A 254,835-nucleotide genomic window follows, 5' to 3' on the forward strand; every position below is an offset into this window, starting at 1 on the left:
TGATTTAACGTCTTCCAAGATGATTGAAGAGGACTGAACCGTCGATCAGTTACCAGCATTGATTAGAAGTGAACTGTCGATCATTTAGCAACATTTATTAGAAGTTGAAAATATTGTTCAGATTATTTCAATGCACAAGCCTTATCCATTGAAGAGGAGTTCTAAGAAGAAAACAATGGCACAGAAAAAGTGTGAAGAAAGAGAGAAGGAAATGTTTGTGTAACCAGGCTGATCATCTCTTATAGCCGTATAAGAAATCTGAAATTAATTAGATGTTCGAATATGTTTCCATAAGTGAATCTCTGGAGGTTGCGCCAATAAACTAAAAGAGTAACTAAATTAATTGAATGTTGAAATATGTTTCCATAATTGAGCGTGTGTGCGTGTCATGAATATGTTTCCTCTCACTCTGAGTGAATCATGAATATGTTTCTTGTCACTCTGAGTTCACCATGAAGATGTTTCTGTGACTGTCAGTGCATCACCGTGCGTCCAACATGCGATTTGGGGGGTTTCATTTCCAACTTATACAGTTAAATATCACTCCCAATTGTCATTAATAATTATTTATTAATCTTCGATTCAAGTCAATTGCGTAACCATGCAAATTATAGTTTGGTTGTCTCTACTCTGAAGCGTGGTTATACAAATTAATTTTATGACATGTCTGTCACGCTTTCCACCATCTCCTCTAACCGTATCAGACGTTTGTGCATACTTTACCAATTTTTTTGCTTTTTGTAGTTGTATCCTAATTTTGACCATGCTTTTCTCTTAAAGCCTATAATTATCTTCCTACCATCTTTGGGAAGTTACGTCCGAATGCCAGTAGCAAAGAAAGGGATAAAAAATTCTATTTGTAAGCTTTTGTTCTCATCAGTTTTTATTGATCTTCTCTCACCACTATGTTTAATTGGCCACTGAATTTTTTTGTTACCAATGAGGTTCGCGTATGCTTAAGGACCTACTCTTACGTTGTAGCTTCTATGTTGCATATCGATGCATTATAATTAATCTTCAACTTGTTTTTTTTTTTAAGGTCCTCTAAGAACGACTTCTTACAGATTTTTGAAGAAACTTGAATATCCAGGTACTCGTTCTTCACTTCTAATTTATTTCTTAAATAACATTTGGGAAATTTTGATGCTAAGGGTTGACAAAGTATAGACTTTTTTGTTCATAATGAAATGTATTTTAAATTATATTTAATATTGTTTTAGGTTTATGTGAGGGCAAATAATTAGTTTCATAGGTCCATGATATTATTAGTAAGTATAGGCAAATGTGCACTCTAATACCTCAACTGAGTACTAAATTTTGGGAAAGTAGATTACGGAAGGGGAAGCTTCAATGCGTACTTTTGACATCGTCAACCAATCCTCAAATCTCCTTTTGTTTCCACAAGAAAATAGCCAAACCAAAATGAAAAGAGTCAAGCCAGACGCTAATATCTTTCTGTGTAGGGAATTAATTAAGGCATAAGCCAAGTATATTCCAGATGTTTTCTTAGCTGAGTGGAATTTTTTGTGTTTCAGATTATGACTTCATCCAAAAATAGACACCCATTAGAGTTTGGGGGTCCTTAGCATAAATTACCGACCATAAGTTATGCGTAAAATTTCTTTCCAGCAAACAAAAATCAGTAGCCAATATTATTCCACATGTTTTCTTAGGCGACTGGAATTTTTGTGTTCACCGGTTATTCCAAATATGGCCACCCATTAAAGGTCGCTAGTTCTTCCACATATCACGGACCTATTGACATTTGATACATTTCATTCGTAGTATTATGACTGTAGCAAGTACTTTTGATATCGTTGCAGATAGTAATATGATTGTGACTGAATTTTTCGTTTCCCGTCAATACATATGATTTTTATAGTAAACCAATATGAACTTATCCATACTTCTTTTCTGTAATTGTTGCCAACATCGGAATCTATTACATCGTCATCAATGGTATGCATTGTGTTCATCAGTAGTATATTTCTCTTACTCCATACGAATATTGTATAGTAGTTCAATATGAACTTGTTGTAGATGTATGTTTCTTCAATACTATTGTTCTCGCTGTGTAAGCCATGCACCGAGTCAACCTCATTCTTGCCCTCCTCTTGCACTGAGTCGTGCATATACTCTCCAAATAGTGATAATCCCTATTGTCATTTGCTCTGTGTATCACTCTACCTATGAAGGCCATAATTAGACTAAAGAAGAGGCTACAAAATTACAGTTACGAGAAAAATAGGGAACTGCCTTGTCAAAGTCCTTCCTTAACCCTATTTAGAGCATATTTTCAAAATAGATTCAATATTTTCTTTTTCATTTGGCACTCGCTTTTATTTAATTTATTAATGAATACTTTTGATTCAATTTACCAATTACGTAGTTAAACAACTAATTACAATTAAATAAAATTGCAATAATAGTTTTTCATTTTTTATTGAAAGTCATTCTTATGCAGTGTTTCATCACAGACAAATCAGGCTAAATTAATATATGCTTTACTAACTATTTAATTTGTAAAGAAATTTAAAGAAAATAATGTATTAAATCAACGAAATTCATAGATTTTAATTTATATTATGTGTAAACAATTAAATCATATATATCTTTGTTTAGGAAATGGAAGTAAAAAAATTAACTAATTATTGGAGAGGAAAATTGATAATATACAACCATTCACATTATTTGTTATTGTAAGTGCTTTTCTTTAATTTGGGGTTTTGTCAAACGATTGTACAACTATTTATAATTTTGTATAAATTTTTATATATCATGGCTACGATTAATATTTACCTAATGCTTTAATGTTATAACTATACACATAACAAATTAAACAACACTATATTTATTTTAATAATTAACAAAAATATTGGATAAACATATAGTATTTTAACTTTCTATAATATATAGAACCTATTATACTTGTATTTATTGTGCACAATTCAATGTTTACCACATATTTATTACTAATGTAGAAACTAATGTGGTTTAATTTTTTTTCTTATCTAATTTTTGTAGAAAGTATTAATTTATAGTAATAGTATAGAGTTTATTTTACTTATATAAATGACAAAGTGAATAAACTTAAATAAGTTTATTTTTTATTAAGGAAAATAGGATTTAACAGGGTCGTAAAACCCATACAATAAAAGGAACAGTCATAAAAGATCGCTTAAAGTAGCAATAGTAACTAAAAGCAAACCAAAGAAACATCTCCCTGCAAAAAGATAGGAGCCAGTGAAAAGCCAGGGAGAAAGGACAAAAAGCTAGGCCACCCAAAAAAGGCAGGGCACTTAGGAAATCTCTCTTAACATTTCAGCTGCATTAATTTTGAACTCCAAAAGTCTGCCTGTCGCCTCCTTCATTTCTGAATGCTCTTTATCAAGATATGGAGTATCCTTCTTCCTCATGTTGGATCTTGTGCGCTTCCTAGAGCAATCCTCTGGGGTCATTTCCTTAGTGTTGTGGGAGGTCGGATACTCATCCTTGCTAGTTCTCTGGTCCTCCATATTACTATTAAGGATCTTGAGGTTTTCATTGGCTTCCTTAAGGATATTCTAGCTTTGTTCCACAACGATCCTCATTGAGCTTTTCATAATTTCAACCCTTTTTGTGACTTCCTGCACCTTGTCATCCTTGTTCTTTTCTTCTTCGGTGATCTTGTTCTTCAAGCTGTAGTTTTCTCTTTCAAGGTTGCACACCTTGTACTTTAGGTCTTGGAGTTCATGGAAGATCCATTTAGTAGTACGAAAACTATCAATCGTACTATTCTTGGCATTGTTGATGACATCCATATCCGGGTGCTCCTTAGTAGTGTCACTGAAAATAATCAGGGTCAGATCGATTAATTGCTCCATTAGAATTTTGCCTTCATCATCTTCTTTTACTTGAGTTCTAATTAGTTCTTTGTTTAACCCCATCTTGGCCGAGGTGGTTTCAAAATTTCTCCATACCGCCTTTCTGTCTTTGCCAATAATCGAGCACTTGTATCAGCTAGTGCCAAAATCTTCAAAGCCTTGGTTTTGATCATCCCTCTCGCTACCTTTTGACACATCCCCCTCGACCCCTCTTTTCTCCTTCTTGGCTTTAGGATGTTTTCTTTTTTGACCCTTGGTAGTATTCTTAGAATCCTCTCTATTTTTCGGCATTTTTATAATGATGGTTTTCTTTCCCTTTTTCCTCTTCTCTATTCTCCTTCGCGCCTTCATCACTCTCTTCCCCCATGTCCATTGCTTTAGCCCCTTCATTATACTCCCTATTAGAGGACAAATCAAGTTTGTGCTTGGGTTGAGGAGTGGTATCTCTTTTATTTTCATGTTTGGTGTTGTGTTTCCTAGAGCCTCTCTATGGAGTATCATCCTTATCTTATTCATTGTGCATGTCTTGGCTATCTTTAGTGTCTGATGGCATATAGTTATCTTTCAAATCTTTTGAGTCCTCTTTGTCCTTCTTCCCATCCTTTCTAGGTTTAATTTGTTTTCCAGTTGTCCTAGCTTTGAAGAATTCATAAATTAAAAGTAAAAGCCCCTCGTGTAGCATAGGATTCCTAGTGTGCTTCTCCTAATTTTCATTTATATTCTCATTCATTGAAGAGTAAAGATCAAAGGGGATAGAAATTTTGGCCTCATACCTGAAGTGATTTAAGATCATGAAGCGGTAAGTGCATAGCCGATCAAATCTGGTATCAAGGGTGATATACTTGATAATAGCCCTTAAAACAAATCTCCATAGTTGCTTTATGGAACTTGAGAGATAATGGGTACCTCTCTTCTCAAGAGCTTTCTTCTCCTCTTGATCCTTAGTAAATTCCACCACCGCTTGGCTCGAGATTTTCCAGTCTCTGTAAAATTTCATCCCCATGATAGGAATACCAATGATCACAGAAATAACATCCTCAATCATATTAAACTTAACTCCATCAATTTTCACAATGCCCTCCTTCTAGCTTTTCACCATAGCCTTGATGACTGAGGGCTTCCAACCGTGTAGCCTTTCTATAAAAGTTGTGAGATCCCCTTTTTCAAAATTTCCCAGACCTTTGACCTCCTACACCATTTCTGGGCTTCATCCTCCAGTTCCCTCCTATGCCTTCCCCCAATCATCTTGCCCTTAATGCTAACTTGAAACCCAGTATCAAAACCCCTTAGAGTAAAAAAGTTTCTTCTCATTTTCTTAAGCCTGTTATAAGTTTTATTGTCTAACAATATGAATTCTATCATTGAGTTAAGAGGATAGAGATGATTGATGTGAGAAGTACGAGTGATATCATACTTCCACATCTCATTTCTGCACATTTATCATAAAGCACTATCATAATAAATTTACAGATCAATTTTTTGATCCTCCTCCAAGTCATATTATCTATCATAATGATTTTTAATTATGCCCAATCTTCCTGAGATCCTTTCCCGTTCAATCATATCTTTAATTTTTGACGGGAGATTATTGCCTTCCATCCACTTGGCCATCCCATTGTACTTGACGACCTAATTAGCCAAGCTATTAACCACTTGTTTGGCCTCACGGTACTCATGTGCCACATAAATTTCTTTAAAAGATTTGAGAAGAAGAATGCATTCTTCTATAATGTTCTCTATTGTCCAAGTAGGTTTATTCTTCTCAAGGCAATCTATAATGTTTTTTGAATCACCGTCCAACCAAAGTTTTTTCACACCCATATCTTTAGCTAGTCTAATGATATAATGAACTACTATAGCCTCCACATAATAGTTGGTTTGAGTTCCAAGCTGAGTAGTCATCGCAACAATACCTTTGCTGAAGTTGTTTCTAATAACACCTCCCACTCCAACCTTTCCTGGGTTGCCTTTGGCCGCCCCATCAAAGTTAGCTTTACACCATCCCTCAGGTGGCATCAATGATATACACCCTTCCCTCTTGCTTTTATTATTTTCATTGGTGCCAATAAGGAGGATAGGACCTTTGATAGTAGAATAATTCTCCATCAGAGAATTAAAGCATTTGTGGAAAACAACCTCAACCTAAGTTTGCTTGTCCTTGAAAATTCTATTGTCATGCTCTTTCCAGAACCCCCAAAAAATACGAGGTAAGGTCCAATTCCACAAAGCCTTATGGTGCAGGAGCACTTACATAAAATATTTTGGACATGATTTTTTGTATGAAGAATTTATCCCGATTTTGTCTTTATGATAAGACCTTTTCTGGGGATTCGTATAGATCATTGTTGGGTCATTCTTCACCATTTTATATCAATCTAGAGTATTCTATAGACTATTTTTCCTATTTTGTAATAATCTAGAATTTTTCATAGACTGTCTTAGCAAGTATAAATAGAGTTTTAGGTTTAGGTTTAGGTCAAGTTGGAGAGCAAAGTTTCTAGATACAAAGTTACGAAGAGAAGAAAATTGCAGGAAGAGCTAATGTATGTATTGTTCATTTGATAAATTAAATAGAAGAATTTTATAATCTATCTCTTGCTGGTGCTGGTTCCTATTTCTATTGTGTTTGCTTCCATTGTGTTTTACTTCTGCATCATTTTTGGTATCAGAGCTTGGGGAAAGCTCCTGAGGCACTTGGGAAAAGCTTGGGGAAAGCTTTTGGATTTTGTGACAAGTTGAGGAAAGAACCTATAAGACCTAGATAGGAGACAATGGTCACAAGAGAAGATTTATCTCATGATCAAAAGATACTTTTAGATGCATGTAATTTTCAGAAAAAGAAAGGAGAGGAAGAGAAAAAATAAAAAGAAAAGAGAAGAGGAAGCTAGAATAGATCAAGAGATAAAAGAATGAACGGAATTCCTAATGTAGGAACTGGGAAAGCACGAAGAAAATTTAGTGCAACTAACAGAGGAATTGCAAAAAAATATGGAAAAAGAAAATACAGATCTGGAGCATCAACCAATTCAAATTGCAGAAGCCTGTACTGAGACATTGGAAGAGAAGAGTTCTTTGTTGAAAGAACAACCTAATCACATTGATCCTAATATACCAGTTAAACAGATCGATGCCAGGACATACCAAATGAACATAGTGAAGCATATATACAAGGTGAGCAACAACATGTTTATGATGAAACTTATGATACAGAAGTTCTTGAAGATAGAAAATAGTTTGAAATGGTTGATGAGCATTGTGGTGAAATGGTTCATAAAGAGTTGGATGTGATGGTCCTTAATGCAACAAAGAAATGGCATTTGAAGTTAAGGAAGAAGGTGGTATGGCCTATCAAAAGGATACTAGTAGCAAGGAAGAAGACTTGTGATGAAGCTAACAGGATAGAGGAGGCTCCAATGGTGATGAATTTGTCTCCAAGCATGGAGATATTGCAGCATAAAGACATCACAGAAAAGGATGTAGCAGTTCCTACGGTAACCAAAATTGGTGAAGTCATATTTAATGAGGGTCCATCTAATCCATTCATTGTAGGTTTGCAAGAGTTCCATCTAAATATGGCAAAAGTTTATGCACATATGACAGTTGATTTGGATACTTGTCAAGAGTACAAACAACAAATACCAAAGAATTGGAAGACACGAAAGAAGAAGGCTAATCCAAGGGACTTGGATTCTATTGTCCCCGGGAGTATGGTGCAGGAGCACTCACATAAAATATTTTGGACATGATTTTTTGTATGAAGAATTTATCCCGATGTTGTCTTTATGATAAGACCTTTTCTTGGGATTCGTATAGATCATTGTTGGGTCATTCTTCACCATTCTATATCAATCTAGAGTATTCTATAGACTATTTTCCCTATTTTGTAATAATCTAGAATTTTTCATAGACTGTCTTAGCAAGTATAAATAGAGTTTTAGGTTTAGGTTTAGGTCAAGTTGGAGAGCAAAGTTTCTAGATACAAAGTTACGAAGAGAAGAAAATTACAGGAAGAGTTAATGTATGTACTATTCATTTGATAAATTAAATACAAGAATTTTATAATCAATCTCTTGCTAGTGATGGTTCCTATTTCTATTGTGTTTGCTTCCGTTGTGTTTTACCTCTACATCACCTTATCATCACTTCTAAATCTACCATGGATCTACTGCTCAAACACATCAATGGTGTTGGAAGGAAAACAATAGGATATGTTAAAAAAATACAGGAAAAGAGACCATATAATGTTAATGAAAGGGTAGTGGATGAAAATGTGATCAACACTCTCACATTGATTTTTACAAAGAATGCATCTATTAGGCATCATAGTTCCCCTCTTTGTGAGGTTATCCACCGTCAGGATATGCTTTTGAAGCATAATCCAGAAGAAGATGTTGATTTTTGGAGTGAGCCCTGAGAACCAAGCTTTGGTCCACACAGGGGGAGGACCAAAATTTTGAAGATTCTCATAGCCAAAGGCCATAGTGTAAATGCCATTAACAGTCTCTCCCCATATAATGGTGTCTTTCTTGTGAGATAAAGGAATATGTCTAATCAGGTCCATGATTGCCTTGAGAGCCAAGTCAATCCATTCATTCTGGTTCCTGTAGTCTCTTACCCTGCTCCCAAACCTATTAATGCAAACATTAGCCCATCTACCGAAAGGTTCAATTTTCCAAATAGGGCCAACACTGAGCCAGTCATCATGCCAAAAGTTGATATCTTCTCCATTGCCAAGTTTCCATTTAGCTTTATCAAAGGCAAAAATCTTAGTCCTTAGTATGCCATTCCAAATAATAGAACCCCTAGGATCAACAACTCTTTTAATGGATGTTTGCCAAATACTTGAGCTCCATAATATCTCTCCATTCCTCTTTAGAATTGAAGATTCTCTAGATTTGTTCTTCTTAGAGAGCACAGTTAACCTGTTTTAGCTTTCTAATCCCCAGGTCCCCTTTATTCTTGGATTCACATATATTCTCCCAAGCCACCAGAGGGTATTTTTTGTTCTCCTTGGTTCCAGGCCACATGAATTGCCTTTGAATGGCCTCCAAATGCTTAGCAACCTTGGGAGGGATAGAAAATAGACTAAGAGCATGAGTATGAAGGTTTTGGAGGGTAAACTTGATCAATAATACTTAACCAGCATGGCTAAGAGTAACACCTTTCCAACCTGCCAGTTTTCTATTAAACCTATCAATGAGATTGTCCCAAAACTAGTCAAGTGGTTTGGTACCCAAAGGAAGGCCTAAGAAAATAGTGGTACATGCAAAGGGAACTATAGTTGGGTGGGAATCAACTATAGCGGGTGGGTGGCCCTTAAGGGGTAGAGCAAGGGTTGTTTATGTGGGAGATATTATTAGGTGGGAATTCTAGACTTATTTTAGCAGGTGTATATTAATGGCACCCCCCCTGCAACGAGGAGGGATCTATATCTTGCTTATTCTAGCAATTCGATGCCATGAGGAGGGTTGCTATAGAAGCCCCCTACAATTCTATGGGCCCTGCATTGAAACATGCCAGGGGGCTGCTATAGAAGCTTATTTGCTTATTCTAGCAAGCCCCTATTATTTTGGCACGTTGATGCCATTAGAGGGTATGTATATTGTGGTCCATGCAGAGGGCTTCTAGAATAGTAGGGGGCCTACCCAGGCGGGGCCCTCTGCATGCACTGCAATATACATACCTTCTAATGGCATCAGCCTGCCAAAATAGTAGGGGGCCTGCTAGAATAAGTGAATAAGCTTCTATAGCATCCTCTTGGCATGTTTCAGCGCAAGGCCCATAGAATTGTAAGGGGCTTCTATAACAACCCTCTTTATGGCATCAACCTACTAGAATAAGCAAGATCTAGATCCCTCCTTGTTGCAGGGGGGTGCCATTAATGTACACTTGCTAAAATAAGCCTAGAATTTCCACCCAATTATATCTCCCACGTGAACAACCCCTGCTCTACCCCTTAGGGGCCACCCACCCGCTATAGTTGATTCCCACCCAACTATAATTCCCAGTTTGTTCTTGTTTATGAAATATTTTATTTGTATACTAATTTCAACTATTTTTTTTACCAACTTATATCATAATAACCACTATATTGATTTTTATTATTTTAATAATAATTTTCCAATAATCTATTTAGTAATAACAAGAAACATGATTTGTACTATGTTTTGTTAAATTCATTTTACATTATGAATCATGAAGATTTATCCAATGTTGTACAATACGATATGTTGTGCAGGTGTCTCATTTTGCAAACTTGCCTACTTACAAAGATATTGATTTTCCAAAGTCAAGCTCTCACTCAATTTTAGGTACACAAGCACGACAACTACTTGTATCATTATATTACTAAACTATATCAATAATTAAGTATTTGTTCTTGCCATTTACAAAAAATTAAAATGTTTTTCCTATCTTAATCAATGTCAGCAGATATTTGAAAAAAAATCTAGATTTTTATTCTCTGCTCTACAAAATGACGAAATTTGTGAATAACCCGAAAAAAACAATAATGAAACACAGACCCAAAAACAAATATGCCCCTTTCCATTATGCGAATCAGTGCCAGAATGAGGAAGAAAGCACTCTAAAAATAAGAAACCAATTTGAAGTTCTCTCTTCGAATTAGCACGAACAATGAATTTGCAAATCAAACTCAAATAGCTTTGAAAATCTAATACAACTCTATGTGGAACAAAATACAGCCATCTGTAAAATCCTGAATAGCAAAAAATGAAAATGGATGGCAAATTGCTCAAAATGGGAAGAAGTATAGATGGAACATATCATCGTACAACAGAGGAGACATAATGGATCAACAAATGTGGAAGCAAAAGGATTTCTTCATTAAAATGAAATATTCTAACAGCGAAGACCAAAGCCCTAGATCGGGGAACTTCAACCACAAAAAATAAGTGGATTAGCCCAAATTAATTTCTAAGTCCAACAGTATACCCTTAGGTATGTCATCAGTCAAAACATGGGCACAAACAGGAAAATATGAATCTCATGTCTCCATTCTTAAAAATCATCCAGAGAAGGGAGCCAATACATTAGCAATGGGGGTATATATCCCCCCACACTGAAAGAAGCATCATGAAGAAAACAATCCAAGTAAAGGAAGGAACCCCAATTTTAGGCACTTAGCTAAAATCAAGAACACTGACACTATAATCATCAGCAACATTCATTGTGAAGCAAAATGGAGGGAATGCGCTGAGAAAGGTGTTTATGCGTACTAGAATGGGCCAATGAAATTCAAAAGTAAGTTGGAATGGAATTTGGCCAAGAGATGTTGTGAGAAGGTAAGTAAAATAACCCCCTATGCTAATAAACATTGGTTTACATAATGCCAGGATATAGAATCTAAATATAAAATATTAGATTTATTGAACTATTTCTATAAGGGGAATCACATTAAATTCATAGCATGGCAACCTAACTTCAATGAAAATCATAATAAAAGCAAATAGGCAAATCAAATGGATGGAATGCACAGACATACCATCAAAACTAAATGAGAATAACATTATCAAAAGAATAGGCGAATCATTAGGAACCCTCATAAGAATTGAAGACATAAAAAATAACACTAGCAAAACAAGAGTCTTAGTAAAACCAAAACTAAGCAATGTAATAAAAAGGAAAATCATAACAAACAAATCGATATACAGCTTAACATTTATTGAGTATAGAGGAGAAATAGATAAAATAAAGGACATAGACTTTAAAAATATTCATATTAAGAACAATCTAAAAGAAAGTCAAAGGGAAAGAAAAAGAAAAGACAATAAAATAGAGGAAAATAGGAGAAAAAGAACATCAGAGAAGGAAAACAATCAAACCATGGGAAATATAGAGAAAGTTAAGGAGCTTTAGTAGGAAATATTGGAAAGAGAAGAACAGGAGGAAAGTGGATGGATGACAAATATGAGCTATCAACACTCGTTAGATAAATTCAAAAAGTGTAAAGATTGCCATACAAAGAAGGAAACAATAGAAGAAATGGAACTCAATATTAAAAAAAATAAAGAAGCTCTCACATGAGATTTTGTTACTATAGAATGATCGGGTAGATTAAACTATTTGAGTAGAAGTTGTTCATATAGAGCATAAAGGTAAAAAGATGTTGATAATAGACATAGAGAGGACATCAAAAAACAAAGGAAACACTCAGAACAAATTAATAAAAGAAGAGACATCAACAACATAGGAGGGGAAGCTTGGTAATAAATAGACGAAACAAGAGAATCGTAGAGAAACAAAATCTAAGAAAGAAAGGAATCAAGAAGAAGCCCAAATATCAAAGAGATCAGAACAAAAACTAAGTATCCCACCAACAAATTCAGCTCATTGGAGCAATATTACTATTAGGAAAAAAGAAAAAGAAAAAAGTTACAAATTCGGCAAGCCCCAAGCAATAGTAAGGACATGTTTGACCAAAATAAAGAAGAAAGACGGAAAGAAACAGAAACAAGGAAAACAATCTAAAAAACAGAGCAAGTTAGAGAGCAAACAAGAATGCAAGAAAAAAGATAGAAAAATCACAATGAAGAACAAACAATATGGGATGACTTCGGAGCTATGGTGGAAAGTCCCTATTGGGAGAATGGAATCAAGGAAAAGAGATATGAAGAAGAGGAGCAAACCTTGGAAGTAGAAGATTACCAAATGAATAAATTACTACTCAAAGAAATATTAGTAGAAGACAATAAGATATAGCAGAAAAAGTAAACAAGCAACTAAATTTGGAAAATATAGGTATATCAATAAATTAGGAAGAGTTAAAGACACCTAATTGTGGAAAACCCAAATAGAAGCGAGGAAGAAAATCACTACAAGAATTGAGGGAGGCTACAGGACATGTAAAGGGACAAACTAAGATCTTCAAAATCCTACAAGGGGGGAAGGGGAAGAGCCTTCCCAAGGAACAATGAAAATCACTACATGGAATGTGAGGGGCCTAAATGCTCCTAGCAAGAAATGCTTACTAAAGTGTAACCTTACACTATTTGATTCATAAATTTTATTAATTCAAGAAATTAAGTTAAGCAAAGAAGAAGGCATAAAATTAGGCCAAAAACTAGGAACATGGAAATCTAAGTTTAAACCATCACAGGGAGCCTCAAGAGAACTAGGAATTATATGGAATACCCAAAAAGTCAACATAGAATACATATCTACCCATACTAATTGGATGGGAATGGAAAGCAGAGTTACTAGCACAAAGTCAAATATCCAGTGTTAGTAATAAATGTCTATGGGCCTATTCAAACAATAGATAAATCACTTGTTTGGAACGCGATTAATTTTTTTACTAATACAATACCGGATGAGAATATTTTTATAGGGGGAGACTTCAACGTAATACTAAAGAAAGAGGAAAAATATGGTGGGATAAAGACAATATCCAAAGCTATAGAAGATTTCAGAGAATGGACAAGAAAGAACTCTCTAATAGATATCCCCACCAAAAATAGAACATACACTTGGAATAATAGAAGGAAAGGCCTTTGTTACATTGTAGAAAGACTGGACTAATTTTTCTTTAAAGGAAAATTAAGCAACTTGGGCAGAGAGATCAAAGCAAAAATTCTACTAATGGCAGGGTCAGATCACTTCCTCGTAAAAATGGAAATTAAAGAATAGGCTAAACCCAACAATAACCCATTGAAATGTGAAAAGATGTGGCTTATGGATAAGAATTTCATGGAACAGATAAAAAAGTGTTGGGAAGAGGAATATTTTAAGGGATCTAAAATGTTTTGTTTTGTACTCAAATTAAAAAGCATAAAAGAAATGATATTAAAATGGAACAAATCACAATTTAAAAACTTTTTAAAAGAAAAATTAGATATAGAAGAGAAATTAGAAAAATTAAACAAAGAAATTATCAAAAAAGGAATGAATAACAAAACACATCAATTAGAAAAAGAATACCTTCTAAAACAAGAAGAAATTCTAGCAAAAGAAGAGATATACTGGAAGCAAAAATCCAGATAGAAATGGCTAACAGAAGGAGATCGTAATACAAAATTCTTCCACAACAACACACTATATAATAGAGCATGCAAAAATATATCAAAAGCAAGAAAATCGCAAGGTGATCTTATAGAAAATCTAGACAAAATAGCAGAAATTTTTGTTGGCTATTTTTAAAGACATACTCAATAATTATGATACTTCAAATAGAACTAAACAAGAAGAAATGCTAAAAACAATACCTAAGTTGATTACAAAAAAAGATAATAAAACTTTAAATAAGCCTTTCACTCTACAGGAAATCAAAATGACTCTCTTCAACTTTAACCCAGATAAATCACATGGACCTAATGGATTCCAAGCATTCTTCTTCCAAAAATGTTGTGGTATTTTAGAAAAAGACTTATGGAAAGCATTGGAAGCCTTTAGGAATGGAGGATCCCTTTTATCAGAAATCAATCATACCTTCCTAATGCTTATACCCAAGAAAAACAAAAGCGAAGAACCAGGTGACTTTAGACCTATTGCATTATGCAATACTATATATAAAGTGTTTTCAAAAGCTTTAGCTAACTGCCTCAAAAAAAATCTCCCTAAATTAATATCAGAAGAACAAACAATGTTTGTACTAGGGAGATCCATCCTAGGCGCTATCTCTACCATCCAAGAAACAATCCATTCAGCAAACAAAAATAACAAAGCATGCATGTTATTAAAGTTATACATACAAAAAGCTTATGACAAAGTAGACTGGAGATTCCTATGCAAAACACTCAAAGCTTTCGAGTTTTCTAAAAAATGGATAAACATCATTTTTGAATGCATATCCACTCTGAAAATCTCTCTACTTATCAACGGACCTCCAAAAGGCTTCTTTAGCATATCAAGGGGGATTAAACAAGTAGACCCCATCTCCCCATTTCTTTTTATCATCATGGAAAAATCCTTTGGAAGAGCAATCAAAACAATGCAACTTCACAACAAAATCAAAGGAGTAAAGGTCACCAACAATGTGGAAAATACTAGACATCAACAATTTCTAATGATACAATATTAGTTGGAGTTAGTACAAAGAATGAGGTAGATCACATACAAAAATCTTGGAAACTTGTGTAAAAGCCTTGGACCAAAGAATTAATGTAGAAAAATTAGAAATCTTCTTAAACACATCAACTGAAAGAGAAGAATATATGTAACAAACTAGGATTTAAAAAGGGCACCTTTCCATCTAAATATCTAGGAATATTCGTGGATAAAGGTAACAAGAACAGTCCGGGATGGGATCAAACTTTAGATAAAATTGAGAATCAGATTGAAGTTTGGAAAGGCATATGGTTGACCAAGGTTAGGAGAGCAACAAAAATTAAAGCCATATTATCAGCTATACCTACCTATCAACTTTTGTGCTTACAACTACCAAAAAATTGAAAAGAAATTATGAGATTTTTTTTGGAATGGCATCGAAGATAAAAAGAAGGCAGCTTTAATCAGCTAGGAAAAAATATGTAGGCCTAAAGAAGCAAGAGATCTAGGAATCAAAAACCTAGATTGGAAAAATGAAGCTATAGAAGCTAAACAAGTATGGAGAATGTATCAAGAATGAGATAGTAAATGGGCCAGAATCTTATATAATAAATATCTTAATGCATCCAATTGTACCTCACTATTCAGAACTAGGATGCCTCCTAACGGCTCAGTAGCTTGGAATTTCCTAATGAAGTGTCGGCCCCTTATAACCAAATTCATGACATGGGATATAGGGAGAGGTGATAAAGCATTGTTTTGGGAAGACTCGTGGAACGAGTATCCCCCCCTTGATCATACTGAGGTAACCCTTAATGCTAAAAAACATTTAAAGACAGTATAGGGCTCTAAAGTGAAAGACTACATACAAGTAATACAATCCGATGAAGAAACCTCCTGTGAAAGGAAATCCTTTGCCAATTGTTGTCTCAACCAAGCATACCAACATATTTTAGAAAATATCCTTAAAAATCATCTGATCATAGTTAAAAATAGGGAGGATAGACTTATTTCGGCAGCTTTTAAGGACAAAATTTATAAAGTTAAAGAAGGTTATAAACAAATTATCAGCTCTCAAAGGTGGGAAGCAATAAACCTCCTAATAAACCTCTATTGGGACCTAGGAGGGCTTCCTAAAGTAGACATTTTTCTATGGGTGGCCATCCAAAGGAGAAACCTAACAACAAATAGAATCCAAAAAATGGGATTTGCAAGCTTATCAAGATGTATGCTATATAAAGAAGACTCAGAAACAATAGAGCATCTTCTTTACCAATGCAAATATGCATAGGAATGTTGGATGTGGCTCAAAGCTAAACTCAATTGGATAACCCCCCTACTAGAAAAGTGGTACGAACATCTGATTGGATGGCCAAGAGACATAATCAAGAAAGTTTATGGAAAACTTTGGAATATCACTCCAGCAATCTTAGCCTGGGAAATATGGAAAGAAAGAAATAGATGTATATGTCAAGACAAAGAACTCAGCTCACAATCCCTCTATATCAAAATCGAGGCCACTATAACAAAAGTAATAAATAGTGATCTAAGGAAAAACTTGAAAGAAGAAGGTTTGTTCACAGAATGGGATGCAGAGATTAAAAAACAATGGTCACACCTTATCAACTCGCCTCTCACATGTAAAAAGAAAAATAGTGTAGCCAAAAAAGAATGCAAATGGGAACCTTCGTCGATAGGATGGAAGAACTAAATTTTGACGGGGCTTTTAGAGGCAACCCAGGAAAGGTAGGAACAGGGTGCTATGTTAGGGAAGAAACAGAGAACTAGTTAGTAAAAAGAGCAAAGCCTCTAGATATAACAACGAATAATATGACTGAACTAGAAGTAGCATAAGAAAGACTAAAAAATTGTATTAACTTAAGCATCAAAATTTTTTTTTTTTGAAGGAGACTCCCAAATAATATTAAATGCACTCATGAGAGGGAAAATGCCAAACTGGATATTAAACTCTAGATTAGAAGCAACCTTAAAACTATTAGAAGAATTTGAAGAAGTAAGATTTTTGCATATATTCAGAGAAGGCAATTCAAAAGCAGATAGCCTAGCAAACAAAGGTATAAACAGAGAAAATCTACTATTATTTAATCAAAACTAGCTCAAGATAATAGTTCCTAAATTACATTATATTATTCCCTTCCTACTAGACTAATGGGGTCATGATTTTCCTAACGAACACAAAATTAGGCTCACGTATTTGTGCATGATGACAATCTTCTCCCTAGTTTACAAGTATCACTTTAATTATGAAATCAAGTGAGGCAATCAAGTGAATATAGGGAGATGGCATCATCTTACTCTATTCTAGACTCTTTCCCCCGAGATCTATATAAATGCAATTTTGGGCTTCGGATCTCCCATTCTACCCTATAGTTTCATCTTTGTTCAATCTCTCCCCATGGATACTAATATCTACTTGTATCGTGCCTTCGAAAATCACACTATGGTATTCTGTGGTCTAATTAAACCAGAAAGACGGAATAGGATATGTAGGCCAATAGATGATATGAGTAGAGTTGTAGTTAGTAGGGCCTTAGGGAAAGGGTTTTTCAATTACGAATACTTGTGGCGAACCAATAGCAACATCTTAGGGCTATGGCTAGGATGTCTAGCCAGAGTTGGTGTAGAAAAGTGGGATATTGTTAGATTGAGCAACAACCTTTTCGATCCATGTTGGTTGATAGGTCAAGAGGTAGTCATGGCCAATATCAATGCAAAGCTTAAAATTCTTCTATGGAACACAAAATAGGTAGCGAACTCAGTAGAAGTCCTAGGTGCCCATGCTTGGTTATTAGAGACAACATTCTCTTCTTTAGAGAATGGTCAAGGATGGAAGCAAGCACTCAATTCTTGCTAAGATGGAGAGGAATCATAGAGGACCTAGGAAAAGAATGGCTAATGAATTATCTATGGGCATTTCACACATATATCCATCCAGAGGTAGATCTTTCAAACTTGGAAGTAATGGAGTTTTGCCTCCCAAACTATGACAAGTCTAGCAAAGGAAGGAATGCCTATGAATTTCTGCCAGCTCGAAGGCCAAAAACCTTCATGAAACCTTAGAGATCATTATGGTTTTCAAAAAGCATAATCAAGGATCGCAGTGTGGATCTCGGGTTATTTCTGATGGTTAGCTCTAGTCTTCTCTAAGTCACGGGTATAGCTCCACTGTATTTTGGTCAAGGTTTTTAGGTTTAGTATGGTTGTATTTTCCCTAAGCAATTTATAGGATATATAAAAAGAATGGTGTATGGATGCATTTTTAAGCAATTAATATAGTATAGATTATACAGAATCCACTTGGTATTTGATTTGGTCGATTAGCTTCCTTTGTAAATTCAGCCTAGATCAATATATTATACTCTATTAACTTATAATGTATCAGTTTCAAACATATGTGGATTAGATTTATGGCTCTAGTATTGTTGATAGTTTTGAACCTTGTTATTTTACTCACCTAAGTTTTTCAACCTTTGTCATTTTAATCAATCTTACATTATAAGCTAATCCCAAATTATGCAGTTTAATTACGAATTACAGTATACAAATTATTTGTGTCAAAAAAATTAAAGGATATATGAATTTTAATAGCATTTTATTCAATAATGAATAACTAAGGATTAAAAACAAGAATATGCTCCTAACTAATATAACAATTTGTCTCTAATAATCTCCCACTCTAACTATCATTAAGACTATCATATCAACGGAAGGATGATAAACAGTCTTTATTACATTTGGTTTTTCCCACTAACCTTTGGTTTACTCCTCTAAATTAGTAGTAAATTTATTTATTTTCCTAACGCCTAACTCTGGTTAGTGGTTAGTTTGTGTTGTCCCCTCATTTTTCAGGTTTTCTCTTGCTTCCCGAAGGAAATGCGCTTTGAGCTGTTTTGATCCCCTCTTTTATTTAAGATGTATAGTTATGTAATGATTCATTAAAAATTATCTTAATATTTATCTCACTGGGGTATGCCCCTTTCACTTATGTATAATAAAGGACACTTATCCCAGGCTAAACTAGAGGTTTTCTTTCTTCATTCTTTCCAACCAGTGCTCGTCAGAACAAAGATTTTTGTAAATTTGCTTTTTAATCTAATATAACATATGGCTTTGGTCATTTATCAATAAAAAAAATTAGTAAATATTTTTTGTTGACATCACTCTTTCATAAGGCATAATTATATGGCACTAATAAGTCATCGTTATTACTAGTAGACGATTATTGATATTTTTAATGTTTGTTTAGATGGTGATCCTAATTAAAACAAGAAGGAAAAGGGTTTGACATCCAATTTACAAAAAAGTCAAAAAAGAAATGGCACAAAAGTATGATTTATCAAAATCTGATATACCTTTTGATAGGGAAACTATGCAAGAAGCATTGGTGCGCATTAAGGGACAGAGGAAGAAATGAACCCCGCTACATAGGAAAAAGTCACCGCACATATTTTGTCTTCCCTTTTACCAAAGGTCACTAATACTACACTATCCATGGAGGTGCCAATAATTGATACATATAATTTAAGCAAAGGTCTATGTGAGCCACTGAAATACCAACCACCAATTGTACTAAACAAAAAAATAGATCTTCGCATACCCACCCCAGGCTATAGGCCAATACCATTTGACTTGGAGGGTCAAGAAGAGCCATTATTGGAAATGATTGTAGCTCTGAATAGAGCATAAACTATAGAGACATTTTAAGTTACCCCCTTCATAATTATAGGAATAAGTTAATCTTGTATCTCGTAGTCAGTGTAGCTATGCATAGAATGTTCAATTGTACATTTGTTTTTTAATAATACAATAATCAATTTGAGCATCAAAAATTCTAAATGTGTTCTGTTTAAGATATATACGTATAACTTCTTAATAATTAAGAGTTTTCTTATTATAGTTTCTAGCTCTTCTAAACTTTGTAACTCTTTTTTAGCTTAAATTAGTACTTGTACAATATTTTAACATACATTGAATTAACATTATTTATGCCAGTAATTCATCATGGACATAAAAAAAACCATTAAAAATGAGTACAATTGCCACTCTTCTATCCAATATGGAACTTAAAGACCTTGTACTACAAGTTTCAAGTATATAAACAATAAAGCAACAACGATCTAATAGTATCACCTATCGTCTACACCTCAATGATGATGTGCACATGCACCCTTGCCTTATTCCTCAATAATATAACAAGCTTGTTGTGGACAACATCTTACACAAAGGCTCAATCATCTGCCTTACAAAATACACATGCAAAAAGTTTCCAAACTTCATGTACGTTTTCAACTTCTTTATATGCCCTCGAATTGTTTTTTGATTACATCATCAAACTAAAACATATACACTTTTATATTGTGGTGCAATTATAGTTACAATTTTTGAAGACATAGAAAGTACAAACCCAATAATTGGAATACCAATTCCACTACTAAAAGTAACCAACACCACTTTGACAAGGAGTAGTCAAAGTTTGCCATCTTCGGTTACAAAAATTGAAAATTCTTCATGTCCACAAAGTTTGCCAATTTTTTTTGTCACCCCCATTAAAACATTGACCCCATATCATAAAAACTAGTCAATTGAAGTAAGAGTATTGAGTAGAAGTCCCATGCACAACTTTAGTAATGGTAGAAGAGATGGAAAAGTATTTTGCTTTGACTTTATTGACAAAGACAAAACAATAATTCATGTGACATGCTTCAATAAAGTTGTAGATGAGTTTGATACTGTACTCCAATCTGGTTGTCTATATGTCATCAATAATGGTCAAGTAAAAGTGTCCAACCCAAAATACAACAACTCTACTAATCTATTTGAGATAGTTTTAAACAATTCATCCACCATAGCTATTTCAAAAAATGTTGAATCTATCATTCCATTGCATTGTTTTAACATAAGGAGCATAGATTCTATGCAAAGTTTGCCTATTAATTTTTTTGTAGATGCCATTGGGATTGTGCTCTCTATCACCCCTACATCAACCATTCATAAAAGAGATGAAATTGAGACAGTGAAATGTACTATTTCCATAATTGATATGTCTAATTGTACTATTGATATTACACTTTTGGGTGACCTTTGAAAAAATGAAGGTAGGAAACTTTCATCAGTGTCATTTTTACCAGATCCGCTAGTTATTTTGATCCAAGGTGCTCACAGTGTTTCATGGCATGGACAAGCATTAGATAGTATATCTTCAACATCAATTATGATAAAGCCTAAAATTGTAGAAGCACAAACACTTGAAGGATGGTATACCACTAGAACCACTGCTAATCCTTCAAAAGCACTATCACAAAATTCCTTCGTTAATACAACCTTTAAGAATCCAATACCAATTTCATCTTTGATTAACAGAACCATTTGTGAGGATGCCACTTGTGTGATGGCCAAGATTACAGAGCTCCATATTGACAAATTTTACTACCTATCGTGTCCTCAACTTATTGTGAATAAGAAATGTGAGAAAAAGGTGACTCAATTGTCTCCTACTAACATTTGAATGCCCAAAATGCTTAGTCAAAGTGCTCGCTTGTGATTTCAGCTACATGTTGAAAATGGATTTGCAAGATGAATCAAGTGAACTCCACAATGTTACAACATTTGAAGGACCAGTAAATGCCCTACCGGGGGTCTCTATCAAGGATTTCTAGCTTCTTCTTGTAGAACCCAATGGTGGTATTGAAATATTTGACAAAGTCATAAATTGTCAATATTTATTTAATCTCTGAATCAAGGATTCCTCATTTGAGGGACAAAATACTCAAACCATCATTATGACAACATTTAAATTGGTGTAAGATTTAATAGACTTTATGTGGTTTACTACAAAATGTAATATCCAACTTTTCTTTTTTTGCAACTGTTCATAGTACTCCAATGTACATAACATTTTATTTGGCTCAACAAGAAAGTTTACATGTCTATGTATTTTGCAAATTTTTTTCTTCTTCATCTTAAAATGGCATTTCAAGCTCAAATTTCAAATTACTATATGACATGATGAATAGCTCATTTTTTCTAATTATGTACTATGTATCCAAATCTATTTACATTTCAAATTAGAAGTAATAAGTTTAACAACATATTTTTTTCCTTCAACTTTCAAGTTATGTTTTGATATGTGTTCTTTAAGTACCAACTTTATTGGGGTCCATATTTGATATTTTAGTCTTCATTTTAAAACTCATTATTGACTCTACATTATAGTGTAAAGGATAGTAGTACAATGGAAGTTAATACTAAAAAAGATACCTCAAAGAGGGCTCAATGCAATGAGATGCAACGAAAAAGATACCATGCAAATGCAGATGATATCAACAAAAAAAGACAACTAAAAAAACAAACATTGCAATTTGATAATACTAACGCTGCTATCTCAACATCTGAGAATCCCACCTTTGTGCCAACATTTCCACCTCAACACCAAAATGCTAGTTACACCAATGAAAGGGCACCATAATTCACTGATAAATTTTTCAAAGCCCAAATTTTTTTTGGTTCAAAGTTAAATGCACTAGCAAACATGTCCACGTGTTTAATATGTATGGAAAGATACCCCAGAATAAAAACTAAGGTTGTAGATGGGAAAACAACATGTTATAGATGTGCAATTGAAAAGGATGGACATCACTTCTCAAAGTGGAACAACATGGACCCTAAAGAACAACCTCATTGTTTGGAAATACTTACTCAAATTGAAGAAATGTTAATTGCTAGAGTGAGTCCCCTACTACAAGTAACTTATGTGCGAGGTGGACAACTCAAATATAGTGGCCACACTATTTCATTCCCTCGAGATATAACATCAATTGCAACACACTTGCCCAGGCACATTGGTGATTTAGATATAATAGTGGTTAATAGGGAAAGTATTGGCCAACAACAATATAATTTCTATGTTAGCAGGGATTGAGTATACACAGCTTTGAAGTACACGATACATAATGATCCATACTAAAAAGAAGTATAAGTAGATGAACATGCATTATATTCTTTACCAAATGTATGTACTGACATATCAAACTTTCCATTTCAAACTTCAGCAAGAGATGATCCTCGAGAATTAGATTATTCATAAACACAAGCTATAGAAGAAGATCTTCTGTAGAACATTGTTGATACTCAATCCTCCTTTGTGGCTAATCTTCCACCCACTTCTATAGAGGTTTAAGAGGTGTACTCATTGCTCAATTTAGATAAAGAATGTCTCCCAAAAATACAATGGTTGACTATTTCACCAATCCCCATAAATGAGTATAACACTGCAGGACAATTTGTAATGGCATTTCCAACTCTCTTTCCAAAGGGGATTGCAAACTTTAATCAACAACCAGTAAAGGAAATACAAATGCATGATTATGCTCTCCACCTCATTCAATACCATGATAATAGATTTGGTCAACAACTACATTTTAAATACTTCTTATTGAACTTACTTATGAGGCATTGAAGTCAAGCAACAACCTTAGTTTTGTACAATGGTCCTCTGACAAAGACTAAAGGATTTGCCAGATGACAAGCTAGCAGATCAACTTATGTGATTCACATCAAAGATTTGAGGAACATGACCCTTTTGGAATGAAAGAAGAATGGAGCTATCAGACATGGTTATTCAACTAGACTACCCAACACTATTCTTTACTCTTTGTGCAGGAGATACAAAATGAAGAGACCTATACAACGTAATGCCTTCAAAAGTTCCATCAAATCATTCTACAATTGCTAAATGGAGGATACAAATTATAATTGATAATCCACATCTTACAGCACTATACATGCATCATAGGTTTATTGCATTTCGTGAAGAGGTCCTCGAGAAATTATTGGGAGCAACTAATTACTGGTATAGGTAAAAAAAAAAAACTACATGTTTACATATCATTTAAGACCTTCCTCAAGTTATATTCTAATGTTTGTATCTATATACGTATGAATGGCAACACAGAGGCTCAACACACATTCATGGCTTTATTTGGCTTGCTGGCGCACCAGATTTTGACAAACTAGATTGGAGGAACGAACAATCAGTAGAAAGTGCAATTGAATACATTGATAGGTATGTCTTTGCATGGAACCCAAGGAGCGCTGATAGTAGGAATCAAAGATTCTATCGTGAAACAACAAAGGACCCTTGCTTAATGGCAACAAATAAAATTTTGTTGAATAACCCTCTCAATGATTACATTGAATTACTCAATCGTGTCCAATGACATACTAAATGCACACCTCAAACATGTCTTCAAAGAAAGCAATCAACTATGGTATGTTGGTATAAAGCTCTGTGGCCCTTACAAGAAAAATCAAACATCACTTTCGCAAAAAAATGGCCAACCCAAACCTAACCAAGCTAGAAATGACGAATGCCTAAATCTACACAACCCATCAATTTTGTCCATTTGGAGAGCCAATGTAGATTGCTAACTTGTTATAGCACTTAATGCAGTGCTTGAGTATATTGCAAAATATGCTGCAAAAGTAGAGCAAAAGTCTAAAACATACCATTCAATGCTATCTCGAATTGCCACCACTTTTCCATTTGAAACACCAACAAAAAATTCTTTTAGAAAGATGTTAACTGACCTACTTGTTGAATGAGACATCGGTGCACAAGAGACCTCCCACCTCCTACTCAAATTGCCCCTTTCCACTAGTAGCAAGACATTTGTTTCGCTTTCAGTCCACAAATTTTTTTTGATCATATTTCTATTTCCCCTACAACCACAAATATGTTAGCAAACTATATCAACATATACATTGCTCGACCCACACATCTTGAAACAATGTTGCTTCTAGAGATAACTCAAAAATGGTCATACAAATCATCACACAAAAAACAATGGAAAGAATGTCTAAAGGCGGCAATTGTTTGAGTCTCTCCAAGATTCAAAACTATCCTAGATATGCATGGCAAGGCATATTCTATGTTTTGTTGGACAGAATTAATGTTATACTATCCATTTAGAAGCATTGAACAAGATTTGGGGAAGTCTGATGAAGAAATAATACACAATTGGGAGAGATTTAAAACCATGTATAGACCTTGGCATGTCCACTGAACAAATGTACCAATGGCTACATAAGATGATCTAGAAAGTCCATTAATGGAGACCAACAATATAGAGGAAGACATGCATGATGAATGACAAACTTCTTTCCAATCTACAAGCAGGAGAACCAATTCATGTAGATGTCATGGACATGTTAGGACGATGCAACATGGATATAAACCATGATTGGGATGAATGTGAAGTCAACCCATCAGATGAAGTTATAGCTACTTCCTTTATTGACACCAGGCATCCTTCACTTCATAGTAATAGTGTAGCATTCAAAAATCTAGAAAGCACGCTAGTACCAGAGCAGAAAGAAGTCAATGACATAGTTGGTTCACATGCAAATGAAAACACTTCCAACACACAGTTGCGAATGATTGTTCAAGGAACAATGAGAATAGGAAAATCACACTTGATTAGTTGCATCAAAGAAACATTAACAAAATCAATTCAAAATAGACAAACACCACTTCTTCTCCTTGCACCAATAGAGCATTCAATATTCAGGCATCCACGATTCATTTTGCACTTCGAATACCAATAAAAGAAATGCTACCACTGCAAGGGAAAACACTCACAACATTCCAACAATCAATGCAATTCATACAATATGTACTAATGGATGAAATAAGCTTCATTGGGCCAAAGCCAATGGAAAAAATTGACAGATGATTACAAGAAGCTTTTCCATGTCAAAACAACATCCCATTTGGAGGGCGATCTATGCTACTATTTGGTGATTTAGGGCAATTACCACTAGTCAAAGACATTCCAATGTATGCATCAACATCATATGGGGGAACACTATGGCACAACTTCAACACAGATATAACTTTGAAGATTTTTTTTGTCAAGATGGATAGGATTCAACTCAAATAAGGTTCCGTAACTTTCTCTCAAACCTGCAAAATGCACAACCAAAAATAGAAGATTGGAAACTAATGATGTCAAGATCACATTCCTCAATGACGACTGAAGAGAAACATATGTTTTTACAGTCTACACACTTATTTGCCACAAATGAAATGGTTTCATTACATAATAAATGAATGCTATTATGTACAACAAAGCCAGTAGCTCTTTGCATAGCTGAACAATTATAAGGTCCAACAATTTTAGATCTAGAAGATGAACAACTACAATCAAAGATACTTCTATGTACTGGGCGAGAAGTTATGCTATCCTCCAATTTGTGGGTTGACATAGGCCTAGTCAATGGTGCACTTGGCCAAGTAACAATGATTGTGTACAAAAAAAATGAATCACCACCACAACTTCCCTTATTTGTTGTTGTGCACTTCAAAAAATATACTGGCCCATGATGGGATAGCAATCACCTACATGATGTGCTGATAACTCCATTGAGTCATGTAAATCAACGTCAAATACCACTAAGAATGGCATGGGCATTAACCATACACAAAGCTCAAGGGCTTACTTTGCAACATGCCACAATTGACATTGGCAACATTGACTGACAAGGAATTACGTTCACCGCAATTTCAAGAGTTAAAGACATTTCCTGCTTGCACATACACCCTATATTTACTTTTGATAGATATGCACATATGAGCACAAATCCATTTGTAGCTTGGATGATAGAGGAAGAGGCATGCTTGCAACGACTATCAAATAATAGAGCATCTACATAAAGTTAATATATAATTCCACCTGTGCCTAAATTACTTTATGCAATCTAAGCAATACACACAAACTGAGTGGTAATACTTGTAGCCCATGCTATAACAACATTTTTAAGGTCCCACTGACCTCCTGTAATTTTACATTCCTTTGTATTTGGTAAGGATTGAGAGTTTTCTTGTTGGTTCTTTCCCTCATGAACCTTGAACCAATGCTATTAATTAATATATCACGACTTCACACTTTTAGAAATCAGTTATGTCTTATTTAACAAACAAGCACACATCTACATCCAATCAAAATAAGAATACACTTTGATGAGATCCATGAAAACTATATAGTACGATTACAAAATTAATCTTTTTTATTTACATTTAGAAAACCTCAAATTTAGACTACTATTTCATATACTTCAACATTGACCAAACATGATTTAATTTTCTTGGAGCCAAAATATATATATTTTTTGTTAATTTAAGTTTTCCATTTCTCTACAATATCACAATATTGAGCACTTTTAACATAGAAGTAAAAAAAATTACATATCATCACCTGCTTGACTACTAAATTTTATTTTACCAGCACTTAAATACAATTGAATCAATATTATTACAAAACTAATTCAGTGTACTTATTTGGTGTACCTATTGCACCTCAAGGTGCGATTACTAGCTATACAAAATTGTTGAAAAATAAAATAATTTGTGATTGCTAGCTATACAAAATTGTTAAATTGTTGAAAAATAAAATAATTTGATTGGACAAATAAATTGAAAAGTTCTTCACACCGAATGAATGCAGAACTAATAAAAGATTGCAACAAATGTATAATGTTCTTGCCTATCCGGACGAACTAAATATTTCACCACTACAATTTCATGCAGCTGAAAGTAACTTTGAAACCCAGATGTGAGGAAGCTCTGAAGTTAGGCTTCTGAATTGTTACATTTTTCTTTGACTTCGTTGAGAAAAATGGAGGACATCGAAGATGTAGTGCCTGGAGGCGCTCCGCCAGGCCTTCGTTTGCCCACCATGACCACAGCTGTGGGATTGAAGCCCAGAAAAAAACAGAAGCCTATGCAAACTCCCGCTAATAATGTCTACTCCAGTGTACCTGGTACCCAGGTATCCTACATTTCTTTTATGCTTCTTTTGCTCGTTACACTAGTTCATTTATCAAATCTATTTCGATGCTAACTTTGGAACTTATTTTATTTATTTTATTTATGAATGCAGACCATATACATAAAAACTTTTGGGTGCTCACACAACCAGGTAAGCAATTATTTACTTCCCAATGCACAGGTCTAGGTTTAGGGTTTTATTTTCAACAATAGGGAATTGAAGGAGGTTTTCTTTTATCCGTTGGTTCTGGATTAGTTTGGATCTTTTTTGTTTCTGTTGCGTTGATCTTCAGCTTAGTTGCTACCGAGGATTATCTCTTATGTTATATTCACGTGGGACAATCACGAATACGAATCCTCTCCTTACCGGGGAATCTGAACTACTATCACTCTTGGCATTTGCTGCACCCAGCAAATTGGACATAATATTTTACCCAAGTTCACTCTATTTTCGTGTCTCCTGGGATTTTGACATGGGGCCAAAGCTATGATATGCTTACCCACGAAGTCAGACTTCGTTCGGATTTGTCAGACTTATCGCTGGTACTTTCATGCTCACAGTCGAAGTCTTTAAAAAACTTAATATTTTTTTTTCACGACTCTGCTAATGGAACATCCTAGGTAGATTTAACAGGCATTTGAAAAAGAAATTCGGCATGAAATAACCAATAGAACATCATATATGTTTACATGTATTTCATCAGGTAAATTTGATTCTTGTGCATCTAAACGCAGAATATTAATCCAGATACAGTTATAATCCTCTTCAGATATTTAGAATCCGATCAATCTTTTCCATGCATATTTATACATTTACGGAGGATGCATCCCCTGCATAATTTGATCCCATCTTCTATAGTTAATTTTTTAGGGAGGCGGGATGGGTAGGAAATAAGCCCTCCCATACCTGATTTTGGGACATCCATTTCGGGCAAGAAATGACAAGGGGTGGCAAGGGAATGTTTGAGCCGACTTGAGGATGGTAGGAACCCTGTCAGCATATAATACAATATAAAGAAAATCACAAAAGTGAATAAAAAAATGTAGAGACCACAAGTACCCCACATTCCATTACGCCAGCCTTAAAACTTAAAAAGCCACACTAATGATTAAAAACGAAAAAAGAATCTCATACAGTAAAAATGTACAAATGTTTTAAGTGTGAATGAACTATTGGAAATAAATTTATGCAATACTTGTGGACAAAATTTCACCGATCTACAACTGTAAATATTAACTTACAATGAGTATACAAAGACCAGTCCTTATTCCATTTGGGCAGTATAGAGTCAATCCCCACATAATCTTATCATCAAACCACAAAAGATAATGTGCACCCTATCAACCATTGGATAGATAAGAAATAAATGCAATCCTTGGTCTAAATGCATTTAACCCCAATCAAAGGAGACCAATTAGATAGATACCATAACCCGGTATGAAAATATCTGGTAAATCAAATTCATTCATAATCATCATAATATTAACTTCATTTATAAGGAAATACAACAAAGTAGTTTCATTTCATATCCAAAACAAGTAATTGCATAAAATGGAAAATTACTTCATACTGATTCTTCTAAAGCAGCATCATATCATATCTATCTTATATCATGTTTTGAAATTGTTTCTTCTTAAACAGGGGTCTTGGTACCTTTTCTCATAAAAATTCAAAGGTGCAACATAGCTTTAGACCTGTTCACAATTATAACTAACTGCTAACTAAAAGTATAACTGCATAATACTTGAAAATATGAAAAATTGTTTAAGTCTCTTCCATCTCTTCAACAACCACCACCTCTTTGGGAGCATCTTTCGGAACCTTCAGGTAGACTTGATTCACTTGACAATCTGGGCATGTGTGGGCCACACAAATTTCTGGATTGTTGGGGCAAAAGCTTGTAAATCAACCCATCTCTTCCCTCAAGCAATTTTGACATCCGTTACAAACTTTGTAAATTTGGCCTCCACAACAATCTATTTGTTCAATACCCTATGGAACGAATCCATTTGAAAACTCTGTTCCTCCCTGAACTTGGTTATAAATGCCTAGGGCAACATTACAAATCCTTGTCTCCCTTCTTCCAATTGTTTGATTTTACCCTCGTCATTCTTGATGATAGGAAAACAGGGATGATCAACAGAAGCAATCACCTTTAATTTTTCTTCCAGCTTTGGATATTCTTGATTTATGTATCTCAGATTCTTTATAACAATGTCAATGAAATCAATGGTGTCCTTAGTCTGTGCAGGAGCATTTGAATCCCTTTTTGTAACTTTAAAGAGTTTGTTCAATTCATACCTTGAGGGGCCCCACTTCCTTTCTATCTTAGAAAGTATGTCTTTTCCTTTAGTAAAGAAATCTAACATGTTACATATGCTATTAAACCCTTCAAACACCTCGTCACATTTGGGCAATATAAGATTTACCTTGTAGACAAGAATCTCTTCCAATACCTTAAAAGTGCAATTTTTATGATCAACCTCTAAGGTTACCTCTTTGTCTTGGCTTTCTTTAACATCAATTTCTATAGCATTGCGAACGACAATAGCCTAAGTATTTCCAACAGATTTTAAATCATGTAGTTCTTTCTCCAACCTCCTAGTTTTCACATGCATTTTATTTATCAAATAATTCATGTCCATTTCTCTCCTTTGCAATTCTATAATTGTTTCTTTCATATGTTTAATCTGAGCCTGGTTAAACATAGACTGATGTGTCAACTGTGATGCAACAAGCATAGGGTCTGTGTTGTGTACAGTTTGCATCAGGGCTATCCCTGCTTCTCCTTTAGACATGTTAATCATTTTAGGTTTTTTACCTTTGAATGTAACCCAGGTGGCAAGGGTTTTTGTTTTGGGATCATACTTTGTTCCTTCTACTTTGTCTAGTGATTCAAATTCTAACACAAATATTGAATCTTCTTGCTTCCTCACTTGATCTAGTAGAAACAATTCCTTTAATGTGAAACCAGGCAGAATCAGGATGTCACTCTTTTTTACCATTTCTCTAGCCTCCTCCTCATTACATGAAATGTCATCCAAGTGCAGCTCATCCATCATTTGCTGAACAATTGAGGCATGTTGAGACTCATCAACACCTTCAAATCTTTTGCTCTTTCCATTCTTAAAGTCCCTCATCTTATACTTGATCCAAAAGTCCTTGAATTCCTGTGTTTGAGTAAAATTTTCTTGTTCAATGAATTCGAGAGAAATGGCCTCCCTCTTATCTTCAGTGTCAATTGGGTCATCATTCTCCATAGTTTGAGCATAGTAGCCATGTTCTTTGTCAGAAAATTTGGGAGGTGGCTCTGATGCCTCAACATTTTTACCTTCTTTCATGTTTCTGAGAATATTAACAATTTCTGTTGATCCCTCATCATCTGAATTATCATAGGCCACCAAAGGGGTACTAGTCCCTTCTTGATGAGATTTTGCAGCAGGAGAACCAGAACTTGAACCTGTCAAACTCAACTTTCTTCTTTTGGTTTGAGGGGGTGGAGTAGATGCCTGCTCAACTTTCTTTTCTTTTTCTTGCTCAACATATTCTTGGTATAAATTTTCAAAATCTTTAATACACTTCTCAATCCTAAGGATTTCAATATCTTCTTCAGAATGAAAACGAGGCAGACTTTTACTTAACCTCTGATTCTCTATTTATTCAAAACATTCCATCTCTTCAACCTTTGGTATGCTTCTTGTAAGTCATCACAAGTCAGCACAATTTCTAATAATGTCATCTTCAATGTGCAGCTGATGAGCATACCTGACTTTTATAGTTTTAATGACCTCAGGATCATAATCTCTGATTTTATCACTAATCAACGAGAATTTATTCATGATGATTTCTTGAACTTCTTGGATGTTACTGTACCCAACTGTATATCCATCAAACTTTATAAAGTGAGGCATCATCTTACCCTTCCTTCTTGGCTGAAGCCTGAATATTATCTTTCTCACACTGAAAGATCCCTGATAGATGCCCTTGCTGATCTGCTGTAGTTTTTAAATTAATAAACTATATTTTTCTGTGATTTCTTTGATGGTCTTTGAGAATAGACAGAAGTTGCAGAAGGTTTTGTTTTTGTTTTGTGTTTTTTTGATAGTTTTCACAATAGTAATGAATAATGAACAATAAACATGAGAGGAGACTGAAAATAAATAAGAACATAGAGCCAAATCAGAATTGCTATAAATCGTACCAGACAGATTTCTCATTTATAAAGCCAAATAATAAATCCAATGCAGTTCCAAGGAGCCTACATCCAACAAAGATGCCAAACTGCTGCAAATGGCAGCCGCAAGACTGCAAGGAATCACGTCCTAGGTGAAAGAATCAATCTGTAACGCTGAAACCATAAATCTGCAACCTAAATCCATAATAAAGAATGGTGTACTCTATCCCTGATAGCAACGCACACTGTCTAAAGAATCCAATGCCAATAACAGCTGAGGGCTACGTCCCAGCCAATCCAGAACCTGGGGTTTGCGTCCCAGATGAAGAATTGCTCTCTCAGAGCCAATTCACAAAAACAAGTTTTTCAATATGCAAAAGATAATAAAAAATTAGGTCTCCATCTCCTTATATCCCCTTCCAACTGTAAATCGAACCCTAAAGGGAAATTACACTTTGCCCTTTAAATAAAATATAATAAAATAACATTTTCCCAATTAAAGTCATCCATGCTATAGGAAAAACATTACTTTATTAAAATTCCATAGCTGAAGGCACCAAAAAGTCTACAGATAATAAAAATCATGTATAATAATTTGAGACCTTTCCAACGAGCTATAACACATAGGTGTACCTGATCAACTGAAGCCAAAATCCCCTTATTACTCCAAAATGGTTATATTATTAACCTTATTTTAATTTATTTAATCACCAACTTAAGAAATATTTAAATATATTAAAATATTTTCCAAATGGTCCCAAAAGGCCCAAAATGACCAATCAAACATGAATCTGACCTTGTCACCTGTCTGTGACTGATGCCGGACAAGATGTGTCAACTGGTAGTCCATCCCTAAAATCTAGGGATGCTCCTAAAAAGTAGGAGACAACCCAATCAACCAAAATTGAGTCCCAATGACTCACCTGCTGTGTGCACCTCTGAGAGAACTGTCATTGAACTGAGAGTTCCTACTAAAAAATAGGAAATGCACTCTAAGTCTTCAAAACGTTCGCCGAGGTCTCAAAATGCCTCCTAGACCTCTCCTAGTCAATCCCAACAAATTAAGAATCCCTCCTAAATTGTAGGAAATTGTTGTCTACTGCTCCAAACTACTTGGGAAGCTCATGCATGACTCTCAAAGTCCCTGGGTTGGTTCCCTCTACGCTCTGTTGGCCTATGAGAACCAGATAATAGACCAACCCTGCTAGAAATGTTGTCACTAAGGAAGGGCAGAAATTGGGGACATGACAGTCCTCCCTTCCCAAAGATTGCTTGTCCTCAAGCAATGTCAATCCAACTCCACAAACATTAGGCAAGTCCATACCATAACCAAGAATGATCCCAGGGTCCCAAGCCATCCTGGAAGGTTTGTAGTTCCATCTTCTAGAAACGTTGTCCTGCACTGCACCCAAACAAGTAACCTCCTGAAAACCCCCTGAAGGAAGAGCAATCAAATACTGTACCAACTCTATCAACTCCTCAATGAACTGCTCTCCGAAAGAACCAAACTGGAACATTAAAGGCGGAAACTCTAGTAAGCCTACATTGGCTTCCACATCCTCAACTATTGAACTGCAAATCCAAGTGATTCCAGGATTCCAAATCCGCCTCAAAAGGGAACCACCATGCTGACGCTTCGTCACTCTGATATAAATATTAGTGAACCACAAGTTGTAAAGCAATTCATTAGGACCCTGAAGCACCAATGTATCAATGAGACCAGGGCCCGGATCCGAAACCGAAATACCAAATGTACTGAATGAGATGAAGAAGTATCTCAACTGCACTCCATGAAACATTCATACAATGAAGCAGATCAGCAAGGTGTGAAAGTGAACTCCCATAAACTAGTATTCCAACCCACATGACCACCTAACAATGCTGCTATAATTCTGACCAGCAACTTGAATGATATCATAGATGTCATCATACCAATTCCAAACAACAAATGTCCCAAAGAAACACTCCTCGATGCCCTCATACTGAATCATGGATGTAGTCAATGCCAAGTCAAGTAGTAAATGATTCCAGCTTGGACAGCCACTAGTCCATAAGGAATCAAAGACTATGGAATCACCAATCAACAAGGATACCACTGCCATATCAATGGATGTAGATGACAAACTCGAAGATGAAGTATGTATGCCATCATGAGAAAAACCAAAGCATGTGTCATTTGTACCCAACATTGTAGGATTATCAATTCCTGAATCCTATATCGATCTGACAAATGTTGCTCCACCCAACCACTGCGCTACTCTGATGTAAACATCTGTATACCAAAAGTGAAGCAACTCAATATGAATCCACTGAAGAAATGCCCAATACATGTTGATACCAAGATCTCAAATTTTTGCACTGACACATCCCTCCGGCATGTTGATACTCATTATGTTGTTGTTTTGAAACTGTACCTCATCCAACCAACTAAGAACTTCACTTCAAATGAAGCCACAATTACTACCAACAACCAATGCTGTTAGGAATTCACAAATGAGCCAATCATCAGCAATGAAGGTTTGTTGAATACTTTTCCAACTCTTCCAAACAGCTACTGCAACTTTACCTATATTTCCACAAATTAGTGTGCCTTCATTAAAGGTTGTTAAGTAAATGTTTTGTTTAACTATGTAACCAACGAAGTCCCTTATATTCTGATTTTGAAAGCCCAATGTAATATTTAAAAAGTCTGAATCTTCAATCAAAAAGTACATCGCTGCCCTATCATATGGAAGAGGTGATAAACCCATTGATGATTGAGAGATGTTTCTAATTCTCAACAAAGACAGGCTCTTTGTGGCTGGTCCACTTCGTATGCAACTTAATATGTCATCAACTTTTGGTAGGGAAGGATCAACTTCACACTTGAACACCCCAACTTGAATGTAACCAACCCAAGGTTCAAAGTTTGACTTATGAGATGAAAGAGAATTGCTGTTCAAAGTCAGAAAATCAGAAGTATGTTCATACCTTTCCACAATGTTTTTACGGTCTTCTCTTGCCTCTCCTTCCAAGGTAGGTGACTCCTCTAAAGGTGCTGGTCCATGGGGTGTGTTCAAACGAATATAACATGTCCCATTAACTGCCTTAGCTGCCCAAAATCTGATCCATACCTCTATCTCCATAACTGATATGTTTTCCATTACTAACAAACTCCAAGATGTAGTATGCCAAACAAACCAAACATTATCAAAATGCAATATCTTCTTAGTAAGCAGCCTCTTAGTCTCCCTAATCATCTCTTTAAGACAAGATGCTTTATATGATCTTAACAATTGTCCTTCCATTGTAGATGATGCATGACTAACCAAATAAGAATCAATAATGTTTCATTCCACACAAATGAAAATAACACTTGTGGCTGGTCCATCAAGTGTGAAACTAATATCATCATTGTTTGGAGCCTTTAAGGGGCTCTTTAAAAGAGGAACGTCATAAACTTCATGATGCAAACTAGACCAAACTGAGTTTTCTAAATCATAACTCTTTTCCTCTTCACACATCTCAACATGCTCTTCTTGTGGACTTACCTCAAGAAGCTCTTCCCTTGTATGCTCAACATCCTCACTTTCTTCCTTTGAAAGAAATAAGGATCTAATGTATGACTCTCTTTGTCTTCTTGCATTATGAAGCTGATTGCATCTTTCCTTGACCTCTTGTAAGTGTTGTCTTGGTTGGGCAGCAAGCATCTTGGCCTTCTTAGCTCTATTTGACCATCCATTGCACGTCTCTTGAGCCTTTTTCACATCTTCCAAGGTGGGGTAAACACAATCAAAACCTTTGTGGTTTGAATCCACAATATAAATCTCATGTGCAACACACTTAACCTGAGTACCATCATAGGAAGACTCAACAACCTCATTACCTTCATGTGAAATGGATGATACCACATGACTAGAGCTACTATTGCAAAAATTAGAATAGGGATCAGACCTTGGAGACATGCTTTCAGCATCCCTAATGGACTGATCCATGATTGTAATCTCTTCCATTTTGTGATCAACTTGATGAATCAATGGTGTGCTATGTGTCTCCTCCTGATCTAGAGTTATTTCTTCTTTAGGAATCCCACATGATGACTGATTTTTGTTTTTCATAGGCTGCAACTCAAATGATAACACATCTTCATGCCTTTCTTCTGCATACCCTGCAAGTGACTGATCCATTATGGTGTTTTTATCATGAACATGGATAGGTTGACACAAATCTTCTTTCTTACATGAAAACACATCATCAACTATGGCATGGTATTCCTTTTTTGCAAGCTTAACCTTATGACAAATTTTTGGATGCATGTCAATGTAATCGTTGAAATTAAAGTTCTCCCTAACATATTGAGGAAGAGTATTATACTTCTCAAGTATGCTAATTACTTCCGTTTTCCTGTCTAGTGGCAATGGATCCTTTCTAGAAAAAGATGATGATCCACTAGCATGTCCAAATTTCCTTGACATAGAATCGTTGAATTGCTACAATTGAAGCTTGGATTTTTGTTGTGATTGTTCCCATTCTTTCCACAGGTTTATATCTCTTAACAATTTTGCCATAATGAACTACCACGCTGACCAACTGAAATTAACATGCTAGAGCAAAAATCGACTCTGTATTGCTAATATGAATTATCAAAACTTTTGATCCAGTACCCAGAAGCCAAAATGAATTATCAAAATTTTTTAGCTAGTACCCAGATGTTGAAATGAATTATCAAAACCTTTTTTCCAATACCCAGATGCCAAAATGAATTATCAAAACTTTTAAGCTAGTACACAGATGCTGAAATGAATTATCAAAACTTTTTATCCAATACCCAGATGCCAAAATCTGTTGTGACAATTTCTCACAAACCCTACAGGCTAGGAGGATGTAGGCTCTGATACCACTGAAAGATCCCTGATAGATGCCCTTGCTGATCTGCTGTAGTTTTTAAATTAATAAACTATATTTTTCTGTGATTTCTTTGATGGTCTTTGAGAATAGACAGAAGTTGCAGAAGGTTTTGTTTTTGTTTTGAGTTTTTTGATAGTTTTCACAATAGTAATGAATAATGAACAATAAACATAAGAGGAGACTGAAAATAAATAAGAACATAGAGCCAAATCAGAATTGCTATAAATCGTACCAAGCAGATTTCTGATTTATAAAGCCAAATAATAAATCCAATGCAGTTCCAAGGAGTTTACATCCAACAATGATGCCAAACTGCTGCAAATGGCAGCCGTAAGACTGCAAGGAATCACGTCCCAGCTGAAAGAATCAATCTGTAACGTTGAAACCATAAATTTGCAACCTGAATCCACAATCAAGAATGGTGTACTCTATCCCTGATAGGAACGCACACTGTCTAAAGAATCCAATGCCAATAATTGCTGAGGGCTACGTCCTAGCCAATCCAGAACCTGGGGTTTGCGTCCCAAATGAAGAATTGCTCTCTCAGAGCAAATTCACAAAAACAAGTTTTTCAATATGTAAAAGATAATAAGAAATTAGGTCTCCATCTCCTTATATCCCCTTCCAACTGTAAATCAAACCCTAAAGGGAAATTACACTTTGCCCTTTAAATAAAATAACATTTTCCCAATTAAAGTCGTCCATGCTATAGGAAAAATATTACTTTATTAAAATTTCATAGCTGAAGGCACCAAAAAGTCTATAGATAGTAAAAATCATGTATAATAATTCGAGACCTTTCCAACGAGCTATAACACATAGGTGTACCTGATCAACTGAAGCCAAAATCCCCTTATTACTCCAAAATGGTTATATTATTAACCTTATTTTAATTTATTTAATCACCAACTTAGGAAATATTTAAATATATTAAAATATTTCCTAAATGGTCCCAAAAGGCCCAAAATGACCAATCAAACATGAATCTGACCTTGTCACCTGTCTGTGACTGATGCCGGACAAGATGTGTCAACTGGTAGTCCACCCCTAAAATCTAGGGATGCTCCTAAAAAGTAGGAGACAGCCCCAATCAACCAAAATTGAGTCCCAATGACTCCCCTGCTGTGTGCACCTCTGAGAGAACTATCACTGAACTGAGAGTTCCTCCTAAAAAATAGGAAATGCACTCTAAGTCTCCAAAACGTTCGCCGAGGTCTCAAAATGCCTCCCAGACCTCTCCTAGTCAATCCCTACAAATTAGGAATCCCTCCTAAATTGTAGGAAACTGTTGTCTACTGCTCCAAACTACTTGGGAAGCTCATGCATGACTCTCAAAGTCCCTAGGTTGGTTCCCTCTACGCTCTGTTGGCCTATGGGAACCAGATAATAGACCAACCCTGCTAGAAATGTTGTCACTAAGGAAGGGTAGAAATTGGGGACATGACACAAACTGTAGTAATTGCCATATAAACTCCAAGAAACCTAATCTTTTAGGGACGAACAAAGGAAGTCTATGGGGTGGTTGTCTTCACTCGTATAGCCTCATCTATGGATATTTTGGCTTGAAAATCCAATCATCCAAGTTGTATTCATAACCTTTATCAGCTAGACGTTCTTTGGGTCTTAACATATCCTTATTGATTGTGTCAACCTTGTCATAGTCCCCCCAAGAACCCTTACTATCCACTGCAAAATTACATCCCTAAATACTATAAAATCACCGTCCCTGGCATGTGTATCCCAAAGTGAGCACCAGAGTTGGATGGGCTATTTAATGCCTTCCTCATCAATTGTATTCAACTGCATAGAATTCCTAATTTGACTGCCATTTTGATGGAGAATTAGGTAATATAGCAGGGAATAATCCTTGAAGGACTTAGTAGTCTTCCATCTAACCAATTGATTGTGAAGGGTTTTCTCATTCTAACTAGCAAAATCAAACTCCAGATATGTGTGGGGGTTTATACATGTAATCAAGCAGAATTTTTTGTTGCTCATCCTCTCCAAATAGTTGGGACCATGCATAAAAAGGGTACTTGCAAAAACCCATAAAGGATTCAACAGAATGAGGACCCATATGTTCAACATATATTATTCTGTTATTGTGGCCCTTGTACATGAAAGGTGCAATTTCCCTGTATCTGCCAAACTTCACGGATTCTTAAAGTGGTCCCTATCAATTTTTGTAAGGGCTTGGGTGCTCAATCCAAAGCATTCTTCTATACAAGATTTTGTGATGACTAGTAGTGGCATACCATCCATTTTCTTTACAGTCTTGGTGGTTGGTTCATAATGATTGGCTACAATGTCTATAAGCTTTGTATCTACCAACACATTTGGGATCACAATTTTGCCTAGATCTAATCTCCATGGGTTGTCCCTAGGTTCTTTTTTATCTCTATTTGCATAGAAATACCAGAACAAAGTTCTACGATGTAATGGAAGATTAGCATCTCAACAATTCACAAATTCATCAGCAAAAGCGATCATTTGAACTTAGGAAGAAGAACCAAGAACCATTTCCAACAACATCTTTTGAATCAATTTCTCAGTGGGTACTTCCTTTAATTCCTTAACACTTCGCTGCCAACTTGTCTCTCAACTTTGCTTGCATGTTCAATTATGAAAATACTCGTTTTCACCAAAGTTATTAATTTATTTTCATTCCACATTTATGATCCATAACTTTTCTCACATACATTCACTGTGTAATCGCCTAACTAGTCACATCATCCAAGTACTTTAAGTAATTTTATGATTTGTCCTTTTAAAAACTTAATGAAACTCTTTTTGCCTTTTCACACCTCTGTCTCGGGATAACTTCCAAAGTTGCGATTTTTGGAACTTCACAAAGCTTCTTCAAATGGTTTTCTGAAATTGCGATTTTGGAGCTCATCTTTTTGTCGTCAACGAAATTGCGATTTTGTAGACCTTTGAAAAGTTATAATCCGAAGTAACGAAATCATTGTTTTTTTGTGAGCCTTATACTTTGAACCCTTCAAAGTGCTGAGATTTCACTTTTTCGTTGATACCTTAATCTCTCCTCTCCGAAATGGAGAAAATGTCTCAAATCATTATCTATTTGACAAAGATTTTTTCTAGGCTCCATCACAATTAATCTCTATAGCTGAAATAGCACCCACAACAAGTGCCAACATATCCAACTGTCCATACCTCCAAGGAATACAAAACATGTCAAGGGAATCTCATATCATCAACATATACAACTTGTAACATACAACAAGAAGCTTCAATTTAATATCTACCACTTACAGACCAAGAAGCTCCCACTGTATAGGTAATGTCATATCTGAAATGAATCCATTAATAGCATCACATAGAGTGTAACCATAATCACGTAGTAAGAACGAACATCCATAGTAACATGTAACATGTAAAACAATAACTTGCCAGTACAACTCTCATAGAAAGTCTCCAATGCTCTCCCATGTTCTCCACAATCAAGGAACCAAGATGCCATCTCCCACATGACAACACATGAACACAAACTAGTGATCACATAGCTCTAATTAATTGCCTATCCAATGTAATGTGACAAGGACCAAAGTGAGAAACGCTGCAAATCAAAACTTGTAGTATGCCCTTAAACATACACCTCTCAATACCAACTGTGTCAAGTATGTTTCCCTTCATAAAACTCCAAACAAGAAGCTATAGCAATTCAACTTCTTAGGCCAACCGACATATATTAAATGTAATCTACATGGATGTGAGCATCTTATAACAAAGAAGATTAAAGCAATACCATTCCCAATCCAAGGAATAATCCTAGTAAACCATCTCCCAAACTCAATTATCAACAAATGTCATCATAATAACTCAAATGCACTAGAAGATAGTCAATGCCTAACATCTCTCAAACTAAATTCTCTAGAACTAACAATCTCCATAGTTCAAGATCCATATTTATGAAAGAAAAACATAAATTATAATGCTCTTGAAAGGAACAATGGCCAATACCTTTCAACTAGTAAATTGCTGAGTAGACCCAGAGTGGGGAATGAGAATGCTCATTAAGATATCCAAGTCACCATTACTCATCTTAGAACACTCTCCTTTCAAGTTCATGTTAGGTGAATGTTCCTCGATCTTTCTACTTAAACCATCAACCATCTCAACACATATATTCAATCATGAGAGAATACCAACATCACCTAAGTCTTCAAGTATCTATGAGCATCTATAATTGATTAATCAATTGCAAACTCCAAATGCAACACGACACCATCATGACGTATCAAGCAAATGATCATGTACCCAATACCAAGAGAGAAACCGAGATCAATGCCAAAGATACAATCTTGAGAACTAGGACCATAAACATGATAACAAAATCTAACCATCTCCTCCCAAGAGATAACATGCTCCATGTGAACATATCAAATAACTATAACGTTCCAAAACAATAAATCAAGAGTGTACCATGACAAAATAGCAACCATGATAACATATTAAATGAAAGCATAAGCCACACCTCAACCAACGACCCCTTGGGTCCTCCAAGATGGCATTTCAATTGCCATGAAGATAAACATCTCTTAAACTAGCAAATGTGAAAGACCTTTTTATAGCATGCATCCTCGAGTATCCGAAACAGAAAAGGAGATTATCCACCATTTAATGGTGAATTCATACCATTGCCAATAACTCCCATTGAATTGTGATACCGAGTAAGACATGACATCATGATAAATATCTTGTAAATGAAGATCCTCTACGTCCACACACATAGCTGGTATGTCAGAAATATCAAATGATACCAATATCTCCAAACCGAGAAGATACATACAACCATCAACAACCACCAACTCAAGTCTACACTGCCAACATATCATTGCCAAAAACTCACACTACAAGGTGCAATTAGTGAATAACCAAGCTATCATGACATCGTGATAAATCCATATGCTACAAGTCACAACACCATATATCTAGGTACCCTAAACTATTACAATAATAGATAATCGTCTATTATTAGTTAATGGTAATCTATTGTAAATATTTAGTTAGCTGTAGCTTTTTTAGCTTTCTTTCAGCTAGAATAGAATGTTTCTATTCTTTATAATTGTTTCCTAAGGAAACATCGTTCCATTCTTTTGTATATATAGACCTCTCGATCTCTGTTAATAACAAGCAAGTATTTTACCAATTACTTCGTAATATGGTATTAGAGCTAATACTTCAAATTTTTTCGACAAATTTATAATTTCTTTCAAAAATATTTGTTCAAAAATTTCAAAATTATTTCTTGGATTTTCTTTACAACTCATATAGGGTTTCCATTTTTATGAAGAATTCGTTTGCTCACTATCTTGTTTTTTGGCTAGGGTTTTCAAAAGACAAGTCTAGAAAACATGTTTTTTCTTCAAGCTTGGATTTGCCAAATTGCGTTTGAAATGCGTCTGTTTTTTGGCTCCAAATCTGCAAATCAATTGGTAAAGTCTAGAAAAATCGCGCGAAAGTTGAAGGTTGGTAAAGTCTGAAGAAATCACTTTTGGTTCCTCTACGAATGCGAGCTGTTGGGCCTTGACTTCCTGTCTAAAAAATGCGACATCCATAGCCTTGTTCAAACCATTTTTTGAAGTCGCGCGTCTACAACGACGTCTCTGCAAAATCAGAATTTTTTGGCCCAAACATAGTGCCTGGAAGTCATTTTTGTATTCTCTGCCCATCAAAACCTCTCTTTGCTACATGAACAACAAGCTTTTTGCCTGCAAATGCCATTTTTTTGTTGTTTTGACCTCCATGGTCGCTGACATGGTTTTTTGCTTGAAACCCTTGTTTTTTGACTTTGATTTCAAATTCTTGGTGGGTTTTTTGACAGTTCAATTGGGCTGTCAATTTTTTCTAGGTGCCTCGATTTTTGTGCCTCAAATTTGGAGCCAACGGATCCAAAAAACAACATTTTCCTTTTTCGAGCTCTCTTCTGGGTCATTCTCCAAATTTTATAGGTCTTCCATTTTTTGCCTCGAAGAACGCGCCTTCACAGATTTACATTGAAAAATGTGCCATGGCATCTTTGAAGAACATTTTGCTCGAGTACAACTCCTAATTCAATGGTCAAAATTATGGCACTTGGAAGCAGCAGATCATTGCAATTTTTCAATATCGGAATACTGATCAACTTGTTCTGGGTGTTGCGAAGCGTTCGACTACTCTTGGTACCGATTAAGATACTTGAGATCTGAATAATCGAGAGGCGGTGATGCTTCTTAAATTATATGTGGCTGATGATTAGCTCTCTCGGATTCCATCCAACAAGACGATTGCCAAGATCTGGACACATCTCAAAGGTCTTCATGAGACTTCTGACAAAAACAGAGCTTTCTTTTTGAAAAACACTCTGTTTTCTGTTATCATGGATGAGCGAACCTCGCTCTAGGCTCACCTGAATAGGATTTAGGAAATCCGTGATTAGTTGCTTGCCATTGGTCGCAAGATGGAGGAAGAGGACATTGTGGTTATCACTCTCCAGAGTTTAACAAAGTCCTATGAGTATTTTATTGAGACTCTCAACATCACGTCTTCTGGTGTTGATTTGAAGTTCACCAATGTCTACACACTTTTTCTTCATCAACAGTATTTTTTGCCCACATGTTTAAGGGCAGTCCAACATGCAACCTCATGCTCCTTGCATGCTCCATTATTGTCCCGTTCATGCATTCAACCACTCAATTTTCTTGTGGAGTGCTTGGAATCGTTTTCTGTCTGTGAATACCATTAGTGGAGTAATAATCTTCAAATTCATAACTGCAATACTCACTGCCATTATTAGATCTAAGACATTTTAATCTTTTACCAGTCTTATTTTCAACCAAGCATTTCCATTTCTTAAAGGTTTGAAATACATTAGATTTTTGTCTAAGGAAATAAACCCATACTTTTCTAGTTGCATCGTCAATAAATGTAACATAATAATGAGAGCCACCAAGGAAAGATACTTGAGCTGGTCCCCATACATTTATATGTACAAGCTCTAATTTCTCATTTTTTCTTTTCCTTCTCGCTCTTCACAAAACTCACTCTCTTTTGTTTTCCATACACACAACTTTCACAGAAATCCATATCAACACATCTCAGACCTAGTAAAGCTTTCCTTGAATGGAGTTTCATACCTTTCTCACTCATGTGCCCAAGTTTGTTGTGCCATAGCGTTCTATCAAAATTTACAACAATTATTTGTTCTCCTTGCTCAATTGCAACAACTGTTCCTGAACATTCCTTTTTGTCCTAAACAATTAAAGTAGAAGGAACAATATGACTTGTACAAAGATATAAGGTGGCATACATTCACACCTTTTGCTACTATAGGGGAACCTTTTGAAACCTTCCAATTTTTATCGTTAAAAGTAACTGTGCAACCCTCATCACCTAGTTGCCTTGCTGAAATTAAATTCCTACTCAGCCTTGGAATATGTCTTACCTCATGTAGTAGCCAATGATTCACATTCTGCAACTTAATCTTAACTTTTCCCTTTCCAACAATTTGACAGGGTTCATTATCCCCCAAATAGACAAGCCCAAAATCTCCTTGGACATAATCTAGGAAACAACCTCTATAGGGAGTAGAATGAAATGAAGCCCTTGAACCTAGAACCCAAGAATCATCAACACTTTCTAAAGAAAGAAGCAAAGCATCCTCCTTGTTCCCTCTAGTTTATCTCCGTGTTTGTTCTTTCGAGTCCAACAATCTTTCTTCTTATGCCCTAGTTTCCCATGGTACCAACAATCTTTTGGTCCTCTGAATTGAGACCTCTTCCCCTTTGATTTTCCTTTTGATTTCCTACGATTTCCAAAATTACTTCCTCTCTCAGTCCTTTTGCTTTTGATTTGTGTGTTCAAAGCACTTCCTGATGTAGATCCACCTGAGGTTTTCCTTCGAGTTTCCTCACTCAGAATAACATCAATCACTTCATCAAATTTTAGGGTATTAGATCCAGAAACAAAATTACTCACAACCATGACTAAGCCATTCCAGCTTTCAGGCAAAGAACACAAAATCAAGAGAGCCCTAATTTTTTCATCAAAATTAACATTCACAGAAGATAACCGACTAATAATCGTATTAAACTCATTTAAATGATCTATAATAGATCCACCTTCTGCCATCTTCATATTAAATAAACGCTTCATGAGAAATACCTTATTTGAAGTAGAGGGCTTTTCATACAACTTTGCTAAGGTTTGCATCAACTCTTCCCCGTCTTCACTTTTGTAATGTTAAATGTCACCAATTGTGCCAGGTTACTTCTAAGTGCCTTTCTATCCAAAACTTCCCACTCCTCATTTGTCAAAGTTCCTTGTTTCTTGGCTTTTCCTTCCAATGGTCACCATAAATCCTTCTGATAAAGATAGTCCTCCATATGCATTTTCCATAACTGAAAGTTTTGCCCATTAAACTTCTCAACCTTCAGCTTACCTTTGTCTGCCATCGCTCCCACTCAACTGTGAGGCTTTTTTGCAGAGGATAACTGAAAAACAACCTCGCTCTAATACCACTTGTTAGGATTTAAAGAGACATAAATAACAATTACATGCAAATATAACCAATATCAGAAAATAATAAATTGTATAGAAGATAACACAAGACACAAAGATTTAATGTGGTTCACCCAATCCCTGAGCTATGTCCACCAACAATAAGTCCAATATATTATTATCCAGTGATTACAACTTGATTACAACCTGCAATCCCTTACAACTCAATACCGCCGCAAGAAGCTATTATCGAATCACACATTATGAAATCCCTAACTATAAGCAATTTATAAGTTAACTTTCCTTTAATTTAGCACAAACATGTTTATCTCTTCTTCTAGTTGTGTAAATTGCAGCAGTCTCAAATACTATTAGAATATTGTAATGTTTCTTTAATGGTCATTGTAGTTACTCTTTAGTTTATTAGGTAGTTTTTATTTTTGTCTTTAATTGACGATTAATTCATAATAGAAACATTGTGTTTGTAAATCTATATAAGGAGCCTTCATATCCTTTGTTTAATACAACAACATCAATTTACTATAACATGGTATGAAAGAAGGTCAATGGGATTTCATGAAATTGAAAAAAAAAATTGAGCCACTTTTGATTTGGAATTTTTTTGAAATTTGTTTTTCAATTTTTAGAATAAAAATGGTTGGAGGTATAGGCAAGAGCCTACAACACAACGGTAAATTGTGAGCCTCTTAATTGGAAGGACTTGGGTTTGACTCTATCAACTTTAACTAATAATTAAAATATAATCACAATAAATAATAATAATTAACCTTGGCTTTGGCTTCTTATCGATAAAAAAAAATGCTGTTGGAGGTATTTTATGAAAATTTTGTGGTTTGTTTTCCAAAATTTTTGCTGAAAATAGCAAGTTTGGTCGAGGGTTTGAGCGTGTGATTTCTTGGTTTGAGCAAAAGTCTCTGATTTTTGAAAGTTGCATGTGTTTTTTGTGAGTTGCATGCCCTTGCATGTGCTGTTTACCACTCAAAGGCTCATGTTTTGCTGCATGAAGTTTTCTTTGATGGGTTTTGATATTTTTTTCCCTTTTATCTGTTGGGTTCTAATAAATTTTGCTCAAATATTATGTTTTGGGTTTTAAATAATTCTTTCCTCAAATATCATCTATTTGGTTTTATCATTGAATTCTTTTATCCTTGTCTTGGATTCTATTTTTTGGTTTTGATTGATTTTTCACCTAAAAAATGGTGTCTAGTTTCTCCAAATTTTCTCCTTAAAAATTTGTTTTTGGTTTCTATAATTAGCAAAGTTTGTATGCAGTTTCTATCAAGGATTCATGTTGTAGGGTTTTTACCCTTTTCCAAAAAAATGTTGGCTTGTTGATTTCAAATCATGATATCTTGCAGTCCATTTTGGGGCATACTGCTCATTCGCAATAGTTTGAAGGGTTTGTCGGTTTTTCCTCAAAATCGTGACAATGGTTATTAGTGTGTTGCTGTCTATAGGGAAGGATAATTTTGTTATCCAACATCAAATTGGATGTTTTGTGATGAGTTTTGGTTAGAAGTTTGGCAGATTTTAGTGGGTTAGTGCTAGACTCATCTCAGTGGCAAAGTCAGTGGCAGACTCTTGTCTCTTGTTGCCGAGCATTCTAAAGAAGAGGGCACCCTTCGCTGTTCTTTCCTAGATGAATTTTCGGTAGTCTTGGTCATTGACATTCTATGGATCTAGGGAGGGTCTCAACAACAACAATATGTTCTGAAGAGTTTATGACCACAAGACATCTAGTGTCTTTTGCAAGGTAGTTAGATGATGATCATTAAGGGAGGGTAGTAGAATTTTCTAATGTTTCCTAAATGGTCATCTTAGTTAGTCTTTAGTTTATTAGGTAGTTTCTATTTTCGTATTTAGTTCACAATTTTTTCGTAATAGAAACATTGTCTTTGTAAATCTATATAAGGAACTTTCATCTCCTTTGTATAATATAACGTCGTCGATTTACCATAACAAACACTAGGCTAATTCTTTGTAACACAGCAGCATATTCTTTATAACAGCAGGTTCTTATATCTTTTTGCATTTAGCAAGCTTTGACATTAATGATAATTATTTAACACTAGATTGTCAGTCACTAGGAGACCCTAGGTGAGGCACATGAAAGCCGGGGATCACTTAAATGGAATTCCATGTTCATTGGGTTTGTGGGATGTCTTTGTTTTCTGCCTGGACACCTAATTGCAAAGAGTGGGATTCTAATTTGTACCCCTTGGTTCTGTCATTTCCCTTAAATTGTAATTGAAAAAATCTTCTTAAGCAAGTGCCTATTGACTCACAAAAATACTCAACCTGTCATGTGATCAAGGCCATACTACCAAAATCATTAGACATTGAATGCAATGGCGACACTATTTTTTGAAGACAAAAATACAGTGGATGTTGGTGTTAGGGGCAACCATGAAGTATAAGTAGTGGGAGATTGCCATGGGCAGTGTTTGTGAAGGAGATGAAAATTAACGCTCCTACAGTCCTTAGTTAATGAGGAAACAGAGATACAATAGCCTAAGAATGTTTTTTCCCATTGGATCATAGTCCAAACCATTAAGTTAAGAATCTGATGTGACTGGTGCATCTCAACAAGGAAACCCCGTTATATTGGACAGCAATTCCTGACATACAGCAATATAGTTTCATGTAATACTGAACTGTGCATCCTTTAAGTCATTCTATGCAACTCTCATTCAAATCTCTTGTGTGTTGGCTTGAGTATATGCTTCCGAGGCTTTTTGTTATCTTTTGTCACATCATACATTAACATACATGTCTGATGCATGCTATACATGACATTTAAGCATTAGGAAGCAAAGATTATTAGAACAGTTGAACGACAATTTTTTAATTTTTTCGTTAATATATCAACATGAAAATAACACACTAACATTGAGGCTGCAGTTAGATAAGTTGTACAACAAAATTGCAATTTTTAATGCAGACATTTCATCAAATATTTTGCAAATTCTAAGAGTTTCTGCTACTAACATTTAATATCATAATCACATCACAAAATCATTCCATAGAACTCACATGGACATTTCATCAAATAGTTTGTAGCGATTGTCAAATTCAGCATATTATCACTAATAGTCATTATAAAATATTTCTCATTATCAGATGCTGGAATCAGCCTTTCTTTAATATTTTTTTGATTTAACGTGCACATCAGTTTTTATCTGACAAATATATGATTTGCTGTTGTGAACAGCTACACCCAGAAGTTTATTACAGGAATGATAGCATTAACAAAATGAAAAATAATATTTAATTGAAAGGCTGACCTCTGCTGTAGAGTCCAATTAGCATTGCCTTTATCCCACTCAGCAACCTCATAACATTATTTTCCTCCTAGCTGCGGTCTCTGGATAAGATTTCATGTGTTTTTGGCATCATCATTCAGGATCCATCATCAGGATGTGATTCATCATTTCTCTTTTACTAATGTTCTCTAACTTCCTGATGATGGATCACAGAGTGTGATCGAAAACGGTCATGCAAAATAAAAAAACACTAACAATCATATCCAAAAACAGCAGCTAGTATATGGATTGTGGAAAACTTGTATCTTTAATAATTTTCGGCTTAAATAGCTGTATAGCCTCCACAAGCATCATATGGCAACCCCAAAAAGTGGTACAAGTTTAAATGAAGTATGTTATCCTTATTAAGAGCTGTGCCTGCTTGCTGATTGCATTGACCTTCCCAGGCTCTTCTATAAGCTGCGCTAGAAGATATAGAGGCTTAAATCTATATGCATAGTCTTCATCCTTTTAGAAGTATACTGTTCTGGCTTGGAACAGGTACGGCTGGGTTAGTGCAGCATACAAGTTATATTATTTTATTTTATTTTATAAATCATTTTTCCCACACATTGCACAATAAAGTTTGGTTCACCATTTACACACTGCACATACAAATTACCATTTGGTGGCATTTTTTTTTGTATTAGAATAGTTTAACCAACTGATACATATATCAAGTAGAAGAGTTTCATGTATCATCATCACAAGAGATCACCATTCATTGGAAGTGAAAGACCAGATAGCTAAGTCTTACCACCCTCATATATACAACTACAAAACAGGGGTAAAGACACAGTCCTGCTATAAACTATTGCTGTTACATATACATAGTTGATGCCTAAAATTAACTCACATCTGATAATAAAATATAGGATATCTTCAAAACACCAAGAAACTGTAAAACTTGGAGACAGTTGCCCCAACAATCATTTTATTTATTTGCATCTTCATTAGTGACAGAAATTCCATGAAAAGGACAGATAGAGGTATTCCATCCTGGCACACCATGTTCCTATGTGTATATTGCATCTTCCTTGATCATCACTGATATTGAAATCTTTCATAATCTGGTTGAGATTGTCAAGTTCACCAGGCTCCAGCATAGATTTATAGTGGTTCAGATACTGAACAACTTTAACATCATCTTAAAAAATGAACATTGATCCTTCTCCAACTAGCATCATAAATTTTCTTTTAGAAATCTTCAAAGGAGAGAAACTTGAGACATAATAGAAAAGTGATGAGTTTAAGATTAAACTCAGTAAGTCTTTGGACCTTCTTTTGAAAAACTTCTCCATTTGTTTTCCTCCAAAGAAACTATAAAAAATTCACAAGATAATAGAGATCTGCTGGCAAATTTTCAATAATGTGTACTTGCAAGTATCAAATTTCTTGAAAGATAATCTCTTTCAAACAATTTTTCTCACAATCTCTTTCAAATCTCTATCAATTTGCACTCCTGTGAACTTTGGATGAATATACCAAGGATTGTTTGGGAGGGTTTATTATGATAATAGATAAGCTTCTATTATTAGTTAATGGTTATCTATTGTAAATATTAGAATGTTTCTAATATTAGTTAGTCTGTAGTTATCTATGAACTTTCTTTAGCTTTCTTTTAGCTAGAATTACGACCATTTCCTAAGGAAACATCATTTTATTCTTTTGTATATATTGACTTCTCTGTCTCTATTAATATCTGTTACATCCCAAATTTTGCCTTATTTTAAATTTGATCATAAATGTTGGATTTAACAAATTATTCTTTCATGATCATGTGAAATAGATATTTATTAACTGTTGATGAAATGGTCGGTAACCTATAACTGTTATTAGATGATTAGAAGTTGTTGGATTTAAAATAGCGATATATATATATATATATATATATATATATATATATATATATATATATACACGACGAAATTGTTTTCATGGGTGATTGCAGGAGAAGATGAAGAGGGGGGAAGCATTGCTAAACGAGATCATCGGAATAGGATGTTTGCTTAGTTCAGTTATCAGGATCAGTAGGCATGACCTTAAAACTTCCTTGGAAGGGATATGATGACTTGACCACAGGATACATTATGGGACCCACATGAGCTATTAAGAAAACAATATAGGAGAAACATAAAATAAATCTAATTTAAAATATAAGACATACTTTAAGAGATCTTTAATTAATTTTCATCATATTATTATAATAAATACTTACATACGAACACATAAATATAAAAATGAAATGGCACTAATAAATTATAATAACGTAATTTAATGATGTCACTCCATTAATATACTTATGTGAACGTATATAAGAACATATTATAATAATAAATGAAAATTATAATCTTTTCAATTACTCTTTTCAACTTTTTATTTTATTTTTTTGTTTTCTTCTTCCTTCTTTTTTCAAATCGAATTAATAATTGAAATTTGAATGGATTCTTTGAAACTGCTGGAAGCCGAGAAGCTACGGCTAGTATTTTATATAGAAGCCATAATAGAAGTCGGGCAACACAACTCCCAACCCTACTATCTTTTTGCTATCAATTCCATATGCATGCTTTATAACCAAGCTTAGTTTTCCAAGATATCACAGTATATTACTTGTATCCGCTGTACCTTGCAAATGCCTCCAGCTTGATCGAATTTGTGTGTTTCTACTAAGCCGTGATAGGAGTCAAATCTCAGACCCCAACCTCCCTTCCTTTCTACTACATGTACGAAATAATCTGTCTGCTTAAGCCAAGTTCCATACTGTTTCTTCTTACTTCCACCAAACCCCTGCAAATATTTGAACAAGCAATAATCGAAATTGGGTGATATAACTAGTCAAGCAAGAGTTTCGGCTAAAGGATGAAAGGGTGCCAAGTTCAAGTCAATCTTCATTCACATATATATCAGGTTACGAATATGTTTCCCATCAAAATAAATATATTTTCATCATTTCTGTATGTAAGTCTGTCTATAACCGGCTAGGCATAAACAACAAATATTAGAATTGAGATCATTATATAATGCTTTGTTGACGGCCTCTTGTGAACTCCATAGAGTTTCCATTTTTGATCTTTTTTGTATTCAACAACCATCATTAAGAAGTCGAACGGTGGCTGTAGGAGTCTTGTGATGATTGTATGAATTAATTCAGATAGCAATAGCATTAATCATGCTGTCTTATTCCATGATATAAACAACAGAATGCTCATAATTTTCTAACACCTAGGATTCACTGGTAATGAAGCCATGAAATGGTGAAGAGGTGTAAATAAAAGGGACAAAATGTTCATAATCTTTCAGACACCTAGGATTCACCGGCAAGGAAGCCATGAAATGGTGAAGAGGTGGAATGAACCTGCAAGGAAACGAGAATGAAATCAGATATGAATAACTTAAATAATGAAATACTTAATAGCTCATGCTTGTCCCTGCAAGGAAACAAGAATGAAATTAGATATGAATATCTTAAATAATGAAATACTTTATAGCTCATACTTGTCCCTGTAATGGAATCTGTTGTCAAGTTCAAGTGGTGGTGATCGGGTCAATGCACCCATCGGAAATTCTTGGCCAAGGTAGTTTATAAGCATATGTGACATCCAATGATCACTTGGTGTCCGTAACATCAGTTATAGGTATGACTGAGTGGGCATTCAAACCACTCGGTAGCTCGGATGGCTAGATTGAAGAACATCCCAAGCCCGATCCTGAGGTAGGGAGGGCCATTTTAATATGTTTGAATGTTTGGGGATAAGTGTGGTCCGAGGTTGGAAGGTTAAGCCTATGACAATGCTTCTCCTCTCACCAATGCCAAGGCTTGCACAACCAGATAAAAGATCCTTCGATGATACTAGTATGTTTTCCTTCTTTCTTGTTAAGCAATTACCTTACTTGTTAAGCAAATTATCATGAATACATATATGTTAGTTAATCATTTATTTTAGTTGAATGTGACTACAGTTAGAATAGATAATTGTTTTTTTCATTTGAATAGGGATATGTTTATTTTCAGTTAAGCATGATTACAGTTGTTAATCTATTTATTTCAGTTGAACATGAAGATATAGTTAAGAAAAGTTAATAGTCGATCTTGAATTTGGTTACAGTTATTTCTATTATTTGTAGTCATTGTCATGTGAAATGGATTCAATTACTTATATAAACGTTGGGAAATATTAGTATTAGATGTCTTGATTTAGATATGAAAAACCGTTTGTTACAATATCAAGCAAATATTTACCAATTACTTTGTAATATGGTATCAGAGCCAATTCTTTGATTTTTTTCGAAAAATATTAGAATTTCTTGTTCGAAATTATCAGAGCAATATTTTTTGAAATTAATTTTTGTGATTTTTGCGTATTACGACCATTTTCTTGTAATTGCGGTCTGTTTTTTGTACGCATTTCTGCCATTTCTTGTGATTTTGTTTGCAGTAGGGCCATTTTTGTTCAAAACCCTAATTTTCTCTACGGGATCAATTTTTTTCTATTGCTACTTGGTGGGTTTTTCAAGATTTTAATTGGGTTGTCTTTTTTCTGGGTGCCTCGATTTTCGAGCCAATGGATCTAGAAACTAACATCGTCTTTTTAGGTTTTTTGAGCTCTCTCTTGGGTACTCCAATTTTTTTGGGTCTTCCATTTTTTGTCTCGAAGTATGTGCCTTCACAGATTTTCACGCTTTTCATTGGAAAACGTGCTATGACATCTCTGACCAATATTTTGATTGAGGGAAATCAGAAGTTCAACGGTTGCAATTATGACACATGGAAACGATGGATGATAACCATCTTCGAATATCGCGACAACGATATGGTGGTTATGGTTCACAACAGTCTTCTCAGTAGAGGTCCTCTACTCTAGCTTCAAAAGGCTCCAGGAAAAAGAACATTCAATGAAACTACTGCCATAAGTATGGGCACCTGAAGGTTGAATATCAGAAGTGCTTAGCTGCCCTATCTAAGCAATTTGGTTTGTAGCCGACAACGAACAATGCAGAGCACTTTGAGTAGACAAAATTTGCCTTTTATGCTTTTTGACAACTCTGTGCTCTGGATAGATTAACCATTAAGGGAGGGTATTACGATAATAGATAAGCCTCTATTATTAGTTAATGGTTATCTATTTGTAATCTATTGTAAATATTAGAATGTTTCCAATATTAGTGGGTTTGTAGTTATCTGTTAGCTTTCTTTAGCTTTCTTTTAGCTAGAATAAAATATTTCTATTCTTTACGATCGTTTCCTAAGGAAACATCGTTTTATTCTTTTGTGTATATTGACCTCTCGATCTCTGTTAATATCAAGCAAATATCTACCAATTACTTCGTAATAGGGTTTTTGTCCATGAAACAAGTTTTTTTTTAGGGTTTTCATTGTAGGCCGAATAACTGAACCACAAATTAGATTCTCAAAGAGGGTTTCACCAAAATGATTAACCAAGAATGAATCAAATGACCCTGTTGAGCAATCTGGAATTTTGATTTTTAAAATAACTTTTTAATATTAAATCTTTTAACTCCTAACAAGTAACTTTATAATATTATATTTTCTAGGTCTAGGTAAAGTCACTTTATAACTATATTCAACTTAAAATACGCAATTAATTAAATACAAGTTGCCTATGTTGTATAATTGCCCAGAAATTAAGATAAATAGCAATAAGGAATAACCAAAACAGATACAAGAGATACACAAAATAACCTTGGAACAATTTTTCAAAATTGAAGGGAGAAAACCCAGCCACACAACAAAATATGACGTTATTGATCATAAAATGTTCAAGTGTACAATGCTTATCGCTCGATGTGATATATATAACAAATATTGAGACTCTTCATATTACAACTGAAAGTCTCTTTAATTTCCCAAAACATGACTCTTTGTATTTCCACATGCATGCCTCAACGCATGCATACGACACATGTCTAGTTATTTAATATTACAATTATCATAAACGTCCTCTTCAGCTGAAAGTGACAATAACGATAATAACGAAAAATGTCTAGTTATTTAATATTACAATTATCATAAATGTCCTCTTCAGCTGAAAGTGACAATAACGATAATAATGCTCATGTTTCTAGAGATAAAGATCTCTATCACAACTACAATCTCTAACACTCCCTCTTAGCGAGAGAGATCTTTGGCTAAATAGTCACACTAGACTGCAACCAAAGAAATGTCAATGATAAATCTCAATGTGATGCTGTCATGGAATCTCTCAACATGACAAACTTGCAAAAATCACACTCAACTTTCTTCACGGACTCACTCAACGTGATGCTGTTGTGGATCTTGCAACATGACAAATTAGTAAGGTTTACAACCAAAAATTTATCACAAACTCTCTCAATGTGACACAGTCATCGACTATCTCAACATGACTTCCGATTCCCATTGCGGAATCTCTCAACATGATGCATTTTGGACTATCGCTACATGATGTTCACTATGAATTTCTCATAAGTGATAGAGTTATCAGGTTGTCCTTGCAACTTTAATAATTTTCCATAAATACTCATATTTAACAAGAAAGAAAATCACAGCTTAGACTTGTTTCCAACAAGAGTCACAAATTCTACAATATCAAAAAACATTAACAACATATATAAGGATGGTGGGGATTCCATAATGCCTCCCTCTCAACATAAAAAATATTGGTCATCACAAGAAAATAGCAGATGAAACCTCCCTCTAAATCTGAACATCTCCCTCTGAAAGAAATATCATTATCTTGAAAATACATAATGTCAACTCAGTCCCATGACATGAAAGTCTCCATGTTCATTACTATAGTCAACATATAATCTCTCATCATCTTGATGCATCCTGCAAGAAAGAGAGATTAGTGAAATCAACATGTCATGAGTAATACTGAGAGTAAAAACAAAAAGTACATATTTTTTGAACTAAACAAAATTAATATCACAATTTTACAACCATTTCATATAAGTCAATAGAGATGGTTTTAAGTAAACAGATAACAAATGAGTATCGGTACATGTTGCACAGGCTCTGCTGGTATTTGCGTCTAGAGCACTAGGAATATGAGCCTCTGCAAATAAAACCTTTTACCTACAATACCACAACTACTCTTTAATAGTGTACAATCCCAAAGTGTGGCAAACTCTGAATGCATCCATCATGACACTTTCTGAGATCTTTCAACGCAACATCAACCACCTTTAGAATGAGTGATTCATATTGAAGCAGCAGAAATTTCAAGAGATTCTATGTAGAGACTTCTTCATGCAATCAACACATACAAAAGTAGCTTTGTTAATCTTCTAGGAGTTTCAACATCCACTAAAATTATTAGTGCCAAGGAAATTTGAACCGTTATGAGTGTCGAAGGAAATACTCTTGCAAATCCATGTTGCTAAAGACATTGTTACTAGTTCTGATATATTCATCTTCAGCAAATGTCATGAAGGAAGAAAATGTGAAAGCATGTCCACAGACGCATAATAAAATGCAAGCTTTAGAGAAAGACAAGACTCTTGCCAGTTACAAATATTCATAACGGCAAGTAAATGTGAACCATCACCTTTTTTTGGGATATGGCCATTGATAAATGAAGAGCTTGATGACACATGGAAAGAAAACTCCCAATAATGACGAGCCAGAAACTCCGTAGGCATAGGCAAAGGAGAAGGAGAATGGATGAAGCTGATCCTCTTTAACTGCATTAATTTGCAGAGACTCTTTAACCGAGATAATTGTGATCTATTTCCTTACTTATACTGGCCGTTGCACCTGTGCTTATGCCTATTTGGTCTTGGCTGAAGAAGAAGGGGAGGGAGACAATAAACAGAGGTTCAATAGACTGCAACTTCCTCGATCATTCCACTTGCCACTTACATGCCTCGACGCTGAACAACTCATCGCCAATACTAAAAAAAAAAACCATCCAAAATGATAAAATTTTGCACACTTAATAAAAGAAAGCTGATCAATATTTAAATAACGTCCAAATTGGGAGAGTACACAAAAATATTATAAACTGCCTTCAATCAAGTTTCAAGACTAGTAAAAGTAACACTAAGAGTTTCTTTTACACAACCTACGGAAGTGCAATCAAAATACACATGATGCATCAAGAAATCGCCATGAAACACACAAAGTAAAGAGGCTCGATGAGATATATAACTCCCAATGAGCAAATTGAACGGTCAAACTAATAAAAGTGGGCGTTGCATTGGTGGAAGGCCACGACAACATGAATAAGCTGATGGCAAGAAATTGAGAAAATGACAAAAGTTTCCTAGATAATATATGAGAGGAGCTGAATAAGTGACGACCATAGTAAGGAAGAAAATCAACAAAGACACAACAAGATCTCCAAAGCTCGATGAGCCCCAACTGAAGATGACTTACGAAGGGAATAAAACACCTTGACCACAGTACGAAATAGTAACAAAATTAAAATACATGGCTCAAACAGGTCACAGAGTAGCTCAGACACAAAGATGTGAATGAGAAACATACGGTGACAGGTAGAAATAAAAAAGACGAATGATAAGCCTATTCTCAATAAGAACTGATGAGAAGGACAAAATCATCTACGTAGCTCCAGAACAAAAAAACGAGAAACATAGTTCATCTTCACAAATATATATTTCAAAGCAAATCACTACATATGAAAGAACTCTCTCCCAACTATAAAGCATAGACACTTATCAGTAGCTTGGAGAACATATGAGATTTGCAACTAAAACATGAGCTAGAGAGAAAAGACTTCCTTAGATGATGTTATTTACCCTGGCTCTGATAACATGTTGGATATTTGCCCAGAAATTAAGATAAACAGCAATAAGGAATAACAAAAATAGATACAAGAGACACACAAAATTACCTTGGGAAAACCCTTCTAAAATTGAAGGGAAAAAACCTAGCTACACAACAAAATATCACTGTATTGATCATAAAAATGTTCAAGTGTACAATGCTTATCGCTTGATGCGATATATATATAACAAATAGAGAGACTCTTCATATTACAACCGAAGGTCTCTTTAATTTCCCAAAACATGACTTTTCGTATTTCCATATGCACGCCTTAACGCATGCATAAGACACATGTCTAGTTATTTAATATTACAATTATCACAAATGTCCTCTTCAGCTGAAGGTGACCATAACGATAATAACGCATGCATAAGACACATGTCTAGTTATTTAATATTACAATTATCATAAATTTCCTCTTCAGCTGAAGGTGACTATGATGATAATAACACCCATAATACTAGAGATAAAGATTGTTAAGGAATAAAGATCAATGCCAGTTTCAGCAATTCTGATATAAATTCAAACCTTAATATATCGTATAGTTCTGTGACTGTTCTGATCCCATCTTCAATAATAGATGGCCGCAATTATATATATTGTAAATGTTGCTGTATATATAAACAGTGCTGTGATAAGTATATTGTTTAATGTTTACTGCAGATAATAATACACTGTTGTGATTGATATCCTCTCTGCAGTGGAAATAGCACATATATACATATGGGAATAGTCATGCCCACGTGGGGGCATGACTGGTCATGACCCTATGTGGTCATGACTGTTCGCTAATCATGTTTGTTAATGTTTGACCAAAACAGCGACTCACCCGCTTTATGAGTAAGGCTCGACTGATATGAAAACAGGGCCCCATCAATATCTTCGTCAACCATATAATACAGAGCCCGATCTGGGCATAAGATATATGTACAGTAATATACACAAGGTGAAGTGCGACCTGCTATATGCAGATAATAGTATAGTAAATCATTTTATAAATTAGACCATTGAATATATATATATGTATGTATGTATAATTTACATGCAAGCATACATATATATATTTGTTATATATATCAATTTAATTATGATTTGCTATATGCTTCAATCCAACTGAAGCTACATCTTTAACACACACACACACATATATATAATTTATGCAAGCATACACACATATATATATATTTGTTATATATCAATTTAATTATGATTTGCTATATGCTTCAATCCAACTGAAGCTACAACTTCAACAATGATCTCTATCACAGCTACAATCTCCAACAGCCTGGAATCACTAATATAGATGATTTAATTAATTAAATTATTTCTTCTCTGAAATCCTGGACCAAGGATAGGGACACTACATCTTTCCTCATCTGGGTTCAGTATTCCTTCAAAATATAAAAGAAATGATTCACCACTCACAAAATTATTACAACAATCTTATCTAATGTAAATTATTATTAATTTTGTTGGTCTTCCGTGGGAGGATACATATGTAATTAAACAGAATAGATGGCCATTCTGAAATTGATTGAAATATCATCCATCTCAACATTCTCTGGATTGGGATGTAAAAGGAATGTAACTAGAAAGATTTTAAAATGACAGAGACTATTTAATTAATGGTTAAAGATATCCTAGAATGGGAATTATTCTATGCAAAAATCGATGGTCTACTTACAGGTAGAAAAAACAACGTGCTAAATTATAAGTTGTGTGATATCTAGATGGTTGTAGTAGTAACTGAAAATTTATTCGTTGGAACGTTTTACATTATGTGGATTTATGTAATAACTGGAAACAAATGCTTTTGAACTTTTTACTTTGTTTGGATTGCAGCATTAACTGAAATGCATGCTTGTGAGCTTTTTACGTTGTGGAATCTGCATATCATATTTTTAATATTAACTGAACTGCATATAACTACTTCTATGTTCCTTTTAGTCTACATTTGTTTATGGTTGACTTATGGCCTATATAATTTTCCCAGATGGACAATCTACATGCGTACATTTAAGAAATTGTAGAAATGCTTTTTCAGCATAGGCAAGATTGGAAATTTAATAGCTTGTTTTATATTCGAACAGAGTGACAGTGAATACATGGCTGGCCAACTCTCAGCATATGGTTATACAGTAAGCGATGATCCTGAAGACTCAGATCTGTGGCTGATTAATACGTATGTATAGGTTTATATCCTTTATGTTATCCACATTTAGATTCTTACACTTTTGTCCATTTTGCGAGTTAATACATATTTATCAAGGTTGAATTTTAAGCAATTAGCGATTTAGAACATTACATCATACTGGTACCTGAAAAATACCAAGATTTAGAACAAGCATGGGAAGTAGCTCAGAATCTGTGATATCGAGAATATAATTTAACCCATAGCAGTCCAATTTTTTGTTAGAGAAGTATCTGGAAATGAAAGACACTATTTATTATGATTGTTTTCTGCAGAAATGACAGTTAGAAACAAATACATGTTAAAATACCAAGAAATACCCCCAAAAAGATAATCACCCTCTTGGAACCAAAAACTGATGCACACTAAACCTCTATTAAGAAGTAGTTGGTAAATATTTGCTTGATATTAATAGAGACTGAGAGGTCAATATATACAAAAGAATGAAACAATGTTTCTTTTGTAAACGATCGTAAAGAATAGAAACTTTTTATTCTAGCTAATAGAAACCTAACAGTTATCTACAGCCTAACTAAATATTAGAAACATTCTAATATTTACAATAGAGTACAAATATATCATCATTAACTAATAATAGATAATAATAGAAGCTAACCATTATTGTAATACCTTCCGTTAATGGTTAATATATCCACAACACCAAGCTGTCCTTGTTGAATTTAATAGGATCACTGCAGATGTAATTGAATTGCCTTCTTGGTATATTCTTTCCAAAGACAACGATCTTATATTTATAATAGAGAAAGGATCAAGAGTAGACATGTCCCATGAAGGGACGCGTCCATTCATTAACTTAAAGATAATTATATATATCATTGTATTAAGTTCTCTAATATAATAGAAATATATAATTTCTCACATTATATATGTGTGTGTATATATATATCATAATAATAAACTTATATCTCAATTATAACAAATATATATAAATTATATCTCATAAATAATTATATATATTCATAGGCTTATCCGACTGAAGCTACCAAACATCAACACTCCCTCTTAGCTAGGGAGGATAAACACGACATATATTACACCATTGGTAATATTAGTTATGACAAATTCAAGATATCTTTGATCACAAGATATTCATTATTTTGATATGACATTTGATATCATGAGTCTAGGTGTCCCAGAATTTTGGCATTCGATGTCCACCAAGTGCTCAAAATGTTTTGATATCACATATGATATCATGAGTGTTGGCCTTCTAGAATATCAATGATATTCACCGAGTACCCAAATAAGGTTTGATATTACATCTGATATCAAGAGTATTGGCTTCTCAGAATATCTAATGATATTCACCAATTACTCTTTGAGTAATGGCCTCCTAGAATGTTGAGATGCAAAGACATTCACCATTTACTCAAATTTAGATCTCATTATACAAGTTATTGTAAGATCATCACCTTACAATAACTTCTGCAAATACAAGTGACATCAAATGGAAGTCGTCACTTCCACTTGATTTACACAGGGGGTAGGCTCATTAAATCACAGTCACAAGATATGTTCAATAATTACAGTCCTCTTGACTGCTCCAATTTACTGATCACTTGGAGAATCCATCTCATCATTGTTTACTCCTCTGAACTAATATGATCAAGATCACCAAAGATTGACTAAATCATATCCTCTATCTCGCTCCCTTTCTTTCAAGGTTGCCCATAATGAAATGTCAAGCTCCCTCTAAATCTGAATCTCCCTGTGCCTGCAATAACATTCTTAGAGGAAAAGATCAAAGCATGTGGCTCTTATAGTGCATATACAAATAAGAATATGTTAACATTGATTAGTAATCTAAGTAAATTTAACTCATGTCTATTACTAACAACAACATAACTCATTATTTTATGTTTTCATGAACATAATTCTTTAAGATGTATAGAAAACAAAATATGTATATTTCATCTTTAACTCTTTATGTTTAACAAACATTATATCGAATTATAAATATAATATTTAAATATTCATATTTCCTTATGTTAAAATAATAAATTATATCAAAAGATCATATTCAAATATTGACAAAACTAATAATACGTTATTCAAAATATAATTAATGACTTCATCATATATATAACAATAATATACATATTATTGTTATATATTAAATACCTTATGTAATGCACAATACCTCTAAATATCTTTAAATAAGTTTATAAATCTTGATATCTTAAAATATTAAATAACATTACCTTTTGGTGACATCAACTATGTTTCATACCTTGCCCACTTGTATGTGGGGTCTACGATGGTGTGCATTACCTTTTCCCATGCGGTTGTCATGATACCTCTGTATATATGTATATATTTGTATTCACGACACTCATCGTGCTAGTGTCCAGCCAGGTTTAACTTCCTTGTACCTAATGTTGCTTTCAACTAAATTCACATGCCTTCTAACATACTCATTGATATTTTTAACTGAAACTTTATTATCTCCGTAGGTTATTCATCTTCCACAACTGCTTACTCATGGTTTACATCTTCAAAATGGAGTGAATATTAAGTCCATTTCTGAATATGATTGCAACTTTATTTACTGGACCTTGTCTTCAAAATGCTGCTCCAAATTTGATTTGTATAAGCGTTTCATCAATTTCTTTTATACACACTTGATATTCACGACACGTGAGCTCCTTCCACTATAATTTTTGGGGTGGTCTTCCATACAAATCACTTTGTGTTCATTCATATTTTACTTTTTGCTTCTTTTTTTTTTTCTGTTTGTGGGTAGTTATTTGGCAGGGACATCGTCCACGTCAGATCTGTCCTCCATGTCAGACCTGTTCATTCAGTGCTTTGCACTTCTCTGCCTCATTGATTTAAAAAAAAAAATTTCTTCCTATCGAGTTTGTTCCCTCTGCTGTGAATTTTATGTGTAATTTCTGATTCCATAATAGTCGCAACAGAAAGAAACAAATATTAATCTCAAATTTGAAAGTTTTGCGCACATTTCAAATTATATTTCGTTGACCTTAGAAAGATTTCATTAATAGTTTCTCATTTGCAGCAACCTGGCTCTGATACCATGTTGAATTTAATAGGATCGCTGCAGATGTAATTGAATTGCCTTCTTGGTATATTCTTTCCAAAGACAACGATCTTATATTTATAATAGAGAAAGGATCGAGAGTAGACATGTCCCATTAAGCGACTCGTCCATTCATTAACTTAAAGATAATTATATATATCATTGTATTAACTTCTCTAATATAATAGAAATATATAATTTCTCACATTATAATTATATATATATATATATATATATTTCATAATAATAAACTTATATCTCAATTATAACAAATATATATAAATTATATCTTATATATATATATAGGCTTATCTGACTGAAGCTACCAAGCATCAACAATCCTCTAGATTTGACAAACTTATCAGGACCAAGAGGTTTGGTGAGAATGTTTGTAGTCTGATCCATTGTAGGAACATACTACAAGTCAATTGTCCCGTCTTCAACCAGTTGTCATATGCAGTGACAATGAACATCCACATGCTTGGTCCATTCATGGAAGACTGGATTCTGTGATAATTTAATAATGTCTTCATTATCAGAAAACAAAGTGGTCAGTCCTGCTGGCATATCCCCAAGCATCTGACAAAGCCAAACAACTTCACATCCTACTGTAATAGTCGCTCTATTCAACCTTCATGGAGGAGAAAGAAACTGCCTGCTGCTTCTTACTAGTCCATGTGATGGCACCGGATTCCAAACTGAACACATATCATCCAAAAGTTGACTTTTTATTGTCAATCCCAATCTAAATCTGTGAACCCACTAAGCCTAGGATTAGAACTTCGAGAGTAAAGAAGTCCATAATTTGTAGCGCCTCTCACATAACTAAGCATATGCTTTGTTGCTATTCAATGATCAGTTTTGGGAGTTGACATAAAGCAGGAGATGTAGTTGACTGTGAAATTGATATTAGGCCTAGTAGTAGAGAGGTAGATGAGGTTGCCTATTAGTTGCCTGCATGTAGTATCATCAACGGGAGGAGAATTAGACTTGGTTGATAACTTGAGACCTTTCTCCGTGGGTGTAGATGCAGGCTTGCAATCCTGCATATGGAATTTGTCTAACAGACCCCTTGTATATTTAGATTGAGATATGAATATACCAAAAGACTGTTGTCAAACCTCAACACTTAGACAATAATGCATGAGTCCAAGGCCAGTCATATCAAAGACTGGCATAAATTTTGTTTGATTCTCTGAACCAAAGATGCCGAACTTCCAGTGATGATAAAATTTTATCCACATAAATAACTAGAAGGATGATCTCACTGTAAGTAGTCTTGATGTACAAATTTGAGTCTAAAGAAGTCCTCTGGAAGCCTTGATCATTGAGGTCCTTATCAATTTTTATGTACCATGCCTGAGGGGCCTCCTTAAAGCCATAGAGAGCTTTCACTAATTTGAGAACTTGATGTTTTTTATTGGCAACCTTGAAACCGAGAGGCTGTGTCATGTAGACCTCTTTGTGAAGATTGTTGACACGAAAGTTTGTACCCTTGCCTAAAGTTTTTACCTAAAGGCAACCTCGTGTAACATGGAAACAATCTCAAAAGTGTGGGACTTTGCAATTAGAGATTGAGTCTTTGGAGAAGGCCGACTTCCTTGATATAGGGGTGCACCTAACTATTTTTTGAGAGGAAAAGGGAGAAGGAGATGCATGAAAATCGAACTACCTATTCTAATCTAGATGGGGTGATGCAACAAATAGTAATTCAATCCACTTCTTTCTAATAATTGCACTAAAATCCAATAGACTTCGCAAGATACACCACTATCTGCATTTCTTCAATCTTAATATCATAGACAAGTCAATAAGGCAACATGACCATACAAGGAATACGATAGATTCACTTAACAGATCAATTAACTGGAATGAACATAATCATATGGTATTACAATTGTCAAAATACATTTAGAAGAAGTGAGGCATAATAGATTGCACAAGCTTAACTGATTGAGAATGGATACGACAGAGGCGATTTCTATTGAATAAAAGGAAAAACAATTATAGAGAGTATCTGCAGAAGACCATAAAAGAGAAATGTTTTGAACAACTATAAAACTTGCCTTTACAGGGTGCAGGCATAACCCAGGTACAACCTTGAGTCTGAACTCACATCCATGGATTGGTTTACAGATGAGGGCAACTTCTGAGAATCAAAAGAAGATTTGATCATGAAGTGCAACTGCTCCTCGACATGACAAAAAGAACAAGGGGAAGAGTGCACTCAGCTGTAAGAGATCAAATCGACATAGAATCCATCATGATATGCATTTAAGAAGCATGGAGTGTAGCGGTGTTGAGGATATCAAAAAATGGTTCAGGCGACGAATTATTTCTCCATTCTTTCCAACTGTTGCATGTTTACATTTACATCGTGCTAGATCAGCTATATCAACAAGTCAATTGTATTCAACTATTTTTTTGCCATGTGGCCCTATACCCTTGAAACATGTTGCCACCTTGCCCAACAGTCATCTATCTTGTTGACTTGTGCTCACATTTGTTCGCGGCTTCGCAATTTGTTCTTTGACTATAGTTCTGACACTTGCGATCTTGCGAAGACATATGGAATTGACTGCTTGATGCTCCATTGCAACATTGCAACCATCTATCATAACCGCATACCAAACCCTGCAAAGCTGTGAGAACAATCTTCTAACTGTGATTGTATCATTGAAACCGGCAATTGATCCCTTCCACTAACCATTGCGAACGGGCGAAGCCACTACATTGACCTCCATTGCACTATTGCAACTTAAAGTTTTAACTTTAATGTTAACCTTGCGACTGTGCATCCAAGACCCTTTTCGTTGCTTTGTAGCTTTAACTGTGATTCAATCATCTAAGTGATCAAAGGCATTCGCAACCTCACCACCTTGACCATGGTTTTCCCTTAACCTATTGTAACTGTGCAAACAAGGCATTTCATAGCCTTGCAACACCAACAAAGGGTAAATCTTGACCACTTGCGATGTTGCGAAAGCACATGAAATAGATTACCTTGGTTAACTTCGCACGGTTGCAGCTTGAGTCTGCCTGAACTTGAAGCTACCTGCGCTCATGCAATTCAAGCTAATCACTCTATCACAACTTAAAATTGAATGCTAGCCTTTTGAGTTGCGAAGTCGCGCTAACTGTTGAGATGACCATGTCGCACCTTTGTGACCCCTTTGGCAGTTAAGTGATGAATTGGAGTGATCGAGCGAAAAATAGTTTCACATCGTCGCGACTCAAATGCTTCCTTCAACATGAAAACTTATAAGGCTTTAGGGATATAAAAAGAAAAGTCAAGGTATGGCGTATCTCTATTAGCTTTGCATGGCAATTAATGGACCAATCAAATGATCATGGTCATGGCTGTCACACTGGATATTTGAATTTTAGGAAGGGGGGCAAAAATTGTTAACATTTTTGGTGACTCAAGGGGGATGCTTACCTGCTAAGCATGTACTAGTGGCCTTTGAGCAATCCATTGGGCTATGGAGTCACAAAAATGAACCTTGGATATTGCCTGAATCTTCACAAAACTCTGCCTCTTCATGCAATTGCAAAACTTCAAAAAAACTACTATGTCTTAGAGAAATAGCTTGTGCCCATGCACTTATTGAAAACAGGAAAACTATTCTAATACATACAAAAACTTCAACCTCCTCTAGAAGCAAGGTTTAAGGTGAATTCCATTAACTAGAATTGGCAGAATATCACCATTAGGCTTGTATAGCTTAAAAGCGTTGGCCTCCTTACAATTGGTGGTAACATATGGTCCACTGCACATAGCATCAAATTTGGAGTGCCTACTAGGTTTAGCTCTATCTGCGTCCCACTTGAGAACAAGGTCTCCTTTAAAAACTTTGGCTGTAGCTTTCTTGTCAAAACTTCTTTTGACCTATTGCTGACGTGCCTCAAGTGCGTGCATAGCTTGCTGTCTCTTCTCTTTTAATTCAATTAGTTCTACTATCCTGACTGCCATAGCATCATTCTCAGCTAGCTCCAACTGATGAGCCAACTCAAGAGAGGGGAACTCAATTGAGATAGGAAGCCTGGCCTCTCGTCCATATACCACCATAAAGTTGAATTCCCAATTGCTCTCTTAGGTGTAATTCTGTTAGCGCAAAGAGCAATCTTCAACTTGGCATGCCAATCTCTTTGATTATCGTTAATTGTTCTCTTCGTTATTCTAATGAAGTTCTTGTTGGAGGATTCGACCAAGCCATTCCCTTGGGGATAATAATTTGAGGAAGTGCTCAAATATATTCCATGTTCCAAGGCCCAAGAGCATATATGAGTTCCAACAAAAGATTTGGCATTATCTGATATGATAGTTGAAGAAACACCAACTCTGGTCACTATTCCATTAAGGAACTCAACCACTAAAGCCTTTGTTGCATCTCTCAAAGCTACTGCCTCTATCCACCTTGTGAAGTAATAAGTGGCTACCAAGTTTCATTTGTGACCGGAACTAGAGGGTGGATTTATTGGACCAATGAAATCCAAGTCCCATTGAGCAAAAGGTTAAGTCCACTTGAATAGGATGGAGAGGAAGGGCAGCCAATCTTTGCTTTACTGAAAAGAGAGCACACTTCTCACATTTCCTCACCCACTTGTGACAGTCATTGAATAGGGTTGGCTAATAATAACCAGACCTCATTATCTTCATTGTCGTAATTCTGGCTGAGAAATGACCACCAACAGGGCCATAATGGAACTCTTTCAATAGCCTGCTGATCCGATCAGTTTGAATACACCTTAATAGGATTCCATTAGAACTCTTTCTAAACAATATTCCATCCACCAAGGGATAGACTGTAGTCTGAATTGTCTTCTCGTGGCTTTGTCCAGGCCTTGGGGATATCTTCCTTCTATTAAGAAGGTAGTCATATCATGCAACCAATCAGTTTGATTCTCATTCTCTACTAGTTGCTCACCTTGTATCAAGAGGGCAGCTTCTTCCGGTGTCTCAAAAGATGAGGCCATTTGCTCACACAATCCCTTGCACCTCACAAGCTTGGTGGTCTCAATATAAATGTCATATTCCATAACTTTGGTTCTCGAACCAAAAAAATTAGGGTTCTCGAACAAAAAAACCTGGCCGACCAACAATGGTGGATTTAGGCAAAAAAAATGCAGAACTGGACCAAAAATTGGTGGATTGCAGAGATCTGATGTTGTGGAAAGAGTAAGACAAAAATAATGGTGCTGTCCAGAGGTTTTGCTGCTCCAAAAAAAATGCTCAATACACCTGTTACGAGCTGTTTCAGAAACAAGTTGTAGACATGGAATTTGCAGACCAAAGAAACCTAGCCGAGTAGTATATTAGACGCGATTTGAAGCAGATTGTAGACTCGAGTTTGAACTAGATATTTGACATGATTTTTAGCAAAAAAATTAGACGCGATGTTAAACAAATAGTAGACGCAATTTTCTAGTTACAAAAAAATTGTGAGTTGCAGAGAGATGAGAAAAACCTACATGAACTATGTAATGCCTCGTCTGAAGATCCTTGGAATACATAGATAAAACATGTATTGAATAGTTTTTTTCATAAGATAAGTTACTTAACAACAACATAAAGTAACCAAGTGCAAGAATGAAACATCTATACAAGATAATAAAATAGGGAACATGGCTAAACTCATATGTTCACTACACCAGAGAAAGTCTTATAAACACTTCCAAAGATCCCCAAGCACTAAACCATAACTTACAACTACAAATCACACGAATCATGAGAATACAAAAGGAGAGATGTTCTTTTTAAGCCCCAAAGCGCAAGTTCCTAGCATGGTTACACTTACAAGTCTATTTCCAACTAACCATAGCATAATCAGGAATTATAGGCAGAGACCATCAAACGGTCATGCACAAGACGAGGGCTCAAGGTTACTACCACTCATCTACTAGGCACCATGCTGAAAGACAAATGCTGAATCCTGAAATGGGCTAAGTTTGGAATCTTGAAGCCCTGAAATCCGACTAAGTCTGAATTTCTGAAGTTCTGAGATTTTCTAGAGTCTCCTATCTTATCTTGGAGAGATCTGGAACCTATCTCAAATGAATCGTTGCATATCTTAAGTATATGGAAGAAGAAGAAGAAGAGTAAATGAAGAAGAGAATGATATCTTTATATATAGGAAGCAAGAACTCCAAAAAGGGTACCCAAATCTCCTTAAAGACCACATCTAGCAAGTCGGAAAGTGCCTCAAATAGGTTTTCCCACAGACCCTGTGTAATGCTTTTTACTATAGCTAGGCAAGACTTTTTTCCCATGTGATATTTCTTACAATATCCAGACGATACTTCTTTCTATAGCCATGCAATACTTTCTACTATGGCCATGCGATACTTTACCAGTATCGTACGATATTCTTCGCTACTATAGTGTGATACTTTTCTAGTATTGCCCAATGCTGAACAAATATTGCCCAAGTTTTGAACATAAGGCTAATTAGCCCTTTAAGAGACAAAGTAGGGTTAGATCCTCCACACTGGGGAGTACTGGATCCACCAAGCTCGAGGAACAATCACTCGAGAGCATCAAAAGGATAGAGAAGATCTAGATAACTTGCATAAACAACAGGCTACCTTGAACCATGATAAACGACATTGCAATGAAGTAAAACAACATCCTCATAGGATACATGTACATAATCAACATCTCTAGAAGGAAATCACAAGCAAATAAGACACCAAACTAAAAACAACTGTGCTCATTTCCTCTCAACCATAATGGCATCATGAGACCACAGGGATCCTAGCCATATCCTCGAGCATGAATCTCAAATTGCCAACAAGATAGTTTGAGTTGTCTTATGAGATCATTCTTACCAACAACCATCAAATAACATCATAAGAACAAGTATGTACAACTTGCTAATCTACCAATATCATCACCAATCTAAGGTAATGGTAAGAAACATCATGATAAAGGAATGCATAACGTAAACATACTAAACATCATATACAACATGATATCAATGCATCCGAGATAAACCATAAATCACAAGAGAACATACTCTGGATACGCCGAAGTACGAAGTGAATATCCAACACCGGTCTCAAATTGAAGTAGACCATCTCCATACACTGGTCCCTAGCAGTGGTATAGGTAGCTACGCCTTCCAACCACGTGGTACCCGTAGGTCCACTCCCGCTGTGTTGATGGAGATAATGATCCGATCACAATCACACAATACAATCATCCATGGCTAACACTCACACCAATCAGTACAGAGGATTGAAACCAAGATCATGAGACAATGCAATACAACAGTTCCTGGTTAGATGCTAGTGGAGAGTAGATTGCTTGGGACTCCCAAGCTAAACATTGTGTGGAAACTCTCCTTCGTGAGGCCATCGCACTGTGTCCTCGGTAAACCCATACAGACACTCGCCCTCAAAAAACCCATGCAGGCACGTACCCTCGGATCAACTCGTATAAATATTCTCTTTTATTATCTTAGTTGTATTACCTCTTAATTCATTTAGTTATCACTTATTAGAAACTTCTGTATGTTGACCTTGTCGGGAACACGACCTGTGGTAATGAGAGAAGCCCCTCCACTTGTCTACCCTACATATCCATGCTCATCTCATGATGAGTGCCCGAAGGCAATGCAATTTCATAACCCAACCCCAATGAACATAGCTCAACCGAAAACAACAGGGAGTTTGGGTCTCGCAAGAACTCAACAAGTGCATGCTCACGTGCTCGTGTGTGGGCAGACCAACTACACAAAGATCATAAACAAGGGTTGGATGAGAAACAATAAAAATACCAAGTATAACAAAATCACTCAACCAGCCAATATCCGGGAGTACATATTCAACACAAATCCCAATAAACAATAAATCACCAAGCATCATGAACTCACTCAATCGGCATCATGGACTCACTCAACCGGCCTGAATTCGGGAGTATGGATTCTACACGAATCCCAATGACCATGAAGTGGAAACATAACATGAAAAGAAGCATGGAGTACAATCCATTTCCACAATCCAAGAAGACTGCCAAAACCTCAACCAAATATGGGTGGCACACAAAATGAGGCAAGAATAAAAAGCCCAAAACTCAAGTTCTCAAATAACAACGAAATTGAAACCCCAACTCAAGAATAGGGTCACAAGACCAAGGGTCCAATAAAATTCACCGAACAGGCTCGGATTCCCAATCAAGAAAATCCAGCAAAAGACATAAGTCCACAAAATCTACTATGGAAACACAAGTTCAGATCGAGAGATAAAATACTCTAGAATGTCCTATAACCATTCCGATTCCACGATCCTAATCGTTAAGGTGAGGGATATAAGATCCAATCTCTAAATAAGCCAAACAAAGAAATGGGCAAAAAACTAGTTAGCACGCAAAATGAGACAATGCTAAAACACCCAAAACTAAAACATCTTGGAATTCAACAAAATCAAAAACCCACTGAAGAAATCTACCCAACATCACACTTTTCAAATAAAATCATGGACCTGGACACTTCACAGAAATCTCGTAACATAACAACAGGAAAACCCCCAAACCCACATGTTGAAAAGATCAAATGTTCAGATCTGTCCAACCGGGTGATGGAATTGCATAAAAAAAAAGTGGAACACTAGTTCTCCAGTCCTTAACATTTAACAACATGAAACAGAAGCCGAAACAGAGTAGAACCATTAAAACAAGAAGGCCCTACCTCGCAGCCAAAAGGGCTAAAATAAGAAATGACACCATAAAATAATAAACCCGCCGAATGCGCTGAAACACTCGGCATAACCAAATCTCCCCACTACGAATCCAACGAGACCAACTTTGTGACGGTTTGCCGAGCCAATCTCACCCAACGAGCAACAAAAGAAAATGCCATGAAGAGGGTTTTGACAATTCTCTCTCCAAGCATGAAATAACAAAGTGAAAAGTGAACAATAAAGTACCTTTTTGCCAATATAAGCACTTTTCCAAAGTGACTTATAAATCAGGTTATTAAAATGACTTAACAAGCAATTGGTCCCTTAACCCAAATAAATTAGGTAATTCCAATTGCATGGAATTCAACTACGGCAATTTTTTTTAGCAATAAAATAAGGATGAAATCAAATAATTAAAATCCCTCTAGCCCATTAAACATTAATTAATTTAATCTTTTTTGCGACCATTGCGGAATCCTATATGCACAGTCATGCGCACGGGTCTAATCACATAATGCATTATGAATCCGGATTTTACCAATTATCGGAGGATTAAAATAACAATAAAAGATACATTTCCCATATAGGGATGATATTGACTCAACACGAACAATAACTCCATGTGCCATTGCCGAGGATAGAAGTCTTGCACAATAAACGAACACAATCAAGTGTAGATGCACAATAATAATACCTGAAGCGACAATTACACGAAATCACATAATTAAAGCATCCAATTAATTTAATTTACATAATCATTTAAGTAGCCCATTTTGCATAAATTATTGAAATGATCAAGGTACTTATCCGTAGCACTATAACCAATGAATCCAACATGGACATTTCATTTCTAATTATTTAAGCATTTAATAATGGAATTAATAACAGTTGTTCAACAATTTATTATGCACCTTTAAGTCAACATGTTCAAACACATGAGTAAACACTACTGCAAGAACCTAGTTAAATACAGGAGGACAAACAAAACACAGTGCAACCACTGTTCACATCTCAAGGTAATCACGGAACAACATCGTGATACCAAATCAATCTAGGTAACCATTGGCACAAACCTTAGTGAACTTATCTAGTACATCATAATTTAATAAATCAGCCATAAGCATAATCAGTCCAACTGATACAATAACATAAATCCAATCACCCCAAGGGTGTAGACCGCTTATGGTCCCAATCACAATCACTCACAAAGAAATATCATCAAGGTTGCATCCATCAGGATGACTTATAGATATCAAATGAGGGAGGCACTACAAACTAGGGTTGTTTGAAGCAAAAATCATGAAAAATAATTTTGAAAATAAGGATCTGATAATTTTGAGTCTTGACAAAGAAATTATGATTTTCGAAATAATTTGAAGTATTGCCTCTGATATCATAGTATGAAGTAATTGGTAAATATTTGCTTGATATTAACAAAGACTGAGAGGTCAATATATACAAAATAATGAAACGATGTTTTCTTAGGTAGCGATCGTAAAGAACAAATTTTTTCTATTCTAGCTAATAGAAAACTAACAATTATCTACAGCCTAACTAAATATTAGAAACATTCTAATATTTACAATAGATTACAAATAGATCACAATTAACTAATAATAGAAGCTATCTATTATCGTAATAACCTCTTCAAATTGTGCTAGAAGTTTGTGCAAATACCCAAGTTGGGTTTGGTCCCTCTTCTGCCCTGCTTATATAATTTTTGGTTTCAAGATTGGTGTCAACTTAATTATTACAAAAAGCCACTTTAATAATACTTATCTTTTTATTTACTAATTACTCCAAGGCCTACTAGAAAAACAAATATTGAATTTCTTAGACCGCAGAGATACTTAAATAGTGCGAATTGCAATTTTGTTATTACATCTCAGATTCCTAATAGAAAAAATTATCTGAAGACGATCATACACAAAACACAAACACAATGATTCTGCTGGGCTAGGAATCGCTTGTCACCTAGCAATGCAATGGTTGATGCTGTAGAATATCCTCTTTGTTGCATGTGGCATCCTCATTTTGGCAAATCTTTCTATCTCGTGAAGCACTTTTTGAGAGTTCTGTGCATAAGATCTTTCTTTGGGATGTATTTGCAAGTAGCAAGAGGTCCCATGCAGTCAAATAAAAGCTGCTACAGGATTAATTAGAATATTTTCCTAAAATATAGCAGACCCTACTTTTTAAAGTTGCAGATTTGAGCAAGTGGAAATGTGAGGGGCCAGAAATTGCCCCACTAGCTTAGACTTTTTTCTGCCACTTGTACTCATCTGAAGTTTTTCAATATGTAATATTGTATTAATTGATTTTTCTATTCTCTATATATTTTACTCACGTGAATCTAATACGTTGAATAACAAGATTCATGAGGCCACCAACTTCCAGAATTTTGGGAGCTATAACTTTTGTCCAATTTACACTGTGAAATTCATGGGACCACTCGCTTTAAAATGATATTAGAATATTTCTTTAATGGTCATCTTACTTAGTTTTTAGTGTTTTAGGTAGTTTCTATCTCCATCTTTAGTTCACGATTGTTGTTTTTAGAAACATTGTATTTGTAAATCTATAGAAGGAGCTTTCATCTCCTTTGTTTAATACAACTACAACATCTGTTTACCATAACATGGTATTAGAGCAGGTCGTTGGGATTTCATAAAATTTGGCGAATTGTTTAAAAAAAGTTCAGCCTCATTTGATCTGGAATTTTTTTTTCCAGAAACTTACTTTTCGATTTTTAGAAATAATAATCACTGGAGGTATTTTTTTAAATTTTTGTGGTTCGTCTTTGAAGATTTTTGTTGAAAATCGCAAGCCTGGTTGAGGGTTTTCATTGCATGATTTCCTCCGTCTTTTGAAGCTTGCATGTATTTGCACGTGATTTGCATGTTACTTGCATGTTCTTGCATCTGTTGCTTTACTGTGCGAAGTCTCATCTCATGTCGCATAAAGGTTTCCCTGATGTGTTTTCATAAGTTTTCCCTTAAAAATTTCTGATGGGTTTTCATAAATTTTCCCCTTAAAAAAAAAATCTTACAGGTTATCATAAGTTTTCCCTAAAAAATTTCTAACGGGTTTTCATAATTTTTTCCCTTAAAAATTTTCTTATGGGTTTTTATACTGTTTCCCTTAACATTTTTATTTTATTTTGTAATTCGCAAAGTTGCATGGGATTCCTTGGTGGGTTTATAATTTTTTCTTCAAAAATTATTTGTTGGATTTTATCCTATGTTACCCGAAAATGCATTTCCTGCCCTAAGCCTTGAGTTTCAGAAACCGTCCTCGTTTCGGGGACTTGGGGACGACCGGAAACGTTTCCAAGCCGTCCCCACCCAAGCAAAAAAATCGGAAATCCGTCCCCGAAAATTCGGAAACGGTCAATGCGTTTCCAGATGGTGTTGACCGTCCTCGGGACTCCATAGCTGTTTCCTATCCATCTTGGGGACTGCTTGAAGTTTCCAATTTTAAAATAAAATTCAACTTAAAAAAAACATTACTAGTGATATGCAATTTTTTATTGTTTTCCCTTGGGGTGTAATAGAGAAAATATAAGATCGCACTCTACCTAGCTGTTGTTCATGATTAGTTAAATATTTAGAAACATAACAATAATCTTAGTATCTGCCCAGAAAATTTCACTATTAAATTGTTAATATATAATACTTTTATTGTTTTCCCAGGGGTACAATAGAGAAAACATTTCACTCTACTTTACGTAGCTGTTATTCATGATTAGCTAAATATTTTATGCTAAAGTTTCATCTTTTGAAGCATTTATAGTGTAATATCTTCAAATAGGGATGCTGGGAAAAGATAACAAATATTATAAACTAGGGCACAAACATTTTGAATATTTATTTGCATTCAAATACGTCAATTACAGCTCAGATATTATGTTAGAATCAGATTTGAGTTTATCAACTAAAGACAGTTTTTTAGATTATATTTTAAGTTTAGAAACGTACAATAATCTTAATATCTGCCCTGGAAATTTCAGTCTTGAAATACAACCTTCCTTACTATTTCTGAAATAAAATAGAGATGGATATGCAGATTTTGATACTCGACTTGCCAAGAAGTCTGCTGTCCAAAAAACATAAATATAGGGTTTACACATATCAAACATGCAAAGTCGTCCTTGAAATGATGGCCAAGTTATAATGGCCCAAAATGAAGGTTTCAAATCCTAGTGCAATTAATTACAAAGGTGCTGAAACGCAACATCAAATTAAGTTGCTCAGGTCAGCTGAAAAATCGGCTAGTTAAAAATGTCTTTCAACTATATATATATATATATAGCCGTCCCCTGCCGTCCCCTATTTCAGCCAAAAAAAAAACCGTCCCGGAAACCTGTTTCCTCGTCCCCCCGTCCCCCCATCCCGGAAACTCGGGGTAACATAGATTTTATCGTTTTTTCCTAAAAACGAAGTTTTGTATTCTATTATCTATGTCTCGGATTTTGTTTGGTTTTGGTCAATTTTTCACCTTCAAAATTGTGTTGTGTTTCGTCAAATTTTCTCCTAAAAAATTGTGGCTTTTTGCAGTTTGTTTTGGAGCATCATGCTCACCCTCAAAGTTTGGAGGGTTTGTTAAATTTTCCTCAAAATTATGCTAGCTGTTCTCAGTGTTTGTCTTTGTCTCCAGAGAAGAGCAACTTCATTATCCAACATTAGGTTGGATATTTTGTGATGATTTCTGGTCCAATGTTTTGCTGATTCTGGGAGGGTTAGTGGCAGACTCATCTCAATGGCAAACTCTTGTCTCTTGTTTGTTCATTTTTGGGCGGATTTTGGCTTCTTGGTCATTTAAATTTTGCAGATCTAGAGAGGGTCTCAACAACAGAAAAATGTTTTGAAGAATTTGTGGCCAAAAGATTAAAGTTAAACAATGTTTTGGGAGGGTACTAGAATATTATAATATTTCTTTAATGGTCATCTTAGTCAGTCTTTAGTTTATCAGGTAATTTCTATTTCTGTCTTTACTTCACGATTGTTTCTTTTAGAAACATCGTCTTTGTAAATCTATACAAGGAGCTTTCATCTCTTTTGTTTAATACAACAACAACATTGATTTACCATAACAAATACTTCTAATTTTTTTCTTAGCAGCACCCACTAATTTTTTTAGAAAAGCCCCCTCCATTGAACATTGGCCTAAATGTTTCTCATTTTTCCATTGATAGTAAGTTAGTCAATGGTGCAATTTATTTTCCTATTATCTATTTCAAGTTTCAACTATGATACATATAATACATTATGCAATCAGCAGTCCTTGGATAGTGCTTTCTCCTACACCTTCTGTCCAATCCTCCTTAATTACCGTATGGACCATAAAATGTCGGCTTAAGTCTCTCAGCCCTTAATCTTCAATATAGATTGTTTGCATAGCTGAAGGTTCAAGAAATCACCTCTCCCACCTCAAAAGGACCTCTCAACCATGCCACATTTCTCAATCTGCAGCTATTAGTGAATGAATTGTCAGCATTGGATTGGCTGGTAGTTACTTTCAATTTTCAGTTAGAAATGTATGTTGCTTTTTAGGCGTAACAAGGTTGAGTCATGCATCTTCTAGTTGAGCAGCGCCTGAGTACTTGTGTCTTTCTGTTAAGCAGTGGCTGAATCTTGAGTGCCTACCAAGTAATATGACTGGTTACAGTACCTATCAATTGACATCATTGGTTAAGTGGCTGATTGACTGTTTAATTGGAACCAATTTAGGATCAGTTAAGATCTTTGGTTAAGGGGCTGATTGACTGTTAATTGCCACCGATTTTGGATTGTTGGCCTATTATTGTAGATTGACAATTTTGAGGGAGTGTTGTTCAGTTAGCTGCTTACATGGCTACATCTAAGGAGATTAATTGTCAGTTAGTTTCTTCTGTTTGTGGACTGACTTCCCATTATTGAGGATTATTTGGAGCTAGGACTGTGTCTGTAGGCTGACTTTGCTACAGCATTGGTGCATTGGAGATGAAACACTTAAAGAGCGAACCTATCATTTTGGGGATGTTAATGCTCAGGAGTAGAAAGCATCAATCAGTATAGAGTTTGTGATCAGGAAGTACCTAGTAAGTTGTATTTAATTAGTAGACTTCCCTTTCAATGCTTCTTGTTATTAGATTTTTTTTTTAACATATATTATAGAAAAGAGTAAATCTTGTTGAAATATTTTTTTCCTATAATTTGTTCCTTTAGTAGGGGTTACTACAATTGTATTAGACTTTAGAGTTGTTATCTTGATAGCCTGTGAACAATGGCTATATTTAGATTAGTCTTGGAAAAAATGAGTAGGGATAGGTTTTTCTTGATATACTGATGGGAAGTCAGAGGAGCCAAGACTGTTTGAGCTACATGAACAAAAGTTGCAGCAATCCAAATCTGTCAGGGGAGTTAGACCAGATTCTGCAGTTCATTCAGATTGTCACTGCCCAGTCTTCAGGTGATTGATGTGGCCAAATTTTAGGTTATATTATGGTGATGGTTTTTGTACCCTTTCAAACTGATCTTTTACAATTGTGCTCGGACTCAACAAGAAAAATGTTTAGCTCTGCAAATGTGGTGCATGCAGATCTGATATATATTTTGGGTCAAGTTGATGGGGATTTCTTTTATCTGGAAAACTTTCATCAAGCACAGTACAGAAGCCCCAGCTCTACTATACCAGAACTCTCACAGTTGGCAGGAAATTGTGATTGATGTGGCCAAATTTTAGGTTAACTTTTGGTGGGGAATTTTGTACCATTTCAAACTGATTCTGTATGAGGAAAAATGACTTAGAATTAAAGTCAAGAAGATTAGTGTCCTTTTGAAATCAGAGGTGGGTGCATGCCCAATCTCTCTAAAATGAGGTAGAAGTTTGTACAAATGCCCAAACTTAGTTCCATCCCCACTCTCTCCTTCGTTATTTGTAATATCTAATTTTTTGCTCCAATATTCACCACATCAACTTAATTATTACTTTAAGGTCACATCAACAACAATTAAGTGACATTATTCACTAATCGTTCCTTGATTTAATAATATTACAATTGAAAAAAATTAACTTATATAATCACTTTCTAAGAGTCGTAGATGAAAAACTCTGATATATATCACTAATCGCACGATATATTGCCCAGAAATTTGCTTGGCAATTTAATCGCTGTTAAACTCAGCCCTGATTTATTGTTTGTTGTGGGGCGAAAAAAAATTACAAAAACTTGCCAAAACTCATGAGATATATGTATAAAAATTGGTCAAAAAAGTCCACAAAATAACATTAGGTTTTTGGTCATGTCTTTTTCTTTATTTGACTTTAGGATTTTAGTGGTGTCTTTCTCCTTTGGGCGATAGTGAGAGCTGAGACTTTGTGCAAATGCCGCAGTTGCTTTTGTCTTTCACTACCACGCACTGCACTTTTTCCTTTTCCACCATTGGATTGCATCTGCTGACATGGATTAACATATGCTTACATGTATTAGAGTCTGATGGCCTAGTGACAGTGAGATTCAAGAGTGTAGGTGCTGCTCTTCAAATTTCAACTTTTGTTTGAACTTGGATTGACGACAATGTTAAACAATTATGAAATATTATTAATAAATTCAAATATTATAAATTTATATACATAATCACAGATTTATCAAATATTAATATATTTATACTGTGTAAAGAATTTATACAATTTATAAACACTGTATAAATTCATTATACAATATGAATAATATTAAAATATTCATAATTTTATACTGTATATTCTAACTCAATAATGAGTTTATATTCATCCTGTTACCTGTATAATAATTTTTTATTTTATGATATATATAATAATCTATAACTGTATGATTTCAGTGTGAGTATATTAAATTATTAATAAGTTAGTGCTAATAATCAGTGTATAAATTTATAAAATTGTATCTAATATTTAGAATCTGTCATTATTATTTACGATTCATGAATATATATCAATAAATATAGATTCGATTCTTTAATTTTTATAGGTTTATAACTACTAAAGTGTTATTTATTATATGTTTTCTATTTATTAATCATCTATGTTTTGCTAGGTTCTCTATGCCTACCTATTTCTTTACAAGATGGCTGGTGGCAAAAAGAGGGACCCTTTATGGAAATACGGGACACATGGATCAAATTGAGGACATTGCCCTAAGGAGACGAGTGGAGCCATAAGCTGACTGAAATATCCCCTTGCAAGGATTCCATGTAATGATGTTACACTGTGTATTGGCTGTCTGGAAGAGGTTACAAGGGAGGCTTTGACAAGCCTTGCATCATATGGACAAAATAGGGCAGGAAAAAGAGGACATCAAAGGCCATGCAGTCCCAAAGGGGGATTTTAGTTCTATAATGTCACAAACAGATGTAGAGGCTTCTTCCATTGGGCCACAGATACGAGGATTTGTAAATGTTGGTGGGCATATATCAGACTTTTTGGTTCCACATAACATTATTGATGTGCAACTTGGATTGTAAGGCATTGCATGGAACACAAAGATGCATGAGAAGAGAAGGGTGACAGTTGCAACCTTTTGGTACTACAATGATATTCCCTTCAATGCTTAGTTTGTATTGTTATCAATTGGTTGCTGCAATGACCATGTCTGGTAAGGGGTTCAAGCCCCCAACTTGTTATGAGGTGAGTGGACTATTGTTATAGGATGAGGTTCAAAGCATTCATCAACTTGTGGAAGAGCAAATAAGAGTTTGGGAACATAGAGACCACACTATTATATTTGATGGATGGACACATGGCAAGAATAGGACATTCTTTAACTTTCTAGTTTGCTTCAAGGTGACAATTTGTATTTCTAAAATTAGAAGACGCCTTTGATCAAGTGAAAAATGTTGAGAATTTGTGCAACATGTTGGATGAGGTGATAGTGGAAGTGGGAGTGGATAATGTCATCCATATTGTGATTGATAATGCAACTTCGTATGTGGCAGCTGATAGACTTCTAATGGAGAGGCATACCACATTATTTTGGAGCCCTTGTGTTGCTCATTGTCTTGACTTGCTTCTTGAGGACTTAGGGAAATTGAGTTGGGTGGAGAAGGTGGTTGAAGATGAAAGGAATATCACAACGTATATCTACAACCACACATAGGTTTCGAGTCTTATAAGAGAGCACACTGATGGTAAGGATCTCATCCGATTAGGGGTCACATACTTTGCTACTAATATTCTTACCTTGTAGAGCATATTAGCCACATTGCACAATTTGAAGCAGATGTTTGCGAGTGAGAAATGGTTGGAGAGTCCCTATGTTTAACAAGAGACCAACAAGGGTTTAAGGGACTGAAAGTTTACAAACAAGGGAAAAAACCCACATCAGGGACACCAAATGGTGCCTACAAAAGAACAAAGCAACAAAGAAACACCAGAAGACACCAAGGAAGAGGACTAGGGGTCCTTCCTTGGCGGGAAGAAGTCCATTGGCGAAGGATAAGGAACAAGGCGACCAAGAGTCCCGAAACATCTTTGAATACTGTCGGATGAGGAGTGCCGCTATCTGGTGAGTCCAGAATAGGGTCTCATTGATATGATATGGCTAGTTGTAGGAGTGCAGAATTGTTGCTTCATGTCCTTGGTGGGGGACATGGGTGCATAAAAGTTGGTGGAATGCTGATCAAAAGACCAGTGTTGAGGAAAAAATAGCTACAAAGTACGGTCCCGAAGCTGAGTGGCCGCCCAAAGATAGAGCGCCAAGCAATGCTAGTGAATGTAATTGAAAAAACACGAATAAGACTTGCAATCATTGAAAAGATAGTAAAAGCTCCCTTTGATCTCATAGTAGATTGGACAACAAAAAAGACAAAATGGATCTTCGTTTCCATCTTAGCCAAGGTACATAAACGGAAAATATGGTCCTCTTTGTCATTGTGATGGTCAGTTTTGTATCTATGCGGATGGGATCCAACTCTGAAGGAACCAAGAGAGATATAAAGGGCATGATGCCAACGTTGGGTCAAATATGCAGGATGCACACCAATCCCATCACAGACATCTAAGAAGTGCTCGACATAAAAGGCCATTCGCAAATGCAGCCCTCGCAGATGCAGCCCTCACGGAGGGTTGATCCAAGTTGTCCTAATGTACTGTCTATAAATATTGAGTCTCACATGCCCACTCAGTTCCTTACAAGAGTGGAGGAGGTGAGCAGGAGCATCCAGAGAAAACTGAAAGGGAGGGAGATGATCAATCTCAATTTCGATTGAGCTTAGTAGAGTAGTGGCTTGAGCGTACTAGCATTAGGCCCTAGTGGACGGATTGAGAGTGACAACAGGGACTGGGGAGCAGTAAGCCAAGTATGAATATTTGTGTTGGTCCTCAATCAAATCCGCAAAGCCTCAAAGGCGGTGAAGAAACCAAATCAGATCAAAGATGATTGCAAATCTGAAAGGGTGAGCCCCAAACTTCGACAAAATAACATTGTGGGGAGTGGAACAATGACATCTAATGATACGCTTGAGGAAAAGCGTGTGAACCCATTTGATCAAAGACCAGTCACAGTCCAAGAGGAAGGGGCCCCAAACCACTGAACCATATAAGATTGTGGGTCTGACCAAAGAAGCTGGGAGGGACAATTTGGAGGAAGTGTCTTGAAAATAGAGTCGGAAGCACTGTCTCTCTAACATGGTAAGGGAGCCCAACCCTTTATTAATCCTAGGGTGAACAACGAGACTCAAGCTAAAATGAGGGCTAGAGAAGTTCACCTCGAGGTAAGTGTATGGAGAAATGATTGTAGAATGGAAATACTACTCAAGTTTACAGAATAATAAAGATATGTATAAAGAGCAAAACATAGAATGTACCTTATTATCACAATACCAAATTGGCGAAAAAATGATTTACTTTATTCATACCAAAACATCACGAGTAGATTATCAATATTCCAAGTGCTTATAAAAGGGTTGGTTGTTTGGAAAGACCGACTGACCCATTCCCTCACCGCTTAAATACCCAACCTGCTGAAGCTTAAAAAGTGTCAAATATAGTATTACTTTATTCTTTACTACATCTACACACCCCAAAAAAAGAAGTCTACCGAACACACTAGAACAAAACCTTGACTTCAAGAAGAGAGTTGGGAAGACATCCTTGTACTCAAAGCTCCTTAGAGCCATTGTAGGTAGCGTTCAACTACCTTTTGTTTTGCCCATACTCCTTGTAGTACTCACAAGGCGTCTATATTCTTGACCTTTGTTGCAGTGATCCTGTTTTCCAAGTCATCTTTTTTCCATCCTCCAAGTCTCTTCCATAGCAACTTTCTCCGCCTTCCACTTATTTTGAAGAGTTATTCTTTCCAACTACCATTCCTTAGCCAAGCTTTTGCCTTGTTGAAGTTCAAAGTATGTCCGGCGAAAAGCAACTTCCATGTCGGCAAGGGTCTCCATGAGAGTTGGGTGGTCCTGAGTGCATGGAATGGTGTACCTCTTTGTCCACTCAGCAGCCAATTCCTCCTGCATATATCCACTCTATTGTAATAGTTCCCAGTCTATATGGCAGCCCTTCTGCATAAATGCGGCCAATGATTCTGCTAGGAAGACTTCTATAATCTGAGACCTAGCCTGTTGAATGATCTCCCTGGTGGACTACTCCATCGCCTGTAACTTGATAAGAAATAATTCTACCTTGATTGTAAATGAGAATGTATCAGGGGGTTTCACTCTCGCTCTGTATCTCCACCGGATCTTCGTTAGCTTTTGCCAAAAGGGAAGATACCATCCCTTATTCTTCAAGCAATCTGTCTGCCTCCTCAAGGACTGTATCCTCCATATTCTCCTTAGTGTGAATCTCTCTATGTTGGATATCCATTGTCGCTGTCGATTGTACTATGAGAGTAATAGGGTGAACTACTTTAGGGCCTAATGGTGTTTAGACCCTCACCTTATGTGCACACTTTGTCTGGCATCTCAAGTCTATCACCTTAGTATGGGTGTGTTGATCTAGGGGAATTAGTTGCACCACCCTCGGCAGGGACAATTTAGAAGCCCTCCATTGCATAATTTGTTGTCGGTCGGTACTGTAATCTCTGTCAACTAGCCCTCTTTCCCGAGTTTGCTTGGTGACGTCCGTATACCTCCCTACTGAGCCCTGGATTACCTCCCCTACCCTAAGAACCACTCCCTTGAAGCCAAGAGCCATACTTTGATCATGGGGAGCCGTACTATCATGGTAAACCTCCACAAATTCTGGTATCCCTGTGGGAAGTGGCCCCTCTGCTAGTGGTAAGAAGGCAACTTCCCTCGGAGTTCTGTGTAGGTGACTTAGGCAGATTTCCGCCTCCTGGGAGTTTGAGGAAGAAGATTCTGTGTCGCTTGCATCCTCTTCAGAACTCTCTCCCTCATCCTTGTCCTCATCCTGATTGCCAACCAATGCCTCCTGTCGCTGATCTTCAACCACAACTGTCTAGTTTGGTTTCTTTTTCCAAGGTTTGCCTCTGTGAGATCATATGCCCACAGTGTCCATGTGGAGCCAATATGTCATAGCTGACTTGTAGGGTTTCACCCTGTTGGCTGGTATCAGTGTCCCTATATGCTCACAACCCACTTGGGTTCGTACTGCTTCTAAGAATAACACCACGACATGATGGGGCATGTAAAACGCCTTTTGCTTCAACTCCATGAATTCCTAAAGTCTCTTTGAAAGAAATTGTGACCAATTATATGCCTGCCCTTATACAATCCGTCAACCATTGACAACATCCAAAGAGCAATGTCAGAGGTGCGACTTTTGGCTGTGAGTTGACTTTTCACCAAATCCACAATGCATCCCCATTCATCATTGACGATGAAGATTTTCTTGAGACTCCTACTATTTTTCAGAATTCCTTTCCATTCTTGATTTGTGAGGTCCTTTTTGCACATTAGCCTCAACCATTTTTTTTTCTTCTACTGACATTAGGGTTTTTTCCAGTTCCTGTCCTCTATTGGGAATTCCAAAAACCTTATTTATTTCACTCGTTGAGTAGTAAATTGTCACTGAATGCTGGAAATACTGGACTACAGATTGATGACATGATTTATCATAACCTATCACCATATTCCTTATATGGGTTCAAACTCCTTTAAATCGAATATCGGCATGAAAATAATTGTCTACCTCTGCCTTCCTCAATGCCTCTTTGAGAGGGTGATTGTCCTCTGTATGCTCACAACAAGTGTGACATTTGGTGCCCATGACACTTTGAAAAGTAATATTGGCAGTTGTGATCTGTTTTGTGATCTTCCCTTTGTCCCCCTTGCTTGTAGGTTTTTGCACCTTCTTCATCGTCATGAGCAAGACAAATTTCTTCTTGTTAGAATCAAAGATCTTTCCCTTACTCAGATTTCCCAGGCTTAGCTTGACCATTTTGTAGTATTTATGAGAAATGACAATGACTTTAAGTTGGTTTTGACTCCAACAATTTTTGTATATGTGGCCTGCCTTGATTTTTGTTACCACTCTGTTTCTTGGATTTGCAACATATTATATTCTGCTTGGAAAACTTCATAATCTCCCATCTGCCAGTGGAATAATCCATTAGGGGAACTTGTTCATCTTCTGAGCATTCCCCGAGTCTGAGCACTCCTTCCTCGTCTGGTTTTGTCCCTTCATGGTCTTCTCCTTCTGAATCCGATGCCATGTCCGAACTTATTGACTGGTTCTTTAGGTCTATGATGTACTTCCTTCCTTCTGATTCAATGGATAGAGTGTTCTGTTTCCAATCATGGGTGGCATTTGCTATAAACAACCATCCTCTTCCCAATAAAGCATCGTACCCTTTTTTCTCTAAAGTAATAACCACAAAATCAAGGAAAAATTGTTGTGTACCGATTATGACTTTTGTTCCATCAGGGTCCTTATCGGCTTGATTCCAAGCTAGTCCACTCCCACCAATTGAAATTTAGGTGGCTAGAGTGTGAGTTTCCCTATTGCCTTCCATGTTTCTTTAGATAAGACATTTACGCCAGAACCTCTATCAACAATAGTATTCGAAAGTTTGTACCCTAATATTTCCATTTCTACTATTGTTGGTGTTCTCCCCGTTCCTATAGTGAATAGGCTATTGTTTTTTGTTCGGACCTGTGCTTCTCCTTCCTTCTCTTCCTTCGTGGGTATCGCTCTCAGGCTTGCCCCTTGTGTTAATGCTACCTGTAGTTGAGGTAATGTTTCCAATAAATCAACAATTTTCACCAGGATGGTGATCTCCAGTACTTGTAGTAAGTTTATCTGGCCTTGCCTTCTTTTCCTCTCCCATGTTATCTTGAATGTCTTTCTTTGCTTCTTGAAATCGTTCCTTCTCTGTTGTATCGTTTGGGTAGGCCAATTTTTTGGCTTGCATCCTTGTGATGGCAAGGATTTTACTTTTTGGTTCTTCAACGTCTAACATATTCACCCCTTTTTGTCTTAGGCAATTCACATTTTCATGATTGCCCGGTGCACAACATTTACACAACATTTCTCCATTTGGTCTTCCTCCATTTTGACAATCTCGTGCAAAATGTCCCTATTCATCACACCTCCAGGTTTTCCCTTCAAATCATATTGGATTTCTTGCTGGGGTGTGTTGTTATTGTTGTTTTTGTTGCTATTATTATTACCTCCTTTTCTATTGTTTCTATATCCCCCAAGTGAGGCTTCTGTATTTGTGTTCTTTGGCGGGGTGGAGGGTGGCGTAGATTGCTCTCCTTGTGTGAAGAATTCTTGAGCGCTCTGTGTTTTTAGATTGTAGGGACGTTCTTTGATTGCGTGTCCCAACATTTGACACATGTCGCAAAATGCTTTCTTTGGACATGCCCCTTTTGTATGGCCTTCTTTTTCATAGTCGGTACACCAAAGCTCCCTCCCTTCTTTTTTCTCTTCCTTACTCCCTGTTACCTCCTTCATTGATCGCCGCAGGTCTTTTCTTAGGGCTTGGATGGTTTTGGATTCGTCTTCACTTTCTTCTGAACTTTCACTCGTGCTTCTATGCCTTCTTGCCTTGGAAGTTTTGCTCCCACTTTTTATGTCCATTGTGCGAGTACACATATCCACAAAGGTTGATGGTGGGACTATTTTCATCTTTTTCCTAAGGGATAGTGTTAGTCCTTCAATGAACCACCTTTTCTTTAGTCCATCCATAGGCTTGTTGTCAAGTTTTCCTATCAACTGTTTTAGTCTTTTGCTATAGGCTTTAATGGATTCACTCTTTCCTTGCCTTGTGTTATAAATGTCCATGACTATTTCACCATCATTCCTCAGGAGTTTGAATTCTTCCTCAAAGGCTGTGCGGATATTATTCCATGTGTTCTTCCCTATCTCCAATTTTGTATACCAGTGAATGACTATACCTCTTAGTGTGGCAGGGAAAGCTTTTAGCCACTCATCTACAATATTCTCTCCGATAGCTTGCCATATGGTTATGCATGTTTAACAATGGCACACGGGGTCCTCTGAACCGTCCCCTGTAAACCTAGACAATTTTTGTTTGTCTATTGCCATTATGTTGGCCTTTTTTCCTCCTGGTGGAATATATCCTCCTGGTGGTTTGCTTCTAGGTGTGCTTCTTCTGACGGGGACACTTTCTTCTGATAGAATGCTTACTTTGGAAGGAACACTTTCTTTTGATAGGGACACTTTCTTTTGATGGAATACTCCTTCCCTATGATACCCTTCCTCCAGTGGAACACTCCCTTCCGATGGAACACTTTCTTCTGACTGGAAGTTCTCTCCCGATGAACTTGATTCTTGATTACTTGACCCACAAGTATCTTCTTCTCCAGGGTTTTGCTCCTGTCAAAGTTCTCTCCATGCAGGGGTCTTTGGGTTTTTGCACCCTAACTTCCTTCTGGTGTCTCCAAGATAACCAAATTGGCTATTCCTTTGATTGTATACTCAATCAACCCTTCTTGGATTCTAGTGGGATCCCCTGTCCTCCCCTTAAGTTACGATGTCTCCCCTCTTGTTGCTGGAGATGTAGTGTCCTCAAGGCGACTTCCTCCTCAGTTTCTTCCTTTGGTACCTGCCTCGAATATTTGTTTGGAATCAGAGGCATGAAATGGTTTAGTGTTTGTTTCCCTTAGGATTATCACGTTCCTCCAAGTTGCGTTCCCTTGTCTTCCTTTCAGCAAGCTGTTGGAGTACTTGTTGCCTCCTTTGTTCCCTTTCTGTCTCGGCTCTTTCTTTCTCAACACGTAACAAGTTACATGCCAACAGGCAAGGAATCTGTCCCAGTAGATCGTACACCATTGGTGGCATCAAAAGTTTGTCACGTACTGTACCTTCAAGAACCGTTCTCTCATGGGCTTCCCTTTGTATGTACTAATTAATTGCAACTTCCCAGGCCATCACCAGATCCGTGTCAACTGATCTTCCCTGGTTATTTTCTCCTCTTCTCCATCCCTATTTGTTACTTGTATATGTGGTAGGAAGGGTCTTCCCATTACTGCATCCTGTCTTACCAATGACCTTCAGGTTTAGAATTAGGCAACAACACCAAAAATGTAGAATGGAAATACTACTCAAGTTTATAGAATAATAAAGATATGTATACAAAGCAAAACATAGACTATACCTTATTACCACAATACCAAAATTGGCATGGAAATGATTTACTTTATTCATACCAAAACATCATGAGTACATTATCAATATTGCAAGTGCTTATAAAAGGGTCAGTTGGTGGGAAGACCAACCGACGCATTCCCTCACTACCTAACCACCCAACCCACTCAAGCTTAACAAGTGCTAAATACAATATTACTTTATTCTCTACTACAATGATCTCTATCTTTTGGCCCTTTAAATCAAAATGGAGGTGTGAAGTCTTCAGACAATTGAAGACCATAACCCAAGTCTTACTCAGGTTCACAACGAGCTAACGCTGGTTACAAAAAGAGGCCAGCCTATCAAGAAGCCTCTGAAGGCACTCTCAAGAAAATGCTAGAAGAATCACATCATCGACAAAGAGGAGACTAGAGATCATGACTTGGTGTAAGTAGCCGTTGTTAACGGGGAGCGAGGAATCCCAGAGGAAAGCCTCAAGCCCATCAATATAAATGCCAAACAAAGTGGGGGAGATAGGGCAGCCTTGCTTCATCTGTTGGTGCTCTGGATCAGGTCCAAAAAGCCCTGGGAGTCTTGAATTTGCCCACAACAGTCTCATAGAGCCTCATGATCACCGTCAGTAGAGCCTCTCAAACCTTAATGTGTCTGAGTCTCTAAAAAAGTGCCATCCAAGGGGATAGAATCAAATGCCTTGCGAAAGTCCACAAAAAAGTAATAAACTTCCGCTAAATGATGTCGAGCTTCTTCAATGATAGTCCGCAATGTCAAGATATGGTTCCATTGTCCGAAAGTCTGCCGGAAAACCTGTTTGACTTCTTGCCCTACAATGTCCTCTATCAAGTACCTCGATAATAATAGTGTTCAACTCAGTGACGTAGAGTTTGGCAAAGGTATGCCTGATCATGATGGTCCTATAGTTACCGGGGTCGGAAACCAATCCGGATTAATGAATCAGATAAACCCTTCCTCATTAGTCGCTCTGCTACATCTCAAAGATTTGACGACCTCATAAATGATGGAGGGAGTAAATAAGTGGCAGTGGGGAGGGGAGTAAATGATGGAAGGTCGACCGGGAATGTTCGAGAGAGTGGAGGCATGCGAGTCAAGAGAATGAAGGTCAAGGGTGGAAGACGAGAGGATGGACATGGTGCACTAGAACAACTTTGGTCAATAAACAAGCGTGTCACAAAGGGATCTTGATTGGGAAGCAATGCAAAGCTGCTTCTTATGGCGAAGAAATTAGTGACATATACGTTGCAACTAGGAATATGAAGGAGAGTAAGCAGCGGAAGTCGAACGCAGGGAGTGGTGGAAGACCTTGTAGTCATTGTCAAAGCATTGGTTCATACAACAGGTCTTCCTGTGCATTGGGTCGAGAGGGTAAGGAGAGGTACGATGGGGGATGGAAAGGAGAGTCGACTCCCAAATCGTAGTAGCTAATAACTCAAACATAGATGAAACCTAACAAGTATCTAAGAAGTGATCCAGGCGGAGTTGCCATCTAAGATGGACGACAAAGAGGGCCTTGTCGCTCTTAGGATATTGGAAAAAGGTATGAGGGCTAGCAAACACTAATGAGGGCTAATGAGGGGGGCCTAGGACTAGGGGGAAAAGAAGATAGAAATGCTAAGGAGTGTAGTGGGAATAAATTAACTATTGTGTTTAGTACTTGTTATAGTTAGTTGGGCGGGATAGTTAGAAGGTGAGGGAATGTGTTGGTTGGTTTCCAACTAACCGACCCTTCTATAAGTACTTGGAACATTGTCAATGTACTCATGTTGTTTTGGTATTAATAAAAGAAACCAATTCCTCGCCTATTGGTATTGTGGTATTAATGGTACATTCTATGTTTTACTTTATATCTCAGTTGTTTTATTTTGTACGATTAGCATAACTTTGTAAACTTGGGTGATATTTGCACTTTACATTTTTGGCGTCGTTGCCTAAGTCCGAACCTGGAGGTTGGTAGGATCAGAAGGATGGAGTAATGGGAAGACCCTTTGTACTGCTTATCCAAGTAACAAATAGTGACGGAGAGGAGGAAGAAATAATTGGGGAAGATTGGTTGACACGTGATTTGGGGAAGGCCTAAGAAGTTGCAGTCGATCAGTACGTACAAAGGGAGGCCTGTGAGAGAACGGTCCTTGAAGGTACGGTACACGACGAACTTTTGGCACCACCAGCCATGTACGATCTCCTGGGAGAGATTTCTTGCCTCTTAGGACACAATTTGTTACGAGTAGAAGAGGAGAGAGCCGAGACACAAAGGGAACAAAGGAGACAAGAAGTACTACAACAATTTGCTGAAAGGAGCACTAGGGAGCAGGAGGAACGTGAAGATTCCAAAAAGGGGAACAGATAATAACGTTGATTCATGCTCCTCATCCAAACATATATCCGAGGCAGATACAAGGAGAAAAAACTGAGGAAGAAGTTACCTTGAGGACACTGCATCTCTAGCAGCAGGAGAGACATCGTAACTTGAGGGGATGACAAAGGGATCTTACCAAAATCCAAGAAGGGTTAATTGAGCATACAATTGAGGGTAATGCGAAACTGGTCATCTCAAAGGCACCAATAAGGAAGTTAGGCTCTAGAAATCCAGAGACACTTGCACGGAAGGATATTCGACAGGAGCAAAGCTCGAAAGAAGAAGATACTTCTAGTAATCAAGAATCAGGTTCCTCATTGAGAGTAAACTTCCAATCAAGAGGAAGTATCCCATCCAGAGGAAGTGTGCCATCAGGAGGAGGAGTTCCATCCGGAGGAGGAGTTCCATCTGGAGGAGTGTCATCCGGAAGAAGTGTTCTTGCGAGAAAGCCCCACAAAATGGCTATAGACAAACAAAAATTGCCAAAGTTTACCGGGGACAGCTCTGAGGATCCCGCTTGGTACTGTAAAACGTGCATAACAATATGGCAAGCGAATGGAGAAAATGATCCATCAGAATGGTTAAAAGCCTTCCCAGCCACACTAAGGGGTATTGGCGTTGATTGGTATACCGATTTGGAGGCAGCAAAGAAAAACACATGGAGTAATATCCGCAAAGCTTTTGAAGAGGAATTCAGACTACTGGGAGATGATGATGAAATAGTAACAAAGATTTATAACACAAGACAAGGGAAGAGTGAATCTGTCAAAGCCTATACTAGAAGACTGAAAGAACTCATAGGGGAATTGGACAACAAGTTGACAAATGGACTGAAGAAACGATGGTTTATTGAAGGACTAACATTGTCGCTTAGAGAAAAAATGAAGATAGTTCCACCATCAACATTTGGGGATGTGTGTACTTGCGCCATGGACATAGAAAGATAGAGTAAAACCTCCAAGGTGAGAAGACATGGAAGTTCTAGTGAAAGTTCAGAAGAAAGCGAAGAAGAATCCAAAACCATTCAAGCCTTAAGAAAAGACCTAAGAAGATTAATGAAGTCACAGGGAGTAAAGAAGAAAAGAAAGAAGGGAGAGAACTCTGGTGCATTGACTGTGAGAAAGAAGGCCACACAGAAGGAGCATGCCCGAAGGAAGCATTTTGCGAGATTTGTCAAGTACTAGGGCACACAATTAAAGATTCTCCCTACAATTTAAAAACACAGAGTGCTCAAGTATTCCTGACCCAAGGGGAACAATCTACACCACCCTCCACCCCTCAGAAGAATACAAATACGGAAGCCTCACCAGGAGGATACAGAAACAATAGGAGGGGAAGTAACAATAATAGCAATAAAAATAGCAATAACAACACACCCCGATGTCCAGTATGATTCCAAAGGGAGACTGATGATCCAGTGTAGGAGATGCAATGAATGGGGACACTTTGCACGAGATTGCCAAAGCGGAGGAGGACAAAATGGAGGGATGCTCTGTAAATGGTCTGAGATAGGCAACTGTGAAGATGCAAATTGCTTGAAATAGAAGCGGGTCAATATGTTAGACATTGAAGATGCTGAAGACGAAATTCTGGCGGTCACCAAGATGCAAGCCAGAAAATTAACCTACCCAGATGCTAGTACGAAGACAGAGATTTCAGGAAGCAAAGAAAGACATCCAAGATAGCATGGGGGAGGAAGGAAAGACAAGGTTTGGAGAGCCTACTTCTAGTAGAGGTGTAACGAATATTATAAGACAAGTACTCAAAACTACTATCCTAGTGAAAATAGGTGATTTATTAGAAACATTACCCCAATTACAGGTAGCACTAACACAGGGGGCAAACCTGAAAGGGACAACCTCAAAGAAAAAGAAGGAAGGAGAAGTATACACAGAAGACAATACCCTATTCACTATAGGAATTGGGAGAACACCTGCAGTAGTACAGATGGAGATACTGGGGTGCAAACTCTCAAACACTATTGTTGATAGAGGTTCTAGTGTAAATGTTTTATCAGAAGAAACATGGAAGGAAATGGGGAAACCCACACTATGGCCACCAACATTTCAACTAGTGGGAGCCGAACAACAAGGAATCAAGAGTGTAGGAACACTCATGGGACATAAAGTCATAGTCAGTATGCAACAATTTTTTTTGGATTTCGTGGTCATCACTTTAGAGAAGAAAGGGTACAATGCTTTATTAGGAAGAGGATGGTTGGTTGCAGCAAAAGCTACCCACAATTGGAAATAGAACACTCTATCTATTGAGTCTGAAGGCCGAAAGTACATCATAGATCTCAAAAACCAGTCAGTTAGTCAGTACTTGGCATCAGACTAGGAAGGAGAAGACTATGGAGGGATGGAACCACATGAGGAAGGGGTGCTCAGATTAGGGGAATGCTCAGAAGATGACACAAGTTCCCTTAGTGGATTATTTCACTGGCAGATGAGAGACTATGAAGTCTTCCATGTGGAATTTAACATGCTGGAAGTGCAAGATTCTGAGTCGGAAGAATGATACTCGGAAGGGTACACAGAGTATAAGGAAGGGAGAGCAACTTTTAACAAGACATCGGGACACATTTTTGGAAACAAGGTGGAATACAAGGAAGCTAAACTCCAGACCTTAAACCTGGGAGAAACGGATCAACTTAAAGAAATCTGGATAGGGGATGATTGAGACCTATTGTTGAAGGTGGTAGCCCTTAGGATCTTGGAGTATAAGGATATCTTTCCTTGAACGTGCAAAGACTTGAAGGGAGTACCCCCAGAAGTGTGCGTCCATTGGATTCCATTGGTACCTAGAGCAAGACAAGTACAAAAAAGACCTTATAGAATGAATAAAAACTATGTAGAAAGGGTTAGGGAAGAAATCACAAAGATGTTAGAAGCGGGGATAATATTTAAAGTGCAAACAAGTGAATGGGTATCTCCTATAGTCATACTAGTCAAGAAGGATGATGCTCAAATTCAGATATGTGATTATTTCAGAGGTTTGAATTCAGTGACAATAAAAGACCCATTCCTCATTCTGTTTACTGATAGCATTCTGGAGGAGGTAGCTGGCCATGAGATGTATTCTTTCATGGACAGATTTTCAGGGTACAATCAAATTAGCATTGCGGAGGAAGATAAGCTAAAAATAACATTTGTGGTTGAGGACGGGGTATATGCCTATAATAGGATGCCCTTCGGGCTATGCAATGCACTGACCACGTTCCTGAGTATTATACTGCATATCTTTGAAGGCATGTCAGTGGGGAATTTCAAAGCCTTCTTGGATGACTGGTCAGTTTACAGTGGGCAGGAGCAACACCTCAGAATCCTTGGAGAATGCATGGAGAAATGTTGAAGAGCGAGACTAGCCCTCAATCCGAAAAAATGCAGGTTTATGGTTTCACATGGTAGGCTTCTTGGGCATATTGTATGCAAAGGAGGATTGAAGACAGATCCTGATAAGATCAAGATGATCTTGGAAATGGAAGCTCCCTCCAATGTAACAGGTATCAAGTCATTTTTGGGCCATGTAATATACTACAAAAGGTTTATAAAAGGATTTGCCAAAGTGTCAATGCCATTGGAGAAATTAACCAGGAAAGGAGAGCGGTTTGGGTGGAAGGAAGAGTAGGAAGCCGCCTTCCAAGAATTGAAGAAAAGATTAGTAGAGGACCCTATTCTCATATACCCCAACTGGGACAAGGAATTCCGTGTTCATGTAGATGCCTCCAATTATGCAATTGATGCTACTTTGGCACAAACAGGAAAGGAAGGGCTTGACCATCTTGTATATTTTGCAAGCAGGCTCCTATCCAAAGTTGAGCGTAACTATAGTACTGCAGAGAGGGAAGCATTAGGAATGGTGTATGCGGTGAAAAAATTTAGACATTACCTATTAGCTACACCCTTTACATTTTTTGTTGACCTCCAAGCACTAATGTACTTAGTGAACAAACCAGTGATCCAAGGGAGATTAAGTAGGTGGCTAATTCTGCTACAAGAATTTACATTCAAAATCATAGTCCGTCCAGGAAAAACTCATTTAATTGTTGATCAATTGTCGAGAATCAAGTCAAGAGAAGCCTTTGGTAGTGGGGTGGGCTAAGACTTTCTGGATGTGCACCTATTTCGGATCACCGTGTTATCTCAATGGTACGAAAAAATTGGATAGTACTTATCAACAACCTTCCCAAAATAAATGCCTACAATGGAGAGTTGAAAAATTGCCTTAAAAAGCAGCACATTCCAGCTAATTGAAGGGTTATTGTACAAAATGGGACTGGACGGGATACTAAGATGTGTGATGGAGGAAGAAATTCCAATAGGAGTATCAGAACATCCTGAGATTTACCAAAACATGCCTGGTGATCCCGACAGAATTGATGCAGTAGATAATTCCAATCCAAATTAGGCAGGAGTAGAGGAAGGAACAGGTGGCAAGCAACAAATTTCGGCATGGGGGCTTCTAGAATATCACTCGCGAAGATGGTGCCACTAATCTTTTCGGAAAAGCACTCTGGTACTAAAGCCATAGATTTGAGGTGCCAAACAAAGTGTGCCCATAAAATAAGATTGCAAACACCTCTAGGGCCGAAAGTGGTACATCTAGTTGCTCTCGTAGTACAACCAGTAGGAGTAGTATATCAACAACAAAAGGAAATCCACACTCAGGGAAGTATGATGCCTGGGGCTATGGTAGACACAGTTCTAGAGGAGGCTGATACGTTACTCGAGGAAGAAGGCATGGTGTCTTCCCCTCTATAGGGAGTTGCGGAGAAACAGGTAGAGATACAAAGCGAGCGTGGGGAACCTCCAAACACAACTTCTTTTGACGCCAAGGCAGAAGTGTTTTCATTTGAGTTGCATGCCATGGAGCTCATGCAACAGTCTAGGTCACAAAATTTGGAAGCTGTCCTAACAGCATCAAAAACATTGGCTGCATTTATGTGGAATGGTTGCCATGCAGATTGGGGACTCTTAGCACAGGGTGGATATTTAAAGGAAGACATGGCCACTATGTGGACAAGTAGTTCTATCATTTCCCATGGGCCAAAACAATTGCCACCTCTCATGGAAGCCCTTACGATTATGGAAGTTGCCTTTCAGGCAACTTTCCTGGAACTTCAACTAGAAAAAATCCTGGCCAAGGCATGGGGACTAGAAAGGCAAAATCTTTAAGACAACTGGGAAGCGGAAAAAGTTACCATGCAAGAAGCTTGGAAAATAGAGAAAGCTGAATTAGAAAGCAAGCTCGCCACAACAGAAACCAAAAAGATGGACGCTTTAAGGGTGCTGCAAGGTGTTCGAACAAAACAAAAGACAGTTGAACGAGACTTTTAACAACTACGGGGAGCGCCAAGCACAGGGATGTCTTCCCATCCTTCTTGAAGTCAAAGTTTGTTTTTGTCGTTTTCATATTCAGCAGTCATCTTCCAGTCGTTTTCAAGACGACTTCTCTTTTTTTGGGGGATAGATGTAGTCGGGATAAAGTAACTATTGTGTTCGGTACATGTTATAGTTAGTTGGGCAGGATAGTTAGAAGGTGAGGGAATGTGTTGGTTGGTTTCCAACCAACTGATTCTTCAATAAGTACTTGGAACATTGTCAATGTACTCATGTTGTTTTGGTATTAATAAAAGAAACCAATTCCTCGCCTATTGGTTGTGTGGTATTAATGGTACATTCTATGTTTTACTTTATATCTCAATTATGTTATTCTGTACGATTAGCATAACTTTGTAAACTTGGGTGATATTTCCACTTTACAAGGAGGGCATGATCGACTAGTGAGAGGCGGGCAATGGTGAAACAACTAATGGAGGAGATGAAAAAGGTGCTAGCTAAGACACAATTCACTACACTCACACCCCCACAGTGAGGCCATCAAGTCAAAAGCTCAGAGTTGGGGTAGCAACCAAGATTGTTCAAGATCACCAGATTAGAGGACTCACAAAATTGAAGAAGGTGGCGGCCATAACATGAAAGAGGGCCATGACAATCCTTATAGAGGTGTTGGAGACCTAGATTGTTAGGCTCTGTGTCGTGAGTGCAAATCAGGTCAGTGTCATGGTCGTTTAGAGGAACTTGCATACCCCTGGTCTGTACGTTAAAGTTTCCCAAAATAATGATGTCACCTAAAGCAAGAAACCTGGAGATACATGTGCAAAGCCAAAAAAGGGTAATTGTCCTCAAGTTTGTGCACGACATACGGAGAGGAAGCTAACGAGAAGTAACAAACCATTACGAAGATATTTCAGAGATGATGATTAGTACAATGAATATGAATCCCCATGAATCTTGCAATGGTGTCAAAATGAACTACTGAGGTAACATTGAAAAGGCAATCTCTTATCAAATAAGCAACACCTCCGGAACCTTGCACCCCGTCCAAGGCCCGAACCTCCTCTCTATATAGTATCAACCATTGGTATCCAACAACACTAGGAAGAGGGGGGGCGAGACTCTTGTGTGTCTCCGTAACGGCCAGAATGTCAGCTGAACCCACAACATCAAAAAGACGACAATGCAATGACCAAAGAGTACCATTGCCATTCCAATAGTTGACAAGAAGAGAGCCAAAGGAGGGCTTACTCTTTCCCAACTGTTGCTGAGACCGTCATTTGGCTATGAAAGCCAGTCTCTGTTCCTAATTGGGGCGAGGTGAATCACGAATAACAACCCGAAGATTCCGAATAACTGCCCACTTCCCCTTACTCCTCGCCTCTGCCACCAAACTTGGAGAATGTTTCATTTCCGCTAGTTGTGATCTCGTGAGATCCTCGTCCAGATAATTTTAGTAGGAAGATGGAATAGCTTGCTCTTTGCCCTAAGAGCCCGTAACTTGTTTGATAGAGAGAAACCAAAGGTAAAAGGCACCATTGGGGCCGAACCAACATTTATCAAGTGTGATATCTGAGGTACCCAGCTGATCACTGAGGAATTACTGTCCTGCTGTGAAAGGGGCTATTGTGGTGGGAGGAAGGCCCTAGACCCTCAGAGCTCACAAACACGTCTTACCCACTCACTTCCCTTGGACCATCTTTTCAACTCCCGATAGAGTTGAAGGGTTGGTGTTACTACAAATAGTTTCCCAAGACTTTACTTGTTCAGTTTCAGATTATGGATTTTGCTTGGTGTCAAGTTCCAACTATTTGTTTTTAAGAGTCTTCAAATCCCCTAGCTGTTTGTTTTTGGAGACCATCAATTTAAGTTTTCAAACCTTGATTGATGATTTATTGTTTAATTATTAGATATTGCAATTTGCTGGTTTTTGTAAAAAAAGTCATGTCAAGGTGTCAGAACACAAATTGTTGATGGGGATAAAAACCCCATGAGATATCTATATGAGGCCATGTAATAGGGCTAAAGAAGCCATTCAATTCTTTTATAGGTCAAACGAGACCAACTATAGATCCACATGGAACATAATTGATCGTAGTTGGAATTGACAAGTATTCATGTTCCTGCCTACTACTTGAACCTCATGTATTACTTAAACACTTTCAAAGTAGTTCTCTAGGTTAAAGTTGGCATGGACGCATGTATTCAAAGATAGGTTGTTTTGGACCTTTGATACCGCATACTTGATGAGTTATAGAGCTACAAGAGGGAAGAGGGGCCATTGTTTTCTTCACCTGATTGCAAACATAGAAATATACCCTGCAGTCAGGTAAATAAGAACATGTGTTTTTTATTATACCATTTATTTCACTCATTAAGTTTATTGGAATCTTCACTGCATTATAAATGGCTTTTTTATCCTTGCAGATTTATGGTGGGAAGATTATGGTGCCACAACACCTTATCTTCAAAAGCTTGCCATCCAAATATTATCACAGCCTTGTACTGCTTATGGTTGTGAGCAAAACTAGAGTACTTTTGAGAACATACACACAAAGAAGCCTAATAGGTTGACTTAGACGTGCTTGAATTACTTGGTTTATGTGCGGTACAACCTTCGGTTGCACAAAAAGGTGCAAGGGAAAGCTTTATATGAACCACTTGACTTGGATGAGATTGGTCCATGTTCAATAGATTAGATTGCTCCTCTTGATGGTGGTGATGTAGATGCGCATGTGGATCCTTTATTGATTGATGAACAACTAGTTGAGTTTGAGATGGAGGCAGATCACTGGGATGCAGAAGTGGCAACATGTGAGAAGGAACATGAACTTGGTCATCTATCAGAGGCTTCTGTTGAGGCACTTGTAGAGGATGTTGCAAGTACTTCAGCAACGCCCAGGCAACAATGATGATCTCTTTTGAGCTTTAGTCATAGACACAATTAATGATTACTCATTGTTTTCATTGATACTGAAACTTGAACTCAATATGTATTTGGAAGTTGTAGTTTCATGGAGTTTGAGTTCTATATGTATGAACTTATTTTTATTTAGATGTCGTACTTTGTTTTTGGTATATGATTCTATGTTAATCTACTAAGTTTTAATTTCTATGTATTTAACTCAAAACATTGATTCATATATAGTGGATATCTCAAATCAATATATGTTCTACAAGTTTGGTATATGCATGTTTTTTAAAGAATATTTAAAGTAAATGTATATTTTCAAATGTTCAAGAAAAAGTGTCAATTTATTGCTGATTTATTTGCCGAGTTTTTGGCAATTCTGAGATTTTCAATTTTTTTGGGCCTGCTGAGATATTGCCTTGTCTGAGTTTTTCAACTTTGCCTAAGACCACATAGGTACTTTATAGTGCAGTTGCCTTGTTATTATAATAAAAAAAAATTGATTTCATTGACACAAATATAAAATTACCAAAGGCTAAAATACATAAAACAGGAACATAAATTTAATTTCATGAGATTTTAATTCAAGCCACAGCAGTTAAACTTATTAGTTAGAGAAATGTCTTTTTGGGAGGCTCTGATTAAAGTAGCATTTGATAATACCATTTTTTGTATGTCTTTGTTAATGAATCTTTAAACGATAAGCTTTCTTGTTAGATCTAATAATTAACTACCTGCTTGTAGTACAGATGCACAGTGAAGTCACCCAGTCAATCTGCCATGGACACCTTGATTCGTAAAGGTAAAGCTGCAAGGAAGCCACTGGTTGTGGCAGGCTGTGTTCCTCAAGGAAGTAGAAACTTGAAAGAGCTAGATGGTGTAAGTGTAATTGGAGTGCAACAAATTGACCACATAGTGGAGGTGGTTGAAGAGACATTGAAGGGCCATGAAGTTAGGCTTCTGAAAAGGAGTACACTGCCAGCTCTTAATCTTCCAAAAGTATGTTTGGTGTAATTTTCAACACTACTATTTTGAATACGTTTATTTGTATCTTTGATAGACTGAATCTGTTATTTGAAGTTAAATGTTTTATAGGAGTGGTTTTGTTGTTGTTGATTGATGATGATATGCTAAATTATCTGAAATAAATTAATAATGATGAATAAAAAGGACACACTGTCCTTGACTTTGGCAACATACAATTCCCACATTGATAAGATTTTCTATCAAACTTTTTGCCAGGTAAGAAAGAATAAATTTGTGGAAATCCTTCCAATAAATGTGGGCTGTCTTGGTGCGTGCACTTACTGCAAAACTAAGCATGCTCGTGGGCATCTTGGGAGTTACACTGTGGACACTCTTGTAAGTTTCAATCCTTCCGATTATATATTTGTTTTTCTGGTGGTGAGCATCTTCCAATGTATCTCCTTAGGATGTTTGTTTCATGAGATGGTTTGTATTTTTTTTTTGAATATGATGATGCAAAGGAGATTGGCTGTTGAACTTTATAAAGTAATAAATGCAGGTTTTGTGCTTTCTAAGGAATTATTTACAGGTTATGCTAGATACTGCTCAGGAATTTCAAGGTTGTAAATGCAGGTTAATCGAGTCAAAACTGTTATTGCTGAAGGCGTCAAAGAGATATGGCTGAGCAGTGAAGACACAGGAGCTTATGGTTAGTTTCTTCTGCAATAATGTTAACATTAGAACACTAAAATGGTCTTTGATTTTTTACATGTATATATGTGTTTGGGTTTTTAAATGTAGAAAGATATTAAGACCTAGTTGACATAAAGGATTCAGACTTGAACACTGAGAAGAGAACTTGAAGAAGAGATAACATTCTTGTTTTTGAATGTTACAATTTTTAGAGTGACCATTCTCATACTTGAGTTAGAAATTGGAGACCATCAACTATTTCATTAATGTCTAGATGCTAGAACCTATGCCAAGTCTAGCTTTTGTTTACAAATCTTATATACATCATGCTAGTGTAATTGTAGATTGTGTTTCTAAATTATAAAAGTGAGATTTGGTATCAATGCAGGCCGAGATATCAAAGTAAATCTGCCTATTCTCCTGAAAGCACTTGTGGCCGAGCTTCCTTCTGATAGGAGTACAATGCTTCGAATTGGCATGACAAATCCCCCTTATATTCTTGAGCACTTGGAAGAAATTGCTGAAATACTGCAGCATCCATGTGTTTATTCTTTTCTTCATGTGCCAGTGCAGTCAGGAAGTGATTCGGTTTTGAATGTAAGTATCGATCCTACTAGCACAAGACATCAATGGTTCTGAAAGGGATGGATATGCTTAAGGGAAATTCATGCTCCTGAATGCAGAAGAGTATTTGTCGATTATTGTTGAAGAAGAAAACAACTTTACAGTTTGAATAATAAGTGAAATAATTTATTTGACGTTAAATTGATTGTCTGAGCTGAGTAATTATCTTTTGAATTCCAGGCCATGAAGCGTGAGTACACAGTTGGTGAATTCAAACATGTGGTTGACACATTGATGCGAATTGTGCCAGACATGCAGATAGCAACTGATATCATATGTGGATTTCCAGGTTGAGTATATATTTTTATTTGCAGCCATAATTAGGTTTTGGCTTTTAATATTGACCTAATTGTATAAGGTTTTTGATTTTCCATTGAAATGAGCATTTGCATTTTGTTTAAACCAAAAACCTATTTTTCTTGTTATTTTTTGCATTTTGTTTTAGTAGAGATTGACAAAACACATGCGTAGTAACAGTGTAATTTAGATTGCGTGATATGAAAGGATCTACATAGAAGAAACCAATCTTTATCGCTTGAGATGAAGACCTCTGAAAGGGATCTGTCAGGATAAAATATATCAGAATAACATGCTATGAAAAAAAAAACTAATTACATACTGAAATAAAATGGATATGGTTATCTTGAATTGGGTGAGCTAGAATTATAAAACTTTCGGTATTTTACTGGCCTCAGGTTCGAATCCTTAGGCGACACAACTGAGTGTTGAAGTTGGGTAAAATACTGCATCCAACTTGTGGGTGTAGTTTACTCCAAAGGATGAGGTTAGGCACAAGTGTTGGTTCAATTTGAGGGAAGAGAGAGACTGTGGTCATGAAATCTAAGACACGTTATTTTGAAAGGGGAATTTGGCAAAAATGACTCTGAAATTGTTGTTCAAAGATTTTTAAAGATAACCCCAAGTGTCCAATAAAGTGACTTGTTAAGTAAATGATGTTATTAGCATTGTTATAGAGTTACTAAGCATCCGCAAAGGGTTGGCAATGAGGTATGTTGTAGTCTGGGATTCTAAATGTTCCGTAGGAATTATAATCCTGATTTTTATTCAAGTATTGTGAAAATCTCGGTAGCAAAGAAAACAATCACGTGTTAAGTTTTAATGCCCAGAAATTAGATAAACACCATAAGAAAAGAAAAGAAAATGCACAAGGCACAAAAAATTTATCCAGGGAAAACCCTTCCACTTGAAGGGAAAAACCTAGCCACACCAGCAAGATCTATCCTCGAGGATCCACTGTGGATCCGCATGAATCTGTGCCAAAGGAGGCAAAAAAAGTTGTAAAAAGTGGGCCCAATCAGTTTTTTTAATGTTTTTTTTTTGGCCTAAACCCTAAAAATGACCCTCTAGGTCATAATGCAAGTTCATTTACTCTCTATTTTGCTCTCTCATACTTGCTAGTTTGAAGTAAAGTGCTTGGATTCGAAGAAGATCGGTTGTGGAGCTCCAAATACTTTGCAAGAAGTGTTTAAGGTATGCATTTCAACCATATTCTTAAGTTCTTTCATAGGTTATTGATTTATTTTTAATTTCCCAAATTTTCAAGTTTTTGTGTAAGTGTGAAGTATGGTTTTCTTTCATTTTTTTTCTAGATTGCAAGAATAGAACAATGAGTAGTCAAGGTTCAGTGAGTGGGGGTGGGGCTGCATCACCAAGCTTCAAAATTGATAAGTGGTCTTCTTTATGGAGACACACGATAAGAGTTACACAATGTCTTGGGGGTGGGGCATACATATGAAAATGTAATTATTGCAATATACAACATAGAAGCTCCTATTCCCAAGTGAAACTACATTTTTTGGGCCCTGCGGGTGAAGGAATTAACATGTGTTAGGGTAGTGATAAGAAGGGATTACTAGCTGCACAAATAGCAGCGTTAACAAAAGAGCAAGATGATGCTGATAGTGCAGTTGCAAAAGCAAAATGTGGTGCTTCCAAAAGAACAAATACACGAATACCATCATCCAATCAAACAAGCACAAGAAGTTTCAAGAACACATCCTTTTTTGCCTATGTCAACTACAAATGATGAAGATGAAGACCCATCTCCACTCACCCGCAAGAGAGGCCCACTAGATAGGGCATTCCAAAATGAAAAGAGAGACATTGCTGATCACAAAATTGGACATTGTTTAATTGCAAATGGTGTTTTATTTAATTTTGTGAGATCACCTTGTTTTAGGGAGATGGTGGAAGCAATAAATGAAGCACCCCGTGGTTACAAACTGCCTGGTTATGAGAAGTTGCACACTACCATATTACATGATGAGAGGAAATCTGTAGAGGTTGAACTTCAACTAATAAGAGATTTTTGGGTTCAATCGGGTGCGTCTATTATTTTAGATGGGTGAAAAGATTGTAGAAACTGTCCATTGATCAATGTTATTGTTGTATGCCCTAAGGGGGCAATGTTCTTGAAGGCAGCTGATTGTGAAGGGCAAGTGAAAAATTTAGAATTTGTTTCACGCATTCTCATTGATGCCATAGAGTTAGTTGATCTTGATAATGTTGTCCAAGTGGTCACGGACAATGCAAAAGATTGCAGGGCTACAGGGATAATTGTAGAGTCTAGATATGATCATATCTTTTGGACACCATGCATCGTCCACTCTCTCAATTTGGTGATGAAAGCAATTGGCACTGAAATAGATTGGGTGAAAAAGATACGAGGAAGCTGAAGATTCAAATGTCCGTGACAAATCACCACATTTCACAAGCAATTTTGTAGGAGTTTCTCGGACTTGGAATTATTGAAGGTAAATTTGTATATTTAGTAAATAATTGAATATTATTGGATTCCATAATTTCTTTTGTTGTTTACATTAACATGTTTTAATTTTTAAATGTATTACTAACTTGAGTTTGCCTCTCACAAAATCGTTTTGAGACGACTTGTGAAGGTAAAAGAAGCATTCAAACATATGGTCATTAGCTCTCGATGGGGCGTTTTGAAGAATTCCAATACAACAAGGGCCTTAAATGTGAGAAGAATGATACTAGATGAGGATTGGTGGGGTCTTGTGACTTATGTGTTAGAAGTCATTAATTCAATAATGACAATGCTTCGCTTTGCAGACAGTGATGAGCCATTCCTTGGGGATATTTATGATTTCATGGACACTATGCTGGAAAAAATTAAAATGGTAAGTTCTACGCTCTTTTACACCAATTTTTTATTTGAGAGATATCTAGATTCTAAAGTTTAAATTGACATATTCATTAATTATAATTATTATTCATATCTCATATCTTAGGTCATACAGAGGAGGGAGAATGATCCTGAGGACACCCTTTACAAGAAGGTGGAAACAATTGTTCATCATCGATGGAACAAGATGACCACACCTTTGCACCTCCTTGCATATGCTCTATCCCCGAGGTACTATAGTTCTTATCAAATGCTTGTGCTTATTTTATCCAATGTTTGTGCTATTGATATTTGATAGTGTTCAATTGTCTTTTGTTATCCCCAAATACTATAGTGCAGATTTACTTTGCCTTCCAGGTAGAGTGCCACCATTTAGAGATGCAGAGGTTGCAAATGGGTATAAGAGGGCACTAGCTAAAATATTTCAAGATCCAGAGATTGGGGCAATTGTGAGGAGTGAATTTGTTGCCTTCATCTCAGGTGAGAATTTCCACCCTATTGCCATAGCAGACCAAAGTAGGATGGATGCCATCAAATGGTGGTACCTTCATGGGCAAGCCTTCATGTACCTCCAACCTCTTGCCATAAAGGTCCTATTTGTAAAATTAATTTTAAGGTTAACACTCAATTTCTTGAATTTATTATTTAATTTATTTATCTTGATTGTTGTATTGACAATTTTTAATTTCTCTTTAACCTACCAGCTCTTTTGCAGCTGAACGGAATTGGAGTACTTACTCCTTTATCTACTTAGTCAAACGCAACCGGCTGGCTCCAAGAAAAGCAGAAGACCTTGTGTTCATTCACAACAATTTGTGGTTGTTGTCATGAAAGGATCCAATGTACAAGAAGGGGCCCGAAAAGCTTTGGGATGTAACACTCGAGACTCTTGATTTAGATATGACCATCCGGGATCTTGCTAGATCCATTTTGATTGATGTGGATGATGAGGAGGATTATGAGTTCACAATCCCCTCTATTACTAGTGGTTTGGCTTCCTCTACTGATACAGATGCAACACTTGCAGCTCATCAGTACCCCTGTAATGCAGATTTTCTTGAAAATCCATTTAATGATTAAATCAAAAACTTTGGTCTTGACTCATGACTCTCTTATGAGTAAATCATGTTACAAATTTTAAGTTTAATGATTTATATTTTGAATGTTACAAACTTTCACTTTCAGTATTTCAATGTGAATGTGTTGATTTTCTTTATAATCGTGAAAATAGATTAATTATCATTGTTCAAGTATACTAGATTCATAGATGCATACTAGAATCATAGATTCATACTATGAAATGATTTGGTTTTAGAATTATGTATATTTCTCTTTTTTTTAGTAGATATAATGCACACACACACACACACACACATATGCACGAATCCTCCACAAATCATAATTCGGAAAATTTTTTTCCTGATTCCATGGATCCTATTCACGTGCCCAAATCAGATTCATGTCATCACAACTAAGCTGAAATATAATCACAAAGATCTCTTTCAAGTGAAGATGACCATAACGACAATAAAAAACATATTTCTATCTCATAAAATTAGAGATAATGATCTCTATCACAGCTACAAACTTCAACACTCCCTCTTAGCAAGAGAGAGATCTTAAGTTAGCCATGCACACATAGCTGTAATTAATGATGATAAATTCACATATGTTATCTCAGCATAACATAAACCGCTGTAGTTACTTCATAAACACATAAAATGGAGTCACACACATGACTTTCACCATGCTTGCTTACAGAGAGTAGAATGAAGACTTTTATCTCAAAATTTCTCCCAGAGAAGGATACATTTCCACTATGCCTACTAATAGGGGGTGGTTCACTGTACCTACTCGCAGAGGGTGGAACGGGGGCTTTCACCTCAGACTTCTTCCATAGAAGAATAAAACTCCACCATGCCTACTCGCAGAGGGTGGTCCATCGTACCTACTTGTAGAGGGTGGTTCACCGTACCTACTCGCAGAGGGTGGAATGAGGATCTTCACATCAAACCTCTCTCAAGGAAGATTGCATTAATAACTGAGATTTTCTCTTAACAAAAACTCCCTCCTAGTAGGGACAACTTTAACATGAACATATTTCCACAATCTATTATTATATGAGATGCACTTCTTTTTTAGATTGTGTGATATATTTTTTGCATTAATGTTTCGAATCATACTCAGTGATGCATCATCAAGATGAGATGAGCTGGAGGAGATAAAAAATGAGTAGTTGCAGACCCAACAAAGGATAAATAAGGATACCAGAAAGAACAAAGAAGGGGGCACAAATTTCAAGACAACCAAAGGGAGTCGAAGTTAGAACAAGAAGATAGAGGAAAAAATAAAAATAAAACTAAAAGCAAAGAGTAAAATAAAGAAAATAATAAAAATAATAGGAAAAGAGAAACAAAACAATAACTAATACAAGGCAACAACAATAATAGAGATAATCGCAAATATGAAGAAAAATAAAAATAAAAATAAAATAAAATAAATAAAAGAGCAAAAATAAAATTAAAATGACATAAAATGAATTGAAAAAAAGGAGAGTGCCACCAAATTCTCAAACCAAAGTAGGATAGAGAATAAAAAAGGAAGATAAAAAATGAAGGAAATATATAAAAGCGCATATATATACGAGTGTCTATATATATATATATATATATGTATATAAATATAAGTAAATATATATATATGTAACTGATATTTTTTTCTTAACAGAATCTCCCTCTCAGCAGGGAAATCTTTAATAACGAAGTTTCCCTCTCAGTAGGGACATCTTTAATAATAGGGTCTCCCTCTCAGCAGGGACAACTTTAATTTCCACACTGAGATGACTGACTATTGCATAAACTTGCAAAGGGTTGGACATCTCCCTCTATCACGTAACCTCCCTCTGAAGCTGAATAGTCTCTTTCTTTAAATACGATCTTCCCCTTTTAAAATGTGCCATCAGTTTAGTGTCAAGACTGCAAACAATGTTGCATGATCTCTCACCATCCCATTGCATCCTGCAACTATGCTAGATATTAATAACTCATAACTATCAATGCTATAAGCAATCACTATCTAAAATTCAATTTTCAAAAGATATAATCATAAATACTAATCTCTTCAATATGCAAACAAATATACACAGAGAAGAGATTCTGTCTTGTGCCTCTAGATCCAATGCTCATGACATCAATATACTACCAAAAATCCGATACTAACATGGTAACAACAATACTTACCTCAGAATCATCTAATATTCCTCACAATCCACTTGTTGACTTATTCACAGTACCTTTGAATAGCTTCTGAAGGAACACCACAGACCTTCAGAGTATTAACACTGCACTGATTTTGAAGTACCAACTTCTTCCCTTACTTTCCTGTCAACCTATACATAACATAGAGGGATGTAAGAACTATTGTGGAATACCGAAACTTGAATGTTAGTTCAGCAGTGACGATGATTGCAGAGACGAGCTAGATAATGATCAGTCCTTCAAAGCTTCATAATCACATATTGATCATAATGAATGTAAACAAAGTAATTTCAGAATTAGAAAATCAAAAGCAAGAAACAGAATGCTTATCTCTTTGAAGTCTGATCTTCCTTCGGGATAGAAGATTAATGATCCTAACACAAGAGTAATGATACTGAAACGTATTGATCAGGTATATATAAAAGAATAAAAAAACTCCTGGTACTCACACACGTAGACAGTTCGATTGTTAAACCATACCAAGAACAGGCAGATAGACCTGTAAACTCAAAAGATAGTTCCCCATGGCAAACACTAAGCCAACCAATAAATCGAAAGAGCCAACTCAGAGGCTCTGCTACTGAAAAATTCAGAGTTCTACAATAAAAAAAGTTTTTAATACCAATATGAAAGAGGCTAAGAATAAAAAGGACTCTTAAGATAATCAAAACATAAAGTAGACTCAATTATTTGCAAAGCACATCATGCAGAAAACAGAACCTGTATAGTCTTCTATCAAACCTGTAGATGCCTGTAGTATTGCAAAGTTCCCTTTGGAATTCTTCAGCATGTTGTCAACTCCAAAACACTGTTAGTCAAACTGTTCCAGCTGATAACTCTTAACAGTCAAAAGAAGTATGCACATATATGAAATGACTCAAACAGATAGTTAGGCAACATTTAGTCGTCTTGACTTGCACACACACTGGACCCAAGTAATTCCAGAACATATAGAGCAATATAGATGATTGAACAAAACTTTATGAATCTTATACAATATGACATACTTAAAGAAAATAATCAGAAGGCAACTTGAATGTGCAGAAAATTTATTTCTTTAATTACATACACAAACAGGACTCAAATAGCCTTCATAATTGTAACTGGATAATAGAACACATAGCACCAAAAATGTTATTACTCTATGTTGTAATAATTGTTTTTCCCATAAACTTCAAACATCAGACCTTAACCAGCAATAATGTCTTGCAGATAAAACACTTCCTAACAGAAACATACCAAACATTTTCACTCTTCAGTGAAGATTTTAATTTTCAGACATACTGACAAACAGTTAGCTTGCAAATGTAAAGAATTGTTCTTCTGAGTTTCAGACTTGGAAGTAGCTGGTATGGTTTAGGATAACAAGCACATAAAAGAATACACGCACCTCTAAACACAGAGAACATAAACAATCAACAAAAGCTGAAAATAAATCTCAGATCTGACCTGGCACCTTACTACGCATAATTAAATAACCTTGACATCAATAACTAGAAAATTGTACTTGGATGAATGATTGTAGAATCACTGCCCATTAATCACGCAGATATCTTCCTGTATCACTCTTCCAAAACAAAACTATGCAAGAAAAAATGTATTCAGTGACACATAATGATGATTACTGTTTGAAGAAATCACAAAATAAACTGGACCAACATAGTCGCATTTATTACGATAATAGATAGTCGTCTATTATTAGTTAATAATAATCTATTGTAAATATTTAGTTAGCTTTTGCTTTTTTTGCTTTCTCTTTTAGAATAGAATGTTTCTATTCTTTACGATTGTTTCTTAAGGAAACATCGTTTCTATTCTTTTGTAGATAATGACCTTTCGGTCTTTGTTAATAACAAGCAAATATTTTACTAGTTACTTCGTAATATGGTATTAGAGCCAATACTTCAATTTTTAAATTTGTTTTTAATAATTTCTTTTAAAATTAATTGTTAATTTTTTTAATGATTATTTTTGAGTTATCTTGTTTCACAAAAACTTGGCTAGGGTTTCTGTTTGAATTTTGGAGAATCATCAAAACAAATCATTGAATTTGTCTGAAAATCGCACCAGCAAAAGATTCAGCTAGGGTTTTCCAGTAAACTAAATCATCGAATTTGTCTGAAAATCTCCAAATCGTGACTGTTCATGTGTGCTGAATTGGTGTCTGTTCCTGTGTGTGTCGAACTTTGGTGCCATTTTTTGCTGATATAAGGCAGCTCGCAATTCTCTACTTCTGCGATTTTAGGGTGAAGAATCTATTCGTTTTGTGCTGTCCCTGCGAAAAATGCCTCTTCCAGCACCAACATCGTCCATTTTCAGGCTTTTTTTTACAGCGTTCAACTATTTTTCTGCAAATCCGAGCTTTCATGGCTGCTGACTGCTTTTTTTTTTTGAGAGCTCAACTGGGTTGTCCGTTTTTCTATTGCCTCATTTTTCATGCTTCAATTTCGAGCCAGCAAATTTAGAAAACACCATATTCCTTCTGAATTTTTTGAGCTCTCTTCTAGGTCACTCCAATTTTTCTAGTTCTTTCATTTTTTTGCCTCAAAGAACGTGCCTTCACAGATTTTCACAGTTTTCATTGAAAAATGTGCCATGGTATCTCTGACAAACATTTTGCTCGAGCACAACTCCAAATTCAATGGTAGAAATTATGGCACTTGGAAGCAGTGGATCATTGCAATTTTTGGATATCGGAACATCGATCAACTTGTTCTGGGTGTTACGAAGTGTCCGACTTCTCCTAGTCTTGATCAAGATACATGGGATCAGAATAATCGAGAGGTAGTGATGCTTTTAAAATTAACCGTGGCTGATGATCAACTTTCTCAGATTCCATTTGGCAAGACCGCTGTCGAGATCTGGACACATCTCAGAGTTCTTCATGAGACTTTTGACAAAAGCAAAACTTTTTTCTAAAAAACATTTTGTTTTCTATTGTCATGGATGAGCGCACCTCACTCCAGGCAAACCTGAATTGGATTTAGGAAATCTGTGATCAGTTACTTGCCATCGGTCGCAAGAGGAGGAAGAGGATATTGTGGTTATCACTCTTTGGAGTTTACCAAAATCTTACGAGCATTTTATTGAGACTGTCAACATCACATCTTCTGGTGTTGATTTGAAGTTCACTGATCTCTGCACCTTGTTGCTTCAGCAAGATCGGTGGAAACAACAGTTCGGTAGTAGCTCCAATACCACCTTCATAGAGTAAGCTTTTGCTGCGATATCCTTTCAGAAGGATGTAGGCAAGTTTCAACAGCCATCTCAACAGAAGTCTTCTACTCTAGCATCAGATGGTTCTTGAAAGAAGAACATTCAATGCAATTACTGCCACAAGTTTGGACACATGAAGGTTGAATGTCGGAAACGCTTAGCTACACAATCTAAGAAATTATATTTGCAGCCCAAAGCGAACAATGTAGAGCACACTAAGCAGGTGGTGTATGCCTTTTACGCCTTCGTGACTAAAAGACCTGTAGATCATGTGAAGTCATTTGCCTGGTACATTGATTTAGGTGCCTGTCGTTATTTCACTCACCGCAGAGACTGGTTTACTAACTACCAACCTTATTCAGACTGTTATTTTTGGTGGCGGAGAAGAGTACACGGTTGTTGGTAAAGGCAACATTCAGATTCAGTCTATTGGGAGGAATCTCATATTCCTTGATGTGTACTGCATTTCAGGGATGGAACTAAATATACTCTTAGTTAGTCACTTGTTGCAACATTCTCCACACTTGGATGTCACCTTCAGTTCACATCAATGCACCATCACTGATCGGGTGACTCAATCTACTGTTGCAATGGGTCTTGAGGATCATGGTCATTTCAGAGTTATCGATTTTGGTCATTCTCAGGACTTAGCTATGGCTGCTCGGTAGTCTTCTATCAACACACTTTGGCATCGATGATATGGGCACTTAAATGTACATTATCTCTCATAGCTTGCTCGGGATGAGCTTGTTCTTGTCAGACCCAACAACTTGGAGTTTGTGATGCATGCCAGGCTGGGAAGCAACATCGCATACCTTTCACCAGTGGTGATTCATGGCGCCCTTCTCAGGTACTTCAACTTGTTCATGCTGATATCTGTGACCCTATGGCCACTCCTTTTGTTCTTGGGTCTAGGTATTTTTTGTTATTTGTTGATGATTTCAGTAGAAAAATGTGGGTCTATTTCCTTAGTAAGAAATCAGATGCATTTCTTGTATTTCAGAAATTTAAACCTTTAGTTGAAAAAGAGTTTGGGAAATCTATTATTACTCTTAGATCAAACAATGGGGGGAATTTTGTTCTAATGTTTTCTCCAACTTCTTGGATACACATGGCATCAAATGCTAGTTAAACACACCCCACACGCCACAACAAAATAGTGTAGTTGAAGGTCGGAACAGGACAATCACCAAGATGGCTCGATCCATGCTCGAACACAGACATGTTCCGAAGAAGTTTTTGGCAGAAGCAGCTAACACTGCAGTTTATCTGTTGAACTGGTCACCCACAGTGGCAGTCACAGGTAAAACTCCAGAAGAGGCTAAAACTCTGGAAGAGGCTTGGTTAGGTCGCAAGCCCAGAATCAGTCACGTGAAGGTTTTTGGCTCCCTTGCTTTTGTTTGGATCCCTGATACATCACACACCAAGTTGGATGCCAAGAGTCAGAAACTCATGCTTGCTGGATACAATATTCTTCACAAAGCCTACTACTTGATCGATGTTGAGACAACTCGTCTCATCTACAGTCGTGATATAGTCTTTGATGAGCAACGAAGACCATTCATGCTTGCTTCTCCTATTCCTCATCCAATAGACCAGCCTATGAAGGCTAATGATTTGGGAGTTCGACTTCCATTAGGTCCACTTGATGGGAAGGCTCCAGTAGCTCTTACAGCTCCAATTATACCAGCGATTCCTGTACAAACACCTCCAACTTCTCCTGCAGGATCACCTCGCTTTGTAGATGCTTCACCTAAGTTTCATCCAAATTCTTCTGATGAGGAACCTGATCATCAAGCATCTCTTGATACTAATGTTGGTCATTCTCCTATCTAGCCTACGTGGTGGGCTAAGACACTTGCTAATCTTCGTGATGATCTCATTGATGGGAGAACTGCTTGGAAAAAGAGCAAAACTACATATTCTGTTAACTTTTCTCTCATGGCCAACATTCATAGTGTGTTTGAACCTCAAACATATTCTGAGGCTAAAGGAATTCTAGAGTGGGAACAGGGCATGAAATTTGAACACCAGAGCCTGCTGAAGAACAACCCCTGGGTCCTTTCTGATCTTCCACTAGGGAAGAAACCCATTGGCTACAAATGGGTCTACAAAATCAAGTACAAATCGGATGGTACTTTGAATAAGTAGAAAGCTCGTTTAGTGGCAAAGGGTTTTTCTCAACGTCAGGGCATTGATTATGAGGAGACCTTTGCTCCTATTGCAAAGATGGGCACTATTAGATTAGTCCTAACCATTGCAACACAGTTTGGCTGGAAGGTCCATTAGATGGACATTAAGAGTGCTTTCTTGAATGGTGATCTCCATGAAGAGGTCTACATGATGCAACCTCCTGGTTTCAAGGTTGCTGGTAAAGAGCATCAGGTTCTCAGATTGGTAAAAGCTCTCTATGGCTTGAAGCAAGCCCCACGGGCATGGTACATCAAAATTGATAAGTACCTTAGTGATCAAGGCTTAAAGAGGAGTTCTTCAAACTCAAATCTGTACATCAAGACTATTGTCAATGACATCATCCTTCTGATTATTTATGTGGATGATTTGATTATCACTAGTAGTTCGACATCTTTGAATCAAACAAAATTTGTGCCAATCTTTTGATATGACTGACCTTGGGATCATGCATTATTGCCTAGGTGTCGAAGTTTAGCAATAGTCTTCTGGTATATTCATCTCTCAATCCAAATATACCAGGGCCCTGCTAGACAAATTCCGTATGCAAGATTGCAAGCCTACATCTACACCATTGGAGAAAGGTCTCAAGTTATCTGCAAAGTCTGATTCTCCTTCCGTTGATGATACTACATACTGGCAACTAGTAGGCAACCTCATCTACCTCTCTGCTACTAGGCCTAATATCAGCTTTGCAGTTAGCTATATTTCATGCTTTATAAAAGCTCCTAAGGCTGATCATTGGATGGCAGAAAAGCGTGTGCTTCGTTATATGAAAGGCACTTCAGATTATGGACTTCTGTACTCTCAAAGTTCTAATCCTAAACTCAGTGGTTCACAGATTCAGATTGGGCAGGCTCTGTTGATGATAAAAAGTCAACTTTTGGATATGTGTTCAGTTTGGGATCTGGTGCAGTCACATGGACCAGTAAGAAGTAACAGGTAGTTTCTCTCTCCTCTGTAGAGGCCAAATATAGAGGGGCTGTTAAGGTAGGATGTGAAACTGTTTGGCTTCGTCGGATGCTTGGGGATATGTAGATGTGACCAGTAGGAATGACCGCTCTGTTTGTTGATGCGTTATCAAGTTAGCACGAAATCCAATCTTCCATGAACAAACCAAGCATGTGGATGTTCACTGTCATTTCATACGACAGCTGGTTGAAGACAGGACTATAGATTTGCAGTATGTTCCTACCACAGATCAGACTGCAGACATTCTTACCAAGCCTCTTGGTCCTGATAAGTTTTTCAAATTCAGAGGACAACTTGGTGCTTTAGATAGATTAACCATTAAGGGAGGGTATTACGATAATATATAGTCATCTATTATTACTTAATGGTAATGTATTGTAAATATCTAGTTAGCTTTCGCTTTTTTAGCTTTCTTTGTTAAAATTGAATGTTTCTATTCTTTACGATCGTTTCCTAAGGAAATGTCATTTTATTCTTTTGTATATAATGACCTTTCGGTCTTTGTTAATAACAAGCAAGTATTTTACCATTTACTTCGTAATAACGTTCCCTTTACCATTTTCATAACCAGCTGAGAACTATGTCCCTAGAGTCTAAATTTATCTGACTCTATAACTAATTGTAATCCAATTCAGCTGAACCAAAAATCATCAGAAGTTCGTGAAAATTCCTGATATCGATATTTAAATGCTGCCTAAGGTTTCACATCTGGGACAAACTGATAACGTCGCAAGAATACTTCTTCACCAAAAAAAAAGAATGAAGAGTTCGATCACATGAGTACCCAAATATGAGGCAAAGAAACACAACAACAGTTTAAATTAACACAACAACAGTTTAAATTGTAAATGCCACTCATAGTGGCAAGGCACAATAAAGTTTCAATGCAATAATATACAGATGAAACCAATGATAGAGGAGAATGAAGAGAAAAGAAATGGCAAAGCCAGGTCATCACAACGCAAAGAGAGATCACAACAGATCTGAGAGCAATTTGACGACTGTATAAAAGAAAGATTTAATAATCAAATTTGAATATTAATTGAAAAAAACTCACTGAGATGACTATTACAGAATATCTCTCTCTCCTACTTCCTCAAATCTGATTTTGATGAAGTTCGACTGGCAGAGACAAGTGAGTAGTGAGGAAGAAGAGTCCCTGACATGGCAGCAGAGGATTGCGAATGTGATGCCACTCGTGCATGCCAACAAATGTATCCATTGATCAGGCGTTGTTGGATTTGTCAATGAGATGAGCTGGCAGGATTATGCAGCTCTTGCAAATGATTGGCCTTGACATATGGACAATCTTCATCAGATATCTAATGCATAACCATAGTCTCTGGAACTGTTCTTTTTACAGAGCCCCTGCCACTGAAAAACTTTAAGAAGGCAGGAGCTTCTGCCACATTCGATCCACTGGGAAATCTCAGCATCTTAGAGCAGCAGTCATTAAAAATCCACTTGAAGGTTTCAGACCAGACCAAATGGTCCAACCAATAAGCTTTGGCCCTTCAATCAGCTACAATTGCACACAGAAAAGTGTTCATAAACAAGTAGAGATGACTCAGCTATAAGTGGATTCAAAAATGTCAGAAACTCTTATATGCCATTATCCAACCTGGCTCTGATACCATGTTAAGCTTTAATGCCCAGAAATTAGATAAATAGCATAAGAAAATAAAAGAAAATGTACAGAAGACACAAATTTTTTATTTTGGTAAAACCCTTCCACTTGAAGGGAAAAACTGAGTCACACCAGCAAAATATCTCTTTTATTAATAATGAAAAATGTTCAAGTACAAGGCTTTTACACTTCATTGATTTACAATACACCAATCAATCATATAAATAGATTGCATAAGACTCTTCATCTTTCACACGGAGGTCTCTGAGTCCCGAAAATAAGACCTTTCATATTTACATATCTTCAATACTTCATATTTAGATACACATGCCTCTTGTCATGGCGTATGACACGTCTTTTTGCATAATATTAACTTAAATATAATCACAAACATCTCTTTCAGCTGAAGATGACCATAACGGTTATAACAAACATATTTCTATCTCATAAAATCAGAGATAATGATATCTATCGTAGCTACAAATTTCAACATCATGAATTATTTCACCGGATGCCTCTTGGTAGTGAGAAGCAGTTCATACTCTGTAGCACTGCCTGTTCATTCACATATATTTGATCCTTAGATCTAGTTGGTCACTTACAGTAGCATGTTGCATATTGAATTACCTTCACATAGACAAGAAAATGACACATTATATTTAGCACTCGGATTATAATATCAATGAAAATGCTTATCGTGATTAATAAAATGAAAATACATGCATCTTTTAGAATACAACTCTGAATTATGCAGTATAATAGCTCAAAAACGCCGAGCACGCCTCCAATGTTTAAGCAATGTCAGCTGGCGTTTGTTTTGGATTTCCAGATAATCTATAACTCCTAAGTATGTGAAATTTTCCATGAGAAGTGTTTACAAACCCTAGTCATTATAGGATCATGGTTCAAACTCAGAGGAATTGACAACCACCAAGGTTGTATTTTTACAGGAATATTATTACTCACGGGGCCATGTCTTGGACTGACATTTGTCATTTCATATTAACAAAGTCATTCCAACTATGCGCAATCACTAGTTTTAAAACTTCAAATAATGCATACAAATATTAAAACCTATTACTTTTTGGATTTATTCAGATCTTTCTGTCTTGGGTGTTTGTGGAGAAACCTGTTGTTGCCAATGATATTTTTATATGGGTTGCTTAACCTTTTGGGTGATTCTTTATCATGGTGTAAACTTGTGAATATCTTGCATGTTGTGCTGGAAATTAGAGCTTTAGGATACTGAATAATCCAATTCTTGGAACGAACTGCTTGTAGGCATGCGATGCTTTGGAATGTTCTATTGATGGCTGAATGTTTATGAATTTTATAATATAAACCTTCTTTGTATCTAATCAAGGAACTGGTTTATTACATAGAAGCTTCACTTTACTGCAGAGGGCACGGTCCAATATTGAGATAGAAGTCCATTCCTTCTCTGTCTGGAGGATCAATATCAACACCTTTGTGTGGCTATACATTGTGTAGTAAAGTCATTTAATACATCTTTATTAGGAATATTGATGGTGCACATAAACTTTTTTATCTTTTCACGTGCTCCTTGAATCCCATTGAATTAATGTTGGGAGCAGCCTCTCTTGTTTAAAAAGTTACTTGTATGTCAGATTATAGGTGTACAGTGACCTTAGGGCACTCCTGAAAATCACTCTTTTGAGTGGTTCGAGACTTCTAGGCGACTTATTTTTTCATGCAGTTTGCTACAGGTGTCAAGTCATTCTTAAACATAGTGCAAATGTGTTGCATGTTGTGTAAACATGCTGCTAAATGTAATACTGCAAATAACAGCAGAAATGCACATTAAATTGTCTATACGTCCCAAAGTCAAAAACAATGTGCATAAGTGAACAATGTAGCAATGCAATTTAGCAAGTCATAAACATAGTTTGAAAACCTGGACTTGATAAAAACTTGGTAGACCTCAATGAATAGGTAAAAACTCAACAAAACTTTACAGCTCAAATAAATATTTTAAAATTTTCAAAACATGTATTAAAGCGAACTATAGTTACAAAATGGATCAAATGAGTTCTTAAAATGTTACAGAATTGTTTTTTAGTAGATTTGAATACAAAGTGTATAATATAATGTCATCATTTTAATACATTGGTTAGATAGATAGTACATATGATAAGTATTTTGAGCTTATGTACAAACATTATTGATATGGTATAATTACTAAATTCCTATAGATCTTTGCTTTAAGAGTCGATTTGTCTTGCTTTCTTTCCTTATTGTCATGTTTTGTATGCCTTTTTTCCTTGTCTTATTTGACTGCTTGTCTTGTTTTGACATTTTTCCTGACTAATTACAGTTGACTCAATTTGGCAATATGATTGGATAACACATGTCAAGTAAGACAATTGTAGTCATTCATAGAGTCCTCTGGTCAATTCCCTAGAGTATTTGTATGAGTTTTGAATATTTTGTTATAGAATATGTTCAAGTAACAAAACTCAAAGTGTATTTTAAGTGAAGACTTGTGTCATTGCATTGCGTATGCTATATAATGTTAAGTTCCATCCTTCAAGTTTTAGATTTATATGCATGCTTATCTGGTTTACTCTCCAGGTGAAACAAATGAAGATTTCGAGGCAACTATTGAACTAATTAAAGAATATAAGTTTCCACACGTTCACATTTCACAATTCTATCCAAGACCAGGTATTGCTTTTTATGTGCAATATATTTGGAAGAAGCATTTGGTTGATTGACTATTAACATATATAATATATTTGAACACATTTCTTTCTCAAATATTTCTTAAACAATTAAATGGACAAGTTTAAATTCTTGGTAAACTCATATTAGCAAGATTTCTTGTGATATATTAAATATTATAATGTTTCTATAATATTAATAATATCAGATTTCCACAATCCATTTATAATATAATTTTGTTTCTGGATTCGATTGTGTGTGTTTTTTTTAGCATCAACGTTTCGGATCACACTTTGTGATCCATCATCAGGATGAGAGAGAATGATAAAAAAGAAAGAAATAATTCATCTTAGTTTAGGCATTTAGGTAGTTTCCATTTTCTTAGTTCGTTTCTGGTGTAGAAATTCTTTTTAATATTCTTTTATTTAAGGCAACGGAATCTCTTTTGTTTTATTACACTGAAGACGTTCCCTTATATGAGATGCGTGACCTGAAATTTCACATCAATGATTGATAGTTGCCTAGAAGCAATGGACTGCCATAGGATATATCCGTCTCACCCATTTTTTCTCTACGCCATTGCTCCTTTTATGTGATTGATTTGTCTGCCTATTTGTCCTTTTCTGGTCAAGGGTCATTGCGTACCCTATTTGAGGCAGACCGCTAAACTGCCCTATTTGAGATGGACTGCTTAACATTCCAAATCAACTGTGCAAATGGTTCAATGCAATGCAAGACTATGCAAGCCATCTTAACTGTTGGATTTTTTTGATTTTACCTTGGTTGATATTTACTTTTCCACCACAGTTAACGGGATAGTTGTTGCAAAATGCAGAACAAATAATGAGTTCAGGCATCTCTAAATGGTTGACTTGCAATATTCGCCCTATCTATGCTTCACATTAATATACAATGCATGTATTGGAATTAATGCAATACATGGATTTGATAGATTAAGTTCGGATGAAATTGGAGGTGACAGTTCTGAAGAAAAGGCACAAGCAAAATTCCATCAGAGAAATCGGGAATTGGAGGGAGGGTTTTGCAACTTCCTTCAACATCGTCATATGCACATGTTCTTCAAACACAGTAAGAATAGGAACTGTTATATCAAATAAAAATGTTTTCTGTCATGAGAGAACCGTGGCCTCTTGATGGCAACTTCCCACTTTCTATACATAGATATAAGATTGGCATGTCATCTGTATGCCACTATCTGTAAACATTCACGACTGATTTCTTGGTGAAGATTCAGGATAACCTCGACCATATCTAAATCAACATAGAATCCAAATGGGAAACAATTTTGAAAGGCAAAACAAAATCCACTTCTGCTTTGTGAAATGTTTTCTTGCAGTCCTTGTCAGTGTGGTTGATAAAAAATGAATGGTCCATCGACTCCAACAATAGTGCTTGGCCATTGAAATTGAACGAACAGAATGGAGAGCATCCTTCTTTGGGTTAACTCTCTCATTTCTCATTTTTTCCTTGTTTTTATGAGGTTTGAGTCGCATTTTTTTCTGATTTGGGCACACAAAATACCATAGTTTTCGTCATGTTTTACTGCTACAAAAAACTCAATTTAAACCCTGCAAAATCCACGTGACCTCGGCCACCACTGCGCGCTATTTTGACCTCTTCCACTGCCAAAAACTCTTGAGGAGGCCATTTTCCATGTCAAACCCAAAGTATCCTTGAAAGTATTTGAAAAAGAGGCTTTGCATTTGTTCTATATGGTCAATGGAAAGAACAGAGGAGAAGGTTCAATGTCTAATTTTTGTTGGCTACTGCAAGGAACTGAATGCCTACAAAGTGTTTGATCTTCTGACATATGGGACAGTTACTATTGCTGTGATAATCAATTTGCTGAGTTCCTTACGCAAATGGACACCCCATCATGACTTCATAACTACTTAGTCTTAGGGAGGCGTTCTCTTTTATTGGCGATCCCACAAATACTCATTGTGCTTGTTCTTAGGCTTCAAGTATCAAGTTCTTAATTCATTCTATTTCAATTGCTCTTCAAATTCTTTCAATTTAATGTCCCCCCAAAATTAATTAGTTCAATTAAAATAAATTTTTTGTATGGCCCCAAACTCAATAATATCTATTGGGCTCCTTTATTTGATTGTGTTGGCCGGTTTGTAACCCTTCAGGTTACTTCCCATAGCCCATTTATAAGGCCGCATTTGGCATTGTTGTGTGCATTGTGAGTTTTATGTTTACTTTGTATTTGTGATTCCAGTTAGAATTCTGCGTTGTTTTCTTTTTTGGAGGTGAGAGATCCTCCCTACTCTGGCATCCATAGTTTTGGTGGGAGTCATTCCTCACCCTAGTGTGCTTGTGGTCCAAATCTGTAATATCTTCATTTGAAGAAAGTTTGCAGTCAAGTTCCAGATTAAATAGAGGTCTCCAGATCTTTCAACTTATGCACTGACTTAATATTTAATAATTTATATGAAGAGTATACTGTGCATCCATTTAAACATTTTGGCATTCGAAAATCAAATAACCATCAGAAAGCATTGCCGTACGGCAGAGAGGTGCACAGTATTGAGAAGGCTGTATGTGTATGGGGAAATCAGAGCAACCACACTCTGTACATGGTCAAGGGGGGAGTAGAAGCCGCACAGTTCACACCTTACGAAGGGGTACTTCCATGTCTTCAAGCATTTGTGGGATTAATTGCAGACCTTGATTAAGCAAAAACCACAAATTCTAAAGAGCATAACAGGCTGAAAATATCAGTTTTCAGAATAAAGTCTGACGATCTGCAACAGCAGGGGCATGTTTTTAGAAAATCATATAAAATCGTTAAAGCCTCAAACACACCAAGGCTTGTTTGCAGATTGACTCTCAGGGAAAAACATGCATTTTCCAACGAATTTGAGGCATTAAAGAGATGAGGTAAGTAAGTCACATGCAAAAGTATGAAAACTACTGAGGTAAGTAAGTCACATGCAAAAGTCTGAAATTTACCTCTCAAAATTGTTTCTTGTCACTTGAATCTGATTTTTCTCTATGAACACAATTGGATTTGGGACCTATGGCAGACCTTTTGCAGCATCTTCAGACTCATCGTGAGCCATGGGAAGTCTGAGAATTTCATGAAGTCTGAGAATTTCATGAGTGCAGTCTCAAATCTGAAGTTTTCCTCAAACTGGGTGATTTCTCTGAAAAATCATAGAAACTAAATTGAAGACTAAAACAGCCCAAAACAGCCCAAAACAGCCCAAACTTGTTTTCTGAGTCTTCCTTGGTCAACTACCAACCATTTGCAACCAATTTCGGTTATTAGGAAGATTAGGTAAGTGAGTTATGAACAAATGTCTAAGGATAACTTCTGAAAGGCATTTTTTTTTTGCCTAAGTTTGGGTTTTCTTTTTTATGATAATCTGATCCTAAATGTATTGCAGACTTTTGGGCATTGTTCTAAGCCCATTTTGAAGCCATCATGAGTCTGATACAGCATATGTCGTCAGACTTAAATATGAAAATGTCTGAAACAAGGACAGTTTTGGGGAAATCTCCCATAATTCACTTACCCCATCTTCAAGGGAAATGTTGCTGAGTCTTTGGGAGGTATTTCTGTGCAAGGATCAACACGATTGAGGACTAAATTCATCTGGAGAGGGCAATTTTCAGAGTTGTCCTCAGAAAGTCTAAGTTTGTCATTATGGAGAAAGATGGATTTTGACTGTGGTAGGTTTATAATTAAACTCATAATTCACATATAAATCCATGGATCATGTGATGAACGTAATGGGATGTTAGGACTGATTTTATATTGTCTTCAGACTTGCTGTAAGCTGTCCTGAAAAAAATTCTCAGGTTTTAGGATCTGAACTTTTTTTTCCAAATGGCTGAGTATTGATCAAATTTTGTCCTAGGATTGTAATCCGAATGCTTATTTTAGTTACAACTTTCATTGGATAGGATTACTGAGTTTGGGCACAGTAGAGATTTTAAGTATGAAATTTATTATTTTGTTTAAGTCCCTTAAGACCATACTGATGAGTCCGGTTTTAAAGAGTCCATGGACAAGTTACAAGGATTCAATTCTTGGACATTGATGTGTTCCTAAGCAATTCAACTTTCATTTAAATAAATGCTCGAAGAATAAGGACTATCTTAGGGTGATCAGCTTGTTCCAATTCACATCAATTTTCCATAAGGATCAAACAAGTACACCGAGTAATGTTTGAGGATGATCCTAACACCAATGTTAGCATTGGAACATGGACAAGGACATAATGACAAGTCTAAGGTTGAGAGCAAGAAAGAATTCAAGGACAAGATTCCCATCAAGGGAGCAATCCTGCTGATGATCAAATCATACAAGGAAATGGATTGAGGGAGATTTAATATGCCAAAGAAGATTTGATATGCCAAGGAAGATGTTAATGTGTTTAAGGGATTGCCCCAATGATCAAGTCCCAATAACTAAAGGACAAAGAAGAATTCCAAACAATGAACGTGGGAATAAGAGGGGTTCAAGTATTACAAAGCCAAGACATCCAAGAGAAAGAAGTCCAAGAAGGATGAAGAATTCTTGAGGATAAGGAAGTGGAACTAAGTTAAAGATTGCTAGAGAAATGAGGCACACATGATCATAATGATGAGTTGTATGATGACTAAGCAACTTCTTTGCTTCATATTGGTCCTCAAGCCTTTGAATTTTCTTATTGGCTAATTTCTTGGTGCTCCATTTTTATTGGCTATTTTTGGTTTCCTTAATTAGGGTTTGTAATGGATTAATCTAGGCCATTGATTTCAAATCAATCTTGGCTCGAAATTGGGGCTCCTATATAAACCCCCCTCTCTCATTTGTATTACAGGACTTCTTGGACAAATGCTGCAAAGAAAATGCTAAATTTTCTCTACTTTTTATTGTTGTCTTGCATAGTAAATTATTGTGATCAAGTTTGAATTATTGCATGGTGATCCACATTCTTCACTTAGCTTAGGATTTCATTTCATATTTTTTAGAAGTAGTTTAGTGGATGAAAAACTATGGATGTTTACTTGCTTGACTTGAATATAAACTAGGCCACTAGCCTTGCAGATGGTAGAAGTGCCTTGTGTGGTGAGCTAGTGAAAGTACTCAACTTCAATTGATGTCCAAGTTTTTTGTTTGCATCCATTGATCGGATTGAAGAGGTTAGATATTGACTTGAAAACCATTTGAGTATATCCGTAGAAGCATGCACTAGGTGGGTGGAGTTGCTGATAAAGCTTCACCTAGTAGAGTCCAAGTTCATCCATACTTCCTTCCATCCCGAGTTAGAAGTAGTAGTAGTTGTAGAAGTTATGTTTGAATTGAAGTGGTAAGGTTGGAAAATCAAACCATATTTTCATTGCATACTGTGAAGCTAAATTTTTAGATGTGCAAGTAGTTGATACCCATTGAATGAACAACGTAAGTCCCCTCGGTGATCCAACAAATCACATCATTTCAACTGAAGGAGTATCCACAATTAATAGACTCTTGAAGTCATTTCATGATCTTACATTGCAAGCTTAGCATGAAAGAAGAGAGGATTGAATGTTTACTGTTTGATTTTGAAATATTGAGTACTTGATTCTGTATGTTGTAGTGGAACATAATTTACAATAGTACCTTGATCAACATCTAGATGATTTTATTCTAGGCAACCCAAGTCATGGTGATTATATTTGAATTTGGAAGAAGATTCATCTAGCCTGCAACCCAAGTGGTGGGGAAAAGCTCATTGGCATTGTTTAAGGTGATGAGATGGTTGAGGGCAGTTTATCTAAAGGTAAGAGCAAGTTAGTACAATGAATGTGTAATGCCCTATCTAATAATAAAATTTGATATTAAATCATAATCTTTTGATAAATTAAGTAATTGAATAAAAATATATATAATGAAGTGACTAATGGATTATTGTTGGTGTAAATAAGTATTCACTTATTACACTTACTTAAGTTTACTTAGGTTTATGCATTATTTAATTATTTTGCATTATTTTATTATTTTTATTTGTGAGACACTTAGGAGTTTGTGCACTCTTGTGAGTTGTCTTGATGACATCACAGGGGTCCGCACCTCTTTTAAGCACATGTTGTCTACAACACAGGAATCTTCTACACACATATGACACTTTGTCATTCTTATCCATTCATCTAGAATGTTGGATAAGGTGCTTAGTTGTCTTATCTCCTGGTTGTTTCTAGAGACATTCTAGGTGCTTCCTAAGAGGCCTTTATATACAGGGACTCCTAGTGTGTTGAACATCACATTCTGAACAGAGCAATGTATTCGAACATACTCTGATTAATTGATCATATCGATCTTTGGTCTACTGTGTGCTTGTGTTTGAGTTCTTAGTTCCTGGGTGAATTTTGCCCATAGGCAAATTCTTACAATTATTAGAGAAATAATTATTAATTGTTGGTGGGGAAAAGCTCATTGGCATTGTTTAAGGTGGTGAGATGGTTGAGGGCAGTTCATCTAAAGGTAAGAGCAAGTTAGTACAATGAATGTGTAATGCCCTATCTAATAATAAAATTTGATTATAAGTCATAATCTTTTGATAAATTAAGTAATTAAATAAAAATATATATAATGAAGTGACTAATGGATTATTAGAGAAATAATTATTAATTGTACATATTTTCGACAAACCATATAAATTAATAATTAAAGAAATATAAATAGGCAAGAGCCTACATGTCATGCCCAAAATTAGGGCAAAAACACACCAACAATTTTTATTTTTATTTTTCACATGGAAATAACATCTATGTTAACACATGTACTGACGTAAAATATGTTGTGGAAGGATGTCAACAAGACAAGGTTAGTCTTGAGTCACAATGTCTAGGCAACAATTCAGTTTGGGTTGCATCACATGAGGATGTAGAGTTGGTATGCAATCATACTGCACTGGTTTGAAACCCTAGGTTCTAGTGCTACATGAACACTTAGTTCGGCTTGATTAAGTCGATTGATTAAATCATAGTTTCATGTTTAGTAAGGTCTGACATCATGTTTGAGAAACATTTGATTAGTAACATAAGTTACAATAGGTTGATTTGATACCTTTAGACTTAATTCATCATACTAGTTCAGTCCCCTAGGTGTACTAAGCTGCACTTGTAGGTTAACCTACCAACATACTAATACTTGACCCTAGTTGTTAACATAACCTAATTGCTTTAATAAAAAATTAGAAATTCATCATTAAATCATTGATGACATGCAATTTATCTTTGAATGTAATCCTACACAACTTAATAAGACATCTATTCAAGGCCCTTTCAATAACTCTTCAAACTCTAACATGAGCAATCTCGAATACCCTCTACAAATACATTAATATTAGAATCAGATAAATCTTTAATGAGAATAGTATAATGTCTACAAAAATAATTCCCTATCCGACATATATATATATATATATCCCCATAAAGAAATGTAAATTACTTGCACTCCCCTAGCATTATTTAATTCTAACATTACCCCTGAAGACACTATAGCTAGTAACCCTTAAAGAAAACTTTATATAAATAGAAAATTATAATTATATGTGAATTTCATTTTCCTATCTCATTTAATAATACAAAAACACATGACATAAAAAACAATTATTTAATATCAAAAAAATTACTAAACTCATTAAAATTGTACTAACATCTAACTACTAACCAACCTAAATCTATAAACCCCTTTTCCCTAATCTAACTTACAAATTCCTAAATGCACTTATTAATTTAAAAATCACATGCCCTTTTCAAACTTTTAATTAGAATCCTAATACTCTAATTACAAAACTAAACCAAATAAAAAAACCTAAACTAAACTAATCATAACTAAGCCTACTCTATGCCCTAAACCTCACCCACCACCAATGCTAGGCCACGTGGCCACTAGACAACCAACTCCCACAAGCCTCATGTATGCTTAACCAAGCAGGGGCGCACTACTCAAGGACTGACCTGTACTTTGCATGGGGCAGTGAACCAGAGGACATGGGAGGGCGTGTGAGGAAGGAGAAGTGTCTTCTTTGCCAAACATGATTAATGGCAAGGTGAGTGGGTGGGGATTTGGAAAGTTGAGTTAGTTTCATTTAAATTTTTTGCTGACTCCGTCTCCCTTGTGCAGATCTGCAGCCACGCTTGGTTAAGAGAAGAGTGGAGTGGGGGTGGGGACCATGTGGTGTCCTATCCCCCTTCCACATTTGTTTGATTATAAATAAATTTTTATTTTAAGACTTCCCCTCCACTTTGAAAGTGTTGATGGGGTAATTAATTACTTCTTGTTTTTAAAGAATCCTTTTTGCATTTTAACCTTATTTCCAGATTTCCACAAATAGATTTTAACATTTAAATATATTGGAAAGTATCTTAATGGAATATTCTCTTCATTTTCTTGTGGAAAGATTTAACAATTTTCCCCATACATTTTCCAGCATCCTGTAGATGCACATTTGGGCTTTGTTTTTGACAACATGTATTTTACTTTCTTACTTTTTTGGTGTTTGCTTATGGGTTTAATACTTGGTATTTTATATTGTCATAAAGGTTGAGGGGTGATTTAATGTAGTTTTACATATGTTTCAATTAGGACTATAGTCTATTGTTTAACCATTGAATTTGCTAGGTAGGTAAATTGCAATATAGGATGAATGTATGAATTTGAACATAAAATTTTAACATGAACTTTTAGGAAAAACTATTCAACTCTAATTTAGATTTCCTCATGAAATGTCATGAGCCTATTAATGCCAATCCTTATTACTTTCATTATTGGAATTCAAGATTTTCAAGAGATAATCTATGGAACAATTAACCTTTGCTAACTATGCTATCTCAATGCATTGGAAGATAAGAATTGAATTGAAATCAAATGAATATTGTCACATAATATACATCGTTTTCATAATGCAGCTTCCTTTCTATTATCAAGTTAGGAATTTACAACATCATGAAGTTGCAACTCTATCTTCAAAACATGAATGCAAAATACAATAGGAGGTATTATGATGGAGAAGTCTCCGACACAATGACTCGAGAACACCATCAATGCTCCAAATCCAAGTTTGCTCCATTATAAGAACCTATCCAAAATCTGCAAATACACATAATACCAACCATGGAGAGCTCACCTCCCATCCTAGGTCTCAAGGAGACCACCCGTCGAGCTAGGAGAACTGATAACCAACGGGTGACAACCAAGTACAAAACACAATAACATAAAACACAACAATAACACCCATCCAAGGCTTGCACAATGGGATTCACTTTGAACCCATGACAAAGGGGTGAAGGTGAACTACCGTGTAGGAGATGCCAAATGTAAAAACATACAAGAAACATGCATTTTCCAAGGCTAGATTTCACATAGAATTTCCATACTTTCTTCTCCTTATCTCCCCCAAAGCAAGATCAATAACATTGACATGCAAGGGCACATACACCTTGCATTTCTTCCCTCTTCTCACCATGAGAAGAGACTCTACACTTCCATGGAGTCCAACTAACCCATTCCCCCATACTTGGTCACTTCTTCCTTATCCAAGCATGAGTAATGCTATTACACCCTTCACAAATTCCCTTATTCAAAATCAAAAGATGAACACAATAAGAATGAAATCAAAACCAAAATCCCATCCCCTTACATTACAACAACACAAAATACATGAAGCACATATGCAAGAGAATGAAATAACATACTAATCTATTTGCAAACAAGAACAAGAATTCCATGGCAATGGAGGTGACCAACCTTCACAAGTGTTATGGTAAAATGGTGTTTGAGAAGAGCCTCATCCCTTTTGCTTCCTTCAATCGAAAACCCTAATGTCTCTAAAAGTAGAGAATGGGTGAACACCCTCTAACTCCTCCATGGGCCTCTAAAAAACTTTCAAATTCTACCCACCTATCAGCATTAAATTCAGAATTGACCCTTAGTCCTTTGGCTTCACTTTTCCCCTATCATAAATGCAAGATTGGAAAGAACTATGGTTTTGGAGAAAGGTCAAGGGTTCACTCAATTTTCGCAACATGTGGGAAATGGGATATTAAAAGGGTCACCAAGGCCACTAGGGGGGTCCAATAGTGTCAGAGATGTTCCTAACCCACACCCCTAAGACTTAGGTATTTAGATTTGGCTAAAATTGGCCCCTAGGACCACTTTTTGGCTTCTAGAAGTGGCTAGAAAAAATTGTATCCAAATAACCTAATTGATGGAACTTTACAAGTATCTCAAATTAAAGGGGTTTAATTAGGTTCTTAATAGGTCAGTTAGGTTTAGGGTTACATTGCCAACCTTAGAGACACGTCATTGCATATACACATGACAAGTGTTAAGTGACACTGTAAAATCACATTACACAACATTGACATGTCATTAATTACATAGTGAAATCACCTAATACAACATACAGATTACGATCATGAATTAAATCACTTAACAATGAGGTTCAAATCTCTTCATTAGATTCAACCTGTTTTTACAATTTACACATATGGTTGGTTATTGTTTCTCCAATAATTTCTATGGTAACTTTCCTGCACACTCAATTTGAATATCAGTAGCTTGATAAAATCACGTATATAAACCAAGTTGCATAATCAATTGAATCTACACCTGATAAAACATAATTGATTGCATGATCAAAATATCATAACATATTCATCAATTCGAATTAAAATACTTAACTATCTGAATGCATATAACATAATCACCAAGGTACCATAAATAACATCATCATCGTAAGGTAAAACACCACATAGCATCATTAGTACAATTTAATGTTTAAACAATCAAACAATGTAGCAAGTCTCGAATCAAAGGTATCAAAACATGAACGTAACAACTGATCTCAATTTCCATTTGAACACCTAAACAATAAAACCTTAATTCATATCCATCATCATAATCATCTAAGTCCATAACTTTCTATCACCTAATTATGCAGATGTATCCTAGAAAACACATGTAATGTTTATGATTTAAACCATAATTTTGGGTAATCGAATAACTTATCCCAATACAAAAGTATAACCTCTTGTACGCGATACCCTAACAACCTTAACACATTGTGATGTACTTATAATATTTAAAATTTAGCTACTTAAGGGCACTTCTAGTGAGTTGATAAACTGTCTTCGGATTTCCAATGATTCATAAAAGGGTAAGTATTAAATTATATAGTTGCAACAATCATAAAATCGTTATACGTAAGATAGCCAGCATTTATCAAAATGTCCTCTACATGGTTTCTATTAAGAACAACAACATTTCCCCACACCGTTGCCTTGTTGTGCTCATATATCCATTCAAATCTCCTATAAAGGATTTAATAGAGAAATTCATTTTTAAATAAGTACATACGGGGAGGGGTCTTACACTTTAACACAACGGTAAAGTGTGAGCTCCATATGGGAGGTCTTTAGTTTGAATCCACTCAAGCTTAACACATAAAAATAATTAATATCCATAAATAATAATAATAAATACTATAGGCTTCGGCTGTTTACCTATATTAAAATAAAAAATAAAAAATTAAATAAGCAAAATACCTATGAATAAATTAATATAAATAACTTGGTATTACATAAGTAACTGAGTTTATCAACTATTAAAAAAATCCTAAACTATGTTAAGTAAGATCTAATATAATACCTTTCAATTTTTATTTATATATTCCTTGTGAACATATTGACCACTTGTATCTTCTTTTTCTTAACAGAATTACATATGTATATTTACTGCTGTACAGTGAGTGTATTCTGATTTATGTCAATGCATGTAAAACTGACTTGATGAATATATTATTGCTGCAAATGTAATAGCATTTACTGTGTTGTATATATTTTCCAAATGCAGCAAATGTATCTTAATAAATATGAATAGGATGAGGCATGTCTCTTGAAGGACATGACTGTACGTGGCTTAAGCCACTTAGGGTCATGCCCTACAAGGGACATACCCTGTCTGCAAAGACACAGCTCTTTAATCACAGGTTTAATCAAACTACGATCTGCATAATATTATCGGTGTTAATACTGCCAATTCTCCTTGGAATAGATTCAGTCAGTCTTGAATTATATATTGATAATGTTTATTATTGTTATCTTGATGATAATCAATACATATAATTAATAAATAACAATGGATAAGTAGGAGATATTTTCCATAGCAAGTCAAATTGTGATATTGCTATCAGGATTTAACTATGTAGTTTTTTGTCTCAAACTCATTGACCCATATTTCATGAGTAGTGATTCACACATGAATCCATCTCTCATGAGAATAAATGGAACACTTAGCACACATTGGATCTAAGTGATGCTCACAGAGGTGAAGCACTGGGACTACATAGTTAAATCCCGATAGAAATATCACAAATAACAAATGAATATGTATTTATGTATGTATAGCATTATCTAATGATTATTATCAGGAACAATGATGATAAACTTAGTAATCATGATATTTTGATAAACACAAATTATGATCAAATTATTCCAATTGATTGCTATAACATTAACAATCGAGTTAGGGACTTGGCTTTAAGGAGAAAAGTATGAATAATTTTTAAAAGAAGGGGTATGCCCTGCATAGTTGATGAAGGGGCCAACATTAGGTCACACCCTTAGGTAGAATGGACGAGGGGTGGTATATATGTTACAAGCTAGGGTTGTCATTGCACCAAAAGATTGACCTATTATTTCCCGATACAACTGCTAGACTTATAGGACATAGGAGGCGTTTAAGCCATGCCACAAATCATGAATGGGAACATTGGCGGTTAGTCCAACAAATCCCCCCTTAGTGTTACTAGAGGAGATTAGAACTTGTGACCAACCTCTGATACCACTTGTTACAAGCCAGGGTTGTCATTGCACCACAAGATTGACCTGTCAATGTCCGATGCAACCACTAGACTTATAAAACACAGGAGGTGGTTAAGCCATGTCATGAATCCCGAAGGGGACCATTGGCAGTTAGTTTGACAATATTGAGGAAACAAACAAAAAGATGGAAAAGATTTAATATAAAGAGGAAGGTCAAATCACACAGTAAGAAATACCAAGGGAAACGTGGGGAAAGCGATAAAAGACACAAGAAAAATAATAATACATTTGCAATTGTCCCTAGACAAAGACCTGCAATAAGGCATCGAGAACAAGGGCATGGTCTTGGAGTAGATAGTAGAGTGACCTTTTAGGGAGGGTATTAATACAATATTTTTATATTTAACTTATAATGGTCATTTAAACAGACTAGTTAGCTATGGTAGCTTTTTATTATGTCTTTAGTTCTTGGTCCTTCAGTTAGGAAAAGGTTTGCAATTGCTTATTTAAGTAGTTTTCCTATCCTTTGTATTATATTAACTATCTTTTTAATACTATCTTCCCTGAGGACGCGTCAACCCCAAAAAAGCCAGTGTTCTGGGGACGGGGATGTCCTTGTCCCGAGGACTTCATTGGGGACTTTCATCTGTCCCCAATTTTTTAACACAAATAATTTAAAAAATAAACAAAAAAGTCACTTTTGCCATCCTCGTTTGTTGTTTCCCTGTCCCCAAAATCAGCAAAAAATTTTGCCGTCTCCTTTCGTCCCTGTCCAGGAAACTCTGGGGAACATAGTTTTAATAACCATCCTGAAATTACATCATATAATAATCAAGTCAATACAATTATTGCTCCAACCATAGAACATTTGAACAAGGCAAGCACTATTACATGGGTGGGTACGACTATAGGAAAATAAACTTGATAAAAGTTTTCCTTTTGATGATTGAAGGTAATATAGGGTTTATAAAGGTCCTTGGGAAGATGTATAGCATCAAGAATGGCACTAGATTTTGGAGCAATAGATTCAATTGTCAATCTTTAGGATCCTGCGTTTAACAAATTAAAGGCTAGGATGGATATGATTACTCTTTCACAAAAAGACCCTATGGGATGGTGAACATGACATGGGAAGGATTCATCAGAGCTAAGACAACTTGCCATCATAGGTTGGTAGTTCTACTATTGCAATGAGAAATTGGTCCACTTATAACTTCATCCATTTGATGAGATGAATAAGATTACCTTTAGATGAGCGGGAAAAACTAGTTGCAATTCATACATCATTTTGCCTTGAGAATTTGGGATCGGTAGACTCCTAACTATTGATAAACTTTAGCCGCTTGTGGGGATGTTGATAAACAACAATCATGGGGATGGAACTTCAATATTGGTTGGAGTTCCATTGGATGAGCCATATCTTGATAAACAATGTGACCCATGTTTAGAGAGATCTTTGGTAGTACTAGTGATAATGTAGTTGAGGCATAGTGGTACTTCATGGTGCATACTATATCATTTTTTTTCTTTGTTTATAAAAAATCCGGATTTGAACAATGAAATCTTAAATCGTTGTCTTAATTTTTATTGTTGCTATATTGTCATTGGTGATATAAACCGTGATAAATTTTGCAAAAAAGTTAAAACCTCGGTTCTAATTTTTATTGGTGCTATGTTGTCAGCACTGATCAACCATGTTGATATCAAATCTGATATGTTACTTGAATGTCTTAACTTAGATTTTGATGTCATATGCAATCAAATTTGATAACAATGAATGTCCATACTTATACATACAAACTCTCTCTCTCTCTCTCTCTCTCTCTCTCTCTCAACTGGAATGTCTTAACTTAGATTTTGATGTCATATGCAATCAAATTCGATAAAAATGAATGTCCATACTTATACATACAAACTCTCTCTCTCTCTCTCTCTCTCTCTCTCTCGCTCTCTCTCTCTCTCTCACACACACACACACACACACACACACACATCAAGAAAAATAGAATAGGTAAATGCATTAGATTTCTTGATGAGGATGTGTTTTCTTCAAAGCAATTGAATAATCTTATGCCAGCATTAAACATTTTTGATGATGTTTAGAAACAATTGAAATATCTTATTTCAATGTTAAACATATTTGATGTTGTTTAGAAGCAATTGAAATATCTTATTTTAATGTTAAACATATTTGATGATGTTGCTTTCATTATCAATAATCACATGCCTTAGGATGTCACTTATGTTTTTAATATTCTCATTTTTAGGAACACCTGCTGCTAGAATGAAAAAGGTCAATAGTTCAGAGGTAAAGAGGCGAAGTCGTGAGTTAACGACTATTTTCGAATCATTTGTGCCATACGCTGGCATGGAAGGCCGTGTAGAGAGAATATGGATAACAGATACTGCTTCTGATGGTATCCATTTGGTACGCACAATTTTTAATTTATAAACATGCATTATTTCAACACAAATGGTATTGTTGGATGCAGCAGGTTTAGAAAATCTGTTTGTGATTTCCTGTTGGCAGTTGGTATTTAGCAGTTTCTTCAAATAGGAAAGTGTCGTAACCGATGTCAAATACTGGTATTGGTGCTGGGAAAATGGCTTGCAAGATAGTGCTTGAAGATACATATTTTAATAATTTCTTAGTCTGTGAACATACTTCATTCTTTTATGGTCTTATCCATGTTTATCGATACAGTTGAAAGTTAAAGCAGTCCAGAACATATATAATCATTCAATAGGAAAATTAAAACTCCTAATGTGATTTTTGGTCAACAGTAACTTGGCTTGAAATTTATGACTGATGTCTCGCTACAACTATTTTTCAGTCTGATACTACTGGTTCCAAAGGAGTCAAGTACATCCTCCCTTGATTTGCTGTATGTGTGCCAAGCAAATGTTTATAGTTATCTTTTCGCTCATAACTTCATCTTTATCTAGAAATTTATCTTTGTCTATAACTCTCTAATTTATTCTAGCCGTTTCATTTACAGACTGAATCAATCCTTGTCATTTTCACACTTTTGACAGGCCTCTTGAAGTTTTTTAACAATTCAATACTGTTTTCTGCCACTTATGAATTTGTTATGCATTATCACTTAATCCAAAATGTTGATTTGCATGCAACAAGTGTGTCCTGACCCAATTTGTTGTCTTGCATCCAACATTCCGTTGTTCAAGGTTGGTGGTGCTTTTTGATTAACTGGCTTCACATATTGCACAAAATCATAGGTACCTTAATGCTTCTACCGTTCCAGACAACACCTGTAATTCCTTCTTAAGTTATTACCTCCTCATTTACTCCTGGTCCATTCTCATGCATTCCCTCAACATACCTCCATGGAGCTATAATTTTCCCCAGTAAAATCTAATTGGATATCCTGTAGTTCAGGGTCTCATTTCTAGCAGTCACCATCAGATTGTGCTGGATATTGGCTTCTATAGAAGCTCTTATCTTTTTCATATCAATGATGTTGATGTCTTCTTAATTCATAATTCCTTGAATAGTGTCACAATCTGTAAGTAGGTGTATCTAATGATAGTTGGATATGGCCCTTTGGTAGGGAGTATCGCTATTCTTTTGCCTGCTACAAGGCTAAGTTAATCCCTTCTTTTACAAATAGTTTGTAGTAACCCCAACCGCTTATAACTTCGTCAAACACCAAATTCTTTTATAATTCAGTTGTTTGACACTTTGCAAGCAAGCTCTGATGCCACTGGAAGAAACCCTGTTGGCTCTCAAACAATTTGTGCTAAAGATTGATTTTTATTTTTTGTTCTTGAGGTTTTGCAATTTTGATACAAGAATATACCAGCAAACTAGAAGATTTTGCAATAATAATTTCAACTCAAATATTTAGATATTACATAGGGAATATACAGCTGGAAGATTCCAGATTTCAATATCAACTTAGATATTGAGTATTTTCACAAAATATCAACAACCCAGTTGATAAAATATCCCCTATTATCTAAATCAACAATACCTAGAAAAATTAGAAGTTACAATCCATGAACTTACAGGTAAGATATGCCTTGAAACCCTCTGAAATGAAGAGTAGCAGCAACAAAGAATTCTTCAACCAACAAATGCAACTGCAGATTTGGAAAATGCTGCTCCTAAAGTGCAGATAGAAAATAACACCCAGCAACAGATATAAATTGGTGCTCAACCAACTCCAAATTAACCAACACACAATTTGATATAAAATTTTCCGTGAATCCCTTCAGAAATTCCAGAGCAACCTCCAATAGCAAGAAAAATTTATCTTCTTCTTAGCAACAATTAATATGGTAGGAGAAATAACAAATTGTATACTTTAGCACAATTTGCCAAGCAATCTTAGAATTGAATCTAGAATACTTCAACTGTAGATACCAAACCCTTATACTTCAGCAAGGGCACAAAAATCAGAACTTCAGAAGTGTCACAAAGACAACAAAAGAAGATAAGATAATCGAATAAGTGGATTTTTTTCTCATCAAATGTCCTCATATTTATAATCTCCAAATGGCATTAGTTTCTCAAAAGGACTCCACTTAAGAAGCTTTCTCTACACAACATTAAAATATAATAAAGTGCTATTAATATAATTTATTAATTGCTTTTGGCTCCAAAAATGACCTTTTCCACCATAACTTAATATTTTGACACGCAAGGCCACTATTTCTTGTTCCCAGGATTTAAAACTTTTCGTCTCGGTTCCAACGAGCTATGATACTGAGGTGACCAACCGACAATAGCAACAAAAATAGCACCCTCAATGTATTTAGATGAATATTAATAATAATTCACCTGTCTTGCGAAAACAACTGAAGAAGCATTAGAATCAAAATTTGACAACACCAAAGTGATCTTGATGATGAAAGACGGTGAATGAACCTGACGGGGTGACTTATTATAAATAGATGCTCCCTCCAAGATTCTTAGAGCCCAAATCGGAAGCCCGAAATAAAAATTGAGAGCATCACCCAACTCCTCTTAACTCAATTGAATTCATCGAAACCACCAATTTGACTTACTATAAATAGTAAGTCCTTCAAGTGGAGCCAAAACACAACATAGGCTACTAAAAAGCCTATAACCCCAAAATTGAGACCCTCAAATCCCACTGTTAGTTCACGAGGGTCGCAATGGTGAACTAACCAAGCCAACTGCAAGAACTTGCTAAAAATAGGGACATTACATAGTTCCTCCACCATTTGTCGTGGAGTCTTGTGTATTATGCCTTCCAAGGACGTGTTGCATTCTCTTCTTTGCTGTTTCATTATCAAATGATTGTTCTCCTCTATGGATATCTTGGCTACTCTTGTCAAAATTTCTAAGTGTTAAATGACATTATTATTAATATCTTAAGAGTGGTAGATCCATTACTACATGACATGTGTGGGGATGCTGTTCAACAAGGCTGCTGCTATACCTTTAGCATTTTGTTGAATTCATTGCTTTTAATTCTGTTTTTGTGGGAACTAATCGAAGACCTACATTTTATATATATGTATGTATGTATAAACAAGGAATTCCTTTAAATTGTCAAAGCAGTTTAACTATGCTAAATAGATCTGCAACTAAATTATAATATGAAATAAAATAGTCCAATTCATTATTTAATAAAATAAAATAATATAATATTAAATTTAAAACTAATATAAATATTCAAGAATTATTAAATCTAAATTTATAACATAGATAAAGTTTAAAATAATATTCTTTCAATTATTAAGAATATAAATAATAAATATGTTCAATTTTATTTATCCTGTGATAAATTCATTATAATTTAAAATTTAAGTTGAATATTTTAAAATATTATAGGGGCATCTCACAAGTTCTTCTGTCATTTTATCATGATCGCTGCAAATGTATTAACATTACCTCTTCGGTATATGTTTTCCAAGAGCAACAATCTTTCTCTTGTATTGTGGAAAACACATGGAGAGACATGTCCATTCATTATTTTTTAATTTAATATAACAATTAATTATTTAACTATATATATATATATATTCAGTTTAGTCTTGTGGGTTCATCCAACTGAAGCTACCAAACATTAACACTCCTTAGCTAGGGAGGATTTACACATAGATATTACGCCATTGGTAATGTACAAAATGACAAAATTTAAGTATATCTTTGATCAAAAGATATCCACCATTTTGATATCATGAGTATTGGCCTCCAAAATATCAACATATGATATTCACCAAACACTTTGAGTAATGACATGTAGAATAGCAGCATATGATATTCACCAAGTACTCAATCAGGTAATCTGCAAAATATCAGCATATGATATTCACCAAATGCCTATCATATATCTATACAAACAACTCATAGACCATCAAGCGAATGGCATTTAACACTTAGTTGTTGATTTTGCAAGATATAATTTATCATGATCTATTTCAACATTTACATAAAATGTATATAATGATTTAAGTTATTGTAAGATCATCACCTTTCAAAAACTTATGCAAATACAAGTGATAATCCATTTGGAAGTTGTCACTTACTCATGATGTACTCAGGGGGTAGGCCCATTGAAATCATACAGTCACACATATGGACTTTCAAACTCCCTTTGAATATCAATCATTTGAGCTTCTCATCCAATGAAGCTTCTGATGGAGCTTCAGACTCCCTCTAAATCATTATGACCAAAATCCTCAAGAATCAACTGAAAAATATCCTCTATTTGTTCCCTCTATCATGAAAGCATGCTTTGATTCACATTAACATGAGTAAATGTAATAAGTTGTGGATTTATCGTTAAGCTTAACAACACCAAACATTTAGGGTAATGTGGCTTCCATCTAAAGCTTTAAACACATGCATCAACCACTCAACTTCCTCGTTCAATGTTGCCTTAGATGGATGTTCTAGATTTCCTCAGAATGTTATTTCCTTCTATTAGAAGATATATCTTCAGCCTTCGACTCAGTCTCATGATTTGCAAGCCTCAAGCTGTTTCTCTCTTGAATGCAATCATGACCCATTCTGAAAACATTTCAGCAAGGGATTACAAATGTTTCATCAAACTAAATGATCCCAAAGGGAAATACCAAAGATAGAAGTGTACAATATTTATTGTCCTAATGCTATAGCATGTATTGATTACCTATGAAATACTTATCTCTTTACATATGTGGTACTCGTTAATTCTCATCAAGCTCACATCAGAATGTTGAGCACATCGTAACATGTAATGTTTGACAAAATTGGCAATGTTTGATAATGTCTTCTGTCTATACCATTCACTTCATAGATGTTTTTCTGTTCAAGATATTGCTATCATCAATCAATCAATATTGTTGTCCCTCTATTTCTGAAATCAAAATTAGGTGTATAATCCTCCTTTCTCGAAATTAAACATCAGTCAATTTGAGGGGATGAGTCAACACACAATTATTTGGGCAGAAATTCATTATCAGCATCAAACTCCATATCACTTCTTGTGCCATTACTCACAGGTCCAGACTACTTCACAAACAATAATTTCCTTGGAATGATTTCACATTCAACTCGTGAGAGTTGCACTAGCAACGGCTATACGTCAGATTTAATGATATCTATCTCTTAAATAAAAAAGGTGACCTCAACTATGAATATTAGTGTCAGTTTTTAGAATGAAGCAATAAACCATTTGTAGTGCCCTATATCCAAATAATAATATGCTCAATCAATTATTTCATTAATGGCATTGACAATTTGCAATATATCTATAGTTAGCAACCTTCAATTTTATTTTATTTTGATAGGTAAAAGGCCAAAGCCATTCGATTATATATATAACAAAAAGTTAATACATTGTGATTCACTCTGTTCAAACGGGCACTGGTAGGAAAGAACGGAGAAGAAAACCTCCAGTCTTGGTTGAGACTTTTGTCCTATTCAAAATTACATATTAAAAGGGGCATACCCCAGTATGCATAAAGTTATGATGATACATATATTATATGTTTCGACATGCTGCATTAATGATAACTTTCCAGTGTAATACGCCATCATTTGATAGAGTTGGGTAATGCCTGTCCTGCTTCTGCTTTCTGTCATAAACTTTAAACTCATTGAAATTGTTAGTAAGGGTAAAAATCAAATCTTTCTTTAATAAATTTATATAATGGGCTTCTTTTTCTCAAATAGTTATTGCTTAGGCCTATGAATATGTTTATGTCAAGGGTTATTAGAGTTAAAGGTAAGAATATAATTCCAACCAGTAATTGTTCATTATAATCTGAACCTATTGGGAGCCCTAGGCTGATAGTGGGTTTCTGATAAGAGTGGGACAATGAGACAATCATGAACAGCAACAATGAGATTGAACTCTTAAAAGATATAGAAGCACAATTATAACTTGAATCCAAAGTTCCAAACATTAATCTTCTAATGCAACCTCAGAATGGGCATAATGAGACTACTGATTACCTTGAAGCAACCTTTGAGGCACTATCATAAAACTTCTTTGAAGCGTTAGAATAGTGAGGAAATGATCAAATTAAGCAACCTTTTGATTCTAGTTGTTCTGAAATGTATTACTTAGGAATCATAAACTAGGTTTGAGTTTTATTAGAATAATATAAATTGCCTTTAAACCTGTCCAAATTTGATGATTCTTTGATGCGTTTTAACTTGTAATTATAATTCTCATTATTTCTTGGTTTCAAATTTCAAAAAAAATCAATTTAATATATCAATGCAATTCAGAAAAGAACAGGTGCCAGCATTAGCGACCCCTCTATGTGATTGCTTGAGCAAAAGAGCAACTGAAGTGGCAAAAAAGATAGGGTCCAGACCAGCGATCAACATGAGTGCTCAAAAGAAGACAAAATCCGACACTGATTAAGATCCAAAAAGAAAAGAAACAAGTCCACACCAGATCTAAGATAATAATCTATATCTTGCTATACTCAAAGGATCATATAGGATTAAATCTACAGAACCATGAAGGCAGAAAGCCAAAAAGGAGTGTACAAAACTGAATTTGAGTATAACAGTCAAGATGCCAAGCAACGGGGAAACAACACGAAAGAGACATAAACAAGAGGACAAGCCACCCAAGACGGAAAATCACCAAGCAGAAAACACCACGAAATCAGCATAGCGCTAGGGACAGAACCAGAGAACCCCTCCAGAAGCTCAAAACGGGGAAGGGAGTGAGCCCTGCAAAAGCAGCCACCGGAGAAGGACAATCGAGTGCAAAACAAAGTTAATCTCCCAAAATATCCTCCATCATGAAGTACCATTCCAAGCCCCTTCAGTCGACACAGATACGCGTGTTGGTGGCGGCTAGAAGAAACATCCAGTTATGGGTGATTTGATCCATACACTGCATAAAGGCTCTCTTGTCTTGCATAATTAGAATGGGGAAAACTTCAACCGGCTTATCCCAAACATTGGACTCGCTTCTCTTGGGGATGCAAAGGTCATCATCTATGATACTTGAGACTGCATCTAGTTCATAGAGAAAGGGAGCTTTACAAACTGCCTTACAAAAATCCCTAAGCGCCATTTTATCCCTAGCTATGTGTAAAATGGTAGCTATAAGCATAGCCACAATGTCAGAGTTATGCTTGGGTCTATCAGCTAAAGCAGAAAATTCCTTACCTAGAATAATCTTGATTGCTCGAAGAACTAGACGGTCCTTGGATTTAACCATCTTGCTGATTCTAAGGACAAAAATCTCCCCCACAAATGCCATCTCTCTAAGACCAGGCTTCATCCTAATCAACGTGTCCATCCTACGAACCTTAAAGATAAAAGCACAAAAAGGCCACTATTAGACCCCAACAACACTCTAATCTCAATTGTGAATTCGCAAAGTAAACTGTTAAGGTTCTTAAATAGGAGGGGCATCATCATTAGGGGGTACCTTCTCTTTGGGAGTTCGTGCCGAAAATTCAGAAGATCTCATAACAAGATTTCCATAATTAATTGCTGCATTGATATGTCATATACCAATTGTGTAGTCCAAAATTCGTGAGTTTGTAGATAATAAGGTACAAAAAACTAAATTGAAAGTGATTGGAGAAATGTGTGGAAAGATTTGCCAAAATTTGGAGAGGGAGCCGCTATTTACCATGATTAATTCCCTCCTATCTCACTTACCAAAGGTGCCTGATTATGATGGTTACAAAGATTAAATAGTGCACATCCACACTAGTCGGTGTATCTACAATAATGACTATTTAATGATTTTTGAAAAATTGGGTGAAATTGGGCAAGAGCTACCCTAGAGGGTTGCATCTCTGACCCATTATTGTGTCGATGAAGATTCATTGGAATTATAGATAGTGGAAGTTTGGCCATCAGCTCTAGAGTGTGCAAAGGCATCTGCTATATTGTTGCCTTCTCTATATATATGCTGAAACCTAATTTATTCAAATTTGTCCACCATGTTTAGTGCTATTTCAAGTTTTGAGTTTAGTGGCTAATTTATCATTACTAAGGGAAAATATTTATCATTACTTTCTGAATATATAAAGGCCTAGTGAAACTATATTTCCCTTGTATAATGCGCGTAGGACTTGGAAATATTCATAAATGGCACCACATATACGATCAAATACTCAAATTGGCAGCACCTGAAATACTTCAATCCCCTCCCAATTTTATACAGTCTCGAATGCTAATTCTACTGATAATAATCTTATTATTATTTCTTACATGAGGATTGTATTCGGTCCATGTAGATGATGACATAAATTTGCGACTTCATATGGATATAGCACTAAAATATTTCACATACATTTCTTGAGATCCAACAAAGTTTGAGGGAATTGATTTCAGAACCAGCTCCTGCTAGCTCCTTTTGAAGAGCATGTGATGATTGCAATCCGGTGTTTCAATATTTGCAGCGATCACATCAAGATTCCAACGATCTCTCAGTCCATAAATTACCCATGTTGTTGTAACAGTCAACCAATAGACCATGACTACTCCATCTGGTGACCACATTCATCCCCAACCCTGTCAACCAGCAGAATGGTCCACTCCACAGCCCGTGATCACATTTTCTCAGAGATTGTGGCAAAAATGGAGAAGGTAGACGGGAGCTGCAACACAGGCACCAACGCATCCGGGTGGCACCCGTCTGCCTCTAGTATCCGCATGTATCTGCTTCGGCATCCATTGCTTGCCTGGGCGCATCGGTATCTTAGCTCTGGAGACATACCAAGCTGCTTGCAAGCAAGGTGCTTCAGGTGAGTCTGGGTTTTGGAGTTGAACTCAAGACCACAAGGGCACAAACCCAAGGCCTAAGTCAGCCCTGCTACAAGTATTTTTAGAACATGGATATGGCTTTGTTACTGTGCCTAACCGTACTTGAAACTAGGGGACATGGAGCTGCACCAGATATGCTTGGATTCACTGTTCTAAAAAGAATAGTGATGTATCCAGATGAAGTGTTAAAAAAAACCTTTTTTGTGTGCTTTCCTTGCTTACTTTGATGTATTTCATTTGAAATTATCTCCACTATCCCTTTGCTTGCTTGCATTTTCATGTTCTTTTAACTTAGTTGCTTCTAAAATGCTCATTGTGTTTGATAAAAGCATTCACTAAAGTTGCACTAACTCCATGTCAAAATATTGAATGGGATGGTACAAACACTCCAAGCTGTAAGGAATGCACTGTAGGCTCTTGTGATTGAATTACAATTCTGATGTTTGCAAATCACATTTGCATATTCAAATTCTCACAATTGAATCCACACATTTCAATATTCCCGAAATTGAATCTGTGCAATCTCCCCAAATGGGGTCAAATATCACATGTAACTTTAATTTTATTCAACTGATTAAATAGATTGTCATTTAATTTCAACATCAGCATTAATATCTCAAGCGTTTTAAATTAAAATCATGTTATTATATCATCTCAACATCCATTTATTGCCACAATCACATTTAATTCATATTGAACCAATATATTGAACATCACTAAATTTAAGCATATGAAATTAGGTACACACCATCTCAGATACATAAGTAAACTATCATTAAGAGACAATACATCAGGCCCTCACGATGGGCCAGGCACAACAGAATAATATACATGCGTCTCAATTAACATTGACAACTGGCATGTTGAGGGATTTCTTGAGATGTTCCTTACTCGAAAGGCCACTTAAAGTACCAATGTGTATTGCGATAATTCATAAAATTTTGGTTTGCAATTTACAATTGGGTGAGGATGTGATGATTAACAATTTTACTGAATTAAGTAGCTATTCAATAGTTGCTTCATCCAAATTCAGGGAAGAAAATTTCTTTGTAATTAGAAATTGAACAGATAGCAATTAATAACTGAAAGCAAAAATTAACTACTGAACTTAGTTTTCAAATAATGCCAAAAACTTGAGATTTTATTCGCCTCCAAAATAATGGCACCTTTTTTCCTGATTACAATCCGAATATTAATGTTGATGTCCAAACTGTCGCACGGTTTTATTGGCTGTCGACTATCACCACGACCTTGGGATCAGATATTTTTTGAGCTTATCCTCATCCTGACTTTGGCGATAGCATTATTTGATTATTCTTAATAAATCGCGACCTGAAGAAGGTGCCCGAATTGATGGAAACTAAGTTTGTTGATTGTCGGAAGGTCTGTGGGACGCAAGGGAAATAGAAGCCAATGTGTAATACCAAATATACCTCCGTCCTCTGCAATATTGATTCTGAAAATCAGGAGACCCTAAACGAACTTGCAAATAATCTAAACCCTTTGCTAATATCTGATTCTGCTAGCCCCCTTCGGTCCGACTCCAGAGATGATGCGTCTGAGCTTTTATGTAAATCGAAAATCATATATGCTTCAAACTGTTGTTCCGGGTTGAAAAAATGATTTCCATCCTTCGTCCTGGCCATAAGAGAACAAAGGTAATCCTATATTGCGGCAGTCTCCACGTAGTGATCTTGCAACTGGCCTTAGGCCCGAATTTGTGCCCTGATGAAATGACTGTAGCGTCACCTCCAATTTGCAATAATTCGGGTGATATTCCACACCCTCAAAATTGCTTATCAATGGGAGTTTTCGTTCCCAAAGATAATTTGAGAATTTGCAGACCAAATGACTACAAATCACTCCAACTGGGGTAGAAGTAGAATCCACAAAACCCGCTTGTCCAAATGGGTGCCTCCTGTCCTCTATTCATTCACTTTTTTGAGAAGTCACTGGAAGCTTCCAGAAACGTCTTTTTTATAATATCTTATTATAATGCACTTTATTATCAAATAACTTTATCAAATTAAATAAATAACTTTATAAAATTAAAAGTGCAATCTCAATTCAACATTAGAACATGTAGGCCTCATTTACTGGATATAGGATTAATTATACTCTCCGAGAGCAAAACGCAATCATGTGGCAACGAGATGACTCTCTCTCCAAAATCATTTGCCTACTGTAGGAATTGTGTCGCTAGAAAGGGGACATGACAGTCCGCCCTTCCTGAAATTGCTTGTCCTCAAGCAATCTCAAAGCTGGATGCTGCAAAATTGTTTCATTTTCCCAAGTGGCATCTTCAACTGGTAGATCTCTCCATTTAACCAAATATTCTCTGATCACCCTACTTTCCAAAATGAATTCCAAAACGAATTCCGACACTAAGATCAATTTCCCTTCATCATCCAAGGGAGGTAACACCGTAGAAGGTACCACATTCTGTCCCAACGCTTTTTTGAGGCGCGACACATGGAACACATTGTACACTTTGCTATCTGCGGGAAGCTCAAGCTCATAAGCCAATTCCCCTATTCGCCTGGTGATCCTGAAAGGCCCATAATACCTAGGCTTAAGCTTTTTTAACCCACCTTTTTTGAGAGTAGATTGCCGAAATGGCTGAAGCATGAGGTAAACCATGTCACCAACCTCAAAGCTTCTCTCTGTCCTCTTTTGATCTGCATACTGCTTATACTGATTCTGTGCCCGAGCTATGTTATCCCGGAGAGCATTAATAATGTCCTTACTTTCTTGAATCAAACCCTCGGCACATGGAACTCGAACATCACCCATCAGCAAGTCAATAAAACTCGGTGCTTCATACCCATATAACGCTCAGAAAGGTGTCATCTGAATAGACATGTGAAAGGTGGTATTATAACAATATTCACACAAATAAATCCATTTCACCCATGCCTTCTGCTGATCAGCCACGTAATTCCTCAAGTAGCCTTCCACCTATTTGTTCACTATCTCTGTTTGTCCATCAGTCTCTGGGTGATAACTAGTACTAGGTGTGAGCTAAGTGCCACATAATTGGAACACTTCCTTCCAAAAATGACTCAAGAATCTACTATCCCTGTCGCTTACAACACTTCGGGGTATCCCATGTAACCTGAAAATCTCTCTGAAGAATACCTCAGCTACCTGTACTGCTGTGTAAGTAGTGGTGATGGGAAAGAAGTGAGCATATTTCGTTAATCTATCCACCACCACATAAATGCAATCGCGTCCTTGGGCCTTGGGCAAACCTGTAATGAAATCCATGGCTATGCATTCCCACTTCCGATCCGGAATGGGAAGTGGCTGTAGGAGTCCTGCTAGGAAGGTGTGTTCTTGCTTATTCTGCTGACAAACAGGACACTCACGGACATACTGCAATACATCTGTCTTGAGTCCTTTCCATGTGAACCGTTCTCGCACCTGTCTATATGTTTTAAAGTACCCGGGATGACCAGCTATAGGTGAATCATGAAGAGCTCGCATAATAGACCGCTTCACCTTCGATCCTGGGACTAAAAATATCCTGCTCTTGTAAATAATCAATTCATCCACAAGTGTATACCTGGTATCACAATTGTCCCATCAACTATCCCAGATCCCCAAGAGTCTCTAGCGTACTCTGCAACAATCAAATGCTTCCAATCCTCAGAGATCTCAACCATCGCACTAAGATGTGGCCTGCATGACAAGGCGTCTGCTACCACATTTTGAGTTCCCCTAACGTATGATATATCAAAGTCATAGGCCTGTAGCTTACTCACCCATTTCTGCTGTCTATCATTGAGATCTCTCTGTCCAAGGAAATGTCTCAAACTATTGTGGTCAGTTTTTATACAAAACTTACCACCTACTAGATATTGCCTGAATTTAGCTAACGCGTGCATGATAGCTAACATCTCCTTATCGTAAATGCTGAATGATCTCTCTGGCCCACGGAGTTTCCTGCTCTCATATGCAATAGGATGTTTGTCCTGCATCAGAACAGCCCCAATACCATCTCCTGAGGCGTCACACTGGAGTTCAAATGGCTTCGAGAAATCGGGCAATGCTAGTACTGGACATGAAGTCATGATCTCCTTAAATCTATCAAAACAAGCCCGTGCCTTTGCTGTCCAAATAAAAGCTCCCTTTTTTAGCAAATCTGTCATAGGAGCCGCATGTCGCGAATATCCATAAACAAATCTGCGATAGAAGCCACATAAACCAAGGAATCCTCTCAGTTGGGTCAGGTTCTCAGGAATAGGCCACTCCACAATAGCACGAATCTTATCAGGATCCATCCGTACTCCTTCTCTACTGATAATATGACCTAAGTATAATAACTCGGTCATGCCTAAATCACATTTGGACTCTTTGGCATACAAGGACTCTGCCTGCAAGGTATTCAGTACTGTCTCTAAATGCTCCATATGCTCATGCCATGTCCGGCTGTGTACCAATATATCATCAAAGAAAACCAACACAAACTTCCTCAGCTGATGATGGAAGACTTTATTCATGGTGGACTAGAAAGTAGCTAGAGCATTGGTCAAACCAAATGGCATAACTACAAACTCAAAGTGCCCATAGTGACATCTGAATGCAGTCTTCTCTATGTCCTGTTCTCTGACTCTAATCTGATGGTAGCCGGATCTCAAATCAATCTTGCTAAAGTAACATGCCCCATGTAGTTCATCTATCAGCTCATCAATCCGCGGAATAGGATATCTATTCTTAATGGTTTTCTTATTCAACACTCTGTAATCTATGCACATCCGAAGTGAACCATCTTTCTTCTTTACCAAAACTACTGAAGAAGCAAAAGGAGACCTACTAGGTCTAATGTGTCCCATTGCAAGAAGTTCCTTGATGGTTTTTTCTATTTCATCTTTGAGCCTCTTTGGATGCTTGTATGGAGTAATCATAACTGGTTTAGCACCCTCTTCTAATTCAATGATGTGCTCAATCCCTCTATCAGGTGGTGTACCAGGTGGAATATCGCTGAATACTTTACTTCTTTCTCAATATCTGGATGTCTGGATGATATTCTGTCTTTTGTTGTTCCTCCTTTGTGGGCATGAGAGTACACATGGCTGCCCATTCAATATCATTATGCCTCACCAATCTTTGCAATCGCCTGAGAGAAATGGTTCGGATGTCACTATTCCTGATAGCTCTCAACACATGCTGCTTCCCATCTACCTCAAACTTGATCTCCATGTCCTTGAGGCAGAAAGTGACCTCACCCAATAAACGCAACCATGTCATACCCAAAACGAAATCCAAGTCGCCCATATTGACCACATGGTAATCTGCTTTGAACTCATAATTATTCAGGCGTAAAGGCATGTCTCTAACCATTCTATTACACTTAAGATAATCTCTTTTCAAAGCACCCAATTTTTTTTTGGATTGAATGTATGCCTTAAGCTGCTCAGCTTATTCGAGCTCCTTTGCTATATTTATTATGAAAGCCACCTGATCATGATTAAATAATTGCAAATGTGAACCTTAATCCACAAAACAGAATATCCCCAGAGACACACTCGGGGACTTTTTCCTTTTAAATGACATTATTGCAAACTCATCTATGAAAGTTGAATTTGGTGGAAATTTTGGCACCAATGTTCAAAATCCATATTAAGATATATCATTATCAGAATTTAGAACTATCTTCTTCAGTCACAGAATAACTAGGAACAAGCGATCAGTTTCCAGCATAAATAGCTGGGAAAACTATTCTTATCAGGCTGGTATGCTTCGTTCCAGCACATGAATGGAACCCCTTGAGGCTTTCTTAATGACATTTCTGCCGTTCTCCAGGTTAATTTTAGTGGATACTGCATAACATTAAAACAACCATTCCAATTGCTATATTTTAAAGCAGCCTACTCATCACAGCATTCATCTTACCTAGTTTGTACACTCTTAAGATACTGGAATGCTTTTGTGCCTAACATGTTCTGCAGGGAAACAATAGTATGCATAACAGTGCTCACGCTCCCAATGTATTGTGCCTGGGCACCCACACAGGTCTGAAATGAATCTGTGTTTTACACATCTGGAAATTGGAGCTATTGTAGTGAATGCTACTTTGTTTCAAATTCTGTCAAATATATTCAACATGGGACAGAGAACCTGCACTTCAAGCTTGTTGAATTGCATCTAAAATTCCTGGGAATGAACTCGTGTCTAATATTGAGTGTTTAGGCATCTGTTTGTAATCCTCTTGGTCTGTAGGCATCTGTTTATTGAATGCATGGATGTGTCGTTCGCAGTGTCACATTGCTTGTCAAGATGCAGGTGTAAGTAGGAAATGGATTGCATCTTCACAGATATGGCCATGGCCCATTTCTATATTGCAAGAAATTCGAGCTGGTCCATATCAATTTATAATTTCAAGTTTATGGACTTTCAAAAGTTGCAAGCATTTAAAGCATTGAAATACTGACTCCAGGAAGTGCTAAACTTGTGAAGCCTCCCTCTGTGAAAGCATATCTCGGCCTCATGGCAGGATGCTTTATTGTGTTGGCCCTCAATCATTAGACATATCATTTTCAGTTATGCAGTGCTTGGGACAATGGTAAGAAAAAGCAGCTTATGATGTGCCTCTTATGATCAACCCAATATTCCATCTGTAGTTCTCAGCATATTGCAATGTGTGCCTTGGTGGAAAGCATTTGAACCATATGCAAACAATGATGCAATGTCTGAACCAGACTGGAATATTTCCATCAACCGGAGTCATTAGTAATTTGAACAGTGGTACAGCAATATCTTCTTCATTCTGGGTGGAATTATGGTGACATGCAAATTTTCATTATGCCCACAGAGTCCTTTCTATTCAAATCAGTACTTTCTATCTGCAAGTCTTCAGTTATGCTCCCAGATTCCTTTCTATCCAAATCAGCACTTTCTATCTCCATTGCTTAGCATCCCCTGCTCCATAATTTATTGGGAAATATCCACATGCAAGTCTTCATTTATGCTCTCAAAGTCCTTTTTATCCAAATCATTACTTTCTATCCGTAAGTCTTCATTTATGCTCCCAAATTCCTTTCTATCCAAATCAGCACTTTCTATCTCCATTGCTTAACATCCCCTGCTCCATAATTTATTGTGATTTTGTGTGCCTGTCATTGATAATATTAGTGACACAGCATTTGTAGTATTCTTACTCTAATGCTTGAGCCCAACCAATCTACAGCAGCAACATTGAAGCATATATCCATGTGTGCACAGAGACAGCACTTGCAGGATTTGTTCCACAAGCAGATACATGAATAGTACAGACATTCCCATGACCACCTCTTGATTCATGATAAGCATGGATGACCATTAGTGCGGTATATTTTCTAGAAGCATTGGCCCTTGATTTTAAGGACTGTTAACCCAGTTGCGTTACATGGAGGCTTAGCCAGATAATTAAACATTTCCTATTAGCTAATTGCTTGATCAATCCCGCAAAAGTTGTACTTAATTCATTGTGTCCATGACCCTGATGGGAATATGTTGAGGCACAAAGAAGGCCCTTTGATTGCAATTGATGCAGGTAAAAAATGTTCCTCATGCTCTATATGATACGTGTTGAAGATTGGGTATGTTAAGAAAGTACTAGCCTGCATGGAATCACACATTCCACCTTCCTTGCAAGGGATTGCATTTGTGAAATTCACTGATCCTTAAAACCTATAGAAAGTTTATTAGTGTTTGAACATAATAGAAATAAGCTTACGTTGATTGATTTATGACGTCTTGCATGGAGTCAACTTTAAAATAGAAGTACATAGCAATAACATATAAATTTACCATACATGAAGCTTGAATCGAAATTTTCAATATAAGCAATAACAAAAAACTGTAACAGACAAATAAAACTTACTTCACAAAAAACATCATAATGTAGCTTTGCCGGGTATTTGATATATCTCGAGTTAATTAACATGGTTGTTATCGGAGCAAGAATTCTAATTATTGAAGTAATTTGCTCCATGTGGTTTTGTTTGCATCTCTTCATGATTTTGTCTCTTCTTTTCTTTTTAATGCATAAATATATCCAAACAATAATTTAGAACAATAGCAATTTGCACATGCAACTTACTTTCAAAAACATTTCAGTTTTGACATGTACAATTTTCTGGTAAAAAGATAAAACCTCTTCATGGAAATGATCTGGTTATTTTAAAATATTTCATTAAGATGTTTTTGTTACAAAAATGAGATTAACATTAATATAAAGCTCCAATACACGAGAATAAAATTAATAAATATTTAACCAATAGTTGAGTCTTCCAATGCAATTAAAGAAATTATTTTGTTAATATGGATTTGTTTTATTTCTTTTCAGGTTGGCCATACCAAATCATATGTACAAGTACTTGTTATGGCTCCCGACAGTATGCTTGGAACTTCTGTTGATGTGAAAGTTGCATCAGTTGGGAGGTGGTCAGTTTTTGGAAATATTATCGGAAATCCATATCAAATTCTGGCACCATGTATTTCAAATTCAAATCTAGCTACAAGAAAAATCATTTCTCCAGAGGGTAGAAATGCAGAAGTTATGTCTTGTACAGAGTGGGAGTCTTGTACATGCTCCGTGGAAAAGGATTGCAAAACAATACGAACTTCTGCAGATTGTTTGGTTGCTGAACCTGTTGTAAATGAAAAATGCGAAAGTTGCACATGCAGTGTACTGGCATCTCCTGAAAACACGCATAATATGATGAACAAAGAAGGAAAAGCCTATAAAACCTGTGAGTCAGTTTATGCTGCCAGTGATGGTGAGACAACTGTGAAGCTTTCAGTTGATACATACTTTATAAAGAAGTCAATGTCATATATGCTATTAAGGAAGAGAAAGGAGCCCCAAAATAGCAATCAAAATAAGGTTTTGCCTGAAATTGCACAAAAGAAACAACAGTGCAACATCTTCAGTAGATTTTCTATTTTGGAATGGATACTTCTGTTTGGAATCATCCTGAGCTTTAGTGTAATTGTGGTTAGTGTATTTAAATTAGTGGTTTAAGAATTTGACCACTTGTAGACATTTTTCCCATTTTATAGTCATTTTAATTCACTGGTAATGTTGAGGAGAGGACACAGACAGTGTATTATTTTTGGTGCCTGCATTGGCATGCTGAGCTTTGTAAGTCGTTTGATTCTATTAATTTTGGAGGGGGTAAGTTCCAAAAATTATACAGGATTTTAAATAATGTTTTCTTGAGGTTGTTTAGTGCTTTTTAAATGCTTAAGGATCTGAGAATTCTGCATTATTGGAGAATGCATGAAGATACTGTTGGTTTTGTGTTTTTTTTTCCCTACCATATGTTGTGGTCTCTTGGTGCTATCTGAATTGTCATCACTTACACGCCTGTTGTAGTTTACTACCCAAGCCTTCTGATTGCAATATCTCACATTGGCTAGTTTAGATTGCAATATCATAGATTGACATCTTCCACATCAAATCCGCACATCCTATTTGTTTTTGAACTTTCTAAAATAAATAAAACCCTAAAACGATCCCCAAAAATCTTATAAAATCTATGGTCAATGTTGTTTTGTATTTATCAAAAGAGAAGAGGAAAAGAAAGAGGAAGGGACAGTAAAAGAGAGGAAGAGAAATTGATCTGTAAACTAGGTGGAATATTTCCACGTGTAGTTGGCTACTCACAGTTTCTCTGTCAACTATCCAACTCTCATAAAGAACACTGCAATCTATTTCGATGGATAACTATTACAGCTATCAAACTATTTAATTAAGTTATTAAGCTTGCAAGGGAACTCCTGACAGTGATATATGTATACAAAAGTCCCACACAAAAGTTTGCCATGGAGAAACCCTTCAATGGGTGAAAATTCTAGCAAGTGTTAACATTGCTTCTGGTTAACTATCATAGTCATGTTAAATAGGTCTTACAATGCCTCTAAGGCTTTAGAATTCAGTGGTAGCAAAGTGTTGTATATCATCACTTGCAACTATCCCCGCATCTTCAGAAATCCAACTCTGACACTTTATTCCACTAAGATGAACATTAAAATGTAGATCCAATAAGAGTTAACACATATAACCCCCTAATGATCTTAATTTTCCTTCCTATGCGTACACTTCCACCTAGTGAGAGCAATCTTGGCTACTCATTCCACTATCAAACCCATGTCATCTACGTGTTACCAATAGTGGTGATTGCAAGTTCCTAGCACCCACAACTATCTCTATCACATCCCTTGTATTATACCCACATACATGCTCTACATGCTTGAGCAAAAAAATAAAAGTAAAGTAACAAAGGTCTTTTATAAAAGAGAATAAGGATGGAGAGATGAATATGATCTAGGTATGGGCTATAATGCCTCGTCTGGAGATCCTTGGAACAAGGATGAAATACAAGTCAAGATAATTTTTTTTTGAAGCAAGTATGAGTGCACATGACAACATCATACACAGATCACATAGATCGCAACGAAAGTCTTAACCACCATTCTGACAACCAATGAATCTCTAAATGCCACTACTCGAACTGATGCCCACACAATAGGAAATGAAAACCCAAAATAACAACCACACAAAGAATCTAAGATTTGTCAAGGCAAGGAAAGTTAAGTAAACCCAATGGGTACTAGAATCACCAAAAAGTGATCCCTGAAAACCAATGGAGATGACCTATGTTTTTTGTGTGAGGACCAACAACAGACATATTCTCGTGTGAGGATGTGCAACACACCACGCGAGAATATGCTTTCTGCACGAGGATGTGCACCAAACAATGCGAGAAGGTACTTGGCCAAATAGCCAGGACACCCAAAACTGGTTTTGGGTTTCACACGAGAAGGTGCTAAAGGCCACGCAAGGAAACCCAATGCACCACACAGAATCTTGCACTGTCGTGCAAGAAAGTGTGATTTCACGTGAGATCCCAAGACAGGAAACAAAAAGGTAAAAAAAACTAAGAATAAAAGTTCATCCACACCGAGGAGTACTAGATCCAAATTTGGAGGCAAGGACACTCGAACAATAATTGAAAGACGAAAAGTTGGAATCTAAATCTAACGAGTAAACATAGTAGTGAAGGGAAAGTATAGAAGGTAACATCGCAGTGTACTAAAACATTGCAATGAACAATACAACCAAACTAAGCACGCGGTTCCTCCCAACCATAATAGCATCATAAGACCATCGTGGGCCCTAGTCATCCCCCACGTGAAACATCCTAAGCTACCAATCAGATCATCGGTACTATCATATAAGGATGTCATTACTAAAACATGTTAAAACATAAGCATAAGGAAATCTAATGTGCTAGGAGTAAAGCATAAGATAATCCTACAAATACAGATAACATCATTTATTATATGCTAATCATCATAATAAGGAAATGCGGCAGTCTCTAACATCATCTAACATGATATACAAACATTCCAATGAAAGCATAAATCACAAGAAATCATACTCTGAAATCTGAAGTACCAAGTGAAAACATCCAACAATGGTCGTACTAGGAGAAAAGATCGTCTTTGTGCATCAGTCCCTAGCAGTGGTATAGGTAGCTATGCCTCCCAACCATGTGGAACTTGCATGCCCACTCCCCTTGTGCTGATGGAGATAAAGATCCAACCACAAACACACATAAAGCACGTCATCTATGGCTAACACTCACGCCATACAGAATGATGACTGAAACCAAGAACATAGACAATGCATAAACTACAGGTCTTAGTCAGACACTCAATGGGTTGCTAAGTAGGGGTTGACCTCATGGAGACTCGCTTGGCATCAACAAGCCCAAGCTTGGATTGTGCAGATTCAGCTCCCTCAATGGAAGGCTCAAGCACAAAACATTTTTCATTATTTTAAGTTTTATTATCACCCAATATTTTCTTTAGTTATCACTTAAATAAAGCTCCCTTTACCAACCTATGGCGCCATGCTCGCCAGGTTGCAAGATAGAAGCCCCCTCCATATGCTACCTTACCCTACCCATGCTCATCCAACGACGAGTGCTTGTAGGCATGCAAATTCCCAACCCAACCCCAATGATCATCTTTCGAAAGTACCATGAAAAATCGGGCCTCACAAGTCACTCGACAAATGTACGTGTACATACTCGTGTGTGGTGTACCACCATCACGAAGATCATGACACAAGGATTGGATGAGAACACAAAGTAGAAAGTCACTCAACTAAAAACAAACTCGGGAGGATGGATGCAACACACATCCCAATGCAACATAAAAGTGCAAGAATGGTTTGATTGACATCCAAATGGATTGTCCAAGTCCATGACCAACATTATGCCAAGAAAATCCAATAAAACAAGGTGGCATGCAAAACGAGGTAAAAACCTCAAAAATTGGAAAACTTCGAAATTAAAACCCATTTGGTTTTTGGGTACAAAACCCCCAAAGATCTAATAATATTAGGGTTCAGATACCATATGCAAAAACGACCAGCATAACAATGTGAAACTCCAAACCCCCATCCCAAAAATAGGGAAAATGCTCATACCCGACCAACCGGGCAGAACCAACAAACAAAAATGGAGGGGAACACTAGTTCTCAGTCTCCTAACAAACTGCTACTAGAAACAGAACTTGAACTGAAGCAGAAACAAGAAAACTGGAAAGCCCTACTTGACAACAAAAGGGGCAAAAACCAAAATCAGCTCAATAAAATAAATCGCCTACTGAATCTGCCAAAAATCACGGCAATTCAAGGTCTACCCGAGTCAGATCCAATGAGACTGATCTCGCAAAAATCCCACGCTCACAGCTCTCAGAATGAACAGAAATTCAATTCTTCAGCAAGAGGATTTCAAAAAAGCTCTCCAATTTTCTAATTACAAAATTGAAAAGTGAAAATACGAATCCCCTTTTCAATACTTATTAACTTTACGAGTGAATAGTTGATTAAGGAAAATAGCCAGTTAGACTAGCTAGACTTCAAATCGACCCAAATGAAAACAAGTTATTCCTTGTAATGAGAATTCATCTAAGGCAAAGCTGCCAAAAATTAAATTCGAGAAGATTTAAAGCCCGAAAACCCAAAATCACAGAAAATCACATAACAACTTTTGCGACAATGCGAATCTCTAAATGCACAAACACATTCACTAGTCAAATCACATAATGCAGATGATTTAGATTTAATAATCACCAAAAGGTTTAATTTAAACAGTTAAATATGGATACATCGACCATACAGGGACGACAATTATAAAATATGAATAGCTAAATCACTAACTCCATGTGCCACTATCAGGGATATAATTCCTGCACACTAAACACACGATCAAGAGCAATTGCATATAATAACATAGTCGAAGCAATAATGCATTAAATACCTAATTAATCCATTTACATCACTCACATTTGCATAAAGCATAAAGAGACAAGAATGAAGTAAATAACCATAGCATAAAATCCATCGCATAACATAATCAGAAAATATGTTCAAATACCAGTCAATCAGATATCATCATAGATCTATTGTCATCTCAAAATGGCATCAACATGCAAATATGATAAATTGAACAACATAGCAGTATAGCATCTATGATATTGAATCAAGTATAACATTCAACCCTCAGGTCACCTCAAAGTATATAAATAAGAGTACCAAGTATCTCTAAAATCAAAATAACAACAAGGTATAGACTGTAAACATGAGAGGCACTACATGAGCACCATGGCAATTGGAATTAAATGGGTGTGAAGGAAGTTTGGTGGGAGGAGGGGGTTGCATGCATACCCTAGATGAATGATAAAAAAGCCCGTGATGTCATAAGGCTAAATGTAGCCGAGGTCATTATATAAAATGACACTAGCATGATCTTCAACACTTGACTCTAAGCATTGTATTGATACGAGGTTCACTTTTGTGTGTGTTTGTTTTGGTGACATTGTTGTAGAATAAATCCCCTCTTTTGGAAAAAGAGGATGAGCCACCCAAACTTGAATTTTGATCAGATATTGTAGGTTTCATGTTAGTAAGATTTAGGGGAAATCTCTAGTCAAAGTCAAAGAAATATTTAATCACAACCTTTGCGTTGGAAAATCAGAAAGTTTCAAGGAAATGGTTAAGAAGAGTACAAACAGAATGAAAAGTTGAGCTGAAATTAATGAAGCTGAAAGAAGAATTTAAGGCATGTGAATGTAACACTATCTTCAATAAGTTATTGATCATACCAAAAGAATGCAAGGTTAATGAAGACACAAAATTTACCATTGAAAGATCAAAATAAAATGATAAAGGTAAAGAGATTATGGTTGAAGATGCAAAAGTTGAGGTAATAAGTTACATCAAAAATTAAAACACGTATAAGATTACAGATGAGACAATTGAATGCTTAAAGGTATTTATCTTTCAATGATTTCTATAATATTTGCAAGTATTTTAGTCATAAAAAAATAGATTGTAAGATGATAAAAAATCAAATAACTTAATGTTATAAGTAGGAGATGATTTCCATAGCTAGTCAAATTGTGATGTGAATATCAGGATTTAATTGTGTGATTTTGAGTCAAACTCGATGACCCATGTTTCATGAGTAGTGATTCAACATGAATCCATCTCTCATGAGAATAAATGGAACACTTATCACTCATTGGATCTAGGTGATGCTCACAGGGGTGAAGCACCGAGACTTCCCGGGAGGTCACCCATCCCAGTACTGCTCCAGCCTGAGCGCGCTTAACTACGGAGTTTCCTCCACAGTTAAACCCAAAGCTTGCAAATGGGTTTGCAAGCTTTGGGTTTAACTGTGGAGGAAACTCCGTAGTTAAGCGCGCTCAGGCTGGAGCAGTACTGGGATGGGTGACCTCCCGGGAAGTCCCGGTGCTTCACCCCTGTGAGCATCACCTAGATCCAATGAGTGCTAAGTGTTCCATTTATTCTCATGAGAGATGGATTCATGTTGAAACACTACTCATGAAACATGGGTCATCGAGTTTGACTAAAAATCACACAGTTAAATCCTAATATTCACATCACAATTAATGTTATAAGTTTGGTCATGAGGAAAGAAGTGCAATAGTCTAGTTACAAATCAAGAGAAGGTCAATACTATGAACACAAACTTCCATGGAAACTGAATCGCATGCATGTCATCACTTTGATCATAAAGAAAGTCAATGAACAACTAAATCTTGATATCCAAGAAAAAGAATGTGAATTGTTTCAAGTGTGGATAAACAATTCACTATGTTATATAATGCATATTTGATAGTACACCAAAAAATAATGGATATGATAATCATACTGCAGAATCTAGGTGATCTTAGAAATAGAGATGAGATATAAAAATAAATATGATGGTTTAGAGTTTTCAATGGCACCAAATCCTAGTACCAGTCCTACCAATAACTAAGCATTGAGTTGTGGCTCATGGGAGTATTAAAAAACTTGAATCTTACACCTCCCCTATTCCAGAGTGGCATCGATCGCAACTAGGTTGTTGCAGATGAAAAAGGTAAAGCATTTATGATGACAAGATGATTTTGATTGATTGAGAAGAAGAGTACATTGATTATATCAACAATAATAATTTCAAGAAGGATTTTTCAATTTCGTGGCCCTTAAAAGGAGAATTTTCAAATAAGTTGGTACTATAGAACAAAGGTTTTCATGTAAAAAATTGCACAATGCTTGAGAGAAAGGAACTTATGAAGAATCATGACACCTAAATCAGCTCATTATGTTAGTGGAAGATGAATATGGTTTTTATTTTGAATCATTAATTATATGTTTGATAATTTGCTTTATGGGTTCTTTGCCTTGTAAAGAGAACATTGTATGGATAATGAACATTCCTAATGGGTAGAAATTTTTATAGGTGCTTAGAAGGGTTGGAACACAAAACAAATCCCTCTGAGGCCTATTTATTATCTCTTTAGAAGAGGCTAGGCACTAGTTTGATTGTTGCCAATGTTGTATTGGTAAGATAGCTTCATGAAGGTTCCTTTCCTGAACAAAGGAAACTAGAAGTAGTCATCAATGGTTCTCTCTTTAAACTTAAGAGAATGAAGATTAATGAGAAAGGAAAAGAATTTGTTACAATTTTGGTATTTGAAAGTGAAGAGGAAGATACTAACAAAAAGGTGAGTGTAGCCAACATTATAGAAGTAGAAAGTGAAGAAAAATAGGAGATAAAAGTTTAGAAGGAAACAAAGAAACCCGTGGTTTCATATATAAGATTGAAAGTATTAATCATGATATTGAAGTCTATGATGGATGATGGTGAGTTTGACCAATTTGGTGGTTTGTGGGTTGAGTTCTCTTCAGGTGAAAAAACCCTTGTATTGAGATTGCTTATAGGCCATCTAATTAACAAAAGTTTCAAAGTATCCAATATATAGCATAATACCTAGTGATGTGTTTTGAGAATAATTTGTTATAGTTCAATTCTAACTTTTGGACTATGGATAGGAAAATTAAGAAAAAGTGTGATAGTTGTTGTAGACATTATCTGTACTTATTAATAAGACAAGAACATGTTTGGAGAAAATCATAAAGGTCTACCATTATTGTCTTTGATGGTCTACTGTTGTTGACAATTTCATAGGACAATGTGAGAAAATTGAGTTTGAGCTCAAAGAGCTAGGAAAATCTTATGATATTTTTCAAAGAAGGAAAAGAAAAGCAAAGAATGAGGATAGGAGAATTGCATGCTTAGCTATTATCTCAACAAAGATAGAAGAATGCCCTAATAAAGACCTTTTGTCTTGTGAAGGACATGGTGGAAGTCAAGATGAAGCATGCTTTTGACATCATAACTAATGCTGAGAATTTTGAGTAGAGGTTTTTGATTAGACAAGATGTTTTAGCGAGTAGGTGGAATGTGATAATTTGTGAGTCTAGATGGATGCATTGATTGCAGAATGAAAGAAAGAGTTACCTAAATTGAAGGATAGGTATGAAAAGATTTACTTTCAAAGTTGTTGTCTTATTATAGATAGGTCTACTTGGTTTCTATTTGGCCCTTTTCCATTATCAAAAAAAAGGGGGGAGAGTTTTTTAGGAGAAAACAAAAAATAGAATTTACCTAGGGGGAGTTTCTTATGGTTTTTGGCAAAATAGTTTTTCTTCTTAATCCTTTTTGTTTTCAAAGTTTTTCCATGAATGCCAAAGGCAAAGGTAGGGATTCTTAGAATATGTGAGGAAGTGTTGGCATTGCTTGTCATTGTTGTCAAAATCCTTCATAATGACACATTGTGATATTAGTGGGCATTTGACAATTTTAGGAGTATAAAGAAGATTTAGAAAGAAGACATATTAGGTTTTCTAGTACATCAAAGGTGGATTAATTTATCAATCCCAACACATTCAAGTTAGTATCCTATTAGTGGTATTTGTGATTTTATGTATCCATCTTTTATTTTTGGTCCTGGTGTTTAGGTTGCTTCAACAAATATAAAGAAGAGTTGTACTATCTTAAGTCTAAGCTATATGAGGGTTCTATTATAGCATGTTCTCTTATGTATGTTTAAGATTGACCAATGCTATAAATTAAATGTAATTATAATATTTGTTGCATTGGTGACATTACACATTTGGCGAGTGCATAATGCTAAAAAGTTAGTACCCGTTAATTTGGAATGGCTAGGACAAATTGCACTCCATTTTAGTGCTCTTCTTTATCTTGGATGTATTTGTCCTTGGCTTTCCAACTTATCTATTTGTTTTTCCTTTTAATTTCAAATGGTTCTAAAAACTTTGTACATTTAACCTCATAATTAACATTGTCAGGTATTGGTTGACCTAGGGTGACCTTACCCAAATCCATTTATTTCAAGTGTTTTAGGGCTCAATGCAAAGTATTTTCATTTTCTTGCCTAGTGTAGTCTATGTTTATGAAAATTAACTCTAAAATCACTATTAACGAAGGTTTCCTCTCTTCATTTTGGCAGCCCTCAAATCCATGATATTCAAAATTAATGATTTGCAAGAAATTCATCCACAATCAACTTATTATGCATTTGATGAGTCCAAGAAAATAAAGCATTCATTCTATGTGTCAAGCATTGAAGCATTTCCTTCTAGAGATCTAGCTTCTTTCTCTATAGGAAACAAAGTAGTTGGATATCAAGGGAGGAATTCTACATAATTCATTCTTCTTCCTTCCTCGTATCAAAAATTCATACATTCATGACTTATGAATTAGAGAAATTTTGATCTATTATATGAGTGAAGACATCTTATAATCTACATTTCTACATTCAACATACATACAAGAAAGTGGACTTCTTTATGATGAAAGAAATCCAGATCCATCCACAAGGGTTTGATCAATAAGGTATACATACATTTATCTTTCTTTACATGTTTTACTTACTTTATTTCAAGGTTATTTCTTATACACAAGTTTGGCCAAAACAAACCCCTTTCCACAAACAATTTTCCCTTCAATTATGTGTAGGTGTAAATTCATAGAATTTCAAATTTGAAAGTGGAAATCCAAAGATATAGCCTGAATCCTAGTCTTAGGATCATTTTTTAGCTCTCTCCAGTATAGGTCACCCCAAATCGAATTGTTCCAAGGATCTTGAGATTTTCATATATGAAAGTTACAACTCTTCGATTTTAGTCAGTTTCCAATTTGTCTATAGTTGGATATCAAGGGAGGAATTTTACATAATTCATTCTTCTTCCTTCCTTGTATCAAAAATTCATACATTCGTGACTTATGAATTAGAGAAATTTTGATCTATTATATGAGTGAAGACATCTTATAATCTACATTTCTACATTCAACATACATACAAGAAAGTGGACATCTTTATGATGAAAGAGATCCAAATCCATCCACAAGGTTTTGATCAATAAGGTATACATACATTTATCTTTCTTTACAGGTTTTACTTTATTTCAAGGTTAATTCTTATACAAAGGTTTGGCCAAAACAAGCCCCTTTCCACAAACAATTTCCCCTTCAATTATGTGTAGGTGTAAATTCGTAGAATTTCAAATTTGAAAGTGGAAATCCAAAGATACAGTCTAAGTCCTAGTCCCAAGATCATTTTTTAGCTCTCTTAGGTATAGGTCACCCCAAGTTGAATTGTTCGAAGGATCTTGAGATTTTCATATACGAAAGTTGAAACTCTTTGATTTCAATCAGTTTCTAGTTTGTATATAGTTTGATAGGGTTTCTTCAGATTTGAAGGTACATCCTCTATTAACCTTAAAGGTGAGTACATTTCCCTCTTTGTCATTTCATAGAACTTACTTTTATACACTAGTTTAGATATCTCATTATTTAATATTATATGTTTGATTATTTTTCTTGCTTATTATTCTTTACATATTAACACAAACCAAGAGAAAAGGAGACCTTAGAATTGCATATCCCTAAAAGGACTTAAATTTTCCATTGGCATGCCTACATCTATCTGGGTTGTGATGTTATGATTTATGTCCTCCAAGGAGTTGCATATGAGGATCTATTTTCCCAAATGTACATATAGTTTGGTGTTCTATCATTGATCACCATTTTATATGTCACATTTTAGTTAGATCACTTTTATGTGCATTGTAGTTCTATCATATATTTCATTGTATGCAATAAATTTTCTTTATTAAATTGCATCATATCTTCCCTTTATTTCATTCATGTTTGTATGATCTTTATCACTTTGAGTCCAACCTATATCATTTTGGTTAGCAGAAGTCATAGACACATGGGCTCCTTTGGTCATGATCCTTCTTTCTTTCCTAAAAATATTGATGAAACCATTATGCCTCCTAATAACCCTAGTCATGCCTCAAAGAACAACTATTCTCATTCTTTCCATGATGACGGTGAAGCCATAAGAGTTCCTCCTCAAGTTGATAGACTCACACGTGATTTTAAAAATTTGGAACATTGGTTAGCTCAAAATAATCATAGTCTTGAGGCTATTTATTCTTTAGAAGTCTTAAGAAAGCTTATTTGTCATGATGCACATGGTTTTCATCTCTTACATAATATTTCTCATCTTATTGGTTCTAGTATTAAACCTATTTTTGAATGTTCTCAAGAATTAGGCTATGTTCCACAAACTACTTATGCTGAAATCTCCTTGCCTATCTCCACTTCCATTCCTAGTGTTTCTAATTATTCTCCATCCATCATAACAAATTCAATTTACCCTTCTAATTCTACACATGTGAAATTTCCTAATCCTATTTTTTTTCTTCCTACGAGTGTTCCATGTGTTTGATTGCCTTCATCTAAGCCTTTTTATCACAATGTTCCCTTTTGGTATTCCAATCTTCCTTCATCTAATACTCCTAAAAAATTCATGTTTCTTCTAGCATTCTTTCCACTTCATAGAAAAACATTCCTAACATTTCAAATGTTTCTCCTCCTACCAATTCTTCTACAAATTCTACCATCAATAGCTTAGCCCAAACCATGTCTTCCTTACAACAAAAAGTTGCCTCTTTGAATGAATCCAAGTTTAGTATTCCTACATGTGGTGCTTCTAATCCTTTTTCTATAGATTATTTGAAATGTTATCCCACAAAATAGTGAGATTCCTTATTATGAGACTTATTATGGTGAGGGTGATCTTGTGACTCATTTAAAAACTTTTCAAACCTTATGTAGTGATTTTGCTCATGACCATATGTTCATGACTAATTTGTTCACTAAAACCTTTCGAGACAAATCCTTGCAATGACCTTGTTCTTTGCTTCCTTGTTCTATTGATTCTTTCCATAATCTTGCTAAAACTTTTATTCAACAATTCTAAAAAAATATTAGTCCTCAAATCTGTTTGACTGATTTGATGCACTATATATAAGGTGTTAAAGAAAAAGTTAGTGACTTCAATTTTAGATTTAAGCATTTGCATGCTCAAATTTCTTATCCTTTGTCAGATCTTGATATACAATACATTTTCATAACTAATTTACAAAATACTTTAGAGATAATATACTCCTTGTTAAGTTCTCTTCATTTCACAATTGCGTACAATGCTTTATCATTATTATTTAAAAGTGAGTAAATTTGAGAGCATTACTCCAATGGTTCTTGTTCTCATTGATAAGAGTGATGTTGATTCATTTCTAGCAAGTTTAATAAACCTAATAGCTATATCAAAATCAACAGATTATCCAACAATATTGATGAATAAGTTACAACAACATATGAAGGTGTGACTCCTTTATCCTATGTTTTTAGACCTTCTTCTAAGTTGACTTCACTTTCTAAACCTTTTCATAATGTCATGTTAATGTTAATGAATGAACACACAATTAAACTTCTTCATATTAACCCACCAAAACCTCAAATCTATATTCTTTGATCATCAAGATTTTTGTCAATTTCATCATCAAACCAACCATGATACTATGAAGTGTATGTCTTTAAAAAACATGATTCAAGACCTTATTGATTCTGATGTTATATCTGTTGATGTTGCTATTAATCATGGAAATAAAATGATTAAACCTCATAATTAGAATTTTAAAATCTACTCCAATCTTTTTCCATCTCATCCCACCAACAATATTGAGAAACCTTATTATTCTACATGAATTAATTATGAACCTAAACCTAAATCTTAATATGAACCTTGCATTACCTTTTGTCCTATTGAAATAATTAAGGCACCTGATGGTCCTCTTGACATTGTCTCTAGGGACAATGGTCTTGTTTCTCATTCTACCCTTGTTGATTCCACTTGCATGGTAAATGTGAAAGCTGAAGTGCATCTTTTTAGTAAATGATTTCATAAGGAATCCTAGGATAATATGATGTTTTTATGCAAACTTGCAATGGTTTCTATTATCCATTCCATTGTTCCATCTCCTTTTCTATGGATATTTTTGGTAAAAATGTGGATACTACTTTCATTTTCATTCCTACCTTTGATCATTTAAAGTCAAACTTGATCTTCCTTGGCTTAACTCCATAAAAGTTGTAGCTTCTCCTATTCATAAATGTCTTAGATTTCCTCATGATGGCAAGATCATTATCCAACCTTATATACCCCATGACTCTATTGACCTTGATTTATTTTGGCCTTCTATATCTCAATGAGCTGAATCCTGTCCTAATTATCTCTTTGGATAATACTGGAAGTTTGCAAGATTACAAATATTTGTCAACTAAGAAAACCCAAAGAAAATCCTAGATGTGAACTTCTCCATATACAACTTATTCCTCCTTTAATTCTTCTTTTCCTATTGCTTATACACCTAATTCCCCTACTATACCTCAAACTAATGTGGTTTCTTTTGTTCTTCCTCCTAAAGAAAAAAAAAAATCCAATGTTAATTGATGCTATCCCAACTCAAATATCTAGTAAGACCAAACATAATTGTCACACTTGTGTTCATTGTTGCAAGTGTCAATCTAGAGCCAGTAAATGCACTTCTCAAAAGATTTTTCCACCTCATGCCTTTCTTCCCTTTGACCAACCTATGGTTGAACCTTTGCAGGAAGTGAATATCAACCAAGGCTTACTTTAGTAGCAACTATTTTCCAATTGATGAATTTTGTACATCAACATACACAAATTTGGCTAATTATTTCAACATATGTGGTAGGGAGTATTGCCCCAAATGTATAAAAAATGGGTCGCACCCCTAGGCCCATCACCCAATGATTTATTCCATCAACTCTCTTTTTTAGGCTATATAGCCAATCAAAATTATTTTTGGCACACAACGAATTCAAAATATTCACATACAATTTTTGAAGGGGAATTTTTAGACAACTTAAATTTGCCCCATGGTTTTATAAGGTTTTTTTAGAGAAGGGGCAAAATCCATCCCACATTTTGTGGACACATGTCCCACACTAATGACATTTTTGGAAATTATATTATTAGTGATCATATATTGGACGAACCATAATCACATTGAAAATGAGATAATGTGTGTTTTTATTACACAGGATTCACCAAATATTTTGTATACATTATAAGCTTCCTACCGAATTTGCCAAAAAATATTGATACAAATGTATCCAAAAGTCAGTGTTAGTTTACACAATTGAGGTCAATTTTTTCTCTCACTTTCGATTGATGGTGAAGTCTGCTCTTAATTTCTCAAACTACCAAGAGCATTGACAAGAAATTATGATGAATAAAAGAGATGTAGCGCAGCTTGGTAGCATGTTTGTTTTGGGTAAAAAATGTCATAGGTTCAAATCATGTCATCCCTACCCTTTTTTAATCCTAAATCTCCATAAAAAAAGTTGAAAATCGAGTGATAGTAACTTAGACTCCTATCTGTGTGCAATTTTCAATTCAATCTTATTAATTATGTACAAGTTAAACTATTAGTGGTCAGTGACCACTTGAGAGATCTCAAACATGACATCTATATTTTATATTGTAGATCATATGACCAATGAATCACATTTGGATAAATATATGTAATAGTCGATTGTCACTTCTTCAAAAGGTTGATATTTTGTCTTGGCAACTAATATTTCTTTGGAGATATTGAACATGAACAAGGGTAGGAGTCCTAGTTGTGGGGAAATTCAAGAAAGCCCAACAAAATGCAGAACCTTACCATCATATTTTAGTGACGAAAGAGTTTGTGGCCAAAATCAGGAAGCTACATCATTGCACAACATTTACAAGATACCTAACCAATGCCACATATTGAAGAAGTTGGTGAACCTTATATCTTTGATCATGATGAACTTGAAGAAGATTTTTAAGTAAATACGCAAAGTAGCTAGAATGATAGAATTGAATTGGATGAGAATTCTAAAGATGATGATGGTGCACTACTAGGGAAAGGCAAAAGGAAATACAAAGAAAAAAATGATATGAAATCGAAAAAAGATTAGAAGTGGGATTTTTCGACCAAGAATTGTCAAATAGAATGGGCCCCGAAGTATCCTTTCATTGAAACTAGAAAAAATTCAATTGAAAATGAGCCTATGATAGAATACAGATGTAAGATATGCACAAGAATAGAAAAAAAAAAGAGAGGTTACGACTAAAAAATGACACCACAAAGAAGCATATGGCTAAAGTAATGAGAAGAAAATCATAGATTGAGTGGAACAATCAATGATAAGATGAAAAAATAAGGAGGAATGCCAACATGTTAAGAATGTAGAAATATTTGAATTTCAAGAGAAATATATAGACAAAGCATGTTGGAGCTAAAGGATTAATTGAAGCTTTTTTTGGAAAAGAAATGGAGGTATAACAAATAGGGAAATCTCTTAAATGAAGTGTTGTCTTTTATATTCTGAGAAAAGGTTGTGCTATGATAGACTAACCATCATTAAGTGCTTTATTACAATCTTGGAGTTTGCAACTATCTGAAGAGTCCTTGGTTAGTAAATAGCGGACAGGAATGGGCAATTTGTTTTGGTAAGGTTGAAAAAGAAAATGTAAATACAGAAACTAAAGAGTTTTTTTTTCATTTTCTTTAGATGATGTTACAACAATAGATAATACTTCATGGGTATGCATGCATGTTTATACTGTATACAATTTATCTTCCAACCTAATCTACTAATTGTTGTTAAAATGAAAGATAATTTAATAGCAAAAAACATATTTGAACTAGTAAAGAGTTATCTAATTGAACATGGAGGTATAGATGACATAATGATTGCCACAAATTTGGTGTGGGTTGGAGTAGATGGAGCTTGAAAAATGAAAGGCCACAAGAATGTTATTCTCACAAAGATAAAAAAATTTTCTTGCACCTTACATTGTTCACATTGACTACTTGACACACATAATGAATCTAGCTTTTGGAATCATTGGCAACTATTCACAAGTACACAAAGTTGAAGTTTTAATCAAGAGATCTACTAACCCTTCTATTGAATTCCAAAACGATTCAAGGAATTTAATAGTTTTCCAAAGGACTAACTAATGGGAACAAGCTTCTTAATGATAATGAAACCAAATGGATCTTTTTGGATGGACCATCCCATCGAGTTTTTTTTGAATATCTGGCATTGCTTGGTATAATGGAGTTAACTTGTGACAAGGATAACATATTGAAAAATTAAGTATAGTAGAGACACTCCTAATGTTAGCAACTATTCTCCTTGTGCTAGAGGAAATGCATAATTTAATAAAGAATATACAAGAAAAAGCTACGCGTATTGTAGGATATTATATATTGTGTAAAATAAAATACATGGTCCTCGATTGTCTCTATGAATATTCAACATCATTTTGTGAGGCTCGAATTTTTTCTAAGTGGATTAGAATCACATATTTGGATAATCTTGATCACTTTTTAAATATCGATGCAAACAAGGAGTTATGTGCCAATATAAGTGGTGTTGAGATACCAATGCACTACTTCAATAAGTCCAAGTTTGAGAGATGAAGAAAGAAACCCACGAAGCAAAAATTAACTGTTACAAAGGAAGTCTTTCCAAAGATTGTTGAGTCTGTAACTAATACTGTGAAGGAAATTGCCTATGATATTTCATCGTAGATTAGAAAAAGATTCCCTCCAAGAAATTTACTCGAAGTCGTATATATCATATTTCCCAATTATTGGTGTCTCACAAGTTTGAAATGTTTTAGAGATAAGCTACCAATTTGATAGATAAATTTTGTCAAACCAAAGTAATCAATGGGGTAATTTTAAATGGTGTTTTAAACGAATCTCATTTGAAAGAGAAATTACATCGTTTTGTAGATACAATGAACAATATGATCTTATGTTGAACCCCAAAGAAGAAGGATCAGTCACTGAGATTCAGAGAAATATTTCTCAGAGTGAAGTGTTGATAGATTCAATACCAAGATTTTTTCAAAATTGTTAATTTATGTTTGACCATGATATTAGGGTCGATAGAAGATGAGAGAGTTTTTAGTGCTTTGAGGTTCCTAAAGTCAAAGATAAGAAAGAATCTAGAAAAGAATTTGGAAAATTTCCTGAGGCTATTTACATCTAAGTATGAAGTCCATAATTTTCTTTATGAAATGGCATTGAATTTGTAGAGGAAGAAATTTCAAAGAAGAGGGTTGGGAAAGATTTCAAACCAAATTATGAGTTCTAGAAATAATGATATCACTATCAATAACTCAAGTAATGATACTAGTAGCATTGATATTAAAGTTGAGGATCATGAGATGTAGGTAATTGGTGGTATACAGACTGGAGAAAGAATAGTGAATAATTAAGGACTCTCTAAACTTGATGGCAAGGAATTGGAAGATTCAGGGGAAGAGATGATGTGACAATTCTAATAGTTGTAGAAGCAACATGTCCTAGCCTTTAGGTATTTATTGAACTTATTAGTGATTGCTATAGTCTACATTCTTGATTCGAGACACTATTCTTTATATATCATCATCTATTATGGATAATAAGTTATAAAATATTCTAATGTGAAACAAACATGTATGTTAGATGATGTCATTAATCATTCAAATTTTACCATTAATATTGGTTTTTATTTGCATTATTAGCATTATTAAACTCATATGATACATTGTCATGTTACAATTCTTGAAGTATTTTTTTTTCATAATTTTTTTAAAAATATAGCAATTCATATGACACAGTTCATGTTGATTTTGATTACTTTATTCACAAATGATAATTGATACAATTTAATGAATTTAATTTGCAAAAGTTAAAATTCGATACCCAATTTCATAATCATAACCTTATAGTTAGCAAATGACCCTGAATTCTCTTTTATAGACATAAAGGAGAATCAACAACTTCAAGTTGATTTTCCTCATGGGAAGAGTAGTATCAAATTCAATATCACAAACATTTTTGCATTTGATAGACCTATTAAAAAATTAGCATCTGGATTCTACTACAGTTATCTTGTTCAAGAAACAAAGTACACACATTAAACTCATATCAAACCATTAGAGATAGAAATAAAATATAGACTATAAAGATGATTAAAACTATTTCCAAAGTTTCACATACTATGATTAATCAATTATGAGATGATTATGCCATTTTTTTTAAAGACATTCAATTCTGTTGTGTCTGAAATTTTAACCTTTGTTATGTTATAGTAAATGACTTGCAACTTCATCAGATATCCATATTTGGAAGATTCACTTGACAGCAATGTTGCATCCAATACTAGTGCATTTAGATTTTCCAATTGTTTGATGCAAGTTGCAATGCCTTTAGGAGTTGTGTCCTAAGGAAACCTGACTACTTTAGACCTCATTGTGTCCTCCACCTCTTTTAGGTAAGTTTCCCTTCCAACAAATTTTGTCGACGAGTTATTTGGACAAGGATTTGTCAAACCAAGACTTCTCATTATTTTTTCTTATTGATTCACCTTGGTGAGATTTCCCTCAAATGAGTTCAAATATTCTTCTACTTCCCTTATTTTTTGATATTTTTGAATGCTACAACTTGTCTTTATTGTTGTATGAACACGGTTATAAATTTCATTTCTTTCCAAATAACTATCATTGTTTGTGTTGATTTGGTGTAAAATCTATCTTGTAGTGTTCTTCAACTGAAAAAGATTTTATGTTATTCTCAATTTTCTCTTTGATCCTCCCATAAAAAAAATCTAACATTTTCATGCAATTCAAACTAGTCACATAATCTATGACCATTTTCCTTAATTTCCCCTCGAATATTTTCTTTAATTTTCTTGACTCAAATTTTAATTTTGTCATTTGAGTGATTCAAGGTGTTTTCATAGGTTGTGATTCTCTTGTTTGTCTCACTTAGCTCTTGCATAAATTTGACAATTGATTTTCACCAAGTTTTTTCTTATTTCCTCTACTTTCTCTTCCACTATTTTTCTTTTTCCCTCTCATTCTCCAATTCCTTATTTAAGTTAGTGCTTTCATATGCCATAGACTCCATTTTTTTGAACATACTTAGTGAGGAGACTTTTTATCCTCAAATTTCTCTATTTTTGTCTTCCAATCTTTCCCTTGGCTTTTTGAGTTCTACTTCTGCCTCCATATTTACATCACTAAATTTTTTATTGCTTTCATTCAATTGTTCCCTCATCTTTCTGATTCTACTTCTTCCTTCATATCTACATCACTTTAATTTTTTGTTGCTTTCTTCCAATTGTTCCCCTAGAATTTTAATTTATACCTCTATATCTTTTGTTGCACAATTACTTCTTGAGAGGGAGTATTTTTTATCCTTTTTTCTAATTCTTTGCATTTGTTATCCTAGTTGATTTCTCCTTTGCTTTTTCATTTGTCAGGTCTACTTGTAACTTTTCAATTACATTATCCAACCTTTTTTCCTCTCTCTCCATCTAACAGTGAACTATAGATTGTCGTTAGTCTTTTTCGCTACACTAACTTTGTCCAAAAATTTTTCTTTGGAGAAACCCATTGATAGGGTACTAACATGAAATTATGATGGATCTATCTGACTCCCTGGTGGATTATTATCTCTCTCCACCAACATGAGAATCATGAAATACATCATTTTTTTATTTTGTTCATATGTGAGAAATACTCGACTTGATGTAGTTCTGCACCATGAATTGCGACAAGTACATCCCTCTTTAATGCCTATTTTGTCTATACATGTTTTTGGTTTGTTGAAAATTTGATACAAAATCATTATAAAAAAATTCAAGGTTTGTTCACACAATATCGTGTTGAAAAGGAGAAAGAGCACTTGCAACATTGTACTTGCCTCCAACTATGCCCATGGTTCTAATAATTAAACTATGAGGATTAGAAATGAGCTCACCCATTCTTGACCATGTCCCACTACCACTAGAAAGTTGAGTTTTTGGACTATCTTGATGGTTTTTCCTTGAAGAAATTGTATTAGTGAAAATTGTCATACTCACCATTGGATTAGTATTGATAATTGTTGCACTCACCATTGTAACAGTAGTGACAATTGTTGCTCACTATTGTCATTGTTGCCATAACCTTTTGCCTCTTTACATTTATTTTTTTACTAAGATCCCCTGTATTATGCATGTCTAGTAGTAATTACCTTTTTGAACCACTAGAGCTATCCATGCCATCCCCACTAGTGGAAGTGACACTTGATTCAAATTGAATATGAGTTTTTGAAATAGGTGGAATTGGAATTGAAGATGGGGAAATGCCATTGGAAGGGATCTATCTTTTTTTTTATGAACGTGATGATTCACCTCCAATGACTAATTTACCACCATGTTGTGGTGGATCTAGCGTGAGAACTAGATATCAAAGTCCTTGACCTTTTGAGTCCAATTCCACCATCACCTGAATGACCTAATTTTTGTATCCCCTTTCCATAATTTTCCATTGTCTCCTTATTGAGTACAATAAATGATAAAGATACTTTAGTAGTTTAGGGAGTTGAACCAGTGGATCTAGGACCACATAAACCTCATATTGATTATCATCACCCTCATCACTAACGTGATGTGCTATTGCTTCATCTGGATGCTCATTATCCCATTATTGGCTAAATATTTTACCCTTGGTCACAAAATAAAGATCTGCAGAGGTCTTTGCCTCACCAAGATTCTTCCTCATTTCTTAGAAATCAATAAATTTTCTTGGAGGACAATCATCATCATGATAGTCTTCATATATGTTGTCTGGAATAATTTTTTAAGGTGGATGATCTACTTTCTAGTATAAATTGTAGGATGTCTTGGGTTGCAACACTTTTCCTTTTTGATTGTACAATACTATAATTTGTGCTGATAATTCCTGTATTTAATTATTATTTTTAGTTGTGCTTTCTCCATGTCTTTTTTGGCGACTTCCTAGGAGTCTATGTTTTCATAATTTTCAATCAATGACATACTCTGATGTTGAATTTGGTTGTGGAGTTCCCATTTATATAATCTTTATACCAATTATGCTTAGTGGATCATACTTCCAGTGACTATCAACATTATATTTAAAAATAGTAAAAGAATATTGTGCCACTTTGAATGCTTTTTTATCAAATTTGAATCCTCCACATGAGAAAGACAAGGGACACTAGTAAAATTGGACCTATTTTTCAACATGATGGTGATCAAAATTTTGATTGTTAAACGTTGAAAGTCAACATCACTAGAATTGCGTCAAAAGTTTGAGACACTCCATGGCCGTTGATGTATCAATGAGAAGATTTATAGAAAATCATCCTCGTCTATGTCAAATGTTGGCGCCAGACAACTGATTAAAAATATCAAACTATTAATGCTAGCTAGAGATGATTCGATGGGTATGTTATACCATCGATGGAAAACCCCATTGAACTATCGACACTAGCCAGAGATGATTCGACAAGTATGTTATACCATTGATGCCAAACCTTGTCGAACTATTGATGCTAGCTAGAGATGATTCGATGATTTTTTCATACCATCGATGACAAGCCATGTCAAAATCTCAACAATAGCTAGAGTTTTAAATTTTTTTGAAATATTCTTATTATATATCAGGCTAATAACAGGCCAAGAAGAATGATAAAAAAAAGCTCAAAATGATTGATTTTGTTGGAATCAACACACTAAAATAACCTAGAATTTTACATGTAGGGACTAAGAGAAGATAACCTAATGATTTTATGGATTCTCCTTACAAGATTGCAAAAACTATCAATTATAATGAAGATGAAGTCCTACCATTAGATCTTGAATTATGTTTGTCTGCATAAAAATATCTTGGTCAGAATAGTAGAGAAGATTGTGCTTTGATGAATAACCTCTTAAAGAGTAGAGTGCACAAGTTTTTGATGTCCTCAAAAAAGTCCACAAGAATAAAGAATTTTCTGCAATCATGAAAAATGGGAAGGAGATTCATTATATTTCATTGAAATTCAATGAATACTAGTCGATATCTTTTTTTACTCATTGAAAAGATTGATAAGAGAATATTATGGTCATTATTCATTTGTATTTTGTATTTGCTAATAGTAGACTACTATTTAGAAGACTGTTAATGTCACATGTCTATTCTATGACACTTGTGAGGATCACCATTTTTTCAATCAACATCATCAACAACCCCATTGATGTATGACTATGTTATAAAATTAGCACATTGAGGCTATATTTTTAAGATTTATGGTGCGTCTGAATCTGTTATGTTAAAACTTGGCTGTAAAGATGGGAGATTTGGATAACTCTTTAGAAGATTCCCTTATTTGTGATGAATAGAGTGGGGATGTAGAAGTTTCTTGTAATTTGTGGGGGGCAATGAAAATTCATGTAATTTGTAGGGGAGCAATGAAAGTGGATCATTTACATGTTCAAGTGAGTTAGGAAAGAGGATTACAGATGAATCAATGATAATATGGGCTATTCCATGGCATAACATATCCAGTTACCTAGCTTTGAATGGCACAAGTGTTGTGACTCAAGCTTTTGCAGGACACCTGGACAAATTAGAATTGGCTATCATTGCCATACCCACAATTTTCATTTTGGGATTCATTTTAGAACTCCTTATGAGTATATGAATTTGAATGTAAAATTTTATCTTGCCTCATTTTACTTTACTCATGCCACACTGTGTGTATTGGCCATTCTGTGAATCAACAGTTGTAATCATCTAATTCTTGACATAACAATTTTGACTTAATTATCCATTACTTCTTCCTTTCTTTTATATGTTTATATAGTCCAATAAATAGTTCGTGTGAGTCAATTTGTGTCTTATTTACCAAGAATAAATGAAATAGATAGCTTCTTTCAGGCTATTTATTCTGTCAATACTATTCCAATTCTTAATAGTAAATCGTAGTTTTGGATATTATTATAAAGGAATGAGGATTTTAGGCATGGAAAGTGCCCTGGAGACCCTATGTGGCCAGGAAATAGTACATGTTAGGATTGTATATGCAAAGAGTATGGATTGATTCTTCTCACCAATGTATATATTTGTGACCCCAATCTTAAATATCCTTGGATAGTCATAATGTTTTTGAATAAATAGGAACACTTTCAATCTGGCTCATTCCTTTTGCATATGTTTTCCACTTTCCAATCGAAATATGTTTGTAGTCCCAATTGAGGAACACAGTCATTTCCTGGATCTATGTAGCCCACAATTGGTTATGCCACCTATGGGTTTTGACTAGTGACATTGACATGGACTAGGCTATCCGAAACTTATATACATTTTTCAGAGAAACTCATATTCCCAGTGTGTTACACAATCTTTCACTATGTCAAGTAATAATTTTGAGCTAGAAAAGTTGTTGTTGTTGCAAGTTTTGGTATAGATTTTAAGGAAGCCCTAGCTACAACTATTGGACCTTTAAATGAGGTTCCAATTTTACTTTTATTGTTACATGTAATACTTGCTTTTAGAAGATGCTGGTTTGGAGAAGCTGCTACCAAGTCTGAAAATGTTTGACATTAGTTGTGATTGCAAGAGATGCTTCTAGGTCTGACATGTATATAACACTATTGGTGTTTATTTTGTTAAACTTATTTCATATATGTTACTTAGATAGTGCATTTTGAGCCAAGAGGCTAAGAATGGATGTCTTTAATAATTTAAATTTATTATTTTTACATCATTGTTGGTCTTGATTTGCTAAACTTATTCTTATCATGTGTTTTACGTGTACTGTTCATGATGTATTATCTTTTAAATGTGATCGAGTTAAAATGTTTAGATTGACCTACTTGTAACATACTTTCATCTTGTGAACATTCAATGATTCAAGCTGTCAATCAAATAGGACTTCATGACAGAGTCAAATGTTCAAAGTCGACCAAATCTATCATCTATACACTTGCACCCTACCTTGGTGCAAGCGCTAGTTACATGAATTGAAATAACTATTTCACTAACCTATCATGAATCAAAACATAAATACAATACTTTGATTGTTCAACATAGCAATTGCCAAAAATGATGGTTTCATCCAATTCAACAACTTCAACCTTACTGTTTTCACTTCATTTTTATGCACTTCAAATTGTGTTTATTGTCCATGGATAACTCATTGTCTCTTCATTAAGAGACTCCAATTCTATACTGTATGTGGTCTTGCATTGACCCATCACCATCTTCTTGTCATCCTGAACCTCTTCTTGCATGGGGGTTAGCTCTGCAACTTCATTCCTCTGATTGCATTCTATATGATTCCAATATTCCAATGATGCATCCTTTATATAATTAGTTTGTCAAGTGATGCATCTGCATACACAATTTTATCACCATGGAAAACTGTATTTGATCCTACTAGCTAGGAACAAATGATTGTTCAATCTATTGTACCTAATCTGATAATAGTTCTATAGGAATTTGTAATCAACCTAGTTAATCAACAACTAGACCAATTTAACTAGGTTATGGCTTGGGCATGTGCTATTCCCATTTATCATATGGTTTCAATGTTGGAGGCATCATTTTTTATTTGTGTAGGATATGGAGGAAGAGAATTGGGGTTGGAAAACATGAAGATTTAATAATGTGAAATCACCTTGAGGAACTTGTGTATGCTCTTGGAAAACATGTCATTGAAAATGTTCATCATGACCTTGTTTTCTTCTACATGTTTTTGCATGGAACCTTCACACACGTAGTGCTCACAAATGTCTACTTAAGAATGTATGTGAACTTGCAATGTATTGCTATGTGGTGAAATATGTACAGAAAATCATATAATCCTTCATCACACAAGGTGTTTCACTTGGTGTGCTAAGTCATTAAGTTAAGCACTCAAGTTTGCATTTCAAATCATGATTTATCTATTTTGGGCTTAAGAACTAGTACATCAGCCTAGAAAATTCAATAATAATAGCACATAAAGACATAACATTCAATAAGATGGGAAATAAGGTATTTAAACATGCGTTAACCAATTATAACTTAAATTTGGATCACCTACCTGATACATTCATGTTTAAGTGCTACTTAACTATGTCCAAAGCTACCTAACTATGTCCAAGGTGTTTGCACACTAGAGGCATACTCTGCCTACCAAGCTACCTACATCCCGTATACACATCAAGACCCTTGAAATACTCACTCTAATGAATATTTAGTTCTAGTTTCTAATTGTTTTGATGTAGCTATATTCCTATAACCACTGGTAAGCTTCACTTGCCTAATACAACACTTCACCATCATACACCCACATGGGAAAATTAGATGGTTTTCTATAATTATAATCTTGTAATACCCTAGTGCAACCTTTGTGTTTTAGTTTATAGTTAATGTAAGGTTAACCTATGTACGTCCTAACTCACTTCTTATATAGTTATGTTTAAAAGCTTGTGACACTAATCAATGGGTCTAAATAGACCAGCCAAGTTAATGCTAGCTGGGAACAACTGATTGTTCATCTTATTGTATATCTAGTGACAGTTCTATAGGAATTTGTAATCAACCCAAATAATCAACAACTACACCACTTGAACTAGGTTATGGCTTGTCACTTAGCACGGGTTGAGTGAATTTTATTGTTTTATTATTTGGATTCTGGAATATATATGCAGCTGGAACAATTTTTTCTATTTTGCTAATATATAATAAGAAACTTAAAAAAGATCTCGTTGTGTATATAAAGACTACAAGTTGTGCATTTTGTCATGTATTTCATCTGCATTTACTTTTCCATTTCTGAAGTTATAAGAGTGTTTCAAGGTTGGGAACCACTTCAACATCCTTTGCATGGTTTAGAGGTAATGTCATTGTAGCAGTGAAAATAATTCAGTGAAGAGTTGAGTGTAAGGAGTTACTACACTGAACATTCAAGAAACATTCAATAAAATGTGAAATAAGGTACTTAAACATGCCTAAACCAATTATGATTTAATTTTGGATCGCCTACCTGATTAGTTTGGAATCTTGTTCTCACCAAAAATTATAAAATGTAAGAACAACTGTGCCAAAAAGAACATGAAAAGATGATTATTGTGCACAATCATTTTTTTAAGCTCTTTTGGCACAATCATTCTTATATTTTTTTAGCTTAATCTCCAATTGATTAGTATGTGTTTTGAAAAATTATTCTTGGGTTGTGAGTCAAGAAAAAGAGAAATATCAAACTTGAAAAAGATGTACATTGCTTGTCACTTAGCACAAGTTGAGTGAGTTTTATTGTTTTATTATTTGGATTAGAGGTAATGTCATTATTTTATTATTTGGAACCACTTCAACATCCTTTGTATGGTTTAGAGGTAATGTCATTGTTTTATTATTTGGAATCACTTCAACATCCTTTACATGGTTTAGAGGTAATGTCATTATTTTATTATTTGGAACCACTTCAAACACCTACACCAGAGTTGCAACAAAATGTGAAGTTGATTTTAGATATGAAAAAAGAACAAGAAAACACAACATAAATAATTCCTAATTTTATGTTCACAACTCAAATTCTCTCCCATGGCCTGATCTCTCTGTTGTGCTAGGATCTCTTTGTTTATATGCATACAAATATACATACATATAGAATGATCACAAGGGCATGACAACAAAATCCTAGATCTCCACTGATCTCCACAATCCACAAGGTCTCTCTCTATACATACATACATACATACATACATGTACATACCTACATATATATACACATACATACATACATCTGCATATGCAATTTTATCACCTTGGAAGGCATTTGATTAAAAATATGGAAAAAAAGAAAAAATTGACAAAAAGTTGTCATGCAACAAATATTATTGCTGAGCAACTTTTTTGCAAATTTGGAAGGTCAACAATCAGATTTTTGTTTTGATCGAACAAGTAGGAATGAATATGTAAGATCAATAGTTATAGCCTATAAATGAATGTTCTTGAACCTAGGAAAGGGTTGGAGTTGATATGTACGAATTTGAGTCAGTAAGTAATTTGGTGGAAAAATATGTGCAGACAACAAGTAAAATTTCAAGATCTCCTTGTAATTTTTGTTGGAATACTTTAGAATAAATCGGGGGGGGGGGGGGGGGGGGGGGGGTGGGGTGGTGAATTAGTTATCCAAGCTTGAGATGTATAACTAAAAAATTTCATAGCTTAGTGAACCCATAAAAAAATTATACTCATGCATGCATCCATAAGATTATGCAATCACTAAAACTTGTAGGTTACTATCAAATCAACTTGCAGAAATGTAAAACATGAAGCATAATAGATTCATCAACACACTTGACACAATGATTTATGTGAAAACCCAACTTGAGAAAAACCACCAGTACCATGCTACTCTTTTCACTCTTCTAAAGTGATGCCCTGTGAAAGGCCAACCCTGTTAAAGGTTACAATACACACTATTAAATGTGACCTTGTTAAAGGATTTCAATCACCCTGTTAGGAGTGAGCCTTGTTAGAGGACTCTAGACCATTCACTTAGAATGTCTCCTAGTTAAAGAATTTACAAATGATTGTTAGGTTAACCTTAATCCAAAGGATTTACCCTAGACTGGTACAATTGTTAGAGAGTAACAGTAAGGCTTTGATCTGATACAACTTACAACTTCACTTGCAACTTATAGATCTTTGTTTAGTCCTCAATTCTTCTTGGCTTTCACACTTTGCAGCTCTGATAGCTTGTTCGCCCTCATCTCCTTAAGCCTTCTTTCTTAACATGTCATTATAGACTCTTCCCTTAGGTCACTTGATGAAGAAAAACACTCAACTCCTTGTTTCCCTTAGGTTCTCACACATGAAAACCTTGTTTCATGACCAACCATTCCTATAAATAAGAAATTAAGATATTTTGTCACTCATCCTCCATTGTCCAATGTAGGGTTTGGATGCATTAGGTAGGATACAATGTATCTACCCCATATCTCATATCTCTTCTACAAAATTTTCTTAGAATCCACTTTGAATTCACCTAAAAATGGTTTACCATGAATTCTATGCCACTAGCTCATCAACCTTATCTTCCACCTAGTTCACACAATTCAAGAAAACAAACTTGTTGGCTTAGATTCATTGAACCCATGATCTTTTGGATAATATAGTAGCTTGACATTATCAATATTTTAATGCTTAGCACATACTGCATTGCTTGACATCCACTGCGAAATTACTTAGCACGAACTAAAGTTTGTTGGTGCTTAGCATCAATTAAACTTTACTCGATATCCACTATTCTGCTCAGCATGCACTAGAATGAACTTTTACTTAGCTCCAACTAATTTTCTGCTCGGCTCACACTAACTTTTCTCAGCACCTACTCTCCATTTGGTCAAGCTTGGCAAACAAACTTTGTGTAACTTGTTCTTCTAAACTTTCTTAGTGTAACTAGACTTTGTAAACTTAAGTAGATTTTCAATGCATCATGTCATCACTATCTTAACTAATCCTTGTACTTCATTACATAATCATAACTCAACCTTTCCTCTAGGTGTTATTGTTACATCTTTTGATCAAATCCTCTTCATCAATCAAATAAGTGATAGTGCTTGAATCTTATAAGTAGTTGTCTTACCAGCAAATAGCAGGTTTGACATCAGTGAAAAAACAATGATTGAAACACATAGTCTTCTTCAACAATCTCCCTCTTTCAATCTAGTCCAACTATCTCTCTCAACAATAATCTTTTTAATCTATTTCCAACAATCTGCCTCTTTGACATTGATCGTAAACCAAACCGATCAAACAAATCACCCAAATGGGTTCAACCAAACTAATTGGATTAAAATAGTAAGACAATACAAAAAAGAAAACTTGTATTGAAATCTCTCCCTCTATTAGTAGCTTCCATCTTCTGATTGGGTTACAAAATTCTATAACTCCCTCTGAGTTTCTTCTTGTATCTTCCTCTTACTAGAGAGATTAGGATTTCTCCCTCTTTCTTATATTCTTCTCTATCTCCCTCACCATACTCGTGTTCTCCTTTGATCAACAATATTATCAATTAACTCCTTCTAAGATTAGTAACACTCTCCATCTCTTTGACAAAAATCTCTTGATAGTATCTTCTTCAAAATTTATACTGGCTTGATCAACAGATTATCTCCCTCTTTGACAATAATGCAAAAGACATATGCCAAAAACTTGTCATCTTAAACATGCAGATTTAAGCTTTTCAGTTTCTTCATCTTCTCCCTCTATCACCTTGCTTGTGACTGATTTGAAGTTTTAGCTCGTTGATTAATTTAGATAGCTCCTAAAGTAAGATCCTTTGCATCAATGTGTAACATATGAATATCATCTTGTTTAATAAAGGGCACTCCTCTTGTTATTTAGATAGCCTTTGATAGGGGTATCACCCCTAGTTTACCTCTTAGATACTCATGAGCATCCTTAGGTAATGGTTTTGTGAAGATACCAACAATTTGTTCCTTTGTGTTGACATACTCCATCTTCACTTCTTTATCTTAAACTAACTCTCTCAAGTAATGATACTTGATTGTAGTGTACTTTGTCTTTGTGTGCATCACTGGATTCTTTGATATATTGATAGCACTTGTATTATCATAATAAAGTACGCTAGCTCATTGATTTCTCCTTCATTGCTTTGAGTAGTTGTTTGATCCACATAATGTTTGTACAATTTACAACATCAAAAACATATTCAACTTTAGTAGTAGATTGTGAAGTACAATTTTGTTTCCTGCTAGTCCATATAACTGGTCTCTTTCCTAAGAAAAATGCTCCTCCACTGGTGGTCTTTTTGTCATCAATATTTCCAACCCAATCAACATCAATGTAGGCTCACAATTCAAAATTTTCATTCTTCTTGTAGTATAGACTAAACTCTTCTATTTATTTTTGATATCTCATTATTCTCTTCACAACCATTAAATGATTCTCCTTGGGATTAGCAAATAATCTTGTAACTATCCCTACAGATAATGCAATATCGTGTCTGGTATGTACTACATATTGCAATTTCCCAATCATAGACCTGTACAATGTTTGATTTACCTCAGCTGAATCATCATTCTTTGAGAACTTGTGTCTTGTGACCATAGGTGTGCTTACTAGTTTGGAATCCTCCAATCCAAAAATTTTCAATATTTCCTTGACATATTTTGACCGAGTGATGTATATGTAGGAATATGTCTTAGGGAAAAATCACCCAAGATCAAGAAGCTCAAGCACTAGCACAATATGGACCAATAAAGTATGATCATCATAACAATATTAAATTGAATTGATGTGATGTACATACACACTAGGAGTGCCTGTATATAAAGGCCTCTAGAATGACTAGGAGTCAACAAAGTGATAAGACACAACTAAGCACATGTCCACTAGGAGTGGATTATCCTCCATTGAGCATAGAAGTTAGTGCAATGATGAGAGGATAAGCTTACATGGGTGTGTCACATAAAAATATGTTGTAGACACCATGTGTTTAATTTGAGTGCAAACAACTGTGTTGTCTACATGACAACTTAGATGATTATGCAAACTCTAGTGTTGTAGACACCATGTGCTAAAATAAGATGCTAACTCATGTGTTGTCAACAAGACAACTCATATGAGTACACATACTCTTAGGTGTCTAACTAATAAATAATAATATAATGCATTAACCTAAGTAAACTTAAGTAAAGTGTAATAATAATTATTTATTTACACTAACACCCCCCAAGTGAAACTTAGGGGAATGGACTTAAGCTTACAAAAGCTATAATAAAAATGCATGATGGGTTCCAGCTACTAGGCCATGTTAGGTACCCATGTACAAATGCAATGCAATCTCTGTGAAAATGGAGAAAGAGGGAAAACCTCATGGTCCCCCAAAAGGAGAGATGAAAAGACAAGATGCATGGATGGAAGGAGTAATTAAGACCTCCCCATTACAACATAAATCATGTATACACAATAGAGAAGTATGAAAAGGACAAAACTGTTGGAGAGGAAAAAGTCCCCCCCATAAGAGAAGAAGAAGAAGAAGAAGAAAGGAGACAAGATAGTCTACTCCCCCAAATGTAGAACACCGATTAGTTATAGCTACTCCAAGATGAATGTAGAATTTGATCCATGACTACCGAATAATGTTGCTCCCTTTAGGAAGAAACAATCTCATAGGTACATATGAGATGCTTCCCCAATGTGTAGAAAGAATTCTGAAGATGAATGGTGTCTCTGAAACTTGCTCAACTGTCTCTATGTTGATATTGATGGAAGCGCCTTCCAGCACTACTAAAAAGAAAAAGTTCAGATCTAGCAAGGATTGATGTAGAACATATCCCAAAGAAGCAACTATCTCCTTGAATGATAAAGAGACCTCCCGCAACTGTTGTACATAAGGATCCAAAAGCATATAAACCTGGTAAGACCAATCATGTAGAGAATTGACAAGAGGATCAAAGCAGACCCTCACAACAAATAAAGAAGGATCTTCTTCATCAAAGAGAAGATGTATATCATCAATAATATCTCCCATATCTGCTATGTAGGACTCAACAAACAAGCTTGAAATATATGTTATGTACTCATCCCTTGGTTCTGAAATTGGAAGACAAGGTGTACCCAACTGTACTGAATTACATGGACCTATTATTGTAGCAATGTATGCATGTGGAATTTTTTGATGTTGTGACCTCATCCTACATTTATTAATAGGATCCCCCATATCTAAACCTGTTGAATCACTATCACTATTGTCACTATCAGTTTCCACAATGTATGAAGTATGGAGAGGATTATAGGATAAGCTAGGTGAACTTTGCTCAAAGTGAATATTCCTCTCGATGAATATCTCATGAGTCTCAGGATCCATAACTCTATATACCTTAACACTTTTTTCATATCCAATGAAAGTACAAGGCCTTGGTGGTGGTGCCTTGCATTCCCTTGAAGATATGTGTGCCCATGCTAGATAACCAAAAACTCTAAAGTGTTTCACAACTAGTTTTCTTCTACACCATGCCTCAAAAGGAGTCATTCCATCTAAGATATTATGAGGAGACCTATTAAGTATGTGACTGGCACTACTTATAGCTTCCAATTTAAGTGTTGGATCAAGAGACTTAGCTTGTATCATGCAACTTGCCATTGACTTAAGAGTTTGAATCCTCGTTGCTACAACACTTATCTTTTGTGCACTAAATGCTACTCGATTGTGAAGATCAATACGCTCAAGTTCACAAAAGTCTCTAAGTCTTGAGTTCACATATCTACTTTCATTTTACTTACAATGAACCTTGATGGCTTTACTTGATTTCTTCTCAACATGACTCTTAAAGGCTAGAAACTTATCAAACAATTCATTCTTGTGATCAAGAAAGTAGACCCATGTGTAGCGTGAAAAGTCATCAATAAAAGTGAGGACATAACGACCCTTGCTAACTGATGTCACTGAAAAAGGGCCTACTAGAACCATGTGAACCAACTCAAGAACAACTGATGCTCTCCAAGACTTCCCTTTGTTAAACTTCTCTTCTAGATGCATATGCATCGAACAAGTTCAACATTCATCTATAGAAAAGTTGATTTTAGGTAGATCTTTGACCATCTTTTTTGAGCTAAGTTGATGAAGATAGCAGAAGGCAAGATGTCCATATCGCTCATGCCATAATTTACTTTGTGAGTGTGAATGTGTCAACAAGGCATGTGAAGGAGACTTAGGCACAAAGTGGGAGAAAGAATAAAGCCTTGTGTCATGATTGACTTTATCCATTGCAACCAATGAATCATCTTTAAGATTTTGCACTATTACTAAATCAGGAAGGAACTCAACTTTATTGCCACCTCCATAGTCAGTGATTTGGTAAATTGAAAGGAGATTAGTGCTAAGGCTAGGAACATAGAGAATGTCTTTGAACTCTCCATTTTCCATCTCAACTTGTCCTTTCCCCTCAACTTTCACTTGTGTATCATTCCCTACAAAGATGTGAGGTACCTTAGATTACTTTAATGAAGAAAATTATCCTTTTGAAGAACCCATATGATATGAGGCACTCAAATCAAGAATCCATTCCCCTAAAGAACTTGAACTTTCCATAAATACTTTCCCTTTTCCTTATGAAGTGGATGGATTTAAATCCTCAGAAGCATTTGGCAGATTGATTTTGTTCTTCCTAAGTAAGTTTTCTTCCTAAGTAAGTTTTCCAACTCATCGATTCTCTTAGTTTTGCAATGATGCTCATCACGATTTGGTTTCTTGCAATATGCACAAAATAGTTTATCCGTCTTGTTGTTGTTTCCCTTCTTGTTGGAAGAAGAATTGCCTTGTTGTGAGGAGGAAGATTGTTGTGTCTCTAATTGTGATTTTGGCTTCCATTGCTTTTTCTTGCTGTTGGTAAAACCTTTTCCATCTTGATTTGATTGGTTCTCATTACTAGCCACCAATACTATAGACTTGGATGACTTGAGAATTCCCATATCTATCAACTTGGATTGTTCCAACATCAACATTTCTACAAATGCATCAAATGTAAGCTTAGTGAAGACACTTCCCATGGTCAACCTATGAGTGTTGTAACTCAAAACAAAAGATGCATACTCTAAAGGTAGCATCTTCAAGATGTGATGAATCAATCTATTATCCTTCACAAGATTACCAAAATATTTAAGTGGTGCTCTCAATTCATTGGCTTTGTTGACATAGTCTTGAATTGTGTCAAAATTATTAGGATCTAATAGAAGTAGATCATCCTCAATTTGGAATCCCTTTTCCTCAACCACCTTACCATACAACCCTTCAAGTTTCTCCCAAGCACCCTTGGCATCCTTAAAGCTGGAAATGTGGAAGAATAAATCTCTATGAACATAGCTCCTAATAATTTCTAAAGCTTCATTGTCTTTAACTTTCCAATCAACTTATGTATCAACATCAATGGGTTTTACAATTGTACCATCAACATATAGATTTAAACCTTTTTCCATTAGTCTACTCCATACAATATCTTTCCATGTAGTATAATTGTGTGAAGTTAAAAGTGGAATTTTAGGTGAACCCATGATGCAAAAAATTAAAAGAGCACAAAAGAGAAAGAGAGACAGAAGAATATAAGACACCCCCCGCCCCCCCCAAACGAAAATGATGCTTTTGGGCACTTTATATGTAATGCATTTACAATAAGCCACTTGTCAAAATGGAAAAAAGTGGGCTTCTAATTTTGTGGTTTACAACCTCCTCTTGGAGTTTAAATCTGGTACTTAGCAATGCAGCTCAGATGTACAACAATTTTGAAGTTTGATCAAAGCAATATAATGCAAAAAAGGACCTATTTCTAAAAGTGGTATTTTTTTCCAACAAGCCTATAATCTAATTGCAGATATGGAAAGTAGACAAAAAATTATTCACTTTCAAAAAAATGGAACCTGAATATGTGTCCAAATGAGCCTGAACTAAGTCTTTGAAGTTGGAAAAATAGGGATTTGCAATTTGTAGAAAAACTCAGGATTAAAGATCTCAAACATCTTGCACCAATGTGTAGTTCATGAAGTTTTAACCCAAAAAAAAAAAATGCTTGAAAAAGGAGTCTGTATGAGGAAGATATCGTTGTTTGAAAATCACCTCTACAATTATTTTTCTTGAATCATCGTTGTCACACCTCCAAAAATCAATTGACTCTAGATTTCACCTCAAATGTCCAATTTTGATGAAACAAAAGTCGATTTGGGGTTTTTTTTGACCTTTTGAATATGATGCCAATATTTGATTTGCACTAGCAAGCTCCAATCTTGTTCTGCAAAAAATCACTCCTACTAGCCTAAAAGGCAAATTTTTTCGTAGAATTTCAAAAATAAAATGCAAATTTGAAAAAAAAAAATGCAAAGATGCAAAAATATTTAGATCTAAAAAATAAATTATATAGATCTAAAGAGATCATACTAATTTTACAAATCGGGCCTTCAAGTTCCAGTTTGCAAAATTTTTCTGCCTTAGATTTGACTATGACCTAGGGTAAGCAAAATTATAGTCTAAATTCACTGAATCGACACTCCAAACACAATGGTGAGGTCCACTTTCGCTCTAGACACTCCCAATAACTATAGATACTTTGGATCTAAATTGTGGTCCTTTGAGAGGTGAAGCAAAAATGGTCTCCAATGGCTATGTGAAGAGAAGCTCCCTCAACTTTGATACCATGTAAAAATTTGGTATAGCTCTGATACCATGTAAGAATTCACCTTAGGAAAAAATCACCCAAGATCAAGAAGCTCAAGCACTAGCACAATATGGACTAATAAAGTATGATTAGAATAACAATATGAAATTGAATTAATGTGATGTACATACACACTAGGAGTGCCTGTATATGTTAGCAAAGTGATAAGACTCACAACTAAGCACATGTCCACCAGGAGTGGATTATCCTCCATTGAGCATATAAGTTAGTGTGATGATGAGAGGATAAGCTTACATGGGTGTGTCATGTAAAAATATGTTGTAGACACCATGTGCTTAATTAGAGTGTGAATAACTGTATTGTCTACATAAAAACTTAGATGATTATGCAAACTTTTTTGTTGTAGACAACTTTTGCTAAAATAAGATGCTAACTCATGTGTTGTCAACAAGACAACTCATATGAGTACTAGGTGTCTAACTAATAAATAATAAAATAATGCATTAGCCTATGTAAACTTAAGTAAAATGTAATAATAATTAATTATTTACACTAATAGTATATACCATATTTCATCTGATATACTTGAAAACTCACAAAAAATTTGATCTCTCCAAACATAGACATTTCAAATTCTTGCTTCATCTAATTTGCAAAATCCTTACATAAAGCATCTTGACCTCCAAATATGATATCATCAACAAATATTTCAGATAAAAAAATACATTTTCCTTTTTCTGTCTTTATGTACAAATTGTTTTTATCATCAATCCTTTCAAATCCAATCTTCACAAGATAATTATGAAGTCTCTCATACCATGCTCTTGGTGCTTGCTTCAAACCATATAGATCCTTGTGTAGTCTACATACCATGTTCTTATTGTTAACATCAAAAAAACCTTCTAGCTATTTTATGTAAATTTTTTCCTCTAATATACCATTCATAAATGCATATTTAACATCCATCTAATAAATTTCGAAATCTTTGTATGCTGAATAAACAAGTAAAGTTCTTACTCCTTCCAATCTTGCAATAGGAGAAAATGTCTCTCCATAGTCAATTCCTTCTTCTTCTACATATACCTTGCAAACTAATCTTGCTTTGTTCCTTGTAACTTTTCCATTTTCATCTAGCTTGTTTCTAAATACCCACTTGGTACCGATCACGTTTTTGTCTTCTCATCTAGGAACTAGATTCCATGTTTTGTTCTTCTCTATTTGTTCAATCATTTTTTCCATGGCTTTATTCTAGTCGACATCTTCTAATGCATCTCTCACTAATTTGGACTCCTTCATGCTCAACAAACATGTATCACTTCTTAATTTGTTTCTTGTCATTGGTCTAGCATCTTTATCTCTAATGATTTGAGTAGCAGGATGATGTCTTTTAACATATTTAGACAATCTTGGTTCAGCTCTAGTTTCTTCATTTTGTCTTTCAACTTCAGAATCACTATGTATATCTCTATCAGGTATCTCAAAATCTCTTTCATGTACACTAATATCAGAATCATAATGTGCATCCACTTCATTCTATAACTTAGCATCTAAATGTAGATCTATTCCTAAATGCAACTCAGTTCCTAAATGTAACTCGACATTCACGGGGTGTGACTCCACAGTCATTGAAACTTGTTGATTTGTAACTTGATTTGCAACATCTTCTTTTGCAGGCATAGCCACATAAAAATATACAAATGATTTGTATTCTTCTAGTTCTTTCATAGGTTTAGCCTCATAAACTTTTGTATATTCATCAAAGTTCACATTTGGACTTTCCACAATTTTGTTAGTGTTTTTGATTAGATAAATAGGTTTTACAGGGATCTTGAAACCCAATAGTTAAAACATATAAGGCTAATAATAAGTGTGAAAGCCTAGCCAAAAAAGTATAAGTTTAGAGGCTGATAATAAGCATAAAGCCCAGCCAAAAAGTAAAGTTTTGAGAAAAGACCAGGAAAAAAGACAAGTATTACCATGGCCTAAAGCGAGAACAAAAGACAAAAGACATAGAAAAACAAAAGAACATGTGAGAGTTATTCCTCGTTCTTTTGCTCCAGCTCTTGCATAACTTGAGCAGCCTCGAAGGCCAGTTGATTCTCCTCCACTTCCAGCTATTGCACCCTTTGGTCCCCCTAGTCCTAAATAGGATTGGTGTTGTCCTTTGCAGAGTTGTCCTCCATTTTGGCTTCTTCCCTATCTTTTCCTTCCTTATCATCCTGCATTTCTCTATCTGTGATCCAGCCCGTAAGAGAGATGATGTTGTTGTTAATGGAGCTTAACAAAGAGAAAATCTAATTCACAAGGTTGTAATTGTAGTTCTCCAGGTTGTGTATCCTTCTTTCTGCCAGACTGAGCTTGTCACCTGAATTCGTCCTCTTGTTAGCATCCATCCCATTCCTTGTTGCCTCAATATTTCTCACCTATTCTTTGACCTCCTCTAGCTAGTAGAAAAGCCATTTGATTGATCTAAAATTTTCAATCATACTGTTACGAGCAATATTCAAGAGGTTCATCCCTGTCTCCCTGGCTCTATCCGAAATAGCCACTATCACTAGGTCAATGAGTTCTTCCAGCCACGGTTCATCTTGATTTTCCACAAGGATTTGGGGATTCATGGCCTCCCTGAAGATGCCCATCTTCAAAGTCCTGACATTAAAGTTTTTCCAAACTTTACTCCTATCATTGACTTGTACTTCCCCTTCCACATTCCCTACATTCTCCTCTTTCTGCCTGTCAGGTTGGGCTTGGAGGTGGACAAAAGATTGGGGCAGCACTGATGCCTCCTCAAACTGAGAGCACACTTCCTCCTAATTCTCCCTCTTGCATTTCTTTCTTCCACTTTCATCCTTAATTTCCTCCTGTGTCTCCTTAACCACCTCCTCCAACTCCAACTCCTCCTCATCATCGCTATCTCCATCCTCATCCTTCTTAGGAGGCTTCTGCCCATGATCCCTAGGGCTTTTTCTGCTAGGGGTTATGGGGGAGGGCAATTTTTTAGCTTGGTGGGTTGCTAATTTCCTCGAAGAAGAGATCCCTCCTTCCTTAGAGCTGAGAATTTGTATATCTTCTGAATTAGAGGAGTAACTAGAACTACAAGACTCCACATTCTTTTCCTGAGAGGGAGCAATGCTTATAGTCTGAGCCTTGAAGTGCTTGTGGATAAGCAGTAGCAGCCCCTCGTGCAGAGCCAGATTTGTGGTGGGCTTCTTTTTGAAGCTGTCCACTGCCTTGCTCATAAAGGTTAACAAATAATATGGAAAGGAAATATTAACATTATGCCAGAAATGATTCAATATAACAAAGTGGTGGGTACAAGCTCTTTGAAACCTAGGGTCCAACATGATGTACTCGATAATAGCTCTCAGAACATACCTCCACCGCTTCTTCATGGAGTCGAGGACATAGTAGGTGTCAATCTTTCTTAGTGCCTTCAGTTCCTTCTCACTCTTCAAAAAGTCCCTAACCGCATTGGCCAAGAGCTTCTTATTCCTGAAGAATTTAAAACCCTTGATAGGGATTTCAGTGACAGTCGCAATCACCTCCTCCATTATTCAAAAGTAGACCCCGTTCACCTTCACCCTGCCATCCTTCCTGGACCCCACCATACTTTTGGTCACCTCCTGATCAAATCCATGTAGCTTCATGATATAATTGGTAACCCCACCCTCTTCTAGCTTTTCCCACACTTTCTCCCAACTTCTCCATTTCTCAAAATCTCCCACCGGCTCCTTTCTGCACCTTTCACCTACCATTTCTACACACTGCAGACCCTCTTTACTCATGTGCTCCTCACTCTGTGACTAAAAGGGACCTCTGAGAGTAAGCAATAAATAGAGAAAAATAGCCCTGCTATTGCTCCCGAAGCGAGTGCAAAAAAAACACACAAAGCATGTCGATTAATCAATAATGAATCACTGCAATTACAATTTCCCATGCTTCCATTTTGAAAAGTACCCTTATTTCTTAAAACCTTCATAATCATAATTATAGCTTGATTTTCTCCGTACTTCCTTGGATTTTGTCTAAGTCGATCAAAATTTTAACATCCGTCAGCAAATTTTTTTTGAGATGCCAAGTCATTTTTTGGTTTGTGCCGACCCCAATGTTCGCAAACCTATCAGCAATCAGGTTTTCTTCCCGGAAGATATGAGTGATGTAGATTCTATTAAATTTGGCAAGGGTCTCACGTGTCTCATTATTTAGATTTGCAATCATCCATGATGGATGTGAGTTTCCTATTATGCACTTTATAATAATATTCGAGTCCCCTTCGAGCCATAAATTGGTAACACCAATTTCAAAAGCTAGTTTTACAACATTGCACGTGGCGTTCGCTTCCACAAAATGATTAGTTTGGAATCCTAGTGGGAGAGAAAAAGCCACAATACTATCTCCATTTTCATTCCTTATCACACCTCCACTACCTGAGCAACCAGGGTTGCCCTTGGAGGCTCTGTCAAAGTTGGTTTTGTGCCAGCCTTTAGGGGGGAGAAGCCACTTGGCTCCCTGTCTTTTCCTCGATTTGTCTTTTACCTTCTCCTTTTTCCTGCCTCCTATCTCAAATTCTCCCCCCTTCCTTACAGAAAAGTTTTCCTTTGTGTTACTAAAAATCTTCCTGGGGCAAGATCCAGGAGCTAATTTCCTGCAAGACAGTCCCATTCAACAAGCCATGCCATTGATAGAAAAAGTCTAGAAGGTTAGATTGAACACACCAGCTGTGGCCTAAGTCCTGGGTGAGGATGCCCCAAACTGTTCTGGAGAAAGAATAGTGGATGAACATATGGTTGCCTGTCTCCAACTCTTCTTTACACAAAAAACATCTATTGGGCAAGATATGACCTCTCTTGATAAGATTTTCCTGGGTTAGAGTTTTGTCCTGAAGAGCCAACTAGAAAACATGTTGACTTTTGGTATGAGGCTAGGGATCCAAGCCCTTGACAAAAGGGGAGTCTCTTTTAAGCTCCATAAAGCAGAGTACCCAAAGGAAACCAAATAGAGCTCATTGGTATTATCCCTCCAAACCAGTTCATCCTTATTGTTGCTAAGGGACAAGGAATTAAGCTTGATCATGATTGGTTTGAGGTCATCTGAGATAATAGAAAGGTCCCTCTAACCCTGTTCGGTCCTTTAATTGCTGACTTTGTGCCCATAAAGGTAGATGCAGTCATCAGCCCAAAACCCATAGCTAGGGTTGTTCATAAGGGGGCCCTGAGAAAGCCAACTATCAGACTAGAACAAAATGTCCTCCCCATTACCCAGCTTCCAGAAAACTTTTGAGTTAGGCAAGTCCCTGGCTTTTAAGAAACCATTCCAAACAACAGAACCTCTTGGGATATCCTCACTGAAGCGGGTGAACTGAATAGAGGGCCTCTTTATATACTTATTTACTACAGTGTCTCTCCATTCCCCCATGCTACTAAAGATGTGCCAAGTTTTCTTTTCCAGGAGGGCCTTATTGAGGTGAATGGGCTTCCTGATTCCTAGACCTCCATTCTTCTTGGGAAGGAAAACTCTGTCCCATGCAACAAGGGGGTACCTTTTATTCCTTTCAGCTCCCATCCATAAAAAATCTCTTTGGATTTTCTCCATTCTCTCAGCATATTTCACCGGTATGGTAAAAAGGCTCAGAGCATATATCGACAAGTTTTGAAGGATGGATTTAACTAGTTGACATTTTGTAGCTTGGCTAAGAATGGCTCCTTTCCAGCCTGCCAATTTCTTACTGAACCTTTCCATGATGCCATTCCAAAAGGAATCTGAAGGGGTCATTCCCAAGGGGAGACCAAGGTAGGTAGAAGGAAGCTTCCCCACCTGACATCCCAGGATTCTGGAGATTCTCTTCTGTCTATCCTCCAGAGTATTGATAAAGAAAATAGAACTTTTGTCCCAATTGATGAGTTGCCCCGAACCTCTAGAATAGGTGTCCAAGGTGTCTTTCATAGCCTTTGCCTCCTTGACTGAGGCCTCTCCACCCATAATAGTGTCATCAACAAATTGTTGATGCGTACAGGGGGTGCATTTGGAAGAAGGTTTAAAACCTTTGATCCTCCTTTCTTTTTCTTCTCCATGAGTCTGCCAATGCATTCCACCAAGATAATAAAGAGAATAGGTGATAGAGGATCCCCCTAACGTAGGCCTCTGGTAGGTTTGAAGAAATCAGAGGGGGATCCATTAACTAAAACAACTAGAGAGGGAGTGGTGACCAGCTGAGAGATTAGCTTACACAATTTGACATCAAAGCCAAAAGCCTTCAACACCAAATCCAAAAAAGACCAATCTACCCGATCGTAAGCTTTAGACATGTCTAGTTTGAGTAACATCCCTTCTCTCTTTCCAACTTCCATAGAGTGAATCACTTCATGCACCATAATAATCGAATCTAAAATCTATCTACTTGGAACAAAACCAAATTGTTAGTGTTAGTATTTAAACACTTATAAGCTTTACTTCTTGTGGAGTATCCTAAGAATATATCTTCTTCACTTTTTGCATCAAGCTTGTCATTCCTAACATCTTTAATAATGTAACGCTTACTTCCAAATAACTTAAAGTATTTTACATTGGGTGAGTATCCATACCATAGTTCAAAAGGTGTTGAATGAATACCTTTCTTGATTTGCACATGGTTTAAGGTATAGACAGTTGTACTTACAACTTCTCTCCAATATTTTAAAGCAACATTCTTCTCCATCATGAGTGTTCTAGCATAGTCCATTATAGATTTATTTCTCCTTTTAGCTATTCCATTTTGTGGAGGAGTTATACGGGCAAATGTCTACCTTTTGATTCCTCTATCATTAAAAAGCATCTCAAATTCATTTGATGTGAACTCTCCTCCTTTATTAGATCTCAAACACTTCAAACTCTTACCTATTTCCTTTTCAACTCTTGCTAAGTACCACTTAAACATTTGGAAAGCATCTGATTTCTATTTTAGAAAAATAAGGGTCATCATCCTAGAATAGTCATCAAAAAATAACATTATGTACTTACCTTCCTTGTAGCTTTGTACATCAATTAGTTCACACAAGTCAGTATGAACAATCTCTAGTATTCCTTTAGAGGTATGATTTTTACTCTTAAAACTTGACTTTTTCATTTTGCCTAACTAACATTGTTTGCACATTACATTATCATGCTTCTTCAATTTAGGCAAACCTCTAACTTTCTTCATGTTACTGATACTAACCAAGTTATCAAAGTTAACATGACATAACCTCTTGTGCCATAGCCATACATCATCAAATTTTATAAGACAAGTAGCATCCTCTATATTAAGATAGAATATATTACTTTTAGTTTGATCACCCTTTCCAATCAGTTTCCCATTTGTGTCATATTTACAATCTTATTTTCAAACTCTATGTTACATCCCAAATTATTCAGTTGTGACACACTCAATAAATTATAGTTAAGTCCTTCAACATAGCAAGCATTGTCACATAAAATCTTATATGTGAGCTTGATAGAACCTTTTCCTTTTATCAAACATGGTGCATCATTACCAAATGTTACACTATTTCCATCATAACAATTTAGGGTAATGAACTTACTTTTTTCTCCAGTCATGTGATATGAACATCCACTATCAATGATCCATTTATCTTTCTTGTTCACACAAGTCACAAGTGCAGTTGCCTCATCTTCATCAGATTCATCCTTCATTACAACGTACACCACTTCATCATCATGTTCATTAGAATCATCCTTTTTTTCCTCTTCAACAATGTAGCAAGAATTCTTACTTTTGTCTTTGTAGTCCTTTCTATCTTCATCTCTTCTACTCTTGTATTTGTCACCACCATTGTAGTTCTTCTTCTCTGGACATCTAGCAACAATATGACCAACCTCATTGCAATTGAAACAAATGATAGGTAACTTACCTTTGAACTTGCCTTTACCTTTGTGGAATGTTCTTGCTTCAAGTTGTTCAACATCCTCCTCATCTGTATCACTGGCATTGGATACATATTTCTTCTTTTTCTTCTTCTTCTCATTAGGTTCCTTTAATGACAACTTATCTTTGAAAGTAGATTCAATCTTTTTAGGTTTGTAATTATCAAAGTTAGATAGCTCAAAAGCAGTGAGTCTACCTACCAGACCTTCAAGTGATAAGTTTTTCCTTGGAATACATCTTAGTTCTTGAATTTCAGAGACTCTAATAGCATATATAGGTAATATTGTTCTCAAAACTTTTCTTAAAATAGTATCATCATCTAGTTTTCCATTTGCTCCTCTTATTGCATTAACTACTTATTTTATCCTTGCAACATATTGAGCAATATGCTCACCTTCTTCCATTCTCATATCATCAAACTTACCTCTAAGGCTTTCAACGTCATCAAACTATGCATGATCTCTAAGTCCTCCAAGGTGTAGCTTCATCAAACTTTGCCATGCAGGAAAGTTATCTCTATTGAGCTTGGGTACTTCTCTTTTTAGCATCTTGATCTTTGTACTTTTAGTACCTTTAAACTAGTTCTCTCAAGCAGATGGCACTAATACCAATTGTTGGAATACTTTATAATAATTGAGAGGGGGGGTGAATCAATTATCCAAGGTCCAGATGTATAGCTATAAATTTTCATAGCTTAGTGAACCCATGAAAAATTTATACTCATGTATGCATCCATAAGATTATGCAATCACTAAAACTTGTATGTTACTATCAAATCGACTTGTAGAAATGTAAAGCATGAAACATAATAGATTCATCAACACACTTGACATAATGATTTACATAGAAATCCAATTTGGGAAAAACCACCAGTATCATTCTACTCTTTTCACTCTTCTGAAGTGATGCCCTATGAAAGGCTAACCTTGTTAAAGGCTACAATACACACAGTTAAATATGACCCTATTAAAGGATTTCAATCACCCTATTAGGAGTGAGCCTTCTCAAAGGACTTTAGACCATTCACTTGGAATGTCACTTGGTTAAAGGATTTACAAATGACTGTTAGGTCAACCTTAATCCAAAGGATTTACCCTAGACTGGTACAATTGTTAGAGAGTAATAGTAAGGCTTTAATCTGATACAACTTACAACTTCACTTGTAGATTATAGATCCTTGTTCAATCCTTAATTCTACTTGGCCTTCATACTTTTTAGCTCTGATAGCTTGTTCACCCTTCAAGTGTTCATCTCCTTAAGCCTTCTTTCTTAACATTCATTGCAGACTCTTCTCTTAAGTCACTTGATGAAGCAAAACCCTTGACACCTTGTCTTCCTTAGGTTCTCGCACATGAAAACCTTGCTTCATGACCAACCATTCCTATAAATAGGAAATTAAGATATTTTGGTGCTCATTCTCCATCATCTAATTTAGGGTTTGGATGGATTAGGTAGGATATAATGTACCTACCCCATATCTCATATATCTTCTAGAAACTTCTCCTACAATCCACTTTCAATTCACCTAAAAATGGTTTACCATGAATTCTATGCCACCATCTCATCAACCTTATCTTCCACCTGGTTCACATAATCCAAGAAAAAAACTTGTTAGCTTAGATTCATCGAATCCATGATCTTTTGAATAATGCAACAGCTTGACATTATCGACCTTCTATTGCTTGGCACATACTACGTTGCTTTGGATCCACTATGAAATTTCTCAGCATGAATAAAGTTTACTGGTGCTCGGCATCAACTAAAATTTACTTGGCATCACTATTTTTCTCAACATATGCTAGAATGAAATTTTACTCAGCTCCAACTAATTTTTTGCTCAGGTTGCGCTAACTTTGCTCGACAGCTACTCTCCATTTGGTCAAGCTTGGCAGAAAAAATTTGTGTAGCTTGTTCTTCTAAACTTTCTTAGTGTAACTAGCATTTGTAAGCTTAAGTAGATTATCAATACATCATGTCATCACTATCATCACTGATCCTTGTACTTCATTACATAATCATAACTCAACCTTTCCTCTAGGTATTGTTACATCTTTTGATCAAATCCTCTTCATCGATCAAATAAGTGATAGTACTTGAATCTCATAAGTAGTTGTCTTACTAGAAAATAGTAGGTTTGATATCAGTGACAAAACAATGATTGAAATAGACAGTCTTCTTCAACAATCTCCCTCTTTCAATCTAGTTCAACAATCTCTCTCAATAATGATCTTTTCAATCTATTTCCAATAGTTTTATAGTAGGTACATGTTTATATTATGAAAAGTTGTGTTTTCTCTTCCTAGAAAAGGTGCTAATTAGTTTGAGGCATGTAGGTTAATCTTGAAGTACTTTTGATTTTTTTGTGTATGTTGGTTACCCTAATCTATGATTAGGGTTTTAATTGAAATGGAGTTTCCTTCCTAAGCCCTACAATGGAAAACCCTAATTTTTTTTGTGTAGAAGGGGTATAGGATGGAGATGAATTTTTTTATTTTTATTTTTAGAACACCCACTTACTTGGAGCATCTAGTTTGAGGGCAAGTAAGTAGAGATAGTGCAAGGGATGAAGCCATCTAAGATGTTTTAAGATGCCAACTTGTGAAGACATATAGTTCCCAATAGTCAAAATTCTTATGAAAGGATGAATTGCTAAACCCATTAGTTACAATGATAGATTCCTTATATAACAATCAGAAATGAAAATATGTAAAATTGGCCTTCTTAGATCTCTTGTAAGCATTGTCTTGCTTGGGCAATAAACAGTTTGGCTCTCTCATCTTATTGTGACCACTCATACACATGTCTTGTGTCCTTTTAACATCTTTGACAATGTGATGAAAAAAATCATGACCTTTACACCTCAAGTCCGCAATATATATCTCATGTGTACCACTATCAAATTGAGTATGAACATAGGAAGACTCAACCATGTTATTGAGTTCATGTGAAATGGATGCTACCTCATGATCATAACTATTTAAAAAAAATTTAAACTAAATGTCATACCTTGTATACCTTGGTTACATGTTTTCAATATTTGCAATGGGCTAGGCCATGATTGCAATTTGATCCATTTTGTGTTCAACGTGAAGTCTCAATGGTGTACTATGTGCCTCCTCTTGATCAAAGGTTTTTTTCTTCTCTAGGGATACCACATGATGATTGATTGTTACATTGATTTTGATGAGTTGTAGTTCACAATTTATGAATGATTATCATAAGGTAAAGATTAATTGAATGCAAAAATATTTGTTTCCAAATAGGAAATCAAGGAAACAATATTTAAGAAGTAAAATAGTTAACATATAGATTTAAAATGAATCTTTTCCCTCTATTCTGAAGAAGACATCACTTTGTGTAAAGGACATGAATGTTGTTATATAATTCTTCAAACTTAAATAAGACAAAGGTTACAATAAATATATTAGGTAGTGGACATGAATCTAAAGTGATGACAACACTAAACGACATATACAAGTGACTTTTTGAGAGTGGAAATTAAAACAACACACATATGTATGACATAAATACATTGTTTGAATAACCTCTCTATCATCATCCAATACATGGATATCCATGTTGGTGCTGAAAATGATTAGAAGAGTAAACATTTATAGTCAAGACTAGGACAATTATATTCAATAATATAGTTGATGTTCCAAGAGAGTGATATAAAGATAAAGACAAGATTTTGAATGAACAATTCATATATAATATAATAAAATGGAATAATGTTGCCACATCATGCTAGAAAGACAATTAAAAATTTAATAAAAATCCCAATAATCCAAAAGAAAGAGTCGTACTAGGGGTGGAAGAAATGATCGTGATTCCAGTGATACATCTAAAGTAGGTTTGAATATTCATGAACTATAATAGTGACTTACTAGTTGGCAAAGAAATGAGACACTAGTGTTTGCATTCAATGTCAAGATGAAAAAACAAAGTTATGTAGTGACAACCAATACATGGAGATGAAGATTTATGATAGTGACCAATTCAATAGTAAACAAAAGATATATAATAAGAGTTCAGTTTTCCAATGATTAAGAAGACAAAATCCAAATTACCAAGTGTGTATGAAGCAATGAAAATTCTACATATAGTTGTGGTTATGAATGATTATCAATTTAAGGATATAATATTAACTCTTATACGTTATAGAAGATAGAAGCATAGAAATCTCATATATACCTTATTATCTAGTAACTATCCCTGTAATAAATTTTTCTAAAGCATGAGCTGAGGATAATGAGAGCCTTCGGTAATGGCATAAAGGTATGGACATTAGGCTCTTCACCCACACTTTTATTAAATTTCCTACTTAGTACATTCCAAAGGTTTTTAACGCCCGTTAAAAATATATCTGGCTCTATGAAAAAATCCAACAGAGAATGAACACCACATCATCTCCTACCTATCCAAAATAACTGCCGAGAAAATTAGAGAGGGTTTTTTTTGGTATGGGCTGAGGCAAGGCTAAGAAAGCTTGTGTAGTGATAGACAAAGTATAGTGGAGAGGAAAATTGACATAGAGCTTTGGGTTAAAATAAAAGAAGCCTAATGTTTGTAATGCAGATTAGTGCAATTGTTGTAAAAAAGACAACATAGTAGAGGAATTTTCCATTGAGCCATTTTTAGCTGAGCAACTACCCTTTCTTCATGTCAAACTAAGAGAAAGTGCCAAAATAATGATTATGGTAATGTATGTGGCAGAAACGAAAGTTAATCCATGAACCCTTACCTTGAAAGCAAGTTCCAAATAGAAGAGGATGAGAATGAAATTTAATCCACGAACCCTTACCTTCAAAGAAAGTTCCAAATGGAAAAGGATGAGAATGAAAGTTAATCCATGAACCCTTACTTGAATGATGTTGAAAAGATCTTCGTCACACTTTTAAAGCCTCTTGCTTGCACTTTTTCGCGTGAATAAATGAAGTTTCACTTTTCTTTTTTTTGTTTGTATCCCTGAAAATGTCAAAATTTTGATGATAAACTTAAGGGTCATCAAAATATTGACAATAAACTTAACTATTTTCAAAATTTTGACGTTATCTAGATCATATTTAAAAAAAAAAAGAATTTGACAAGCCAAATTGGCCTACTGTCAAAAATTTAGGTTGAAAATGACCCCCAAAGGTACTAGTGGGAGGAAATATGGTTTTCTTTTGCTGACCATGAAAGAGTACATCTATGCTCTCCATTTTTCATGTATATTTCTATTTAAAAACCCTATTTGTCACATGTATTGGAAGTTTGTAGGGTTTTATTGTTGAACTGTAAAACCTTAATAGAATGTACTCTTTCATGAAGTACCTATCAACCAATTGTATTTGATTTTTAAGTTGAATGTAATCTATACAAGACATAGAAAATCTAGTTATTGAAGTGCCTATAATTTTATGATACATGAGTGCCAAAAATAGTTCTACAAAATGGTTGTAGTTCCTTACTATTATCACTCATCCTTATCAGTGGTATCCATTCCTATATTGGATTCTAAACCTTAATATGAATCTTGCTTGTTTGAAATATTTGATGATGCTAATAATAGAAGATAACACAAGTAGGTTGTGAATCTAAACTTATTTTGTGAACCTATTTTAATCATTAATAATTATTCTAGCATGTCTTGAATAATGTTCTTAATAAAAGTATATCTTACTAGTGGCAATTCACAATGAATATTGAAAATCATTTCCAGAATGTTGGCACCCACTTCTTTCTCACTTTCCAATCCGAAATAAAATGCTAGCAAGGATATACTATCTTGAACCCATTGCATAAAAATTTAAAAGTTATAAGGAGACTTATCACCATGATCCAAATTTTAATTGCATGTTTTTCCTCTAATATACAAATATTTTCTATCTATTATTAAGTTCTCATAAGTCTTTGTGAGGTTTTCCAGGTCAATGTGCATGTTTGAGTTTTGTGCTTCAAATCGTAGGCCCAATAGACTAGCAAATTCACTCTCTTCTATTGATAAAATTTCCTCATGAGTATTTTTATTGACAATTGCCTTTTAATTTTCATTATAACTTTCGACACAGACCATGAAATTTTTTGGTCAAGGGAATACTTGAGGTAACAACATGCAAGATGATCCAACAATCAACAATGCAATTTTATTTCTCTTCAACCCTACCTTATTGTTAAATGGAAAAAATATTAGCTCCCTTTTTGGGTTTTTCCACTTATTTTCAAGTAAAAACCTAATTTCCTTGATACTATTTTTCCCATGGATAAAAAGATCATAAATATTATGGAATTCATTAGTGAAATCTAATTTTTTAACCATTTTGTGGAAGTCTATTATCTCTTTACCCTATTTTTGTGTTGCACTCATGGTTAATGTTTTTGTCATGGTGATATGTCTCCATTGAAAATTTCAAATAACTATACATAGTCATAGATAAAAATTTGTAGGTGTTATTAAACATTAAACCCTAATTTATTTTGGCCATTATACAATTGCACACATTTAAAAATTGAAAGTAATTATATTATTGTACTTACCAAGTTAGCTAGAATGTAACAATTTTAAGCTTACATGTGAGATTCAAAATTAAACCCTAAATTATACAATCTACAGGACACTAAACCATGTGGTGATGATTGAAAAATTAAAAGCTAGACATTTTTGTTTAGGATTTTACCCAAAAACTCAATTTGAGAACTAGAAGATTGAGATTGGGAAAAGAGTTGAGAGACTATGTGGTGTTCCTCAACCTAGAAGTCATAAATTGTAACCCCTTTATCAATATCTAATATGTTTACTAGATAGAATGGAAGTCTAAAACATTAAGATTGAAGAATGAAACCATAACTTTATAGTGTACACACATGCAATTTTTGTTTTGTTTTGTTATTATGGACAACTTGTAGAAACGTGCGACATATTTGACATTGATTTATGTTACTAAGTACATTGTACAACTTGTAGTCTTGTAGACAATAATGTGCCATGTAGTCGATATTAACCTTTATACTTTATTGTTGCCTTTTGAAGACTTATTTATGAAGGTACGTCTATGACACATGTCTTCTTTCTAGTGGGTAATTGCAAAATTATTTTAGTATTCCCCAAATTGGCATGAAACACATGTCAGGCCATTGATCTACATTGATCAAGATATGGTCAACGTGTTGCCTTATTTGCAGACTATAGTTCGTGTAATGTTTGAAATACATCGTACATTATTGATCTTTTGTGATCTAATGGTTGTCTTGCCTTGATATAATCTATAAAGTTGTTTAATATATAATGAGCCACTCGATTACTATTAATGTAAATTATATATGATATGTGTCACATTTTTGGAGGAGTATGAAACCTATTGTTTATTAGAAGGTATAAATTTAACAATAACAAGGTTGTAGTGCAACTAAGCTCCTACCAATTAATGGTAGATTTTTTTTCTTATGAGAATAAGAGAAAGCTTTGATAAATCTTATTTCATGTTTGTATGAACATCCATGAGAAATATATGATAAATAAGATATTTTATAAAATAAATCTATCACAAAGAATATAATCATATGCTAACATATATAAGTGTATAAGAATGTAGAGTGTAAAAAAATGTATATTAATTGATAGATATAGTGCCTCAACTATAAAATTTTAATACCAATATCATAATGAATTGATATCAAAGTTAGCAAAATTAAATTACACAAATGTAATAAGTATAATTATTATTATTTTATTATTATAATAATCATAAATATAGTTATCATTAATAATTGATTATATCTTTTATAGAAGCTTAATGGTGTCACTTCCATTTTCTTTTGTGATTGTAGGAAAGGTTTCAAGAAATCAAGAGTGATAGGGATTTGATAGGCTTGCGAAGAAGTTGATGGCGGTTGGGGAGAGAAGTTTGGTTTGAGCATAGGAATGAAATCCCAAATCGATGGCAAACATCAAAGGGTGAGAACAATAGCTAGGGCACCATATGTAGTATTAATGCCAAATCATGAGAGAGTTATGTAGGGTTTGGCAGTTTAGGGGGGAGAAGAGGGGGTTATTGGTGCTGAAAATGGGCATAGTTCATCCTAGATTGAAGGGAAAAATATATTGTAGAAAGCCCCATACAATATGCTATGAACAAAGAAATATGGGCAGAAGTTAGGTGTTCATCTGTAGGAGATGAGATTCAAAAATCCAATCAAAGATGTGGGAGAGGTGAATACTGGTAGGCTTGTCTTAGTTGGGTTGATTAGAAATGACACTAGGGTTTTGAAGGATCAATGTTTTGTAAGGTGTCAATTTTGGGGATTTTCTCAAAACCTAGAAGGATAGGATTTTTATGGTTACCATAGATGATTCAATAGAGGAGGAAGTGAATCATAATGTGGAATTTTTCTCAATCTTGGGATTGATGAGGCACTTTAGAGGGTTTTGGCCAAGTCTTAGCGATCTACGCACTTGGACATCAGAGTATTAGGAGTTGATTCTAGAGGAATATGTATTGATTTATCCGTGTACAAGAGGATTTTTTATTGTGGTTTTTGAACATGCACTGATCAAAAAAAATGTTTTGTGTGACAACATTTGGAGTTGGGAGCAAAAGTTTCCATTAATGCTACAACCATGGAACCCTTTATTTTTTCCTGATACTAAAACTTTTGACATGATCCCATTGTGGGTGAGGTTTTGAATCTTCCCTTACATTATTAGTTTAATTCTTTTCTTGAAGCTATAGGTAACTCTTTGGGAATTTTTTTAATGATTGATGAAAGCTCTTTAAATATTTTTTCTTCCACATATGCACATATATTTGTGGAAATAGATATTTCTGAAGGTCTTCCTATAGAAATTAAGATTAAATTTGAAAATGGGTGTTGGGCCCAACCTCTAGATTATGAGGGCATTTATTTTAGATGTAGTAGGAATTTTTGGACTGAATGTAGAAAAATTGAGTGCTCCAAACAAAGAGTGGCCAAGGCAGAATCTTGGTGGAAGGATGTCTCATACCATCACTATATGATGGAGATGAAAGTGGTGGCGCAGTAGTGTTATTCTCAAGATTTGCATGGTGAGATTTTGATTCAAGATAAAAGAAGTTCATGTAAAGTGGCTAAGTATATTAAAGATATTCTTGAGGGGGAGGAGAATGATAACATGATTGCTACCACACTTGAAGGAAAAGAGAAGAAAAGACTTGTGGATACCTGAGAAAATGAGGGGGAAGAAATGGATGGTAATTTACAACAGCATGGTAAGAGCAGTTTGGGTGAGGGATGTAGTTTAGAGGCCACTTTAATGGTATGGAAAAATGAGGCATCAAAGGTGGAAGATGGGTGAGAAAAGTAAAAGGGAGAAAGAGGAAAAATGAAAAGAAATCCTTTGATATGATTCTTCATTCTAAGAAGAAGGGTGGAGGTTAATGATTGTCGGAGAGGGCTTTATGTTGACTGTAATGACACTTCTTGGGTTTAATTGCTCTATTTAGTAGGCTAGATATTTTTGGGGTTATGATGGACTATTGTAGTGTAATGGGGTTTTTCGTGATCTATGTATGGATCATATCTTCTTATTGATAAAATATTATCTTATTATAAACCAAAAATAAAAATTGATTATATCTTTTATAAAATTATGTTACTATTTTACTTTGTTCTTAAATGTGTCTATATTTCCTTCATTTTTAATGTATATGTAGTTCCTAGGAATCCACCCATATCATTCAATGTTAGGATTGAAGAGATAGAAAGAATAATTACATACAAATATAAACAATAGTAGAGAGAAATAAAGCACACAATAAAGAACAAAAGATTTATAGATTTAACGTGGTTCACTCAATCCCTGGGCTACGTCCACCAAATAATGAGTCCAATAGTCTTATTATCTAGTGATTACAACCTAATTAGAATCTATGATCCCTTGTGAATCAATATTGTCACAAGAAGCTATTATCTCATCATACATCAAAAAAATTTCTAACCCTAAGTCATTAAATACAAGCTTTTTTCCACCTACAAAATTAGGTCTAGAATAAGTTATCTAATAGGAAAATAGCTCTTGAAACCTTTTACAATAACAAAGTCATTTGAGCTTTCTATAGGACACTGCAAGGGGCCCTATCTTGGGGGTGCTGCCCTCAAACCCCCATAGAAAGATTTGGGGGGAAATAACATCAAAATGTGTTAAAGGGTTAATTTAATTTAATTTATTAAATTACCTTTACTCCCTTCTTAAGATTTCCCTTTATGCACATGTATCTCCATTTAATAATTAAAAATTAGTTATTAAATGTAATTTACCTCTTAGGATTTCCCTTTTTAGGTTCTACGATCTCCTTCTATAAGGATTGATTAATTGTAAATTTTAATTCATTCCTTTTAGTCTAATAATATAATTTTATATATTCTCAGAGCCAAACCCTTGCCTCCTTTTTGTCTTTTGTTCTTTGTGACAAGTTCTTGCATGCAGGTGTTCTTCAAGTTTTTTGGATTTGTATTGCTCAAATCCTTCATGGTATCAGAGTTGGATTTGTTATAACTTGTTTATTTTTTGAAGAAAGCAAGAACAAAGGTTTGTTGGATAAGATCTAGTTATTTTTAGGTATTTTTGTGAAAATAGGGGGGTCTCTGATTTTTGGAGCACTTTGAGCAAAAATGGACCTCATTGTTGCACTCAAAGCATCCAAAAAACCCTAAATCCATATAAGGCACTTCAATTTTGGTCATAAAAATTTTGGGAAAGTTTTTTTGTATACTAGAATTCTATGGATAGTTGCATGCATCCCAAGATGATTTTTAAAAATAAAAATAAAGAAATAAAGAAATAGTCTTTGCATTTATTTTTCAAAAAGCTAACTTTAATAAAGTTCTTTTAAAACTTTATAAAGTTTTTTCAATGAAATTTTTTTTCCAAAATTATGCATACTAGATGCTGACATTAGGATGTCAACAAGGTACTGATGTAGATCTACACATTAAGATCTAATGTCATCATATTCCAAGTTGAAATTTGATGTTCATGCACCCATCACTAAGTTTCTTCTTTGGTTTAAATAGCGATAGTTGGGTTTTTGGCTCTAACTTGAGCACATAGTATTGTCTTTTCAAAAACAAAATATTGTTGAAAAGTTGATTCTGAGACAGACATGGTGGTGAAGGTATTTTTTGAATTTTTTTAGTTTGGTGAATTTTTTTCGTAAAGTTAGATGATGCTTTCTATCTTCTGAGGGGGCATAAATTTCTCGTTTTAGCTTCATTTTCTAATCTGAAAGAATTGCCAAAAGGATCTTCTCAAGCCCTATCCAGATTCTCTGTTATTTTTATTAATATTTTTCAAAGGTTCTTGTGACTCTCAAACTAGTTTTTTTGTCTTTTCTTGTAAACACATTCCTTCTAGTTGCCAAGGTTCATTTTTTTGCATTATGGGCATGTTTTGTATCATTATTTATGTTATTTACATTAGTAAACCATACCTTTTTCAAAAAATAATCCAACACCTTCTAAAACAATGGCCGAGACCTCTTATTGTCTAGAACATCTAACCCCTCATAACTATCACACATGAAAGTCCCTAATGACATGGTTTCTCTAGTCAAAAGGGTTGTGGCCTTGTTTAGATATAGTAAAACCATTTTACAAAGGGTTTTTAAGGTCATGCAACACAGGAACAAGATGGATAAGGCAATGGGTTTGATTTCTTTATAGGTATCTGACAATCTACATTTTCATCTTGATGGGTGCAATACCCATTTAACTATGTGGACTAAGCTTGACAATTTGTTTGGTATAGTGAATCAGTTTAGAGCACTTTAGATTGAGGCAGAGATTACCTCTCTTGTACCAGAATGCTTCCTTCCATTAAGGACTTCTTGATGAAGTTCAAACAACATAGATCTTTATTGTAGGGTTGTGGGAAAATCAAGATTGACATTGACTACATTTACCTGATTCTTTCTAAGTTTTGTGGAAACTTTCAAATTTTTGCTTCTACCTTCCATTCCACCATGTATCCTTTGGGTACTAGATTTACCATGTCATCTTTTGAGTTTTTCTATGATTATTTGACTCAAGAGAAAGCTAAGCTCTAAAATTTGGATTCTCATAGGATCATAGACTTATGCATTGGTAGCTCAAATATCTTCTAGAAAGAAGAAGAAGAAACATAAGTCACATCCTATAGATTTTCAGATTGATTCTAGCCTTCACATCTCATCAGACCCTCCTCCTCCTAAGGGCAATAAACAAAAGATAGATAGACCGAAGTGTGCTTATTGAAATAAGCCCAATCATGATGAGTTAGATTACTTTGAGAAGAAGTTAGATGCCTATGCCAAATAGGTTTCATATTTGACACCTCTCCTATAGAAGAGCAACATTGATATTCCTTCTACTTCTCATAGATCTTATTCTTCATCATCATTTAAGCCAGATGGTAAAGACATAGGAAAGGGTCATGCACTATGTGCAACTACTACTCCACATTATTCTAGATGACTACTGAATTTAGGTGCTTCACACCATATGACATCTTCTCAAGATTTGTTTTTTTTTTTTAGGCTTCTCCTACTCCACATATTTTGATGGGGAACAACACTACTATGATTGTATGTGGGAAAGGTTCTATTAACATTGACAATGGTACATTTCATGATGTACTATGTGTTCCATCTTTGTCCTCTAACCTTCTCTCTATTTATCAGATTACACACAATGGGACATGGAAGATAGTTGAGTTTGCACAAGATTCAATGCACATAAGAGATAGTGAGACTTGCAATATTGTTTCTACAGGGTTTGTTGATCATTCTTCCTACTTATACTCTTTCTCTCATTTTGTCCATCATCTCCATGATCGAAGACTCACTCTCCTTCATGAAAGACTTTTGAGGTGAATTTGGGTCACTTAAACTTATGTATTATTCCTAAGAGTAGTGTTGTGGCTTCTACACCTCCATCTCTTATTTAGATTCCATCTATTGCAAAAGATTACTCTTTAGCATTGTTCACATTGTAGCTCCAGTCATTGAACCACTAGTGCAGTTGTTGAGGATATATAAGATGAAACACATTTCCTCTCAAATGAAAGATTCAACACACCTATTATCCCACCTCCATTGGAGATTCCATTTTAGCATGCTCATGCATTCTCCTTTAAGCATTAGCTAGGACTTCCAACTTCACCTTATATTCAAGTGTCTTATCCTCTTTATCCAGTGCCTTTGTTTCTTTCAGATTGGAGCCACATTGGTCTATTCACTAACACATGAGCTATGCCATTCTAGGGGGCTATGGAGTCTCAAGCCTCTATAATGGGGGGTTTCATTGTACTTATGGTTTTGAGAGAGTCTCTTGAGACATATCATTTACATGTTTTTTATTTCTATCTCTTTTTAGAGTAGGGTCTTTTCCGCGTGGTTTTCCCTATTTCTCTGTTTCATAGAGATTTAGTTGTAATTGGGTACCTCATCAGGCCTTGTTGCCAGGGCCCAAGTTTTTTTTAGCATTGTAGTTTCCTTGCTTTTTCATGCACTGTTTGCAGTTGCATTGTTGCTGATCTTAAGTGGGGGGTGTTAGAGTAGAGGGATAATTTAATTTAATTTATTAAATCGCCTTTACTTTCTTCTTAAGATTTCCCTTTATACACATACATTCTCATTTAATAATTAAATATTAATTATTAAAATTCATTTACCTCTTTGGGTTTCCCTTTTAAAGTTTTACGATCTCCTTCTATATAGATTGATCAATTGTAAATTTCAATTCACTGTTTTCAGTATGATAATATAATTTTCCATATCCTCAGAGCCAAACCCTTGCCTCTTCTTTATCTTTTCTTTTCTGTGATAGGTTCTTGCATGCAGGCGTTCTTTGGGTTTTTTGGATTTGTGTTGCTCAAATACTTCAAAATGAAATAGGGAAAAATCAACCTCTTATTCTGATTAGGCTCCACATAACAACTCTCAATGTATTTTAGCCAACAAAATTGTAGAAAATTAAATTTCTACATTTGTTTTGTTAGAAAAATTGCATCTTACTTGAATTAAAATAAATATTTTTCCAATATAACAAAACATTTTGAAATATCATTTGTTAAAAAGTTAGTTATTAATAATGAATTGAAGTTCACTCTATCCCTAAAGTTCTAGGTCTTTGATAGCAACTAATTATATGGACTAATTTATCATTTTATTATGATAATTTTTACTATTATTATCCATGTAAAAAACCTTATAATTATTGTAACATGATGATATTAAATTGTCATTAGCATTTAATATATAATAGTGGACATGTGTTCTTTCTAGGGAATGTTTGCAAAAAGGGGTTAGCATTTCCCAAGTTGGCCCATAATACATCTCGGGTTGTTAATCTATGTTAATCAAATCGTGATTAGTGACACTGGATACATGATTAGGAATTGGTAAACATTTTGGAAGTGTTTTACAAATTAAATATGATACGTTTCACATTTTGGAGGAGTATGTAAACCTAATTCTTGTTCTCAACTTTGGCCCAAAATACATTTTGATCCTTTGATTTTCTTGATCGAACGGATGTTTGATGGGGACATCTTTTGGATATTCATTTTTATTATATATATAAATTGTGTAGAGTAATTCATTTTAATATTATTGTAAACATAATTACAATCTTATTATGAATCATTATGATCTTATCGATACATTTTAATTTATGTCTCAGACTCTTGTGATTCTTACAAGTTCACAAAAAAATTTGGAACCTTTAAAACCATTAAACTTTAAAATCCAAAACATTTAAGATAGTAATTCCATATAATACAATTTACTATGAAATTGCAAAAATTTTATTAATATTTTCAGAAAAATTAAAATCTATAGCTATTGGTATGCACAATGATTATGATTTGTTATAACAAAAAATAAACCAAATAAATATCAACACGGGATGACTAGCCCTAGGAAACCCTAGGGATGTTCCCCTGAATCTAAGTAGAATTCTTGAGATAGGATTAAGTTTGAGAATTTTTGAAGAAATTTGTATTTTCCCTCTTCCACTTCATCCTAAAAAAACCATTTATGTGCCTATTTCCTTTGGTGCTTCAGCTATCCAACATTCATGTCAAAATGAAATAGTTGCATGACCACATTGTGGCGAGGTTGTAGAATCTTGGGACTTGAAATTCCCAAGGGATCTCCACCCAAATTTCTACAAAGATGACAACCTCAACATTGTTTCCTAGGTACTCTTCTTTGAAGGTCTTCCTCAACAACATCATAATTTTAAGCTTTTCTTGCCCAAGGTCAAGGAGATAAGCAAGAAAATGAGATGTAATATCCATGTTCATACAATTCTTATCATCATTAACTAGAAACTCACATCCCAACACCATTCTAACTGTCTCAAAAATGGATGGCCCACGCTCATTGCAATTGAGTGGAGGTTTTTGTCAGGGTAGGGGCATAAAAATGCTTTATATGTCTCCTTCAATTTGCATGTTAGACAAATTAGAGTGTCCATCTGAATTTGCATAAACAAGAGAAATATTTAACTAGAGAGAAATGAGCTAAACCTCACTAATATCTTTCAAAATAATAGTAAATGCCTAAATAAAATTTATGTACTAAACTAGTGAGTCAGTGAGTACCAGTGATAGATTAAAAAATGAGGCATAAAAAAGCTCAATTTCCAATAAATAAGCTCGACTACAATGATAATTTCTTAAATCTTCCCTAACCCTTTGTACTTCCACTTCAATTTAATTAAATGATAATATTTGGAAATCTTTCCCATAAACATAGGATTGTAATTTCTTCAATACTAAAAAAGAAGTAATATGTGCTAGGCAGACAGAATAGAGAATGTCACTAATAGTGCAAAACATCTTGAATGTCCATTGTGAGTAGAACTCGGTGGATGGAGATATATCACTATTCTGGAGACTTGAAGAAGATTAAGGTTTCATTCAAGGCATTAAACTTGAAACAAAAATTCAACCATTGATATATAATCATTGAATGATAGAAAAATATTAGGTAAACATCATTCACTGTGATATATATGATCAATTGCCATTTGGTATTTTTTAAATTAGTGATTTTTATTTTTTAATAAATGTAAAATGAATATTACAATTAAAGCTTCCAAAACTATGTCATTGTTCAAACTGGTAGAACAACCATTAAGGGTCTACAAAAAAATGACCATCTACCCACTAGCAACAAGCCATTAAACTCAAGCCTCTTTAGAATAGAAGGATGGAATATTTCAATAACTAGCTTTCAAGAAAAACTAAACTAACCTTTCTCAAAAATTCCTATAAGAAAAAAGAAAAGGCTAATGTGCATACATGACATGCACTCCAACTTGGATTTTTAATGCTCAAAATGGATGTGCATACTTCCCTAGGTGTCCAAGCCCAAAATATTAACCTTGCCTAGATCTCTTTCCATCCTTGGCATCTTCAAAACATAAAAATCACAAATTCAAAACCAAGTACATGTTCTCTATGTGAAGGAAAAAGCCCATATCAGAAGGAAACAACTAGGAAATGTTGTCCACTGCCCAATATCATCCCACATCCATCTGAAGCCCCACTTGATTCAAAAGACCCAATACTTTGCAAAAATAATTTATTTCACCATTTTTTATTTCATTAATTCCTTTTATTTCTTCATTGATGAAAAGGACCAACAATGTCTACAGTCTTCTTGATTCTTGACACCAGTTATACCTCCAATCAAGAGAAGAGATGGCTTCACAAGATTCATCACTTTTCTAAGCCTTTGGGATTTCTAATAGTCTCATGGGATTATTTATCCTCTTGGAATAAATAGCTTGGAATCCCTCATTTCTTAAATCAGCAAATTTATTGTGCCCTACCCAATGCCCAGAACTTCAATTTCTATTATGTATCTTTATAAACTCAATATTCTTCTTGAAGATGTTACCCCTGTCAGCTTTTTCTTCTAAACTATTATAAAGTTTCCAATATCTATTTCTCCATATTTCAAAAAATCTCAACAAGCCATACTTGTAACCCTGAAAGCCTCATCTGCAAACCTCCACCATTTATTACCTTCTCACATAATGTGGGAGATTATTTTATCTTCAAAATTCTACAATGTGACATGAATGATTGAAATGACTTTGTTATTTATCCAGAACTACTTGAGAGTCCCCTTCAAAATGGACTTTGGTAGCCTTCAATTGCATTGCTAAATCAACAACAAGTAGAGGACCACATACATTTGTATCATTATTTGTACCTAATTGCAGTCTTTGGACACCTTTCCTCAAAACATGACCCTCTACATTACTCATGACATAGCCAACCCTTGAGATGACCAAGTTTCCTTTCCAAAGCTCCATCAAAATTGAACTTTTATCCATCCTTGTCGTGGTCTTTTCCATTCAGTAACTTTCTCTTGCACCTTCTCCTACTTACTCATTTTCTTCCCACATGGAGGCCTATACTTCAAGAAAGGCCAACTCACTTGCATAATATTATCTTCCATTTTAAAAGGGCATTTAGAGAAGTTATGTCTACTTGTCCATGCTAAGACAACCTCTGATATTTCCCTTTCAATTGTATCACAAAAGTTGCCTAAAGTTTCCTCCTTATCCTGGAAAATACATATGTTTCTCTCTTTCTAAAGCTCCCACACCACTATGGACAAAGAGACACACCAGATGCTTATGCTACCAACTTATGAATAGGTCTATGATTTTGGTAGGTAGAGAAATATCCCATCAAAGTTTACTAAGTAGATATTTATTGACATCCTGAGCCATTCTTCAATGTAACAATATATAATCTATAGATTCTCAAGCTGAATTTACACATCACACATTAGAAAGGGCCATTAAACCCCAATCTAGATAATTTGTCTCCACTCAGGATTCTTTCTTTCATAACTATCCAGGAAAAAACTCTAACCTTCAAAAAATCTTTCAAGTTCCAACAAAGAATTGTTGACCAATCCTCAACCTCTACTGCAACATTAGCCACTTGATATCTTACTTTGACTAAGTACTTCCCTGTCTTTGAGACTGCCCATTTTAACACATCTTCCTTATCAGTTAAAAATGGTACGCATTCCTTTAAAATGTCCTCCAACTTTATTTTTTGATTCAAAGCAAGAGGGATATCCCCAAAATTCTTCCATTTCCATGTATTTACTCCATCTCTACTCACTAAATCCACAAAATCACAAACCTTGAATAGCCACTACTGGTCTATAACCTCTATGATTTCCTCAACATTATTTCTTGATGTGAGGGCCAACCTATTTTCATAGGAGTCCCTCTAAGAATCAACTTTCATCCCATTTCCTAGATCCCAAGTCACATGGTTACTTGTAACCTTCCTACATGATGTTGTCTTGCATTTTGTCAGCACAAATGGAGGTAATAGTACAAAACTTTTCCAACTGAGTTTCACTTTTCTTTGAGATAACTCATTATTTTATTGGGAAAAATGATCAAATAAGTGTCACTAATCCATAAAATGAAGCATTTTACTGAAGGTTCTCATGAAGTCTTCTACATTTTTTCCAATTTGTTAGCCTATACTTGATTTTTGAGACCTTCAAGGTCCCTTTTGCATTTTTGAGTGTTTGTTTTGATTGATTTTATCTTTTGGTTTCCTTCAATCTCTTTCTTTTGACCATAACTTTGATTCAAGATATCTTGGGGCTTAATCAAACTTGGTAGCCAAAAGATATTAAGGTTTTAAGTGCTCAAAAAGTGGGGTTTGCAAGTTCAATTGCATATTTAAACTATTGACCTTATATTATAATGTCGAGTTGCACTCTTTGAAAAATATGACTTAAAGATCACTTTATGTTATATTTTTAAGTTACTTTTTGACTATTAATTTTTCGCTTAAGTGATTCAAGTCATTACAGTGCACTTTATGTTTCTTTTTTATGTTGAGTTACTTTTTAATGTATCACTTTAGTGGTTTAATCACTTTATAGTCTATTTTGATGTTGAGATTTACTTTAATAATTTAATTTGAAATATTTAAGATAAATCTCACTTTTTGAACATATTTACACATAATATGTAAAATATGTTAGTGCAAACATGTAATGGGTCCTTTAAAGTGAGATTCACTTAAGTAAATCAAATAGACATGTGCTAAATAGAAAGTTTTAAGTAATGAAAGTCAATTACATGTTATTTTTTAATGAAATACATGTAATTTCCCTTCAAAACCACATTTTTGGCTTGCAAATCACTAGTTTCTCACCAAAACAATCATTTGGGTGGTTTCACTTGCATTTTGAAATATGTAAATGAATCTCCAAACCATGATTTTGGTCTTTGCATGCAAACATGTAATGGCATCATAGTTTTGACAAGAGATTATTTTGAAGTAAAGAAGCTATAATGGAACAATAATTATTTTTTCAATGATGTCAAACCTACTATTTTCTAGTGATAAAATTGCCTTTTTGGTCTAAATGCTATCATGTGGTTGATTGATGAAGAATTTTTGAAAATCGGAGATAATAAGAGCACCTAGAGAAAGGTTGAGTTATTTGGTGTATAAATGGAGCACTAAGACCAAGTAAGACATTATATTACTCAAGCAAAGCCTAGAAGAAGATCAAGTAAGAAAAGTGTCTTCCAAGACTTGCTGAGCAGTCAGTGCAAGTTGAGCAGAAATCAGTAGAAGCTAAGTGAAAATCAATAAGTGCCAAGCAAAGAAGACAACCAATGCAAGCCAAGTGAAAGTTAGTATATGTTGAGTAAAGTTTAGTTGGTGTCAAGCATCAATAAACTTTAGTGTTTGCTGAGTGAACTAGTGTTAGACAAGTGATAAAACAATATAGATGTCGAGTGACAACAAACAGTGTTAAATCAAAGATTTGACAAATATGAGCTAACTAATTTGATTTCTTGAATTATATCACTACTACATTTGGGCCTGAATTGTGATGGCAGACCATCACAATTAAAATAGCCACCCATCATCCAAGCGGTACCAACAAGAATTGGCTTCCACCAGACAAGCATCAAACTTTTGTCATTGCAAATTGTGACGACAAGGGCTTTCATCGCAAGTTTAACGGATATAGATGTCATGAATTGGAGCTAGACAAGGCAATATAACATCACAATTATGATAGTTATCAATCATAGATGATTTTTGGAAATGTGTATGTGACAACAATGATGTGGGACCATCAACTAGCTATCAAACGTGTACATCACCATAGTGATAGATTTGTGGCAGTAATTATGTGGAACTAACAACTAGCCATCAGAATTGCGATGACTTGTTGTATTAATTAAAAAATGGAAAAAAGGTTTGAATAGCTATGATGTTCTCATAGCCCATAGTAGATTCACTCAGTTAGTTGTCATGCAATCATAGGTTAATATTGAGCTTCACTTGGTTTCAAGAATAGTTTAATATTCTCTACTAATCAAGGCCAACCATGTGAAGGTTCTTACATTGAATTTTTTGAGCTATAATACCCCAAAATTGTCACATTGCCATGCTAAACTGATTCTAGTCTATTCAATCATTCCTAAGTCCTATTTTACTAGGCAATTCTAATTTTGATAATCACTACTTGATCTAGGTGTCAAATGGTGAAAACCCTAATCTGCATTAATCACGCTATTTTATTTAATTCCTAAATATCAACTAAAATCAGCTATAATAAGCTTATTGATTTAATTTAATTTAATTATAAGTGTTCATACTTTAATTAAATTAAAATCACCCCTTTAGCTAATGTACAAAGGAATTAAATACATTTGATTTAATAAGATATATCCTCTTTTTAATTAATGAATTTAATTATTCAATTAATTAAAGTTTATCCATTTATGAGTTCATATTCTATTTTATTAAATTAAATATTCTCTCCAAAAGATCTCTTCAATTCAGAAATGGAAATTCTAGGTGGACTAAAATTAGAAAAGGAATTAAATTAGTTAACTCCTTTTTCAACTCAAAATTAAATCAGTTAACTCCCTTTTCATAAGGAATTTTCCATTATGACTGAGTCTCATCTTCAATCTTGATCATCCATTCCAATTAATCTTGACCGTCGATCAATTATGGGGTTCTATTTAAGAAGCCCTTGATTCCTAATTATAGAGGTTGATTTGAAGTTGCATTGAACTTATGCTAGAATATTTACTCATTTGCTCTTGTAGTCTTAGCTTAATATTCTTGCATATCAATCTCATATAGTTTAATAATGCATCCATTTAGATTAATTATTCTTTCTTATTCTTAGAATAATCTTGCATACATTTATATTAATCTTGCATATCTCATATAGCTTAAAATCCTTCGTTCTAGAGGTTTGGTTGCTTGCTTCCCATTTTGAGAGCAAAGGCAAAATCCTTCTAGTTAGAAGGCAATAGGTCAAACTGTTAGATTACTTGGATGAATAATCTCATATTTATTCTAGGATGATCTTATAGATAATGACTGTGTTGAAGTGTGTGAGAGGATCTAAGGTTCGCATTTTACATATATTTTTTTGGCGCCCACAGTAGGGCAAAGAAATCAAAATTTTTGGCCTTATTTACTCTATTTTTTGCATTTTTTATTATTTTGTCGTGGTCATATGTACCATTTTCTAGATTTTTGCACGAGAAATCTCATTTTTGTGCAAAGAACTAATGATTTTGCCCCTTTCATTGCACTTCCTTGTGCAAAAAAGTACATAGATGTGCAATTTCTAATGTGGTGTACGCCATTTTCTTGCATGGGCTTGTGTGTGATCTCGCCCAAAATCTTACAACAACATATACAAATATAGTTTCCAGAATTTAGATTTATCATAATGTGTTTGACTAGCGGTATTTTCTAAAGTATTTTATTTATGAGTTCTAGTTTTTTAAATAGCTTTACAGTGGTCTGCAGGACACATGTCAAAGACACTTATCAAAACACTTGAAACAAGTACTAATTGTGTGATTGCAGGATGCTTTGTCAAAGATACGCACATTGAAGACTCATTTCAAACCCACTTAAACATTGTGTTTTATTTTATTTCTTTCCACACATAGTATAAATAGAGCTTGTGAACTTCGTAGGGTGCAAGATAGGGAAATAGGGGAGTATGCTCTTTACTACTTGGAAGTGATGCCCAAGAGTAAATAAAAAATATAGAAGCCTCTGAAAGACGATACCCAAGGGAGGCAAGCAAGATAGTGGTTCTCCAAAATGAAGCATTTAATGAAGAGATGATGATTTCTTTTTAGGGGATCAAAGTCTTGGAATAGGACAAGGTGGGATTGATAAGCTAACTTGGTGATTAACATGTCTTGCGTGTTTGGGTAAGGTGACGAGGTAGAGGAGTATGCTCTTTCCCCTTGAGCGAAATCAAAAACTTTGACCCTTAGATTTGAACCACTAGTCTAAGTCAACCTTTAGAGGGCCTACTGGAGCGATCCAACCTTTTTGAATGATCGAAGTGAGCATACTCCTTTTGCCAGAGATTCCAAATCACTATAATAAAGAAGCTTTGTAGAGTGAAAGACTCCAAAGCCATATTAATTTCCTCTTCTTCATTCTAATATTGTATATCAAGAAGAGACTTTGTCTATTGCACTAGTCAGTGCTAGCCCTAGTCTTGCTAGTCAAGTGTGTGCACTTTTAGATGCCGGTGTGGGCTGTTGACCTCAACTTCACTTGCAAAGCAACTAGGGATTAATATGAACAAAAGCCAAGTAAAAACCTCTTAGTTAGTTGCTACCTAGTTCACCATTGAAAGGGGGCATAATCTTTGTGCAAGGAGTGGGAAGAATCTCTCTTGTAGAACTCACCATAGGCATGTATCTAGGTGTTGGAAGGTGGTATATGTGCTTGACCCCTACCAAAAGGGTGTTCATTTAGCATATATATTATTGAGCCCTTGGAATACACCAAAAACATAGGCGCCCTCTAGTGGGGTGACACGGCTGTGTGAGGTGAATGCATGCACATAAGTTGTGGAACAAAGGTTTTGCTTCCTCTATCATTTTGGTTATAGGGATAAAGTGTGTTTTTTATTGAGCCTTTTAACTTGTCCAAACCTGTCAAACAAACAAAAGGTCAAGACTCCCCCGTCCTTTAGAGTTTCTTTGCCCTTAGTTGGATTGTTTGTGACTACTACTTGCTTCCCATGTTATTTGAAAAAAAATTGTCTTTTTGAAACCAAAATGTTGTTCAAAAACTTGAAAACCATCTTGCTATTTGCCTAAAATCTATCAAACAACCAACAATCTATCCAGAACTATCAAAAACATTGAAAATCTCTTCAAAATTCTATCTCAGTTGTGAGTCTGGTCCCTGTTTTCATGCCCAATCTTGAGAAATTTCACCTGAGAACTTTTTGATCTCACACTTCTTTGTGTGGCCTTATCCAAGTCCTCATGCAGTCTTGTGTGAATCTCCATAAAAAATCTTGCAAATCTATCCTTCTATGTTAGAAACTTGTTTTCTTGTTAGTCTAGCACATCCTTGTGCAGCTCTGTACAAGTCCTTGCATGAGGAACCTATATATGCTACTTTAGTATGTTAGAAACACTAAATTAAAACAATCAAAAGCATTTGCATACTAATTTAACATAACTTCATGAGAGACAAAGTGAAGTCCTCAAATGAGAATATGAGCTATGGATAGGCTCTCTCAATGAGGATGATCACTTGATGTAGAGGTGTGTCTAATAGCTAAGATGGCTTGATTATGTATGTATGCTCAAATGCTCAAATGGGCTTCAATGGAGGATTTTTGATAGGTTTTGGTGAATGGATTTGATGTAAAAATGGCTTCTCAAAATGACATTATGGCTTTACTTTCTAGATTGTGTTAAAATGGCTTGGGAGAGGATTCCTTAAATAGGCAAAGGGCTTGAGGGATCAAGGGCTAGGATACAAGGATGAGAGAAAGCTTATGGAAGGTTTAGATTGAATAAGAGGAGAGCACATGGATTGTGCTTCCTTACAGCCAATCAAGGAGTGACACATGTCACATGGTCATTGGTTAGAGCAAGAGGGGTTGAGGGGTCAACAAAAGAGGCTAAAAGCTCATAAAGATCCTCATAATGGCTTGTAAGAGAAATGAATGGGCTTGTAAGAGTCATTTATGGCTTTGTGGGCTTCATAAAGTTTTATGGTTGGGATATTTGTGAGAGAGTTGAGATATTCTGACTTGGGTTGGATTAAGAAAGTCTTAAGCTTGACTTAGGAATGTGCAAATGATTAAGGCTTGGATTAGGCTTGGGTTAAGATTAGATTAGGCTTCTTAGAGATGGGCAAGTGGATGACATTTAATGAGGGTGGGTGAAGGAGGAGATATTTGTTGGCTTTGGCTTGGGTTAACAAGTCTTAACCCATGTTTAGGGAATGTGACAAGGTTAGGGGAGGGATTAGGATTAGTGTCAAAGATAAGGATTGACATCTCCTAGAAGAGTCTAGGCTTTGGATGAGGATGAAGACTTTCTAGAAGAGTCTAGAATTTCCTAGGATGAGGATAAAAAAGGTTTTTAGGAAATAAATAAAGTTTTATTTATTTCAAGGGTTTGGGTTGAGGAGATATTTATTAAAATATTTTTAATAAACATGAGGATTAATATTTAATCTTAATTAAATATTTTGAGTTGGGATTAGGGGTAGGAAATGATGGGATTAGCCTTTAATCGAAATTAAAGAAGGATTAGAAGATTTTTGGAAGAGGTTAGTGGTCTTAAGGAAATTGGCCAAGTTTTGGACAAAAAATAAATTATTTATTTATTTTGGTATTTTTGGTCAATTTATTGATTAAATAATTAATAAATAAGGAAATAATGTTTAAATAAGATTTGAACATTTTTGGGAGGGATTCCTTATTTAAATATTTTTAATTAAGATAAAGGGATTTAATGGCATAAAAATAAATAAATTAATTAAATAATTAATTAATTAATAAATGATGATGTCATCAAGGATTTTTTCAGAAAATAAAAATACTTTATTTTCTAAAGGATTTTAGGTGTCTATAGAACCTAGTCAAAAAAATTTGTTTTGAACCTTCGTCTAGTTTTCAGTGCCTTTTTGTGTGGTTCCTTCAGAACCATCATGCGAGATCTTGCATTAAAACTGTCAACCTATTATGTCAAAGCTATCTATGCTCTAAGTCTAGTCTATTACCTGCAACAATTTACCTCTTTTCTATTTACAAACAGTGTCAAACAATAGCATCTTTCTTAGCTAAACACTTGTGACCTACATGCAAACTAGTCTCATCTCTTAGTTAACTTGTCTTTGTCTTGTCGTGCTTGTCATACTTTGTTTCATGATAGTCATAATCTTTGGTTGTTCTAGCTATTACTTTGAAAACTAATGCCCTACTATATAACACTCTTATCTTGCTTTTTGAGACTATGTTCTAGTGTGGTTCTTGTCTAGGCTTTCACTTTTTGTCTTTGTCTATGACTATGGCAACAAGAAGCGGAAACATGTTTTATCCTTTGAAATTTAGATGAGATAGAGCTAGAGGTCGTAATCATAGTAGAGGTTGCTCTTTAGTTTATGCACGGTCTATGTCCAATTCATCTAGTGAGGAGTTTTCATGATCTCCTTCACCTGTCAGATCTCCTCATGTTTAGAGAATGTTTTCTATAAACTTACAACAAACTAGGAATTCCTTGTACCAAGAGGATCCTTAAACTAGCAAAGGTCATACATCTCCAAAAAATAAAGCTAAATTCTTATTCAAACAAACTTTTCAGCCAACATAGACTGAAACTTATCACATCCCAAAAATGGCTAAACAAGAACTAGAACATGGAGAACATAATAAAGACCAAGATTCACACAGGATTGAATGACATTCCAGGTACCTTTTACTGATGAGAATGAAGAAGAGGTAGAAATACTCCCAGAGCATTTCAAAAAATGTCGTAAAGACAAAAACTTCCATAAAGTCATGGAGATCTTGCTTAACAAAGAGAAAGATAAATACTTTCTCAAACTTTCTCAAGAGGGAGCCAAGCTACCTCATCACTTTAACATTGAAACTATCATTACACCTGAAGAGGAAACTTAAACATCTAAATTGCAAAAACAAGTAAAGATCACGCAAAACCAACTAGCCCAAATGATGAGTGATAAAGAAAAACCTTCAAAAACATATAATCTAGACACTATTTTTCCATTTCCTTTTGACAAGAGTATAGACATGCTTCCTTTTCCAAGAGGAGTTGAGTTACCTAAGTACGATAAATACATTGGAACTACGGATCCCCAAGATTATTTGTAGGAATTCGGTGCCTTGTCTATGAAATTTATACATAATTAGACATATCTCATGTACCTATTTCCAAGAAGTCTAGGTGGTCAGGCTATGGAGTGGTTTTCACACTTATCTATGGGTATCAAAACATTCGATGAGATTGTAAACTTTTTTGTCCAACAATACTCTTACAACATACAACACCCGGTTAACATTAGAGACTTGTGTAACCTTAAACAAAGAGTTGGGGAACCTTTCCTCACATTCCTTTAGAGATGGAGATAACTTTACACCAAATACTCACGTAAAATCCCTGAAACAAAAAAACTTGATATCTTTATAGATAATTTTTACCTAATTATGGGTATAAAGTTCAACTTCAAGGTCCATGCACCTTTGAAGATATGGTCACACAAGCTATCTAGATAGAGGAATTCATGGTCAAAAAGGGTGAGTTAACCTTTCAAAAGGACACTAAACAAGGATCCACCTCTAATAAGGACAAACCCAAGTATGTGAACAAAAATCAAGAGGTTGTGCATGAAAAAGTTGTTGATAACATTACTTCTAAACCTATTAATGTAGCTTTCAATCTCACGGGCAATCTCAAAGCATCCAAGAATGTTGAGGAACCTCCTTCTAACAAAAAAATGGTTGGAAACAAACCAAAGAGCTCATCTTGGGTTACATGCCCAAAACAATAATTTACACCCCTTGGTGAACCTTTGGATGTGGTCTACAAGACCTTGCTACAAAAAAAGCTCATTTCTCCATTGGATAACTCTCATCCTTATGACCCACAACCATGACCACCATGGTGGAACGAAATTGAATTTTTCAAATATCACCAAAACAAAGGTCACAAAACCAACAATTGCATCAACTTGCATCACAAAATCCAAGACCTAATTTATGAAGGTGACGTTGTTGTAAATAGACATAACAAGAATGCAGATCACAAGGCTTTCAAGGAGCCATTCCTATCTTACAAAAAAGGAGAAAACTCATAATAGACACCTCATAACAAGATCAACTATACATACTCTAATGGTGATGATAAGATAGTCCACATGGTTGAGCCCCTGGATGTTGAGTATTATGATGTTATCACCATCAAGGGAAACCAAGACAAAACTAAACCTAAGACACCATTTGTCTTAAGGGGCCCTTCTTCCAATACATCTGACAATGAACTATCATAATCTTGTACCAACACTATTATGCATTCTCACACTTAGTTGGTACTGAAAGGCCCTATGCTTTCTACTCCTGAGCTAGAACAACATGAGGACAAACCTCTTGTCGGTCCATCTGGCAAAAAAAATAGAACTTGTACTAAATTTTGTGGCTACTAGCTACAGTATCCTTGATCAATTCCAATTAACAAATTCTCAAATGATGATCTTTGAACTAATCAAAATCTCACCTACTCATAGGAAAATTCAAGAGAAATCCCTCACTGAGGCAAACGTCCCTCAAGATCTTGATATTGAGAGTTTCCAATCTATGGTGGGCCATCTGACCTCACCTTACTATATGTCTTTCTCTGAGGAGGATGACAATCCATTGAGTCATCTACATAATCAACCTCTACATATTGAGGTCATGATACACTAGAAACATGTGCATTGTGTGCCCATTGATAATGGAGCTAGTTTAAACATTATCTTTGCTAATCTACTTAGACAATTAGAATATTCTAAAGAGTCCATTGATCCTCATCATAAGATAACTATCAAAACATATGATGAAGTTGAGTGAAAATCTTTAGGTCTTGTGGTGTTGCCTCTTTGCTTGGTCCTATAGAAAGGGATGTCAATTGTTAGGTCATCAAAATTCCCTTAGCTTATAATATTTTTATAGGAAGACCATGGATACATGAGATGCGAGTTGTGCCCTCCACTTATCATCAATGCATAAAATTCCCATTTCATGGCTTTGAAGTCACCATACCTGCAACTACTAGCTATACCTATAACATGCTGAAATTTGCTGAAAACTTTGTACCTACTAATAGGGAATCTATAGACCATCATGATAACAAGCTAAAGCAAATTGAACAATCATTCAATATGAAGGAAACTAGAATGGGTAAATATTACCTAGAACTAGTTCTATCTTTGACATCTCTTCCTGAGTCTCAACGTCATTATGGGAGGCCATCTTAAGTGAAGAGACCTTTTATGTTGACATCTAAAACTAAGTATGATGGTACTTTTGTCAAAGCTATTATTCCTCTCAAGGAGGAAATTGAAAATAGAGCTATTACTGCATGGATATACAAAGAGGAGACTCCAGTTGACCTCATAGAATAGTCTCATGAAATTACTCTTGAAAAGTATGGTCACAGTCTTAAACTCATGAAATTCTTTGGCTACAAGGGAAGTGGTCCTATTGGGTGCAACAAAAATGGTTTGATTGATCCTATCAAAGTGATAGCTAGAAGGAATCGAGACACATTTGGTCTAGGCTTCAAGAATTTTTCCTTCCATCTAGGGATTAACAAATTTATACCAAAACTTGAGAATTCATTTGAAAATGAGTCACAAGCTAAGTTTGACAACCATGGAGATAATGTTGATGATGAGGATCTGTATCCTTATCTAATTCCTAATGATCTTGCTAAATTATTTACGGAACCAGATGATTTTGTACCACGTGTTAGTACCATGGATGGTGATAGTGATTCTTCTAGTGACATTACTAATTCTCCCTATATTCAACAAGAATAAGAAGAGTCTAGTCATTCTCTATGCATTGAGTACCATTGCAAAAATCCAGAGGATAAAGGAGAGTGTGTCCCTATCACTATTGGGGAATTCTATAATGTCTCCATGTAGCACAGATTCTTGAGAGTATGAATTCAACTCTCTCTCAAAAGAAACTATAGACAAAGACACAACTCAATTTCAAGTTTATGAAAACCTCCTTGAAGTAGGTGAATCATCTAGGGTTAAGTCAGATGAGTCCTATCTAACTAGTGTCCTCAGGTCTTCGATTAATGACTTCAGTGCTCAAAGGAATTCAAACACACTCATGGACAAAGCTGCTCTAGGTCTCAAATTTCTTGTCCAAGCATTTAATGATTATACCATAAATATAATTGAAGCCGCCACATCTCTTTCACTCATGTATCCTAAGCTCATAGCCTGGAATTCCAATGCATCGAGTGAAGTCCCTACATTCCAGAATGACTATGCTCTTGCTTGTTACTTAAATGATGTCGAACTAGTAACATCAGCCAACCGCAAAAAAGTGTCAACATGACTGAAGCTGACATCAAATATCTCAATCATACAATCAAAAAGAAAATAAATAGAAGGTCCAATGGTGAAAATGACATTGTGGCAATGTCAGAACCTAAAAAAGCATAAATAAAAGGCGTGTGCAAGGGTGAAAACCTCTCTAAGGCACCTAGAAATGAGATATTTGATGCACTTTCTAGTCATTTTCAAGAAAGATCATTAGTATTAATAGAGCCAACACAACTGATCAACTTGGGAACAAAACAAGATCCCCACATTATACATCTTGCATAGTCGATGTCTCTAGAAAAGAAAGAGGAATTCATTACCTTCTTCAAAAGTGAAAAAGATAAACTTTGCATGGATATATTTAGATATGCCAGGACTAGATCCTGATCTCATAATGCATCACCTGTCCATTGCACCAGGAGTTAAAAAAATCAAACAAAAACTTAGAAAAATGCATCATCATGTTGCATTGCTTGTCAAAGCTAAACTGGCAAAGCTTCTGAAAGTTGGTTTCATCTGAGCTATTGATTACGCTGAATGGATATCAAACATCACTCCAATCTCCAAGCATGAAAAATCTATTAGAGTCAATACAGATTTCCAAGATCTAAACTTAACATGTTTGAAGGATGATTTTCCACTACCTAACATTGATATGATATTGGATATGATAGTAGGATATGAAATGTACTCACTCATGGACATATTTTCTGGTTATAATTAGATCAAAATTGCACCAGAAGATCAAGAAAAGATTGCCTTCACTTGTGCATGGGGAACTTTCTATTGGAAAGTGATGTCATTTGGTTTTAAAATGCTAGTGCTACATATTAGAGAGCAGTTACTACAATTTTTCATGACATGATGCATAAAACAATGGAAGAATATGTAGATGATACTCTAGTTAAGAGTGAAAAACACAACACTCACCTTCAAGATTTGGGACCTATCCTAGATTGCATGGAAAAATTCAGTCTGAGACTTAACCAAAGAAATGTACATTTGGGGTAACATCTGGGAAATTGCTTGGTTACATTATGTGTGCAAAAGGAATTGAGGTTGATCAAGAGAAAGTTCAAGCGATCATGGATATGCCTCCACCTCATAATATCAATTAGATGAGGGGCTTACAAGGACAACTTCAATCCATTCATAGATTCATCTCACAACTGGCAGATAAGTCGCAACCTTTTACCAAAACTCTGCATAAAGGTGTGAAATATAACTAGAGCCAAGATTGCAAACATACTCTAACATAGATAAAGAAATACTTTTCTCATTCACCAATCTTGATGCCTCCTATTCATAGGAAGCCTCTTATTCTATACATCTTAGTAACAGAAAAATCTCTAGGCATCTTTCTAGCTCAAGAAGACAATGATAATAAGGAAAGAGTTATTTAATATCGGAGCCACACATTGATCTTCTATGAAATGAACTATAGTATTATAGAGAAAGCTTGCCTAATAGTTGTCTTCGCTTCCCAAAAGTTGAGACACTACATGCTTGCTCATAATATGTGACTAATTGCTAAAATTGATCCACTAAATACTTACTCAGCAAGGCGGCTCTAACAAGGAGGTTGGCTAAGTGGGTCATGATCTTAAGCAAGTTTGATGTTTAGTATGTTGAATGGAAGGCTATCAAAGGACAAGCAATTGCTAATCAGTTAGTAGAGGCACCAATGCAGAGTCTTCTTCCACTACACATTGACTTTCCTAATGAATCAATTCGTGATGTTCTTTGATGGTTCCTTCACACAATAGGGATCTAGTGTTGGACTACTATTCATAATACCTCAAAAGTATTCACTACCTAGGGAATACAAGATTTTGTTTCCTTGTACAAACAACATCACAAAATATGAAGCTCTCATTAATGGCATGGAGATGGTAGTTGAATGGAGAGTAGATCAATTGAACATCTTTGATGATTCACAACTCATAATCAACCAAGTAAATGGCATATATCAGACAAAGGATGAGAATTTGATCTTGTATAAATGCATGGTGGGTTACATGAAGAAATAATTTGCACATATCACTTTTTAACAAATTCCCTAGGTAGACAACAAAGCAATTGATGCTATGGCTATTCTTGCTTCCTTGTTACAGATGCCAGAGAATGATCTTTGATACAAGTTCCTAGTGGAAACATTACTCTATGCTGCCTATAACTCTCCTAAATCTTGGATGATCTATTCTATTGTAGGACATGATTCATCCTGCTACCGCCATATATACTCCTATCTGTGTGACTACACAATTTCGAATGGTCTAACCCAGAATGAAAAATGTCACCTTATCTATAATGCTTCATGGTATGTTATTATTTCTAACAACTTGTTTAGGAGAGGTCTCGATGGAACACTCCTTAGGTGTCTAGAACCTGATAAGTCTAAACACACGTTAATCAATGTCCATGAGGGCATTTGCAGATCTCACTCTAACAGCTTGACACTATCTTGTAAACTTATTAGAGTTGGTTACTATTGGCTGAATATGGAGCAAGAGGCAATCAAATATACCAAGTCCTATAAATAATTCTAGCTCCATGGGAATCTGATTCATGCTCCAGCTAGGGAGCTACTTCCATCTATCACACTATGGCCATTCCAACAATGGGCCTTTGATCTTGTGAGTCAGATTCACCCGTCATCTTCAAATGGATACAAGTTCATTATTATAGCTACAAACTACTTCACTAAGTAGGTAGAGGCATTTACTCTCTCTATAGCAAATGGAAAAATTGTAGCTCTATTTATCACGAATTATATCATATGTAGGTATAGTGTACCTTCCTCCATTATTACTGACAATGGAGGATAGTTCAAAAACAAAGATCTTAAGGAGTTATGCAAAAAGTTCATAATTACACAACATTGGTCTTCTATCTATTATCCTTAGGGTAATGGTCAAGTGGAGGCATCCAACAAGGCAATCCTTAAGATCTTGCATCACACTATTAGTAAATCTAGAAGGGACTACCACCTTCAGATTAACCTAGCTTTATGGGCTTACAAAACAAGTATCATAACTCCAATAGGTATACCACCCTTTGCCTTAGTATATGGAGCAAATGTTGTGCTTCCCATTGAGGTAGAAATTCCTATTTTGAGAATTTCCATGAAGGGCCTCATTATTGATGATGACTATAGAATATCTTTGCTTCAAGAGCTAGTATTGTTAGATGAATGTTAGCAAGTGGTGTGCAATCATCTTCGAGCTTATCAACAATATATGTCCAGAAGTTATAATAAGAATGTTAAGCCACGCGACTTCCAACTGGGTGATCTCGTTCTAAGAGAAAATCCTAAGAATCAGCAACAAAGGGTACAAAAAGGGAAGTGTAAACCCAACTGGCTTGATCCCCACATAGTCACTATAGTGTTTGAATCTAGTGCTTACCAACTTTCTACAACTAAGGGAGAGGTGCTCAAGGAGCCCATCAACACTCTTCACCTGAAGCAGTTCTATAGCTGATCTTGTTTCAAAAGCTCTTTGTATATATCTAAATGTCTTGGAAAAAAATTCTAAAAATTGTAAAAATTCCTTTTTAAAAAATCATTATCTTGGTGAAAACCTAGCCATAGGCACCTTGGTAATACCAAAAACATTTGAAAAATGAAACAATACAAAAAAAAAAGAAGAAGGAAAAAATACAAAAAAAGTGAAAAAGGAAAAAAGTTCCATTGATGAAAACCTGGCAAATAGGCATCACGATAGCAAAAAAAGAATCTATGCCAAGAAGGTGAAAACCTGGTAAATAGGCGCCTCTTACTTCAAATGCTATACCTCACAGTGCATCTTCTAGCTCCTATACAGTTGCATCCTTGCTTTAGTTTGTTGCTTTTGCTCATGTATCCAAGGACTAAATCTTGTCATAGCTCGAGGGCAACACCCCACAATGTCATAGGAATCTCTTAAGCGTCAGTCACTAATTGTTCTAACTACATCTACCTATTGTTGCTAGTGTCACTTTTTGAGATTCCTCTCATGGATAATCTCTTAAGCATAAGTCACTAGTTGTTGTAACTATGTCCGCCTACTATTGCTAGTGTCACTTAGAAATTCCTTTCACAGAACATCTCTCGCGATAGTCACTAGTTGTTCTAACTACGTCTGTCTACTGCCGCTAGAACGTAGAGATTCTTTTTATAGAAGATCTATTTTCATGTCAGTCACCAGTTGTTCTAACTGTGTTTTCCTACTTTCACTCATGTCACTTTTTAGATTTCTCTCATGGGAAATCTCTTTCACATTAGTCACCAGTTGTTCTAATTACATCTGCCTACTGTTGCTCATGTCACTTTTGAGATTTCTCTCATTGAAGATCTCTTTTGTGTTAGTCACCAGTTGTTCTAACTGCGTCTATCTACTATCGCTAGTGTCACCTAGAGATTCCTCTTATAGAAGATATTTTTTCATGTCAGTCACCAGTTGGTCTAATTGTGTTTGTCTATTGTCATCATCCTACGGAAGAGATTTCTTTCATACAAAGTTCTGAACATTGACACTTGACATCAATCCTACAACATAAAAATGAACTCAAAATGATGAATTTGTTTGGGATATGCTAAGATTTTCTTTTTTTTTTTTTCTTTCACTTTATCATGTCTCTTCAAGCAACTCAATGATATCTCTTTTGACTAGGGCAACAAGGATTGGAGGCATGATCTTTTCTTTGTTTTCTATTTCCAGTTTAGTTCCAATGATCTTAAGCATCCATATAAAGAGGGGTGTCCACTATAAGAGCCTTTGTCTCATATTGAATGGTCATGTGTACGTAACCTCCTTTTATATGGACTCTTCATTGAGGTTGGTTCTTTTCCTTGCTTGTTTGAGTGAATTCTCTATGCTGCAGTAAATACTGATAATCATCTTACTAAGTGAATGTAGGGGTCACTGCGAGTATACCTAGCCCACTTCTATCTCAGGTTATGAATGCAAGGGTCATTATGAATAGAAAAGTTACTGATTACTTAGCATAAGAAGGATCTCTTGTGTGTTCGGTATGTCGACACACAAGAAACATTCTAATCATCCTAGCATTTATGCTTTGATGCTTATGTTAACTTGCTACATTAAAAGGGACAAATGTTCTAGTCATTCTGGCTTCTTGTGTCTTGAATGCTTACATTTAATCTTGGAAAAACTAGAATCGATGTCCTATTTATATTCCTATGGTTTCAATGTTAGTGGGGATTGTATGACGTCTGGGGTTTCACTACATGCTCAGTGATGATAATTATTCAAACTTGGTAACTAGACCTAGGGTTGCATCTAGTTTACGGTTGCATCTAGCATAGGATTGCATTGCATAAGCACATGGTTCAATTGCAGCTCTACTTGCATCCTTCATGATGATGAATCATTGACTTCTTCAAAGTATCATATTTCTTCACAGCTGCATGAGCATTTTGTTCTTTGGTTTTCCTATCGATCTTCATGGGATACTTGTCACTATCAACAAAATCAAAACACTACATGAGATGTTAGTTCATTCATATTTTACATGTCATACATATTTTAATGTCTCATCTCATCTACATTGCATTCATACATCACATCATATTTGCATTCATATTCATAAGCATTAAACATCTCATGTACAACAAGCCATAAAGACATAAAATATGACACATTTCAATGGTACTATAATCAAAATCTCATATATATATATATATATATATATATATACCAAAATATATACATCTATGCAAAATTGGATGCTACTTGAGTGTTGTCGATCTCAATATGGTACAACTTGGTGCTGGCACAACAATGGATACATAGCCAGATCAAAACCAAGGGAAAATGAGTCTAACTCTCTCCTTCCTACTCACCTCCCACTGGTGGCAGAGGAGGAGGAGGAGGAGGAGGCATATCAAGTCTCGCTACAGGTCACACACCTGCCAACTCTAATGCATACTTTGAAAATTGAGGCACTTGCTCGGCCTCATCTAGTACAACTACTGCTTAAGCTATAAAATAATAAGCTACTCTAGCTGATTGCAATCAGATCTTATCCTGCTACTACTTTGATCTCTATGTTTCTCACTCTAACTACTCTCACAACTCTTAGATCTCATGCTCTTGGTCAACAATCTGGGAGTCTCTCACAACTATCTATATTTGCAGCTCTCCTGGCTACTATTGTGTGGTGCATATCTGCTCTCTAGCTCTCCTCAGAGCCTCCTAGGTCCCTGTAGCAGGCTAGTCCTGCATCTCCTCACCCCCCTGCTCAACTAGCCACTACTCCTCTATATGAGGTCTTTGTGTTACCTCCTATGGATCCCAAGGATCTCATCTCCCCTCATTATCACCTTTGACCCATCCCACTCCCACTAGCATCTGGGCCTAATCTCATTTTTCTAGGAGGAATCTAAACCTATCAGGCCCTATGCCTCACACCCTCCTGCTAGGGCTACTATAGTGGTCCTTGAGGTGCATATACTAGCTATCTAGGTGTGATCATCCCCACTAGATCTGTAAACCTAGGGAAAGGATGACTCACAAAGTAAGCCTAATATGTAGGAGTCATCCCCCTATTTTCTACCACTGGTAGGTAGTCCCACTATGTCGCAACCAAGTTGTGCATGTCTATCATAGATCTCCCTGGATCTAACCTCGGGGACCATCTGTGGTCCAAATCTGTCGCTAGCCACACATAGGAGTAGTACTCGTATGATATGTCTTGAGGCTGCCCATACTGTCACTATACATGAGTTAGTGGGAATCTCTCCACTATCTACACATATTGACCTATTAGTGGTCACGAAGTGAACATGTGCCCCAACTCCCAAGGCACATCATCCCAATCTTCAATCTCTTGCCAAGGCTGCCATACTACTACCACTAGGTCATCGAGTTGACCCCTCCACTGCTCACTCTTCCCTAGAGTTGTCTAGGAAAGCTAACCTTTGTATCTACAAATGTATGGCTCCATAGGTTGTTGCTTATTGGAAAAAATGGGCCTTGTGACTGGTAGGTGCTCCCACGCCCATATATGGAGAACATAAACCCCAGTGGCCATGCTCTTCCACTCGTGATATATGATCTCATGCATCTAATGGAACATGTGCGCAAGCATGCACTATCCCCACCCATATCTCTCTAGGGTCTCCAACATCATCTGCAACATCCTGCCCCATCTGCACTCTAGTTCATGTTGGACTCTATTAGGCATCAAGAAACAATTGATAAATATCCCTAACATTATTGCCAATCTGTGCATGTGCCCATAGGTGTGCACAAGCTCATACCAGGTGATGGCTCGGCCCATGATCAACTCCTCTTGAAACACAACTTTTAATGCCTTTGTGCCCATCTATGGCACTATATCATACACTACTCTTAGTTGTGGAAGGGTATGCATAGTATTTGGTAGATGTTCTTTGGTGTCACTATCATCTCTCCATGCAACAAGTGGAATGTGTTCATCTTTGAATGGGAATAATCCACTAGTGTAGTTCGCAGGTCATGATTCACTAGCACTAGTGGAATCCAACAAAGATATGATAAACCCAATTTTTCAATGTGAGCCATATCAGCATGGTCAAGTCTCCGCAACAAAGCTCCATACAACAAGTAATGGGATCAAAATTTGACATCCTGAAAAGTAACCTGCACACACATGAAAGCATTAGGCAAATGATCAGTCTCTACTAAACAAACATGACAAAAGAAAGCATGAAATTGCAATGAAAAATCAAATTTTACATGCAAAAACTTGCATGTAAGACCAAAATTTCATGCAAGATCTCATGCTCTTGTGCAAGATTGCACATCTTCGCATGAGGATACACTTTCTCGTGTGAGAAGTGATCAAACACTTAGCAAAAATTGAGCCAAAGCTGGGGTTTCTTGTGCAACACATGGGCATCTCCCACATGATAAAACCCATAATACTAGGTGAAGAAGTACATGTTAGGTACTTCTTCATGCGAGAAGAGATTGGTTTTGTGCAAATAGAGACATCCTCACACAAGAACTGACACACGATAGATTCAAAAGCCCTAAAACATGCTAAAATCATCTCGAAATGCATGAAAAATTAAATGTGAAGCAAGGTTATCGACTACTCACCGAATAACCATAGTTCGTTAGCCGATTGTGACATTAGGAGCACTCAAATTGATGTGTAGACAAGGGGACCACCATTTTTGCCTTAGAGTTATCTTCTTCACAAAAGACAAAAGTGAAAATGATTTGAAAATGACCTTGTGGGCCCTTATATATGTTTTGACATAATTTATCAAAGTACTCCAGTTGATGTGAAAATTGCCCCCGGCTAATTTGACCGCTCTAAATCCGTTTTTGAGATTGAATTCAAAATTTTGACACACTGAAGCAACTAAAAAATGCATTTTAAAATTTTGGGACCAACGCGATTGAACACTTGTGCAGTCCATTTTTTTGATACTTTGTGCATCTTGAAATCTTTTCAACTAACAATTTCTTCAAATTTTCCAAAATTTCTAGAAAAAGTCAACTCTAGTCAAACTTGGTCTTTTGGAGCTCAAAATCACTTCAGATTGACTCCAAATTTTTTTTTTATCATTCTAATCCCCTTCTCTATTCTTTAGAATCTCATATTTCTTCTGTATCTCTTAATATTCTGCTCTACATCATATTTCTAGTGTGTCATCTTTTGATTTTGCTTATCAACCTCGGTATCTAGGTGTTCTATCTAGATCTCCTATGGTTAAGCTTCATTCTAGAGATAACCTTTAAAAAGATCATCAATTGGTCTTTGTATTATCAATTTCAGAACCAATCTCATTTCTTGATCTATGCTTCATACTTCAGATTTTTCTGAATCGAACGTGCTACTCGCACATTCATCAAATTGGCACATTGCCATGCTAAACTGATTTTGGTCTATTCAATCATTCCTAAGTCCTATTTTACTAAGCAATTCTAATATTGATAATTGCTACTTCACCTAGTTGTCAAATTCTGAAAACCCTAATTTGCATTAATCACACTATTTATTTAATTCCTAAATATTGATTCCAATAAGCTATAATAAACCTATTGATTAAATTAAATTAAATTATAAGTGTTATACTTTAATTAAATTAAAATCACCCCTTTAGCTAATGTACAGAGGAATTAAATACATTTGATTTAAAAAGATATCTCCTCTTTTTAATTAATAAATGTAATTATTCAATTAATTAAAGTTTATCCATTTATGAGGTCATGTTCTATTTTATTAAATTAAATATTCTCTCCAAATCTTCTCTTCAGTTTAGAAATGGAAACTCTGGGTGGACTAAAATCAGAAAAGGAATTAAATTAGTTAACTCCTTTTTCAACTCAAAATTAAATCAGTTAACTCCCTTTTCATAAGGAATTTTCCATTATGACTGAGTCTCATCTTCAATCTTGATCGTCCATTCTGATTAATCTTGATCGTCGATCAATTCTGGGGTTCTATTTAAGAAGCCTTTGATTCCTCATTACAAAGGTTGATTTGAAGTTGCATTGAACTTATGTTGGAATATTTACTTATTTTCTCTTGCATTCTTAGCTTAAAATTCTTGCATATCAATCTCATATAGTTTAATAATGCATCCATTTAGACTAATTTTTCTTTCTTATTCTTATAATAATCTTGCATACATTTAGATTAATCTTACATATCTCATATAGCTTAAAACATTTCATTCTATAGGTCTAGTTGTCTGCTTCTCGTTGTAAGAAGAAAGGAAAAATCCTTCTAGTTACAAGGCAACAGGTTGAACTGTTAGATTACTTGGATGAATAATCTCATATTTATTCCAAGATGATCTTATAGATAATGACTGTGTTGAAGTGTGTGTGAGGATCTTAGGCCCACATTTCACATATACATTTGCAGCCTAGACATGATTCTAGAATTGCTTGATAGACACTGTATGCAGTGACATGAGAAGATTATGGAGGTTGATGAACCTCTCTCTGAATATGATTTTGTATACTTGCCAATAGATTTCAAGGATATTAAATTTTCATTAAGTTTTGTATTAAGTTATTAGGTTTTAAATATGTGTAGTTAATAAAAAGATTAATTTGATTGTGGTTTCTATAGAAATAGATGTATTTTGGGCTATGCATTTGTGGATTCTACATCTGCTAAAGCTACATAGAAGTTCTATAAAATATTCCACAACTATCATTGGGCTAAATTTAATTCTAAAAAGGTTTGTGACATTATATATGCTAGACACCAAGTATGGTGTGATCTCAAGGAAAGCTTTATATATATGTGTGTGTGTGTTCAACTTATTATAGTTTTCTATTGTTGATCTTTGTATTATATATCCTTTCACACTGTTGTTTATTTCCTTTGATAGGGTCATTGTCTTTTAGAGTATCACTTTAGAAATGTTAGGCTTGAATGTGACATAGACAACTTTTTTCTAATAGTCTTTGGTCCTCCCCATAATGGGCAGAATTTGACAGTCACAAGAATCCTCTGATCTCTCCCAAAAAGATTAAAATAATAGGAAAACCAATTATAGGGGTATGAGTGTTGCAGTCTGAATTTTAGAAATATATTTGTTAAGAAAGCACTCTCTCCAACGTCACACATTCCCTATTTTTTTTCTATTACGATTGAAAAATTTAAAGTTACTAGATTCAAAAGTAAATAAGATGGTTGATGTATATATTGATGTAGATAGTGTTTGGAAATATAAGGGATATCAATAGATTTCATTGTATGTATCTATATATATAGAGAGATCATTTTAAAGATGCTTATTACATCTTAGCACAATAGAAAAATTGATCCAGTTGTATACATATTCTAGAATCCAAATAAAAATAAAATAAAACTCACTCAACCCGTGCTAAGTGACTTACCTCAAAATATTGCACACAAATAGTGCAGAGTAAATGGGAGACACACACACACACACACACACACATGCACAATTACTTGGGATCCTCACAGGGAGAGTGTGCCAATACATGCACAACTACATCCTTGGCTTCCATTGTTGGATCAACATATGGAGCCTTTATATCAAACCATTCATTATAAATGGGGGAATGCCCCTCATGCCTGGCATTCAAGTGATGCATCTACATATACAATTTTATCACCCTAGAAAACTGTATTTAATCCTACTAGTTGTGAACATTTGATTGTTCATTTTATCGTACCTAATCTGATGATTATTCTACATGAATTTGTAATCAACCCAGCTAATCAAAAACTAGACCAATGAGTCATAGTGACAAAGGCATAAAATCTATGACTAAAGTCCCTAAGAAAAGAGATTAAGATGATGAATCATTTGAGAGGGTACCATAAAAAAGGGAAAAAAGGAGAAGATATGATCATGACCATGATAGTGAAAATAAAAACTATGGACATACTAGAATGAATTCAGAGAAATATAATAGGAAGTCTACGAAAGGTTTTGATCAGAGGAATGAGATTTATGGAGGTACCGAATAGGATGAGATTATATATGATGCAGGGGGAAAATACAAGAATAGAGATATGGAAGATAATTTTTTTTATCATAGAACTGGTGAGCATCATTCCTTTATAAAAAGTCAAGATGATATAGAGCCTAGAAGGGTTGAGACAATGGGAGAAAGAAGTAATTCGGGTAGGGATATTGAGGGTGATTGGTGGCATTCTAGGATAGACTATAGGCATGTGAATCATAGACCTTGAACTTCTCATCATGGCATAAGAAGATATGAAGAAGAGAGTGGTGGGAATGTTTGTAAGACTAAATTTGATGAGAGAGATTCCCAGAACCCTGACAGGAGGTGAGAAAAAATATGAGTTTAAATAATAACATTGATAAGATATGTGCATTTAGAGGTAAAAAGCACAAGGAAGATAGTAATAAATATAAGTGTTAAGTCAACAATTATAAAAACATAATAGCCACAGAATGTTTGCATGAGCCTACAAGCTCCTTGAGATACTATTTTGTACAATTTAGTATGTACATGGAATGAGATTTATTTTCTCTTTCTATAGACATGTTGCTAAGAAGTAAAAGGTTTTATATTTTAGTTTTCCATTGACTCATAATCTGGTATGGTGTTGATATATTAGAATTTGGTTGTTTTTTGCTATATTTCAAAATAGACTTCTATTTGTAAATTGGCCTAACAGTATATCTGGGCTTGCCATTTTGAAAATAATTATAAGGTTGTTTAATTAATATCAACAATGTACTTCACTTGAAACTTCATTTTTACCTTAAATGCATCATGCAACAAGAAATTTTGTTTGAAAAGTGTATGGGCCACTCTTTTTTGGTGGTACTATTTCTTACGTTATTCAAAGTTAACTTCTTGTTGGTTCATGGTGGATTAGACTATATCTAAAAGGAAATAATGAATTTGTCAAGGTTTCGTGTCAAACTACTTGTTATTCATAAGTTGTTATTCAAAATGAAAATGCAGGTAGCAATAACCATTCTCACTCTTGTACTAATGTTGTTACTAAAGTCTTCATAAAACCAAACTCATATTGAAAAAAAGAAACAATAGTCTTGGTGAAATAAAAAGTACTTTAGTAAAACCAACATTGAATTAAAATTCAAGAGTCATTTGCTTAATCTTGTTTGTGATGTATATGCATAACCGAGTCAAGCATAACCCAGTTGATGGTATTAGATCAAATAGGAGATGTTCCATTTTTTGGAATCTGGGACTATTTTTGTATTCCAAGTATGTGAGGCAAACAAGTGAATTTGACCTTTGTTATACATACATACATACATATTATGTCATTTTTTTAGAGGTAATGTCATTTTGGAAGAGGCTTCTACGAAGGGAATGAGCCTCGTGAGTTAACATATAATGTCTTAAAATAGTTAAGTGCTACCTAACTATGTCCAAGGCATCTACATAATGGAGGCATACTCTGCCTATCAGGCTACCTACATACCTATATCCATAGGATCAAGACCCTTGAACTACTCACTCTAACAAATATGTAGTTTTGGTTTCTAATTGTTTTGATGTAGTTGTATTCCTATAACCAATGGTGAGATTTACTCATTTAGTACAACCCTTTGCCATCACACACCCACTTGGGCAAATTAGGTAGTTTCCTATAATTACAATAATGTAATACCCTGGTGCAACCTTTTTGCTATAGTTTACAGTTAATTTAAGGTTAACCTATATACATCCTAACTCACTCCTTAGATAGTTATGCTTAAAAGCTTGTGACAATAATCAATGTGAAAAAAGCTTGTTTAAAAACACATATTCATTTTATTAAATGTAAAGTTGATTACCTGAACATTCATACATGTATAAGCATGGTAGGTTACCTAGAATGTGATGAGATCAATCTTTAAAGTACCTAGAATGTCCTCATCACCTCTAGCTACTCTCAGAAGAAGTCCATCTTCATTGCTAATGAGCAATTCATCACATGGGTATATCTAGGAATTTCCTCATTGCCTCCTACATAAAATGAATCCAATGTTACAAAATGCCCCCTAAGATATAAAAGTTCAAGTGAAATAAACACATGAAAAATGAGAGAGAAAAAGAGGAATCTACTTACCAAAAGGCGTTGCCATTTCATCTATTGAGTGAGTTTTGTTGTTTTACTATTGTGCCAAGATCTCTTTGTTTATATACATGCACACACACACACACATGTATATACATAGATACATACATATATAGAGATCACAAGTGCACAACAACAAAATGTAGCGATCATTGGCTTTGTTCAAGTCCTAATTTTAATGAAGTAACAAAGTATGAAGTAACAAAATGTTCAATAAAACAAGTATGAAGTAACATAAATGGATCATCTGCTTGATCCTATTATGACTTTATGTGAATGCATCCTATCATTACCTGGACAATACAATGCATGAGATCCTTACTCAATCACCAAGGGATAATATAATTTGTAAGTATAGATTTTTGTATATTTAGTTTGGTATGAATAGTTTTGATTAAATGCAAGGATATTTCTTGTGTGAATTCAAAACATGAATGATTAATTTAATTTAGCACAAGTACTATGCAAGTGTATATGTATGCATGTAAAGTAGTTCACATAGTGAACTAATGTACATGCATGCACATATGCATACAATCATAATTATCAATTATCCTTGACTCTGACCAAACCTATTATATATGAACAAGAGCAGGGAGATCACAAGGGCACAACACGACAATGAAATGCAATGATCACAGGGAATGATAAGAAAATCCTAGATTAATGTCATTTTTTCTTTTATTTTTTTTTTATAATCCACAATCCACAAGATCTCTTTGTATATATACGTACATAGACACACAAATATATGTGTGTGTATGTATATGTGTATATATATATATATATATATATATATATATATATATATATATATATATATATATATATATATATATATATATATATATATATATATATATATATATATATACACACACACATATATATACATACATACATATACACACATACATACATATATACATACATACATACATGGAAATAAAAATACACTTTCTAAGAGTTTACAATTTTTCAACAAAATTAATATTTTACAGAAAATATTGTTGAAATAGTACAAAAATTGCTTGATATGAGAGGTTCGCAAGTGAGGGTGTTGACCAATCTTGAAAACTTGAATACTGAAATGAAAGCTATCGATGATCAAACACCTATGCTAGAGTTACAACACACTGTGAAGTTGATTTTGATAAGGTAGAGGTAGGTATTCAAAAGTTTGATAATCAAAATTTTAAGGCACAAGAGCGAAGGAGAAGGAATGACTTTAGAAGAGAAGGAGAAGAGGAGCAACTTTAGAAAGAGACTACATAACATAACCAACATCTAGACAACATAGAGGATATTACAAGAGCCACTGGATAGAATCTAGGAAAGTGTTGCAGTAGGTACTATGACATTGGAAACACCAGTTAAATTGGTCTAGTTGTTGATTAACTGGGTTGATTACTTCATTATTATATGATCTAATGGTAATGTTAGTTATTATTTTGACATACATGAAAAAATTATTATTATTCATTATTATATATACATAAAAACATGAAAACAACAATGAACTTTCTAAGAGTTTACAATTGTTCAATAAAATTAATGTTTTACAAGAAAATGTTGTTGAAACAATACATAAATTTCTTGACATGAGAGGTCCTCAAGTGAGGGTGTTGACCAATCTTGAAAACTTGAATGCTGAAATGAAAGCTATCAATGATCAAACACCACTTCAACATCCTTTACATGGTTTAGAGGTAGTGTCATTGTGGTAGAGGCTTCTGCAAGGGAATGAGCCTCGTGATTATGGCTATTATATAGAAGTAGAATTTGCTTCTTCAACTCCTTACACTAAACTTTTCACTAAAATTATTCTTCCAGCAGTGAGAATAGTTGCTCAAAATTCCTGGGAGCCAAGGGACCCTAAACCTATGCTATGTTTTTTGGAGACATGGGAGAAGTTACTATTGGCTTCAGTACTTCATAACATTATGGATCATATTGTGATGCCCAAATTAACAACAACATTAGATACTTGGGATCCTCACAGGGAGAGCATGCCAATACATGGATGGTTACATCCTAGGCTTCCATTATTGGGCTAGTGTATGAAGCCTTTACAACCATTCATTATAAATTGGGGAATGCACTTCATGCCTGGCATTCATGCATCTGCATATGTAATTTTACCACCATGGAAAATTGTATTTGATCCTGCTAGATGGGAACAACTGATTGTTCATTTTATTATACCTAATTTGATGACAGTTCTACATGAATTTGCAATCAACCTAGCTAATCAACAACTAGACTCAATTTACTGGGTTATGGCTAGTTTCTTTCTAGAAATATCTACTATGATGTATTTTTGTAAAATTTCTTGCGAACTTTGCCCTTTTTTCCTAGTTTGCATTATTTTTGTGGAGGATCTTGAGGTTAGTCACTTAGTATAGGTTGAGTGAGTTTTATTGTTTTATTATTTGGATTCTAGAATATGTATGTAGGTGGATCAATTTTTTAGTCGTGCTAAGATGTAATAAGCAACTTAAAAAATATCTCTAAATATATATGTTTAGAAGTAAACATAAAGAGATATCTATTTGGAAGGAAAATAAATGAACATTTACATAGCCCTTAAAGAAAAATGGCAGAGCTAGGGCACATCAACAAAATCGTAGAGCAAGGGCACAACATGGGAACGAAATCATAGAGCAAGGGCACGAAGATCACAAGGACATGACATGTCGAAAAAATTGTAGAGGAAGGGCATGACAATAAAAGTGTAGAGAAAGAGCACGATAACAAAATGTAGAGATCACAAGGGCACAAAAACCAAATCACAAGGCAAGGGTGCAAAAATGAACTATAGAGATCATCGCAACGAAAAATGTAGAGACCACAACAACAAAATGTAGAGTTCACAACACAAAATAAATGTATAATGTTATATTTTTAATTTGACATTCACTTTTTGAAAAATATAACTTAAATTCATTTTATGTTATGTTTTTAAGTTACATTATCATTTAGTTTTTCACTTAAAGTAACTATAGTGCATTCTATGTTATATTTTTAAGTTGAGTTTACTTTTTTATTTTTCACTTAAGTGACTATATTAACTATATAGTTTAATTTAATTTTTAGCATTTAAATCAAATTCTCCAGTAAATATTACTTTTTAAATGATATTTACATGTTATATTATTATTATGATATATAAATATAATTTATGTTCTACTTAAGTAATATTCTAATGAATTTAAATTGACATGTGCTTATTAAATCACCTAAAGTCATCAAAATTGGACCTTTTTCATGTCTTTGCATGTAAAAGTCATCAAAAGTGGACCTTTTTGATGCCATTGCATATAAACTCACTTGAAATGTGCAATGACATCAAAAAGGTGACTTTTATAACTTAAATATGTTATTGCATCAAAAATGTAAGTTTTCACTTAAAATGTGTAATGACCATGAAAATGTGAATTTTCAAGCTAAAAGAATATTTTAAACTATGCAATGACCACCAAAAGGTGTGTTTTGCATCTTGGAGCATATTTTAAAATATGCAATCACTCCTCAAAGGTGCATTTTGCACTATGGAGATATTTTAAAACATGCTATGGACAACAAAAGGTGTGTTTTGCACTAAAGTTCATGTTTTTGCTCTTAAGAAACATGTTTTTGGAAGAACACATACAAAGAGCCTCCAAGAACCCAGTTTTTGAGATTATGGTTGATTTCCTTCACGATTTTTTCACGAAATCTTCTCCAATAGGGTCATTTTTGCCTATCCATGGGGTTTTCAATATTGAAAATGAATTTAATTTGCTAAAAAAATGTTATTTCAAACTCCTTTTAAGGGTGCAGTTAGGGGAAGATCTTCAAAAAACTCCATTTTTAGCTCATGTTTTTGGCCCAAAGAGGAATTGATTTGGCATTTATTGGTGTTCTCATTGCATTGTGATACACATTTTGGCTTTTGGAAGCCAAAACATTTTGATCTCTCACCTAGAGAAACACATTTTTATCGAAACGTCCCAAGGGCATGTGCATATAACAAACGTTGGAATTTAGAGCAAACTTAGGGCACATTTTTGGCATTTACCTTTGAAAACACCTCTTTTGTTGTCTTCTCCAATTCAAAATTATAAATTTTGAAAGAGTCCAAGTCTTTTTTGAAGAACTTTTCAATTTTGGAGCTTGTCTTTCCATCATTTTTTGGCACTTAATCTTCATGTAAGTGGATATTTTCTTTCTTGATATTTAATTTGTGCTTAACTTGTTGATTTTATGCACACTATTGCTTAATAATTACCACTTGTCGAAATTGAAACCATGGAAAGTGTATTTTTTTGCTTTTAAAATGATGAAATTGTTCATTTTCATGTTTTTGGTTTTTCCCCAAACTCCAAATTTGAATTTGCATGTTGAAGTTCTTTGCTTGTTGACAAGTTTGAGTCATTTACCAAAGGTACATTTTTCTTTTGAAGTTTTTGTATTTTGTGTGTTCTTTTTCCAATTTTCTCCACTCTTGAGAAGTTACAAGTTCTTTCCCAAGAACTTGTTCCTGTTTCATTTCATGAGAAAGCATCATCACATTCCATTTCCATCTTCCATGTTACAACACTTTGCATCTCATTTGACAAATGCTATTACATGTTTTACATCTCATTCATCATCCACACATGCATGTAATATCATTTTCCACTTCCATTTTCACTTATCTCACTTTCCATATCCACTTGTACAGCACGATTACATGAAAAATCTTTATGTGTAATTGCATCTCCAAAACTCGTTTTTGACTTAAAGTCACTTTTTGAAAAGTCAAAAAAGTCTTTTTCATTTTCCACGTACTTTGAATTCACCTTTTCACCAAAGATGGCTATAAAATTCATTTTCCCTCTTCCATTTTCCATTTCCATCTCTCCATATGTACTCACACTTCATGAGCAAATACATGTTTCTCTATTTTCTGTGTATTTTCATGCTTTGCATCTCATATGTTATCTGTACGTACATGTAAGTTCATCCTCCATCCATATTTTCATCTCATCTCATCTTTCATCCCTTGTTACATGTTGCACTTACATGTAATCATTTTTCATGCAATAACGTCTTAAAAACCCTAAGTTATGTTTGAAAATGAACAATCTTCATTTGAACACATTCCCATGTGTTCCACCTTCACACATATTCATTTTCATTTTGTTTCCTTCCATCTTCTATTTTCCATCCTCATGACACTTCTTTTTGCATTCCATTTTCATCTACATTTCATCTTCATTCATTGCATATGTATATGATTTCTCTTTTGAGATCATTTCATCAGATCTACAAAGTTTCCAATCTATATTTGAACCTTTGTTTCTGTCCAAGAATCAACTTGTATGGTGATTTTCTCTAATGATGTGTTTATATTTTGGGATTTTTATGTTGCAACACAAACGTAAGAGATGCCCTCACCATCAAAATCCAAAGGCAAGATGAAATATAAATTTGATAAAGAGTTGGCTCCTTCAACTCCATCATCAGTTGTATATATTATTGATAATGTGCTAGACACAAAGATTAGTCATGTGGACATCGCTAATATTTTGTGAAGAGTAGAGACTCCTATTGGCCATGAGATGAAGCACATCAAAAGAAGTTTCATTCACTTGGTATTTGCATTTCCTATGGTTTCCATGGAACTTGATTTCATTCTTGGATGTGCAAGACATTTTAGACCAAATTTGAAGATGATCAAGGATGCTGACAACAAGGTTATCATTAGTCTCAATCTAGAGGTTATTGAAAAAATCCTCAAGGTATCACATAATGCAGAGTGTGCATATCTAACCAAAGAATCATCTTTGGCAAGCTAGAATGAGAAGAAAACATGATTATTAGAAGTACATTAACCAATATTGGTTATATAATAAAAGGAATAACTTCTCAAGATGGCTAAAGACCATTTACTGATCTAATTTCAAACAAGAATACAAAGACCTCATCATTCTTCTCAACAAAGTTCGTGGTCTCAAATATTCTACTAATTTCGAGCCATGGAAAATAGAGAACACATCTTTTGAGCAGAGTTGATTAGCACTGCACTTTTCCAATAGTTTCTTAACATAGGAACTTCGATGCCATTTTACATGAACTCCTACCTCATCTACATTATTGTTACTATGAGATCTTTCTCTAGTCTCTCAACCAAAGGAGATCATCTTCAGATTCTAGTGTGGGATTACTATGATCAGATCACTCTAGCTAATAGTAAGTTTCATCATAGAAGAATCCAAGATGCTTTCTTTGGGCATTTTCGGTGCTTATTCGATAAAAAATTATCCATCAAGAGGGTATCTGATGTAGCCTGGGAAAAGGTGAATCAATATAGTTGTATCTTCATTCAGTTTCCAACTTCTACATATTTGAGAGTTGGGTATTTTAAAGGTGAGTTGTATACCTTACCTATGTATGTTACTGATAGGATCATCCTAATGGAGTTAGCTAGACAACTCATGGAAGTGCAAAGTGATCAACATACTTTGCATAGACCTAGTTTCGTTATCACTTCTACCAAACCCTTGGCAATTGGTAACTATTCAATCAACTCAGTGCATAAAGCAAAGAATACGGAACCAGAGTTGCAATTGATGACCTTGAAGAAGTTTAAAGCCATATTCAACTTTTATTATCGATAAATGTATTCTCAAATCAAGAGGGCTTTTCACATGTTCATCGCATTGAGGACATCTAGATTGATATGAGAACAAAGCTGGATATAATGAAGATGGACTACTAAAGATTAACTTTGCAATAGATAATTGATCTTAACATGTTGGAGATTCCTTCAGATTTCCAAGTTGAAGATGATGACAATGTCCTTGATCCAAAATTTCATCAGGCTAGTTTTGGTAATGCCCTTTTCTCATTCAATGGAAATAAAAAGAAGGTACATATACTTAGGATAGATTTCAATCCATTTTGGCAAACACCAACAATTAGCTGAAAATTAAAGGCCTAAAAAGAGTAAATCCTAAGTTGGGTTTGGATTGTGGAAGCTTTGACCATCTTGGAAGGAACTCATAGTTGGAAATTATAGGGAAAGATGGTGCTTCCTCTTCTGATGTGAAGAGTTCCCTCAAATTCAAGTTAAAGGGGAAAAGGGATCTAAGCCATCTTAGATCTCTAAACTAGTTCAAGAATCAAAGGAAGAATTAGAGGAGGAATTGAAGACAGAATCAAATGAAGAAGATGAGGAGGAAGAAGGGGAAATCATGATCATATCTCCCCCAAAGCCTATGAAAACTCATGCACCATCCATGCATGAAGAACCTTTTCTGGATGAAGTAGATGATGATGTGGATTCATTCTCCATTGTTTTCACACCTTCTATTCTAGTTTTGGAAGTCAATACAATGGCTCTTCCTATTTCATCTACCACTCCTCTCATCATGGCAAATGAACAATATGAGAATTTGGGAAGCATGTTTGAGGATTTTCCAACTCTTACAAATGGTCAAGTTTCCCAACTTGATACATCTTTGATGAGTTTTGAATTTTTTTTTATAGAGTCCTCTTATCATGCACCAAGGAATTCAACTGTGTAGATTGAATCTTGTTCGATCACGATGAAGATACAATCTAGATCAATGCCAATGGTCTCCATGACACATAATTCCATGGATGAAAGTTTTAGCTTGCTTGCATGGTTGAGTAGAATAACACCAAAGAGACGAAAAGTGGTTGTACCTCCAGATAAGATTGTTTCAAGGATTTTGGTTGATTCAGATAAAACCAAATTTGTAGAAGTTGTTGAGCCATTGGTGGACAAACCTATTGAATAGCTTAATCGTTCTAATTACTAGTTCACTAAGGTCAAAATTGGGAAACTTTCATGTTCAAGTTGTTTACAAGATGCTCAAGATGCATTAGCTAATGTATCAAAAAATAATCACGAATTATGAGAGAAGAAAAATCAACTCAAACATGAGGTTTCTCGCTTAAATGAGTTCATTCGGTAACAATCTTCTCAAAGTTTTGTTATTATGTCTTAGACATCTAAGGAAAGAAAGTTCATTGAAGCTGCCAAGCCTTGGATAGGAGAAATCATCTCTGAAGCAGTTTGAGCCATCATAGAAACATTTGCAGTTCTTAGGCATGTCAAAGAGATAAATGAAATGGAGAAAAACTTGATGTCTTATTTGACTCAAGAAGAAAATGGTTTAAAGGAAATCCTCAATGATTAAGATGAAACTTAAAAAATTGATCTATATGCCTTGGTCTCATGTGACATTCTTCTATCATGTGAAATGTTCTTCAAATTTCAAGGACTTATAGGCTACAAAGAGGAAACATTGAGGAAATTGATTACAAAGTTGCAGGCAACCCTTGGAGATTGCCAAGTAGTTGAAATAGGTGTCACTTTTGATTTGGAACAAATGGGATGTTAGGTTCTTGATGAACATGGTAATCTCATTGTAGTTGAAAGGGAAAGTTCAGAATATACAATCAGGATCAATGTTGATTTGGATTTTGAAGACTTTGGTTCTCACACAATGAACAATTTTGTCTTGTATAAATCCTCTACAAAGAACTTGTTAGATTCTTTGGTGATAAATTCCAAGGTTGTATAATCAACATATGAAGATGTTGTGAGGATTGAACCCATATCAAAGACAATGGAGATTGTTGATCTTCTTATAGTGTGCGATGTCATCATCAAGTTCAAGGCACTGAAAAATAATCTTTAAGATTGTTATTTTTTTTAAAATTTCTGTTTATAGTTCTAAGAGGATGCATTGCATGAAAATATGTAATTACATGTAATGCGAGTTGCATGTAAATGAAAATATGTAATGCGAGTTACATGCGCAATTGCATGTAACCCAATAATTTCCCTTTTAGTCAGATTAGGTCAAAGTTGGTTGAGTTGCTCTTGCTTTTTCCTCCATCTTTTTCTCAACTCTTGTGCCTATATAAAGGAGAGACTCCGTCATTTTAAAATAATCATTTATCATATATTGTATGCAAGAGAGCTCTGGAGAACTTGTGTCAACTAAAATTTGTTTGTATAGCACTATTTTGAGAGAAAAGTGAATACAAAGGAGCAAATTTAGACTTAAATTTGATTGAGTGAGATTGTTACTTATGTGAATTAGAAGCTTTGTTTGTAATTCACATACATTATCTTTGATTCATGTTATCTTGTTTTCTCGGTAATCGAATATAAAAGAGTTAAGAAGCAATTGGAACTGGAGCTTTGACTAGGAGCAACTATGGAAATATATAGCTAGAAGCTTTGTTTGTTGCTTAAATTTCTTTCTTAATTCACAAAATAGTAAAGATGTCTTTACTTTTAGAAGTCTTTGTGCCCTATTAGTGAAGCTTTTTCCATATAGAAGTACGAACAGACTAAGAGCCAAACTGGTACACTTTTAGCTAGTCTTTGAGTTAGTGTTAGCTTATCGATATCACCATTTCTAGCTTTAGATAGAATTGTAGTTAGAGATTCACCCTGCCCATTACTCACTCCATGAGTAAGTGGATTCTTTCTTGAAAGTTAAAAAGAGAGAATATTGGTAACACCCCTTTTTACAAAATCTCTCAACTTCTTTCTTACCTTGAGTTGATCAAAGGAACAGTGAGAAGAGGGAGACTTCCCTTTAAGGTAGGAGAGACTCTATCTCACACGTTGTGGATGGTCATCCTATTTTCTGACTAGATTTTTAACCCAAAATTATCGGTTATAAAATATCCAGCCAACATATATATAGTGATGCATTATGAGAGTCTGATACTAGTTGAGTTTCCTCAATATTTTGGCTGGTGATACTTGAATGGAAAGATTTCTCTATAGATATATTATAATCTTCATGATTTTTAAACTATGTATTGGGTGACTTTTGGAGTGTGATGTTTCTCTCTTGAAATATTTTCTTCCATGTAAATTACTTTGTTGTGGTATGGATAATATTTATATTTATTCTGTAGCTACTATAAGGATTCTATTTTTTTCCTTATCCCTCCTCTCAAGATCAATGTAGAAAGTTGTTATGGTACCTTATCTTCCTTCTATACAAGTCATAGGTTTTTCATTAAAATTCCTCGAACTAATAAACACAAGGAAAAGACATATTATTAGATCACCCTGTTAACCACAACCTAAATAAGACATCCAACCCTTTTTACCCTACATAGAAACTACTCAAGGCTCGAGTCCCACTCAAACCTACTCTTAAAGAGAATCCCACTTCTTATGAGAATAACCCAACTAAAATTATGTCTTCCTACAACCCTTGAAATACAACACAAGGTGCACAATGATAGAAATGCAATAATCTAAAGGAAAGGTTGGAGTATCTTCAAGAGACATTAATACATCATGGAAGGACTATTTACCAAACTAAAAAAATCAAATCAGAGGGTTAACGAGATGAAATTGAAGGTCTTCAAGACCAATAAAGAGTAGAAGACCACATAAATATTTCTTGGGGAAGGTGATAATTGTTTTGGCTACCTTCAATAGATGGTAAGGCTTAGAGAAGTGTTTAAATGAAATCTATAAAAAATAAGAGTTTAAGAAAATAATGGTTTGGGTGGTTTCCTTTAGTAAGGCCAGTATAAAATTAAGCCACTAGTATGCATGTTGTTTAGATTGAACTCCAAAGATGCCAAAAAATAAATGAAAAGACCTAGAAAGACACGAAAAGCTAAGCAAGAGAAACTATATTAACAAAAACCTAGAATCAATCATCTTTCTTGACAAAGTGGATTTCCTTAATCTTATCTTTATAATATCTAATCTCATTGCTCACAAGACTCTTCTTTTTACTTTTTTGATAATTTTTATAAAAGCTCACACACCCTTTAAATCTTTTTTTTTCCTATATAAAAATAAAAAATAATTTATATATTTATTCTTTTTTTTTATGCCACAAGTATCAAGCCTTGACTTATTCTTGTCGTAAGCATATCCATTTTAGAAATATCACCTTCTTTAATTGTTCCTTTAAAGTTAGTAATGCATGCAACTATTAGAACAAAAGGCAAGCATCTTCTTCAAACATATTTTGGTGCTATATTATTGTACAAGAAAAAAAAATATCACATCTTAGACATGACTCTCTTTTCATTCTTGTTTGGTAAGATTGTGAAGACTTAGGTAGGGGTTCCATAGAAGGGGCTTAAGCTATATTTTTAGGGAGCTGGAGGTCCATAAAAAATATTTCTATAAGATTAGTTATAATCACTTGCTAGAAAATAGAGCCCTTACTTTTTAGATCTTAGAATTTGAGTAAAGTGGGGCTAAAAATTGCCCCACCAACTTAGGCAATAAATTGTCTCATTAGCTTTTGCAATTTTTTTGTTACATTTCAAATTTGAAGTGAAATTAAATTTAACATAATAGTTTATTAGTGCATAAATTTTAGAATACAAAAAATTCTAGTACTAGAACCTCCCATATTAATAGACACAACAACAATTGTGCATTTTATTGTACTTGTCATAGGCTAGTACTATTGCATTCACTTTACACAATTAATGAATTAGTTTAGTACCAATCAAAATAAGTGTCATGTAGTGGTGTGTATTTGTCGATAGATTTTATAGTAATCATAAATGAAAATTTAAATAATAAATTTAGAACTTTTATTATAATATTCCATTTTTGAAAAAAACTAGAGTAGTCAATTCTAATTCATTGAATATATATTGGTTCAATTAAAATAAAAAATTTACAAATTTAAAGTTTAATTGAACTAAAATTTATATCATGAGAAAATACTAAATTTAAACTAAGTGAAACACAAGAGAATTTCTAAATAAAAGAATCTCAAAAATCAAAATTTGTTATATAAGTATGAAATTGTGTAAAAGCTAAAAGTTTTAAAATAATGTAACTAGTGATACAATTGACTAAAAATAATTTTTTTCTTAAAAACTATTAGATAATGGGTGTGTATTTTGGTTATAATGGGTGTGTATTTTTTTAGAGTTAGTGAATACAATAGTATATTGTCTTCTGCAAATACAATTATCAATTGCATGCTTTTGTGCTTGCAACGATAAGTCAATAGGTGCTCGATAATAATTATATATATATATATATATATATATATATATATATATATATATATATATATATATATATATATATATATAATGTAAACAAGTTAGATTATTAATAATTTTCAATTTAAATAACATAATATTTAATAAAATCTTTTAAATAGATTAATAAATATTATTTATTTAAATTTAATTTATCAAAGATGAAAAAAAATTATTTTAAAAAATCCCATCAAATAATCTATGATAAAATTTTAATAAGAGAAATACAAAAAAATAACAATGTATCTAACAAATATTGTATTGACTAAATAAATCATAGAAAAAAGAAAAAAGAAAATATTTAAAGAAAATAATAATAATAATAATAATTTAAATAATTAAAAATAATAAAAATAATTTAAAAATTAAAAGTTAAATAAATAGAGATCACAAGATGAGCTAATGTGGAGATCACAAGTAATAATAATAATTATTATTTTTATTTTTGGTCGATAAACGACCAAAGCCTAGATTTATTTATTTATTTTTGGATCGGTAAACAGCCGAAGCCTAGATTAAATTTTGTTAATTAATTAAATTAGTTATTTTTTATGTGTAGAGCAAATTCAAACCCAAGACCTCCCACATGAGAGGCTCACAAGTTACCATTGTGTTGTAGGCTCTTGCCTGCTTAAAGCCTAGATTAATTATTATTACTTGTTCGAATTTAATATTATTATAAGCGATGGTAGATTTAAACCTAGGACCTTCCACATAAGAGGCTTGCAAGTTACTGCTGCGTTGTAGGCTTTTGCCTCACTAGTAATTATTTTTTAAATAAATAGGAAAAGAAAAACAATAGTTAAAAGTGGAGATTTAAAATATAATATTATGTGAACAAATTAGATTATTAATCATTTTCAATTTAAATAACATAATATTTACTAAAATATTTTAAATAGATTAATAAAAATTATTTAATTTATCAAATATGAAAAAAATAATCATTTGGAAAAACCCCATCAAAAAATCTATTATGAAAAAATAATAAGAGAAATAAAAAGAAATATATGAAAGAATTGCAATGTATAGAAATTAAAAACAATATTTAATGAAAAAACTAAACTAATAGACAAACTAAATTAAAATAATTTAAAAACTAAAATGCAAATCAATTTTAAAAATCATAAGTTAAATTAATAGAGGTCACAAAATGAACTAATGTGGAGATTGCACGTAATTATTATTTTTAAATAAATATATTAAAAAAAGTTAAAAGTGGAGATAACAACTAATAAATATGAAAAACAAGAGTTAAAAGTGGATTGAGATAAAAATTGGTCAATAAATAATTGAAGGGAAGGATTTACAATTTTCTAGTCAAGATGACAACTTTTGTAATTTTTAATAATTATCTTACATATTCACTTCATGTCATAGTTTATATTACATTCAATCAATATATCCACTATTGTAACTTCAGAATAAGTGATCTCATCAGGAGGCATACATCATCAATCACATTCTTTTATTATTATGATCATAGTAATTGTTTTGTTCATTTTATGTTTTGAATAATATTTCATGACCATAGAAAATGAGATCTAATTATGCAGACATCCTTTAATGATGCCTACATAATTAGATCTCACTTTCTATATTGAATTTATTTAATATCTCATGTATTTTTTAGAGTCCTTTCGTAATTCCACTTAGTCATATCCCTTTTATATTTCTTTGGTCGGAGGGGTAAGATAAGATAGAGATAGGGACATAGAAAGGAGTGTATGTGTGTATAAGAAAGATGTAAAGGAATGGATAGGGAGGTAGATAGGGAGAATGTGTGAATTAGAGAGAGACACGTGGATATAGAAATAGTGAGATATACAAATATAGAGTAATATGGAGAGGAAGAGATAGAGATGATGATATAAAGAAAATTTTAAATTATTGATTTTGAATAGCTAGGTTGTCCATTTCGTATAGGAAATAAGAGTGAAATGGATAGATAATTGTTATGAGAGAGAAGGAGAGAGTGAAAGGGGTGTGAGAAGAGTGAATAAGATGAATAATATAAAGAAAAAAGAGGGGTAGAGAGGTAAAAATATTGATAGTGATAAAATTAGATACGGAAACATAACGAATCATAGGAAGAGCAAAGGAGGGAGACAAAAAGAGAGAATGATAAATATATATGAGGTGATAGATGGATAGTGTATTTATAAATAGATAGAGCACATACATAGAATAAATAAAAAAGAAATAGAGGAAATATGATATAGATGCATTGGAGGGAACCGTAAAGAGAGGTAAGATAAAATAGAGATAGAGAGGGAGAAATGAGTCTCTATGTTTGTGGATGAGATAGATATTGATATAATAAGAATGTGTTGAAACATGTAACTTTGATTCAGACAATATCTCTGATCATATGAGAATATATTCATGAATATATGTGTGTGTGTGTGTGTGTGTGTGTTTGTGTGTGTGTGTCAACATGATTTTAATATCGATATGTATATATGCACAAATATAATCTGCATTATTCATGATGATCGCAGTATTCAAAACTGCTTGTGCATATATTTATTGTGTTTATATCTGAGATTGATGTCAGTAATGATCGCATTCCATTCAAATCATTATTGATTGCATTGGGCTTTGTTAAGTCTTGAAACAATTAGTTTTGTTATAACTAATCAATGGGTGCGATCATCCCACTGATCGGGTATATCAGTGAATGGTCATGTCTCCATTTGGAGACATGCCCATTCACCCATATACCTAACCGCCCTTGTCTATGTATTATTGCCGCCTGATATTGCAAGCATCAAAATTCATTAATGTGGGGAGATCAGAGGTAGTACAGATATCAAGTTTGAAGAAACTTTTATCATATCTTTGCATTGTTATTATACATATTGTGGAGCACATCAGATCCTTCATTAGTAGAGATTGTATCTAAAATAAAAACCATACATTGATTAACACTATCATAGAAATATGTAATAAACTTTGCATGGTATTAGAGCAAGGCTAAGGAGAGATCACATTAAGTTTATAAGGATCATATTTCACTTTAAATTTACAATCCATTCTCTCTACAAAGATGACAAATGTATTGAGATTCAAACATCACCTTGCAAGTGTTGATAACTTTAAATCCTATAAACTTTGTATAATGATGTTAATAAAAGAAAACAAATTGGAATCTTTTGTAAGAGAGGATAAAGAGGAACCTAAAGACGATCCTAAGAAATTAGAATGGATCAAGAAAAATGAAAAGGCCATGAAGATAATTGTGGGTGTTGTTCAAGACCACATAGTACCTATTGTGGCAAAACATACAACAACATATTGTATGTTTTGAGCTCTTGAAAATACATTCCTAATCAATAATACAAGGTGGAAACTTTCTCATAGAAGGAAATTGAATAATCTTAGCATGAATAAAGGAGAAACCATAAATGATTTCTTCATGAGAATCACATATTTGAGAGATCAATTATCTGCACTTGATTATGAGATTGACAATCAAGAATTATCCTTAATAGCATTGGAGGACTTCCAAACTCCTAGGAATCTTTTGTAGAAGGTATAAGTGCTAGGTCTAAAATCCCAAAACTAGACCATTTAAGATCAGATTATCTTCAAGAAGAATTGAGATTAAAGATTAAGGGAAAACACAAAACCTTAGATGAAGACGTTCAAGTTCTCAATACAAACTCTCATAAGAAGGGAAATAAGAAGAACAAAAGGAAAAGAAACTTTCATGGAGAAGAACAATCTAAACAAAAGAAAGACTTGTCCAAAATTTAATGTTTTAGATGTGATCTATTTGGACATTATGCAATAAATTGTCTTGATCAATCTAAACCTCAAGCATCTTTTGCAAAATTTGATAAATCAAATGAAGGACATGAATTTGAGAAATATGCCTTCTATTCAACATTGTCCAGCCATATTTCAACCAAATCTAATACATCAATATCTGACAATGGATCTTCAAGACACATTACTGGATATCAAGATAACCTAGAAATCATGCAAATAGAAACAAATGAAGAAGTTACAATTGGTGATGATTCTACACATTCCATAAAAGCAATTAGGACTTGTACCATAAAATTGAAATCTGGAAGTTTTATTCAACTTTCTGGAGTTCTTTATTTACTAGGTTATACATGCACTTGAAGATGATGGTTATAGAATTACATTCATGGAAGTTAAAGTACTAGCTTGGCCTAAGAATTTAACCATAAAGAAGGCTCTAACAATAGGAGTACGATAAGGACTTTTATATGAGCTATGCACTAAGACAAACCTTGTACTGTACATGAGACCTCAGATTCAAATGAAATATAGCATATAAGATTAGGTCATATCAAATTTTGTGCCCTAACATCAATGGAGAAGTTAGTAACTAGAATTCTCAAATTAAGCTATATTCACAATGAATCATGAAAAGGTTGTGCCTTAGGGAAAAACACTAAAAAGTCATTTTCACATACTTTGAGCAAAACTAAAGACGTGTTGGAACTTGTACACTTTGATCTATGTGGACCCATCTCTTTACCATCTATAGAAGGGTTCTTGTACTATGTGATATTTGTGTTGATGATTTCTCAAGGAAGACATGGATATACTTCCTTAAGTGCAAAGAATCTAAAAAGATTCTCTCTAAGTTTAAAGAATACAAAACAATCACTGAGAACTCCTCTTGGAAGAACATTAAAGTTTTGAGAACAAATAATGGGAAAGAGTACACTTCTAAAATATTTAAAGAGTTCTACAAACTTGCTAGGATTAAGAGGGAGTTCACAGTCCCTTACAATCCTCAACAAAATGGAGTTGCTGAAAGGAAGAACATAACTATTTGTAGAAGCTACTAGGGCTATGATTTTTTATATCAAAACTTGAGAATGTCTTTCTGGGGTGAAGCATCTAACACAACAATCTATATTCAGAATAGATGTCCTCACTCATATTTGGACAATAAGACCCCTAAACAAGCATTTCTAGAAAGAAACCTGACGTCAATCACTTAAGGATATTTGGATGTCCTACATATGTTCATGTATCTAAGGAGAAGAGGACAATGTTAGAACCTTCTAGAAGAAAAGATATCCTTATTGGTTTTAGTGAAATAGTAAAAGGATACATAGTCTACATACCTAGATAGAAACAAATAAAACTAAGAAGAGATGTCATTTTTGAGGAAGATATTGCTTTCAGAAGAGCCAAAACTTTTAATGAACTAGATACGTTTGATGTATCTCAAGAACATGCTACTGCTCCTGAGATTTAGAGGGAGTCCCCTAAAGAGACTTCAAATGAAACTGAGATCCATCCTGAGACTCAAGAAGAGAGTCTTGATCATTCTAAAAGGCCACTTTGGGCAAGGAAAATTATATAGGGAGGAGATGGATTTGGAACACCTTCAGGGACTTTCCAAAGAAAGTAAGAGACCTAGAAAATTGACATACAATGCTTTCATGTGTGAGAGTTTGAACCCTGAACCTTCAAGTACTTCTAAAACACTTAAACATCAAGTTTGGAAAGATGCAATGGTGGAAGAATACTAGTCTATACTAAAAAATGATGTTTGAGACTTAGTTCCTAGACCTAAGAGAAAATCTATTGTGTCTTCAAAATGGCTCTTCAAAGTTAAGTATGCTATAGATGGCAACAATGAAAAACATAAAGCTTGTTTTGTGGCTAGAGGTTTTTCTCAAAAGGAAGGAATCAACTTTGAAGAAACTTTTGCACTAGTTGCCAGGTACACCTCTGTTAGAGCTATAATAGATATCACATAAGTCAAAGGTTGGAAAATCCATCAAATGGATGTAAAAATTACTTTTCTTAATGGAAAAATCAAGGAAGAAGAATACCCAGAACAACTAGAAGGGTTTGTGACACATGATGCTGAATCTTATGTATGTAAATTGAAAAGGGCTCTATATGGACTCAAACAAGCTCCCCAAGCCTGGTATGAAAGGATTGACAAATAACTTTTAAGTCTTGGATTCACCAAGAATGCGGCTGATCCAAATCTCTACTTCAAGGTAACTAAAGGTGATATGTTAATTCTAATTCTTTATGTTCATGACCTCTTGATTACAGGGGAAGAATATCTCATTAATCAGTGTAATAAAGATTTAGCTTTTGAATTTGAAATGAAGGACTTAGGAATTCTTCATTACTTTTTTGGATTGGAAGTACA

At 35.1% G+C, this 254,835-nt stretch overlaps 2 protein-coding genes across 3 annotated transcripts; both read left to right on the top strand.

The window, feature by feature from the left end:
* Positions 1 to 27,425: 27,425 nt before the first annotated feature.
* Positions 27,426 to 151,110, top strand: LOC149531106 (Methylthiotransferase). 2 transcript variants are annotated; one of them, XM_089811764.1, is made up of 11 exons: positions 27,426 to 27,712; positions 27,824 to 27,862; positions 59,474 to 59,565; positions 99,221 to 99,470; positions 99,714 to 99,833; positions 100,071 to 100,146; positions 100,519 to 100,727; positions 100,935 to 101,043; positions 117,775 to 117,867; positions 132,960 to 133,120; positions 150,246 to 151,110. In XM_089811764.1, the coding sequence occupies exons 1-11, from the start codon at positions 27,560 to 27,562 to the stop codon at positions 150,921 to 150,923; spliced, it is 1,980 nt and encodes a 659-aa protein (XP_089667890.1). In that variant the 5' UTR covers positions 27,426 to 27,559; the 3' UTR covers positions 150,924 to 151,110. The 2 variants fall into 2 exon arrangements, with proteins under 2 accessions (XP_089667890.1, XP_089667891.1); XM_089811765.1 differs by lacking the exons at positions 27,426 to 27,712; positions 27,824 to 27,862 and having other exon boundaries at positions 59,496 to 59,565; positions 99,216 to 99,470.
* LOC149531107 (uncharacterized) lies at positions 103,572 to 105,017 on the top strand. The gene is made up of 4 exons (XM_089811766.1): positions 103,572 to 103,915; positions 104,027 to 104,151; positions 104,260 to 104,400; positions 104,636 to 105,017. The coding sequence occupies exons 2-4, from the start codon at positions 104,136 to 104,138 to the stop codon at positions 104,749 to 104,751; spliced, it is 273 nt and encodes a 90-aa protein (XP_089667892.1). The 5' UTR covers positions 103,572 to 103,915; positions 104,027 to 104,135; the 3' UTR covers positions 104,752 to 105,017.
* Positions 151,111 to 254,835: the final 103,725 nt, after the last annotated feature.

Source organism: Cupressus sempervirens, chromosome 11 (genome assembly GCF_028749045.1).
Source record: "Cupressus sempervirens isolate cs-2001-9-10 chromosome 11, ASM2874904v1, whole genome shotgun sequence".
In the NCBI taxonomy this organism is placed as follows: domain Eukaryota; kingdom Viridiplantae; phylum Streptophyta; class Pinopsida; order Cupressales; family Cupressaceae; genus Cupressus; species Cupressus sempervirens.

Bases quoted from the DNA above. Each gene is read 5' to 3' on its own strand.
- LOC149531106 (XM_089811764.1), top strand. From the start codon at position 27,560: ATGGAGGACATCGAAGATGTAGTGCCTGGAGGCGCTCCGCCAGGCCTT. The intron at 99,834-100,070 runs GTAAGTTTCAAT...TTGTAAATGCAG, and splicing joins GTTACACTGTGGACACTCTT to GTTAATCGAGTCAAAACTGT. The intron at 117,868-132,959 runs GTATTGCTTTTT...TCTCATTTTTAG, and splicing joins ACAATTCTATCCAAGACCAG to GAACACCTGCTGCTAGAATG.
- LOC149531107 (XM_089811766.1), top strand. The intron at 104,401-104,635 runs GTGAGAATTTCC...GCTCTTTTGCAG, and splicing joins ATTTGTTGCCTTCATCTCAG to CTGAACGGAATTGGAGTACT.